The sequence below is a fragment of the Corythoichthys intestinalis genome, chromosome 5 (genome assembly GCF_030265065.1).
Source record: "Corythoichthys intestinalis isolate RoL2023-P3 chromosome 5, ASM3026506v1, whole genome shotgun sequence".
In the NCBI taxonomy this organism is placed as follows: Eukaryota; Metazoa; Chordata; class Actinopteri; order Syngnathiformes; family Syngnathidae; genus Corythoichthys; species Corythoichthys intestinalis.
The window spans coordinates 1,560,915-1,804,707 of NC_080399.1; the positions used below are offsets into that span (position 1 = coordinate 1,560,915).

The window sequence follows — 243,793 nt, forward strand, 5'->3', positions numbered from 1 at the left end:
GAAATTGCCCAAAAATCAACACAAAATGACAATGAAATGAACGGACTCATAATTGGCCCAAAATCAACAAGAAGTGACAAGTAATTTCCTCCCATTTCAGCAGAAAGTCATCTGGAATTTTGGACCAAAATGACTTAAATTCAATTTTTAAAAATTTTTTTTAAATTGGGGGGGGGGGGGGGGTCCAGTCTTTTTTTGGGATCCATTTTTTTTCTCAAATATGTCTTTTTTTTGTCCAATTTTGTTGTCCAGGTAATTTTTTTTGTTAAATTTCTTTATCCTTTTTTTTTTTCAATTTCAGAATTTATTTTTGCTCAATTTAGTTTTGACAATTTCGGGGGTCCAACGTTTTTGTTGTCAATTTTTTGATCAATATTTGTTTTTTCAATTTTTTTTTTTTTTTTTAATAACAGATTTTTTTTGTCTGTATTTTGGATGGGGGTCCAATTTTTGTCAGGTTTTTCAATTTTTTTTCTGCCAAATTTTTTGTTTTTTGTTTTCATTTCTTTAATTTTCTTTCTTCTTTTTGTTTTATTAATATGTATTTTTTTGTGAATTTTTTTCTTGGGGGGGGGGGTCAGAGGGGTCCAAGGTTTTGTTTCCATTTTTTGCATTTTTTTAATTGGCAATTTTTTTAGTGAATTTTTTTAGTTTTGTTTTGTTTCAATCTGTTCACTTTTTGTGGGAAGGGGGAGTTTTTGGTAAATTTTCTTTCTGCCACTTTTTGGGGTGTTCATTTTTTTATTCCATTATTATTATTGTTTTTTTTTCTGTCAAATTATTTCAAAAAATGTTTTATTCAATTTTTTTTTTTTTTTTTTTTTTGTCCAATATTTTTGGTTCAATTTTTTCCCCCAATTTATTTATTTATTTTTTTAACAACTGTTTTTTTTTTTTTTTTTTTTTTTTTTTGGTTTGGTTGGTTCCATTAATTTTTAATTGTTATTTTTGGTGCGCCATCTTTTTCTTCCATCCACATCTGTTGTCCAGTTTTTCATTGTTGTTGTAGAATTTTGATGTTGATTTATTTGGGTAAATGGTTTTAGTTCCAGTCTTTTTGTCAATTTTATGGGGTCCAACTTTTTTGTCGTCCTTTTTTGTCTTCAAATTTTTTGTTCATTTTATTGGGCCTGTATACCCTGAGAGTATTCTCTTGAGAGCAAGAATTGCTAGCTGCTCCCCCTTTGCTAGCAAAATTTGGCACCAATCAACCAGTCAGTCGCTAACAACGTCGCTACTCGTTCTCACGCGAAGGTACGCTCGCGCGTGCGCGCGCTTCAACAATAGCCCGTTTGCTCAGGCCATTTCCGAGCGGCTATTTACGCTCCTATTTATTTGACTTTTTCTGGAAATATTGGATATAAGTGCCGGACTTACCGGAATGGCGCGGCGGCGCGTGCCAGGGAAAGCATTTGGCTCCACTTTAAAAAATGATACGAGGCCAGACAGATGAAAGGAAACAAACACAACACAATGGTACCGATGTCGAACGGGATTCGGAGGAAGGAAGAAATTTGCTGTAAAATGTAAATCACAACCAAATGGAGTAGCCGCTAACAATGGCGCTGCAGGAGCTCACCCGTGCTGCTTTCTAATTTCTTCATATTCCATTTTGTCCAACAAATTTTCTTTGGGCTTCCGTTCGTTTTTTTGGGGTGGGGGTCATTCTTTTTCTTATTCTTTAATTTAACAGAATGGGTTATGTTTTATATTTTGACTTTGTTTGTTATCCATTTCTTTGGGGGTTTTTTTGTTTTTGTTTTTTGACAACCATTTTTTGTGTGGTTTTTATAATATCCAATTTTACAATGAGTCATGTTTTTGGTCCTATTTATTTACTTATTGCTATACATGTTTTGGTTGAAGTTTTTGTGGACCTCTATCTACTTCTTTTTTTTTCCTAACAGAAGGATTCATGATTTTCTGCCAAATTTGTTTTTTATCCTTTTTTTTGTTTGTTTGTTTGATTGTCCCCCATTTTTTAGTGTCGACTTTTTGGGGTGTCTTTTTTTTTTTTTTTTTTTTTTTTTTTTTCCAACTGAATAAGTCATGTATTTTGGTCCAAATTAGTTTGTTGTCCATTTCTTTGGTCTTTTTTTTTCAAGTTTTTGTGGACCCCCTACTTATTTTATTGTCCAATTTTTGGGATTTTTTTTTTCTTTTTTACTGAAGGAGTCATGATTATTTTGTCAAATATTTTTATTCAATTTTTTGTTGTTCGGTTTTGGGGTTTTTTTTTTTTTTTTTTTTTTGATTGTCCAATTTTAGGGGTTTGAATTTGTATTTTTTTTCTAACTGAATGAGTCATTTATTTTGGGTCCAAATTAGTTTGTTGTCCATTGCCATACATGTTTTGGTTGTTTTTGTGGACTTTACTGCGTAATTTTGGGAATTTTTTTTCTTTTTCTTTTACTGAAAGAGTCATGATTTTTTGTCAATTTTTTAAATCCAATTTTTAGGGTCTTTTTTTTTTTTTTTTTTAATTTAATTGTTTTTTTTTTTTTTTTGCATAAGAAGTCATGTTTTTTTTTGTCATTTTTTTTTTTATCCAATTTTTGTTGCTCAATTTTTTTTGATTGTGCAATTTTGGGTGGTTTGAATTTTATAATTTTTTTCTGGTTGTCCAATTTTAGGGGTTTGAATTTTTATTTTTTTTCCAACTGAATGAGTCATTTATTTTGGTCCAAATTAGTTTGTTGTCCATTGCCATACATGTTTTGGTTGTTTTTGTGGACTTTACTGCGTAATTTTTGGGATTTTTTTTTTTCCTTTTTCTTTTACTGAAGGAGTCATGATTTTTTGTCAATTTTTTAAATCCAATTTTTAGGGTCTTTTTTTTGCATAAGAAGTCATGTTTTTTTTTTTTTGTCATTTTTTTTAATCCAATTTTTGTTGCTCAATTTTTTTTGGTTGCCCAATTTTGGGTGGTTTGAATTTTATAATTTTTTTCTGATTGTCAAATTTTAGGGGGGTTGAATTTTTTAATTTTTTTCCAACTGAATGAGTCGTGTATTGTGGCCCAAATTTGTTTGCTGTCCATTGCTTTGGTCATGTTTTTGCCATACATGTTTTGGTTGTTTTTGTGGACTCCCACCTATTTTACTGTGTATTTTTTTTTTTTTTTTTTTTTAATGGAAGAAGTCATGATTTTTTTGTCATTTTTTTAATCCAATTTTTGTTGCTCATTTTTTTGGGGGATTGTCCAATTTTAGGGGGTTTGAATTTTGTAACTTTTTTCCAACTGAATGAGTTGTGTATTTTGGTCCAAATTTGTTTATTGTCCATTGCTTTGGTCATTTTTTTGCCATACATGTTTTGGTTGTTTTTGTGGACTCCCACCTATTTTACTGTGTAATTTTTGGGGGCTTTTTTTCTTTTTCTTTTTTTTACTGAAGGAGTCATGATTTTTTTTTTTTCAATTTTTTTAATCCAATTTTTTTGTTGTTCAATTTTTGTTTGATTGTCCAATTTTGGGGGGTTCAACTTTTGTCATATTTTTTTCCAACTAACTGAGTCATGTATTTTGCTCCAAATGTCTTTGTTGTCCTTTTTTTTTTGGTCTTTTCTTTTTGCCCATTTTTTGTTGATGTTGTCCATTTGTTTGCCAAATTGTTTACTGTCCATTTCTTTTCGATCATTTTTATGAGCAGATGAGTTTAGTCTAAATTTCCAACATTTTTGTTGGCCATCCCATATGCCCCCGATTTTGTTATAGTTTATGTATTTTGATCCAAATGTGTTTTTTTGTTTGTTTGTTTTTTTTGTCCATTTTTTGCTAATTGTTTGATGTTGTCCATTTTTTGTCCAATTAATGAATGATTGGTTGGGTTTTTTTGCTTTGTTTTTGTCCAATCTGTTTCTTTTCCAAATGTTTTGGGCGAGTTAAATTTTGTCATTTTTAATAACTGGATGAGTCGTTTTTATATTTTGTTAAAATTTTTAGTGGGTTCATTGTTTTGTCAGTTTTTTTCATCATTTTGGGTCAAATAATTTTCCATTTCTTTTTAAAGTCCTTATTGTACTGGGCAACATGCATTTTTTGTTTACTGTCCAATTTTGGTTTTGTCCTGTCCAACTTTCTTGGTGTCCATTTTTTGGTCTTTTTTAAGTGCACTTTTTTTCCATTTTTTCTTAATTGTAGAATGAGTCATGTTTTGGGTTCAAGTTTTTACTGTCCAATTTTTTTTGGGGGGGGGGGGGGGGTTCATTTTTGTCTTTTTTCCAGATGAGTTTAGTCTAATTTTCCAACATTTTTTGTTGGCCATCCCCTATGCCCCATGATTTTGTTATTTTTCATGTATTCTGATCCAAATGTGGTTTTGGTTTTTTTTGGGGGTTTTTTTGGTCCATTTTTTTGCAAATTGTTTTATGTTGCCCATTTTTTGCATTTTTTACTGTCCAATTAATAAACGATTTTTTTTTTTTTTTTTTTAATTGTATAATATATATTTATATATATATATTTTACTGTCCATTTTTTTGGTCTTCTTAGTGCATTTTTTGTCCATTTTTTTACCTTTTTTTTCCCTAATTCTAGAATGAGTCATGTTTTCTGGTTCAAGTTTTTATTGTCCTTTTATTTTTTGGGGGGGGTTAGGGGGTTACAATTTTTGTCTTCTATTTTTTTAACCGGACGAGTCATGTTTTTGGTCCAGTTATTTTATTGTCACTTTTTTTGGGGGGGGGGCAATTTTTAGTATCACTTTTTTAATTTGGAAGAGTCATACATTTTGCTCCAATTTTTTTTTTTTTTTTTTTTCCCAAATTCGCCCCTAACACACACACACACACACACACACACATATTATTTTTACTGTCCAATTTATTTTAAAAAAATTTGGGGGGGGGGTTGATTTTTTTTTTTTTTTTTTTGCCAAATTCGCCCCTAACACACACACACACATATTATTTTTACTGTCCAATTTATTTTAAAAAAATTTGGGGGGGGGTTGATTTTTTTTTTTTTTTTTTTTTTTAATGGATGAGTCAAGTCATTTGGTCCAAATTTTCTCCAAATCGCTGTCCAATTTTAAAGAGTCATGTTAGTTTTTTGGGACTCCAATTTGCTTATTGTCCTTGTATTTTTTGCAGGGGTTCAATTTTTGTCCTTTTTTAAAACCGGATGTCATTTTTAAATTGTCGAATTTTTGGTGGGTCAATTTTGTTGAACTGCATGAGTCATAGTTTTAGGTTCAATTCTTTACTATTTAGTTTTTATTATCCTTACAGTTGATTGACCACCATCTTGATCTGTCCAATTGTTTAGTTGTCCATGAGTTGTCTACAGCAGGAGGATGATTGGACGCTGCACGCAAAGCTCAAATGTATTGTTTTTCTTTTGGGAAAAAGTCCAGCTCGCGCTGGCGATAATACAACAAATGTTGTTGTAAAATTATACTTGTTGAGCGGAGAGAGCGAGAGTGGCCACGATGCCACATTTGGGGATATTTCAGGAGTTTTTTTTTTACCGGTGCCGCCACAAACAACAGGATGAAAGCAACAAACACATGTTGTTTTGCCAACAGTGGTGAGGAAAATGACACTGAATTTAGGATTGTGTCATGCGCAAACAACAACAGAGTAGTAAAAGTCATGAAACGCAAACATGCATTTTATAGCCTTAAATGGTCATTCATTCATCCATTCTTTTTGGGGGGGGGGCACTTTTGTTGTTCCTGCATTGTTTTGTTGGTCAAATCTGTTTTTATACAGTTTTTGCCTTTTTTTCTGTTTTGAATCACTTTTTTTGTTTCTGTCTTTAGCATATTTGTAATAGTTAATTTTTTAGGCTTTTTTTTTTAAAGCTGTTGACTTTTTGGAGGGGGGGGTAGAATTTTTTTCATCCTGTTCTTTTTTTTGTACAGGCTTTTCAAATCTTTTGATCAATATTCCTTCGACCATTTTGGGGGGTTTTCATTTTTCAGTCCACATTTAATTGTTAATGTTTGTTATTATAATAATAATAATAATAATACATTTCATTTGTAGAGCGCTTTTTAAGCCACACACAGACGTTTCACAAGAGATGGAATCACAGTACGAACAAAACAATTATTAAAAAAAGAAAAAGATTAAAAAGCTAAAACATTAAAAGCACAATAAAAAGAAGTAAAGATATAATAGAGCTAGGGATCATGGTGGGTAAGATAAGAAAAAGTGAACAGGTGTGTTTTGAGTTTGTATTTGAAAAGTGAAACCGTGAAGTTTGGGGGGGTAGGGAGTTCCAGAGCTGGGGGGCACTATAAGCTCTGAAAAAAGATCTTGTGTCAATTTATTTCAGAAAACATTTTTTTCCAAATGTTTCGTCAATTTTTGGGGTCCAACTTGTTTCTTGTCCATTTTTGATCAAATTTTTTTTGTCAATTTGGTTTTGTTTTTTGGGGGGTCATTTTTCCCATTTTTTTCAAATTTCTTTTTTTTCAATTCTTTTTTTTTTTTTTTTTTTTTTGCCACATTATGTTACACAATTTTCTTTGATCTTTGAAATTTTTTTTTTTTGGGGGGGGGGGTCACATTATGTTACACAATTTTCGTTGTTCCATTTTCTTTTTTAACTGTCCATTCTCGGGTCGAGGTCCTTTTTTCATGTAATTTGTTTGTTTACCTTTTTTTTTTTAATCAAGTTTTGGTTTCTTGTCCATTTTTGATCAAATTTATTTTGTCTAATTTTTTTTTTCGGTCAACGCCAGTTTTTTCAATTTTTTTTTTTTTTTTTTGGGGGGGTGTCACATTATGTTACACAATTTTCGTTGTTCCATTTTCTTTTTTAACTGTCCAATTCTCGGGTCGGGATCCTCTTTTTCATGTAATTTGTTTGTTTACCTTTTTTTTTTAAATCAAGTTTTGGTTTCTTGTCCATTTTTGATCTAATTTATTTTTTCAATTTTTTTTTTTTTTTTTTTTTGCCACATTATGTTACACAATTTTCTTTGATTGATCTTTGAATTTTTTTTTTTTTTTTGGGGGGGTCACATTATGTTACACAATTTTCGTTGTTCCATTTTCTTTTTTAACTGTCCATTCTCGGGTCGGGGTCCTTTTTTCATGTAATTTGTTTGTTTACCTTTTTTTTTAAATCAAGTTTTGGTTTCTTGTCCATTTTTGATCTAATTTTTTTTTTCAATTTTTTTTTTTTTTTTTTTGCCACATTATGTTACACAATTTTCTTTGATTGATCTTTGAAATTTTTTTTTTTGGGGGGGGTCACATTATGTTACACAATTTTCGTTGTTCCATTTTCTTTTTTAACTGTCCATTCTCGGGTCGGGGTCCTTTTTTCATGTAATTTGTTTGTTTACCTTTTTTTTTTTTTAAATCAAGTTTTGTTCAAAATTGTTTGGGTCTTTAAGTTCTAAATATTTTTTACCCTTTTCTGTTCATTTTTTATTATGTCTGATGTTTTTTATTCAGATTTTGTTATCTATTTTTTGTCCATTTTTTTCTGTCTGTTTTTTGCTCTGTTGGGGGCCACAGTGACTAAAAGCTCTGAAAAAAGCTCTTATGTCAATTTATTTCAGAAAACGTTTTTTTCCAAATTTTTGGTCAATCTTTGGGGTCCAACTTGTTTCTTGTCCATTTTTGATCAAATTTTTTGTGTCAAATTTTATTTTTATTTTTTTTTTTTTGTCATTTTTTTCCTTTTTTTTTTCTTTTTTTTTTTGGGGGGGGGGCACATTATGTTACACAATTTTCTTTGTTCCGTTTTCTTTTTTAACTCCAATTCTTGGCTCTGGGTCCCATTTTCATGTAGTTTGTTTGTTTACCATTTTTTAAATCAAGTTTTGGTCAAAATTTTTTGGGTCTTTAAGTTCTAAATATTTTCACCCTTTTCTGTTCATTTTTTATTATGTCTGATGTTTTGTATTCAGATTTTGTTATCTATTTTTTTCTGTCTGTTTTTTGCACTTTTGGTGGGCACAGTGACTAAAAGCCCTGAGAAAAGCTCTTTTGTCAATTTATTTCAGAAAACCTTTTTTCCAAATTTTTTGTCAATTTTTGGGGTCCAACTTGTTCATTGTCCATTTTTGATCAAATGTTTTTTTGTCCAATTGTTTTTATTATTTTTTTGTTTTTGTTTTGTCATTTCTCCCATTTTTTTTCAATTTTTTTTTAGGGGGGTCACATTATGTTACACAATTTTCGTCGTTCCATTTTCTTTTTTAACTGTCCAATTCTCTTTTTTTCAAGTAATGTGTTTGTTTACCATTTTTTTAAAATCAAGTTTTGGTCTAAATTGTTCTATAAATGTTCACCCTTTCCTGTTCATTTTTTTCATGTGTGATATTTTTGATTCCAATTTTGTTATTTAGTTTTTGTCTGTTTTTTGCTCTATTTAATTTTTGACAATTCCGGGGGTCTTTTTTTCCTTAGTATTTGTTAGTTTTGGTCAAAGTTGTTTGGGGTTTTTTTTTTAATTAAAAAAATTCCTCCTTTTTCTAATTATTTGTTTGTTTTGATGTCTGGTGTTTTTATTTCAAATTGTGTTATACAGTGGGGCAAATAAGTATTTAGTCATTTCAGGGTCACTTCCTGTTGGTTTTGGGGAATTTTTGGGTCACTTCCTGTTGATTATGGGACATTCCCAAGTCACTTCCTGTTGATTTGGGGGGGATTTTTTGGGTCACTTCCTGTTGATTTTGTGGCATTTCCAGGTCGCTTCCTGTTGATTTTGGTCAACTGTTGATTTTGGGGGCAAGATGGCTCACTTCCTGTCAATTGTGGGGCTTTCTACCTCACTTCCTGTTGAATGTTGGGCAATTACAGTTCACCTACTGTTGATTTTGGGGTAATGATGGCTCACTTTATGTTAATTATAGGGGAATTTCCCTATTTTTTTCTGGGCTGCTTTAGCTCAATTCCTGTTGGAATGTCTTTTTTGTTCATTGGCCTTCTCTTAGTTCAAAGGGATGAGACGTCCAACACCGTCAATGGCAGTCAATGAGTTCACACCTCGAGGAAGACACGGGTGCCACGCATAGACAGATGAAGTTAAAAAGCGGAAGACGCCTACAAATGCATCGATTATTCATGTGTGGGGAAAAAAGCCGAGCGTTCAAACAAAGGCCAATTCTCAGTGTGTGGCTATCGGCGAGCGCTTGAAAAACGCACGCTCGCTCAACTCCTGTCATAGCCTTCCAACATATGCTCCGAGTTTGGCGCGTGTCCCGAGGAGCGCCGCCGCCGCCGCATGACTCACGCCGAGCAAAACAATCAAAGGATCCAGACGCGTTCGAACGGCCTCCTGTTTTTCAATTTCTCCCGCTTTTCGTGCTCGCGGCTTACATTCCGAGCATTTCGCAAACCTCATGTTGTCCTCGGTATCTCTTGCACTTGTTGTGAGGATGCTTTGACAAGAAGAAGGGGGCGGGGGGGTCCTCTTCATTTCCAATAGCAAGAACGGTCAATTGCAGGCAATGAAGGGTCACTTTCTGTATATTTTGGATCAATTTCTACTGATTTTGGGTCACTTCCTGTTGGTTTGGGGGGATTTTATGATCACTTCCTGTTGATTTTAGGGCATTACCAGGTAAAATCCTGTTGATTTTGGGTCACTTCCAGTACATTTTGGGTCACTTTCTGTTCATTGGTCACTTCCTGTTGATTTTGGGTCATAATCAGGGTCACTTCCTGTTGGATTTGGGTCATTTCTGGGACACTTCCGGTTGATTTAGGGTCATTTCAGGGTCACTTCTTGTTGTTTTTTGGGAGGATTTTGAGTCACTTCCTGTTGATTTTAGCGCATTACCAGGTTATATCCTTTTTGGGGCATTGCTAGGTCACCTGTTGATTTTGGGTCTTTTCCTGGTTATTGGTTACCTCCTGTTGATGTTGGGTCATATCAGGGTCACTTCCTGTTGGTTTTGGGGCATTAACAGGTAAAATCCTGTTGTTTTTGGGTCACTTCCTGTACATTTTGGGTCACTTCCTGTTCATTGGTCAATTTCTGTTGATTTTGTGCCATTTCAAGGTCACATTCTGTTGGTTTGGGGGGATTTTTTGGGTCACTTCCTGTTGATTTTAGGGCATTAACAGGTTATATCCTGTTGATTTTGGGTCACTCCTTGTTCATTGGTCACTTCCTGTTGGTTTTGGGTCATTTCAGTGTCACTTCCTGTTAATTTTAGAGGATTTTTGGGTCACTTCCTGTTGATTTTAGGGCATTAACAGGTTATATCCTGTTGATTTTGGGTCACTCCTTGTTCATTGGTCACTTCCTGTTGGTTTTGGGTCATTTCAGTGTCACTTCCTGTTAATTTTAGAGGACTTTTGGGTCACTTTCTGTTGATTTTAGGGCATTTGTAGGTCACTTGTTCATTTTGGATCACTTCCTGTTCATTGGTTTTACTTCCTGTTGATTTTGGGGTATTCTTGGGTCACTTCCTGTTGATTTTAGGGCATTAACAGGTAAAATCCTGTTAATTTTGGGTCACTTCCTGTACATTTTGGGTCACTTCCTGTTCATTGGTCACTTTTTGTTGATTTTGTGCAATTTCAAGGTCACATTCTGTTGGTTTGGGGGGATTTTTTGGGTCACTTCCTGTTGATTTTAGGGCATTACCAGGTTATATCCTGTTGATTTTGGGTCACTCCTTGTTCATTGGTCACTTCCTGTTGGTTTTGGGTCATTTCAGTGTCACTTCCTGTTAATTTTAGAGGATTTTTGGGGTCACTTTCTGTTGATTTTAGGGCATTTGTAGGTCACTTGTTCATTTTGGATCACTTCCTGTTCATTGGTTTTACTTCCTGTTGATTTTGGGGTATTCTTGGGTCACTTCCTGTTGATTTTAGGGCATTAACAGGTAAAATCCTGTTAATTTTGGGTCACTTCCTGTACATTTTGGGTCACTTCCTGTTCATTGGTCACTTTCTGTTGATTTTGTGCCATTTCAAGGTCACATTCTGTTGGTTTGGGGGGATTTTTTGGGTCACTTCCTGTTGATTTTAGGGCATTATCAGGTTATATCCTGTTGATTTTGGGTCACTCCTTGTTCATTGGTCACTTTCTGATGGTTTTGGGTCATTTCACTGTCACTTCCTGTTGGTTTTAGAGGGTTTTTGGGTCACTTCCTGTTGATTTTAGGGCATTATCAGGTTATATCCTGTTGATTTTGGGTCACTCCTTGTTCATTGGTCACTTTCTGATGGTTTTGGGTCATTTCACTGTCACTTCCTGTTGGTTTTAGAGGGTTTTTGGGTCACTTTCTGTTGATTTTAGGGCATTTGTAGGTCACTTGTTCATTTTGGATCACTTCCTGTTCATTGGTTTTACTTCCTGTTGATTTTGGGTCATTTCAGGGTCACCTCCCGTTGGTTTTAGGGGATTTTTGCGTCACTCTCTGTTGATTTTAGAGAACTATAGGTCACTTGTTCATTTTGGGTCACTTTCTGTTCATTGGTTATGTCCTTTTGGTTTTGGGGCATTTCTGGGCCCTTCATATTGATTTTGGGTCATTTCAGGGTCACTTCGTTAGGTTTGGGGGGATTTCAGGTCACTTCCTATTAATTTTAGGGCATTTCTGTGTCCTTCTTGTTGATTTTAGGTCATTTCAGGGTCACTTCCTTCGGTTTAGGGTAATTTTTTTTTTGTTCACTTCCTGCTGATTTTCATTTCAGGATCACCTCCTGTTGTTTTGGGCCATTTTTAGTAACTTCCTGTTCACCTGTGGGCATTACCAGGTTATATCCTGTTGATTTTGGGTCATTTCAGGTTCTCTTCCTTAGGTTTCAGGTCATTTCAGAGTTCCCTCCTTAGGTTGTGGGTGATTTTTGGGTCACTTCTCATGAATTTTAGGGCATTTCTGGGTCCTTTCTGTTGATTTTGGGTCATTTCAGGGTCTCTCCCTTAGCTTTTGGGTTATTTCAGGGTCACTTCCTGTTGATTTTGGGTCATTTCAGGGTCACTTCCTTAGGTTTTGGGTGATTGATTTTTGGGTCACTTCCTGTTGATTTTGGGCCATTTCAGGGTCACTTCCTATTGGTTTTAGGGGATTCTTGGATCACTTTCTGTTGTTTTTAGGGCATTTGTTGGTCACTTGTTGATTTTGGTTGACTTCCTGTTGATTTGAGGGGATTTTTGAATTTTAGGTCATTTCCTGTTCATTGGTCACTTCCTGTTTGTTTGGGGTCATTTCAAAGTCACTTCCTGTTGGTTTTGGGGCATTTCTGGGCCACTTCCGTTTGATTTTGGGTCATTTCAGGGTCACCTCCTGTATTTTTGGGGGGATTTTGCGTCACTTCCTGTAGATTTTAGGGCATTACCAAGTAATATCATGTTGATTTTGGGGCATTGCTAGGTCACTTCATACTGTTTTGGGGGAATTTCTGGATTACTTCCTGTTGGTTTTAGGGCATTACCAGGTTATATCCTGTTGATTTTGGGGCATTTCTTGGTCACTTGTTGATTTTGGGTCATTTCCTGTTGATTTTAGGGTATTACCAGGTAAAATCCTGTTGATTCTGGGTCACTTCCTGTACATTTTGGGTCACTTCTTGTTCATTGCTCACTTTCTGTTGATTTTCGGCCATTTCAGGGTCATTTCCTGTTGGTTTTGGGGGATTTTTGGGTCACATCCTGTTGATTTTATGGCATTACCAGGTAAAATGCTGTTGATTTCAAGTCACTCCCTGTTCATTGGTGAGTTCCTGTTGGTTTTGGGGTATTTATGGGTCACTTCCTGTTGATTTTAGGGCATTACAAGGTAAAATCCGGTTGATTTTGGGTCACTTCCTGTACATTTTCGGTCACTTCCTGTTCATTGGTCACTTTCTGTTGATTTTGGGTTATTTCTGGGTCACTTCTTTAGGTTTTGGGTGATTTTGGGGTCACTTCCTGTTGATCTTAGGGCATTATCAGGTAAAATCCTGTTGATTTTGAGGTATTTCTAGGTCACTTGTTGAACTTGGATCACTTCCTGTTGATTTTGTGTCACTTCCCGCACAATTCCAGACCGACTTCCTGTTGAGTGCTTAGTACATTTTGATTCTGGGGCATTTTAGGGTCACAAAAATAACGACTATTAATCGAGATTTTTGCAGGGGTAAGCTGAAATCATTAGGAATCAATGGGTATGTTTTTGTAGGAGTTGAATGTACCATTGAAAATGAATGGGGAAGTTTTTGTCAAATTTTGGCCAGTAATGCCTTTTTGCCAAAAACTGCGCGCCTCCATTTTGTGAAATTTTCAATGCGTGAAATTGACCAAAACTGCAGGACAAGTAGCACATCTGACGGCTGTTTTCAAAGTCATCAGCCAATCCGACGCACATCTGTTTTAAATAAGCTCAAGTTAGTCAAATCAACGAAAGTGGCTGCTTTTGGTGGTCGCGGCGGACGTGACCGTAGGGGAATGACGTCGTCAGCGAGACGGCAGACGGGAGCTTGTCGGACTCCAATTTCCAACTACGTGTCGGGACTGTTTTTGACAAAACGCCGGCGCTGTAACGGGATATATCGCCCGCCGTCGGCTTCCTGTTTCCAGCCGTAAGCTTTATGTCTCCGATCGTCGGTGACGTCATTGTGGTTGTTTCTTAATAACGCCGTGGAACTCGCGAGGAAGTACTAACTCGTGCCGACCGCTGTCTTCGCACGTCGTCAAAGTCAAAGGGGTTTATCGCTAGAGAACGTCCAATCCGCAGCAAACTTTGGTCACTTCCTGTTGAAATTGGGTCAAGTTATGACTTATTTTGAAAGTCAATTTATTGACTTTGATGGGAATGTTGCCCCTAGCAAAATGGCCGCCCTGAGGCCATTTTAATAGGGGCGATGAAAGGTCTTTTCATGCTTCTGCTGTCAATTGAAAATCCATCGGTAGCTCCATTAATGGCAGAAAAGTTAGTTAAGGGTCACTTCCTGGTGATATTGGGTCACTTCCTGTAAATACTGGGACATTTACAGGTCACTTCCTGTTGTTTTTGGGTGTGCTTATGACCTAATTTGAATGTCAGTACATTAGCTCTGATGTGAAAGTTGCCCCTATCAAAATGGCCGCCCCGAGGCTATGTTGGTAGGGGCGATGAAAAGTCTTTTCATGCTTCTGCCATCAATTGAAGTGAGTTTTATACTTGTGCCATTAATGGCAGAAAATGGGTTAAGAGTCACTTCCTGTTGATATTGGGTCACTTCCTGTTATACTGGGACATTTACAGGTCACGTCCTGTTGATGTTTTGGTCAATTCTAGGTCACTTCCTGTTGAAATTGGATCAAGTTATGACTTATTTTGAAAGTCAATGTATTGACTTTCATGGAAAGTTGCCCCTACCAACATGGCCGCCCTGATGCCATATTGGTCGGGGCGATTAGAGGTCTTTTAAATCTTTTGGTGTCAATTGAAAGTTTATGGCTGGCGCCATTACTTGCAGAAAATGAGTTAAGGGTCACTTTCTGTTGATATAGGTAGTTCTGGGGCACTTCCTGTTAACACTGGGCCACTTCCTGTTTATTTTGGGCAATTCTGGGGTACTTCCCGTTGATTTTGGGTGTACATATGGCTTTGATGGGAAAGTTGCCCCTACCAACATGGCTGCCCTGATGCCATGTTGGTAGGGGCGATGTAAGTTTTTTTAATGCTTCTGCTGTCAATTGAAAAAGTGTTTAGCACCAGCGCCATTAAAAGCTGAAAAACGAGTTAAGGGTCACTTCCTATTAATACTGGGACATTTACAGGTCACTTCCTGTTGGTTTGGGCAATTCCGGGTCACTTCCTGTTGATTTTGGGTCTACTTATGACATAATTTGAATGTCAATGCATTGGCTTTGATAGGAATGTTGCCCCTTCCAATATGGCTGCCCTGATGCCATGTTGGTAGGGGGGGTGAAAGTTTTTTTTAATGCTTCTGCTGTCACTTGACAAAGTTTTTATCACTAGCGCCATTAATAGCAGAAAAATGACTTAAGGGTCACTTCCTATTCATACTGGGACATTTACAGGTCACTTCCTGTTGGTCTGGGCAATTCTGGGGCATTTCGTGTTGATTTTGGGTGTACTTATGACTTAATTTGAATGTCAATGCATTGGCTTTGATGGGAAAGTTGCCCCTACCAATATGGCTGCCCTGATGCCATGTTGGTAGGGCGATGAAAGGTTTTTTAATGCTTCTGCTCACAAAAAAGTGTTTATCACTAGCGCCATTAATAGCAGAAAAATGAGTTAAGCGTCACTTCCTGTTAAATTTTGGGTCACTTCCTGTTAGTTTGGGCAATTCTGGGTCACTTCCTATTGATTTACACAGTCTACTGTAGTTATGACATCAATTTAATGACAATGCATTGACTTTGATGGGAACGTGGCCTCAGGACGGCCATGTTGGTAGGGGCAAAGAAAGCCCTTTTCATGCTTCTGCCATGAGTTGCAAGTTTATCACTTGCACCACTATTGGCAGAAAAATGAGTGAAGGGTCACTTCCTGTCGATTACGGGTCACTTCATGTTAATACTGGGACATTAACAGGTCACTTCCTGTTGGTTTCAGGCAATTGTGGGTCACTTCTTATTGATTTACAGTCTAGTTATGACATCAATTAAATGTCAATACATTGACATTGGTGGGAATGTGGCCTCAGGGCGGCCATGTTGGTAGGGGCAAAGAAAGCTCTTTTCATTCTTCTGCCATGAGTTGAAAGGAGTTTATCCTTACGATAAACTAGACGTCCAATCTATTTGAAGTGGGAGGACGGCAGCGCATGATTGGACGTGACTCAAATTGGATTCATTTATTCGCCTAGCCTAGCCTAGCCTAGCCTAGCCTAGTCTAGCGCTATCAAATTCAGCCAATTAGCTCAATCATTGCCTCATTAAGGGTTACCATGTTCATTGTTACATACTTTTTTTATAAGCTGGAAGATTTTTGAAACGCAAGTTTTTGAATGGAACACTGGAAATCAACATCCCTAGTTTTAGCGCTCAACTCGTTTCCCAGAATGTCAGCTCTTAGCCAGAATATGATGATGATGGGAAATCTGTGTTTTTCTTTTGATAGTCGCTGTTTTGCTTTTTTCCTCAAGCTCCCATTTTTTGGGAAAGCCTGCAGTATTAATCAGTGACACACATGTGCGCGGGGCTCCCCAGGGCCGAGCGTTAGTTCAACAGCACTTTTCCAAAGAATTTCCAGATTTGCCTCTGATTTGCTCGACCAAAACAATTCGAGTCTTGCGTGATGCCTTGTGAAATACTCCTAAGAATGTCGGGGTGACTGGCTTACATCATCCAATTTGTTTATTGGTGAGCTGGACTTTCGGATAGATGGGACCTTTATTGCTATCGGTGGTGGCAAATCAGTTGGTTTTTTGGTAAAAAATTGTGTTGTTTTTGGTCACATTCTGTTGCATTTGGGGATATTGCAGGTCACTTCCTGTTGGGTTGTGTTATGTCCCGATTAGGAAATTCTGGGGTGCATTTTGTGGGCTTTTTCAGCTCACTTCCTGTTAATTTTGGGTCACTTCCTGTTGATTGTAGTATGTTTTGGTCTAAAACTGGATACGTCTTTAATTTTGGATGATTAATGTTTTCGGCAAAAAACACAACTTTAATTTGAGCGTACTTACGGGTCACTTGCTGTTAGTTTGGTGTCGTTTCTGGCACTTCTGGGTCACTTCCTGTTTAATTTGGGTCATTTTTTTCCAGATAAAAATGTTTTGGTCAATTTTTGGTGGAACGTCATGTTTTGGGCAAAAACAGCACACAACTTTAATTTGAGCAAACTGACAGGTCACTTCCTGTTATTTTTGGGGCACTTCGGGCAATTTGGGTCACTTTTTTCCCAATAAATTGAAATGTTTTGTTAAATCTTTGGCAGAACTTGATGTTTTGGGCAAAAACCGCATAAAACTTGAAATTGACTTACAGGTAACTTCCTGCTATTTTTGGGTCACTTTGGGCACTTCCGGGCCACTTCCTGTTTGATTTGGGTAATTTTTTCCTGATATATGGAACTTCATGTTTTGGGCAAAAACTGCACACAACTTTAATTTGAGCATACTTATAAGTCACTTCCTCTTATTTTTGGGTCACTTCGGGCAGTTCTGGGTCACTTTCTGGTTAATTTCAGTCATTTTTTCCTGATAAATGGAAATGTTTTGGTCAATTTTGGGCGGAACTTCATAATTTGGGCAAAAAAAAAAAATGCATACAACTTTATTTTGAGCGTATAAACAGGTCACTTCCTGTTATTTTTGGGTCACTTCAGGCAGTTCTGGGTCACTTCCTGTTTAATTTGAGTCATTTTTTCCCGATAAATGGAAATGTTTTGGTCAATTTTTGGTGGAACTTCATATTTTGAGCAAAAAAACGCATACAATTTTAATTTTAATGTAATTAAAGGTAGCTTCCTATTATTTTTGGGTCACTTCTTGTTTAATTTGGCTCATTTTTTCCACGATAAATGTAAATGTTTTGGTCATTTTTTTGGCGGAACTTCATGTTTTGAGCAAAAAAAATAAATGCATACAATTTTAATTTTAATGTAATTAAGGTCACTTCCTATTATTTTTGGGTCTTTTCCTGTTGAATTTGGGTCATTTTTTTTTCCTGATATATGGAAATGTTTTGGTCAATTTTTGGTGGAACTTCATGTTTTGCGCATGAACGCATACAATTTTAATTATTTTTAATGAAAGGTCACTTCCTATTATTTTTGGATCACTTCCTGTTGAATTTGGGTCATTTTTTTCCCGATAAATGGAAATGTTTTGGTCAATTTTTGGTGGAACTTCATGTTTTGAGCAAAAAAACGCATACAATTTTAATTTTAATGTAATTAAAGGTCGCTTCCTATTATTTTTGGGTCACTTCTTGTTTAATTTGGCTCATTTTTTCCACGATAAATGTAAATGTTTTGGTCAATTTTTGGCGGAACCTCATGTTTTGAGCAAAAAAAATAAATGCATACAATTTTCATTTTAATGTAACTAAGGTCACTTCCTATTATTTTTGGGTCTTTTCCTGTTGAATTTGGGTCATTTTTTTTTCCTGATATATGGAAATGTTTTGGTCAATTTTTGGTGGAACTTCATGTTTTGCGCATGAACGCATACAATTTTAATTATTTTTAATGAAAGGTCACTTCCTATTATTTTTGGATCACTTCCTGTTGAATTTGGGTCATTTTTTTCCCGATAAATGGAAATGTTTTGGTCAATTTTTGGCAGAACTTAAAGTTGTATGGGTTTTTTTCCCTAATACATGAATTTGAACGTACTAAGGTCACTTCCTGTTTTTTTTTGGTCACTTCGGGCAGTTCTGGGTCACTTCCTGTTTAATGTGGGTCATTTTTTCCCAATAAACGGAAATATTTTGGTCAATATTTGTTGGAACTTCATGTTTTGAGCAAAAAAAAAAAAAAACGCATAGATTAATTTTAATGTAATTAATGGTCACATTCTATTATTTTTGAGTCACTTTCTGTTTAATTTGGGTCATTTTTTTTGCCAATAAATGGAAACTTTTTTGTTCAATTTTTGGCGGAACTTCATGTTTTGGGCAAAAACCGCACACAACTTCAGTTTGAGCATACTTACAGGTCACTTCCTGTTATTTTTGAGTTACTTAGGGCAATTCTGGGTCAATTCCTGTAGATTTGGGGTCACTTCCTGTTTATATCAGGTCATTTTTTTCCCCATTGGAAATGAATGGGGATGTTTTTGGAAATGTATGTTTTTTGGCAAGAACTGTATACAACTTTGGAAATATTTATAATAACTACCTGTGACATACACTGAAATAAAGGTGCATGTCATTCATCTTCTGTTGTTTTTTATTGTGAAAAGTCATTTTTTCAACTCGAATGGAGCAAGTTGGGGGTTCACATGTTTAAGATGTTGGCAGCACTTGTAGTGTTACAAGCGATGGATTTTTTGGGGGGGTTAATCCTTATTGAAAGCGGGAGCTCCGTCCTTTCATGTCGGAACGCCAAAGTGACCCCCTATGACCCTTTGTCCTCTGGCATTGAGCCCCTCTTGAACCATTAGCCTCCGTTGACAATGGCCGCGTACCAAGAGGTGGAGAGCGGCGTTCCGAAGGCGCCTCTGTCCTTACCACACAAACTGGCACGTCTTGAATCAAAGAAAAGGGGGGTGAGGGAAAGAAAAGCGGGAAAAACACACAAATAACAAGGGGAAAATACCAAAACGCTCTTAAGATAAGGCTGTCTCTGATATGTCAGCCGTTTAGCTAGTTCTTACCGCTGAACAAGAGGACAAACTGATGATAAATTCAACTTTCTCCAAGGAATAGAAGCTAGCAGTTTAGCCTGCTCATATCGTGGTTGAAAATCCAAACTAATGTTAGCTTTCTCCGAGGAGCAGAAGCTAGTAGTTTAGCTAGCTTTTATTGCTGAAGAAGAGGCGAAATGTATGAAAATAAATCAAGAAACAATACCTAAATACCTGTTTTATTCTGATCATAACATGATAGCTAATCCAGAATCATGTTAGCTTTCTGCAAGAAGTAGAAGCTAGCAGTGTAGTGAGCTCTTACTGTTAAACAAGAGGACAAACTTGTCAAAATAAATGAATACACAATACCAAAATATTTGTCTTATTCTGATCATAACATGATTGCTGATACAGATCCGTGTCAGCTTACTCTGAGGATTAGAAGCTAGCAGTTTAGCTAGCTCTCACATCTGAACAAGATGACAAACACATGTCAATAAATCATGAAACAATACCAAAATACTCGTCTTATTCTGATCATGACATAGTTGCAATTTCATATTAATGTTAGCGTTCTTGAAGACAAAGAAGCTAGCAATTTTGTTAGCTCATAACGTGGTTGCAAATCCATACTCTTGTTAGCTTTCGCCAAGTAGTAGAGCCAGCACTTTAGCTTGCTCATAATGTGGTTTCAATTCCATATTAATATTAGCTTTCTCCGAGGAATAGAAGCTAGCAGTTTAGCTAGCTCTCACAGCTGAACAAGAGGACAAACACATGTCAATAAATTATGAAACAATACCAAAATACTCGTCTTATTCTGATCATGACATAGTTGCAATTTCATATTAATGTTAGCGTTCTTGAAGACAAAGAAGCTAGCAATTTAGTTAGCTCATAACGTGGTTGCAAATCCATACTCTTGTTAGCTTTCGCCAAGTAGTAGAAGCCAGCACTTTAGCTTGCTCATAATGTGGTTTCAATTCCATATTAATATTAGCTTTCTCCGAGGAATAGAAGCTAGCAGTTTAGCTAGCTCTTACAGCTGAACAAGAGGACAAACACATGTCAATAAATCATGAAACAATACCAAAATACTCGTCTTATTCTGATCATGAGATAGTTGCAATTTCATATTAATGTTAGCTTCCTTGAAGACAAAGAAGCTAGCAATTTAGTTAGCTCATAACGTGGTTGCAAATCCATACTCTTGTTAGCTTTCTCCAAGTCAAAGAAGCTAGCACTTTAGCTGGCTCATAATGTGGTTTCAATTCCATATTAATATTAGCTTTCTCCGAGGAATAGAAGCTAGCAGTTTAGCTAGCTCTTACAGCTGAACAAGAGGACAAACACATGTCAATAAATCATGAAACAATACCAAAATACTCGTCTTATTCTGATCATGACATAGTTGCAATTTCATATTAATGTTAGCTTTCTTGAAGACAAAGAAGCTAGCAATTTTGTTAGCTCATAACGTGGTTGCAAATCCATACTCTTGTTATCTTTCTCCAAGTAAAAGAAGCTAGCACTTTAGCTGGCTCATAATGTGGTTTCAATTCCATATTAATATTAGCTTTCTCCGAGGAATAGAATCTAGCAGTTTAGCTAGCTCTCACAGCTGAACAAGATGACAAACACATGTCAATAAATCATGAAACAATACCAAAATACTCGTCTTATTCTGATCATGACATATTTGCAATTTCATATTAATGTTAGCGTTCTTGAAGACAAAGAAGCTAGCAATTTAGTTAGCTCATAACGTGGTTGCAAATCCATACTCTTGTTAGCTTTCGCCAAGTAGTAGAAGCCAGCACTTTAGCTTGCTCATAATGTGGTTTCAATTCCATATTAATATTAGCTGTCTCTGAGGAATAGAAGCTAGCAGTTTAGCTAGCTCTTACAGCTGAACAAGAGGACAAACACATGTCAATAAATCATGAAACAATACCAAAATACTCGTCTTATTCTGATCATGACATAGTTGCAATTTCATATTAATGTTAGCTTTCTTGAAGACAAAGAAGCTAGCAATTTAGTTAGCTCATAACGTGGTTGCAAATCCATACTCTTGTTAGCGTTCTCCAAGTAAAAGAAGCTAGCACTTTAGCTGGCTCATAATGTGGTTTCAATTCCATATTAATATTAGGTTTCTCTGAGGAATTGAAGCTAGCAGTTATCTACCTTTTACTGCTGAACAAGAGGACAAATTTATGAAAATAAATCAAGAAACAATACCAAAATACTCGTCTTATTTGATCATAATCCATGCTAATGTTACCTTTTTATCGAAGAAGTAGAAGCTAGCAGCTTAGTTAGCTCATAACGTGGTTGCAAATCCGTACTCTGGTTAGCTTTCTCGAAGGAGTTGAAGCTAGCACTTTAGCTTGCTCATAATGTGGTTGAAAATCCAAACTAATGCTCGTTTTCTCTGAGGAATAGAAACTAGCACTTTAGCTAGCTTTTACTGCTGAACAAGAGGACTAATGTATGCAAATAAATCAATGAAACAATACCAAAATACTTGTCTTATTCTGATCATGACGTAGTTGCAATTTCATATTAGTGTTAGCTTTATCTTACTGCTAAACAAGAGGACAAACATATGTCAATAAATCAAAAGGTAATACCAAAATAATTGCCTTATTCTGGTCATAACATGATTGCTAATACAGACTTGTGTTAGCTTTCTCCAATGAGTAGAAGCTAGCAGTTTAGCTCGCTCGCTAAACCGTAAACCCTATTCTGTTTTTTTTTTCTTTTTCCTTATTTTTAGCGAACAGGAAGGGGTTATGGGGGAACAGAAGAAAAGAAACACAAGATGGAAAAAAACAAGAAATACATTGAACGTATACACTAACTACTAATATGTTGGTGCTATCGTCAGCTAGTTGTATTTCCGGTTGACACCATGTGGGGGGCCTGTTGACCAGGGAAAGAGGTGGACGGGGGTGGGGGAGTCTATAGGTTAAGTGATTGGAAGGGGTAGAGTGTACACAAATCAGCTCTGTGATCTAGAACACAGTAATCGTGTGAATCCCTTGTTAGTGTAAGCCCGTTGGCGACCGACCCTACGCTGCCCCATCGCCAATCCCGGCACCGGGACCCCCCACCCGAGCGCGCCCTATCACATCCAGCTGCACGCGAGCCTCACCAAGCGCGCGACAACCACGCAGACGAGTGGAGACGCCACGCAGGCGCCAACCCAGGGCCACGCCCCCCCACCCAGCCAGCCTGGGGAGGTAGAGCGGGTGGGGGGAGGTTCAGCGTAGCCTCTCCCTCCTACCACAGCCCAGCAAAGGAGCCATCGCCCCCAGGGTGGTCCCCTGGGCCACCCGTCAACCGGCCTTCAGGGATGGCAAGAGGGGACGCACCACCAACCCCACGCCCACCCCCCGTCCACCCACCCAGACCACGAGCCACAGCCCCCCAACCGGCATGGCACGCCACGGGACCCCCAGCGGCCCACCAAGCCCAGGGCAGGGTCCCCCGCCAGAGCAGGCAGCATCCAGCTGATACACCGGCGCCCAGCCAGCGACCCGCGACGGAGCACAAGGCAGATACCCAGTCAGAGAAGAGAGGGGAAGCCGGAGGCAGGAGGACATCGAGGAGCCGCCGCGGGGCAACGCGAGACTGAAGCACCGACCGCCCCCCACTCCCGCGGCCAGTAGCCCAGGCAGAGGGGAGGCCAAGCCCCGTAAGCCATGCCATAGAGAGAAAAAGTGTGGGACCCACCTACCACCCTATTACTGTACCGTAAACCCTATTTGGGCTATTGGGAGACAAAAAATGGCATCGGTTACTTGCTTCGGTCATTTTTTTTCTTACGCATGCACCTTGTACACCCGCAGTCAAGTTTTGAGACACTTAACTATTCAGTTGGATAAGAATGTGTCTCAAAACTTTTGATTGCTGCTCATTTTTTTTTCCTAGGTAATTTAGTGGATGCTCCTGTAAATGCGGCGTTTATGGCCGAGCGGTTACACTGGCTTTCCACACGCGCACACACACACAGTATTGAACTCAGCCAGCAATCCCCTCAAAGGACAAACAGCTTTTGTTTTTGACATGCAACGAGGCTTTATTGAAAAAAAAGAGGCTGCGGTGTTTTCCCTTCTCCCAAAACACCAGGCTCATTAGGGAAGACATTTCCCCTTTGGAACACCGTAGATCAGGAAATGACCCCATATCAAGAGGAAGTGAACCCCAATTGCCTAAAAATGAACAGGAAATGACCCAAAATCAACAAGAACCGTCCTGGAATTGCCCAAAATGTAACAAGAAGTGACCCAAAAATGCCCCCAAATAAAGAGAAAGTTCTCTGGTATATACAGGAAGTGTCCCTGAAAAGCCCTTAAATCAATAGGAAGTGACCCCGAAATACCCAAATAAACACAGAGTGACCCTGACTTGCTCCCAAATGGACAGGAAGTGACTTGGAAATGCCCAAAAAGTCCAAATAAAATGATCAATAAATGCACTGCAATTAACAGGGCACCTTCTGTTGAATGGGGGGAACATACAGGTTAAAACAACAGGAAGTGACCCAAAATCAATTCAACAGGAAGTGATACAGGAATTCCCCATAATACATGTGTGATTCGTAAGTTGTGACACATAAATGCCCCTAAATAGACAGGAAGTGATCTGAAATCAACAGTAAGTGACCCGAAATCAACAGGAAGTGACTTGAAATGAACATTAAGTTACCTGAAATCAATAGGAAGTGACCGAAAACGAACAAGAAGTGATCTGGAAATGCCTCAAAATCAACAGGAAGTTTACTAACGCTAACTTGAAATCGACAGGAAGAGACCCCATATCAACAGGAAGTTAACTGTATATCCGCAGGAAGTGACCAGAAATCAACAGGAAGTGACCCGATATCAATAGAAAGGGACCCTAAAACGTCCCAAATCAACAGGAAGTGACCCGAAATAAACAGAAAGAGACCCAAAATAAACAGGAAGTTACATGAGATCAAAAGGAAGTAACCAAAAATGAACAGTAAGTGACTTGGAAATGCCTAAAAAGTCCAAATGAAATGACCAATAAATGCACTGCAATTAACAGGGCACCTTCTTTTGAATGGGGGGAACATACAGGTTAAAACAACAGGAAGTTGGAAATCGATTAAACGGGAAGTGATAAAGGAATTCCCCATAATACACGTGTGATTCATAAGTTGTGACTCACAAATGCCCCAAAATAAACAGGAAGTGATCTGAAATCAACAGTAAGTGACCCAAAATGAACAGGAAGTGACCTAAAAACAACAGGAAGCGACCCAAAATCAACAGGAAGTGACCTGAAATGAACATTAAGTTACCTGAAATCAATAGGAAGTGACCAAAAACGAACAGGAAATGATCTGTAAATGCCTCAAAATCAACTGGAAGTTTACTAACCCCAACTTGAAATTGACAGGAAGTGACCCCATATCAACAGGAAGTTAACTGAATATCAGCAGGAAGTGACCAGAAATCAACAGGAAGTGACCTGATATCAATAGAAAGGGACCCTAAAACGTCCCAAATCAACAGGAAGTGACCCGAAATGAACAGAAAGGGACCCTGAAATGTCCCAAATCAACTAGAAGCCACCCAAAATCAACAAGAAGTGACCCAAAATCAATATTCCAATATCAACAGGAGGTAACCGGATACCAACAGAAAGGCACCCTGAAATGTCTTAAGTCAACAGGAAGTGACCCCAAATCAACAGGAAGTGACCTGAAAGCAACAGGAAGTGACCTGAAATCAATAGGAGGTGACCTGAATCAACAGGAAGTGACCAAAATGAACAGGAAGTCACCTGATGTCAACAGGAAGTGACCTAAAATGAACAGGAAGTGATCTGGAAACGCCTCAGAACTACCAGTAAATATACCTAACTCTCACCCGAAATCGGCAGGAAGAGGCACCATATCAACAGGAACTTACCTGAATATCCACAGGAAGTGACCCAAAATCTCCAAAAAGGGTCCCTGAAATGTCTTAAATCAACAGAAAGTGACCTATAGTCAACAGGAACTTACCTGAATATCCACAGGAAGTGACCGGAAAACAACAGGAAGTGACCCAAAATCACCAAAAAGGGACCCCTAAATGTCCCAAATCAACAGAAAGTGACCCAAAGTCAACAGGAAGTAACCTGTATCAACAGAAGGTGACGGGATACCAACGGAAAAGGACCCTGAAATGTCTTAAATCGACAGGAAGTGACCCAAAATCAACAGGAAGTGACCTGATATCAATAGGAAGTGACCCAAAGTCAACAGGAAGTGACCCAAAATCAATACGAAGTGACCTAAATCAACAGGAAGTGACCCAAAATGAACAGGAAGCGACCTGATGTCAACAGGAAGTGACCCAAAATGAACAGGAAGTGATCTGGAAACACCTCAAACCAACAGTAAATATACCTAACTCTGACCCAAAATTGGCAGGAAGAGGCACCATATCAACAGGAACTTACCTGAATACCCACAGGAAGTGACCCGAAATCAACAGGAAGTGACCCAAAATCACCAAAAAGGGACCCTGAAATGTCCCAAATCGACAGAAAGTGACCTATAGTCAACAGGAACTTACCTGAATATCCACAGGAAGTGACCGGAAAACAACAGGAAGTGACCCAAAATCACCAAAAAGGGACCCCTAAATGTCCCAAATCAACAGAAAGTGACCCAAAGTCAACAGGAAGTGACCTGTATCAACAGAAGGTGACGGGATACCAACGGAAAAGGACCCTGAAATGTCTTAAATCGACAGGAAGTGACACAAAATCAACAGGAAGTGACCTGATATCAATAGGAAGTGACCCAAAGTCAACAGGAAGTGACCCAATATCAATACGATGTGACCTAAATCAACAGGAAGTGACCCAAAATGAACAAGAAGCGACCTGATGTCAACAGGAAGTGACCCAAAATGAACAGGAAGTGATCTGGAAACACCTCAAACCAACAGTAAATATACCTAACTCTGACCCAAAATTGGCAGGAAGAGGCACCATATCAACAGGAACTTACCTGAATATCCACAGGAAGTGACCCGAAATCAACAGGAAGTGACCCAAAATCACCAAAAAGGGACCCTGAAATGTCCCAAATCGACAGAAAGTGACCTATAGTCAACAGGAACTTACCTGAATATCCACAGGAAGTGACCGGAAAACAACAGGAAGTGACCCAAAATCCCCAAAAAGGGACCCCTAAATGTTCCAAATCAACAGAAAGTGACCCAAAGTCAACAGGAAGTGACCTGTATCAACAGAAGGTGACGGGATACCAACGGAAAAGGACCCTGAAATGTCTTAAATCGACAGGAAGTGACCCAAAATCAACAGGAAGTGACCTGATATCAATAGGAAGTGACCCAAAGTCAACAGGAAGTGACCCAAAATCAATACGAAGTGACCTAAATCAACAGGAAGTGACCCAAAATGAACAGGAAGCGACCTGATGTCAACAGGAAGTGACCCAAAATGAACAGGAAGTGATCTGGAAACACCTCAAACCAACAGTAAATATACCTAACTCTGACCCAAAATTGGCAGGAAGAGGCACCATATCAACAGGAACTTACCTGAATATCCACAGGAAGTGACCCGAAATCAACAGGAAGTGACCCAAAATCACCAAAAAGGGACCCTGAAATGTCCCAAATCGACAGAAAGTGACCTATAGTCAACAGGAACTTACCTGAATATCCACAGGAAGTGACCGGAAAACAACAGGAAGTGACCCAAAATCCCCAAAAAGGGACCCCTAAATGTTCCAAATCAACAGAAAGTGACCCAAAGTCAACAGGAAGTGACCTGTATCAACAGAAGGTGACGGGATACCAACGGAAAAGGACCCTGAAATGTCTTAAATCGACAGGAAGTGACCCAAAATCAACAGGAAGTGACCTGATATCAATAGGAAGTGACCCAAAGTCAACAGGAAGTGACCCAAAATCAATACGAAGTGACCTAAATCAACAGGAAGTGACCCAAAATGAACAGGAAGCGACCTGATGTCAACAGGAAGTGACCCAAAATGAACAGGAAGTGATCTGGAAACACCTCAAACCAACAGTAAGTATACCTAACTCTGACCCAAAATTGGCAGGAAGAAACACCATATCAACAGGAACTTACCTCAATATCCACAGGAAGTGACCCAAAATCTCCAAAAAGGGTCCCTGAAATGTCTGAAATCAACAGAAAGTGACCTATGGTCAACAGGAAGTGACCTGCATCAACAGGAAGTGACCCAAAATGAAAAGGAAGTGACCTGGAAATGCCTCAGAATGACCAGAAAGTGACCCACGGGAGTTTATGGAAGCATCCCCAGGCAATTTCTAGCCTAGTTTCCCGAGTGCGCATGCCTCCCTCTCTCCCTCCCTCCCTCCCTCCTTTCCTCGCTCCTTGTTTGCCTGGCGCTGGGACTCCGGCTCCCCCTAACGCGAGCCCCCGAGCCCCGCTGATGGCTTCCATGTGTCGGCCGGGCTCGGCCAAATGTACCTTTTTCCACGGCGGAGAAAAGGGCAACCCGACACTGTGGCATCCCCCAAAATGCCTCCTCCTGTGAAAAGTCACCATTGAAGAAGGAACCATAAAAGCCTCACTTAGATGAGGTCATACAGTTTGAGCGCGCGTAAAGCTCACCGCCACCGTCGCCGCCGCGGGTTAAACGGTCGTGGCGTTCCTGAAAATTTTGGCAAACCTCCAAAATATTGTTGTTGCCAACATATCTCATTCATCCCCTTACTGGTCAAGTCACTATGTTTAATCATTTGAAAATGCATACCTTAACTAAGGATGGATGAGTTAACGTACTTATTGATTCACACTTTTTTAGAATTTTGGCTCAACAAAAAATGACGTGCAATTACAACAAAACCAACAGGGCGTGACCTACAACTACCAGGAACTAACTACTAACAGGTAGTAACCCGAATTTCCCCCAAATCAACAGCTGACTTAAAATCAACAGAAAATCAATTGCCCCTAATTAACAGGAAGTGACCAAAATTCAACAGGAAGTAACCTGAATTTCCCCCAAACTCAACAGAAAGTGACCTGAATTTCCCCACAATCAACAGGAAGTGACCCGTAATTGGCCCAAAATCAACAGTAGAACTAAAATCATCATAAAATCAATTGCCCGTGCTTAACAGGAAATGACCTGAATTTCCCCCAAAATCAACAGAAAGTGACCCGATTTTCCCCCAAATCAACAGGAGGTGGCCATTAATACCACCAACATTGACTTGTGACCCAAATTCAACAGAAAGTGACCTGTAACTGCCGCAATATCAACAGGAAGTGACCTAAATACCCCCCAAAATCAAGAGGAAATGACCCGTATTTGCCCCAAAATCAACAGGTGACCTAATATCAACCAAAAATCAACCGAAATTGCACCATAATTAACAGGAAATGACCCAAATTCAACAGGAAGTGACTCATAATTGCCCCCAAATCAACAGGTGATGACCATTAATTGCTCCAAATTTAACTTGTGACCCAAAATCAACAGGAAGTTACTCATATTTGCCCCCAAAATAAACAGGAAGTGACCTGAATTCCCTCCAAATCAACAGGAAGTGACCTGTAATTGGCCCAAAATCAACAGAAGACCTAAAATCAACAGGAAAACAACTGAATTTGCTCCATAATTAACAGGAAATGACCCATAATTGACCCCGAAATCAACAGGAGTGACCTGAATTTCCCCCTAATCAACAGGAAGTGACCCGTAATTGCCCCAAAATAAACAGGTGACCTAAAACCAACAGAAAGTCAACTGAAATTTCACCATAATTAACAGGAAATAATCCAAATTCAACAGGAAGTGACCCATAATTGACCCCGAAATCAACAGGAAGTGACCTGAATTTCCCCCTAATCAACAGGAAGTGACCCGTAATTGCCCCAAAATAAACAGGTGACCTAAAACCAACAGAAAGTCAACTGAAATTTCACCATAATTAACAGGAAATAATCCAAATTCAACAGGAAGTGACCCATAATTGACCCCGAAATCAACAGGAAGTGACCTGAATTTCCCCCTAATCAACAGGAAGTGACCCGTAATTGCCCCAAAATAAAAAGGTGACCTAAAACCAACAGAAAGTCAACTGAAATTTCACCATAATTAACAGGAAATAATCCAAATTCAACAGGACGTGACCCACAGTTGTCCCCAAAATCAACAGGAAGTGGTCCAAATGTCCCCCAAATACACAGGAAGTGACCAATAATTGTTTCAAAATTAACTTGTGAACCCAAATAAACAAATAGTGACCCATAACTGCCTCAAAATCAAGAAGAAGATACCTGATTTCCCCCAAATCAACAGGAAGTGACCCGTAATCGCCCCAAAATCAACAGGTGACCTAAATCAAGAGGAAATCAACTCAAATAACCCCATAATTAACAGGAAATTACCCGAATTTAACAGGAAGTGACCCATAATTGCCTCCACAATCAACAGAAAGTACCCGTAACTACCCTAAAATCAACAGGTGACCTCAACTGATATTGCCTCATTATTAACAGGAAACTATCCAAAATCAACAGGAAGTCACCCATAATCGCCCCCAAAATCAACAGGACGTGACCTGAATTTCCCCCAAAACTACAGGAAGTGACCTGTATTTGCACCAAAATCAATAGGTGACCTAAAATCAACTGATATTGCTTCATAATTAACAGGAAATTATCCAAAATCAACAGGAAGTGACCCGCAATCGCCCCCAAAATCAACAGGAACTGACCTGAATTTCCCCCAAATCAACAGGAGGTGATCATTAATTGCTCCAAAATTAACTTGTGACCCAAAATCAACAGGAAGTAACCATTAATTTCCCCAAAATCAACGGGGAATAAACCCAAATCAACAGTAAGTGATGTGAAATTAGCCCTGAATCAACAGGAAGTGACCTGAAATTGCCATAAAATCAACAGGAAATTACCCCAAATCAATAGGAAGTGACCCATAATTGCCCCCCCCAAATCAACAAGTGAAGAAAGCCAACAAGAAGTGAACTTCTTTTGCCCAAAAATCAAAAGGAAGTGACCTGAAATTGTCACAAAATAAACAGGAGGTGACCTCTTAATGCTCCAAAATCAACAGGAAATGACCCCAAATCAACAGGAAGTCACCTGTAACTGCCCTAAAATCAACAGGTGACCTAAAATCAGCTGATATTGCCTCATAATAAACAGGAAATGACCCAAAATCAACAGGAAGTGACCCATAATCGCCCCCAAAATCAACAGGAAGTGACCTGTAAATGCCCCAAAATCAACACGTGAAGAAAGCCAACAGAAGTGAACTTCTTTTGCCCAAAAATCAAGAGGAAGTGACCTGAAATTGCCACAAAATCAATAGGAAGTCACCTGGGATGACCCCAAAACCGACAGGAAGTGACCCGTAACTACCGTGAAATCAACAGGAAGTCACCTCTAAATGCTCCAAAATCAACAGCAAATGACCCCAAATCAACGGGAAGTCACCTGTAACTGCCCTAAAATCAACAGGTGACCTAAAATCAACTAATATTGCCTCATAATTAACAAGAAATTACCCCAAATCAACAGGAAGTGACCCATAATTGCCTTAAAATCAACAGGTGATCTAAAATCAACTGATATAGCCTCATAATTAACAGAAAATTACCCAAAATCAACAGGAAGTGACCCATAATTTCCCCCAAAATCAACAGGAAGTGACCTGTAAATGCCCCAAAGTCAACAAGTGAAGAAAGCCAACAGGAAGTGAACCTCTTTTGCCCAAAAATCAAAAGGAAATGACCTGAAATTGCCACAAAATCAACAGGAAGGGACCTCTGAATGCTCCAAAATCAACAGGAAATGACCCCAAATCAACAGGAAGTCACCTGTAACTGCCCTAAAATCAACAGGTGACCTAAAATCAACTGATATTGCCTCATAATTAACAGGAAATTACCCAAAATCAATCAACAGGAAGTGACCCATAATTGCCCCCAAAATCAACAGGAAGTGACCTGAAATTGTCACAAAGGGTTAGGGAGTCCCCTGGAATGACCCCAAAACCCATAGGAAGTGACCGGTAACTACCGTTAAATCAACAGGAAGTCACCTGTAACTGCCCTAAAATCAACAGGTGACCTAAAATCAACTGATATTGCCTCATAATTAACAGGAAATGACCCAAAATCAACAGGAAGTGACCCGTAATTGCCCCCAAAACCAACAGGAAGTGACCTTTAAATGCTCCAAAATCAACAGGAAATGACCCCAAATCAACAGGAAGTCACCTGTAAATGCCCCGAAATCAACAAGTGGAGAAAGCCAACAGGAAGTGAACTTTTTTTTTGCCCAAAAATCAAGAGGAAGTGACCTGAAATTGCCCCGAAATCAATAGGAAGTCACCTGGGATGACCCCCAAAACCGACAGGAAGTGACCCGTAACTACCACGAAATTAACAAGTGACCAAAACCAACTGCCAAAATCAATTGTTTTGGCAACTTTCTTTCTCAGAAAAGTCACGGAATTCAATGAGTTGACATTGTGACGCTAGCGAGGCTAGCGACGGTGACGGAGAGGTGACTTTTTTCCATTCGTCTCTTGCTCGACAGCTAGCGCAAACCCAATTAAAAGTCATTCCCGTGCTAACGTAGCGACCTCGAGCGGCGTAATTGTCTGTAATTGCCGGTGGAAGCTCCCGCTATCAACATTGGCACATGCGATGGCACGAAGCGGGATAGAGGATGTATTTGTTCGGGTCATTAGGAACTCTTGGTGACCCAGTCAGCCACGACATTATATCAAGGCCCGAGCGAGCTGCGCTCACTCTCAAAGTGTGTGCGCGGACCACCCCCCGATTCCTAGAATCCCAACAATGGCTCGCACGCATCGCCCCCGGCGCGAGGGCGAGCTGACACCGAAGGCCCGGATTTCCCTCGAAAAGAGCGAGCGAGAAGGGTCGCGTATGCGTTTTTGCACGCCGGCCGGTCGATGACGGACATGCCACCGTGTGGCGTTTGGGCATTCTGTATGACTTCATCGCGAGTAGACGTCCAATCCATTTGAAGCCGGTGGGTGGCGGCGAATGAACGGACTTCCCGCTTCAAATGGATTAGATGTCTACCGCTGTCAATGCCCCAAAATCCAAAGCAATTGAGCTGGGAATTGCCACAGAGGTCAACAGGAAGTGACCATTAATTGCTCCAAAATTTACTTGTCTCCCCGAATAAACAGCAAGTGGCCAATAATTGCCCCAAAATCCACAGGAAGTGACCTGAATTTCCACCTAATCAACAGGAAGCGACCCATAATTGCCTTAAAATCAATAGGAAATGACCTGAATTTCCCCCAAATCGATAAGAGGTGACCGTTAATTGCCCCAGAAATTAAAATTTGCGACCTAAAATCAACAGGAAATCAACTGAAATTGCCTCATAATGAACAGGACGTGACTCATAATTGCCCCAAAATCAACAGCAAGTGACTTGAATTTCCCCCTAATCAACAGGAAGTCACCCTTAATTGAAAATCAACGGGTGGCCCAAAATCAACAGGAAACAACCTGAATTTCCCCCAAATCGACAGGAAGTGACCATTCATTGCTCCTAAATTAACTTGGGTCCTCACATAAACAGGAAGTGACCCATAATTACACCCAAATTAAACAGGTAGTTACCCATAATTACCCCAAAATCAACAGGAAATTACCTGAATTTCCCCCAAATCAAAAGGAAGTGACCATTAATTGCTCCAAAAATAAACTTGCGGCCCAAAATAAACAGGAAGTGACCCATAATATCCCCAAAATCAACAGGAAGTGATCTGAATTTTCCCCAAATTAACAGGTGACCTAAAATCAACAGGAAATCAAATGAATTTGCTAAATAATTAAAAGGAAATGACCCAAATTCAACAGGAAGTGCCCCAAAAGTGCCCGAAAATCAATAGGAGGTGACCTGAATATCCCCTAAATCGAGACGAAGTGACCATTGATTGCTACAAAATTAACTAGTGTCCTCAAATCAACAGGACGTGACCCGCTACTACCCCAAAATCAACAGGAAATGACCTGAATTGCCCCCTAATCAACAGGAAGTGAACATTAACCACCCCAAAAATGTACTTGCGAACCAAAATCAACAGATCAACAGAAATTGTCCCATTATTAACAGGAAATGAACCATATTCAACAGGAAGTGACCCATTGTTGCTCCAAAATCTACAGGAAGTGACCTGAATTTCCCCCAAATCAACAGGATGGGACCATTAATTGCTCCAAAAATTAACTTGTGACCCAAAATAAACAGGAAGTGACCCATAATTACTCCCAAAATCAACAGGAAATGACCTGAATTTCCCCCAAATCAATAGGAAATGACCATTAATTGCTCCAAAAACAAACTTGCGACCCAAAATAAACAGGAAGTGACCCATAATTATCCCCAAAATCAACAGGAAATTACCTGAATTTCCCCCAAATTGACAGGAAATGACCATTAATTGCTCCTAAATTAACTTGAATCCTCACATGAACAGGAAGTGACCCATAATTGCAACCCAATTAAACAGGTACTAGTTACCCATAATGACCCCAAAATCAACAGAAAATTAGCTGAATTTCCCCCAAATCAACAGGAGGTGACCATTAATTGCTCCAAAAATTAACTTGCGACCCAAAGTAAACAGGAAGTGACCCATAATTGCCCCCAAAATCAATAGGAAATGACCTGAATTTCCCCCAAATCGACAGGAAGTGTAACATGGGTTAAGATTCCCTATTTTTTAGCCAGTACTTGTTTTTCCCACACCCCCTGAATGCGCCACAGCACATGACAAGTCACATTACACCAATTATCCAATCACCAGTTACCTAGGCACTATATAAGCTTCCTTGACTCCTCTCCCTTCAGTCGTGTGGGAGAGAAGCCAAGGAGCAACAGCTGCAGGCCAGTCTCAAATGCTTTTTGATGCATGCAACCAATTGTACTTTTCTAATTTGTTTAAAGGCTGTTTTATAACTTGTAGAACCAGACCTTTTTGTTTGTGTTGGCAACCTGTTAATGTGAGTGCTCCACTACATCCAAGTGAACTGGTGAGTCTGAATTTTTCAATCTGTTGTTTGCAATTTAGCCACCATGCTAATGTAGGCTAATTTATGTGTTCATGTGATTTTCTGTGCCCGTAGGTGCTTTACTTTTGTATTTCTGTATGTTAGCATGCTAATGCTAACATGCTAATGCTAACATGTGAATACTTTTGCATTTTCATGTCTGTTGGTGCTTTGATTGTATTTGGTTATGTTAGCATTCTGGTGCTAATGTGCTAATGCTAACATAATATTGCATTTTTAGTCATTTCAATTGTTTAATTGGGTTGGTTGGGCCATACAGGCCAGGTTGTCCCGCCCTGCCTTGGGACCACTCCAACAAACGGATGGCGAGCTACAACTTTAGCCAGGAGCCTGACGGTCCTTTTTTTTCCCTGGTCTTCAACACAAGTCAGGGTCTGGTAGGAGGCTCTGCAGCCTGTTTTTCTCTCCCCACTACTCGGGTGAAGCACTTGTTACAGAAATGACCATTAATTGCTCCAAAATTAACTTGTGTACTCACATAAACGGGAAGTGACCCATAATTATCCCCAAAATCAACAGGATGTGATGTGAATTTCCCCCAAATCAACAGGAAGTGACCCAAAATCAAAAGAACTGAGGAAAAAAAAAAATATGCATACCATTGTTTAAAAACTCACAACATTACTTGAGTATTCATTCCACCAAATACTTTGACTTTTTAAGTCCAATTTTTTTGGGAACGTCTACTCTTACTTTTGTAATATTATTTTAAGGTAATGCTACTCTTACTTGACTCCCAAATTTTTTGGCTACATTCTACCCACCTCTGTGAATAGTTTAGCGTGGACATGTGAACGGCTTTTGACAATCTTTTTTATCTCCTTTTTTTTTTTTTTTGGCGGAGGACTGACGTCAGAAGAATAAAGCATTGAGAGAAAAGGATGAAATATTGAAAAAGCCCGGAGATGGGAGCGCAACATGCCCATGCCCTGCCAACAACGTGCGTGCCTTGCGTGCGGCGGAGAAGAATTGCCCCGGACGGCTCAGGTGAACCTGTCCAAGTCTTTGTGGAATAGCACATGGCTAGCTGGCTTTTTAACACAGGCTAAAAGAACAAAGTGAATACCTGCCATGCATGAGAAATGATATACAGTAGACATAAAAAGCGGACATGCCCTGTTGTGATTGGGAAAAAGCACACTGAGATAAATCTTGTCAGAATGTTTGAGAGAAGAAAAAAAAAAAAAAAGGCTTCATTGTCATTATTTTTTACCAAAATTGCCTCAAAATTACCAGGAAGTGACTTGTGAATGCCTCAAAATGTACAAGATGTGAACCAAAGCCAACAGGAAATGGCTTGCGAATGGCCAAAAATCAATTCAGTCACCCAGAAATGTCCCAAAATCTCACCAGAAGGTGACCCAAAACTAACAGGAAGTACCACTAAGTGACCCAAATGACCTGGAAATGCACCAGATCTACAGGAGGTGTCCCAAAATCAATTAAGTAACCCAGAAATGTCCAAAAATCATCAGGTGACACTGAACACGAAGCGACACCTAAAAATCAAAAGGAAATGACCCGGAAATGCACCAGAACTACAGGATGTGACCTTAAGTCAACAGGAAATGACCTACGGATACACCAAAATCGATTACATCGCCCGAAAATGTCCCGAAATCATCAGAAGGTGAGCCAGAATTAACAGGAAGTGACACCTAAGTGACCCAAAATCAACAGGAAGTGACCTATAAATACCCCAAAATTAATTAAATCACCCAGAAATGTCCCAAAAATTCTCAGAAGGTGACCCGAAACTAACAGGAAGTGACACCTAAGTGACCCAAAATCAACAGGAAGTGACCTGTAAATGCCCCAAAATCAATTAAGTGATCCAAAAATCATCAGAAGGTGACACAAAACAAGAAGTGACACCTAAAAACCAAATGCAAGTGACCGTGAAATGCACCAGAACTACAGGAAGTGACCAAAATTCAACAGGAAATGACCTACGGATACACCAAAATCAATTACATCGCCCGAAAATGTCCCGAAATCATCAGAAGGTGAGCCAGAATTAACTGGAAGTGACACCCAAGTGACCCAGGAAGTGATCTGGAAATGCCCCAGATCTACAGGAAGTGACCGGAAATCAACAGGAAATGACCATGAATACGCCAAAATCAATTACATCATCCAGAAACGTCCCAAAAATATTCAGAAGGTGACCCAAAACTAACAGGAAGTGACACCTAAGTGACCCAAAATCAACAGGAAGTGACCTGGAAATGCACCATATCTGCAGGAAGTGACCCAAAACCAACAGGAAATGACTTATAAATACCCCAAAATTAATTAAATCACCAAGATCACACCAAAATCAATTACATCACCCGAAAATGTCCCGAAATCATCCGAAGGTGAGCCAGAATTAACCGGAAGTGACACCCAAGTGACCCAGGAAGTGATATACAGGAAGTGACCAGAAATCAACAGGAAATGACCATGAATACGTCAAAATCAATTAAATCGGAATTTGGATGTTTGTGAATCGTTCTCGAATCTTCCACGGCCGAATCGGAAATTTTGCACACCTCTAGAAGTGACCTGTAAATGCCCCAAGATGAACTGACACTGACCCAAAATCAACTAAAAGTGACCTATAAATGGCCCAAAATCAATTAAGTGACCCAGAAACGTCCAAAAATCACCAGAAGATGACCCAAAACTAACAGGAAGTGACACCTAAATGACCCAAAATCAACAGAAAGTTACCTATAAAAGTTCCAAAATCACTTAAGTGACTGAGAAATGTCCAAAAATCCTAACCCTAACCCAAAATCAACAGGAAGTGACTCAAAATCCACAGGAAGTGAACCAGATGTGCCTCAGATCTACAGGAAGTGACCTAAATGGACCTCATAGATCACTTCCTGCTGATTTTGGGGGGTGGGGGGGGGATTCGAGGTCACTTCGTTTATTTTTGGTTGCTTTAGGCAATTGCAGTTCATTTCGACTTGATTCTAGGTGACCTGTTGGTTTGGGGCAATCATAGGTTACTTCCTGTTGATTTTGGGTCACTTCCTGTTGATCATTAGGCAATTGCATTTGACTTCAACTTGATTGTAGGTGACCTGTTGATTTGGGGCAATCATAGGTTACTTCCTGTTGATTTTGGGTCACTTCCTGTTGATCATTAGGCAATTGCATTTGACTTCAACTTGATTGTAGGTGACCTGTTGATTTTGGGTGACTTCCAGTTCACTTCCTGTTGATTTTGGGTCACTTCCTGTTGATCATTAGGCAATTGCAGTTAACGCCAGCTTGATTGTAGGTGACCTGTTGATTTGGGGCAATCATAGGTCACTTCCTGTTGATTTTTGGGTCACCTCCAGTTCACTTCCTGTTGATCGTTAGGCAATTGCAGTTAACTCCAGCTTGATTGTAGGTGACCTGTTGATTTGGGGCATTCATAGGTCACTTCCTGTTGATTTTGGGTCACTTCCTGTTGACCATTAGACAATTGCAGTTAACTCCAGCTTGATTGAAGGTGACCTGTTGATTTGGGTCACTTCTAGTTCACTTCCTTTTGATTTTGGGTCACTTCCTGTTCCTCATTAGATAATTGCAGTTATTTTCAGCTTGATTGTAGGTGACCTGTTGATTTGGGGCATTCATAAGTCACTTCCTGTTGATTTTGGGTTACTTCCAGTTCACTTCCTGTTGATTTTGGGTTACTTCCTGTTGATCATTAGGCAATTGCAGTTAACTTCAGCTTGATTGTAGGTGACCTGTTGATTTAGGGAAATTATAGGTCACTTCCTGTTGATTTTTGGGTCACCTCCAGTTCACTTCCTGTTGATTTTGGGTCACTTCCTGTTGACCATTAGACAATTGCAGTTAACTCCAGCTTGTTTGAAGGTGACCTGTTGATTTGGTTCACTTCTTGTTCACTTCCTTTTGATTTTGGGTGACTTCCTGTTCCTCATTAGGCAATTGCAGTTATTTTCAGCTTGATTGTAGGTGACCTGTTGATTTGGGGCATTCATAGGTCACTTCCTGCTGATTTTGGGTTACTTCCTGTTGATCATTAGGCAATTGCAGTTAACTTCAGCTTGATTGTAGGTGACCTGTTGATTTAGGGAAATTATAGGTCACTTCCTGTTGATTTTGGGTCACTTCCTGTTGATCCTTAGGCAACTGCAGTTAACTCCAGCTTGATTGTAGGTGACCTGTTGAATTGGGGGGGGGGGGGTAATTCCGGTTCACTTCCTGTTGCTCCTGGGTAAGTTGTCGTTGATCTTTAGGGCAATTGCGGTTGGTTCAGACAATGCGCTGAATGAGCGCCCTATACACGTGCTCCACAAGTACAAGAACAGTCGGTAGTAAATCACATGTTCTGGCTGTCAGAACAGCAGGAAAAAAATGTACGTTCAGTCCTCGCAATAATTAGAAAACGTCAAAAGAAGTGTCATAAAGCGTGCTGGCGGCTTGTCAAACTCTGCGCTGATGGATAGCTGTCATAAAATTCCCACGCCGTAAATTAAAAGCACTTCTCTCTTAAATATGTCTCCATTCCAAAAAGGCAATCCTCGCCATATTCGAAGAAGCAGCTCAGCTAAAAGTGCTGAGTCAGTGTCATTTCTTGGAAAGCAAGCTGCTGGAGACCTCCGGAACTTTTCTCACATGGTTTTTGTGGTGTAAAGACCATTAAAAAAACCATAGAAGAAGTTGTAAAATCCACACGGGAACGTCTTGGTTTGAAATCCGCGACAGGGCTAATGCTATGCTAGCATTGGCATAACTTTGGCAAGATTTTAGTCTCGTAACTGTCACTGAGACAGAATTTTTGACGTGAAACATTTTTGTGAGTGTCTTTAAGAATCAGTCGTTTTAGTTTCACTCGAGTACATTTTATTGGAATTTATGTACTCTATTACATTTTAAAAGGCTTCTGTTACAAAGTAAAGTGTGTCAAAAGGTCTTAGTCTGTGGCGGAAGTCACCGGCGTCCATCTTAAGTCAGGGGACTTCTATGGTGCATGTCACATGCAGTTGGTTTTAGGGCATTTTGTGGTCACTTCCTGTTTATATCGGCTCACTTCCTGTTGATATCGTGTCATTTACAGTAGATTTGGAGGTATTTCTTTCCTGGTCATTTCCTGTTTGTATCTGGTCACTTCCTGTTGATTTTGGGGCATTTTAGGGTCGCTTCCTGTTGATTTGGGTGATTTGGGGGTTCACTTCCTGTTGATATAGTGCCACATCATGTTGGTTTTGGGGCATTTTAGGGTAACTTCCTGTTGCTATCTGGTCACTTCCTGGTTTTTGATGGCATTTAGGGGTCAATTCCTTTTGAATTTGGGTCACTTCCTATTGATTTGGGGGAATTTGGGGTCACTTTCTGTTGATATCGGGTCAGTTCCTGTTGATTTTGGGACATTTTGAGGTCACTTACTATTGATATTTGGTCACTTCCTATTGATTTTGGGGTCACCTCCTGTTGAAATCGGGTAACTTTTGATTGGTCCGGGTGGGTGATTTGGGGGTCACTTCCTGTTGATTTTGGGGCATTTTTTTGGTCAATTCCTGTTGACATTGTGTCACTTCCTGTTGATTTTAGGGTCACTTCCTGTTGATATCGGGCAACTTCCTAATGGTTTTGGTGGGTGATTTGGGGGTCACTTCCTGTTGATATCGGGTCAGTTCTTGTTGATATCGGATAACTTCCTGTTGATTTTGGAATAACTTCCTTTTGATATCTTCATATTGGTTTTGGTGGGTGATTTGCGGGTCACTTCCTGTTGATATCGGGTCAGTTCTTGTTGATTTGGGGTCACTTCCTGTTGATTTTTGTGGTCTGTTCCTGTTGATATCGGGTAACTTCCTATTGGTTTGGGTGGGTGATTTTGGTGTCACTTCCTGTTGGTTTTGGGGCATTTTAGGTTAACTTCCTGTTAATATCTGGTCACTTCCTGTTTCAGGGGGCATTTAGGGGTCACTTCCTGTTGATATCCGGTCACCTCCTATGGATTTGGGTGATTTTTGGGGACACTTCCTGTTGATATCGGATCACTTACAGTAGATTTGGAGGCATTTCCAGGTAACTTCCTATTTACATCTAATCACTTCTTGTTGATTAGGGTGATTTGGGGGTCACTTTGTTTATTTTGGGGCATTTGGGGTCACTTCCTATTGATATTGGGTCACCACCTGTTGATTTTGGGGTCACTTCCTGTTGATATCTGGTAACTTCCTATTGGTTTGGGTGGGTGTTTGGCGGTCACTACTTGTTGATATAGAGTCACTTCCTATTGAATTTGGGGCATTTTTTGTTCACTTCCTGTAGTTATTGGGTCACTTCCTGTTGATTTTGGGCATTTCTGCGTCACTTCCTATTGATATTGGGTCACTTCCTATTAATTTGGGGTTCACTTCCTATTGATATCGGGTAACTTTCTGTTGATTTTAGGGAATTTGGAGTCACTTCCTGTTGATCTTGGGTCAATTCCTATTGATATCGGGTAACTTCCTGTTGATTTTAGGGAATTTGGAGTCACTTCCTGTTGATCTTGGGTCAATTCCTGTAGATTTTGGGCAATTTTCGGTTCGCTTCCTGTTGAGATCAGGTAACTTCCGAATTGGTTTGCGTGGGTGATTTTGGTGTCACTTCCTGTTGCGATTGGATTACTTGCTGTTGATTTGGGGGTATTTCTGGGTCACTTCCTGTTTTTATTAGGTCACATTTGATCTGACGTTATTTTAGGGTCACTTCCTGTTTATATTTTGTCCCTTCCTATTGATTTGAGGGCATTTTGGGAGCACTTCCTGTTGTTTGGTCACTTGGGTCACTTCCTATTGATATCAGTTACTTCCTGTAGATTTGGTGGAATTTTGGGAGCACTTCCTGTTGATATCGGCTCACTTCCTGTGGTGGGGGGGACATTTTGGGGTCACTTCCTAATGATTGGTCATTCCCTGTTAATTTTGGGGCATTTTTGGGTTACTTCTTGTTACTATTGCGTCTTATCCTTTTGATAATGGTGCATTTTTGGGTCACTTCCTGTTGATTTTTGGGTCACTTCCTGTTGATATCGGGTAACTTCCTATTGGTTTGGGCGGGTGATTTTGGGGTCACTTCCTGTTGATATCGAGTCATTTCCTGTTGATTTTGGGCATTTTTGGGTCACTTCCTGTTGATATTGGGCCACTTTCTGTTGATTTTGGGGTCACTTCCAGTTGATATTGCGTAACTATTAGTTTGGGCGGGTGATTTGGGGGTCACTTCCTGTTGATATCGAGTCACTTCCTGTTGATTTTGGGCATTTTTTGGTTTTTTTTTTGGGGGGGTCATTTCCTGTTGATTTTGGGGTCACTTCCAGTTGATATCGGGTAACTTCCTATTGGTTTGGGCGAGTGATTTTGGAGTCATTTCCTGTTGATATCGAGTCATTTCCTGTTGATTTTGGGCATTTGTGGGCCACTTTCTGTTGATTTTGGGGTCACTTCCAGTTGATATTGCGTAACTATTGGTTTGGGCAGTTGATTTGAGGGTCACTTCCTGTTGATATTGGGCCACTTTCTGTTGATTTTGGGGTCACTTCCAGTTGATATTGCGTAACTATTGGTTTGGGCGGGTGATTTGGGAGTCACTTCCTGTTGATATCGAGTTACTTCCTGTTGATTTTGGGCATTTTTTTTTTTTTGGGTCATTTCCTGTTGATTTTGGGGTCACTTCCAGTTGATATTGGGTAACTTCCTATTGGTTTGGGTGGGTGATTTTGGGGTCACTTCCTGTTGATATTGCGTAACTATTGTTTTGGGCGGGTGATTTGGGTAACTTCCTATTGGTTTGGGTGGGTGATTTTGGGGTCACTTCCTGTTGATATCGAGTCACTTCTTGTTGATTTTGGGCATTTTTTGTTTTTTTTTTGGGTCATTTCCTGTTGATTTTCGGGTCACTTCTGGTTGATATCAGATAACTTCCTGTTGGTTTGGGCGGATGATTTGGGGGTTACTTCTTGTTGATTTCGGGTCTTTTCCTATTAATTTGGGGGGTCAATTCCTGTTGATATCAGGTCCTTACTGTCGATTAGGAATTGTAGGCATTGCGGGGTCACATTCTTGTTTTTATTGGGTCACTTCTTGTTGATTTGAGGGAATTTTTAAGTCACTTTGTTTTGATTTTGGGGGTCACTTGTTGATATCGGGTTACTTCCTGTTGATTTGGGGTCACTTTCTGTTATTATCTTTCCATTTCCAGTTGATTTTGGGGCTTCTTGGGCTAACTTTTTGTTGACACTGTATGTGGTCACTGGGTGGCGTGTATACAAAAACACGATTGTGAAATAAACTAAAATAATATTACAAATTATTATAATATTATATAATAATATGATATTATAAATAATATTCTAAATGGTGGCTGAGCTACCATCAATGAATTTATGCTTGTTACTATAACCTAATAGTGTGACTTGTCATTTTTGGAGGTTTTTTTTTTTTTTTAAATTAAAATTCCTAAAACCCTCGGTAACAGACGCGTTTTCTAGAGCCCTAAACGGGCCAAGAGTTTTTTACGATGAAGTCAAGCAGCGGAGCAATGGCCGTTACACTGTCAGCGTTAAACGGTCACTGCGCTCTCTTCCCTCTTGGCTTGCTCTCAATAGTCCCGTCGGTCGGCCATTAATTAGGAGTCGTAAAGCCTAATTGTTTCAGTTTAGATTCAGCGCTCGCAATCCATCACGTTAAATACAGGCTTACGAGCTCGTATAACCAGACGTAGCGCACTTGGAAAGAGTCGACAGTTGAGAGATGAGGTGCTTGCTGGCAAACCACAGAAAGAGACTGAAAATCAACAGGAAGTCATCACCCCAAAATAAAACGGATGTGACGCAGAATCAACGGGGTGTGATTTTGAAATGCCGTAAAATTTAACAGTAAGTTACTCAAAAATCAATAGGAAGTGACTCCAAAACCAATAGGAAGTGACCCACAGAAGATTAGAAACTAGAAGAAGTAAAATAAAAAGGAAGTAGCCCTTAAAAGCCCCAAAATAAAATGGAAGGGACCTGTAACTGCCCCAAAACCAATAGGAAGTGACCCAAAGGCAATTATGAACTAGAGGAGACCCCCGAAATTAACAGGAAGTGACCTATAAATGCCCCAAAATCGACAGACATTAACCATTAAATGCCCCGGACTCAACGGGAAGTGACCTGTAAATGCCCCAAAATCAATAGGAAGTGACCAGAAATCAACAGGAAGTGACCCACAGACGTTTACGAACTAGAGGAGACCCCAAAATTGACAGGAAGTAACCCTTAAATGCCCAAAAATCAACAGGAAGTGGCCTGTAAATGTCTCAAAATCACCAGGAAGTGACCTGTAAACGCCCCAAAATCAATCGGAAGTTACCCAAAGTAAACACGAAGTGACCCACAGGCGTTTACGAACTAGAGGAGGCCCCAAAATCAACAGGAAGTAGCACTTAAAAGCCCCAAAATCAACAGGAAGTGACTCACAGGCATTTACAAACTAGAGAAGGCCCCGAAATTGACAGGAAGTAACCCGTAAAAGCCCTAAAATCAACAAGAAGTGACCTGTAAATGCCTCAAAATCATCAGGAAGTGGCTTTTAAATTCCCCAAATTTAATAAGAAATGACCAAAAGTCAACAGGATGTGACCCACGGGCATTTACAAACTAGATGAGGCCGCAAAAATAACAGGAAGTAACCCTTAAAAGCCCCGAAATCCACAAGAAGTGACCTGTAAACACCTCAAAATCAATTTGAGGTGAGCAAAAGTCAACAGGAAGTGATCTACAGGTGTTTACAAACTAGAAGAGGCCGCTAAAATAACAGGAAGTAACCCTTAGAAGCCCCAAAAGCAACAGGAAGTGACGTGTAAATACCCCACAATCAATAGGAAGTGACCAAAAGTCAACAGGAAGTGACCCACAGGTGTTTACAAACTAGAGGAAGCCCCAAAATGAACAGGAAGCAACCCTTAAAAGCCCCAAAATCAACAGGAAGTGACATGTAAACGCCTCAAAATCAACAAGAAGTGACCTGTAAATGCCACAAAATCAATATGAGGTGAGCAAAAGTCAACAGGAAGAGACCTACAGGTGTTTACAAACTAGGATAGGCCCCAAAAATAACAGGAAGTAACCCTTAGAAGCCCCAAAAGCAACAGGAAGTGACGTGTAAATACCCCACAATCAATAGGAAGTGACCAAAAGTCAACAGAAAGTGACCCACAACTGTTTACAAACTAGAGGAAGCCCCAAAATGAACAGGAAGTAACCCTTAAAAGCCTGAAAATCAACAGGAAGTGACCTGTAAATGCCCTAAAATCAATAGGAAGTGACCAGAAATCAACAGGAAGTGACCCACAGACGTTTACAAACTAAAGGAGACCCCAAAATTGACAGGAAGTAACCCTTAAATGCCCAAAAATCAACAGGAAGTGGCCTGTAAATGCCCCAAAATCAATAGGAAGTTACCCAAAGTAAACAGGAAGTGACCCACAGGCGTTTACGAACTAGAGGAGGCCCCAAAATTGACTGGAAGTAACCCTTAAAAGCTCTAAAATCAAGAAGAGGTGACCTGTAAATGCCTCACGATCATCAGGAAGGTGCTTTTAAATTCCCCAAATTTAATAAGAAATGACCAAAGGTCAACAGGAAGTGACCCACAGGCATTTACAAACTAGAAAATGCCGCAAAAATAACAGGAAGTAACCCTTAAAAGCCCCAGAATCAACAGGAAGTGACCTGTAAACGCCTCAAAATCAACAGGAAGTGACCTGTAAATGCCCCAAAATCAATATGAGGTGACCAAAAGTCAACAGGAAGTGACCTACAGGTGTTTGCAAACTCGAACAGGCCCCAACAATAACAGGAAGTAACCGTTAAAACCCACAAAATCAACAGGAAGTGACCTGTAAATGCCCTAAAATCAATAGGAAGTGACCAGCAGGCGTGTATGAACTAGAGCAGGCCCCAAAATGAACAGGAAGTAACCCTTAAAAGGCCCAAAATCAACAGGAAGTGACCTCTAAATGCCGCAGAATCAACAGGATGTGACCCAAAGTCAACAGGAAATTACCCACAGGCGTTTATGAACTAGAGGAGAACCCAAAATCAATAGGAAGTGACTAGAAGTCAACAGGAAGTGAACCACGGGAGTTTAAAAACTAGTAGACCCCCAAAATTAACCCTTATATGTCCCAAAATCAACAGGAAGTGACCTGTAAATTACCCAAAATCAATATGAGGTGACCAAAAGTCAACGGAAAGTGAACCACAGGCATTTACGGACTAGAAGAGGTAAGCATTCCCAATGTAATTTGTTCAGAAATGGCTTTTTTAGTCCTCAAAACATAATTTTATGGTCTGGATCTTGCCTTGGTGACTCCCCAAAATCTTGGTCTCAATGAGTTTTAACACTAAACAAGCTGCCGTGGGGTACAACGAGCATTTGAGGAGATTGCTAGATTCTTAACCCTTGACTCCATCACCCTTCACGGCCCTCTTTGGTCTGGCATGGGAAGGAAGCAAACGGAGGGGGGTCTTCGCTTCGCCTCACCTCACCTCAGACGAGAGTCCCCGTTCAGCTATTATTCTTTGCGAAAGACTTTTTAGCACCGCTCGGCCTCCGCGGTGGTTTTCATTACCAAAGGAATCGACTGGCTTTCGCTAGCACGGCTAATCAAAACCAGACGCCTCGGAGCTTTTAATTGATGCAAGATGGACCTCCGCATCGTACGCAGCTAGCTTAACGCGACAACTTATCCCCCTCGCTACGATAGTGTTCCCCCGACATGCCGGCCAAAAAAACATCCCCGCCGCGAGGGAAGTCGGGATTTCCGTCATCGCTAGCGTAAGCGCTAGCGGGTGTTTTGGGCGCGCTAGGACATCGACAATTAGCAGTTGTGTCAAGATAACAGTGTCAATCGTGATGATAGACGTCCAATTATCTGGCTATCAATGAGTTTATCGCTAGTAGATGTCCAATCCATTTGGAGTGGGAGGCTGGCAGTGCCATCTGTGGCAAATAGTAGATGCTTTGACATTGATAAAATCTTTGGTTGAGAAATAAGCTAGTTAGGACTTGGTTTTCATGTTAATGCATTGACTTTGAATGGAACGTCGCCCCTACCAACATGGCCGCCCTGAGGCCACGTTGGTAGACGCGTCTGTTGTCAGTGGAAATTAGTTTTTCATTAGTGTCAATGGAAGAAAAATGAGTTATGGGTCACTTCCTGTTGATTTGGGGTGTAGTTATGACTTAATTTCAATGTCAATGCATTGACAATGATGGAAAAGTCGCCCCTACCAACATGGCCGTCCTTAGGCCACGTCGGTAGGGGCAATGAAAGGGCTTTTCATGCTTCTGCCATCAGTGGAAATGAGTTTTTCACTAGCGCCAATGTAAGGAAAATGAGTTGGGGGCACTTCCTGTTTTTTTGGGGGGTTTTTTTTATCACTTCCTGTTGATATTGGTACATTTACAGGTCACTTCCTGTGGATTTTGGCTCATTTCCTGTTGATTTTGGGTGTATTTATGACTTCATTTCAATGTCAATGCATTGAGTTTGATGGGAACGTCGCCCCTGCCAACATGGCCGCACTGAGGCCAATTTGATTGGGACGATGTAAGCTCTTCTCATGGTTCTGTCGTCAGTATTTCAATGGCGCTATCAATGGCAGAAAAAGGAGTTATAGGTCATTTCCTGTTGATTTTGAATCACTTCCTGTTGATTTTGGGTGTAGTTATGACTTAATTTCAGTGTCAATGCATTGACTTTGATGGCAAAGTCGACCCTACCAACATGGCTGTCTTTAGGCCATGTTGGTAGGGGCGATGAAAGGGCTTTTCATGCTTCTGCCATCAGTGGAAATGAGTATTTCACTCACGCCAATAGAAGGAAAATGATTTTAAGGGTCACTTCCTGTTGATTTTGATCATTTCCTGTGAACGCTGGAACATCTGTAGCTCACTTCCTGTTGCTTTTTGGTAATTCTGGGTCATTTCCTGATGAAATAGACTTCATTTGAATGTCAATGCATTGACTTTGATGGGAACCTTGTCTCAAGGCGGGCATGTTGGTAGGGGCATAGAAAGTTCTTTTCATGCTTCTGCCATGAGTTTATCACTAGTAGACATCCAATCCATTTGAAGCGGGAGGAGTGGCAGCGACAGAATGTTCGACCAGACCTTCCACTTCAAGTGGATTGGACATCTAGTGCCGTCAGTTGCAGCCAATGAGGTAATTAGGTTGAGAAATAAGCTAGTTATGACTTGGTTTTAATGTCAAAGCAATGACTTTGATGGGAATGTGGCCTCAGTGCGGCCATGTTGGTAGGGGCAAAGAAAGCTCTTTTCATTCTTTGACCATGATGACCATGAATTGAAACGAGTTTATCACTACTAGACGTCCAATCCATTTTAAGCGGGAAGAGCGGCAGCGATTGAACGGTCTGCCAGCCCTCCCACTTCAAGTGGATTGGACATCTAGTGCTGTCAATTGAGCCAATGACTGAAAAAGGTTGAGGGATAAGCTAGTTATGACTTGGTTTCAATGTCAAGGCATTGACTTTGATGGAAATGTCTCTTCAGGGTGGCCATGTTGGTAGGGGCAAAGAAAGCTTTTTTTATGCTTTGACTGAATTGAAATGATCACTGGTAGACATCCAATCCATTTGAAGCGGGAAGAGCGACAGCAATAGACCGTTCTGTCAGCCTCCTCACTTCAAGTGGATTGGACATCTCGTGCTGTCAATGGCAGCTAATGAGTAAATTAGGCTAATAAGATATGTATGACTTGGTTTTAATGTCAAAGCATTGACTTTGGTGGGAATGTGGCCTCAGGGCGGCCATGTTGGTAGGGGCAAAGAAACCTCTTTTCATGCTTCTGCCATGACTTGTAGATGTCGAAACCATATTGAAGCTGGAAGGCTGGCAGCGAATGAATGTCCGTTCATTCGCTGCCGACCCTTCCACTTCAAGTTGATTGGGCATCTCGTGCTGTTGATTGAAGCCAGTGAGTAAATTAGGTTGAGGCATAAGCTAGTTATGACTTGGTTTTAATGTCAAAGCATTGACTTGGATGGGAACGATGGGAATGGGGCCTCGGGGTGGCCATGTTGGTGGGGGCAAAGAAAGCTCTTTTCATGCTTCTGCCGTGAGTTTATCACTAGTAGATGTCCAATCCATTTCAAGCGGGAGGAGTGGCAGGGACGGAACGCTCGACCAGCCCTCCCACTTCAAGTGGATTGGACATCTAGTGCCGTTGTAGGTGCACTATCCTATTCCCCTCGCTATCCACTCGCGGGGGCCTGCACTTGTCAGTGACGTTCCTTATTCTCGCTATATGTTTATACAACTTTAACATTTGTTAATAATACGCTCTGCGTGGAGTATCATCCATCGCTTTTCCTTTTTAAATGGGCACTTTTATGCGAACGCAAGAAGTAACAACGGGAACATTTTTAAACAGGCATTTCACGGGACAGCATTTCCTCGGCCAATTATATAGCTTATATAGCGAGAGCGAGTGGATAGTGAGGGGAAGAGGATAGTGAACCTACACCGTCAATTGCAGCCAATGAATAAATTAGGTTGAGAAATTAGCTAGTTATGACTTTGATGGGAATGTGGCTTCAGTGAGGCCATGTTGGTAGGGGCAAAGAAAGCTCTTTTCATCCTTCGACCATGAATTGAAACAAGTTTATCACTAGTAGACGTCCAATCCATTTGAGCGGGAAGAGCGGCAGCGATAGAACGTTCTGCCAGCCCTCCCACTTCAAGTGGATTGGACGACTAGTGCCGTAAGTTGAGCCAATCGATGAATAAAAAAGGTTGAGTCATAAGCTAGCTATGGCTTGGTTTTAATGTCAAAGCATTGACTTTGATGGGAATGTGGCCTTGGGGCGGCCATTTTGGTAAGGGCAAAGAAAGCTCTTTTCATGCTTGTGCCAAGAGTTTATCACTAGTAGACGTCCAATCAATTTGAAGCGGGAAGAGTGGCATCGACAGAATGTTCTGGCAGCCCTCCTACTTCAAGTGGATTGGACGTCTAGTGCTGTCAATTGAGCCAATCAATGAATAAAAAAGGTTGAGGCATAAGCTAGCTATGACTTGGTTTTAATGTCAAAGCATTGACTTTGATGGGAATGTGGCCTTGGGGCGGCCATTTTGGTAAGGGCAAAGAAAGCTCTTTTCATGCTTGTGCCATGAGTTTATCACTAGTAGACGTCCAATCAATTTGAAGTGGGAAGAGTGGCAGCGACAGAACGTTCTGGCAGCCCTCCTACTTCTAGTGGATTGGAAGTCCAGTGCTGTCAATGGCAGCTAATGAATGAATTAGGTCAATAGGATAGTTATGAATTGGTTTTAATGTCAAAGCATTGACTTTGATAGGAATGTGGCCTCAGGGCGGCCATGTTGGTAGGGGCAAAGAAAGCTCTTTATTCTCCTACCATGAATTGAATTGAATTGAGTTTATCACTGGTAGACATCCAATCCATTTAAGGTGGGCGATCTGGCAGCGAGGAAGTGACTCGGCAAATGTTGAAACACTGTAACGTCAATCTGTTCGTACTGCCCGATGACAAAAGGGAGAGCGGCTTTCCCTCCCACTGGCGGGGAGGACAGGGAGAACAAACTGTACCGTTCTCCGTCCAACCTGAACTTTGCTGCCATTGGACGTCCATCACCGTCCATGGCAGTGAAAGCGCCCGGGCCTCAGTCTTTGGAAAGCCTACCTTCTCTTTGGGGATTTTCCCTGTCATCTCCTCCACCTGACGTGCGGCGAGAGGCTCCTCTGCCGCCGCACGCACGTCCAAATTTAGCCCGCCACACGGTTGGCTGATCATTTTTGATGGCGCTTTGTTAGCGCGGATGGTTACTATCGGAGTCGAGCGAAACCACCTTGGGCCGCTCGCTAAATGCATCCGTCACCGGTGAATGCTCGGCGGCGTTATCTCCTTTTTTGCTTCTTCTATTTCAAGCCATTGCTGGGAGAGAAGAGAGCGCAAAGGCAGATTTATACGTCTGCGTCAGCTATGACGCTATTGTCAGTAGCAAGCTAGTTTTTCTCTCAGATAAGATCAGGGGTTCCCAAGCTAAGCTATGTTAGCTTAGCTAGTCAACATGACTAGAAAATTGTATGGTCATACTTGCAACGGTGGGGGCACTAAGAGTTTATTTTGGGGCATTTTCAGGTCATTTCCTGCTAATTTTGTTGTGTTTTTCAGTCATTTTCTGTGGTTTTTTTGGTTACTTTGTCGCTTTTGGGTCAATTGTAGTTACTTTCTGTTTATTTTGGATGCTTCTTGTTCATTTTTTGGTCTTTCTGGGTCACTTCCTGTTAGTTTTGAGGCACTTACAGGTAGTTGTCAATTGATTTTGGGGCATCTATGTTCAGTATGGGTCACTTGCTATTTATTTTTGGTCACTTCCTGTTGAATTTTGGGGTGTTCCTGGGTCACTTCCTGTGAATTTTTAGTCAGGAGATTTCTGGTAACTTTCTATTGATTATGGGTTATTTCCTGGTTATTTTCGGTCACTTCCTGTGGATTTTGGTCAATTTGGGTTGTTTTAATGTTTATTTTTTTAGACTTCCTGGTTATTTTGTAGTATTTACAGGTTACCTCGTGTTGTATTTGGGGTATTCCTGGGTCACTTCCTGTTGATTTTGGACACTTCCAGTTCATTTTGTGACATTTACCCATCACTTTCTGTTGAATTTGGGTCACTTCCTGTTGAATTTGGGGCATTCCTAGGTTACTCCCTGTTAGTTTGGAGTCACTTCCTATTGATTTTGGTTACCTTGTTGATATTGGCATCTCTGGGTAACTTCCTGTTTTAGGGCACTAACAGGTCACTTTCTATTGATTTTGGGGTCATTTTGGTCACTTCCTGCGGACTTTGATGTGTTTTGGTTATTTTTTTGTTTATTTTCGAGACCTCCTGTTAATTTTGTGGCATTTACGCATCACTTGGGGTCACATCCTGTTGAATTTGAGGCGTTCCTAGGTCACATCCTGTCAGTTTAGTTCACTTCCTGCTAATTTTGGGGTATTCCTGGGTAACTTCCTGTTAATTTTTGGTCACTTCCTGTTCATTTTGTGGCATTTACGCGTCACTTCCTGTTGAATTTGGGTCACTTCCTGTTTAATTTGGGGCATTTCTAGGTTACTCCCTGTTAGTTTTGAGTCACTTCCTATTGATTTTGGTTCTGGGTAACTTCATGTTAGTTTTAGGGCACTTACAGGTTACTTTCTATTGATTTTGGGGTCATTTTCTGTTAATTTTTGGTCACTTCCTGTGGACTTTGATGTGTTTTGGTTATTTTTTTGTTTAATTTCGAGACCTCCTGTTAATTTTGTGGCATTTACGCATCACTTCCTTTTGAATTGGGGTCACATCCTGTTGAATTTGAGGGGTTCCTAGGTCACATCCTGTCAGTTTGGTTCACTTCCTGTTGATTTTGGGGTATTCCCGGGTCACTTCCTGTTTATTTTTACTTCTTAATGATTTTAGTTACCTTGTTTAACTTTTGGGGATTTCTGGGTCACTTACAGGTCACTTTCTATTGATTATGGGTTATTTCCTGGTTATTTTCGGTCACTTCCTGTGGATTTTGGTTGTTTTATTGTTTATCTTTTAGACTTCCTTGTTATTTTGTAGCATTTACGGGTTACTTCATGTTGTATTTAGGGTATTCCTGGGTCACTTCGTGTTGATTTTGGACACTTCCTGTTCATTTTGTGGCATTTACGCATCACTTCCTGTTGGTTTTGAGTCACTTCCAATTGATTTTGGTTCTGGGTAACTTCCTGTTAGTTTTAGGGCACTTACAAGTCACTTTCTATTGATTTTGGGGTTACTTCCTGTTCATTTTTGGTCACGTAATGTAGATTTTGATCTATTTAGGTTACTTTCTGTTTATTTTGGAGACCTCCAGAGAACTCCTGTTAATTTTGTGGCATTTACGCATCACTTCCTTTTGAAATGGGGTCACACCCTGTTGAATTTGGTCAATTTTGATTACTTTCTGGGGTTTTTTTTGGATGCTTCCTGTTAATTTTGTGGCATTCATGGGTCAATTCGTGTTGACTTTGGGGCGGTCCTGGGTCACTACCTGTTTATATTTGAGCACTTCCTGTTGATTTTGGTCAATTTTGGTTATTTTGTGTTTATTGTGGAGACTTCCTGTTCATTTTATGGCATTTACGCATCACTTCCTGTTGAATTTCCTGTTTTTTTTTTTTGTTTTTTTTTTTACGTTCTGTTGATTTTGATCAATTTTGGTTATTTTGTATTTATTTTGGAGACTTCCTGTTCATTTTGTGGCATTTACAGGCCACTTCCTTTTGGATTTGGGTCACTTCCTGTTGAATTTGGGGTATTCGTGGGTCACTTCCTGTTTATTTTTGGTCACTTCCTGTTGATTTTGGTATTTTCTGTTTATTTTGGAGACTTCCTTTTGATTTTTTTTGTTTTTTCCGGGTCACTTCCTGTTAGTTTTGAGGCACATACAAGTAGCTATCTATTGATTGTGGGTCGTTTATGTTCATTATGGGTCACTTCCTATTGATTTTTGGTCACTTCATTTTAATTTTGGTTACTTTGTGTTGATTTTGGACACTTCCTGTTCATTTTATGGCATTTACGCATCACTTCCTGTTGAATTTCCTGTTTATTTTATTTATTTATTTTTTTTACTTCCTGTTGATTTTGATCAATTTTGGTTATTTTGTATTTATTTTGGAGACTTCCTGTTCATTTTGTGGCATTTACAGGCCACTTACTTTTGGATTTGGATCACTTCCTGTTGAATTTTGGCCGTTCCTGGGTCACTTCCTGTCAATTTGGGTCACTTGCTGTAGAGTTTGAGGCATTCCTGGGTCACCTTCTTTTTAATTTGGGAGGAATTCCTTTCAGTAGGTCACACTTCCTGTTGAATTTGGGGCATTCTTAGGTCACATCCTGTCAATTTGGCTCACTTCCTGTTGATGTTGGGGCATTTCAAGTCATCTCTTGTGTAGTTACAGCCTGTTCCTCTTCATTTCAGGGCATCTTTGGGTCACGTCCTGTTGATTTTTAGGCAATTCAAGCTACTTTTTTGTCGTTTTTGTGCGTATGCAGAAATCCCCGCAAATATTGCTGCCTCTATCGGGTCAGTGTGATGTTTTTGGCAATGTGAAGCACTTTGACAATTTGCTGAGACAGATGTAAAACAAAAAAAAAATGTTTTATTTCAAGGGTAGATCAAAAGTGAGTTCACGCTGTGTCTCAGCACATCTCGGATTATAATGGAGATTTATTTGTGTTGGGCCCATCCACTTCACAGGGAAGGCGGACCGGACCGGACCGGACCGGTCGGGCCCAGTCGGCCGTCAACAAATCCTTTCCACCGCTCCCTGTTTTGATGGAAATCTGCACATGAATCTGGATGCACATCAAACCGCTTCAGGTCTGTTATGCACTTATCGCTTCTCCGCTGGCGCCCAAATATTCACACATGGGGAAGGAAGGAGGGAGGTGGCACGGCACGCCAAATTGCAGGAGAAGATCACGATACCGCTCTTGTAAACCGGCTCAGAAGACAACTAGCAGAAAGGCTTGAACAGTCAATTGTTTTATGGAGGTTGTTGGGCAGTTCCGCCTCTTTTCCTGTTGATTTTGGGGAATTTCTGGTTTTATTTTGGTGACTTCCTATTGATTTTGGGGCATTTCTAGGTCACTTTCTGTTGATTTTGGTTCACTTTTTGCTCATTTCAAGGGACTTCATGTTATTTTTGGGTCATTTCCTGTTGGCTCACTTCCTGCGGGCATTTTCAGGTCACTTCCTGTTCATTCTTGGGCACTTTCTGTTGATTTTGAGTCAGTTTTTGTTCATGTCAAGGAACGGTATGTTATTTTTGGGTCACTTCCTGTGGGCTATTGCAGGTCACTTCGTGTTGATGTTGGAGCATTTACAGGTCACTTCCTGTTCAGTCTGGGTCGCTTCCTGTTGATTTTGGGGCATTTCCAAGTCACTTTATGTTGATTCTGGGTCACTTTTTGTTCATTTCAAGGGACTTCATGTTGTTTTTGGGTCATTTCCTGTTGGCTCACTTTCTGTGGGGCTGTAACAGGTCACTTCCTGTTGATTTGGGGGCATTTCAAGGTCACTTCCTGTTGATTATGGGTCACTTCCTGTTGATTTGGGGGCATTTCAAGCTCACTTCCTGTTGATTATGGGTCACTTCCTATTGATTTTGAGGCATTTCAAGCTTACTTCCAGTTGATTCAAGGTCACTTTTTTTCATTTCAAGGGACTTCATGTTGTTTTTTGGGTTACTTCCTGTTGGGTCACTTCCGGTGGGCTGTAACAGGTAACTTCCTGTTGATGTTGGGGCATATCTAGGTCACTTTCTGTTTATTCTGGGTCACGTTTTGCTCATTTCAAGGCACTTCTTGTTGTTTTTGGGTCACTTCCTGTTGGGTCAATCCCTGTCTGCATTTAAAGGTCACTTCCTGGTGATTTTGGGGAATTCCTGGTTTTATTTTGATCACTTCCTGATTTTGGGGAATTTCCAGGTCACTTCCTGTTAATTCTGGGTCACTTTCTGTTGATTTTTGGACATTTCCGGGTCACTTCCTGTTGATTCTGGGTCACGTTTTGTTCATTTCAAGGCACTTGATGTTATTTTTGGGTCACTTATTGTTGATTTGGGGGCATTTCAAGGTCACTTCCTGTTGATTTAGGGGTCACTTCCTGATGATTTTGGGGCATTCCTGGTTTTACTTTGGTCAGTTCCTGTTGATTTGGGGACAAATATGGGTCACTTCCTGTTGGCTCACTCCCTGTGAGCTTTTACAGGTCACTTCCTGTTTTCTGGTTTTAGTTTGGTCACTTCCTGTTGATTTTGGGGCATTTCCAGGTCACGTCCTGTTGATTCTGGGTCACTTTTTGTTCATTTCAAGGCACTTCATGTTTTTTTTGGGTCATTTCCTGGTGGCTCACTTCCTGGTGGGCTGTAACAGGTTACTTCCTGTTGATTTGGGGGCATTTCAAGGTCACTTCCTGTTTATTCTGGGTCACTTTTTGCTCATTTCAAGGCACTTCTTGTTGTTTTTGTGTCACTTTTTGTTGGGTCACTTCATGTGGGCATTTAAAGGTCACTTCCTGGTGATTTTAGGGAATTCCTGGTTTTATTTTGGTAACTTCCTGTTGATTTTGGGCCATTTCCAGGTCACTTCCTGTTGATTCTGGGTCACTTCATGTTCATTTCAAGGAACTTCATGTTGTTTTTGGGTCACTTCCTGTTGGGTCACTTGCTGTGGGCTTTTACAGGTCACTTCCTGTTTATTTTGGGGAGTTCCTTGTTTTATTTTGGGGCATATCCTGGTCAGTTTTTGTTGATTTGGGTCACTTCCTGTGGGCTTTTACAGGTCGGTTCCTGTTGATTTCAGGGCATTTTCAGGTCACTTCCTGTTGACTCTGTGTCACTTCCTGTTGATTTTGGGCCATTTCCAGGTCACTTCCTGTTGATTCTGGGTCACTTCTTGTTCATTTCAAGGAACTTCATGTTGTTTTGGGGTCACTTCCTGTTGGGTCACTTCCTGTGGGCTTTTACAGCTCACTTCCTGTTTATTTTGGGGAATTCCTTGTTTTATTTTGGGGCATATCCTGGTCAGTTTTTGTTGATTTGGGTCACTTCCTGTTGGGTCACTTCCTGAGGGCTTTTACAGGTCGCTTCCTGTTGATTTTGGGGCATTTTCAGGTCACTCCCTGTTGACTCTGGGTCACTTCCAGTTCATTTTGGGGCATTTCCAGGTCACTTCCTTTTGATTCTGGGTAATTTAATGTTCATTTCAAAGCACTTGATGTTATTTTTGGGTCACTTCCTGTGGGGCTTTAACAGGTCACTTCCTATTGATTTGGGGGCATTTCCAGATCACTTCCTGTTGATTATGGGTCACTTCCTGTTGATTTCGAGGAATACCTAGTGTTATTTTGGTCACTTCCTGTTGATTTTGGGTTACTTTTTGGTCACTTCATGTTGTTTTTGGGCCACTTCCTGTTGGGTTACTTCCTGTGGGCATGTACAGGTCACTTCCTGATGATTTTGGTGCATTTCCAAGTCACTTTCCGTTGCTTCTTGGTCACTTTTTGTTCATTTCAAGCGAATTAATGTTGTTTTTGGGTCACTTCCTGTTGGGTCACTTCCTAATGATTTTGGGGCATTTCCAGGTCACTTCCTGTTCATGCTGGGTCACTTCCTGTAGATTTTTCAACATTTCCAAGTCATTCTGTTGTTTTTGGGTCACTCCTTGTTCGGTCACTTCCTGTGGGCTTTTACAGGTCACTTCCTGATGCTTTTGGGGCATTATCAGGTCACTTTGTGATAATTCTGGGTCACTTTTCGTACAGTTCATGTTGTTTTTTTGGTCACTTCCTGTTGGTTCACTTCCTCTGGGCATTTCAAGATCACTTCCTGTTGATTTTGAGGCAGTCCTGGTTTTATTTTGGTAACTTCCTGTTGTTGGGTCACTTTTTGTTCATTTCAAGGCCTTCCATGTTGTTTTTGGGTCAATTCCTCTTGGTTAACTTCCTGTGGGCTTTTACAGGTCACTTCCTCATTGTTTTGGGGTATTTCCAGGTTACTTCCTGTGGGCTATTCAAGGTCTCTTCCTGTTGATTTAGAGGAATTCCTTGTTTTATTTTGGTCACTTCCTGTTTATTTTGGAACAATTTCTGGTCAGGCCTTGGTGATTTGGCGGCAAATATGGGTCACTTCTTATTGATTTAGGGGCATTTGCTTTAGCATATCTACGACTTGATCGTTCAGCCCAAAGTTCAAACGGACTTGACGTCGATCGCCGTCAATGGCGGCGAAGGATTCGCACGAACGCGCAAAAATATCAGGCGAATACGGTAACTCGGTCCAGATGAGGGCGCGTACACGTGGTGGGAAATTTACAGCTTTTCCCTATGAAATTGATTGATGGACCCTCACTCATTTTGAAAGATTTATCAATTCAAAATGACAGCTCGTTGGAGTCGACGTGTCCAATTTTCCAACGTCCAGACTCTTCTCACAGCAACTATTGGCGCCCCGTTAAATCTGACACAAACTCGTAGATCTGCGCGAGAACTCACGTGAGCGAGTTCTTCAAGCAACCTGCTTGAGGTTACAGTTTGAGGGGCCTTGAAGGGAAGGAGGCTTCCATGAATGGGCTGTTACGTAAGTGCTGAGCACATGGATTCTTGCTACCAAACAATGCGCCCGCTGGCAAAACATAGACAATGTTTCACAAAATAGAATATTGCCCATTTCTGGAGAAATTGCATGCATTTCTAGTGCATTCCCAGGTGAATTCCTGTTCATTGGTCACTTCCCATTGATTTTGGGGCGTTCCCAGGTCACTTCATGTTTTTATTTGGTCACTTCCTGTTGCTACGGGGGCATTCTGGGGTCACTTCCTGTTTGTATTGGGTCACTTCATGTTGGTTGTAGGGAATTCTGGGGTCACTTCATGTTTAGATTTTGTCACTGACTGTTTATTGGGCGACGTTTTGGGGGCATTTCCTGTTGATATCGGGTGACTTCCTGTTGAAGAAGGGTTATTTTTGAGTCACTTCCTATGTTTTGTCACTTTATATTGATTTGGGAGAACTTCCTGTTTCTTTTTGGTCACTTCCTGTTAATTCGGTGGCATTTTTGGAGCACTTCCTGTTGATATGGGGTCACTTCCTGTAGATTTGGGGGCATTTTTGGAGCACTTCTTGTTGATTGGGGGCATTTTTGGGTCACTTCCTCTTTCTTTTTGGTCATTTCCTGTTAAGTCAAGGGGATTTTGGGAGCATTTCCTGTTGCTGTCGGGTCACTTTCTGTTGATTTGGGGGCATTTTTGGAGCACTTCCTGTTGATATTAGGTCACTTCCTATTGATTTGGGGGCATTTTGGGGTCACTTCCTGTTTAAATTTGGTCCTTTCCTGTTTATTTGGGGGTATTTCTGTGTCACTTCCGGTTTTTATTGGGTCACATTTGATTTGAGGTTATTTTGGGGCCACTTCCTATTTATATTTTGTCATTTTCTATTGATTTGGGGGCATTTTTGGGGTCACTTCCTGTTGCTATCGGGTTACTTGCTGTTGATTTGGGGGTATTTCTGGGTCACTTCCTGTTTTTATTGGGTCACATTTGATTTGAGGTTATTTCGGGGCCACTTCCTATTTATATTTTGTCACTTTCTATTGAATTGGGGGCATTTTGGGAGCACTTCCTGTTGATTGGGGCCTTTTTGGGTCACTTCCTGTTTCTTTTTGGTCATTTCCTGTTAATTCGGGGCATTTTGTGAGCATTTCCTGTTGATGTCGGGTCACTTTCTGTTGATTTGAGAGCATTTTGGAGCACTTCCTGTTGATATTGGGTCACTTTCTATTGATTTGAGGGCGTTTTGGGGTCACTTCCTGTTGCTATTGGGTTACTTGCTGTTGATTTGGGGGTATTTCTGGGTCACTTCCTGTTATTATTGAGTCTCATTTGATTTGAGGTTATTTTGGGGCCACTTCCTATTTATATTTTGTCATTTTCTATTGATTTGGGGGCATTTTTGGGGTCACTTCCTGTTGCTATCAGGTTACTTGCTGTTGATTTGGGGGTATTTCTGGGTCACTTCCTGTTTTTATTGGGTCACATTTGATTTGAGGTTATTTTGGGGCCACTTCCTATTTATATTTTGTCACTTTCTATTGATTTGGGGGCATTTGTGGAGCACTTCCTGTTGATTGGGGGCATTTTTGGGTCATTTCCTGTTTCTATTTGGTCATTTCGTGTTAATTCGGGGGCCTTCTGGGAGCATTTCCTGTTGATGTCGGGTCACTTTCTGTTGATTTGGGGGCATTTTTGGAGTACTTCCTGTTGATATGGGGTCACTTCCTGTTGATTTGGGGGCATTTTTGGGTCACTTCCTGTTTATATTTGGTCACTTCCTGTTTATTTGGGGGTATTTCTGTGTCACTTCCTAGTGATAATAGGTCACTTCCTGTTAAAAGGAGAGCATTTTGTTGTCACTTCCTGTTGATTTTGGGGTATTTCCAGGTCACTACCCGTTGATTCTGGGTCACCTTTTGTGCATTTCAAGACACTTGATGTTGTTTTTGGGTCATTTACTATTAGGTCACTTCATCTGGACATTTAAAAGTCACTTCCTGTTGTCCCCTCTGCCTCGGCTGCCGGCCGCGGGAGTGGGTTGGGGGGTCGGGTCTCCGATCTTGCATCGCCCCGTGGCAGTTCCTGGGCGTTCTCCTGCCTCCGCCTTCCCCTCTCTTCTCTGGCCGGGCATCCGCCCTGCGCTCCGTCGCGGGTCGCTGGCTGGGCGCCGGTGTATCAGCGGGGTGTCGCCTGCACCGGCGGGGGACCCTGCCTTGCCTGGGGCTTGGTGGGCCGCGGGGGGTCCCATGGCGTGCCGTGCCGGTTGGGGGGCTGTGGCTCGTGGCCCGGGTGGGCAGGTGGGTGTGGGCGTGGGTTTGGTGATGCGTCCCCTCCTGCCATCCCTGAAGGCCAGTTGATGGGCACGCGGGTGGCCCGGGGGACCACCCTGGGTCCCGGGGGGGGGACGGTGGCTCCTTTGCTGGGCGGCGGGAGGAGGGATGGGCTGCGCATGGATCCCCCACCCCCCCGCCCGCCCTCCCTCCCCGGGCTGGCTGGGTGGGGGCCGTGGCCCTGGGTTGGCGCCCGCGCGGTTTCTCCGCCCGTCTGCGTGGCTGTCGCGCGCCGGGTGTGGCTTGCGTGCTGCTGGATGTGGTAGGGCATGCTCGGGTTGGGGGTGCCGGTGCCGGGATTGGCGATGCGGCGGCGTAGGGTTGGTCGCCAACGGGCTTACACTCATAAGAGATTCACACGATTACTGGGTTCTAGATCACAGAACTGATTTGTGTACACTCTACCCCTTTCAATCACTTAGCTTATAGTCTTATAGACACCCCCACCCCCATTCTCCTCTTTCACTGGCCAATTGGCCCCCACATGGTGTAAACCGGAAATACATCACGCTGACGATAGCACCAGCATATTAGTAACTAGTTTAGATGTTCAATGTATTTCTTGTTGTTGTTTGTGTATGTGTTTCTTTTCTTTCTTCTCTTGTATTTCTTTTCTTCTGTCCCCCCATAATCCCTTCCTGTTCGCTGCTTTGTCATAATAAAAAGGTATTTTGAAGGATCACAATGGGAGTATGTCAGACTCTCCATGTGAAACATTAAAACTGTTCAGAATCCGGGCACTTAGACTTCCATTCTCTGTGTCAAACAGCTGAACAGGACAGGTTAAAAAAAATAATAATAATAAAAAATAAAATACAAATTAAAAAAAAAAGTCACTTCCTGTTGATTTGTGGGGATTCCTGGTTTTGTTTTGGTCACTTCCTGTTGATTTGGGGGCATTTCGGGAAAATATCCTGTTGATATCGGGTCACTTCTTGTTGATTTGGGGGCATTTTGGGGTCACGTCCTGTTTATATTGGGTCACTTTCTATTGATTTGGGGTCACTTCCTATCAATTTGGGGGCATCAGGGGTGGAAAGTAAGGAATTACAGTTGCGCTAGTTATTGTCCCTAAGTAGTTTTTGTATAGTATTCAACAGACAATTTTTTTTTTTTTAAACCTCACTACTTTGATGTTAGCAAAAAGCGCCGAGGAGATGGTCACGGAGTGCATAGATGGTGAGAAAAAGGAGGGCGGTGGCGCACCAGGTGGTTTCGCTCGCCTTCACTCCCAGGGAAGGAGGAAGGGAAAAAAACATGGAGTGGCCTGTCAAAAACAAGAGGGAAAAGTACAATCTCCCCTTGAATGAGCCTCTTTACGCCCTCCCTCCCTCCCTGCCTTCTGTGATTTTCTGCCGCTCTCTTGTTTTTTCTTTCCTACTATTAGCCCTTGTCTTTTTTGTAGGGATGCAAAGCAAAGCTCACCTCATATTCCTTATTTCTTTTTTTTTTTCCAATTCACACGATGCAGGCTTTGTTTCGATTTGGCCACACAAGTTCACAGTTGCTGCAAAACCCAGGTTCTTCGACAAAAAAAGACCCATGCGTCATTAAAACTATCATCACCCTGACCTTTTATCAACAGTAAGTGACCCCTAAATGCCCACAAATCAACGGGAAGTAACCCAATATCAACAGGAAGTGACACCGAAATGCTCAAAAATCAACAGGATGAGACCACAAAATGCCCAAAAATCTACAGGGAGTTACCCAATACTAACAGCAAGTGACCCCTTAATGTCCCCAAATCAAAAGGAAGTGACCCGATATCAATAGGAAGTGATCACCAAATGCCCTCAAATTAAAAGTGACCCCAAAATGCTGTAAAATCAAAAGGATTTGACACGCACCACAGAGGTCCCCTGACGCAAGATGGCCGCCAGTGACTTCCACCACAGACTCCACCTTGACACACATTACTTTGTAACAAAAGCGTTTTTAAATGTTATTGAGTAACTGAATTCCAACAAAATGTACTTGAGTATGACTCATGCTTATTACACATTACTCTTCCTCTGACGCAAGATGGCCGCCAGTGACATACTCAACACTCCAACTTTAGAATCATTATTTTGTAACTCAAATGACCCCCAAATGCTCCCAAATCAGCAGAAGTTAACCCGACGTCAACAAGAAATGACCCCAAAATCAACAGGAAGTGACCTTGAAATGCCCTAAAATCTACAAGAAGTGACCCAATATCAACAGGAAGTGACTTTAAAATATTCCCAAATCAACAACAAGTGACCAGATATCGACAGGAAGTGACCCCAAAATGCCTTAAAATCAAAAGAACGTGACATGCACCACAGAGGTCCCCTGACGCAAGATGGCTGCCAGTGACTTCCGCCAAAGACTCCACCTTGACACACTTTACTTTGTAACGAAAGCGTTTTTAAATGTAATTGAGTAAATGAATGCCAACAAAATATACTTGAGTAACATTTAAAATGACAAGTTTTTAAATATGCAAAAAAAAAAAGATTAAAAAAAAAAAGTGACAGTAAAAAGACTAAATCTTGCTAAAGGGAGCCTGAATACTAGCATAGCAATAGCCCCGGCTTGAATTTGAAACCTGTACATTCCTGTATAGATTTGACAACTTCTTCTATGGGTTTTTTCTGTCTTTGCACCACATGAACCAAGTAAGAAAAGTTCCGGAGGTTTCCAAAAGCTTGCGCTCTAGGGAATGACGCTGACTCAGCACTTTTAGCTTAGCTTCTCCTTCGAATGTAGTGAGGATTGCCCTTCTGGAATGGAGACATATTTAAGAGTAAACCCAATTGTACAAAAAGAACATTAATTGGACGTCAGCGCCGATAAGGGCGACGCTTTTGAGGGATTTGTCAAAAGTTCAAGATATTCTCAAGCGATGGCGGCGGGCGGGGAGGTCCAGCTGTGAGCTCTCACTAAACACGGCCTGATCCCACCTCACGCACCCTTTATGCGTCACTGGCTGTTTGAACTTGGCAGGCTCTTTTTATTTGCTTATGCATCTAAATCATCGGGGGTCAAGTAAACCGCCGCGGTGGAGGTAAACAGCCGCAGGGACGGACGGACCGGCTACGCGCGCTAGCTGGCATCCGTTTGCCACACGTACTGCGATGAAAGCCGGTGGCTTAAATGAATGGCGATCGGCTAAAATTAATTGCGCTAGTAGGGGATATTGCTTTAACCCTCCTTCTTTGTTGTCACAGTTAGCCGTTAGCATTCTGATGAATTTGTTTTGGGCAATTCCAGGTAATCAGTGTTGATTTTGGGGTCACTTCTTGTTGATATCAGGTCATTTCCTTTTAATTTGGGGGCATTTGCGGGGTCACAATGCAAATGCCATGCAGAGCCCTATATCATTACATTTTGAAACGTTCATTACAAACTAAAGTCTGTCGAGGTGTCGTCTGTGGCGGGAATCACTGGTGGCCATCTTGCGTCAGAGGACCACTGTGGTGCGTGTCGCATGCACTTGCTCTATAAAACATGTAATGCAAAGCCCTGTATAATTACATTTTAAAACGCTTTCGTTACAAACTAAAGTCTGTCAAGGTGGCGTCTGTGGCGGGAATCCCTGGCGGCCATCTTGCGTCAGAGGACCTCTGTGGTGCGTGTCGCATGCACTTGCTCTATAAAACATGCAATGCAAAGCCCTGTATAATTACATTTTAAAACGCTTTCGTTACAAACTAAAGTCTCAAGGTGGCGTCCGTGGCGGGAATCACTGGTGGCCATCTTGCGTCAGAGGACCTCTGTGGTGCGTGTCACATGCACTTGCTCTATAAAACATGCAATGCAAAGCCCTATATAAATACATTTTAAAACGCTTTCTTTCGGCGGGAATCCCTGGCGGCCATCTTGCGTCAGAGGACCTCTGTGGTGCGTGTCACATGCACTTGCTCTATAAAAATGCAATGCAAAGCCCTATATAGTTACATTTTAAAACGCTTTCATTACAAACTAAAGTCTGCCAAGGTGGCATCTGCGGCGGGAATCACTGGCGGCCATCTTGCGTCAGAGGACCTCTGTGGTGTGTGTCACATGCACTTGCTCTACAAAACATGCAATGCAAAGCCCTATATAATTACATTTTAAAATGCTTCTGTTACAAACTAAAGTCTGGCAAGGTGGCGTCTTTGGCGGGAATCACTGGCAGTCATTCTGCGTCAGAGGACCTCTGTGGTGCGTGTCACATGCACTTGCTCTATCAAACATGCAATGCAAAGCCCTATATAATTACATTTTAAAACGCTTTCGTTACAAACTACAGTCTGTCAAGGTGGCGTCTGTGGCGGGAATCACTTGCGGCCATCTTGCATCAGAGGACCTCTGTGGTGCGTGTCACATGCACTTGCTCTATAAAAATGCAATGCAAAGCCCTATATAGTTACATTTTAAAACGCTTTCGTTACAAACTAAAGTCTTTCAAGTTGTCTGTGGCAGAAATCACAGGCGGCCATCTTGCGTCAGAGGACCTCTGCGGTGCATGTCACATCCTTTTGATTTTAAGGCATTTCTGGGTCACTTCCTTTTAATTTTGGGGCATTTTGAGTCACTTTTTGTTATCGGGTCACTTACATTTAATTTGGGGACTTTTAGGGGGTACTTCCAGTTGATATTATGTGACTCCCTGTTGATTTGTGGGAATTTCGGGGTCACATTCTGGTGATATCAGGTCAGTTGTTGTTGATTAAGGAATATTTTAAGTCACTTCCTGTTGATATTGGGTCACTTCCTGTAGATTTTGTGTTTACTTCTTGTTGATATCGGGTCACTTCCTATTTGGAAGCATTTGGGGGTCACCTCCTGTTAATATTGGGTGACTTCCTGTACATTTCGGGGCATTGCAGTGTCACTTCCTGTCTCTACTGGATCGCTTCCTCTACATTTGAGGGCATTTTGCGGCCACTTCCTGTTTAGTTTGGGTCATTTTTAGTAGCCATGGCAGCATTGCAGGGTCACTTCATGTTGTGATGCGTCACTTCAGATTAACTTGGGGGTGACTTCCTGTAGATTTGAGGGCATTGCGGGGTCACTTCCTCTTGATATAGGATCACTTCCTGTTGATTTGGGGAATTTTGGGGTGACGTCCTGTTGAGATCTGGTCACTTGTTGATTTGGGAGTATTTTGAAGTCACTTCCTGTTGATATTGGGTCACTTCCTGTAGATTTTCAGACTTCGGAGTCACTTCCTATTGATATGGGGGGTGTTTGGGGGTTACTTCCTGTTAATATTGGGTGACTTCCTGTTGATTTGGGGGCGTTATTGTGGTACTGTTGATATGAGGTCACCTCCTGTTGATTTGGGGAAATTTGGGGGACACTTTCTTTTGGTATCAGGTCACTTCCTATTGACATTGGGTCACTTGCTGTCAATTTGGGGGCATTTTGCGGTCACTTCCTGTTTATATTGGGTTCCTTTCTGTTTACTTGGTCATTAGTCATTTCCTATTGATATCTGGTCTCTTCCTGGTCTCTATCTGGTTACTCCCTTTGGATTTAGGGTCATTTTGAGTCACGTCCTGTCTATATTGGGTTACTTCCTGAAGACTTGAGGGCATTTTGGGGGCATTTCCTGTTGATATCTGGTCACTTCCTGTAGATTTGGGGGCATTTTGTGGTCACTTCCTTTTGATATTGGGTCACTTCCTGAAGACTTGGGAGCATTTTGGGGTCACTTCCTCTTGCTTTGGGGATATTTGAAAGTCACTTCCTTTACAAGCTGCAACGAAGATACTTCAGATACATACTTTCATGCTCTTTGGCAATGTAAACCAGTGCAAGAGTTCTGGTCACAGGTAACGAAGAAACTCTCTTTCCTATTGAACTGCAGGATTCCATTGTCTCCAATTCTTTGTCTGCTTGGCAATCTGAATACAGTGAATATCTCAAACCATCAAGCTTGTCCATTACTAGCAAGTTTAACGATAGCCAAAGAAAACAATATTGTTGAGTTGGAAAAAAACAACACATTAACATGAACCAATGGCTACATACGATATTAGAGAAAATATCTGCCAAACAGACAAATAAAATGGACAAATACGAACAACAATGGGAAACAGTTGCAAGAATGATGAACATAGAATAAGGATTCTCTTTCGCCTGCGAAGGAATGCCCGTCAGGCGCGCGGCGGTCTCGCGGGCGGGTGGGCGTGCCGCGCGGGTTCTGCCCGGGGCCGTGGCCCTTCCCTGGCCGGCCGGGGTGGGGGTTTGATGGTGTATGCGGCGGCCATAGTTTCCTCCCGGGTCGGCCCAGTCGGAGCTGTGTCTCCTTGTACCAGGGAGGTGCCCCCTGGTGTCATACCGCGCACCCCTCCTGGCCCTTGTGCCTCCGTCCCCTTGTTCTGTCTCCGGCCCTGTCTGCCTCTCTGGACCGCGGCGGCTGCCGCTGCCCTTCTGCCAGCGGGGCCCGCGGGGCCTTGGGGTTTGCCGTCCCTTGACGGTGGGGTGGACATCCCCTTGGCTTAACGCCTGTTCGGGGTGCGGGGTGGGTGCTCGGGTGGCGGGGGGAAGGATGGGAGGTTGCAGGTGCGCCGGGGGTGGTCTGGAGCAGGCGTTGATCGGGGCCCTGTCGCTTCTCCCGCCCTGCGGCCGGTTTTTCTGCTGGATGGGGCCACGCCTACGGAAGCCTGCCTCTTAATTCATGCGCTTCTCACTTTGCACTGTAAATATCTTTCACCCTGGCACACACCCTCATTTCTCCGGGGAGAGTTGGGATGGGGCCATACAGTCCCGGCCCGGCTCCCCCTTGATTTTTAATATATTATACACTAAGGTTGTGGGATGGATGGGACCTGTTGGGGGGGGGGGGGTGCTCACGGTTACCTCCTCACGGCAGGCCCCACCATTCCTGCACCTTTTTTAACAGACCACACACATCATACTCCACGGAAGAGCTCCGGCAAAGGGCGGTGGGACGGGCGGCTGGGTAGAAATTCAATGCAGCGGTCCCACTGCCCCAAGCCGAGCTCTCCTATTTTAATGCATACATTGCACTACCCTCCCCACACGATCCCATCACGGTGCTGGGTAATGGCTGCCAGCCGGGAACCTGGCAGCCACAGTAATAGGGTGGTAGGTGGGTTCCACACTTTTTCTCTATGGTGTGGCTCCCGGACCGTGACCTCCCCTCTGCCTGGGCTGCCGGCCGCGGGAGTGGGGGGAGGTCGGGGCTCCGATCTTGCGTCGCCCCGCGGCGGCTCCTCGGCATTCTCCTGCTTCCGCCTTCCACTTTCTTCTCTGCCTGGGTAGCCGCTCTGCCGCGGGTTGCTGGCTGGACGCCGGGGTATCGGCTGGATGTCGCCTGCTCCGATGGGGGACCCTGCTCTGCCCTGGGTTAGGTGGGCCGCTGGGGGTCCCGCGGCGTGCTGTGCCGGTTGGGGGGCTGCTGATGTGGCTTGTGGGTCAGGTGGGTGGACGGGGGTGGGGGCGTGCCTAAGGTTTCTTGGTGCGTCCCCTCTTTCCGTCCCTGAGGGCTGGTCGATGGAAGCGCGAGTGGCCCAGGGGACCACCCTGGATCCCGGGGGGGGGGGGGGGTTGTGACGATGGCTGTTTTGCTGGGCTGTGGGAGGAGGGGTGCGCTGCGCCCCCCCATCCCACCCCCACCATTTTGGGGTCACTTCCTGCTTATATTGGGGTACTTCCTGAAGACTTTTGGACATTTTAGGGTCACTTTCTGTTGATTTGGGTATTTTTGGGGTCACTGCCTGTTGATAGGGTGTCACTTCCTGTAGGTTTGGGGGCATTTTGAGGTCCCTTCCTGGTTATTTAGGGTTATTATAGGTCACTTCTGGTTGATTTTTGTTGCTTCCTATCGACATTGGATCATTCTGTTGTTTTGGGGCTATTTGGGGTCTTCCTGTTGATATTGGGATTTATTACTGTAGATTTGGTGGCACTGGGAGTCACTTCCTCTTGAACTGGGGCAATTATAAGTCACTTCCGGTTGACGTTGGGTCACTTCCTATAGATTAGGAGGCATTTCCGCATCACTTCCTGTTGATTTTGGACGAGTTCCTGTTGATCTTCAGCCGATTTCTGTTCACACCTGCTTGATTTTGGGTTGCCTTTTGATTTTGGGCAATTATAGGTCAGTTCCTGTTGATTTTTTTTTTTTTTTTTTGACAACCATTGAGGTTTTCTTCAATTACTGCGGCACATTCTATTTGACATCCCCTCCCCGCTCAGTCCTTCAGTGGCGGCCCATGAAAGAATCGAGTTGTCGCAGGCGTGGGGCTTTTCCATGTTAGCCTAGCGGCTCGGCAAGTTTCGTGTGAGGAAAACGCAGCCTGATAATTTTGAAATGAAATTGCCGTACGAGCTCTGGCGAACGTCGCCGGCGTTGCGCGTGCGTCGGGGGTGGCCCGCCGAGGTCACGTTAAGGTCGGGATGAAGTCAGAATGTAATGACGCTTCAATGAAGCGAAGGGGATGTAATAAAGACCAGCTGTGACTCTTAAAACTTTCACTTAACCCTTTATAGGGCACTTTTTCAACTCATGTTTCAGTAGGTACGTTCATTCGCTCCGCCCAGTCAAAAAGGGATTGGACGTCTAGCGCCGTCAATGGCAGACAATGAGTCCATTTCCATGTTGATTTTGTGGTAAGAATACAGTAAAGTGAGTCATTTTCTCAGTTGAATATACTGTTACATAGAGGAAATTTTACTCAAGTAAAAACAACATGAACCAAGGCTTATTTGCTGCCATTTTCCCGCTTCAAACCCATTGGACAGCGACTTGTGACGAACTCACTTCAAAATGAAAATCCCAAACTGATTAGTTGACTAAATTCTGTATCGGCTTGATGGACTCAAACGAACTGAAAGTTGCGCTACAAGAGGTTAAAACGAGGACACGTGACTATAAATGTGTTTAGAAGAGCCGTCGGTGCATTTGTGTACGTGGATTGTGCAGGTGGCCATTTAAGGTGGTCAGCCAACCCACCTCCGACATCTCTGCTTTGTGTCTTAATGGCAACCTCCTAAACAATCTCATACGCTTGCGCTTTCCAACACACGCAAGCTTTAGTGTGGGAATGAGTGGACGCGAGGGTGACGATGCCAGAGCTTTCACATTAGGCAAGCAGTAACATTAGTGCTTTATCATACTTGCTTAATACAATTGCTACAAAAATAAACAGGACGTGACCCGGAAATGCCCAAATCAACAGGAAGTGACACATAATAACCCCGAAATAAACAGGAAGTGACCCATAAATGCCCCCAAAATCAGCCTATGACTCAAAATCAACAGGAAGTAGCCTGCAATTACCCAAAAATCAACAGGAATTGACTCAAAATCAACACAAACTGACCTATAATTGTCACAAAATGAATAGAAAGCGACCTGGAAATGCCCCAAATCAACAGGAAGTGACCCATAAATGCCCCCAAATCAGCCTATGACTCAAAATTAACAGGAAGTAGCCTGTAATTACCCAAAAATCAACAGGAATTGACTTAAAGTCAACAAATCCCAACCTGGAATTGCCACAAAATGAACAGGAAGCGACCTGGAAATGCCCAAAATCAACAGGAAGTGCCCATGATTGCCCCCAAATGAACAACCCTGACTCATAATGACCTCAAAATCAACAGGAAGTAGCCTGAAATTGCCCAAAAATCAACAGGAATTGACATAAAGTCAACAAATCCCAACCTGGAATTGCCACTAAATGAACAGGGAGCGGCCTGGAACTGCCCCAAATCAACAGGAAGTGATTCATAATCACCCCAAAATAAACAGGAAGTGACCTATAAATGCCCCAAAATCAACCGATGACACAAAAGATCACACTAAAATTACCCAATAATCAACTAGAAGTGACCTAATATTGCTACAAAGTGAACAGGGAGTCACCTGAAAATGCTCCAAATCAACTGGAAGTGACCCATAATTGCCCCAAAATTGGATGAGAAAAAAAATCAACAGGAAGTAGACTGCAATTACCCAAAAATCAACGGGAATTGACTTAAAATCAACAAATACCAACCTGGAATTGCCACTAAATGAACAGGAAGTGACCTGGAAATGCCCCCGTTGAAAAGGAAGTGACTCATAATTAGCCCTAAATAAACAGGAAGTGACCCATGAATGCCCAAAAGTCATATTTGACACCAAATCAACAGGAAGTGAACTCAAATTGTAAAAAGATCAACAGGAAATGACTCCAAATCAACAAAAGCTGACCAGGAATTGGCACAAAATGAACAGGAAGTGACCTGGAAATGCCCCAAATCAACAGGAAGTGGCCCATAATTGCCCCCAAATGAACAAGTGACTCAAAATCAACAAGAAGTAGACTGTAATTATCCAAAAATCAACAATAACTGGCCTACAATTGCTACAAAATAAACAGGAAGTGACCCGGAAATGGCCCAAATTAACAGGAAGTGACCCATAAATGCCCAAAAATCAACAGATGGCACCAAATCAACAGGAACATGAATTCAGATTGCAAAAAGATCAACAGGAAATGACTCTGAATCAACAAAACTGACCTGGAATTGCCACTAAATGAACAGGGAGCGACCTGGAAATGCCCCATATCAACAGGAAGTGACCCATAATTACCCCAAAACCAACAAGAAGCAAACTGGAATTGTCCAAAAACCATCTGAAAGACATTCTTATAGGAAATTCCGCTTTCGACTACCTCCCGAGATCCTTTTTTTTTTTTTTTTTTTTAAATTGAATTCCATAGCATCAGATGTTTTGAGTCACGCGCGTGCGACCTACGTAGCATTGGCGATACAAAGGAGCTCTGTCAGCCCCGTGCTATGAATCAGAATGCAGGGCAGCCGAATATGTGACAGTAGCCGTAAAAACAAACACCAATTCTCCACTCTGGAAAAAATGGCAGCGATGGGAACTGATCCACGTTCAGTTTCCAAAGCGTGTTATGCTTGGCGTCCAAGGAAAATGGCAACGGGGTAAAATAACAAAATCTGTTGCGGGATGGTCACCAGCCAACTGCTTTACTTGCGTACACTATGTGATCTACCGTACGGATTGGACGTCTAGTGCCGTCAATGGCGGACGCTGACTAAATAACAGATGCTGTGACATTGTTTAAATAATCTCGGGTTGAGAATTAAAGAGCATACGACACCAGAAAAAAAGTCTTAAATGGCATTATTATGTGAATTAGAATCATATTTTGAGACGATTCGACCATATACAACAATTTAGCAAAGCGCAGATGACGAGAAATTAGTCTTTTAATCTGCCGGTTAGCCACGCCTACAATTATAGGGCTTTAGCGTCCCCAACAGGTGGATGACGTCAGCGGTAGACGAGGCTCATCGGTTTTACTATTCAGCCCATTGAGGGGGAATTGTTCAGAACGAGGAAAACGAGACGAAGAGAGCTGCAAAATGTCATTGTTTCAGTCTCTCTACTCCCAATATTTTTACAGGATATTCTTTTTATCCAAGTATTTTCCCCAATAGCTATATAAATGGCTTGAGAAGGACCAGTCAGCCCGTCGAGGGGGAACTATTCACAATGAGGAAAACGCGACGAAGAGAGCGGCAAAATGTCATTGTTTCTGTCTCTTTACGTCAATATTTTTACAGGATATTCTTTTTACCCAAGTACTTTCCCCAATTGCTAAATAAATGGCATGGTCATGACAAATAACTTGTGCTAAATGGAATATAAAATAATAAAAATCCATTTATTCAAGACGACATGGCAAAATTACTCCATAATGGTCAAAACAGTCGACTTTACCTTTACTGTCACACCTGCCGAACGATATTTTATGACACCTAAATCGGACATATGTCATTTCCCTTCCCCGGCTTCGGAGAATGCAAACAGACCAGAAGGAGTGACAGCTAGCCGACATGCTAACCCGAACCGAGGGATGTTTCAAAGTCTTCGAAGTGGAAAATCACACATAACTAGCCTGGATTATTTGACATGACGACCCGGTTGTCAAGTTTCTTTGCGGATCGGCAAACCGCCCGGCGGAGAGCAATTTACAGTTCGTTCCCTGGAGGAGGGTGGCTGGAATTGTTGTGTAGCTAACGTGCTAACAGCTAATGAGCGTGAGGATAGCTTTTTACATGCCTATCAATGATCAAACGTAAGTAGTCCTTTATTTAAAGGAATTTTATAGTGTTTACTTTGTAATCACTGTATTCGTATTTGACATAATACAAAACAAGATGTTTACTCACTTCCTTGTAAGTCCAATGGTCCCACAGTAAATATCCACGGTGAATGGGAACCTTTTGAAACTCCAAAAAGGCGCATACGCCTCTCCCGCATACAGAATGATTTTTCTGCAGCCGTTTGGCTGGCGTGATGCAAAAAATAAAAGTATTAATCCGCAAAATCAGCTGAATCCTTAGTCCTCATACACAACAGTACGGCTGTATAGTGAAGAGGACGCCTTCATCCGTACACGTCACGGCGCCCTCCTCCTCATGGCAAGACTGAAGCCGGAAGTCACTCATTTTCATGGCGCGGGATTAAAAAAACCTAAATAAATATAGCGATCGCTTCCACACACATCCAAGCGGTCCATATCATTCAGGAGCATAAAATACCGCGTGTATTATGAAATAAACATGCTTTTTCGTGTCACAAGCACTTTAAGCTAGTTATGACTTCATTTTAATGTTGATGATTTGACTTTAAAGGGAATTTTGCCCCTACCAACATGGCCGCCTTGAGGCCACGTTCCCATCAAATTCAATGCATTGACATTACTGCGCTAGACGTCCAATCTATGAGTGATGAACTAATGGCAGAAGCATGAAAAAAAAAAAAAAAGCTTTCATTGCCCCTACCAACATGGCTGCCCTGAAGCCACGTTCCTATCAAAATCAATGCTTTGAAATTACAGCACTGGACGAAACGTTCATTCGCTGTCACCCTCCCGCTTGAAATGGATTGGACTTGTACTAGTGTCAAAAACATTTCATTTCATGGCAAAATGACATCATGTCGGTCATATTGGTAGGGGCAAAATTCCCATCAAAGTCAATGCATCGACATTAAAATGAAATCATAACTAACGTATTTCTCAACCAAAGGTGTCAGAGCATCTGTTATTAACTCCGCAGCTGCCATTGATGGCACTAAACGTCCAATCCATTTAAAGTGGGAGGTGTGGCAGCAAATGAATTAACATACATTCATTGCAACCTCTTCACTTCAAATGGATTGAACGTCTAGTGATAAACTCATTTCAATTCATGGCAAAAGCGTGAAAATAGCTTTCATTGCCCCTATCAACATGGCCGCCGCAAGGCCACGTTCCTATTAGAGACAATGCATTTACATTATGGTGCTAGACGTCCAATCTACGAGTGATAATTTCATGGCAGAAGCATGAAAAAAAGCTTTTGGTGCGCCGACCAACATGGCCGACCTGAAGCTACCTTCCCATCAAAATCAACGCGTTGACATACGGCACTCGGCGAAACGTTCATTCACTGTCACCTTCCCGCTTCAAATGGATTGGACGTGTACTTGTGATAAACTCTATTCAAATACATGGCAAAATGTCATTATGTCGGCCATGTTGGTAGGGGCAAAATTCCCATCAAAGTCAATGCATTGACATTAAAACCAAGTCATAACTAGCTTATTTCTCAACCAAAGATGTCAGAGCATCTGTTATTAAGTCAGCAGTAGCCATTGATGGCACTAAATGTCCAATTCATTTAAAGAAGGAGGTGTGGCAGCAAATGAACAAACATTTATTCATTGCAAACTTTCCACTTCAAATGGATTGGACGTCTACTAGTGATAAACTCATTTCAATTCATGGCAAAAGCGTGAAAATGGCGTTCATTGCCCCTACCAACATGGCCGCCCCGAGGCTACGTTCCCATCATCGTCAATGCATTCACATTACGGCCCTAAACGTTCAATCGATGAGTGACGAACTCATGGCAGAAGCACGGGAAAAAAAGCTTTCATTGCCCCTACCAACTTGGCCGCCATAACGCCGTTTTTGCCATGAAATAAAATGTTTTCATCACTAGTACAAGTCCAATCCATTTGAAGCGGGAGGGTGACAGCGAATGGACGTTTTGTTGAATGCTGCAATTCAGTGCATTGATTTTGATGGGAACGTGGCTTTGGGGTGGCCATGTTGGTAGAGGCAATGAAAGCTTTTTTTTCATGCTTCTGCCATGAGTTTGTCACTCGTAGATTGGACGTTTAGGGCCATAATGTCAATGCATTGACTCTGATGGGAACATGGCCTCGGGGCGGCCATGTTCGTAGGGGCAATGACATGTCTTTTCATGATTCTGTATGAATTGAAATGAGTTTATCACTAGTAGACATCCAATCCATTTGAAGTGAAAGGTTTGCATGGAATGAATTTGTTGTTGTTTGTTCATTTGCTGCCACACCTCCCTCTTTAAATGGATTGGACATTTAGTGCCAGCTGCTGACTTAATAACAGATGCTCTGACATCTATGGTTGAGAAATAAGCTAGTTATGACTTTATTTTAATGTCAATGCATTGACTTTGATGGGAATTTTGCCCCTACCAACATGGCCGACATAATACCATTTTGCCATGTATTGAAAAGAGTTTATCATGAGTAGACGTCCAATCCATTTGAAGTGGGAGGGTGACAATGAATGAACGTTTTGCCGAGTGCCGTATGTCATTGCATTGATTAAGATGGGAATGTAGCTTCAGGGCGGCCATGTTGGTAGGCGCACCAAAAGCTTTTTTTCATGCTTCTGCCTTGAAATTATCACTCGTAGATTGGACGTCTAGCGCCATAATGTAAATGCATTGTCTCTAATAGGAACGTGGCCTCGCGGCGGCCATGTTGGTAGGGGCAATGAAAGCTATTTTCACGCTTTTGCTGTGAATTGAAATGAGTTTATCACTAGACGTTCAATCCATTTGAAGTGGAAGGCTTGCAATGAATGTATGTTTATTCTTTTGCTGCCACACCTCCCACTTCAAATGGATTGAACGTCTAGTGCCATCAATGGCAGCTGCGGAGTTAATAACAGATGCTCTGACATGTTTGGTTGAGAAATACGTTAGTTATGACTTCATTTTAATGTCGATGCATTGACTTTGATGGGAATTTTGCCCCTACCAACATGGCCGACATGATGTCGTTTTGCCATGAAATGAAATGTTTTTGACACTAGCACAAGTCCAATCCATTTGAAGCGGGAGGGTGACAGCAAATGAACGTTTAGTCCAGTGTTGACGGAGGGGTTGTCGAGGGCCGTCATGTCAATGCATTGATTTTGATAGGAATGTGGCTTCAGGGCGGCCATGTTGGTAGGGGCAATAAAAGTTTTTTTTCATGCTTCTGCCATTAGTTCATCACTCATAGATTGGATGTCTAGCGCCGTCATGTCAATGCATTGAATTTGAAGGGAACATGGCCTCAAGGTGGCCATGTTGGTAGGGGCAATGAAATGCCTCTGCCATGAATTAAAATGAGTTTATCACTAGACGTTCAATCCATTTGAAGTGTAAGGGTTGCAGTGAATGTATGTTTATTCATTTGCTGCCACACCTTCCACTTCAAATGGATTGGACGTTTAGTGCCATCAATGGCAGCTGCGGAGTTAATAACAGATGCTCTGACATCTTTGGTTGAGAAATACGTTAGTTATGACTTCATTTTAATGTCGATGCATTGACTTTGATGGGAATTTTGCCCCTACCAACATGGCCGACATGATGTCGTTTTGCCATGAAATTAAATGTTTTTGACACTAGCACAAGTCCAATCCATTTGAAGCGGGAGGGTGACAGCCGAATGAACGTTTCGTCCAGTGCTGTAATTTCAAAGCATTGATTTTGATTGGAACGTGGCTTCAGGGCGGCCATGTTGGTAGGGGCAATAAAAAAAAAATGTCATGCTTCTGCCATTAGTTCATCACTCGTAGATTGGACGTCTAGTGCCGTAATGTCAATGCATTGAATTTGATGGGAACATGGCCTCAAGGCGGCCATGTTGGTAGGGGCAATGAAATGCTTCTGCCATGAATTAAAATGAGTTTATCACTAGTAGATGTCCGATCCATTTTAAGGAGGAGTGTGGTAATGAATGTCAATGCAGTGACTTTAATGGGAACGTGGCCTCAAGGCGGCCATGTTGGTAGGGGCAATGAAAGCTCTTTTCATGCTTCTGCATTGAGTTTATCGCTAGTAAATGTCCAATCTGTTTGGAGCGGGAGGGATGGCAGCGAATGATATTCGCTGCCATCCCTCCCGCTCCAAATGGATTGGACGTCTAGCGCCATCAAATGCAAGCCCATTAAATGTTGGTTAAGTGACAACCACTTACTGTATTCAGCTGTGTGTTATTTTGTGGTGGAGGAAGAACAATCGTCTATTTAGCGCCGGGGAAGACTTGCATCAGCAGCCGCATGAACATTGTTTTTCCCTGCTGTTAAAAAGTTGTCATAAAACTTTGGGGGGGCTCCCGTGCTTCAACTTCCAGAGGGAAAAGAAATGGAAAGCTGAGTCACCTCATCATTGGATTTACAAGAAAGTGTGTGGCCAGGCCAGTGTGGAAAGAAAAAAATAATAATCTGACCATTTTTGCTCTCTTTAAAAAAAAAAAAACAACAAAAAAAACATAAATAGCTATTTTTTATCATTTAAATTTTATGTTTTATTTGTTGATTTTATTTTACTATCGTACAAGATGAATATCTAGTGTGTAATACTAAATAGTGTATATGTAAATATGTGTAAATGGCGGAAAACACAGACAAGACTGAAAAAGCAGTTTGTTCTTGCAGTCCCCTTCAAAAGAAACTGCTGTATTTTCAGCCAAAACAACTGTTGTGTTTGATAGAACAATATGTCTATATGCTGCCATAGCAGATTCATGGCGCACTTAGCCTCCGAACTATTTTTAAATTGTCCGTTTTACCCTGATAACCACCGTTTACAGACGTCGCGCAACCGCTTTTGTTTCAAACTAGCCATAAAACGAAGTCATTATATTTATTATTCAAAATGTCATTTTTAGCTTAGAATCATGATTGATGTTTAATATTTTGTTTGAAAAAAAAAAAAATATTCACTTGCATATTTTAAACTTTTAAACAAATTATGTCACAAAGAAAAAAAGGCTGTCTGTAAAAAAAGTCACAGATATCTACCTCATAACTATCGCTTAATTATATTATTATTTTATTTTATTTTTTTGTTACTGTCGCATTTTCTCCGATATCTTAGATAAGTAATTGATCCAAACAAAAAAAGTTGGGGAAAAAAAAAAAAAACGTTTAAAAGTGTAAATATATGAAAAAGAAAATCTCGACCACTCCTTGATGTCTGTTATTTCTGCATCGCGACCCTTGTTTTATGACTGTTTCACCCATAAAATCCCCCAAAAATCCAGCTGTGGCCATTCACAGCTGTGTCTTGACACTCGTGATACATGCTACATGGAGTTTTTGGATCGAAACAAGGTAAGTACGCAATAATATCTCGTTAAAATCGTGGCGTCTTTATTTCTGCTCTCGCCGCCAATTAGGGTTTTGCTGTTTAAAAAAGTTTTCTGGTTTTTTTTTTTTTAAATGCCTTCCTGTTCAAAATTTTTGTTCCCCCAGAAAATGGAGATTTTAAGCTTTCCAATGATGTATCACACATGCATTTTGGACAATTTTGAACGTTGGCCAAATTGAGGGTCTGAGAGCGGAACTTCAAGTCACCTGAGTGTTTTGCACATATATATATATATATGTGTGTATATATATATGTGTATATATGTGTGTGTATATATATATGTATATGTATAGATATATATGTGTATATATATATGTATATGTGTATGTGTATATATATGTGTATATATATGTGTGTGTATATATGTATGTGTATATATATATGTATGTGTATATATATATATGTATGTGTATATATATGTATATGTGTGTGTATATGTATATGTGTGTATATATGTATTAGAGCAGGGCAGTAAACCGAAAATTTACCGTCACCGAAATTCTTAACGATGACCGACGTAATTTTGACCATGTCGGTAAATTCGGTAAATTAATAAAACAAGAAAATATAGTCTTTTCATCCCGCTTTGATTCTGTTGTTCGTCTATGTTCATTCCCCTTTAAGAAAGCAGTCAATGGGCTTACGTAGAGAGTCACGTGATCATCAAGAAGCCAATCAAACAAAGGCCTGGTAAGCTAACGCTAGCAGCTAACGCTACAAGCAAAACGTGATGGAGTGTGGCTTAAGGGAGGTTCACCAAACTTTCACCCGACATTTAGTAGACTCTTGGTGGCATCCAGACGGACTTTCACCCGCTGTCCTCCCTTGTTCTCACGATTTCCAGAGATGGTGCTTTCGTGGCTTTCTACTGGTAGCCAGGCTAACGCTAGCTAGCGGCTAACGCTACAAATGAACGTGATGGAGTCGGATAGCGGCTCTAACCTTGTCGAAACGCCTGAACTTAATGAGTGGATTGGGCACGGACAGCATCTAGCAACTACTATGTGGCGTTATTTTGTATCTGTCTGTGTGTGATTCCTCTGATAGCTTTTGTGATGGTAAAGCATTCAGCATAAAGTACAATCCAACGGCGAAACTTATAATGACCGAGAAATGGCCCCAGCTATTTTTCTGTATGTGCTTATTTCTGTGTCATTATTGCTATCATAAAATCTTAAGCGTTTCATTTGAAAAAGATCAATATAGCTTTAATGTGTGTGTGTGTCTCTGTTTGTTTGGGGGTTCATTTGTGCGTGCATTTATTAAAAAATGCACTGGGGGGGGGCCCTGAAACCATAAAGTAAACACTTGTATTTAATAATCATGTCACAGCAGCCATTAACAATAAGTTGTCTTTTTGAAGTGTACTGTTCAAGCTGCAAGTCATTTGTGTTACAATGACATGTTTGCACAGGCATATTGATTTTGATAATGTACATTGTTGAAGTCATACACGCTGTTATAAATGTTCATACTTGAATTCTTATTGCTTACGATACATTTTTATAAACTTAATGTTTAGACTGCATGTACAATTGTTAAATACGGTATATGAAATCGAATGCTGGTAAATAAATCAACAAGAAACAGTTAATCTGTATTTCATGCATTGATTCAGATTTTCAAATTATATAACAGTACGCTTGGGCGAATTTATCGTCATTTATCGTTATCGAGATAAATCTGCTCAATTTATCGTGATACATGTTTAAGGCCATATCGCCCAGCCCTAATATGTATATGTATATATATGTATATGTGTGTATATATGTATATGTATGTATGTATATATGTATGTATATGTATGTATATATGTGTATATATATGTATATATGTATGTATATATATATGTATATATATATATGTATATATATATGTATGTATGTATGTGTATATATATATATATATATATGGTGGAAAACACTCCGGAACACTGTACCAAAGTCAGTGATATTACCCCTGAGCTATCCAGCTGTTAATATATATATATATATGCCAACAATGCTATATTATACACAGACATATGTATATGGCGGAAAACACAGACAAGACTGAAAAAGCAGTTTCTGCTCTTGCACCCCTCTTTAAAAGAAACTGCTGTATTTTAAGATAAAAAAACTGTTGTGTTTGATAGAACAATATGTCTATATGCTGCCATAGCAGAATCATGGCACATGAAGCCCCCAAACTATTTTTAATTTGTCCGTTTTACCCTGAAAACCCCCGTTTACAGACGTCGCACAACCGCTTTTGTTTCAACCCTGCCATAAAACGAAGGCAATTAATTATATTTATTTTTCAAAATGTCTGTCGTTTTTAGCTTAGAATCATTCATTGAGATCTCATATTTTGGTTTAAAAAATAAAATCACTTTAAAAAAATGATTCACTCACATATTTTAAACTTTTAAACAAATTATGTCACAATGAAAAAAATGGCGCCTGTAAAAAAACACTGATATCTACCTCTTAACTATCGCTTAATTGTATTTTTTTTTGTTACTGTCGCATTTTCTCCGATATGTTAGATGGTAAATAATTGATCCAAAAAAAAAGTTGGAAAAAAAAAACGTTTAAAAGGGTAAATATATGAAAAAGAAAATCTCGACCACTCCTTGATGTCTGCGATTTCTGCATCGCGACCCTTGTTATATTACCATGTTTCACCCATAAAATCCCACAAAAATCCAGCTGTGGCCATTCACAGCTGTGTCTTGACACTCAGTGATACATGCTACATGGAGTTTTTGGATCGAAACAAAATACGCGATAATTTCTCGTTAAAGTCATGGCATCTGTAATTCTGTTCTCGCGTGCTCTCACCTCCAGATAGGGTTTTGCTGTTTAAAAAAAAAAAATTTTTTTTTTTTTTAAATGCCCTCCTGCTCAAAATTTTTCTTCCCCCAGAAAATTGAGATTTTAAGCTTTCCAATGTTGTCTCACACGTGCATATCAGCCAATTTTGAAATTTGGCCAAATTGGGGGTCTCAGAGCGTAAAGAGAGTAAAGTCACCTGAGTGTTTTCCGCCATATATATATATGTATGGCGAATTTCTGGGGGAGGAAACGTTTTGAACAGGAGGGCATTAAAAAAAAAACAAAAAAAAAACTAAGTGGAGGTGAGAGCATGAGAGAGCAGAATTAAAGACGCCACGATTTTAATGAGATATTATTGCGTACTTACCTTGTTTCGATCCAAAAACTCCATGTAGCATGTATCACCGAGTGTCAAGACACAGCTGTGAATGGCCACAGCTGGATTTTGGGGGGATTTTATGGGTGAAACATGGTAATATAACAAGGGTAGCGATGCAGAAATCGCAGACATCAAGGAGTGGTCGAGATTTTCTTTTTCATATATTTACCCTTTTAAACATTTTTTTTTTTCAACTTTTTTTGTTTGGATCAATTATTTATCATCTAACATTGGAGTAAATGCGACAGTAACAAAAACAATTAAGCGACAGTTATGAGGTAGATATCCGTGACTTTTTTACAGACGCCATTTGTTTAAAAGTTTAAAATATGCGAGTGAAAAATATATTACATTTTTATTTATTAATTTTTTTTTTTAATGAAATCTTAGACATCAAGGAATGATTCTAAGCTAAAAAATGACAGACATTTTGCATAAATATAATTCTTTTTATGGCTGGGTTGAAACAAAAGCAGTTGCGCGACATCTGTAAACAGGGGTTTCCAGGGTAAAACGGACAAATTAAAAATAGCTCTATCAAACACAACATTTGTTTTGGCTTAAAATATAGCAGTGTATTTTAAAGCAGGGTGCAAGAGCAGAAACTGCTTTTTCAGTCTTGTCTGTGTTTTCCACCATATATATATATTAAATTCCTGTTGGATCATTTCTGGGTAACTTCCGGCCCTCCGAAGGATTCATTTGAATCATCTTCTAAGACGTAAGCTAGCCCGTCAAATCGGAGTTTTATCGTCTTTATTTTTCATTTCAGTTTTCATCCCTGGGAATGGCGCACTCGAGGATTTCCGAGGAGCCGCCTCGGTCGCTCCTCTCCTGGAAAACGCCGCGATTCCTGGATCTCCTCAACACAAACAAAAGGAGGGTTTCCAAACAGTTTATCGAAGGAGTTTAGAGAAGGACGGACCACACAACAACATCAAGCTCCTTGTTATTGCCGCGTTAGACGGCCAATCCATCTGGCCCTTTTTGTTTTTGCTTGCTTTCCCTTCACAATATCTGTTTGCGTGAGTTTGAGTGTTGAAAAAGAGGTGGACCTTTGCTAGCTTGTTGTGTTGATCAATCATTTATGGGTAACTTCCTGCTGATTTCATGTACTTGTACAAGCAGCACGTGTACCTGAGTGTAGCTGTACTAGCAGCACATGTACTTGCGTGTACTCGTGCTACCATTACGTGGACTTGCGTGTTCTTGTACTACAAGCAGGGCCGGCCCAGGCCATTTGGGGGCCCTAAGAAAAACAATGCAAAGGGGCCCATATTTTTGGCCCACCATTTCGTCACAGTGTACTGTGAAACCCATACATGCAATCCAACCCATACGTCCATATTTTGTATATTAATCAGATTTTGTCACCCCAAATGATTCTCAGTACTTACAGTAGATAGCGCCAAACCTTTTTCTAAAAGAGGGAAGAAAGAAGTTAAGGAAGAACTTTTTTTTAAAGCTTGTAATCAAGTCTCAAAACTCACAAAAGTCAAATAAAGCAAACTGGAGTAAACAAAATAGAATACAAATTAAACAATTGCCAGATTAGGGGGCCCCTAGTGGTCAGGGGCCCTAAGCAGCTGCATAGTCTGCGTATAGGCTGGACCGGCCCTGACTACAAGCACGTGGATTTGCGTGTACCTGTACTACAAACACGTGGGCTTGGTCTGTTACCAGTACGTGGACTTGTGTGTACTGGTACTACAAGTACAGGGATTGTTTGTACTCGTACTGCCAACATGTGTACTTGTGTTACAAGTATGTGGACTTGCGTGTCCTTGTACTACAAACACCTGCACTTGCGTGTACTTGTTCTACAAGCACTTGGTCTTGTGTTTACTTACAGTACAGACTTGCGTGTACTCTTACTATAAACACATGAACTTGCGTGTACTACTAGCACGTGGTGTTGCCTTTACTTATAACAGAAACACATGGACTTGCGTGTACTCGTACTATAAACACGTGGACTTGCATGTACTACCAGCATGTGCACTTGTGTGTACTTGAATTAACAGCACATGCACTTGTGTGTAAACATGTACACTTGTGTGTACTTGTACTACAAGCCATGGACTTGCGTGTAATTGTACTACAAACACGTGGGCTTGCGTGTACTACCAGCATGTGCACTTGTGTGTATTTGTACTACAAACACGTGCACTTGTATGTACTCGTACTATAAACACATGCACTTTTTTGTACCTGTACTACCAGTACGTGTACTTGTGTTTACTTGCACTATAAACACATGGACTTGCGTGTACTCATACTACAAACACGTGGGCTTGCATGTACAACCCGCACGTGCACTTGCATGTACTTGAACTACAAGCCATGGACTTGCATGTACTTGTACTACAAACACGTGGGCTTGCGTGTAGTACCAGCATGTGCACTTGTGTGTATTTGTACTACAAACACGTGCACTTGTACTGTATGTACTCGTACTATAAACACATGCATTTTTTTGTACCTGTACTACCAGTACGTGTACTTGTGTTTACTTGCACTATAAACACATGGACTTGCGTGTACTTGTACTACAAACATGTAGGCTTGCGTGTACTCATACTACAAACGCGTGGGCTTGCATGTACAACCTGCACGTGCACTTGCATGTACTTGAACTACCTTCACGTGCACTTGAACTACAAACACGTGCACGTACTTGTACTACAAGCACGTGGACTTGCGTGTATTCATACTACAAACAGGTGGGCTCGCATGTACTCGTACTACAAGCACATGGACTTGCATGTACTTGTACTACCAGCACGTGCACTTGTGTGCATTTGTACTACACACACGTGCACTCGTAATAAAAGCACGTACAGTACTTGCGTGGACTTGTACTACCAGCACGTGGACTTGCGTGTACTCATACTACAAACACGTGGACTTGGGTGTACTCATACTACAAACATGTGGGCTTGCGTGTACTCGTACTACAAGCACGTGGACTTGCGTGTACTTGTACTACAAACACGTGGACTTGCGTGTACTCGTTCTACAAGCACATGGACTTGCGTGTACTTGTACTACAAACATGTGGGCTTGCGTGTACCACCAGCACATGCACTGGTGTGTATTTGTACTGCACACACGTGCACTTGTATGTATTCGTACTACCAGTATATGTACTTGCGTGTACTTGTACTACAAGCACGTGCACTTGTATTTGTACTACACACATGTGCACTTGTATGTATTCGTAATAAAAGCACGTGGACTTGTACTACCAGCACGTGTACTTGCGTGTACTCATACTACAAGCATGTGGGCTTGCGTGTACTCGTACTACAAGCACATGGACTTGCTTGTACATGTACTACAAACACGTGGACTTGCGTGTACTTGTACTACAAACATGTGGCCTTGCGTGTACCACCAACACATGCACTGGTGTGTATTTGTATTACACACACGTGCACTTGTATGTATTCGTACTACCAGCACATTTACTTGCGTGTACTCGTACTACAAACACGTGGACTTGCGTGTAATACCAGCATATGCACTTGTGTGTATTTGTACTACAAACACATGAACTTGTTTGTACCTGTACTACCAGTTCGTGTACTTGCGTTACTTGCACTACAAACACATGGACTTGTGTGTACTTATAGTACAAACGCGTGGGCTTGCATGTACTACCCGCACGTGCACTTGTGTATACCTGAACTACCTTCACGTGCACTTGCATGTACTTGTACTACAAGCACGTGGACTTGTATGTACTCGTACTAGCAGCACGTGGACTTGTGTGAAGTGTGTGGACGTGTTTACCTGTACTACCAGTATGTGTACTTGCGTTTACTTGCACTACAAACAGGTGCACTTACGTGTACTTGTACTACAAGCCCATGGACTTGCATGTACCCATACTACAACCATGTGGGCTTGCGTGTACTAGTAATACAAGCACATGAACTTGTGTATACTTGTACTACCAGCAAGTGTACTTACATGTACATGTACCACAAACACGTGCACTTGCATGTACTCATACTATCAGCACGTGGACTTGTGTGTACTCGCACTACCAGCATGTAGACTTGCGTGTACCTGTAATACAAACACGTGGACCTACATGTACTCGTAATACCAGCATGTGTCCTTGCAAGTACTTACAAACACACGGGCTTGCGTGTACTACTAGCACATGCACTTGCACTTACTAGTACTACAAGTACATGGACTTGTGTGTACTTGTACTACTAATGCGTGTACTAGGACTACCAGTGCGTGTACTTGCACGTACTCGCACTACCAACACGTGAACTTGCTTGTACTTGTAATACAAACACCTGCACTTGCGTGTACTTGTCCTACAAATTTGCATACTTGTACTCTGACGATCAGAACATGTACTTGCACGTACTTGTGCTACAAGTATACTAACCAGCACAGCAAAGCTTCCTTGATTCTCCATTGCTAAGCGCTTACCAATATTCTCATCCTGGTTGCAGTACCATTTTTGGCCAAAAATCTTACACCGCACTCCTCAAGTTGTACTTACTTCAAATTTGGCATTTTAAACCTTTTCTTTTCTTTTTTTGTCTTTTTTTACTACAGTGTTGGGAAAGCCCAGTCATTCCATCCAAAGTATTTACATAACCCATGGAGAAAATTGGCCTATAGGAGTTTTCCACACAGTAGACACGCTGTTAGCATAATTGTCCTCTTACACGAGCGTTCGCTAGCTACAGTATTTACAGTAAGAAAATAAAGACGGGGGGTAAGGAAGGAAAGAAAGAAAGGAAAAAGTGCTGAGCGGGCTTCCACCCATTTTCCTCCAACGCAAACACGTCCACTGTTGATTTTTGCCATTTTCTTGGCTACCTCAAATACAGTCGTTGGCAGAACAGTAAGCTCTCCTTTGTAACACTCGTTGTCATGGATTTAACTCGTTCAGTGCCAAAGACGCTGATAGACGTCCAATCCTCCAATGGGTTTATCGCTAGGAAGAGTTTGACATTGATGAAATCATCTTCGGTTGAGAAATAAGCTAGTTAGGACTTGGTTTTAATGTCAATGCATTGACTTTGAGGGGAATGTCGCCCCAACCAACATGGCCGCCAGTCTGAGGCGACCATTTTACATGTCGTCCTAAAATCTACTAATCTTACGATTTATTCATCGTAATACTGTGATGTTTTTTCTTGTAATATTACTTATTTTCTCATAACATTACAATTTTAATATTGACATTTTATGTCGTTATCTTGTAATGTTATGATTTAAACCTCATAACGTGATGTTTTTTCTCTATTACTTTTTTCTCATATTACAATTTTGATCTCGTAATTGCACACCTTTAATCTCATCACTACGCGATTTCTTTGTGCGGCCGCGAGAAGGAAAAAGGCAATCGTTGTGTTGGCAAGTGCGGAAATGAGAGCGTGCTGGAGAGAATAAGGCAAAGCCTTCAAAGCTCAAATCAAACGTCACAGGAAACCGTTTCCGAGCGTAAGAGCTCCCAACGGGAGCTCGGCTTGCAATGCCGCCCGTACGCCTTTCTAACCCTGACACCGTCATTCGCTCTCATTCCCACCAACCTTCCTGATTTGAAAAGATTGGACGTCTATGCGCCGGTTTCACCTGCTACATGCTTTGAGTACTCGTTTTTTGTCACATAAATTAAAGAGAATACTTACGCAATAATCTTGACGTGTATTTCAAGTAGAAAATGCAATTTGTGATGGTAGCTGTACTTAGTTGTTGGTATGTCAGGTCACTTTCCTATTGATTTTGAGGCATTTCGGGGTCACTTCCTGTTGATTTTGGGTTTTCAGGATCACTTCCTGTTGATTTTGGGGCATTTCAGTGTCACTTCCTGTTCATTTGGGGTGTTTCAGGATCACTTCCTGTTGATTTTGGGGCATTTCCGGGTAGTTTCCTGTTGATTTTGGGGCATTCTAAGGTCACTTCATGTGGATTTTGAGGCATTCCAGGGTCACTTCCTGTTCATATTGGATCACTCACTTCCTGTTGATTTGGGGGGTTTCAGGATCACTTCCTGTTGATTTTGGGGCATTGCAGGGTCACTTCCTCTTGATATCGTGTCACTTCCTATTGATTTCCGGACATTACAGGGTCACTTCCTGTTGATATTGCGTCATTTCCTATTGATTTTGGGACATTGCAGGGTCACTTCCTCTTGAAATTGGGTCACTTCCTATTGATTTCCGGACATTACAGGGTCACTTCCTGTTGATATTGCATCACTTCCTGTTGATATCTGCTCACTTCCTATATAAGTACAGACTATTTACAATTCCTGTTGATTTGGGGCCATTTCAGGGTCACTTCCTGTATATATTGGGTCACTTCCTGTTGATTTGGGGGCAATTCGGGGTCACCTTCTGTTGATATCGTGTCACTTCCTGTTGATTTTGGGACATTCCAGGGTCACTTCCTGTTTATATCAGGTCACTTCCTGATGATTTTGAGGCATTTCAAGGTCACTTCCTGTTGATATTGCGTCATTTCCTATTGATTTTGGGACATTTCAGGGTCACTTCCTGTTCATATTGGGTCACTCCCTGTTGATTTCCGGACATTAAAGGGTCACTTCCTGTTGATATTGCATCACTTCCTGTTGATATCTGCTCACTTCCTATATAAGTACAGACTATTTACAATTCCTGTTGATTTGGGGCCATTTCAGGGTCACTTCCTGTATATATTGGGTCACTTCCTGTTGATTTGGGGGCAATTCGGGGTCACCTTCTGTTGATATCGTGTCACTTCCTGTTGATTTTGGGACATTCCAGGGTCACTTCCTGTTTATATCAGGTCACTTCCTGATGATTTTGAGGCATTTCAAGGTCACTTCCTGTTGATATTGCGTCATTTCCTATTGATTTTGGGACATTTCAGGGTCACTTCCTGTTCATATTGGGTCACTCCCTGTTGATTTCCGGACATTAAAGGGTCACTTCCTGTTGATATTGCGTCACTTCCTGTTGATATCCGCTCACTTCCTATATAAGTACTGACCATTTACAATTCCTGTTGATTTGGGGCCATTTCAGGGTCACTTCCTGTATATATTGGGTCACTTCCTGTTGATTTGGGGGCAATTCGGGGTCACTTCCTGTTGATATCGTGTCACTTCCTGTTGATTTTGGGACGTTCCAGGGTCACTTCCTGTTGATATTGCGTCATTTCCTATTGATTTTGGGACATTGCAGGGTCACTTCCTCTTGATATCTGGTCACTTCCTGTTGATTTCAGGGAATTACAGAGTCACTTCCTGTTCATATTGGGTCACTCCCTGTTGATTTGCTTCAATATCACTTCCTGTTCATTTTGAGGCATTCCAGGGTAACTTTCTGTTGATTTTGGGACATGGCAGGGTCACTTCCTGTTGATTTTAAGGACTTTCGGGGTCACTTCCTGTTGATATCCACTCACTTCCTCTTGATTTGTGGGGCATTTCAAAGTCACTTTCTATTTATTTTGAGGCATTTCAGGCCCACTCCATGTTGATTTTGTGGCATTTCGGGGTGACTTCCTGTTGATTTGTGGGCATTGTAGGGTCACTTTCTGTTCATACTGGTTCACTTCCTGTTGATTTTGAGGCATTCCAGGGTGACTGCCTTTTGATTTGGGGGTAATTTGGGGTCACTTCCTGTTGATTTTGGGTTTTCAGGATCACTTCCTGTTGATTTTAAGGCATTCCAGGGTCACTTTCTCTTCATATTGGGTCACTCACTTCCTGTTCATTTGGCGGGGTTTCAGGATGACTTCTTGTTGATTTGGAGGCATTCCAGGTTGACTTCCTATTGATGTCGGGTCACTTCCTGTTGATTTTTAGGCATTCCAGGGTCACTTCCTGTTGATTTGGAGGCATTTCAGGGTCATTTCTTCTTCATATTGGCTCACTCCCTTCATGTTGATTTTGGGGGGTTTTAGGATCAGTTCCTGTTAATTTTGAGGAATTTCAGGGTCACTTCCCGTTCATATTGGGCTACTCACCTTCTGTTGATTTGGTGGTATTACGGGGTCACTTCCTGTTGATATCGTGTCACATCGGTTGCAAACCAATTGGAATGAGTTGAAGTTTTTGTGCTATTGAAATGAATGGCGGGCGAATCGGGCCATTGGAAATGAATGGGAAATGTTGGGCCATTAGAAATGAATGGGTATATATTTAACACTAGCACTTTTGTGCCCCTTAGCATCCTAAATTTGTTGATGTATCAATGATGTGATTTGGACAAAAATTGTAGGACAAGTAGCGAAATTGTTTTAAAAAACACTTGTTTTTGGGTGAGTCATCATTTTTGAGGTATCGAACAAAAGAAAGCCTGTTTTGTCCAGTTGTTTTGGTGTATGAATGGTGTTGGTGGGTCGAAGAACCTGGGGGAGAGAAGGGATATTATAGATGTTAGCTCTTGCATGACACGCAAAAGCTAACATGAATAAACTGAATTTGCGCCTACAAAACATGTCACGGTTGAAAGGTTTTGGCAGTGGCTGGCTCCCGGCGTACTGAAGGTGGTGGCCTAGACAGAAAGTCCGTGACGCAACGGCATTTCCCCTGATAAGAGTCCCATCAGATTACAATGATGTCATCCTTGTACTGAGCCTCGCCCCTAGGGGGCATGATTCTTCAATACAATACGAAGGAGGTGGAAAGACCACCCACCCATCCAGAAACAGAAAAAAAATGGACTCGAGTAAGAGTAGCGTTACTTCAAAATAATATTATTCAAATTAGTCATTCAAAAAAAAAAGTACAAGTATTCGGTGAAATGAGTACTCACGCAACATTGTGAGTAACTGCTTAATATATCTTTTTACACAATGGTATACTAATTTTTCTCAGTTCTTGTTGACTTCCTGCTGGTTTTGTGGCAATTATGGGTCACTTCCTGTTGACTCTGGCATTTCCAGTTCACCTCCTGTGGATTTTAGGTCACATGTCTATTTTGAGGCAATTATGGGTTACTTCCTGTTTGTTTTGTGGCACTTATTTTTTGTGTCATTTCCTATTTCCTCAATTCGAGGTCATTTTTTGGTCGATTTTGAGTCACTTCCTGTTGGTTGTGGGGCTCATATGGGTCACTTCCTGTTGACCTGCCATCTCCAGTTCACTTCCTGTTGAATTTGGGTTATTTCCTGTTGATTTTGGGGCAATTATGGGTCACTTCCTGCTAACTCTAGCATTTCGAAGCCACTTCCTGTTGAATTTGGGTTATTTCCTGTTAATTATGGGTCACTTCCTGTTGACCTGCCCTCTCTAGTTCACTTCCTGTTGAGTATGGGACAATTGCAGTTCACTTCCTGTGTTTTTTTTTCAGGAAATTCTGGGTTACTTCCTGTTTGTTTTGTGGCACTTATTTTTTGAGTCATTTCCTATTTCCTCAATTCGAGGTCATTTTTTTTTGTTGCTTTTGAGTCACTTCCTGTTCGTTTTGGGGCTCATATGGGTCACTTCCTGTTGACCTGCCATCTACAGTTCAGTTCCTGTTGATTATGGGGTCACTTCCTGTTGATTTGGGGGCAATTATGGGTTACTTCCTGTTTGTTTTGTGGCACTTTCAAGTCATTTTTTTGGTTGATTTTGATTATTAACCCGTTGGTTTTGGGTCACTTGTTGATTTTGAGGCAATTATGGGTCACTTCCTGTCGATTTTGCGTTACATCCTGTTTATTTTGTGTCAATTCGAGGTCATTTGTTTTGTTGATTTTGAGTCACTTCCTGTTGGTTTTTGAGCTATTATGGGTCACTTTCTGTTGACCTGCAATCTCCACTTCACTTCCTGTTGATTATGGGGTCACTTCCTGTTGATTTTGGGGTCACTTCCTGTTGATTTTGGGGCAATTATGGGTCAATTCCTGCTAACTCTAGCATTTCGAAGCCACTTCCTGTTGAATTTGGGTTATTTCTTGTTAATACTGGATCACTTCCTGTTGACCTGCCCTCTCCAGTTCACTTCCTGTTGATTATGGGACAATTGCAGTTCACTTCCTGTTGATTTTCAGGCAATTCTGGGTTACTTCCTGTTTGTTTTGTGGCACTGTCAGGTCGTTTTTTTGGTTGATTTTGATTATTTTCCTGTTGGTTCTGGGTCACCTGTTGATTTTGAGGCAATTATGGGTCACTTCCTGTCGATTTTGCGTTACATCCTGTTTGTTTTGTGTCAATTCCAGGTCACTTTTTTGTTGATTTTGAGTCACTTCCTGTTGGTTTAGGGGATATTATGGGTCACTTTCTGTTGACCAGCCATCTCCAGTTCACTTCCTGTTGATTATGGGGTCACTTCCTGTTGATTTTGGGGCAATTATGGGTCAATTCCTGCTAACTCAAGCATTTCGAAGCCACTTCCTGTTGAATTTGGGTTATTTCTTGTTAATTATGGATCACTTCCTGTTGACCTGCCCTCTCCAGTTCACTTCCTGTTGATTATGGGACAATTGCAGTTCACTTCCTGTTGATTTTCAGGCAATTCTGGGTTACTTCCTGTTTGTTTTGTGGCACTTTCAGGTCGTTTTTTTGGTTGATTTTGATTATTTTCCTGTTGGTTCTGGGTCACCTGTTGATTTTGAGGCAATTATGGGTCACTTCCTGTCGATTTTGCGTTACATCCTGTTTGTTTTGTGTCAATTCCAGGTCATTTTTTTGTTGATTTTGAGTCACTTCCTGTTAGTTTTGGGGCTATTGTGGGTCACTTCCTGTTGACCTGCCATCTCCAGTTCACTTCCTGTTGATTATGGGGCAATTGCAGTTCACTTCCTATTGATTTTGGGGCAATTATGGGTAACTTCCAGCTAACTCTAGCATTTCGAAGCCACTTCCTGTTGAATTTGGGTCATTTCCTGTTAATTATGGGTCACTTCCTGTTGACCTGCAGGCTCCAGTTCACTTCCTGTTGATTATGGGACAATTGCAGTTCACTTCCTGTTGATTTTATGGCAATTCTGGGTTACTTCCTGTTTGTTTTGTGGCACTTTCAGGTGTTTTTTGTTGTTGTTGATTTTGATCATTTACCTGTTGGTTTTGGGTCACTTGTTGATTTTGAGGCAATTATGGGTCACTTCCTGTCGATTTTGCGTTACATCCTGTTTGTTTTGTGTCAATTCGAGGTCATTTTTTTGTTGATTTTGGGTCACTTCCTGTTGGTTTTGGGGCTATTATGGGTCACTTCCTGTTGACCTGCCATCTCCAGTTCACTTCCTGTTGATTATGGGACAATTGCAGTTCACTTCCTGTGTTTTTCAGGCAATTCTGGGTTACTTCCTGTTTGTTTTTTGGCACTTTCGGGTCATTTTTTTGGGTTGATTTTGATTATTTTCTTGTTGGTTTTGGGTCACTTGTTGATTTTGAGGTAATAATGGGTCACTTCCTGTCGATTTTGCGTTACATCCTGTTTGTTTTGTGTCAATTCCAGGTCATTTTTTGGTTGATTTTGAGTCATTTCCTATTAGTTTTGGGGCTATTATGGGTCACGTTCTGTAGACTGTTTGGCATTTCCAGTTCACCTCCTTTTGGCATTTTCAGGTTACTTCCTGTTGAATTTGGGTCATTTCCTGTTTGAGTCCTTCCTGTTCATATTGGGGCATTCGCAGGTCATTTCCTGTTCACTTTGGGGCATTCTGTTGATTTTTGAGTCCGTCCTGTTCATTTTGGATCACATTCATTTTGGGGCATTCCCAGGTCACTTCCTGTTGATTTTAGCATACTTCTTGTTAAATCATTTGCTGCCATTGTCGGGGATAAACGTCCAATCCATTTGGAGCTGGCAGCGATGACTCACTCAATTGAGTAGAGGCTAGCGCTAGGAGAGGATACATATTGAAGTTAGCTAGCTTCCGCCATCTCTCCTCAGTTGGCCTGCCGGCATATAGACGGACGGACCTAATGTAAGACTGCGTGGGGCCGCGTCGGGGTACGGCGTTTTATCGCTTCAGAAAAAGGCACGCTTTCGGGAGGTAACGGAGTTCACCGGCCGAGCTCCCGTCGACCAATGGCGAAGGAGGAATGCGGATGGCGCCGCTCCAAGAGAGGCCTGCGTCCTCAGCGGGCTATCGCGGTTGTCTTAGAGAAAACGAGCGTGCGAGCGAACGGCTTTGAGGCAGGCAGGGAGGGAAAAAGACGGGGAGGAGGCTTCTGGACGGGATGATGTGCCGGGACGCCATTGGACAACATCGGGGTTCTGTGGTGTTCATTCATTGGCCGTTACAGACGGTGAGACTCTCCTCCAATCTGGCAGCAAAGGAATGCGAGTTCATTATCAAGTCACCTTCCGTTGATTTTTGTGCATTTCTGGGTCACTTCCTGTTGACTTTTGTTCATTTACGGGTCACTTCCTGTTGACTTGGGGCATTTCAGTGTCTCTTTACGTGGTTTATATTCACTTGTTGATTTTGGGTTATATCAGGGGTCAATTCCTGTTCATAGCAGGTTACTTCCTGTTGATTTTCAGGCATTTCAAAGTCACTTCCTTTTGGATTGTGGGGAATTTCAGGTCACTTTCTATTTCTATTGGGTCACTTCCTGTTGATTTTGAGGCATTTCGAGGGTCACTTCCTGTTCCTAATGGGTAACTTCCTGTTGATTTTGAGGCCTTTCAGGGTCACTTCCTGTTGGATTTTGGGAAATTTCGGGTCACTTCCTATTTCTACTGGGTCACTTCCTGTTGATTTTGAGGCCTTTCAGGATCACTTCCTGTTCCTACTGGGTCACATCCTGTTGATTTTGAGGCCTTTCAGGGTCACTTCCTATGGCTACTGGGTCACTCCCTGTTGATTTTGAGGCATTTCAGGGTCACTTCCTATTGAATTTTGGGAAATTTTGGGTCACTTCCTATTTCTATTGGGTCACTTTCTGTTGATTTTGAGGCCTTTCAGGGTCACTTCCTGTTCCTATTGGGTCACTTCCTGTCTATTTTGAGGCCCTTCGGGGTCACTTCCTATTCCTACTGGGTCACTTCCTGTTGATTTTGAGGCATTTCAGGGTCACTTCCTGTTGGATTTTGGGAAATTTCGGGTCACTTCCTATTTCTACTGGGTCACTTCCTGTTGATTTTGAGGCCTTTCAGGATCACTTCCTGTTCCTACTGGGTCACTTCCTGTTGATTTTGAGGCCTTTCAGGGTCACTTCCTGTTCCTATTGGGTCACTTCCTGTTGATTTTGAGGCCCTTCAGGGTCACTTCCTATTGCTACTGGGTCACTCCCTGTTGATTTTAAGGCATTTCAGGGTCACTTCCTGTTGATTTTGAGGCATTTCAGGGTCACTTCCTGTTGGATTTTGGGGAATTTCAGGGTCACTTCCTGTTGGATTTTGGGAAATTTCTGGTCACTTCCCATTTCTATTGGGTCACTTCCTGTTGATTTTGAGGCCTTTCAGGGTCACTTCCTGTTCCTACTGGGTCACTTGTTGACTTTGGGGCATTTCAGGGTCACTTCCTGGTCCTATTGGGTCACTTCCTGTTGATTTTGAGGCATTTCGGGGTCACTTCCTGCTAATATCAGGTAGCTTCCTGCTGATTTAGGGGCATTTCAGGGTCACTTCCTGTTCTTATTGGGTCACTTCCTGTTGATTTTGGGTCATTTCTGGGTCATTTCCTGTTGGATTTTGGGGCATTTCAGGTTAACTTCCTGTTGGATTTTGGGAAATTTCAGGTCACTTCCTATTTCTATTGGGTCACTTCCTGTTGATTTTGGGTCATTTCTGGGTCACTTCCTGTTATTTTGAGGCCTTTCAGGGTCACTTCCTGTTCCTATTGGGTCACTTCCTGTTGATTTTGAGGCATTTCGAGGGTCACTTCCTGTAGATTGAGGCCTTTCGGGGTCACTTCCTGCTAATGTGATGTTGCTTCCTGTTGATTTGGGGGCATTTCAGGGTCACTTCCTGTTCTTATTGGGTCACTTCCTGTTGATTTTGGGTCATTTTAGGGTCACTTCCTGTTGATTTTGAGGCATTTCAGGGTCACTTCCTGTTGGATTTTGGGTCATTTCAGGGTCACTTCCTGTTGATTTTGAGGCCTTTCAGGGTCACTTCCTGTTCCTACTGGGTCACTTCCTGTTGATTTTGGGTCATTTCAGGGTCACTTCCTGCTAATATGACGTTGCTTCCTGTTGATTTGGGGGCATTTCAGGGTCACTTCCTGTTGATTTTGGGTCATTTCAGGGTCACTTCCTGCTAATATGACACCGCTTCCTGTTGATATGGGGGCATTTCAGGGTCACTACCTGACAATTTTGCTCATTTCTAGGTCACTTCATATTGATAATGTGACATTTCTTGGTCACTTTCTAAGTAGTTTGGTCACTTTCTGTTGATTTAGGGTAACTTCCTTTTGACTATGGGTCACTTCCTGATGGTCATTCCTGGGTTCCCCTGTTGATTTTGGGGCATTTCCTGTTGAGTTTTCTGAGTTATGTCCCGTATATTTTGGTCACACCTGGGGCACTTCCTGCCATCCCATAATCTAACTAAAGTCTGATGTCATGTCAGGCACTTTAACAGCAGTAGTAGAAAGAGAAGCGGGTCACTCGCACACTAATGCACAAGAGAAGAGGGAGCCTAGCAAAAGTAAAATACAAGTAAATAAAATATTCAAGCTCCCTTCCATTAAGACACATCCTCAAGCCATAGATATGCCCAAAGCAGCTGGAGTTTGGTCGTGAAAGTCACTGGCGGCCATCTTGCGTCAGGTGCACTACATGAATACTCCTAACGAGCTCATTTTTAGTCGGATTAACAAACAGTTTGCTTTACAACCTACGTTGTACTTTACCTCTAGCACACGCACGACGGTCGCACCTTTGACGCTCGGCCCCGATCGGCGATCCGGTGGCCGAAAACGACCTCGGGGACCCCTTTCGACGCTTGAAAGGGGGCCTTCGCAAATCCTCGCCGATGCGCTAAGCAGGTACATGAGCTGAGAGCAGACGGCGTTTCCACGAAATCCAGCATCGGGGATCATTCCTTGTTATTGACTTGGCACGCCGCAATTCCAGCGGCTTGTTGTTTGGCGCGCGCCCTCCGGCGTCGTCGTCGTCGTAGTTCAGGGAAGGCTGTCTGTCTTCTCTGGAGACCAGATGGGTGGCCTCGCTTCATTTCTCTTATGAAATTTTAGCCTAGACTGAGCGATTAAGCCGTGTTATGAATTCTGTTTTTGGTTTATTGTGGATGATTAAAAAAACTTTGTGCCAAAGAGGAAATCTAGTGACTGAGGGGCGAAAGCACAAATAGTGTTCGTACACCTTTTTCATTGCTGAATTCCAGCACTATTTAAGGACTTTCAAGTTATTATTGCTATCAGGAAATGACCGCTGACCTTTCGCCAAATCAACAGGAAGTGACACCAAAAATCCCCCACAGCAACAGGAAATGACCCAATTAGAGCAGGAAGTGAACCCAAAATGCCCAAAAATCAACAGGAAGTGACCCAGAAGTGCCAGCAAATAAACAGGAAGACACACGTTATCAAGAGGAAGTGAGCCTGAAATTCCTGAAAGTCAAAAGGAAGTGACCCAATAAGTGTAGGAAGGTTCACCAAAATGATCAACAGGATGTAACCCCATAAAGCCCCCCTATCAACAGGAAGTGAAACAATAACAGGAAGTGACCCTGAAATGCCTCAAAATAAACACGAAGTGACCCTGAAATGCCCCCAAATCAACAGGAAGTGACATCATAACAGGAAGACATGCATGATCAAAAGGAAGTGACCATAAAATGTCTGAAAGTCAAAAGGAAGTGACCGAATAAGAACAGGAATTGTAATCAAAATGCCCCAAAATTAACAGGAAGTATTCCCAAAATGCTTAAAAATCAACAGGAAGTGACCCTGAAATGCCTGAAAGTCAACAGGAAGTGACCAAATATGTATAGGAAGTGACACCAAAATGACCGCAGATCAACAAGATGTAACCCCAAAAAGCCCCCACAGCAACAGGAAGTGACCCAATTAGAACAGGAAGTGAACCCAAAATCAACAGGAAGTGACCCAGAAATGCCAGCAAATAAACAGGACGACACACATGATCAAGAGGAAATGACCCTGAAATTCCTGAAAGTCAAAAGGAAGTGACCCAATATGTATACGAAGGTTCACCGAAATGACCGCAGATCAACAGGATGTAACCCCATAAAGCCTCCCTATCAACAGAAAGTGAAACAATCACAGGAAGTGGCCCTGAAATGCCCTCAAATCAACAGGAAGTGACATCATAACAGGAAGGCACGCATTATCAATAGGAAGTGACCCAATAAGTACAGGAAGTGACCCCAAAGTGCCCCCATATCAACAGGAAGTGACCCAATAAGAATAGGAATTGTAACCAAAAGGCCCAAAATTAACAGGAAGTGACATAATAACAGGAAGTGGTCCCAAAATGCTTCAAAATCAACAGGAAGTGACACTGAAATGCCCTCAAATCAACAGACGCAACCTCATATTAGCAGGAAGTGACCCTGAAATGACCCAAAATCAACAGGAAGTGACCCAATAGGAACAGGAAGTGTTCCTGGAAGGCCTCAAAATTAACAGGAAGTGACCCTGAAATAACCCAAAATCAATAGGAAGTGACCCAATAAGAACAGGAAGTGACCCTGAAATGCCCCCAAATCAACAAGAAGCAACCTCATATTAGCAGGAGGTGACCTTGGAATGACCCAAAATCAACAGGAATTGACCCAATAGGAACAGGAACTGACCCTGAAAGGCCTCAAAATCAACAGGAAGTTACCCAATAGAAATAGGAAGCGACCCGAAATTTCCCAAAATCCAACAGGAAGTGACCCTGTAATGCCTCAAAATCAACAGGAAGTGACCCTGAAATAACCCAAAATCAACAGGAAGCAACCTCATATTAGCAGGAAGTGACCCTGAAATGACCCAAAATCAACAGGAAGTGACCCAATAGGAACAGGAAGTGACCCTGAAAGACCTCAAAATCAACAGGAAGTTACCCAATAGAAATAGGAAGTGACCCGAAATGTCCCCAAATCCAACAGGAAGTGACACTGTAATGCCTCAAAATCAACAGGAAGTGACCTGAAATTCCCCAAAAATCAACAGGTAGTAACCCTAAAATAACCCAAAATCAACAGGAAGCTACCCAATAGAAATAGGAAGTGACCCGAAATTTCCCAAAATCCAACACGAAGTGACCCTTTAATGCCTCAAAATCAACAGGAAGTGACCTGAAATTCCCCAAAATCAACAGGAAGCAACCCAGTAGGAACAGGAAGTGACTCAATAGAAATAGGAAGTGACCCGAAATTTCCCAAAATCCAACAAGAAGTGACCCAATAGGAACAGGAAGTGACCCAGTAGACCCAATATAAACAGGAAATTACCCCAAAATCAACAGAAATCTCTCAAACAGGAAGTGACACCAAAAAGCAGGAACTGATGCAATAACATAAAAGTGACACTAAAATGACGCCAGCTTAACAGGAAGTGACCTCAAAATGCCTCCAAAACAAAAGGAAGCGACCCCAATTTACCTCCAAATCAACAGGAAGTGACCCGGGTAATGCCCAAAAATACATATTAACTGATATATGCCGTATATTATACTTAACTTTTTACACTCAAAAAATGAATGTGACGATATTTACTGCTTTATCCTTTTATTAATTCCAAAATAAAATAAGCAAGTACTTTTTTTTCATTCAAAAAAAGTGAATATACATGTCAAAAATAGAAATAAATACAATAGTTTGAAAAGGCTACCAACTCATTGCCTGCCACTGACGGAACGAGATCTTCCTTTCGACTGAAGCGCGATTGGACGTTCAGAGTCCGAACCAGTCGCTGACTCCGCCCCTCCTGGGGTCGGCTTTCTGCCGCTGCTTCTCGTCCTCCATGAGCTTCTCCTGCATCTCTTCCAAGTGACCCTCGGCCGGCGCCGACGCGCTCCCGGCCCCCGGGAAGATATCGGGGAAGGAAAACGTCTGCTTTTCCGCCTGAAAGTCAGAAAAACAAAGTGGTCAACCGGTTTTATTGTGATAGTTGCTATATCCGGTCACGCTTCCTGTTGATTTTCAGGCATTTCGGGGTGTAACGGGTCACTTCCTGTCACCTATTCATTTGGGGGTTCTTTCGAGGGTCACTTCCTGTTGATATGACGTCACCTCCTGCTTATTTGGGGAATTTTAGTGTCACTTCCTGTTTATTTGAAGGCGTTTCTGGGTCACTTCCTGTTGCTTTGAGGTAATTCAAGGTCACATGTCGATTTGGGGGCATTTCAGGGGCCACTTCCTGTTTATAGCGGGTCACTTCATATTGATTGGGGGAATTCAAAGTCACCTTTTGACTTTGGGGTGTTTGGGGGGGGTCACGTCCAGTTAATAGCAGGTCACTTCCTATTTTGGGGTCACTTCCTGCTGATTTTGGGCATTTCAGTGACACCTGTTGATTTTGGGTATTTTGATGGTCACTTCCTGTTAATAGTGAGGCGTTCCAGGGTCACTTCCTGTTGATTTTCAGGTATTTCAGAGTCACTTCCTGTTTATTTTTAGGCGTTTCAGGGCAACTTCCTGTTGCTCTGGGGCAATTCAGGTCGCCTGTTGATTTTGGGGTATTCGCAGGTCATTTCCTGTTAATAGCACAACACTTTCAATTGATTTTAAGGGATTTTGGGGTCACTTCCTGCTAATTTGGGTCATTGCATTGTCACTTCCTGTTTATTTTAAGTCATTCTGGGGTCACTTCCTGCTGAATTGGGGCATTTCAGTGTCACTACCTGTTGATTTTAAGCTGTTTCAGGGTCACTTTCTGTTTATAACGGGTCACTTCCTGTCACCTATTGATTTGGGGTTCTTTTGAGGGTCACTTCCTGTTGATATGACGCCACTTCCTGTTGATTTGAGGCATGTTGGGGGGGCACTGTTGATTTTGGGACATTTCAATGTCACTTCCTGTTTATTTTAAGGCGTTTCAGGGCCACTTCCTGTTGCTCTGGGGCAATTCAAGGTCACATGTCGATTTTGGGGCATTTCGGGGGCCACTTCCTGTTTATAACGGGTCACTTCATGTTTATTGGGGGAATTCAAAGTCACCTTTTGATTTTGGGGTGTTTGGGGGGGGTCACGTCCTGTTAATAGCAGGTCACTTCCTATTAATTTTGGGACATTTTAGGGTCACTTCCTATTCACACTGGGTCACTTCCTGCTGATTTTGAGCATTTCAGTGACACCTGTTGATTTTGGGGTATTTTGGTGGTCACTTCCTGTTAATAGTGAGGCATTCCAGGGTCACTTCCTGTTGATTTTGAGGCATTTCGGAGTCACTTCCTGTTAATTTGGATCATTTCAGTGTCACTTCCTGTTTATTTTAAAGCGTTTCAGTTTCAGTTTCACTTCCTGTTGCTGTGGGGCAATTCAGGTCGCCTGTTGATTTTGGGGCATTCGCAGGTCATTTCCTGTTAATAGCACAACACTTTCAATTGATTTTAAGGGATTTTGAGGTCACTTCCTGTTCACATTGGGTCACTTCCTGCTAATTTGGGTCATTGCATTGTCGCTTCCGGTTCATTTTAAGGCATTCCGGGGTCACTTCCTGCTGATTTGGGGCATTTCAGTGTCACTACCTGTTGATTTTAAGGTGTTTCGGGGTCACTTCCTGTTGCTTTGGGGCAATTCAAGGTCACATCTCGATTTTGGAGCATTTCCTGTTAATAGCAGGTCACATCTGTCACTTCCTGTTGATTTTGGGGCATTTCAGGGTCACTTCCTGTTCATACTGTGTCACTTTCTGCTGATTTGGGGCATTTCGGGGGCCACTTCCTGCACATAGAAGGTCACTTCCTATAGATTTGGGCTTAATCCAAGGTCACCTGATGGTTTTGGGGTATTTTGGGGGTCACTTCCTACTAATTCAGCTCACTTCCTGTTGAATTTGAGGCATTTCAGGGTCCATTCCTGTTCATACTGGGTTACTTCCTGCTGATTTGGGGCATTTTGGGGGGGTCAGTTCCTGATAACAGCAGGTTGCTTCCTGTTGATTTGGGGAAATTTTAAGTCACATTTTGGGGAATTTAGAGGCCACTTCCTGTTGATATTGTGCCACTTCCTGTTTTTGGACCACTTCCTGTTGATTTGGGGGAATTTACAGGCCACTTCCTGTTGATTTCGGGCCACTTCCTGTTGATTTGGGGGAACGAACAGTTTACTTCCCATTGATTTTGGAGCATTTAGATCCTGTTGATTTTTGGTCAGTTACAGGTCACTTCCTGTTGATGTTGCGTCACATTCTGGTGATTTTGAAGAATTTACAGGTCACTTGCTGTTGATTTTGGGCCACTTCCTGTTGATTTTGGGCCATTTTCTGTTGATATTGGGCCACTTTGATTTTGGGTCACTTCCTCTTGACTTTGGGGAATTTACAGACCACTTCCTGTTGATTTTATGCCATTTATGGGTCAGTTCCTGTTGTATTTTGGGGAATAAACAGGTCACTTCCTGTTGATTTTAGGAAACTTATAGTTGCTTATCCAGTGATTTTGTAGCATGGACAGCTTTTTTATTTTGAGTCACTTCCTGTTTATTTTGGGAAATATACTGGTGACTTCCCATTGATTTTTGGGTCACTACCTGTTGATGTTGGGTCACATCCTGTTGATTTTGGGAAATTTACAGCTCACTTGTTGATTCTGGACCACTTCCTGTTGATGTTGGGCTACCTCCTGATGATTTCGGGTCACTTCCTGATGATTTTGGGGAATATACTGATCACTTCCTGTTGATGTCGGGCCACTTCTTGAGGATTTTTGGTCACATCCTGTTGATGTTGGGCTACCTCCTGATGATTTTGGGTCACTTCCTGATGATTTTGGGGAATATACTGGTCACTTCCCATTGATTTTTGGGTCACTTCCTGTTAATGTTGGGTCACATCCTGTTGATTTTGGGAAATTCACAGCTCACTTGTTGATTTCGGGCCACTTCCTATTCATGTTGGGCCACTTCATGTGGATTTTTGGTCACTTCATGTGCATTTTGGGGACTATACTGTTCACTTCACATTGATTTTGGGTCACATCCTATTGACAGTGGATCCTGTCTATATTCAGGCATTTACATGTCACTTCCTGTTCATTTCCGAGCATTTACAGCTCACTTGTTGATGTTGGCCACTTCCTATTGATTTTGGGGCACTTGCAGCTCACTTGTTGATTGTGGTCACTTCCTCTTGATTTTGGGGAATTTATAGGTCACTTCCTGTTGTATTTTGGGAAATTTACAGGTCACCTCCTGTTAATTTTAGGGAATTTGCGTATCCATTGATTTTGTAACATGGACAGCTTCTTAAATTTGGGTCACTTCCTGTTGATTTAGAGGAATATATTCACTTCCCATTGATTTTTGGTCACTTCCTGTTGATATTGGATCACCTGTTGTATTTTGGGGTGAAAAACCTGTTTTGAACACCACCGTGAATGCAAATAAGTGTAACGGCAACATTATATTATGCGGGGAGCATTTCGACTTCGATTAAATTAAAAATCAATCGAAACAAGAGGCGATTTTTAAAAACGACAGCGTCGGTGAAGCTTATTTTCCGGAAGCCCGGGTCCGCTCGGGATCCGGCCGCCGATCATTTGACTTGAGCCCGTGTGCGAATGAGAACGACGGCGTGCACCCGCCGACCCCGGCGTACGTGCGTGCTCGCGTGCTAGCAAGTAGCAAACCGACAGACGGGCCAGCGATGCATTAGCCACGTCCGCAGATTGGTATGGAATAAATAATGGATACCATCCTTTACCTCTGAATAAATCAGGACCGAGCGGAGAAATGGAGGGAGTCCGAGTCAAAGGCAAAAAAACGTTTACCAAGCCCCAACAGGAAGTCATTTAAGTCACAAAAAAGTGACCTGTATTTTAAATGAACAGAAAGTGACTCAAGAATGTCCTAGAATCAACAGAACGTGACCCAAAATTGACAGGAAGTGACACGGAAACAAATAAGTTAGCAAAAATCCACAGTAAGTGAGCCTGAATTGCTCCAGAATCAATAGGAAGTGACCTCGAAATGGCCCAAAATCAACAGGAAAATACCAAAATACACAGAAAGTGCCCTGGGGAGGAAACGGTTAATTCCTGAAAAACAGTAAGTGACCCAACATCAACAAGTGTGTTTTAATGCTTCAAATGGGAAGTCAACTGTAAATGCCCCATCAACAGGTGATCCAACATCAACAGGAAGTGACCCAAAATCGGTGACTGGGAATTCCCCGAAATCAACAGGAAGTGGCTTGTAAATTACCCCAAAATCAACAGGAAGTGGCCTGTAAATTCCCCCCAAATCAACAAGAAGTGGCCCAATATCAACAAGAAGTGGCCCAAAATCACCAGGAAGTGACCTATAAATTCTCCAAAATCAACAGTAAGTGGCCTGCAAATTCCCCAAATTAACAGGAAGTTGCCCAATATCAATAGGAAGTGGTCCAAAATCAATAAAAAGTGACCTGTAAATTCTCCAAAATCAACAGGAATTGGCCTGTAAATTCCCCAAAATCAAAAAGTGGCCCGAAATCAACAGGAAGTTGCCTGCAAATTCCCAACATTAACAGGAAGGGTCCCAATATCAGAAGGAAGTGGCCCAAAATCAATAAGAAGTGACCAGTAAATTCTCCAACATCAACAGGAGGTGGCCTGCAAATTTCCCAAATTAACAGGAAGTTGCCCAATACCAATAGAAAGTGGCCCAAAATCAACAAGAAGTAACCTGTAAATTCTCCAAAATCAACAGGAATTGGCCTGTAAATTCCCCAAAATCAAAAAGTGGCCCGAAATCAACAGGAAGTGACCTGTAAATTCCCCCCAAATCAACAGGAAGTGGCCTGTAATTTCCCCCAAAATCAACAGGAAGTTGCCCAATATCAATAGGAAGTGGCCCAAAATCAACAAGAAGTGACCTGTAAATTCTCCAAAATCAACAGGGAGTGACCTGTAAATTCCCCACAATCAAAAAGTGGCCCGAAATCAACAGGAAGTGACCTGTAACTTCTCCAAAATCAACAGGAAGTGGCCCAATATCAACAAGCAGTGGCCCAAAATCAATTGGAAGTGACCTGTATATTACCAAAAATTAACAGGAAGTGGCCCAATATCAACAGGGAGTGTTCAAAAGCCAACAGGAAGTGGCCTGTAAATCCCCCGCAATTAACAGGAAGTGGCCCAACATCAACGAGTAAGCTGTAAATGCTCCAAAATCAACAGGAAGTGATACAACATGAATAGGAAGTGACCTCAAATCAGCAGGAAGTGAGCTGAAAATGCTCCAAAATCAATGGGAAGTGAATCGTCAACAGGAAGTGACCCAAAATCAGTGGGAAGTTAATGCCGAAGGATTTCCCGCACGCTATTTTTCGTCTGCTGATATGAAGCCAAACCAGAATGCTTTGATGGCGCGGAAACATTGGACGGCACTACATCATCCACGGCGGCTTTCCTGTCCGTAGTCCCGCCCTTTTGACCCAATTCGTCAAGTGAGCGACTCTACGCTCGGGTCGAAAAGGCTCCAAACGTTAGGTACGCGCTCCTAGCGTGTCCTCATGTTCTATTCAGCACCTCTTTTTTTTCTTTTTTTTGGGATCAAAGACAAGGGGGGTGGCGGAGGGACTGTGTCTTCCATATTTCATACTTAAATGTCAGCGCGTGAATAATAGAAGAGTGGCCCCCGCTCTGGATTTGGCGGCTTTTTCTTTTAGGAAAAATGATTTGACTGGAATCCACAAAAGCTATTTTTGGGCCTCGTGTGGGAAATTGGGAAGCAAAGGTCATTGAGAACAAAGTGCTCCTTTGTCCGACGTCCATTTTCTTTTGGCTTCAAGGTGGCTTTTCCTCATAGGAGGCCCAAAAGTTAGCTGCTGCGCTAATGCTAATTTGCCAAATCTCTTTGACATTGCGTGTTAGCGTTCGCTCTTAATTGTGACTCATTTTGGTCCGTCTGTTTTTTTCTGGGGACGCCTTGCTCAACTTTGGGCCATTCTTAGAGTGACTTCCTGTTGATCTGAGGGCCTTACTGGGTCACTTACTGTGAAAGAGCTCACATTACACGTCACTTCCTGTTGGTTTTGGGGGCATTTCCGGCTCACTTCCTGTTACCTGGTTTAAATTTTAGGTCACTTTCTGTTGATTTGGGCCATTCTTGGGTCACTTCCTGTTGATTTTTTGGCATTATTTGGTCACTTCCTGTTGATTTTTTTTTTTACATTATTTGGTCACTTCCTGTTGACTTGGGGGCATTCCTGTCTCGGTTCCTGTTGATTTGGGGTCACTTAAATTTTAGGTCACTTCCTGTTGATTTGGGCCATTCTTGGGTCGCTTCCTGTTGATTTTTTAACATTATTTGGTCACTTCCTGTTGATTTGGGGCATTCCTGGGTCACTTTCTGTTAATTGGTTTAAACTTTAGGTCACTTCCTGTTGATCTGGGCCATTCCTGTGTCACTTCCTGTTAATTGGTTTAATTTTTATGTCACTTCCTGTTGATTTGGGCCATTCTTGGGTCACTTCCTATTGATTTTTTGGGCATTATTTGGTCACTTCCTGTTGATATTTTGACATTATTTGGTCACTTCCTGTTGACTTCGGGGCTTTCCTGTTGATTTGGGCCATTCTTGGGTCACTTCCTGTTGATTTTTTAACGTTATTTGGTCACTTCCTGTTGATTTGGGGCATTCCTGTGTCACTTCCTGTTGATTTTTTGGCATTATTTGGTCACTTCCTGTTGATTTGGGCCATTCCTGTGTCACTTCCTGTTGATTTTTTGGCATTATTTGGTCACTTCCTGTTGATTTGGGCCATTGTTGGGTCACTTCCGTTAATTGGTTTAAATTTTAGGTCACTTCCTATTGATTTGGGCCATTCTTGGGTCACTTCCTATTGATTTTTTGGGCATTATTTGGTCACTTCCTGTTCATTTTTTTGGCATTATTTGGTCACTTCCTGTTGATGTTTTGGCATTATTTGGTCACTTGCTGTTAATTTTTTTTAGCATTACTTGGTCACTTCCTATTAATTGGTTTAAATTTTAGGTCCCTTCCTGTTGATTTGGGCCATTCTTGGGTCACTTCCTGTTAGGTTAGTTGGTTTATATTTTAGGTCACTTCCTGTTGATTTTATGGCATTATTAGGTCACTTCCTGTTGATTTTTTGGCATTATTTGGTCACTTCCTGTTGATTTGGGGCATTCCTGGGTCATTTTCTGTTAATTGGTTTAAACTTTGGGTCACTCCCTGTTGATTTGAGCCATTCCTGTGTCACCTCATTTATTTTTTGAGGGGGCATTACTCAGTCACTTCCTGTTGATTTTGGGACATTACTGGGTCACTTCCTCTAAACGAGTTTAAATTCCAGTTCACTTCCTGTTGGTTTTGGGGTATTCCTGGGTCACTTCCTGTGAAAGAGCTTACATTACAGGTCACTTCCTGTTGGTTTTGGGGCCATTCTTGGGTCACTTCCTGTTAGCTGGTCTAAATTTTAGGTCACTTCCTGTTGATTTTTTGGCATTATTTGGTCCCTTCCTGTTGATTTTTTGGCGTTCCCGAGTCACTTTTTGTGAATTGGTTGCAATCTGAGGTCACTTCCTGTTGATTTGGGGCATTACTGGATCATTTCCCGTGAAATGTATATTGTGGGGCATCCATGGGTCATTTCCTGTGAAGTAATTTATAATTTTAGGTCATTGTTTATTTTGGATCAATTATGGGGAACTGACAGTTGACTTCCCATTGATTTTAGAGCATTTACAGCTAACTTGTCGATGTTGGGCAACTTCCTGTTAATTTCGGGGAATTTATGTGTCACTTCCTGTTCATTTTAAATCCTATGTGGCATTTACAGCTAACTTGTCGATGTTGGGCAACTTCCTGTTAATTTCGGGGAATTTATGTGTCACTTCCTGTTCATTTTCAATCCTATGTGGCATTCATGTCACTTCCTGTTGATTTTGGGGAATTGACAGTTGACTTCTTATTGATTTTGGAGCATTTACAGCTCACTTGTTGATGTTGGGTCACTTCCTGTTGATTTTTGGGGAATATACAGGTCACTCCCTATTGATGTTTGAGCCATTTACAGGTCACTTTGGAACACTTCATCATCATTTATAAAGGGGAATGATTTCAAGTCACTTCTGGTTCGATTTTGTGGCACTTCCAGGTCAGTTATTGCTGATTTCGGGCTAACTTCCTGTTAATATCTGGTCACTTCCTGTTGACATGAGTGCATTTCAGGGTCACTTGTTCATGTTGGGTACTTACTGGTGATTTGGTGGCATTTCAAGGTCACTTTCAGTTCATATTGGGTCACTTCCTGTGGATTTGTGGACATTTCATGGTCACTTCCTGTTGATTTGGGGCATTTCAGGGTCACGTACTATTCATATTGGGTCATTTCCTATGGATTTGGGAACATTTCAAGGTCACTTCCTGTGGATATGGGGACATTTCAGGGTCACTTCCTGTTCATACTGGGTCACTTCCTGTGGATTTGGGGATATTTCAGGGTCACTTGTTCATATTGGGGACTTCCTATTGATTTTGGAGCATTTCAAGGTCACTTCCTGTTCATATCATGTCACTTCCTGTAGCTACTAGGCTACTTACAGTTCATATTGGGTCACTCCCTGTGGATTTGTGGACATTTCAGGGTCACTTGTTCATATTGGGTACTTCCTGTTGATTTTGGGGCATTTCAAGGTCACTTCCTGTAGATACTCGACTCCTTCCAGTTTATATTGGGTCACTTCCTGTGGATTTGTGGACATTTCAGGGTCACTTCCTGTTGATTTAGGGGCATTTCAGGGTCACTTGTTCATATTGGGTACTTCCTCTTGATTGTGGGGCATTTCAAGGTCACTTCCGGTTCATATCGAGTCACTTCCTATAGAGACTTGGCTACTTACAGTTCATATTGGCTCGCTTCCTGTGGATTTGTGGACAATTCAGGGTCACTTCCTGTTTATTTGGGGTCGTTTCAGGGTCACTTCCTATTCATATCGGGTCACTTCCTGTGGATTTGGAGTCATTTCAGAGTCACTTCCGGTCGATTTAGTGGAATTTCAGGATCATTTACTGTTCATATCAGGTCACTTCCTGTGGATTCGGGGATATTTCAGGGTTGACTATTGTTCATATTGGGTCACATCCTGTTGATTTTGGGTCACTTGAGGCCATTGAAAATGTATGGGGACACTTTTGTCCAATTTCGAGTAGCTTTTGCAACATAAAAAAAAAATCGCTATATCACTTTACGATTGAAAATAAATGGAGCTTTTTTTGTGTGTGTGTTTTCGGCACGACCGCCAAATGGACAGAGCCAAGCATGAGTATGACGTGGTTTCTTTGCATAATACTGAGTATTTTTTTTCTCTCTTTGTATCTGCAGAAGTTGGAGAGTCCTGAAAAAAAGATGTCAAAGTTGGAGGCTGCCAGGCCGGCAGGCAGGCAGGCAGGCCTCTGGGTGGCCCCCGCTTCTCACTCCATCTCAGTCCGTGGCAAAATCTGATTCAAATTAGTCGGGAAGAAAATATTTCCTCTTCCACAACAAATAGTGAGCTCATTTGGAGGACGGCCAATGTGTCAAAACAGTCTCGGGCCGGCAAAGGTCACGGCGCATTTCTCGCCTGCCTTCTTTTCCGAGAGCGACACAAAAAAGACAACTTCTCCTTAAATAACTTGTTTGTTTTTGAACTCGTCATCGGCCATTGACGGCGCGAGACGTCCTCATTTCGTCTTGTGCGGATAATGGAATTGAGCGAGTTCATTTCAAGTCACTTCCTGTTTCTTTCAAGTCACTTCTGGTTGTTTTTGTGGCACTCCCAGATCAGTTGTTGATTTCCAGTCACTTCCTATTGATTTGGGTGCAATTCAGGGTCACTTCCTGTTGCTATTACATCACTTCCTGTTGATTTGTGGGCATTTCAGGGTCACTTCCTGTTGATATTAGGCACTTCCAAGTCAGTTATTGTTGATGTACAGTTCACTTCCCACTGACATCAGGTCACTTCCTGTGCACTTCAGGGTCACTTCCTGTTGATATTAGGCACTTCCTGTTGATTTGGGGGAATTTCAGGGTCACTTCCTGTTGATTTCAAGTCACTTCTGGTTGTTTTAGTGGCACTTCCAGATCAGTTGTAGATTTCCGCTCAATTCCTATTGATTTGGGTGCAATTCAGGGTCACTTCCTGTTGCTATCACATCACTTCCTGTTGATTTGGGTGCATTTCACGGTCAGTTCCTTGTTGACATCAGGTCACTTCCTATTGATTTGGGTGCATTTCAGGGTCACTTCTTGCTGATATCAAGTCACTTCCTGTTGATTTAGGAGAATTTCAGGGTCACTTCCTGTCAATTTCAAGTGACTTCTAGTTGTTTGTGTGGCATTTCCAGATCAGTAGTTGATTTCCGGTCAATTCCTGCTGATTTCAAGGTCACTTCCTGTTGATATCAAGTCACTTCCTGTTAGTATCAGGCACTTCCTGTTGATTTGGGGGAATTTCAAGGTCACTTCCCGTTTCTTTCAAGTCACTTCTGCTTGTTTTTGTGGCATTTCTAGATCAGTTGTTGATTTCCACTCATTTCCTATTGATTTGGGTGCAATTCAGGGTCACTTCTTGTTGCTATCACATCACTTCCTGTTGATTTGTGGGCATTTCAGGGTCACTTCCTGTTGATTTCAAGTCACTTCTTGTTGTTTTTTTTTGGCACTTCCAGGTCAGTTATTGTTGATTTGCAGTTCCCTTCCCATTGACATCAGGTCACTTCCTGTTGATATCAGGCACTTCCTGTTGATTTGGGGGAATTTCAGGGTCACTTCCTGTTGATTTCAAGTCACTTCTGGTTGTTTTAGTGGCACTTCCAGATCAGTTGTAGATTTCCGCTCAATTCCTATTGATTTGGGTGCAATTCAGGGTCACTTCCTGTTGCTATCACATCACTTCCTGTTGATTTGGGTGCATTTCACGGTCAGTTCCTTGTTGACATCAGGTCACCTCCTATTGATTTGGGTGCATTTCAGGGTCACTTCTTGCTGATATCAAGTCACTTCCTGTTGATTTAGGAGAATTTCAGGGTCACTTCCTGTCAATTTCAAGTGACTTCTAGTAGTTTGTGTGGCATTTCCAGATCAGTAGTTGATTTCCGGTCAATTCCTGCTGATTTCAATGTCACTTCCTGTTGATATCAAGTCACTTCCTGTTAGTATCAGGCACTTTCTGTTGATTTGGGGGAATTTCAAGGTCACTTCCCGTTTCTTTCAAGTCACTTCTGCTTGTTTTTGTGGCCCTACCAGATCAGTTGATGATTTCCATTCAATTCCTATTGATTTGGGTGCAATTCAGGGTCACTATCTGTTGCTATCAGATCACTTCCTGTTGATATCAAGTCACTTCCTGTTAGTATCAGGCACTTTCTGTTGATTTGGGGGAATTTCAAGGTCACTTCCCGTTTCTTTCAAGTCAGTTCTGCTTGTTTTTGTGGCCCTACCAGATCAGTTGATGATTTCCATTCAATTCCTATTGATTTGGGTGCAATTCAGGGTCACTATCTGTTGCTATCAGATCACTTCCTGTTGATTTGTGGGCATTTCAGGGTCACTTCCTGTTGATATCGGGCACTTCCAGGTCAGGTATTGTTGATTTCCGGTTCACTTCCCATTTACATCAGGTCACTTCCTGTTGACATGAGTGCATTTCAGGGTCACTTCCGGTATCACGTCACTTCCTAATGATTTTTGACCTATTCAAATTCACTTCCTGTGATTTTGGATCACCTCCTGTTGATTTAAGGGAATTTCAGGGTCACTTCCTGTTGATTTCAAGTGACTTCTAGTTGTTTTTGTGGCATTTCTAGATCAGTCGTTGATTTCAAGGTCACTTCCTGTTGATATCCGGCACTTCCTGTTGATTTGGGGGAATTATAGGGTGACATTCTGTTTCTTTCAAGTCACTTCTGGTTGTTTTTGTGGCACTTCCAGATCAGTTGTTGATTTCCAGTCACTTCCTATTGATTTCAGGGTTACTTCCTGTTGACATCAGGTCACTTCCTGTGGATTTGAAGGTACTTCAGGGTCACTTCCTGTTGATTTCAAGTGACTTCTAGTTGTTCATTTCCAGATCAGTAGTTGATTTCCGGTCAATTCCGGTTGATTTCAAGGTCACTTCCTGTTGATATCAAGTAACTTCCTGTTAGTATCAGGCACTTCCTATTGATTTGGGGGAATTTCAAGGTCACTTCCCGTTTCTTTCAAGTCACTTCTGGTTGCTTTTGTGGCATTTCTAGATCAGTTGTTGATTTCCACTCATTTCCTATTGATTTGGGTGCAATTCAGGGTCACTTCTTGTTGCTATCACATCACTTCCTATTGATTTGTGGGCATTTCAGGGTCACTTCCTGTTGATTTCAAGTCACTTCTTGTTGTTTTTTTGGCACTTCCAGGTCAGTTATTATTGATTTGCAGTTCCCTTTCCATTGACATCAGGTCACTTCCTGTTGATATCAGGCACTTCCTGTTGATTTGGGGGAATTTCAGGGTCACTTCCTGTTTCTTTCAAGTCACTTCTGGTAGTTGTTGTGGCACTACCAGATCGGTTGTTGATTTCCGCTCAATTCCTATTGATTTGGGTGCAATTCAGGGTCACTTCCTGTTGCTATCGCATCACTTCCTGATGAGTTGGGGGCATTTCCAAGTCACTTCTGGTTGTGTGTTTGGCACTTCCAGGTCAGTTATTGTTGTTTTCAGGTTCACTTCCTTTTGACTGGAGTGCATTTCAGGGTCACTTCCTGATGATTTTTGGGCTATTCTAATTCACTTCCTGTCGATTTTGGACCACCTCCTGTTGATCTTTGGCCACTTCCAATTGATTAAGGGTCATTCCATGTTCATTTTTGGGCTATTGAAATTCATTTCCTGTTGATTTATGATCACTTTATTATTTTGGGTGATACCCTCTCGATTTTCGGGCGATTCTGATTCACTTCCTGCTGATTTTGGGTCATATCCTGCTGATTTCAGGGCACTACTAGTTGATTTAGTGGAAATAGGTCAATGGGTCAAACCGTTTTGGCTGGGAAGAAACGCCATTGCAAATGAGCTACTATTTTACCTTCAGTTAATTTTACGAGAGTCAAATTTCACCACTGTAACAGTACTCGAGTAGATTTTTCTAGGTGTAATCTATTCCACCCCCGTCACACACGAGGACCACTCGGCAAAAACACGCCGTCATCCCGACGCGCGACTGCGACGTAAACATCCGAGGCGGCCGGCCCCTCCCCCACCTCCGCGCGCGCTCAGGAATGCGCGACCAGCTGCCGGAGGGAACAAAAAAAAAGCCGAGACGCGTAGCAAAACAGGAAATGCATCAGCGGGGCCCTATCGGAGGGCGTTATCGGGCCGGCGGAGAACCCGGGTGGCGCCTCGTGCCGATTGGCCGATCAAAGCGGCGGCCGGGGCCGGGAGGTCGGCGAACTCATCCGCAGAGGTTAGCGGCGGGCGCATCTGCCAAACTGGATTGATCCGTTAAAGTTACACATTCTTCACCCAAATATTGTCTTTATTCTCCTAAAGGTGCTATGAAGTGACTCTAAAATGGAAGAAATCCATCCAAAAATGAAAGTAGAAAAGCTGAGCTTTATTTTGCTATAGCGGATCACTTCCTGCAGTTATCAGGCTACTTTCTGCTAATATTGGGTCACTTCCTGTGGATTTGTGGACTTTTCAGGGTCACCTTTTGTAGATTTGGGGAATTTCAGGGTCACTTCATATTGGGTACTTCCTGTTGATTTGGGGGCATTTCGTGGTCACTTCCTATTCATATCAGGTCATTTCCTGTTGACACTAGGTCACTTCCTGTTTATTTGGGCATATTTCAGTGTCACTTCCTGAAATCAGGCTACTTCCTGTTAATATTGGGTCACTCCCTGTTGACACTGGGTCACTTCCTGTTTATTTGGGCATATTTCAGGGTCACTTCCTGTTGACATGGGTCAGTTGCTGTTTATTTGGATATATTTTAGGGTCACTTCCTATTGATATTGGGTCACTTGCTGTTTATTTGGATATACTTTAGGGTCACTTCCTTTTGATATTGGGTCACTTCCTGTGGATTTGGGGACATTTCAGTGTAATTTCATGTTGATATTGGGTCCCTTCCTGTTTATTTGGGGGTATTTCATGGTCACTTCATGTTCATTTCGGGTCACTTCCTATAGTTAACAGGCTACTTCCTGTTCATATCGGGTCACTTCCTGTGGATTTGGGGCCATTTCAGTGTCACTTCCTTTTGATATTGGGTCACTCTCTATTTATTTGGGGCATTTTAAGGGTCACTTCCTATTCATACCAGCTCAATTCCTGTGGATTTCCGAACATTTCAGGGTCACTTCCGATTCATATCAGGTCACTTCCTGTTGACACCGGGTCACTTCCTGTTTATTTGGGCATATTTCAGGGTCACTTCCTATTGATATTGGGTCACTTCCTGTAATCAGGCTACTTCCTGTTAATATTGGGTCACTTCCTGTTGGCACTGGGTCACTTCCTGTTTATTTGGGCATATTTCAGGGTCACTTCCTGTTGACATGGGTCAGTTGCTGTTTACTTGGATATATTTTAGGGTCACTTCCTATTGATATTGGGTGACTTCCTGTGGATTTGGGGACATTTCAGTGTAACTTCTTGTTGATATTGGGTCCCTTCCTGTTTATTTGGGGGCATTTCATGGTCACTTTATGTTCATTTCGGGTCACTTCCTGTAGTTATCAGGCTACTTCGTGTTCCCTGTGGATTTGGGGCCATTTCAGTGTCACTTCCTTTTGTTTTTGGGTCACTTCCTATTTCTTTGGGGCATTTTAAGGGTCACTTCCTGTGGATTTGCGAACATTTTAGGGTCACTTCCTGTTGACACTGGGTCGTCAAGTGACATTTCAGGGTCACATCCTGTGGATTTGGGAAAATTTTACGGTGACTTCCTGTTGATCCTGTTTATTTGGAGGCATTTCAGTGTTACCGGTTCATACAGGGCACTTCCTGTTGATTTGGGGGCCAGGGTCACATCATGTGGGTATTTCATGGTCATTTCCTGTAACTATTGGGTCACTTCCTCTAGATTTTGTGGCTTTTCAGGGTCACTTCCTGTTGATTTGGAGCCATTTCATGTTCACTTCCTGTTCATATTGGGTCACTTCCTATTGCTTTGGGGGGCATTTCAGGGTCACTTCGTGTTGATTTGGAGCCATTTAATGGTCACTTCCTGTTCATGTAGGGTCACTTCCTGTTGATTTGGGGGCACTTCAAGGTTACTTCCTGTTCCTATTGAGTCATTTCCTATTGATATTGGGTCATATTTTTGCCATATAATAATGGAGCTAAGAGAAAAACAGCTTTTTAGTGGCAAGTGTAAAAAAGTTCCAAAGTTGTAACGGCCAAAGCGCACGAGCTGTGCGCAATTAGTTTCACTGGTCGCCTCGATGGTTGGAGGCTATTGAAAGTGAGTTTTTGTTTACACGGGGGGAAATGGCGTGGCGGGGGTTGGTGGGTGACATAGATGGAAGGGATCATGAGAGTCAACAGCTGTTCATGCGCAAGGTAGAAGAGTTGTTGTTATCGCACACGTCTTTGTGGGTGGTTTGCTTGCTCGGTTGGTTGGGTGTGTTGAAATGCTGATGATCCTTTTCCTGACGTCTGCAGTAGCCGGCTGGACATGAAAACACGCACTTTGGAGACCGGCCGTCATCGGCCGTTGATGAGTTTTCACTGTTGCTTATTGGTCATTTCTAGGTTACCTGCTAAATATTTTGCTCACTTCCTGCTTTATTTGGGCATGTTTCCAGGCCACATCCTGTTGTTTTAGTTGGTTTTCAGGTGACTTCCCTGTTGTCGATTTCAAGGCATTTCGGCGTCCCCATTTCATGGTCATTTCCTGTAGTTACCGGGTCACTTCCTGCTGATTTTGAGGCATTCCGGGGACAGTTTCAGATGAATTTCGGCGACTTCCTGTTGATTTTCAGTCACTTCCTGTTGACTTAGGGGCATTTACAGCTCACTTGTTGATGTTGGGCCACTTCCTCTTGATTTTGGATCACTTCCTGATGATTTTGGGTCACTTCCTGTTGATTTTGGGGAATGTAAAGGTCACTTCCTATTGATTTTGGGACATTTACAGCTCACTTGTTGATTTTGGGTCACTTCCTGTTGAATAAAGATCACTTCCTGTTGATTTTGGGTCACTTCCTGTTGATTTTGGGTCACTTCCTGTTGATTTTGGGCCATTTACAGCTCCCTAATTGATGTTGGGCCACTTCCTGTTGATTGAGGATCACATTCCGTTCATGTTGGGCCACTTTCTGTCAATTGTGGGTCATTTCCTGATGATTTTGGGTCACTTCCTGTTGATTTTGGAGCATTTTCAGCTGACTTGTTGATGTTGGGCCACTTCCTGTTGATTAAGGATCATTTCCTGTTGATGAGCCATTTCCTTTTGATTTTGGGTCACTTCCTGATGATTTTGGATCATTTACAGCTCATTTCCTGTTGATTTTGGGTCACTTCCTGATGATTTTGGGTCACTTACTGTTGATTTTGGGCCATTTACAGCTCCCTTGTTGATGTTGGGCCACTTTCTGTTGATTTAGGGTCATTTCCTAATGATTTTGGGTCATTTCCTATTTATTTTGGGTCACTTCCTGTTGATTTTGGGGCATTTTCAGCCCACTTGTTGATGTTGGACCACTTCCTTTTGATTTTCGGCCACTTCCTGTCAATTTTGGGTCACTTCCTGATGATTTTGCGCCACTTTCTGTCAATGTTGGGTCACTTCCTGATGATTTTGGGCCACTTCCTGATGATTTTGGGCCATTTATAGCTCATTTCCTGATGTTGGGTCACTTCCTGTTGATTTTGGGTCACTTCCTGTTCATGATGGGCCACTTTCTGTTGATTTTGGGTCACTTCCTATTTATTTTGTGTCACTTCCTGGTTATTTAGGGGAATGTAAAGGTCACTTCCTATTGATTTTGGGGCATTGACAGCTCACTTGTTGATTTTGGGCCACTTCCTGTTGAATAAGGATCACTTCCTTTTGATGTTGGGCCACTTCCTGTTGATTTTGGGTCAATTCCTGTTGATCCTTCTTACTTATCAGAAACTTTAACCATCCGTAACTCTGGCAGGACTCTTTGCTCTACTGGCCAACTTCATTTGCACGTCCCGAGGTCCAAACTCAAACAGTGGGGAGACCGATCTTTTGCGGTTGCTGCACCCAGGTTATGGAATAGTCTTCCCCCTGAAATCCGCACCACTACAAATTTGGGCCTTTTTAAATCTCGTTTAAAGACACACCTTTTTAGACTCGCCTTTCCCCAAGATTAGTTTAGCCTGGTTGAATTTCTTTAGGGTTTTTAATGTTTTTGGATTTTATCAGGTTTATTGTTTTATTTGCTGTCTGACTTTAATCGTGACGCGTTGTTTCATTTCTTTTTTCTTCCTAATGTCATTGTATAATACTTTCTGCCTTTTATTTACCATGTGCCATGTTTGTCTTTGTTGTAAAGCACTTTGGGGACCTTTCGGGCTTTGTAAAGGGCTATATAAATAAGTTTGATTTGATTTTGGGGCCATTTACAGCTCCCTATTTGATGTTGGGCCACTTCCTGTTGAGTGAGGATCACATCCTGTTCAAGTTGGGCCACTTTCTGTCGATTTTGGGTCATTTCCTGATGATTTTGGGTCACTTCCTGTTGGTTTTTGGCCATTTACAGCTCCCTGGTTGATGTTGGGCCACTTCCTGTTGATTGAGGATCACTTCCTGTTCATGTTGGGTCACTTTCTGTTGATTTTGGGTCATTTCATAATGATTTTGGGTCACTTCCTATTTATTTTGGGTCACTTCCTGTTGATTTTGGGGCATTTTCAGCTCACTTGTTGATGTTGGACCACTTCCTGTTGATTAAGGATCACTTCCTGTTGATGGGCCACTTCCTTTTGATTTTGGGTCACCTCCTGATGATTCTGGGTCATTTACAGCTCATTTCCTGTTGATGGGCCACTTTTTGTTGATTTTGGGTCACTTCCTGTTGCTATCGGGCCATTTACAGCTCACTTGTCGATAGTGGGCCACTTTCTGTTGATTTTGGGGCACTTCCTGATGATTTTGGGGCATTACAGCTCACTTCCTGTTGATTTTGGGGGAATCTACAGCTCACTTGTTGATGTTGGGCCACTTTCTGTTGATTTTGGGGCACTTCCTGATCATTTTGGGCATTACAGCTCACTTCCTGTTGTTTTTGGAATTAGATTTTTGAATCTACAGCTCATTTGTTGATTTGGGGTCAACTGTTGATTTTAGGCCGATTATGGGTCACTTCCTGTTGATTCTGGGGCAATTCTAGTTTAATTCCTGTTGATTTTAAGGCAATTCTAAGTCACTCAAAGGTCAGTTCCTGTTGATTTTGGGGCAATGATGGCTCACTTCCTGTTGATTAAGGGTCACCTGTTAATTTTAAGGCAATTTTAGGTCAGGTCTTGGTCATTTTTGGCTGTTGATAGTTCACTTCCTGTTGATTTTGTGTTACCTGTTTATTTTGGGGCAATTATGACTCACCTCCTGTTGATTACGGAGCACTTCCAGGTCAATTCACGTTGAATTTGAGGCAACGATAGCTCACTTTCTGTAAATATACGGGCAATTCCAGTTCACCTCCTGTTGATTTCGGGTCACCTGTTGATTATGGGGCAATTACGGGTCACTTCCTGTTGACTTTGGGGCATTTCCAAGTCAAATTGGATCACTGCCACAGCCTCACCGCTTCAAACGGATTGGACTTTTAGCGCCGTGTACGTCAGGCATGGAGTTAATGAAATTTGGAACTATTTGTCAAGACGGACTTATTCAACTGGGCCGGCCGCAGTCGGTTGGGTAACCCGCTTCGCCTGAGGAAAATGTCAGTCACGGAACCCCACTAACAGGCGGGGAGGCCTCCCCTCGACCGCAAAGCCGGAGTGAGCGAGAGTAAATGCATTACAGCTGCAATATTAGCCGATGGAGGGAGGGAGCGACACAACACAACACTCTCCCACATGTGGACTTGATTAGCAACAATCTTGTTTTGTACCAACTGCTGCGAGAGAAAGTCTGCCGCAATTGAGCGCATGTTTGGAGCAAAACCAGCCAGATAATTAGGCTCAATATACTAGGGATGTCCCAGTCGCATATTTGGCTGTGCGAGAGAGACGCTTTGTCCAATTGACACGAGGGATGGGACGATACATTTCAACTCATGTTACGATGCGCGTCCATATGCCAGGGTCACAATAAGAAATCTTGTTACAAAATACTACGTTATTACCACTTTTGTTACAGTTGGATATGGAAACTTATGTTATCTAGCGCTAGTGATATACGTTGCTAAAATGAGGAAACCGTTTAAAACCAAACACTGTGGGAAAGCTAATGTTGATGGAAACCAAAATGCCCCCAAAATCAACAGGAAGGTACCTAATAGCAACAGGAAGTGACCACGAAATGCCCCCAAATCAACTGGAAGTGACCTTATAGCAACAGGAAGTGACCCGATAATAACAGGAAGTGACCCGGTATTGATAGGAAGTGACCCTGAAATGTGGCCCTCAAATCAATATGAAGCGAACTGAAATCAACAGGAAGTGATCCCAAAATCTCTGTAGATCAACAGGAAGTGATCCAATATCAACAGTAAGTCACCTTGAAACACCCCCAAATCAACAGGAAGTGACCCTCAAATGCCCTCTAATCAAAAGGAAGTAGCCTGGTCGCAACAGGAAGTGATCCCAATTTGTCCGCAAATCAACAGGAATTGACCCGATATCAACAGGAATTCGCATTAAAACACCCCTAAATAAACAGGAAATGACCCTCAGATGCTCCTAAAATGTCCCCAAATCAACAGGAAGTGACCCTAAAATGTCAACAAATCGGCAGGAAGTGACTCTGAAATGGCCACAAATAGGAAGTAACCTGGTCACAACAAGAAGTTATCCCAAAGTGTTCGCAAATCAACAGGAAGTGACCCGGTATCAATAGGAAGTCACATTGAAACACCACTAAATAAACAGGAAGTGACCCTCAGATGCTCCCAAAATGTCCCCAAATTAACATGAAGTGACCCTGAAATGCCCTAAAATCAACAGGAAGTGACCCTGAAATGCCCACAAATAGGAAGTAACCTGGTCACAACAAGAAGTTATCCCAAAGTGTTCGCAAATCAACAGGAAGTGACCCGGATTCAACAGGAAGTCACGTTGAAACACCACTAAATAAACAGGAAGTGACCCTCAGATGCTCCCAAAATGTCCCCAAATTAACATGAAGTGACCCTGAAATGCCCTAAAATCGACAGGAAGTGACCCTTAAATGCCCTCAAATCAATAGGAAGCGAACTAACATCAACAGGAAGTAACCCTTAAATGCCCAACAATCAACAGGAAGTGACCCAAAATTGACAGGAAGTGACCCTGAAATGCCCTCAAATCAATAGGAAGCGAACTGAAATCAACAGGAAGTGATCCCAAAATGTCCGCAGATCAACAGGAAGTGACCAGATATCAACAGTAAGTCACCTTGAAACACCCACAAATCAACAGGAAGTGACCCTCAGATGCTCCCAAAATGTCCCCAAATCAACAGGCAGTGACCCTCAAATGCCCGAAAATCAACAGGCAGTGACCCAATATCGACAGGAGGTGACCTTGAAATGCCTTCAAATCAATAGGAAGCGAACTGACATCAACGGGAAGTGATCCCAAAATGTCTGCATATGAACAGGAAGTGACCCGATATCAACAGGAAGTCGCCTTGAAACACCCTTAAATCAACAGGTGACCTGATATGACCGCAAAATGTTCCCAAATGAACAGGATGTGACCCTTAAATGCCCAAAAATCAACCTGGAAGTGACCCTGAATTGCCCTCAAATCAAAAGGAAGTGAACCTATTCAAACAGGAAGTGACCCTGAAATGCCCTCAAATAGAAAGGAAGTGGCACCATATCTACAGGAAGTAACCCCAAAATGCCTGAAAATCAACAGAAAGTGACCCGATGTCAACTGGAAATGACCTTATATCGAAGGGAAGTTACCCCTAAAAGCCTGATAACAACAGGACGTGACCTGATCTCAACTGAACGTGGTCCCATATTGATAGTGTGTTACTCTGAAATACCTGAAAAATCAACAGGAAGTGGCCCGATAGCAACAGAAGTGACCTGAAATGGGAAATGACCCAATATCTGTGGAAGGTAACCCCCAAATGCCTGAAAATCAACAGGAAGTGACTCAATAGCAACAGGAAGTGATCCAATATCAATAGCGTTACATTGAAATGCCTGAAAATCAACAGGAAGTTGCCCGATATCAAGAGAAGTGACCTGATATCGACAGAAAGTGACCCTGGAATGCCCGAAAATGAACGGGAAGTGATCCCAAAATGTCCGCAAATCAGGAAGTGACCCAATGTCGACAGGAAGTGACCTCAAAATGCCTGAAAATCAACAGGAAATGGGCCAATATCAACAGGAAGTGGGAAATGACCCTGAAATGCCTGAAAATCAATAGGAAGTGACCCAATATCAACAGGAAGTGCCCCAATAATGCCTGAAAATCAACAGGAAATGACCCAATAGCAACAGGAAGTGACCTGATATCAATTGGAAGTGGCCCTGAAATGCCTGAAAATCAATAGGAAGTGACCCAATGTTGACAGGAAGTGACCCCAAAATGCCATCAAATCATTAGGAAGTGAGCCCAAAATGTCCGCAAATCAGGAAGTGACCCAATATCAACAGGAAGTGACCCTGGAATGCTGATTGATCGTGTTCAAAATGTGGAAAGGAGACAGACTCACCAGCTGAACATAGGCCACTTTGTAGTCAGGGATCTTGACTCTCTGGTTAAGGTGATTCCTCTTCTTGTTGGAACCTGACCAGTAAGAAAAGCCGATATTACTCAGGTGAGACACAATCTTTACAGTCCCTTTATTTGGAAACTACAGCAATGATTTATACTGTTGTCAAATAAATTTTAGTTAAAAATCAAACAAAATCAACAGGAATTGACCCCATGTCAACAGGAAGTGATCTACTTTTAACAGGAAGTGACCCCGAAGCCCTCCCAATTCAACAGGAAGAGAACCGATATCAACGGGAAGTGACTCTGAAACGGCCCAAAAAAAATTTTTTTTTGTCAAAAGTTTGGTAAAAAAAAAATATATAGCGGAAAACACAGACAAGACTGAAAAAGCACTTTCTGCTCTTGCACTCCTCTTTAAAAGAAACTGCTGTATTCTAAGCCAAAACAACTGTTGTGTTTGATAGAACAATATGTCTAGATGCTGCCATAGCAGATTCATGGCGCACTTAGCCTCCGAACTATTTCTAAATTGTCCGTTTTACCCTGATAACCACCGTTTACAGACGTCGCGCAACCGTTTTTGTTTCAAACTAGCCATAAAAAGAATTATATTTATTATTCAAAATGTCTGTCATATTTAGCTTAGAATCATTAATTGATGTCTAAATTTTAGTTAAAAAAACAAACAAAAAAAAAACACTTTAAAATATGCAAGTAATTTTTAAAAACTTTTAAACGAATTACGTCACAATGAAAAATTTGGCGTCTGTAAAAAAGTCACAGATATCTACCTCATAACTACCGCTTAATTGTATTTTTTTTTGTTACTGTCGCATTTTCTCCGATATGTTAGATGATAAATAATCGATCCAAACAAATTAAATTGAAAAATAACGTTTAAAAGGGTAAATGTATGAAAAAGAACATCTCGACCACTCATTGATGTCTGCGATTTCTGCATCGCGACCCCTTGTTATATGACCATGTTTCACCCATAGAAAAGCGGAACTTCAAGTCACCCAATCAGGTGACTTGAAATTCCGCTCTAAGATCCCCAATTTGGCCAAATTTCAAAATTGTCCGAAATGCATGTGTGATACATCATTGGAAAGCTTAAAATGTCAATTTTCTGAGGGAAGAAAAAAATTGAATAGGAGGGCTTTTTTTTTTTTAAATTTAACAGCAAAACCCTATCTGGAGGTGAGAGCACGCGAGAGCAGAATTACAGACGCCATGACTTTAACGAGATTGTTTAACCAATATTAGACATCAATTAATGATACTAAGCTAAAAATTTCGAATAGTAAATATGATTACTTTCTTTTTATGGCTAGGTTGAAACAAAAGCGGTTGCGCGATGTCTCTAAATGGGGGTTTCCAGGGTAAAACGGACAAATTAAAAATAGTTCTGGGGTTTAATGCGACAAGAATCTGCTACGGCAGCATCTAGACATATTGTTCTATCAAACACAACAGTTGTTTTGGCTTAAAATACAGCGGTTTCTTTTAAAGGGGAGTGCAAGAGCAGAAACTGCTTTTTCAGTCTTGTCTGTGTTTTCCGCCATATGTAAATATTTATTTATTTATTTATAATAATAAATTATATAAATATATATATAAAATGATTTGTTTTTGGGTCGAAATTGGTAAATTTATGAGTTAATTTGGGGGGCCAAAATTGGTAAATGTTGGAAATTTATTTTGTCAAAAGTTGGGTAAAAAATTATATATGTATTATTATCTATCATAAATTATATAATTATACGAAATGATTATTTTGGGGTCAAAATTGTTGAATTTATATGTAAAATTTTTTTTTATTTTTGGAGCCAAAATTCGTGAATGTTGGGATTTTTTGGTCAGAAGTTGGGTAAGAAAAAAAAAATATATATATATATACACACACACACACACAGTATATATAGTTATACTTTTATAATAATTTATATAAATATTTATTTATATATATATTTATATATATATATATATATTTATTTATATAAATATTTATATCAAATGGTTATTTTTGGGTCAAAATTGGTAAATTTATATGTAAAAATTTTTTAATTTTTGGAGCCAAAATTCGTGAATGTTGTGATTTTTTGGTCAGAAGTTGGATTAAAAAAAAAAATGTATATATAGTTACACTTTTATAATAATTTATATAAATATTTATTTATATAAATATTTATATATATAAATATTTATTTATTTATTTATATAAATATTTATATCAAATGGTTATTTTTGGGTCAAAATTGGTAAATTTATAAGTTAAAAAAAGTTTTAATTTTGGGAGCCAAAATTGGTGAATGAAGGAAATTTATTTATTCATTTATTTTGTCAAGAGTTGGGTAAAAATTTATATACTCTATGTGTATTATCATTTATTTATTATAATAATGTATATAAATATACAAAATGATTATTTTTGGGTCAAAATTGGTGAATTTATATGTAAAAATTTGTTAATTTTAGGAGCTGAAATTGGTGAATGTTGGGATTTAAAAAAAAAAAAAATTTGTCAGAAGTTAGGTAAAGAAATTACACATTTATTATAATAAAAATGATCATTTTTGGGACCAAAATTGGTAAATGTTGGGAATTGTTTTTTTATAGTTGGGTAAAAAATGACATATATAAATTATTAGTTATATATTTATAATAATAATGTATATAAATATTAATACAAAATGACTATTTTGGGGTCATACTTGGTGAATTTTTAAGTAAAAAAAATTGTTAATTTTTAGGGCTAAAATTGGTGAAACTTGGGTAAAAAAAAATTTTGGGTCAAAATTTGTGAAGGTAAAAAATAAAAAAAAAAAAGTTTTCCGGGTGATATAAAAAGGAGAATTTTGTGTGTGTGGGGGGGGGGGAGTATGGTAAAAAAAAAAATTTGTTATTTTGGGGTAAAAATTGGTAAATCTTGGGTAGAAAATGGTTGAATGCTGGGTACCAATTTTTTATTTAATAATGAATTTTGCTAAAAATGCATTTTGGTAAAAAAGAAATTGGTTAAAACTGGTGTCTTGATCCCGAAGCCCTCCCTAATCAACAGGAAGTGAACCGATATTAACGGGAAATGACTCTGAAGTGCCCAAAATCAACATGAAGGGTTACTGCCAGATATTTGTGGGGTTAAAAAAACACTAACATATAAAAGACAATGGAGAAAAAAAGTAAAAATGTTGAACAAAAGCAACGTCAATCAAGTGCAAAATTGTGCCTTACGTCATTTTCTCCCCCCTCTTTGATAGCTAGAGTTCCTTTTTGCGCAGTAAAAAACAACAGCTGAAAATTCTCAAATTAATTATATTTGGAAACTTACATCATAAAAGGACTTGAATTAATTCATAAAATCAATTTATCGCCCAGCTGGAGATGATCATGACATCATGTTCTTTCTTGTCAGGGAGGACGGGTGGGTGGGGGAGGTGTCCAATCGTGTGTCAGCTTTGCATCATGCGAGTAAATCAAAATGCATTCCTTTTATAAAAAGAGTCCAAATGAAGTCAAATATGTATGACAGCGCAAGGACATGCAGGTTAAAACGTTTTTTGACCATCATTTTTTGGGGGGTGGGGTCAAAAATTATACCTATCATGGTTTATACATTTATAATAATATTTGATATAAATATTTATGCAAAATGATTAATTTTTTGGGTCAAAATTGGTGAATTTTTAAGTCAAAAACTTACATTTTGGGGCCAAAATTGGTCAATGTTGTACCAAAAAAATTGTTAATTTTGGGGGCCAAAATGTGTGAATAATGGGTAAAAACAGTATATTTTTGGTCAAAATTGGTGAACGTAAGGTGAAAAATAATTGCCAATTTCTGGGGCCAATATTGGTAAATGTTGTGGTAAAAATTGGTGAATGTTTGGTTTTTAAAAAAAAGGTTATTTTTTTTACCATTATTTTTTGGGGGGTTTAAAGTTAAATATAAATGGGTATAATATAAAAAAGTAAAATATAATGTATATTTATAATGGATTATTATTTAATTGATATAAATATTTATGCAAAATGATTTTTTGGGGGTCAAAATTGGTGAATTTGTAAGTTTAAAAAAATATTTTGGGGCCAAAATTGGTGAACATTGGATAAAAAAAAAACAAAATCAAACTAAAATTTTTTCCAAAATCGATGAATGTTGGGTTAAAAAAAAAAAAAAAAAAAAAAATTGGGGGGGCCGAAATTTTGTTGATTAATGGGTAAAAACAGTATATTTTTGGTCGAAATTGGTGACTAAGGTAGACAAAAATTGTTTTTGGGGCCAAAATTGGTGAATGTTGGGTAAAAAAAGTTTTTTTAAGGTCAAAATTGGTGAATGTTGGGTAAAAAAAGAAAACACTACATTTTTGGGTCAAAATTGGCAAATGTAAGGTAAACAAAACTGTTAGTTTTTGGGGCCAAAATTGGTGAATATTGGGTTTTTTAAAAAAGTCCCACATTTTGGTCAAAATTGGTGAATGTTGGGTTTTAAAAAGGTTTTTTTGGTCAAAATTGGTGAATGTTGAATTTTTAAGAAAAAAACATTGTTGGTCAAAATTGGTGAATTATGGGTAAAAACCTTTTTGTTAAAATTGGTGAATGTAAAGTTTTAAAAAATGGTTAATTTTTGGGCCCAAAATTGGTGAATAATGGTTTAAAAAAACTTCCATATTTTGGTCAAAATCGGTTAATGTTGGGTTTAAAAAACGTTGGGTTTAAAAAAAAAAAAAAACATTTTTTGGTCAAAATTGGTGAATGTTGGATTTTAAAAGAAAGGTTATCGTTGGGTTAAAAAAAGAGGTAGGAGTAATTGTTTGCTGAAAGAGTTGAATGTTGGATACATAATTGCTCATTTTAGGCCAAAAAGATTCGTTTTGAGTCAAAAGAAAATGGTGATTTTTTTTTCGGTCACAGTTGGGTATAAAAAAAAAAAAAAAGAAATTTAAATTTTTGGATAAAGTGGGTGAATGTTTAGGACGAAATTGGACATTATTGGTCAAAAAAGGTACCTGCAGGGTTTAAAAAAATATCTGGGGAATGTTTGACATAAAATGAGATATTTTTGGTACAAAAAAATTCTGTCAAATTATTTTAAATATTGATAAATTATTTTAAAATTTTGGTCAAAATTGGTGAATGTTGGTTACGAAAGTGCTCCTTTTGGCCAAAAAGGCTCATGCTGGGTTTTTTTTCCCCCAAGACTGTGATTTGGTGGTAAAAATAATTGTCAATTTCTGCTCAAAACGATTACTTATTACTTTGACTTGAGTCCAATTTGACTAACGTAACAGTACTTGATTAAATTTTGGGGGGGTGTTTCCACCCTATAACTGAAATGTTGGGTAACAAACAATAAAACATAGGGACACGAGCGTGAAAAACATTGGGACATCAGGTAATCCTTTCCAAAGACAGGCAACACTAGCACTCCCACTTTGGCAGACTCGTATCACATTACAAATCCCAGAGCAGAGGCGTATCCATGGCAACTCCTTCCAAAATACCAAGACGGGCAGACGAACGGACGGACGGACGGGGTCCTTTGCGACCCGTGGTCTTTTTTTTTTTTTTTTTTACTGCCGTTGGGTTGAAATGCTCCAGTCGGGCAGAGATAAATAGACAAACGGCTTTCATTTTAATTTATAAATCAACTCATTGGCTGCCACTGACGGCATCTCACCAGGTTGGACTAAGGGGTAAAAGCATTTTGAGTCCAAAACTGGTGAATTTTGGGTAATAAATGGTTCATTTTTGGGGTCAAAATTAGTGAATGAGGTGGGTCATTTTTGGTAGAAGAGGGTGAAAGTTGGAAACTTAATGATTCTTTCTTTGGATCAAAATTGGTGAATCTGGGGTAGAAATTGTTGACCGCAGGGTAAAAAAAATGTTTTTGGTAAAAAGGAATTTTGAGGAAAAGCAAAAAAGGGGAAATTTGTGGGTAAAATTTGAGCTGTTGGGTAAAAACAAAGCTCATCTTTTGGTCAAAATTGGTGAATGTTAGGTTTAAAAAAAAAGTATATTTTTTGGTCAGAATTGGTGAATGTAAGGGGAAAAAAAGGTTAATTTTTGGGGCCAAATTGGTGAGTGTTGGGTAAAAATTGTTTATTTTTCGGTCAAAATTTGAGAATGTTGAATTAAAAAATTGCTAATTTTTGGGGCCAAAATTGTTGAATATTGGGTAAAAACTAAATTTTTGGTCAAAATCAGTGAATGTTGGGTAAAAAGACTATAATTTTTTGGTCATAATTGGAGAATGTAAGGTAAAAAAAATGTTAAATTTTTGGGGCCAAAATTAGTGAATGTTTCGTTAAAAAAAAAAGTTCATTTTCTGGTTAAATTTGGGGAATGTTGGGAAAAATGTTTTTTTTTTGGCCAGAATTGGTGAATGTTGGGTAAAAAAAATATTAATTTCGGGGGCCAATATTGTTGAATGTTGGGTAAAAACAATAATTCTGGTCATAATTGGAGAATGTAAGGTAAAAAAAAGGTTAACTTTTTGGGGCCAAAATTGGCGAATGTTGGGTTTAAAAAAGTTCTTTTTTTTGGTCAAATTTGGTGATTGTTGGGTAAAAATTGTTTATTTTTTGGTCAAATCTGGTGAGTGTTGGGTAAAAAAAAAAAAGTTAATTTTTGGGACCAAAATTGGTGAATATTGGGTTAAAACAGTATAATTTTTTGGTCATAATTGGATAATGTAAGGTAAATACTTCTTGGGCCAAAATTGGTGAATGTTGGGTTTTAAAAAGTTCATTTTTTTGGTCAAATTTGGTGATTGTTGGGTAAAAATTGCTTATTTTTGGTCAAAATTGGTGAATGTTGGGTAAATTATTATTTTTTTGGTCAAAATCTAATTTTTTGGGCCACAATCGTTGAATAACGGGTAAAAACAGTATATTTTGTCAAACTCGGTGAATGTTCGGTAAAAAAATTTGAATTGAAAAAAAAAAAGTTTGGGGGGCCAAAATTGGTGAATGTTGGGTTAAAAAAAGGGGGTGGGGATTTTGGGTTGAAACAGCTGAATGTTAGATACAAAATTGTTGTTTCTGGATCAAAATTGGTGAATATTGGGTAGAAACTGTTGAATGCTGGGCAAAAAAAATAATTTTGGTAAAAATGAATTTTTGGTTAAAAAAAATGGGTAAAAAGTTTATTCTTGGCTAAAATTTGTGATGGGTTAAAAAATGTTTCTATTTCAAAATTGGTGAATTTTGGGTAGAAAAATGGTTGAATGCTTGGTGATTTTTTTTTTAATCGTTTTTGTAAAAAGGATTTTTTGTTAAAAAAAAGGTAAATAAAAAGTGGTGATGTTGGGTTTTAAAAACGGTTAATATTTTGGTCAAAATTGGTGAATGTTGGGGGGCGTTGAATGCAGGGTAAAAAAAATTTGGTTAAAAAGGTAAAAAAAAAAAAATGCTCAAATTTAGTGAATATTGGGTTAAATAATCAGTAAAATTTTTGGTCAAAAATGGTTGAATGCTGAATCTAAAACAAAAAAAATTGGGGTTAAAAAGGCTAATGTTAGGTAAAAAGGGTTTTTTTTTTGGTTAATGAAAAAAAAGTGTTGGGTAAAAAAAAAAAAAAATCAGGTCAAAATTGGTGAATGTTGGCTAAAAAGAACATTTTTGGTCACCAAAAAAGTTTGGCCCAAAAAATATATTTTTGAGTGACACTTAAAAGGTAACTTCCAACCCCTCCCACTTCAAACAGATCAATGGCACTGAAACATGATGAAAAGTCAACTCACCAAACTGTATCCTGGTGCGCACTTCTGCCACTGGAACATTATAGATCTTCTCCAGGTAGTTTTTGATGTCATACTTTGTCATCCTGTCATCACAAAAGAGGTTTGGTTCATTATGGGAGTTCCAAATGGTTTGGGTATCTAGCATTGCCAACGGCAGCCAGAGAGTAAATAGCAGCAGCTCTGATTTGATTGGCTTCATCAAGCCGCGACCTTCAACTCTCACTGGAACAGTTTGTGGCCGGTGGGTGACATGGATGGATGGACGGACGGGTGGGTGACAGAGATGGGTGACATGGTTGGACGGACGGACGGACGACAGATGGGTGACATGGATGGACGGATGGACGGGTGGGTGACATGGATGGACGGACGGGTGGATGGACGGATGGGTGGATGGACGGATGGATGGACGGATGGGTGACATGGATGGACGGATGGGTGACATGGATGGACGGATGGGTGAGATGGATGGGTGGGTGAGATGGATGGATGGATGGATGGGTGGGTGAGATGGATGGATGGATGGATGGATGGGTGGGTGAGATGGATGGATGGATGGATGGATGGATGGATGGACGGATGGATGGATGACGGATGGGTGACATGGTTGGACGGATGGATGGACGACGGATGGGTGACATGGATGGATGGATGGGTGGATGGATGGATGGGTGGATGGATGGACGGATGGGTGACATGGATGGATGGGTGGATGGATGGGTGAGATGGATGGATGGATGGATGGGTGGGTGAGATGGATGGATGGATGGATGGGTGAGATGGATGGATGATGGATGGATGGGTGACATGGATGGATGGATGGATGGACGGATGGATGACAGGTGGGTCACATGGATGGACGGACGGATGGGTGACATGGATGGGTGGGTGGATGGATGGACGGATGGGTGACATGGATGGATGGGTGGGTGACATGGATGGATGGATGGATGGATGGACGGATGGATGGACGGATGGGTGACATGGATGGATGGACGGACGGATGGGTGACATGGATGGTTGGATGGATGGATGGGTGAGATGGATGGATGATGGATGGATGGGTGACATGGATGGATGGATGGATGGACGGATGGACGACAGGTGGGTGACATGGATGGACGGATGGGTGACATGGATGGACGGACGGATGGGTGACATGGATGGATGGATGGACGGATGGACGGACGGATGGGTGACATGAATGGTTGGATGGGTGACATGGATGGATGGATGGATGGATGGATGGATGAGTGAGATGGATGGATGGATGAGTGAGATGGATGGATGGATGGATGGATGGGTGACATGGATAGATGGATGATGGATTGACGGCATTGAGTTTCATGGGAATGTGTTTCCTACCAACATGATAGTGATAAAAGTAAACAAACATTGGAATGAACGGACGCCAAACTCTGAGCGCATCTAAAACAGCAAATCTTGACTGGGATGGCGAATGAACCAGCGCCGTCAATAGCAGCCAATGAGCTAACAGACACGATTCAATTGTAAGATGCCTGTCAGTTCCTTTTTGTGACACCTTTCTAAATCAATCCATTCTTGGCAGGTGCATATCGGTAATCTTTTGGGATACAAAGTATCGCGATATAACAATAGCCACGTTTACATGCTGACTTTTATTCATACCGATTCAAATCATTCCGAATGGAAATTTCACATCAGCTGTTTACATGTCACTTCATCTATTCCGATCCAGCGTTTACATGTGACTGCCTTTATTCCGAAAGGACGTTTGACAACTGCCGTCTGACATGCGCAGATGAATCAAAACAAAGCGTCACGTTGCAAAACATGGAGATCGATTGTCAGATCAGCTGCTGTTTTAACTTTTCGAGTGGAAACAAAACTTCAGAATGATACGCCGTTCATTGAAAAAGTTGTGTGGGTGCGCTGTGCGTGTGCTTGGAAGCCATGTTGCAAGTGACGTTACTGACGTCACCACGTCAGTACGGAGCATGCGCAGAAAGAACGCAACCAGACACCATTCCGCTTCCCTGTTTACATGATATAATTTTACTTCTAATCGGGTTGGGAAAAGGAATATTCCACCCCTGTGAATCGGAATGAAATTCCATTCGGTTTGGGCCTGTTCATTCCGATTGAGGTGTTTATATGGAACACATTTATTCGGTTTGAACAAATATTCCGATTGTAATTGGAATATTTGGCTCCATGTAAACGTGGCAAGTGTTTCGATATATTGGGTATACAGTCAACCGAGGATTCCCTGTATGTGTATATATATATATTTTTTTAATGTGATAAAGGTACAGTATCGGTCGGGAGTCCAAATTTGGCATCGGCGCAACACGAGTTGTATCATGATGAAATTCTGTCACGCTTTCAAGACGGCGTATACTCGCGTGGTGACTATCAAGCACTTTATTGGCGGCGTTTGGGAAGTGCTCTCAAAGCCAATTGGCTAAATTGATTAGTGGTTAAAAGCCTGGCTTCCTCCCTCCGGTGGACGGTGTACGTTTGCCGGCGTGAGCCGGGACGTTTCCCGTGTAGGGTTTCACTGCTCGCGATCGATACAAGCAGATAGCTAATTGGCTCGAGACCCGTTTCCGTTCTTCCCACTTTTTAGGTCGCGAAAGGATTTGTTGGAAAAGATCCCCGCACATTTAATATTCTGATTTTTCTCTCCGTCCCCTTTTTTAAAACCATCATCGCAATTTCCCCATTTTCAAGTATAATATCACTATTTGTGATCTAGTTTGTGCGTTAGTTTGCAACATTTGAAGAGATGGTGCATTGTGATATATTGTCACTATATAAGTGGTTAAATTTGATGCATATTGGCAATAATTCATGAAACAATATATCGCCTAGTAAAATTTGTGATCTCGACCATGATGCCTTTGTTTTTCACTCATTCTGTGGAAGTATTTAGGACAGATTGTTTTTGTTTGTCCCGCCACTCTGTCATTGGTACATACAGATTAAGCCGTCAGACAATCCCACGTGAAATTCAGCCGACGCTTTTGACCTTTCAAGATTGTAAAAAGCGGCGCGGAAGATTAAGAGTATCGCTTCCACCGACTTTGGGACGCTCGAGTTACACCTTTGCTCTACGAGTACAAGGTAGGTGAAAGGTCACGGCCCAAAAAAAAAATGTCGAGTGATGGTAAATCGGGTCCAATCTTGTCATTTTTGGAAGATCCAAATCAGGTGAAAAAATCTGGTTTTAAAATATGTATGTGTAAATATATATAGATATATATATTAGGGCTGTCAAACAATTAAAATTTTTAATCAAGTACAGCTTAAAAATTAATCGTAATTAATCGCAATTCAAACCATCTATAAAATATGCCATATTTTTCTGTAAATTATTGTTGGAATGGAAAGATCAGACTGATATATACATTCAACATACGGTACATAAGTACTGCATTTGTTTATTATAACAATAAATCAACAAGATGGAATTAACATTATTAACATTCTGTTAAAGTGATCCATGGATAGAAAGACTTGTAGTTCTTAAAAGATAAATGTTAGTACAAGTTATAGAAATTTTATATTAAAACCCCTCTTAATGTTTTCATTTTAATAAAATTTGTAAAATTTTCCATCAAAAAATAAACTAGTAGCCCGCCATTGTTGACGTCAATAATTACTTACCCAATGCTCATGGGTGCTCAAGCCTATAAAATCAGTCACACCCAAGCGCCAGCAGAGGGCAGCAAAACTCCATAAAACAATTAACAAGTGGGCATTTCACTCTACTGTCATTTAAATCTGTCTGAGCGGGACATGTGCGTTAATTGCGTCAAATACTTTAACGTGATTCATTTAAAAAATTAATTGCCGCCCGTTAACGCGATAATTTTGACAGCCATAATATATATAATAAATATATTTATATATATTATTATTAGGGCTGTCAAACTATTAAAATTTTTAAACAAGTTAATTAGAGCTTAAAAATGAATTAATCGTAATTAATCGCAATTCAAACCACCTATAAAATATGCCATATTTTTCTGTTAATTATTGTTGGAATGGATTGATAAGACACAAATCGGATATATACATTCAACATACGGTACATAAGTACTGTATTTTTTTATTATAACAAATCAACAAGATGGCATTAACATTAACATTCTCTTAAAGCGATCCATGGATAGAAAGACTTGTAGTTCTTAAAAGATAAATGTTAGTACAAGTTATAGGATTTTTATATTAAAACCCCTCTGAATGTTTTTATTAAAATTTGTAAAATTTTCAGTAAAAAAATGAACTAGTAGCTCACCATTGTTGATGTCAATAATTACACCATGCTCACTCATGGTACTAACCCATTAAATCAGTTGGACCCAAGCGCCAGCAGAGGGAGCCAAACACCAAAAAACAAGTAACAAGCGGGCATTACACTGTACTGTCATTTTAGTCTGTTTGAGCAGGGCATGTGCGTTAATTGCGTCAAATATTTTAACGTGATTCACTTAAAAAATTAATTACCGCCCGTTAATGCAATAATTTTGATAGCCCTAATATATATATATATATATATATATATAGATACACACATAGATGTTTGTTGTTTTTAAGTATGAACTCATTGGTTGTCCTTGATGGCTATAGACATCCAATCCATTTGGACTGTGAGACCCAAGATTGCCCCAACATCAACAGAAAATGGCCCAAAATCAACAAAAACTGGACTGGAATTGCCACAAAAATTGACAAAAAAAGACCCGGGAACAGCCCAAAATGAACAGGAAGATCAACAGGTGATCAGGGTCAACAGGAAGTGAACTAGTATTGCTCCAAAATCAACATAGACCTGGAGTTGACCCCCCCCCCCCCCCAAAAAAAAAATCAACAAAAAATGACCCGGGAACAGCCCAAAATTAACAGGAAGTGACCTATAATTCTCCCAAGATCTAAAGGTGACCAAAGTCAAAAGGAAGTGAACTAGAATTGTCCCAAAATCAACAGGAAATGACCCAAAATTGACATGAACCGACCTGGAATTTCCCCAGAAACAACAGATAACCCAAGATCAACAGGAAATGACTGAAAATCTACAAGAAATCAACAAGAACTGGCATGGAATTGCCAGAAATTCAACAACAAAAAAATGACCTGGGAACAGCAAAACAAAACAAAACAAAGCAAAAAAAAAACAGGAAGTTACTTATAATTGTCCCAGAATCAAGAGGAAATGACCCCATAATTAACAAGAACCGGTCTGGAATTGCCACAAGATTAAAAGGAACTGACTAGAGCTGCAACGATTAATCGATTAACTCGAGTATTCGATTAGAAAAAAATATTCGAATAAATTTTATTGCTACGAGTATTTGTTTAAATAAAGTTGAATTTTAATGGTTTGTTTTGAAAGTGTTTGCATTGTTTTATTGATTAGGGTGGATACACTGCCCTCTGGTTTGCCTCATTTCACATGACTGAATCCAACTGCTCCCTGTTAAGACCAACGTAAGCTAAGTTTTTGTTTGAGATGTTTTTTAATGCATTCATAATTTAGTTTATAAGTAAATTTAGCTGTTTTTATTGGAATATGTGTCTGAATCATTTGTTAAGAGTATTGTACAAAAAACAACAAAAAACCTGAAAAAATTTTTTAGCATTTTACAGCATTTAAGCTAGTGCACTTTTGCTATGTAAGTTAGCCAATTGTTCTTTTGTTGTACATATATCCTTTTTTTTTTTTTTTTTTTTTTTTTTTAAATACCGTTTGAGGCTCAGCTCAGGTATTTTAATTCTTCATGTTTCTATTCCGATTACTTGATTATTCGAACTAACTAGATCATCGATTAATCGACTACTAAAATAATCGATAGCTGCAGCCCTAGAAATGACCCAGAATCAACAGGAAATGAACTAAAATCAACAAAACGGCCTGGAATTGCCACAAGATCAACAGGAAATGACCCAGAATCAACAGCAAATGACCTAAAATCAACAAGAACTAGCCTGGAATTGCCACAAAAATAAAAAAAATTACCCATGAACAGGCCAATATCAATAGGAAGTGACCCAAAATCAACATGATCCAACCTGTTTTTTCCTCAGAAATAACCCAAAATCAACAGGAACTTCCCTAGAACTCCCCAAAAAGAAACAAAAAATGACCTGGGAACAGCAAAAAAAATAAATAAATAAATAACATGAAGTGACCTATAATTGCCCCAAGTTCAACAGGTGACCAACGTCAACAGGAAGTGAACTACAATTGATACAAAATCAAGAAGAAATGACAAAAATTCGACAAAAACAGACCTGGAATTTCCTCAGAAACAACAGATAACCCATAAACAACAGGAAACCCCAAATCAACAAGACCTGGCCCGGGAATTGCCTCAAAAACAACAACAAAATGACCTTGTTCAACAAATGTATCAACAAAAATGCATATCCTAACTGAGGAAAAGTTAGGACACCCTACCACCTACTAGCTCGTGTTACCCCTTTTGGCTGAAATCACTTCAGTGAGACGCTTTTTGAAGCCATCTACCAGTCCTGGACATCTGTCTGAAGAAAGTTTGCCCCACTCCTCAACACAGAATACTTTCAACTGCAAGATGTTTGAGGGGTTTCTTGCATGTACAGCCTGTTTCAAGTCACCCCACAGCATCTCAATGGGATTAATGATACACGATAGAATTCACGGTGGATTCTATGATGCTGAGCTGGCCAGGTCCTGCTGTAGCAAAGCATCCCCAAACCATGACGCTTCCACCTCCATGCTTCACAGTTGGTATGAGGTTCTTTTCCTGGAATGCTGTGTTAGGTTTAGGCCAAACATGTCCTCTGTTCTGCGGTCCAAAAAATTTTAGATCCATCAGTCCAAAGAACATTATTCCAGAAGTCCTGGTCTATGTCTACATTCACTCTGGCAAAATACAGTCTGGTCTTCATGTTCTTCGTGAAGAGCAAAGGTTTCCTCCCATGAAGGTTACACTCGTGAAGTCTTTTTCTGATTTTAGAGGCTTGCACTTTCACATCAACAGTAGCAAGAGCCTGCTGTGATGACATTTTAGGGTTTTTGGAGACTTTTAGCATCTTGCGGTCTGCTCTCGGGGTGAACTCGCTTGGACGGCAAGACCTGGGATTGTTGGCAGTTGTTTTGAATGTCCTCCACTTGTAGGCTATTTTTTGAACAGTGGAATGGCTGATTTTATATTCTTCTGAGATCCCTTACTAGACTCATAAGTGTCTACAATCCTCTTTCTGAAGGCCCCAGACGACAAAAAAAAAAAAAAAAAAAAGGAACCAACAAGTTGCTACCAAAATCTTCCACCATAATAGTATCTCAGTTAACTCTAAGGCTACCATTGACAGTGCTCGACGTTCAATCCATTTAGACCGGAACGTTTGTTCATTCAAAACCAGAGCATTCACAGTCATTCGGTCCGATTTTCAGGGCATTTACATGTCACTTGCTGTTCATTTTAGGGCATTTACTAGCGGCGTGCGAAATTTCCGATTCTTAGATTATTCGCGATTTGGCCGCGGAAGATTCGAGAACGATTCACAAACATCCAAATTCCGATGATTGAATTATATACTGGGACAAATAAGTACAGTGCCCTCTAGAGGCGTTCAAAATTTCCAATTCTTAGATTATTCGCGATTCGGCCGTGGAAGATTCGAGAACGATTCACAAACATCCAAATTCCGATTATTGAATTATACCAGGTAAAGCGGAAATAAAACACAGTCAGCGCGGTCTTCGGGACGCAATGAGGAACGGACCGAGAGTAAATATCATGTGCAGCTAATACCGCTAAATAAAAAAAACAAAAACAATAATACCTGACTGCGGCCGTCAGCCGCTACAAACAGCGCCCAGTTGCTAGTTGCTACAAACATACGGCAACATACGGCTATGGTAGATATCACATATATCTAGAAAAGATGTGGAATGACAGAATTTCCCACGCTAGTAACCAGGCGCCATCTTAAAGCAGTAGACTTCTCTAGAAGGCTCTGTTGTAAAGAACCTAATGACTTTTTATCTAAAATACCCCTAAATCGGAAAAAGCTTGACTTGAATCTATCTTTAAATGATGAAACAGTTTTAAAACTTTCACATGTCAAAAGTAGACATGAGGGAAATTATGGAATAACGGGCACAATTTTAACAACTTTAACGGTTGATTCATAACATTAAATTAATTGAATGTAGTTTAAAGCTGCTGATGCAGAATGGGGACTTGAGTATTTTATTTACTGTTTTTAACCGGTAACTTGATACTAAAATAGTAGTTTGGTTTATTTAGCCTGAGAGGATTTTTGAACAATTTTGGAACAAATATATAAAACATAAAAAAAAAAAAAAAAGGGGGGGGGGGGGCATCAATAATCGATTCATAATCGAATCGGAGTCTCTGAATCGTAATCGTATCGTTAGGTGCCCAAAGATTCCCACCTCTAGTGCCCTCCATAATTATTGGCACCCCTGGTTAAGATTTGTTTTTTAGCTTCTAATAATTTTTTAAAATTCAAATAATATGGGACCTTAATGGGAAAAAAAAGAGAAAAATCCAACCTTCAATACAAGTGCATTTATTCAGTGGGGAAAAAAATCCCACATAAAGAAATAATTATTTGACATCAAATAATGTGTGTCACAATTATTAGCACCCCTGGTGTTAATACTTTGTACAACCCCCTTTTTCCAACAAAACAGCACCTAATCTTCTCCTATAATGTTTCGCAAGCTTGATTTTGTGTCTGGCGAACCATTTCTGTGTAGATTTGGCCATATGTTTAGGGTCATTGTCTTGCTGAAAGACCCAGTGACGACCCATCTTCAGCTTTCAGGCAACAGATTTTGATTTCAAATGTCCTGGTATTTCAAAGCATTCATGATACCATGCACCAGGGGTCGCGTTAACCGAATATTTTCCGTCGTTGACCGGTTTTTTAAAACGGTGACGGAAAAAACTGAAGTCCGTCCGTCATTTGGACAGGTTGCAATTCACACCCCAGACCACAGGGTGGCGAGTGAGCATATTAATTAGCTATTGTCTCTCTTCATGCATGACGTCGTTGGCTATTCTGTCAGAATATTGTAGCGTCACCGGGGTCTGGCGGCGGCACTGTGATTGACACATCAATGCGAGGTTCTTATTGGTGCACCCGGTGTGCCAGCCCGTCATCCAATTGGTGGACTAGATTGCCGCCTGTGTATAGACCCCAATCACATGAGGTCACAACTCCGCCCCCCTGACTGGAGCCGCCATATTGTGTGTCAGCTCGTCGTGTTTACACATTACCGCTACGTACATGCCTCCTATTACGGTGTGTTTTTCTGCTCGTTAACATTAATAATCAAAATGGTGAAGGCGTGTGTGGCGGTTGGTTGCGCTAACAGAGAAGATAGACGGAGAGACTTGAAGTTCTACCGTATTCCGAGAGACCCGAAGAGGAGAGCGAGATGGACTGCTGTAATTCCACAAGAAATCTGGGCACCAAACGATCACCACAGACTATGTCAGTACTTCTCAAATAGTGGGGCGCGCCCCCCTGGGGGGGGTGCAGAGCAATGCCGGGGGGGGGGGGGGGGGGCGCATGTGACCTCGGGGAACATGTTTTTTTTTGTTGTTTTTTTTTTGCCGTACTGGAATAAAGTGTACTTGCACATCCACTCAGTAGGTGGCAGTGGCGCTCTCATTTTCAGAGTGCGCGCAGTATTTTTGAACTAAGGAAGAGCACTCAGCACACACAGACAACAGATATGAAGAGCAGTGTGCCACCGCCGTTTTCGAAAGCCGTTTTCCGACCGGACTCGCTCACGCAGCGACCCACTGTCTTGTCCGGTTCTCACGTCGCCGCCCGAGAAGTGCCATTTTCGGCTTGGGATCGTCACGACGACCGCCCTCACCTACGGTTCTACCTCGGCCGCCGTGAATGCGCTTTTTTCGTGCAGTTTGCCTTTTAGCTTTGACTTTTAATACAGTGGGTGATGATGAAAGACCACTGTTTACTGTGTCTAAAAATAATTATAGCAGACAGCAAGAAGCCAAATCAATTAAGACGCCACTTAAAGACATTAGACCCCAATCTCATTGTTAAGCCGCTTGATTTTTTCAGTGAAAACGTGCCGAATATTGCCAACAATCGTCCTGCTTTGTCAGTGTTATATCAGTAAGCCAGTGAGCATTGTTAGCATGCTAATTGCAAAATAACTCCACACCATTGCAAAGGAGGTAAATACTGTGAGCAGCAAAAATAAAAACTGTCCTGTCCAAGGACACTTTTTTTTCCCCTTTTATTCAGATTTGTTTTTTCGGTCAAATTTTTTGGCACATTGTCCTCATGAGTGAATGTTTCTAATCAATTTTAATTTGGTATTATTTTCTGATTTTATTACATTTTATTTTTCTGTATCAAATGGTCAAAAATGTACCTTGAGTGTATTTTTTAGTTTGGATGTGATTTTTTTTTTTTTAATTCAGGCAAATTGATGCACGTCAAGTATTCTCTGTTACAAACAAAACAATGTTAATAAAGTTATACTTTTTTATAAGTTGATTTATGTTACTTTTTTTCTTTATTAGGAAAAAAAGGACACAATGTTAGGCAGATGCGTATTTATAATAGTAATTTTATAGACAAATGATAATATTTACAGTGGCGGCAGAGAGTTTAGGGGGGCGCGAAACATTTACGTCTTCCTTGGGGGGGCGTGACAGAAAATAATTGAGAAGCACTGGACTATGTAGTAGTCATTTTATATCTGGTAAGATGCATTTAATATATATTTAGAAGATTTTGGGCTGGCAACCACAATTAAGATCATTGTGTGACGTTAGTGATTGGGGTCTATATAGTTGCCTCTTTCTTTGGGGGCGGAGTTGTTGTTTTGTTGGTGTTGTTGGCGGTAAGCAGAGTAAAAAGAAGGAGAAAAATACCACGACTTCCGTGTCTAATTTTTCGCCGCCAAGCAAACGTTACAATATTAATTAAAAATGAATGAAAACTAAATACTATTGAATATGTCATCATTATCATTTTAAAAATTTAAGTGACGGGTAAAAATAGATCATGACCGGATTTTTATGACCCTGTCAGTCAAAATGATAGACAACGAAAATGTCTAGCGCAACCTCTGCCATGCACCCTAACAAGGTTCCCAGGGCCTTTGGAAGCGAAACAGCCCCACAGCATCACTGACCCTCCCCCATACTTCACAGTGGGTATGAGGTGCTGTCTTCACGCCAACAAGCTGTTTGGCAGGCATGCACGGAGAAAACCTTTCCTCACTCACAATCATAAACGCAAACGTCTGGAGTTCGCCAAGCGGTATTGGGGCTTCAACTGGGACCGTGTGCTTTGGTTAGATGAGACCAAGATTGAGCTTTTTGGCAACAAACACTCTAAGTGGGTCTGGCGTGCCACGAAAGATGCGCATGCTGAAAAGCACCTCATACCCACTGTGAAGTATGGGGGTGGGTCAGTGATGCTGTGGGGCTGTTCCGCTTCCAAAGGCCCTGGGAACCTCGTTAGGGTGCATGGCATCATGAATGCTTTGAAATACCAGGACATTTTAGATTAAAATCTGTGCCCGAAAGCTGAAGATGGGTCGTCACTGGGTCTTTCAGCATGACAATGACCCTAAACATATGGCCAAATCTACACAGAAATGGTTCACCAGACACAAAATCAAGCTCTTCCCATGGCCATCTCAGTCCCCAGACTTTGTTTTGTTGGCAAAAGGAGGTTGTACAAAGTATTAACACCAGGGGTGCTAATAATTGTGACACACATTATTTGATGTCAACTAATTATTTCTTTATGTGGGACTTTTTTCCCCACTGAATGAATGCACTTTTATTGAAGGTTGGATTTTTCTCTTTTTTCCCCATTAAGGTCCCATATTATTTAGAAAAAAAAAAATAGAAGCTAAAAAACACATGATTATTATAAATCCAATAATTATGGAGGGCACGGTATTTGGTTTAATGAATAAAACAATGTTCATTTTTGTGGTTTACCTGCAATTGAATCACTGTCTTTTCCAGAGATAAAGAAAAACATTGATATGTGAACATTTCTTTTATAAAGAACTGAATATTTAATTGGGTGTCCTAATTTTTTCACATGACTGTAAATATTTCGGCCATATCGCTCAACTCAAAGACAAACACAGCGATTAGCACGGTTTGATCCAACAGGTATTGTCTGGCGCTGAGACAATGCTGGCTTTTCTTCAGTGAGAAAGCACAGCCCGCTCTGGTTTCATAGCTATTAGTCAGAACAAGATGCGATTGAGACGGAGACTGAACATAGTGTTCGTCGTCGCCAGGTGAGGACACGGCGGAATGGGAGGAAACCTAGAAATCTGATGACTTTCCAAAAGCACTGTTCCAAGAATAAACCATATACAAAGGCATCATTGCTAGGTCAAAGCGTGACTTTTTTTTTCTTCAAATCAATTGAATCAACCTAACATTCACATTTTGAGCAAAAAAGCAAAAGCACAGTTCAAAATAAATTTGACCCCCCAAAAAATCCCTATACATTTCCTATAGAACAAATGAAAATGTCTTTATTTTGGACAAAAAAAAACAAAACAAAAAAATCAATTGATACTTTTTTTTTTTTTTTGGGACCAAAAAAAAAAAAAAAAAAAAAAGAACCGTATGTTAATTGCCCCCAAAATCTACAAAAAGTGACCCAAGAATACCCCAAAACAAGCAAAAAGTGATTCATAAATGCGCCAAAAAAACATGAAGTGACCAGTAAATGCCTTTAACAAGAAAAAAAAAAAAAAAAAAACAGGACGTGACCGAAGAAAGTCCCCAAAATCAAAAGGGAATGAATGGGGAATTTCCCCAAAATCAACAGGCAGTGACCAATAAATGCCCCAAAATCAACAGTGCAAAATGCTCCTTGTCCCACAGTTTTGTCAAATTCACACATCAAAACATTGACAAAACCAAGGAGCATTCACAGGTCGTCTTCGGATTTCGTACCTAACATTCACCTTTTGAGCAAAAAAGCAAAAGCACAGTTCAAAATAAATTTGACCCCCCCCAAAAAATCCCTATACAATTCCTATAGCACAGATGAAAATGTCATTAGTTTGGACAAAAAAAAAAAAAAAACTCAATTGATACTTTTTATTTTTTTTTTTTGACCAAAAAAAAAAAAAAAGAACCGTATGTTAATTGCCCCCAAAATCTACAAAAAGTGACCCAAGAATACCCCAAAACAAGCAAAAGTGATCCATAAATGTGCCAAAAATAACAGGAAGTGACCAGTAAATGCCTTAAAAAATTTTTTTAAAAAACAGTAAGTGACCGAAGAAAGTACCCAAAATCAAAATGGAATGAACGGGGAATTTCCCAAAAATCAACAGGCAGTGACCAATAAATGCCCCAAAATCAACGGTGCAAATTGCTCCTTGTCCCACAGTTTTGTCAAATTCACACATCAAAACATTGACAAAACTAAGGAGCATTCACAGGTCGTCTTCGGATTTCGTACCTAACATTCACCTTTTGAGCAAAAAAAGCAAAAGCACAGTTCAAAATAAATTTGACCCCCCCAAAAAAATTCCCTATACATTTCCTATAGCACAGATGAAAATGTCATTATTTTGGACAAAAAAAAACTCAATTGATAGTCTTTTTATTTTATTTTCTGGTCAAAAAAAAAAAAAAAAAAAAAAAAACAGGACGTGACCGAAGAAAGTACCCAAAATCAAAATGGAATGAACAGGGAATTTCCTAAAAATCAACAGGCAGTGACCAATAAATGCCCCAAAATCAACAGTGCAAAATGCTCCTTGTCCCACAGTTTTGTCAAATTCACACATCAAAACATTGACAAAACTAAGGAGAATTCACAGGTCGTCTTCGGATTTCGTACCTAACATTCACCTTTTGAGCAAAAAAAGCAAAAGCACAGTTCAAAATAAATTTGACCCCCCCCAAAAAAAAATCCCTATACATTCCCTATAGCACAAATGAAAATGTCATTATTTTGGACAAGAAAAAACAAAACAAAAAAAAACCTCAATTGATGGTCTTTTTTGTTTTTGTTTTGACCCAAAAAAAAAAGAACCGTATGTTAATTGCCCCCAAAATCTACAAAAAGTGACCCAAGAATACCCCAAAACAAGCAAAAAGTGATTCATAAATGCGCCAAAAAAACATGAAGTGACCAGTAAATGCCTTTAACAAAAAAAAAAAAAAAAACAGGACGTGACCGAAGAAAGTCCCCAAAATCAAAAGGGAATGAATGGGGAATTTCCCCAAAATCAACAGGCAGTGACCAATAAATGCCCCAAAATCAACAGTGCAAAATGCTCCTTGTCCCACAGTTTTGTCAAATTCACACATCAAAACATTGACAAAACTAAGGAGCACCAAAGTTGTTGGCAAAAGCACGGTTCTAAAAAAAATTTGACAAAAACGTTCCCATACATTTCCAACAGCACATATGAAAACGTCATTATTTTTAACAAAAATATCTCAAATTGCCTGAAATCAACAGGAAATAACCCCCAAAAATGCTCTAAAATGCTACTTGCCCAACTGTTTTGTCAAATTCAACTACCAAAACATTGACAAAATGGAGGTGCACAAAAGTTGGAAAAAGGAAAAATGTGTACAATTCCGCCAAAATTTGACAATACCCTCCCCATACATTTTGGGTTAGAGTAGGCCTCATTAATTTCAACTTCCACTAAAACTGGTTCCATTCTTGCCTATTAATTTTCAATATGGACCTGCAAAAAAAAAAAAAAAAACAATTGGTGGTCTTTTTTTAACCAATAAAACTTACCAAAATTAATCGAAATTCCACAAAACGAACAGAGATTGACCGATGAATAACCAAAATTAATAGGAAGTGCCCCAAAATGTACAGGAAGTCACAATAGAATGCCACTAAACAAACATAAAGTGACCCATAAATGCCCCGAAAAATAAACAGGCTGTAGGAAACGGGAAGTGACGTGAGAACGCCCCAAAATCAAGCTGAAGCAAACACTGAATTTACCAAAAATCAACAAAAAGTGACCCTAACTACCCCAAAATTGACAGAAAGTACACTAAAACATATAGGAAGAAACCCAGAAATGAACCAAAACGAACACAGTGATCCATGAATACCCCAAAATTAATAGTAAGTGCCCCATAAGGAACAGGAAGTGACTCATGAATACCCCAAAATTGAGAGAAAGTGCACTAAACCATATAGGAAGAAACCCAGGAATGCGCCAAAACAAAAAAAGTGACCCATAAATTACCAAAAAAATAGGAAGTGCCCCAAAATGTAAAGGAAGTAACTAGAGCTGAAACGAATACTCGAGCAACTCGAGTAACTCGAGTTTAAAAACTGATCCGAGTAATTTTATTCACCTCGAGTAATCGTTTATTTTGACAGCTCTAAGCATCACGTTTTGCCTGGAACACCTTTAATGCGGGGCAACGCGCTGATGTCACGTGCGTAAAGGAAGAAGCAATTAAAAAAAAACAATTTAAAAAAAAAAAACTTACTGCAGCCGACAGCCGCTACAAACGACGCCGACGTTGCTAAAAACTAGCTCGCATGATGCTACGGTGGTAGCAAGTAACGTCTGATGCATCTCATAGAGATCACAAGTATGTTGAACTAGATGCGAAATGACAGAATCAGCGGCTGAAGATGTCCCGATCGATCAGGATGCCGATCGATCGGGTCCGATCACGTCATTTTCAAAGTATTGGAATCTGCCCAAAAATATCGGACATGCCTTTTTTTTTAATATATACACTGTATATATTTTCAAATTAAATCGTTTTCTAATTGTATTTAACGTTACAGACAAAATGTCTTACACTCATCCAGACTCTTTAGTTTTGGCTTAAAATAGGGCTATCAAATTTATTGCGATAACGGCGGTAATTCTTTTTTTTTTTTTTAATTAATCACGTTAAAATATTTAACGCAATTAACGCATGCGCTGCACGACCCACTCACGCATTGTCGCGTTCAATCTATAATGCCGCCGATTTACCTATATATCGAGCTAAAAGGCAGCGTAAAATGAGTAGAGTGAATTTTGGCAGTCTTTGGAGCCATTTTATAATTGGCTAAAGCCTTAAATTCTCTCTCTCAACAATTAGAAATCCGTGTGAAAGCAATGTAGGGATGAAAGGTGGTAGATGATCTTTTCCTCACAATTCCTATGTTATTTCCCAACGCAGAGAAGATATATCAATTGGTGCCACTACGCACAGTCATGGTTGCACTTCCCAACATGCATTTGGGCAGAACAGTTAAATGGCTACAGTATCATTTACTGAAAGCTCAACAGATACACTAGATGGCAATATTTAGTCACAATATACAAAGTCACAAGTCTTTCTATCCGTGGATCCCTCTCACAGAAATAATGTTAATAATGTACAGTGCCTTGCAAAAGTATTCGGCCCCCTTGAACCTTGCAACCTTTCGCCACATTTCAGGCTTCAAAAATAAAGATATAAAATTCTAATTTTTTGTCAAGAATCAACAACAAGTGGGACACAATCGTGAAGTGGAACAAAATTTATTGGATAATTTCAACTTTTTTAACAAATAAAAAACTGAAAAGTGGGGCGTGCGATATTCGGCCCCCTTGCGTTAATACTTTGTAGCGCCACCTTTTGCTCCAATTACAGCTGCAAGTCGCTTGGGGTATGTTTCTATCAGTTTTGCACATCGAGACTGACATTCTTGCCCATTCTTCCTTGCAAAACAGCTCGAGCTCAGTGAGGTTGGATGGAGAGTGTTTGTGAACAGCAGTCTTCAGCTCTTTCCACAGATTCTCTATTGGATTTAGGTCTGGACTTTGACTTGGCCATTCTAACACCTGGATACGTTTATTTTTGAACCATTCCATTGTAGATTTGGCTCTATGTTTTGGATCATTGTCCTGTTGGAAGATAAATCTCCGTCCCAGTCTCAGGTCTTGTGCAGATACCAACAGGTTTTCTTCCAGAATGTTCCTGTATTTGGCTGCATCCATCTTCCCGTCAATTTTAACCATCTTCCCTGTCCCTGCTGAAGAAAAGCAGGCCCAAACCATGATGCTACCACCACAACGTTTGACAGTGGGGATGGTGTGTTCAGGGTGATGAGCTGTGTTGCTTTTACGCCAAACATATCGTTTTGCATTGTGGCCAAAAAGTTCAATTTTGGTTTCATCTGACCAGAGCACCTTCTTCCACATGTTTGGTGTGTCTCCCAGGTGGCTCGTGGCAAACTTTAAACGAGACTTTTTATGGATATCTTTGAGAAATGGCTTTCTTCTTGCCACTCTTCCATAAAGGCCAGATTTGTGCAGTGTACGACTGATTGTTGTCCTATGGACAGACTCTCCCACCTCAGCTGTAGATCTCTGCAGTTCATCCAGAGTGATCATGGGCCTCTTGGCTGCATCTCTGATCAGTTTTCTCCTTGTTTGAGAAGAAAGTTTGGAAGGACGGCCGGGTCTTGGTAGATTTGCAGTGGTCTGATGCTCCTTCCATTTCAATATGATGGCTTGCACAGTGCTCCTTGAGATGTTTAAAGCTTGGGAAATCTTTTTGTATCCAAATCCGGCTTTAAACTTCTCCACAACAGTATCTCGGACCTGCCTGGTGTGTTCCTTGGTTTTCATAATGCTCTCTGCACTTTAAACAGAACCCTGAGACTATCACAGAGCAGGTGCATTTATACGGAGACTTGATTACACACAGGTGGATTCTATTTATCATCATCGGTCATTTAGGACAACATTGGATCATTCAGAGATCCTCACTGAACTTCTGGAGTGAGTTTGCTGCACTGAAAGTAAAGGGGCTGAATCATATTGCACGCCCCACTTTTCAGTTTTTTATATGTTAAAAAAGTTGAAATTATCCAATAAATGTTGTTCCACTTCACGATTGTGTCCCACTTGTTGTTGATTCTTGACAAAAAAATTAAATTTCATATCTTTATGTTTGAAGCCTGAAATGTGGTGAAAGGTTGCAAGATTCAAGGGAGCCGAATACTTTTGCAAGGCACTGTAAATGCCATTTTGAAGATTTATTGTCATAATAAACAAATCCAGTACGTAAGTACTATATGTTGAATTTATATGTTCGTCCGAGTTTTATTCATTTTTTTCTTAATGCATTTCCAAAATGTATATGATCAGGAAAAATTATCAGGAATGATTGGAATTGAATCGGGAGCACAAAAAAAAGCAATCGGATCGGGAAATATCGGGATTGGCAGATACTCAAACTAAAATGATAGGGATCGGATCGGGAGCGAAAAAACATGATCGGAACAACCCTATCAGCGGCGTTAGTAAACAGCCGCCATCTTTAAGCAGTAGACTTCTAAGCGCTAATAAATAAGATTAACGTTACTGTCACTCGCTCACATGATGTTAGCCCTGCGGAGGGCTAGGTTTCTATTAATTATGACCACTGTCAATGCGTGGCTAACGTGTCTTACATACAGGCTTTATTTAATTTGTGAAAACATGGCGCTGTAGAGTGATGAGGGTGTAAAATAAAAACTTAATAATGCTAACTATCAATTTTAGCTCAGTAGTCATTGCTGGATAAAACACCAAGTAGCACTGGTCCCTAATGTGCTCCAATACAGCAGGTATCATACATTTATTTTGAAAACTGCAAAAACTCAAAATCCTATCAGGACTTACAGTTGAGACTAACTTAAAACTTAAATAGAACTTAAAAATAGCGTGACAAAAATAGAAACTCAATTGAAACACGTGGGAAAAACACCTAACTTTTAAGTGATGTGTGTTATCAAGCGTAATGACAGTTTTATGTATGAACTGAATACATGTATATATATATTTTTTATAAGATCTAAAAGGTTTTTTTGAGAGAAAGCAGTGAATTAGTCTTTTTTCTTATTCTAGTTACATCTGAGATGCAATTGTTGGCTGTTTTCAACAATGTACATCGAAAATAAAGACATTGATTGACTGAAAATGGTTCAATATTAGATGAAATGTCTTGTTTTGTCATGAATATTTATTTATAATTGCTCTTCACTTAAAAATATATATGTTTTATCCGATTTCTCAATTAATCGATAGAATTTTCAGTCGATTACTCGATTACTAAAATATTCAGTAGCTGCAGCCCTAGAAGTAACCCATGAATGCACCAAATGAACAGGAAGTAACCCATAAATAGCCCATAATTGACAGAAAGTGCACTAAAACATAGTAACAGACCCACGAATGACCCAAAACGAACAGGAAGTGACCTATAAATGCCTACAAAATAAACAGGATGTAGGAAACAGGAAGTGACCTGAGAACACCCCAAAATCAAAAGGAAGCAAACACGGAATTTCCCAAAAATCAACAGGACGTGACATGGGAATGGCCCAAAATCAACAGGAATTCACCCATACCCACTAAATTTCTCCAGAAATTGCCCTTTCTCATTTACTATATTATTTTTTTTTTTTTTTTGTATTCTGAAATGTAAATCATCTTTTACCCCGGCGGCCGCAACTTTAGTCTCTTCAAATTCCGACGACACACAAACGAAGGAACGAACGCACGCACGCGGAAAATCCCGCGCACATACACAGACAAGACAAGAAAATGATATAAGCATTCTTGGAATTGGGCAGACAAGAGTTCCATTAGTAGGAGGCCAAGCACCTGGATGAAGAGATTAGAGCGCCGAAGCCAACAGAGAGCCGTCCTAATCTTGTATTTTTCTCCTCTGGACCTCTCGGTTCTGCTGACCTCGCCGACCTCGGCTCCATCGCGATCCGCTCGGCAAAAACAAGCCTCCGTTGCGAGACCGAGACAGCCTCGATTTCACAATCATTAGATAACTTGACAACGAGTCAAGGGATTATGATCAAACTTGCTGGACATGTTTGTAATATAAAAGGGAAGAGGTCGTTTTGGGGTCGTGAGGTCAAAAGTGAAAGGTCACAGAGGTTGGTTTGTATGTTTGTGTCCAGCATAACTCAAGGATGAATTAAAGGACGAATATTAAACTTGTGTGATGTGTTTGTACTATCAAAGGGAAGAGGTGAGTCCTTTTTGGGGTTGTGATGTCAAAGGTGAAAGGTCACAAAGAGTTTGTGTTTAACGTGACTCAAGAATGAATGAAGGTGTTCAACGTCGCCCATAAATAAATAAAGGGACTATAGAAAAAGTTGTAGGATATATTTGTAATATGTAACAAAGAGGCGATTCCATGTTCGATATCAACAGGTCAAAGGTGAAAGGTCACAGATGTTTGTGTTCAACATAACATAAGGATGAATAAAGGGTCTAATATTAAACTTGCATGATGTGTTTGTACTACGAAAGAGAGGTGAATCCTTTCTGGGGTTGTCAGGTCAAAGGTGAAAGGTCACAAAGGGTTTGTTTGTGTTCAACATGACTCAAGGATGAATGAAGGTGTTCAACAACATTAAACTTGAAGAGCAAGTTGTGATATGAAAAGGAAGAGGTGATTACATTTTGGGGTCAGGAGGTCAAAGGTCACAAAGGCTTGCATGTTTGTGTTCTGCCTAACTCAAGAATGAATGAAGGTGTATAGCGTCGCTCATGAATAAATAAAGGGACTATAGTCAAAGTTGTAGGATATATTTGTAATATGTAACAAAGAGGCGATTCCATGTTCGATATCAACAGGTCAAAGGTGAAAGGTCACCGATGTTTGTGTTCAACATAACACAAGGATGAATAAAGGGTCTAATATTAAACTTGCATGATGTGTTTGTACTACGAAAGACAGGCGAATCCTTTCTGGGGTTGTCAGATCAAAGGTGAAAGGTCACAAAGGGTTTTTTGTGTTCAACGTGACTCAAGAATGAATGAAGGTGTTCAACAACATTAAACTTGAAGAGCAAGTTGTGATATGAAAAGGAAGAGGTGATTACATTTTGGGGTCAGGAGGTCAAAGGTCACAAAGGCTTACATGTTTGTGTTCAGCCTAACTCAAGAATGGATAAAGTGACAGTTATTAAAATTGCATGATGTGTTTGTACTATGAAACAGAAAAGGTGATTCCATTTTGGGGTTGTGAGGTCAAAGGTAAAGGTCACAGATGGTTTAACTCAAGAATGAATGAAGGCGTTCAACGCAACTCGTGAACAAATACAGAAATTATTATCAAAACTAAAGGGTATGTTTGTAATATGAAAATGAATAGGTGATTCCATTTTGGGGTCATGAGGTCAAAGGTGAAATGTCACATGTTTGCAGGTGTTCCAAATAACTCAAGAATGATTGAAGGTGTTCAACAGAACTCAACAAATGAATCAAGGGATTATTAGCAAACTTAGAATAAATAAGTCAATAATAATAAGTGATTCAATTTTGGGGTTATGAGGTCAAAAGTGAAAGGTCATACAGCTTAATTTGCATGTTTGTGTTCAGCATTAACTCAAGGATGAATAAAATGACTATTGTCAAACTTGCAGGATATGTTTGTAATATGGAACGGAGGACCATTTGGGGTCGTGAGGTCAAAGATTAAAGGTCACTGAAATTAGTATAGCTCAAGGACGAATAAAAGTTCTATTATCAGACCTGCAGGACATGTTTACTGTATGTAACGGTAGAGGTGATTCCATTTTGGGGTCGTGAGGTCAAATTGAAAGGTCACAGAGGTTTGTATGTTTGTGTTCAGCATAACTCAAGGACGGATAAAGGGACTATTGTCAAACTTGCAGGATATATTTGTCATCTGTAACGGAAGAGGGGATTCCATTTTGGGGTCACAAGGTCAAAGTTGAAAGGTCACAGAGGTTGGTTTTTATGTTTATGTTCAGCATAACTCAAGGACGAATAGAGATTATCATCAGACTATGTAATATGAAACAAAAGGGGATTCCATTTTGGGGTCATGAGGTCCAAGGTGAAAGGTTACCCAGGTTTGTGTTCAATATAACTCAAGAATGAATGAAGAGGATTTAAAATAATTCAAGAGCATTTTGAGTTCCTGAGGTACAGGATGAAGGGTCACAGAGGTAAGGTTTGTATGTTTGTGTACAACATAACCCAAGAAAGAATAAAGGGATTGACATAAGACTAGCAGAATACTTTTGTGTGAAACGGAACAGGTGATGTCTGCCATTGACTGCAATAGACGTCCAATCCATTACAAGCCGTCTACGGGTGATAAACTCATTTCAATTAGCGTCAGAAGAATGAGAAAACCTTTCAATGCCTCTACCAATATGCCATCAGGGCAGCCATCTTGGTAGGGGCGGCATTCCCATCAAAGTCATTACATTGACATTAACTTTTAAAAGCTTATTCTGTCAATGTCAAAGCATTTGTAACTGTTTGACGGCCATTGACAGCACTAGGTGTCCAATCCATTAGAAGTGGGAGGGATGGCAGCAAATGAACGAACCTCAAAAATTAAGATTTAGACCATTTCTAGGTCCCTAAACAATTGGACTTTGCTAACAAACATCACAACAAACTGACATGAGCCTGCTTTGCAGTGCCATTGACAATGATAGACGTCCAGTCATGATTAATCGTACTTTCACAGTACTTCAATGAGTGATCTATACAGTCAATCTTGTAATTACTCCATGTGTCAGCCATTCATTGTTACGCACAGTTGGCTTAATAAAGACACTGAAAGAACGCGCTTGTTACTAAGGTTCTGCCACCACCTTGTGGCCAAAACGAGTAGCGCATTTCAAGTATGCAATGCCAATTCAAAAAAACATTCGAGTTACAGGAGAAAAACACTTCCGATTTTGATTGTCAATTAAACATCAAGCTACCGACTCAATGACGCTCGTCCCAGTTGACTCACAGCGAAACAGACATCTAGCCTTTTAAATGATATCTATGGCCTTTACTTCGGCCCTAATAAAACACTAATTAACCCAAAGAGCCAATAGCAGGCGAGAAAACAATACGATTGGATGTCTAGTGCTGTCAATGGCAGTCAATGAATTAAGAGGCTGAAAAAAGAGGGATTTTGTACATTTTTAGGTCTCTAAAGACAATGTTTTTTGCTAAGGAATTGACTATGGCTAACAATACGGCAGAAAACTGACAAGAGCATCAGCTCTGCTAGCTGGCGCAGTCACGATTAATTTATCGAAAGTAGTGGAACTTACACCATGGGAACGCGGAACTGGACGGTGTCAGGCGGTTGCTCTCTTCCGGGTCTCACCAGCGTCAAGAACCAATTGGGTCTGAAGAGTCTCAGCTGCGGGTTACCAAGCTGGTAAAAAGGATAACTGCAAACACACACAAACAAAAATAAACCAAGTGCACATGGAAGAAATGTATTTTCATATTAACATGTGTAATTGTAAGTATTTCATTAATTGTCTACCAGGAATTGTCCTCAAATGTTCCAGGAAGTGGCTAAGGAATATCAAAAAGTGACCCAAAATCAACAGAAAGTGACCCGCAAGTGCCCTTAAACAACAAGTGGTGACCCGAAATCAACAGCAAAAGATCCCGAAATTCCCCAAAACTGACATAAAATGACCCAAAATAAATAGGAAGTGACCTGGAAGTGCCACAAAAACAACAGGAAGCTACCAATGAACAGGAAATGACCAGGAAATTCCCTAAAATCATCAGGAAGTGACTAAAGGAATTTCAGCAGAAATTACCTAAAAGCAACAAAATGTTCTGAAAGTGACTCATAAATGCTTCAAAACCAACATGAAGTGACCCGGAAGTGTCCCAAAAACAACAGGAAGTGACCAATGAACAGGAAGTCACCCAGAAATGCCCCCAAATCCAAATGAATTGATCTAAATGGACAGTTATTGACCCAAGTCAATAGGAATTTACCTGGAAGTGCCACAAGAACAACTTGAAGTGATCAATGAAAAGGAAGTGAACCGAAAATGCCCCAAAATCGACAAGAAATAGCCCAAAATGATCAGGAAGTAATCCTTCATTGCCCCAAAGTCAACAGGAAGTTACCAAAGAACATGAAGTGACCCATAAATGCCCCAAAATCAATAGAAAATGACCTAAAATTTACTGGCAGTGACCTCAGAAGCCTCAAAATGTTCTGAAAGTAACTCATAAATGCCCCAAAACCAAAAGAAAATGACCCGGAAATGTACAACAATTGAACCAGTGTTTAATGAAAATATACAGGAAGTGCCCCCAAATTTAACTAGGAACATTAACATTCCCTGGCCACTTCCAGTACATTTCAGGGCAATTCTTGGTAATATTACAGCACTTCGAGGATATTTTGTGTAAAAAATAATGACAACCAATGGAATTTTTTTTTTTTTCCAGTTTAGCATTGAAAATCCATAAGAATGATTGGAAACGCTTTTTCGGGGTAGTTGACTGTACTACTGGAAAGGAATAGGACCGTTTTTTGTCAAATTTTGGCGTAAGTGGACTTTTTTTGCCAAAAACATAACTTTTGTGCGCTTTAATTTTGTGAATTTTGCACACTAACAAAAATGGCGTAATGCCAACGTATAACATGTAAGTAACAAATAACTACGGTTACTTGACACAAGACAGAAGGCTGCTACTACTAGCACTGCTTGTTTTTAGCACGCCAGGGCGAGCTAACACACATAGTGAAGGTAACGTGCCGTTTTGTTGATGTTCAGTCAAGGGCGTAGGTTTGGTCGCAATATTGGTAGGGACGATATAACAGCATAACCTCCATGTAAACTTTTTGCTTGAGACGGGACATTAATAAGATCAAGCAAATTGGGTGAACGGAGGTCAGGGCTACACTTCTCACCAATGTGAACCAAATTAATTGATAGGCTAAATTATTAATGCAAAATAATTCAATACAAATTTATTTAACGTCCACACTGCAACTTTATAACGTCTTAAAGCTGTACTGTGAAGTAATTTCTTCACATGCCGAATAAGGTCACAAGTAATTAAACATTGTCCAACAAATAAAGCATGAAAAAATTATTTATATGTTGTATATTTGACAAAATAATCACGTTTCCGAAGTTCCAGCCTGAAAGGGGACGAACCCGGAAGTGATACGTCACACCGAGAACAGCGATGGGAGCGCTCCATACGGCCGCCCTACAAAGCCCTTCAAACAATGCTTCAAACAGCGATATAAGTGATAGATCAAGCGCAAGTGAGGAGACCCAAGTTTTTGAAGGGTTGAAGAAGAAGAGGTTGGAATTTTATGTTGGATCGTACATGTATTAGCCAGACGCTAATAGACATGTGCCGGTTACCGGTTTCACGGTTGAAAACGTCGCGGTTTCAAAACCACTAAAATTTTCCGTCATACCTTAGTACGGTATTCGCTATTTTTCATGTGCCAAAATGCAGCCGAAGTGGCTTGGTGCGGCAGCGCTCACCCTTCCCGTTTGTTGCCGTGAGTGTCAGTAACGCTATTCTGCTAAACAGCCAGCAAACCCAAAAACCAACCCTCGAAACACAAGGCGTACTTTTCTTCAATTTATTGAGCTCGCAAATCGTGGTGAAATATACAAATAAATACATTTAAAACGCTGTACAATTGTATTTTTCCACGTGTGATTAGGTTCAACAGGATAGCAGTAGCTCCATTAAAAAGTTCGCCAAAAACAAAACACACATTTTCCTTTCAAATTCAATATACAAACTAACTAAAACTTACAAAGACGAATGTTAGCCTAGGCTAAACTGGGAGAGCAGCTTCTTTTATGTCTCACAGCCGCCGAGTGAGAGAAAAGCTTGAATGCAGGGGGGAAAGAAAAAGAATCGCGTCAAAGATCGCTAATTGAGAGAGGAGGTCTCATTCCTCACTTTTTTTTTTTTTTTTTTTTAGATGAAACCTTTCCTCAACAATATTTACATTTTAACTAATTTATAAAATTAACTTATACATTTTTAACTAATTTATTAACTTATGAATTCTTTGTTCTTTTTAACACAAAGGCATGGCATCCTGTAGACTAGAGTTGACACAGTGGCTGAAAATGGCGAAACTTCACTTGAGCTTCCCCCCTCAAAAAAAAGTCAATCAGGGGTCGCGTTAACCGGAAATTTTCCGTCGTTGACCGGTTTTTTAAAACGGTGACGGAAAAAACTGAAGTCCGTCAGTCATTTTGACAGGTTGCAATTCACACCCCAGACCACAGGGTGGCACATTAATTAGCTATTGTCTCTCTTAATGCATGACGTCGTTCGCTATTCTGTCAGAATATTGTTGCGTAACCGGGGTCTGGCGGCGGCACCGTGATTGACACATCAACGCGAGGTTCTTATTGGTGCACCCGGTGTGCCAGCGCGTGATCCAATTGGTGGACTAGATTGCCGCCTGTGTATAGACAAGTTTTCGAGGTACCGGTTTACTTCCTTATGTCTTCCTTCCCCTTCCGTTTCCGCCTGTTTAAGTCAATGGCGGTGGAATCGAAGTTGGAAGGTCTTTATACAAGATCCCGGGAATGTTATTTTGATGTAGGCGGCTGGAGAACCAAGCCAAGGCCTCCATGCTTCGTACCATGTCGATTTCCAAACCATGGGTGCTCGTACTCGTCATAAGGAGATGGACAAAACTGACAGCTCCTGCAGTCATGCCCCCGCTGTTATGGAAGGTAATGTGCTCTAAAAATACGAAACCTAAAATCTGGCGCATGAAACGACTTGTTGCCTTTGCTATTGATATTACGATGATGATTGTAATTACGAAGTTTAATCATTTTTACAACAACTAGCTTCTGCTACTGCTGCTAGCCGCCTGTTGCTAATCGTGTTTGAATGCACCGCATATATCCAAGTGTTACAAGTTTTTATTCGTTTGTTTACAGCTGGGAAATGCTGTTATAAAAGAGAAGACAACTTGACTTGTACGTTGATGGACATATATCGAACATATATAGTTTGCGTTCCACAATGATGATGACAGCTCGACTCCCGGGAGAGGCCGAGAGAGGCAGGAATTGTGACAGACGGTGGTTCGCCGAGATCGCCGTGATCCAACTACGAACTTGTGAACGGTAGCATTTTTAAATATATGCTATTGGAGCTGGAATTACCGAACAGGAGAGCGAGATGGACTGCTGTAATTCGACAAGAAATCGGGGCACCAAACGATCACCACAGACTATGTAGTAGTCATTTTATATCTGGTAAGATGAATTTAATATATATTTAGAAGATTTTGGGCTGACAACCACAATTAAGATCATTGTGTGACGTTGGTGATTGGGGTCTATATGGTTGCCTCTTTTTCTTTGGGAGTGGAGTTGTTTTGTTGGTGTTGTTGGCGGTAAGCAGAGTAAAAAGAGGGAGAAAAATACAACTTCAGTGTCTAATTTTTCGCCGCCAAGGAAGCGTTACAAAATTAAAAATGAATGAAAACTAAATACTATTGAATATGTCATCATTATCATTTTAAAAATTTCAGTGACTGGTAAAAATAGATTATGACCAGATTTTTATGACCCTGTCAGTCAAAATGACAGACAACGAAAATGTCTAGCGCAACCTCTGTACAGTATATATTTTTAATTTTATTTAGAAGTGTTTTTACTTTTTATAGCAATTATTTTGTTCTTACTCTAATATTGAGCAACTTGAGCTGTGGCTGTGGGTATAGTCTAGGTTCTATTTATTTAAATTTTATATAATATTTGTTATTTTTTGTTTTTAATTTATATATATTTAATTTATATATTTATTTATTTATAATTTATTTATTTTCACATTATATTCATGTTCCAATTTGCAAATATGTTTTGAAAAAATCCTGTTCAATGGATTTTTTTTTTTTTTTTAAACCCATACATCTCAAAATTTTGGAGCTATAATTGCAATACCGTGATACCGTGAAACCGCGGTATTTTTGCTCACGGTTATCGTACCGTGAAAATCTCATACCGGCACATGCCTAGACGCTAATCAGGATGCAAACAATGTGCCCAGACTACCTGACATCGAATGGAGACAAGACTAGGGCTGCAGCTATCGAATATTTTAGTAATCGAGTAATCGACTGAAAATTCTATCGATTAATCGAGTAATCGGATAAAACAAATATATTTTTGGGTGAAGAGCAATTATAAATATACATGAGAAAACAAGACATTTCATCTAATCTTGAGCCATTTTCAGTCAATCAATGTCTGTATTTTCGATGTATATTGTTGAAAGCAGCCAACAATTGCATCTCAGATGTAACTAAAATTTTTTAAAAAAAAAGACTAATTCACTGCTTTCACTCAAAAAACCTTTAGATCTTATTTAATAAAATATACCTAAAAATGCCGTTACACTTGATAACACACATCACTTAAAAGTTAGGATTTTTTTCCCACGTGTTTCCATTGAATTTCTATTTGTGTCAAGCCATTTTTAAGTTCTAGTTAAGTTTGAAGTTAGTCTAAATTGTATGTCCTGATAAGATTTTGAGTTTTTGCAGTGTTCAAAATAAATATATGATTACAGGCTGTATTGGAGCACATTAGGGACCAGTGCTACTTGGGTGTGATAGTTAGCATTATTGAGTTTTTATTTTACACCCTCATCACTCCACATCGCTATGTTATGTTAAAGCCTGTATGTAAGACACGTTAGCCAAGCATCGACAGTGGTCATAATCAATAGAAACCTAGCCCTCCGCAGGGCTAACGTTACGTTAATCTTATTTATTAGCGCTTAGCGCTCTTTATTAGCGCTTAGCGCTCTACTGCTTTAAGATGGCGGCTGTTTACTAACGCTGCCCAGACGTAATTTCCGAAGATTTCCGAAGATTGTCGAAGAAAAGCATTTTCATTGTCAAGGGCGTTGCTAAGGGTAAAACAAAGAATCTGGAAGGGTTGCGTAAAAAAAATAAATAAATAATGAAAATATGCTTATAATTGTTTAGCCATTGATATTATTCAAAAATCAATCAAAAACATGGTTGGCCAACCTTATTTCAAAGTTCCCCTTTAATCTGCTCTTTTTTTTTTAACCCTTGAGAGTTGAAGGACGCGCCGGCGCGTCCTCAGCGCACGTCGTCTTTGAAGCGCCCTCATGTTTTAATTACGTCACCCACATGCCGTTGGTTGGTCTCGTTTTAAAGTGCGGAAGTTGCGGTTTACTCTCGTTATTATTTGAAGTCAATCGACCAACTAGAACGTGAGATATTGTCATTTAAGTTTTATAGTTTTATTGTCCTCTCAAAAAAACATTAAAACGCTGCATGGATCATTTGTTTATGTCTATATTTCCATCATTTCTAGTCCTTTTTCAAAACGGAAGCTCCATGAAAAAAACACAAATCAAACGAACCCTTTCGAAGTCACAGTGGAAGCACAAAATGCGTTTTTTTTTTTTATAAATATAACTGCGGTGCGAGGTTCAACCGAACGAAAGGGAGGAGTGTTCTGAAGCAGCGAGGTGGCGAGCGACGGCCAGTTGGATACTGCTGGATCGAGCAGCGACTTTGTGTGACTTTGACAATGAACGGAAAACTAAATTTAGCGCAAGCAATTGTGCTTCTGATCAACTTGAGGAAGAGGATGGTCCAAATTCGTCATCATCGTCTTCTTCGGAAGAGTCCTCGAGTGAAGATAGTGACGGATTTGAACACGTGGGTGACGCCATCGACGAGCAGAGGTAAACCAACTCACTCTTTTTTTTCATGCTGAAAACGTTTCTTTTGAAAGTTTCTTTTGATATTGCAAGACAAAGTTAATTTTGATGCAATATAAGTGTGTGTTTGTGTATATAATAATAAAATGTGCATATCAGATCAAAGTCGTACGTGCACTGTGGGTATCCCAGGCAGGAATTTATCATTTGTGGTGTTCAAAGTTCTTTCTATATGAAGATTAGGGATGTAGCACATATTCAGCTATGGTATTCTTTCTATTGTCATACATATAGATTTCCATTATTATTTATTGCTGTATATATTTTTATTATTTTCATAAATACTGACTTATTTTCATGTACATTTATAGTGACAATGAAAGTAAAGTGAAATGAAAATGGAAGGGTGGAAAGAGGACCGACACCCCATGGAAGTGTGAGCTGTGCGATGTAGCCGTGTCTAATTCCAGGACGAAACTGCTTTTCGGAGTGGCATGACTGAAAAAAATTTAACTTGTTTATTGTAAATATTTTTGAAAATGCTTCCCCCCCCCCAATGTTATATATATATATTTTTCCCACATCAATCTTCTCAATTTGTGTATATAAATGTGTGTTCAAGAAGCTTGATTGTGTGTACATAGTTTTCATCAGGCGATGGGCCGCAATACCTAAACTCATAAAGAGATGGCCTCTAAACACTTTTTATGTTAGATGGTATATATTTTTTCACTGTTCTTCACTGTTAGGTCTGCTGTATATAACCTGTTTTGACTGGAGCATGTATAAAGGCAAAAAACGCCTATGGCTATACCTGTTGTTTATGTTGAATTGTCAAATATAAGACTATTTATTCTAAATTTTTTTGGTTGAATGTTCATCCTAACGTGTTGAATAAATATTACAAAGTTTCAAAACGGTTCGTTACGCATGTTTGGTTGTCAATTGGACATCAATATTAAAAATTTTGATAAAACGATTTTGGAATTCTTGGTCTTTTTGGGCCCAAAATGATGATTTATAATTGATCAGTGAAGGAAACAACAATTTGGACATGAAGTTCAAGGTGTCACAAAAAAAGGGACCAAACCAGGCCATCGTAAACAATTCTTTCTTTGAAATATAAAGGCAACTTCAAAGGCATGCAAAATCAGACAAAATAGGCCCAGACCTTAAAGGGTTAAACCTAGTCGAATAATTTTCTCCATCTTGTTCTAAGTGTTAAAGGCTGGTTAACAGATTAATGTATCAGATTCTTCCACTTTAAGTAAATATTACTGTTACTCAGGGGCGGACTGGGACTAAAAAGCAGCCCTGGACTTTGACTCAGCCCAGCCCACAAGAATCGCTATACGAAGGGAAACACAGACCCCCTAGGGGGTCCGGGGGCATGCCCAAGGGGAGACTTTTTATTTATTTATTTTTTTTTACATTTCATTGTAAAATGCGGCAATTTCGTTCACTTTGAGAGAAAATGAAGAAAATGTGTCTAGACTGTGACTGTCTGACTTGGGGCGCTCAAAGTATTGCAAGGCTGAACTGGAGTTGGGTTCATTTTCTGTACTAGCTCTATGATCAACCTGAAAAAACAAATGAAAGAATGTATTTTTCAAAGCAAATTTTATGTATCCAATCGATTACAATATATCTCTATATATCTCTGTCTATAAAATGATTTCATTTCATTGTTCATGCCATAATTCAGTGGTCTCCAAACTATTCCACATAGGGCCGCAGCGGGCGCAGGATTTCATTCCAACAAAACAAGACAACACCTATGCACCAATCTGGACTCTTACAAGTGTAATCAGTTGATTGCAGTCAGGTGCTGCTTGTTTTAGCGGAAACTTCATTGGTTAAACTGTCGGTACTCGATCGGTTGAAACAAAAACCAGGCCCCACAGCGGCCCTTGAGGACCGGTTTGGAGACCCCTGCCATAATTAATCTTGCCATACAAATGATAAATTTCAATGAAAATACAATAAAATTTTCAAGACAAATCCTGGATACATAACCTTCATTGGAAAGTACTAACCAGGAAACAAAACGATATATACATGATGAAAAATATATATCATATCAATTTAACGAACTAATCTTTAAAGTAAAACCATTCATTTTATTAATATTTTGTTATGTTTCTTCTGAATTAATATTGCTGCTGCGTGTGCATATGTTGTTTTACAGCTAAACTATTTTTCCTTAGGAGAGTGATAGTAGGACTAGCATACTGTAACTTGACACGATTGCAAACGGACTAGCTGGCACTAACCCTTTAATTGTCATTTATTTCATTTAAAATGTACCTACCTGGTGGATAACAATTGCAAGTATACCGAGCAAGTGACCCTCTTCGTCCCTTTTTACTTGCCCTGCGCTTGTCTGGGGAACTTCCTCCAGCTAATCGTTACACCCTCCCTCTTCTTTTCTCTCTCCCTGCACCGGCGGCGGCTGCACGTCAGAGCGGCTCCCCCTCTCACCATCGCCGGGGCTGGGCTGTTGACTTGTTACCCGACGCGGCCGTTGCAGCCAGACTGCTGCTTGCGAAAATATTTGTCAACATATGACATTTTAATGCTTCGCTCTCCAGTTTCTTTAATTTTTCTCTCCCTAACCTTCTCCGCGCCACCCTTCTCTTTTCTTTTTTTGCCACCACCATCCATATTGCGCATTGACGCTCGTCGCTAGTTTGCTTCCACAAAGAACCAATCAAGGCTACTTTGTGCTTTCTTCGTTCGGACCGGCGATGAACAGCAAGGCGCATTGCTGCCACCTGTCAGATTGGATACGAACTGTAGATAATCAGAGGCTAGGGGGGATAAAAACAGTGATGTATAATGAATGGCGGCCGCCGGCCTTCCAGGGCACCGGCCGTTCTGTGATCCTCCAGAACCCACAGATTACCAGTCCGCCCCTGCTGTTACTAGAGGTGGGAATCTTTGGGCACCTAACGATTCGATTATGATTACGATTCAGAAGCTACGATTCCATTATAAATCGATTATTGACGACACCCCCCCCCCCCCCGTTATTAGCTGCTAATGTTTTGTACATTAGTTACAAAAACTGGGGAAAAAAAAAAAATCGCAGGCTTAAATAAACGACTATTTCAGTATCAAATTAACAGTTAAAAACAATAAATAATATACTCAAATCCCCATTCTGTATCAGCAGCTTTAAACTACATTCAATTCATTTAATGTTGTGAATCAACCGTTAAAGTTGTTAAAATTGCTCCCGTTATTCCATAATTTCCCTTTTGTCTACTTTCGACATGTTAAAGTTTTAAAACTATTTTAAAGATAGATTCAAGTCAATATTTTACCGATTTAGGAGTATTTTAGATCAAAAGTTAATTAGGTTCGCTTGGAAGGTTCGCTACAACAGCCTTGCAGGGAAGTCTACCGCTTTAAGATGGCGGCTGTTTACTAACGCCCGCATCTAGCTTTCTGTACATTGCATCTAGTCCTACATTAAATTGATATCTACCGTGCCAGTATGTGGACGTACTTTGTAGCAGCTGTCGGCAGCAGTCAGGTATGTTGTTGTTTTTTTTTATCTCGCGGCATGAGTTGAGCTAGAGCCGTGAGTTGAGCAATGGCATTACCTGAGTAATGACAAGCATGATGTTTAGCTACTCTCGCTCTGTTCCTCATTGCGTCCCGAAGACTGAGCGGCGCGCTGAGTGTGTTTTTCTTCCGCTTTACTTGACATATTTCAATAATCGCAATTTGGATGTTTGTGAATGGTTCTCGAATCTTCCACGGCCGAATCGCGAATAATCTTAGAAACGGAAATTTCGCACATCTCTAACTATTACTACAGTATTTGTTCTTATTAGGGCCATATAACAACAAGTTGGTCATTTTTCACCTAAATCAAGAAAAAAATGCTTTCAAATAATGTTTTGAACAAAATCTATTCTTGAATTAAGAACATTTCTGACAAGTTTTTAAAGCTTATTTTCAGCTAGGTATATTTCTTATTTCAAAAAATCTAAGTGAGTAAAATTTACTTGAAGCACTGGCAGATAATTTCACTTATTTCTAGTAGATTTACACTGAAAACAAGGGAAGTTTTTTTTTTTTGCAGTGCATATGTATTGGTTTCCGTGGTACACCGTTTGATTAAACATTTGTTTTTAAAAACTACTAAAGAAACATTTTGAAAACTTCCAGAATAAGTGTCTAGATTTTATAAGCACATTTAAATAGCAATATTTAAACGCAGAGGTGGGTAGAGTAGCCAAACATTTTACTTAAGTAAGAGTACTGTTACTTCAAAATAATATTACTCAAGTAAAAGTATGTCATCCAAAAAAATGTACTAAATTACAAGTAAAAAAGTATACAGTGAAAAGAATACTCAAGTAAGAGTAACATTTTGAGTAACTGATTATTTTTGTTTGATTTTTTTTTTTCAAACAATGCTATATGAATTGTTGTTATAATGATACTGGACAATAACACATTACATAACCACATCAAGCCAAAGAAATACAAAAAAATTCATTAAATTCCAATGAGAGAAAAAAACATTAATGTGGCATTATTCGTCGAAAGAGCACGAGTGCCCTCTGGTGGAGAAAACAGTTTCTAGTTTTAATAGTGAAGCGTTCCTTCATTATTAGCCAACTATTTCGAAATCAAAATGAGCATATATCCGGTTTTCCTTGGTCAATTAGTGCCAAATAAAACTGGGTTAGAGATTGAAATCCGCACTTTCGAGTCATGTTCAGAGCAGCGCTCAATATCAAATACTTCATTTTTTACGGTGCTAAAGACCACATTATTTAACAGACTGGCTTGAAGCTAGAACGGCAAGCTTGCGTCTGATTGGTATAACGGAGTCATGTGATTATTTTTGCGACGTCTCATTGGTGAAATCGGTAGCGCTACTTGCTACTACTACAGCTGTTACAGCTACTCGGCATCGCTGGCAAAAACAATAATGTAACTCCTCTACCGTAATTTTCGGACTATAACCCGCTAATTTTTTCCTTCATTTTGAATTCTGCGGCTTATAGTCCAGTGCGGCTTATTGGATGATTTATTTGGGTTAATAGGTAACAATTTATTACAAAGTGCCATCATAACATTGTCATAAGACGGTCATTCATACTTATTACATGACAGTATCATGGGCATTACTGAATGCTTATAACGTGAAAAGACATCCGGCAAATAATGTCACTAACTCCATTTATGTCCAGTTTGGATCTTTTATATCCATTCAAAAGTGAGATGATTTGCCAGATACCACTAAATGACATTTGTTATAAGCATTCATAGATGCTCATGACAGTGTTGTGTCATAATTATGATTGTCTAATGACGGTCATATGGCGCCACTGTCAAATAAAGTGTTAACAAATACCATAACTAGCAATTAATGAAACAACTGGAACAGTAACTGAATAAATTATTAGCACAGGACATGAATTTTGATTGTTATTTACATCTGTAGCGCTGCAATGCATGCTAGAAGGCATGTTGGACAACAACAGTGTTGACAGCAGGTGGCAGCAGAGGTTGACTGTTTGACAGTGCTGGCCAAATTAAGCTTATTGAAGCAATGAAGCTTTGCAGCCAATTGGTTCATAGTAATTGGTATTATGCTGCTGTCAAATAAAGTATTACTGGATAATAGTGCTGCAACGATTAATCGATTAACTCGAGAATTCGATTAGAAAAAAATATTCAAATTGAATATTGTCGCTTCGAGTATTCGTTTAATTAAATGGGCGTTGTAATGGTTTATTTTGAAAGTGTTTGCATTGTTTTATTGATTAGGGTGGATACACTGCCCTCTGGTTTGCCTCTTTTCACATGGCTGAATCCAACTGCTCCCTGTCAAGACCAACGTAAGCTAAGTTTTGTTTGAGCTAATGTTTTTTTTTTTAAATATATTCATAATTTAGTATAGGTTTATAGGTATATTTAGCCGTTTTTTTTGGGGGGGGGGGTGTCTGAACCATTTGTTAAGAGCATTGTAAAAAAAACTTTAGCATTTCATAGCATTTAAGCTAGCGGACTTTTTCTATGTAAGTTAGCCAATTGTTCTCTTGTTGTACATAGATCCTCATTTGAAAAAAAAAATAAATAAAATTATACCGTTTGAGGCTCAGCTCCGGTTAATTCTTATCTTTAAATCTTAATTTTTCATGTTCCTTATCCGATTACTCGATTATTCGAAACTAACTAGTCCATCAATTAATCGACTACTAAGATATTCGATAGCTGCAGCCCTACTGGTTGATATCTTTTTCGTGTAAATATCCCATAATAAATGTATAAATAAATTAGGGCTGTCAAAATTATCGCGTTAACGGGCGTTAATTAATTTTTTAAATTAATCACGTTAAAATATTTGACGCAATTAACGCACTAGGCCCGCTCAGACAGATTTAAATGTCAGTACAGTGAAAGGCCAACTTGTTAATTGTGTTTTATAGAGTTTTTCCGCCCTCTGCTGGCGCTTGGGTGTGACTTGCATATGTTATGTGGCGTAATGTCGCCCTCTGCTGCCGATTCAGTGCAGCTGATTATTTGGGTTTCGGCGCGCTTTTCTGACGTGAATATATGTCGACGCGAACTCACACTAATAGACAGTGCTATTCAGACCAGCTAACGTCCGCATCCAGTATTCAGTGGCAGTTCTCATAGCCCCATCACACTGTTTGTGTCTAATACATGCATCGCTTGTGAGTTATATTCCTCCTTTTTTTATATTCATGAGCATTAGATAGTTATTGATGATTTGTATTTGAATTTGTTCACATATATGGTGAAATGCAGTTACATTGTTAGATGCTTGTGAGCTAATTGGCTAGTGCTACTGCTCAAATGGACACGCGTGTGTACATTTTATGTTATTTTGTGATTTATGCAAGTTATTGACACATTGCCTTGTTATTTTCAGTTTTACAAAAATACAAGAAACGTGCTCCTGTCAAAAAGAGATGACTTCAGTAAAGCCCATGCAACTTTGCCCCACCGTCTGATTTCTTTTTGGAACTTATGTTCGCTATCTGTCAATTTGTGTACTCACACACATTGAGGACAGAATAGGGCTACTAGTTTATTTTTTGATTGAAAATTTTACAAATTTTATTAAAACGAAAACATTAAGAGGCGTTTTAATACAACATTTCTATAACTTGTCTTTCTATCCATGGATCACTTTAACAGAATGTTAATAATGTTAATGCCATCTTGTTGATTTATTGTTATAATAAACAAATGCAGTACTTATGTACCGTATGTTGAATGTATATATCAGTCTTATCTTCCCATTCCAACAATAATTTACAGAAAAATATGGCATATTTTATAGATGGTTTGAATTGCGATTAATTGCGATTAATTACGATTAATTAATTTTTAAGCTGTAATTAACTCGATTAAAAATTTTAATCGTTTGACAGCCCTAAAATAAATCCATCCATCCATCCATACATCCATACTGGACAGCTGCAGCTTATAGTCCAGTGCAGCTTATCTATGAACAAATGCCGTTTTCGTGCCAAATTTGGTGGGTGGCGGCTTATAGTCAGGTGCGCCTTATAGTGCGAAAATTAGGATAATAATCTGTTGTTTATTTAGCACCTTTCCTTTGGATAACTTTCAGAGTCCAACTGAATGTAAAAGAGTGCTTATTCACCACCACAAAAGCTTCGGGAGCAAAATAGTACCAGGGTGAAAAATTTCACAGAAATTGAACACTTGTGTGAATGTAGGGGAGGGGGTCAAGTCATCAGCCAATCAAATTTGCCTTTGAGGGGGAAAAATGGACTAGCACATTCAGCAAGTGAAGAGGGGTCAAGGTAAGTCTGAACATATTGAAAGTACAGTAATTCACTTAATAATGGTTGCGTTAATTCTATCCTTACAACATGGAAAGACAATTTAAATTACCTAAATAAATTGAAGTCATTATATAATGCAAATAAGGTTGCATAAAAGTTGGTGGGGACAATTAAAGCATCCTGAAAGGTTGGTAGTGACATGTCCCTACCGTTCCTATGCAAACCTACGCCCTTGTGTTCAGTTTTGCTATTTAACGCGCTTTTTATTCACAATTCTATACCACTACCAAAAAAAGGTGTAACGCGAACATGGAGCACATTAACAAATAGCTGTGGCTACTTGACACTAAATAGTAGGCTGCTACTACAAGCGGCTACTAGTACTACTAGCATGCTTGTTTTTAGCACACGCCACAGCAGGCTAACATCAGCGTAGGTGACGTGCAGTGTTGTTGCTGTTCAATTTCGCTCTTGAGCACAGTTGTTTTCGACATAAAATAGTAAATCGAGGGGTTAACTTACCACAGTCTCGTTACTGGCATGGTCTTGCGGCAAAAATTTGGCAAGGAGTTAATTGTTGTGAGGGTTTTCCAAGGTTGATTTAGTAGGACATGTGCTGCGCGCCTACTTCCGGGAATACACACGAAGCGCATGCGCTCCAATAGACTGTTTAACCATAGATATCCCATAAACTAGATTCTTAAAAAGCGAAGACGGTTGCGTAAATAAATGACGGCCATCTTGCGTCAGGTAACTCTTCTGAAGTATACAATATCTTTAAAAAAAACCAATTTGTTTGTTTGTTTTCCAAAACGAGTGAAATATCATTTAGTCAATTATACTAAGAGGCTAACTATTACCCAAAAATGACCAAAAATCATCAGGAAGTGGCTAGAAATGCCACAAAAATTGACAGGAAGTGGCCCAGAAATACCCCAAAACTATTTGGCAGTTTACATGGCGACTCTGCGACACAAAGACGCAATGACTGAGTTGCGGACTCGCCTCGCCTGCATATGGTGTCGGCGAAGACGAAAAGTTCTGAATCCTGCCTCCAAAGTGGAAGAATCCGATTACGGGGGGTAGAGGGAGGCTTCCTCGGCATGCATATCAATGGCTCCTGCGGCGCGAGATCGCGCCGTTAACGTCACCACTCGTACACGTCACATTGGGCGTGCGCAGCGGTGCTACTAAACATTAAAAACAGCAAATAAGGCGGAATTTCGGCTTTAATTTACTGTTTTAATAATATTTTAAAATTAAATATGTTGAACGTTTCAATTTTTGTGCCTTTATGAACAAAAGAAAAATGACATTGTTTCGAGTAGGCGGGCATATTTTTTTCCGGGGTGAGTGAGCGAGCTTGGTGGGGTCAAAGTGCCTCATTCTCGGTAGCCCAGTAAATCTGGACTGCCTCCTTGGGCTTGGCATGAATACTACATCGTTTTCATGCGGAATCGCGACATAGTTCAAATGGAGACGCAAATGCAAATTTGACATTTTTCGTATTCTCAGAGAGTCACCATGTAAAGGGCCCCTAACAGGACCTCCTTAACTCATGAGCTGCCATTGACATCACAAACGTCCAATCCGTTTGAAGTTGGCAAGTAAACCAATGTTCTGATTGGATATCTGCTAGTGGCGAACTCATTTCAATTGACATTAGAATGATCATTGGACGTCTATCATCGTCAATGGGACTGAAAGTGTCAGTGCCCTTCGTTGTCGTGACCACCATTTGAGAAATCCACTTTGAAGTCTACTGCTTTAAGATGGCCGCTGGTTACTAACGTCGCCCGTTCTTTTGCGAGCTTTGCGTTTTGACCCACTGTACGTGCCGTCGTCGGCTAATCCACGCTTTGCGCATGCGCTGAAAGCGTTCCTTTTCACTCGCACGCTTTTCTAACTCGTCTCCTCCTAGCATGTCGTCCGACTCGGTGAAACTGTCGAAAAATCTTCTCCGCATGAAGGTGAGTCAAGTGACGGAGTGATCGAAAGGTACGTCCGCTGATGTCCGCGCTGCTGCTGCTCTCCAGTTCATGCAGAGAGGATTGGACGCGGAGACCAAAGAGCAGCTGCGAGAGGACGACAAACGGATCATCAGTGATCAGCACTGGTACCTGGACCTACCCCAACAAGCCGCCAAAGAGTAAATAAGAACAAACGCCACCATTCTAACGTAACACTTTGAGTGCTATTGACGATGATAGACGTCCAATCGTCTTGTCGATGTCGGTTTAGATGAGACGGTCACTAGCATAAGTCCAGGTCGGTTTGGCTAAGGGTGGCAGGCAATGAACATTCATTTATCAATATCGGTCAACTTCCTGTTTAAATTGTGAAATTCACAGGTAAAATCCTGTTGATTCAAATTGGAAAATTCCAAGTCATTTCCTGTTGTTTTTTAGTCACTTCCTGTTGATATTGTCCACTTTCTGGTCAGATTGGGGAATTTGCAGGTCGCTTCCTGTTGATTTTGGGCACTTATTATTCAAATTGGGTAATTCTCAAGTCACTTCCTGTTGATTTTTCAGTCACTTCCTGTCCAAATTTGGGAATTTGCAGGCCACTTCCAATTGATTTGAGTTTAAATTTGTTTAAATTGGGGATATCCCAGGTTACTTCCTGTTATTTTCTGGCACTTATTTTTCAAATTGGGTAATTATCAAGTCACTTCCTGTTGATTTTGGGCACTTATTGTTCAAATTGGGTAATTATCAAGTCACTTCCTGTTGATTTTCAGTCGCGTCCTGTTCAAATTGGGGAATTCCTAGGTTACTTCCTGTTGACATTGGCTACTTGCCGTTAAAATCGGGGAATACCCAGGTCACTTCCTGTTGATTTTCAGCACTTATTGTTCAAATTGGGTAATTATCAAGTCACTTCCTGTTGATTTTCAAACACTTCCTGTTCAAATTTTGGAATTCGCAGGTCTTCTTTTTGATTTGGGGCACTTCCTCTTGATATTGGCTACTTCCTGTTCAAATTGGGTAATTTCCAGGTCACTTCCTGTTGATTTTGGGAATTTCCCTTGGATATTGGCTACTTCCTGTTCTAATTGGGGGATTCCCAGGTCAATTCCTGTTGATTTTGGGCATTTATTGTTGAAATTGAGTAATTCTCAAGTCACTTTCTGTTGATTTTGGCCACTTCCTATTCAAATTTTGGAATTCCCAGGTCTTTCTTTTTATTTGGGCCACTTTCTCTTGATATTGGCTACTTCCTGTTCAAAGAGGGTAATTCCCAGGTCACTTCCTGTTGATTTTTGGCACTTCCTGTTCAAATCTGGGGAATTTGGAGGTCACTTCCTATTGATTTTGGGCACTTCCCCTTGTTATTGGCTACTTCCTGTTGATATTGTCCACTTTCTGGTCAGATTGGGGAATTCGCAGGTCACTTCCTGTTGATTTTGGGCAGTTATTATTCAAATTGGGTAATTCTCAAGTCACTTCCTGTTGATTTTCAGTCACTTCCTGTCCAAATTTGGGAATTTGCAGGCCACTTCCAATTGATTTGAGTTTGAATTTGTTTAAATTGGGGATATCCCAGGTTACTTCCTGTTATTTTCTGGCACTTATTTTTCAAATTTGGTAATTATCAAGTCACTTCCTGTTGATTTTCAGTCACGTCCTGTTCAAATTGGGGAATTCCTAGGTTACTTCCTGTTGACATTGGCTACTTGCCGTTAAAATCGGGGAATACCCATGTCACTTCCTGTTGATTTTGGGCACTTATTGTTCAAATTGGTAATTCAAGTCACTTCCTGTTGATTTTCAGTCACTTCCTGTTCAAATTTGGGAATTCGCAGGTCTTCCTTTTGATTTGGGGCACTTTCTCTTGATATTGGCTACTTCCTGTTCAAATTGGGTAATTTCCAGGTCACTTCCTGTTGATTTGGGGCACTTCCTGTTCAGCTCGGGGAATTCATAAGTCACTTCCTGTTGATTTTGGGAATTTCCCTTGGATATTGGCTACTTCCTGTTCTAATTGGGGAATTCCCAGGTCACTTCCTGTTGATTTTGGGCACTTCCTATTCAAATTTGGGAATTCACAGTCCTCCTTTTGATTTGGGGCACTTCCTCTTGATATTGGCTACTTCCTGTTCAAAGAGGGTAATTCCCAGGTCACTTCCTGTTGATTTGGGGCACTTCCTGTTCAGATTGGGGAATTTGTAGGTCACTTCCTGTTGATTTTGGCGACTTCTTCTTGATATTGGCTATTTCCTGTTCACATTGGGGACTTCCCAGGTTACTTCCTGTTGATTTTGGCCACCTATTGTCCAAATTGGGTGATTCTCAAGTCACTTCCTGTTGATTTTCAGTCACTTCCTGTCCAAATTTGGGAATTTGCAGGCCACTTCCAACTGATTTGAGTTTGAATTTGTTTAAATTGGGGATATCCCTGGTTACTTCCTGTTATTTTCTGGCACTTATTTTTCAAATTCGGTAATTATCAAGTCACTTCCTGTTGATTTTCAGTCACGTCCTGTTCAAATTGGGGAATTCCTAGGTTACTTCCTGTTGACATTGGCTACTTGCCGTTAAAATCGGGGAATACCCATGTCACTTCCTGTTGATTTTGGGCACTTATTGTTCAAACTGGGTAATTATCAAGTCACTTCCTGTTGATTTTCAGTCATGTCCTGTTCAAATTGGGGAATTCCTAGGTTACTTCCTGTTGACATTGGCTACTTGCCGTTAAAATCGGGGAATACCCAGGTCACTTCCTGTTGATTTTTGGCGCTTATTGTTCAAATTGGGTAATTATCAAGTCACTTTCTGTTGATTTTCAGTCACTTCCGGTTCAAATTTGGGAATTCGCAGGTCTTCCTTTTGATTTGGGGCACTTCCTCTTGATATTGGCTACTTCCTGTTCAAATTGGGTAATTCCCAGGTCACTTCCTGTTGATTTGGGGCACTTCCTGTTCAGATTGGGGAATACGTAGGTCACTTCCTGTGGATTTTGGGAACTTCCCTTGGATATTGGCTACTTCCTGTTCTAATTGGGGAATTCCCAGGTCACTTCCTGTTGATTTTGGGCATTTATTGTTGTAATTGAGTAATTCTCAAGTCACTTTCTGTTGATTTTGGGCACTTCCTATTCAAATTTGGGAATTCACAGGTCTTCCTTTTGATTTGGGGCACTTCCTCTTGATATTGGCTACTTCCTGTTCAAAGAGGGTAATTCCCAGGTCACTTCCTGTTGATTTGGGGCACTTCCTGTTCAGATTGGGGAATTTGTAGGTCACTTCCTGTTGATTTTGGCGACTTCTTCTTGATATTGGCTATTTCCTGTTCACATTGGGGACTTCCCAGGTTACTTCCTGTTGATTTTGGCCTATTATTGTTCAAATTGGGTCATTCTCAAGTCACTTCCTGTTGATTTTGGACACTTCCTGTTCAAATTGGGGAATTCGCAGGTCACTACTGTTAATTTTGAGTCACTTCCTGTTCAAAATGGTGGAATTCCCAGGTCCCTTTCTATTTATTTTTAATCATTTCCTGTTGATTTTGGCCTATTATTGTTCAAATTGGGTCATTCTCAAGTCACTTCCTGTTGATTTTGGGCACTTCCTGTTCAAATTTGGGGAATTCTCAGGTCACCCAGGTCACTTCCTATTTATTTTTAACACTTCCTGTTGATTTTGGACATTTACTGTCAAAATTGGTGAATTCCCAGGTCACTTCCTGCTTATTTTGGACTCACTTCCTGGTCAAATTTGGGAATTTGCAGGTCACTTCCGATTAAATTTTACTTAAGAACTCTTACTAAGTAGTATTTTCCATCTCTGAGTTCTTCACTACTACTTTAACTTGAGTAACATTTCATCAATGTAATAGTTGAGAAATTCACTAACCGTACATGTGCATCCCCTGACGCAAGATGGTTGCCAGTGACTTCCACCAGAATACACCTTGTGGTACTTCACTTTGGAACGGCAGCCTTTTAAAATGTAATTGAGGAACTCAATTGCAACAAAATGTACTTGAGTAAAATGCCTTTAAAAATACTCCAAAATTACAAGCTAAACCAAAAAAACGAGTTAAATTAACAAGAGTAAATGTAATTTGTTGCTTTCCACCCCTGTACTTGTGTTGAATTTGACTCATGTAAAAGTACTTTGACTTGGTTTTTTTGCATTTGGACCCGAAGGAACATGATCGTGGAAGAGAAAAGCGTGGTTCAGCTGGAGGAGCTTTTGTACGGCCGCGTGTCCTTCAAAGGTTTCAACCCGGAAGTGGAGGTGCGTCCGCCCGCCCGCCCGCCCGCCCGACCGCTCGCCGCCTTACTCGGTCCCTCGCTAAGTCTGGCTTCGGCTCGCGCAGAAGCTGATGGCGTCCATCAATCCTCGCGGACGAGAAGAAGCCGACGTGGACATCGGACGCATGCAGACGGACGTGACGGACGAAGAGATGGCTCTACGGTGGGTCGGCCCGACAATTTTTTTTTCTTTGGTTTCACCCGCCTACATTTTTATGTTCCTTCTGTTGTGAATTGAAATGAGACTACCAGTCCGGCATTTATGGGTTACTTCCTGTTGATTTTCGGCACTTCTGGATCACGTCCTGATGATTTTGGGCCACTTCCTGTTGTTTTGGAGCGTTGATGGGTCATTTTGTCCTGTTTTTGAGGCATTGATGGGTCATTTTCTCTTGTTTTTCCTGGTCACTTCCTGTTATTTCCAGCTTGCTTCCCGTTGTTTTTGGGGTGTTGATGGATCTCTCCCTGTTGTGTTAGGGGCGTTTTTGGGTCACTTCCTGTTGATTTTGGGGGGTTTCCAGGTCACTTCCTGTTGTTTTTGGTTAACTTCCTGTTTTTGGGGCGCTTCAGGGTCACTTCTTGTTGACCTTGGTGCTTTGATGGGTCACTTCCTGTTGTTTTTTGAGCATTTATTGGTCACTTCCTGTGGATTTTGGGGCATTTCCATGTCACTTCCTGTTGATTTTGGGGCATTTCCGGGTCACGTCCTGTTGTTTTGGGGCATTTCCAGGTCACGTCCTGTTGATTTTGGGGCGTTGATGGGTCATTTTCTCATGTTTTTGAGACATTGATGGGTCACTTCCTGTGGATTTTAGATATTTCCTAGTCACTTCCTGTTGTTTTTGGGTCACTTCCTTTTGATCTTGGTGCATTTCCAGGTCTCTTCCTGTTGTTTTTGGGGTGTTTCCAGGTCACTTCCTGTTGATTTTGGTTAACTTCCCATTTTTGGGGCGCTTCCGGGTCACTTCCTGTTGAGCTTGGTGCATTTTCAGGTCACTTCCTGTTGATTTTGGGGCATTTCCGGGTCACTTCCTGTTGAATTTGGGGCATTTCCGGGTCATTTCCTGTTGATTTTGGGGCATTTCCGTGTCACGCCCTGTTTACCTTGGTGCATTTCCAGGTCACTTCCTGTTGTTTTGGGGCGTTGATGGGTCACTTCCTGTGGATTTTAGATATTTCCTAGTCACTCCCTGTTGTTTTTGGGTCACTTCCTGTTGATTTTGGTGCATTTCCAGGTCTCTTCCTGTTGTTTTTGGGGCGTTTATGGGTCACTTCCTGTTGACTTTAGGTATTTCTGGGTCACTAACTGTTGATTTTGGAGCGTTTATGGGTCACTTCCGGTTGATTTTGGGGCATTTCCGGGTCAAGTCCTGTTGACCTTGGTGCATTTCCGGGTCACTTCCTGTTGTTTTTTAGGCATTTATGGGTCACTTCCTGTCAACTTTAGGTACTTCCGGGTCACTTCCTGTCGATTTTGGTGCGTTTCCGGGTCACTTCCTGTTTTTGAGGCATTCCTGGGTCACTTCCTGTTGACCTTGGTGCATTGATGGGTCACTTGTTTTTGGGGCGTTTATGGGTCACTTTCTATTGACTTTAGGCATTTCCGGGTCACTTCCTACTGACTTAAGGTATTTCCGGATCTCTTCCTATTGATTTTGGGGCGTTTCCGGGTCACTTCCTGTTGATTTTGGTTTGGGGCGTTTCCGGGTCACTTCCTGTTGTTTTTGGGGCACTTCCGGGTCACTACTTGTTGTTGTCGGGGCGTTTGTGAGTCACTTCTTGTTGACTTTAGGTATTTCTGGGTCACTTCCTGTTGTTTTTAGAGCGTTTATGGGTTTATGCCCTGTTTTGGGCGCATTCCCGGGTCACTTGCTGTTGATATTACGGCACTACAAGGTTACATCCTGTTGATTTTGGGAAATTTCTGGGTCACTTGTTATTTAATGGCATTTATGGGTCACTTCCTGTTGATTTTGAAGCATTTCCTGGTTAGAAACTGTTGAATTTGGAAAATTCTAGGTCATTTGTTGATTTTGGGGCATTTCCAAGTCACTTTTGGGTCATTTCAGGTTGACTTGAGGCCATTTCCAGGCCACTTATGGCATTTATGTGGTGCGTCCTGTCCATTTCGGGCGTTAGACGTTCTGGCGGCAAATGAACATAGGTTCTTGTTTTGCAGGTACGAGAGTTTAGTGGGAAGCCTGAAAAAGAAGTTCGCCAGCAAGCGCCAAAGATCGTCCGTCGAAGAGGAGCCGGACGCCGACCGGGATGACAAGAAGAGAATGTTCGTCAAGCCTCGCGATTGAGGCGTGCTCAAGAACGCTGTAAAATATGGACTTACAAAAAAAGCGGCGCTAATTTAACTCTTTCAGTGCCATTGAAGGTAGTTGTGTCCGATCATCCTTCTGCTGTGTATTGAAATGAGTTTGACACGAGTGAACCAATGTTCATTCGGTGCCATGCCTCCCGCTTCAAATGGATTGGACATCTGTCACTCTCGCCACTGAGTAAACAGCAGTTTACTTTCACATTGATAAAATCATTGGGTGAGAAATAAGCTATTTATGACTTCATTTGAATGTGAAAGCAATGAATTTGATGGGAAAGTTGCCCCTACCAACATGGTCGCCCTGAGAGGCCATTTTGGTAGGGGAGAGGAAAACCGTTTTCATCCTTCTTTCCTGAATTTGAATGAGTATCACCAGAAGACGTCCAATCTATTTGAAGTGGGCGGCGAATGAATATTTTTTTTAAAATTCACTGCCAACCCTCCCACGTCAACTAGATTGGACGTCTAGTGCTGTGAATGGCAGATGAGTTGCGAAATAAGTAAGTTATGACTTCATTTAAATGTCAAAGCATTTACTTGGATGAGAAATTCGCCCCTACCAACATGGCCGCCCTGAGACCATTTGTGCTAGAGGTGTTTCCATGAATTTCAGTTAGCTTATCAATCCCACTTCAAATGGATTGGACGTCTGTCAACGCATTGACTTTGATGGGAACGTTGCCTCAGGGCGGCCATGTTGGTAGGGGCGAGGAATGCCGTTTTCATCCTCCTTCCCTGAATTTGACTATCACCAGAAGACGTCCAATCTATCTGAAGTGGGATGTGTGGCGGCGAATGAATGTTTTTCTAATTCGCTGCCAGCCCTCCCACGTCAAATTGATTGGACGTCTAGTGCTGTAAATGGCACATGAGTTGCGAAGTAAGCTAGTTATGACTTTAAATGTCAAAGCATTTACCTTGATGAGAAATTCGCCCTTACCAACATGGCCGCCCTGAGGCCAGTTGTGCTAGAGCTGTTTGCATGAATTTGTTAGCTTATCACTCCCACTTCATAAGGATTAGACGTCTCAACGCATTGACTTTGATGGGAACGTGGCCTCAGGGCAGCCATGTTGGTAGGGACGATGAAAGGTCTTTTCATGCTTCCCCCATCAATTGAAAGTTCATCACTAGTAGACGTCCAATCTGTTTGAAGTGGGAGGGTTGGCAACAAATGACCCAACGTTATTTCTGCCACCCTCCCACTTCAAACAGATTGGACGTCTAGTGTTGTCAGTGGCAGCTCATGAGTAAATTAGGTTAATAAGCTAGTTATAACTTTTTTTTACTTCGATGGGAAAGTTGCCCCTCCCAACATGGCCGCCCTGAGACCATTTTGCCCTGGATTTCAACTAGTTTATCACTACCACGTTAAATGGATTGGACGTTCAGTGCCATGTCGTCAATGCATCGACTTTGATGGGAACGTGGCCTCAGGGCGGCCATGTTGGTAGGGGCAAAGAAAACTTTCATGCTTCTGCCGTCAATTGAAATGTTTTTTACTAGTAGACGTCCAATCTGTGAAGTTGGAAGGTTGGCAGCGAGTGAACGAATGATTATTCACTGCCAACTCTCCCACTTCAAACAGATTGGACGTCTAGCACTTGTCAAAAGGTACACATCGAGGTAAAAAGGGGTGGAAAATGGTCACTCTCAAAAGCTTTAAAATGTTTGAGTTCTACTTAAAGTATTGATACTGAAATGTATCCGGATACGGTATTTGCAAAAGTATTGATACTGTGTTGCACCGTATTACTCTTAAATATTGTTGTAATTGGTGATCGTTTTTATAAGGAAATCGACAGAAATAAAATCAATTTAAGCAGTCTGGTAAACATCAAGATTATATAGCATTTAAGCTAGCGGGCTTTTGCTATGCTAGTTAGCCAATTGTTATATCGTATATCATTTAAGCTAGTGGTTCTTTGCTATGCAATTATTGTAAAGATTAGCATTATATAGCATTCAAGCTAGTGGACCTTTGCTATGCAATTAGGCAATTATTGTAAACAATTTAAACTAGCAGTCCTTTGTAAGTAGCCAATTGTAAACATTTGCATTATTTAGCATTCAAGCTAGCGGGCTTTTGCTATGCTAGTTAGCCCATTGTTGTAAATATTAGCATCGTATATCATTTAAGCTAGTGGTCCTTTGCTATGCAATTATTGTAAAGATTAGCATTATATAGCATTTAAGCTAGTGGACCTTTGCTATGCAATTAGGCAATTGTAAACATTAGCATTATATAGCATTTAAGCTTGCAGTCCTTTGCAAATAGCCAATTATAAACATTTGCATTATATAGCATTTAAGCTAGCGGACCTTTGTTATGCAAGTTAGCCTATTGTTGTAAACGTTCGCATTATATAGCATTTAAGCTAGCTTACTTTTGTTCTGCAAGTTAGTCAATTGTTGTAAACATTTGCATTATATAGCATTTAAGCTAGCTTACTTTTGCTCTGCAAGTTAGCCAATTGTTGTAAACATTTGCATTATATAGCATTTAAGCTAGGGGATGTGTGCTATGGAAGTTAGCCAATTGCAATTAGGTAAAATTTAACAACAACAACAAAAAAAATTAAGTTAAAAATTTTAGTTTTGTGATATTACTGCTAAGCTAGCAGAAGTTCCCCAATAAGTAGCACGTTTTTCATCCAAACTTGCAAATGCATGCGTGAAATCATGACTTGACATTTCAAGTTGTCCTAATTCTAAAAAAAAAAAAAAATTATTAACTTTTACAGTGTACATGTATGCAGGCCATTAACTCATTCATTGCCATTGAGTGACATCAAATACATTTATTTGAACTGGGACAGCTAGCATTGCGCAATCACGTTTCACAGCCATTAACAGCGCCAGACGTCCGATGTAATTTGACCAGAGGGGTCGGCGGCGATCGCTTCAGCTCACCCGGTCAAAATGGATCGGACGTCTAGCGCCGTCGATGGCGGCCGACGAGTTAAAGGTGCAATGAAATGGCAGCGTGTCAAAAAATGACATTATTGCAGTCTATTTTAAAAATTAATTTGGCACTAAAATGTAGCCTTTTTTAAGCATTTAATAGTTTTTCCTCATCAAAATAATGGATCTGGGAACGCCCACTTTGTGACATCACAACCAGAATTGCATAATCATGTCTAGCTTTTTAGCATTAGCTAACAGAACAGTCACACAGCAAGAAGAGAATCGCGTACCTATGGATGGCATACTAGCAACTCATCTTCTGTATGGAGATTTTTTAGTGGGCGGGGCCTCGGCAGCAAAGACTAATTAGGATCTACTTTCGTTAGGAAGCCTTTTCTGTCCAAAATATGTTCTGGTATCAATTTAAAGTCGCTTGTTGTAGCATTTCATAGCACCTTTAAAGCGTCCTTGCGCGCTTTTATTTTGACAAGCGGACGACAGGAAGACGCGGACGTTATTAGGCAAAATTTGTCTTGAGGAAATTGATGAGCCCGTTGGTGGACGAGTCGTGTGAGGAAACCTCGGCGGGGACTTCGTCACGCAGCTCCGGCTCGATCTTCTTGGCTAGCTGCTTGCCCAGCTCCACGCTAGGGATAGAGAAACATGTCGGAAGGCTCCGTCACCCCCCGAACCCGCCCGGAAAATGAGGTTAAGTCGACTCACCCCCATTGGTCGTAGCTGTTGACACCCCAGATGACACCCTGCACGAAGATCTTGTGCTCGTACATGGCTGAAGATGCACAAAAAAATAAGCTTGGTGCTTGTTAAAGCTCAGCTAATGCTACGTTAGCCGCCACTGTCAAAGTCATGAAGAGTCAGGAGGCGGGGCTAGTTCTGTAGGATATATAATCGCCCAAAAAGGATATATAACTTTTTCCTAAATGATGTGTATGGTCATTATCGCTATTGTGATGTTGAAGTGTGCATTTTGGCCAGCAGATGGAGCCCTATTTGCACAGTTGCTTCATTGATGTGATTCCTGATGCTGTTGTAGTAACACCAATTGGCCTAAAGATGTCACTATCTCCTCAATAGCTAGCTGATTAACTGTACGTGAGTAATGAATGAGAGGCATTGAAAATAGCAACGCATAACTCAATTCGTTCCGATTTAATCGGTGGGTCTTTCTGTGCCATTGACGATGATAGACGTCCAAACATTCTTGTGTCGTGAATTGATATAGGTTTGTTACTAGTAGACTTTTTGGTCACCTGTTGATTTTGTATCACTTCCTGTTGATTTTGGGGCATTCCCGGGTCACGTCCTGTGGATCTCGGGGCATTTTTGGGTCACTTGTTGATTTTGTATCACTTCCTGTGAATCTTGGGGGCTTTCACGGATTACTTCCTGTGGCTCTTGGGGCATTTTAGGATCAGCTGTTGATTTTGTGCAACTTCCTGTAGATTTTGGGGCATTCACGGGTCACTTCCTATTGATTTTGTGTCACCACCTGTGGATCTCGGGGCATTCATGGGTCACTTCCTGTTGATTTTGGGTCACTTCCTGTTGATCTTAGGTCATATCCGGGTCACTTCCTGTTTTTAGGGCATTTATAGGTCACTTCCTGTTGTCTTTGGGGGCCTTCCCACATCACTTACTGTTGATTTTGGGTCACTACCTGTTGATTTTGTGGCATTTTTTGGGTCACCTAGTGGTTTTGGGTCACTTCCTGTATGATTTTGGGGCAATCGGGGGGGGGGTCACTTCCTGTATGATTTTGGGGCAATCGGGGGGGGGATCACTTCCTGTATGATTTTGGGGCAATCGGGGGGGGGATCACTTCCTGTATGATTTTGGGGCAATCGGGGGGGGTCACTTCCTGTATGATTTTGGGGCAATCGGGGGGGGTCACTTCCTGTATGATTTTGGTGTTTTGGGTCACCTGTTGATTTTGCGTCACTTCCTGTGGATCTCGGGGAATTTTCAGGTTACTTCCTGTGGATCTCGGGGCAATCATGGGTCACTTCCTGTTGATTTTCGGGGATTTTTTGTGTCACCTGTTGATTTTGTGTCACTTCCCGTGGATCTTGGAGCATTAAAGGGTCACTACCTGTTGATTTTGGAGCTTTTTTGGTTCACCTGTTGATCTTGGAGCATTCATGGGTCACTTCCTGTTGATTTGGGGTCCCTTCCTGTGGATCTTGGGGCATTCATGGGTCACTTGTTGATTTTGTGTGACTTCCTGTGGATCTTAGGTATTCACGAGTCACTTCCTCTTGATTTTGGGGCATTTTTTGGGTCACCTGTTGATTTTGTGTCACTTCCTGTGGATCTCGGGGCATTCACGGGTCACTTCCTGTTGATTTTGGGTCACTTTCTGTTGATCTTAGGAAGTGACCCGGATAAGACCTGTTTTTAGGGCATTTATAGGTCACTTCCTGTTGTCTTTGGGGGCCTTCCCACATCATTTACTGTTGATTTTGGGGCACTTCCTGTAGATCTTGGGGCAATAATGGGTCACTACCTGTTGATTTTGGGGCATTTTTTTTGGATCATCTAGTGGTTTTGGAACTTTCCTGTGGATCTTGGGGCATTCACGGGTCATTTTCTGTTGATTTTGGGGCATTTTTTGGGTCAACTGTTGATTTTGGGTCACTTCCTGTGGATTTTGGGACAATCGGGTGGGTCACTTCCTGTATGATTTTGGTGCTTTTTTGGGTCACCTGTTGATTTTGCGTCACTTCCTGTGGATCTTGGGGCATTCTCAGGTCACTTCCTGAGGATCTCGGGGCAATCGTGGGTCACTTCCTGTTGATTTCGGGGATTTTTTGGGTCACTTGTTGATTTTGTGTCATTTCCCGTGGATTTTGGGGCATTCACGTGTCACTTCCTATTTATTTTGGAGCTTTTTTGGTTCACCTGTTTATCTCGGAGCGCTCATGGGTCACTTCCTGTTGATTTGGGGTCACTTCCTGTGGATCTTGGGGCATTTATGGGTCACTTGTTGATTTTGTGTCACTTCCGGTGGACCTCGGGGCAATCGTGGGTCACTTCCTGTTGATTTTCGGGGATTTTTTTGGGTCACCTGTTGATTTTGTGTCACTTCCCGTGGATCTTGGGGCATTCACGTGTCACGTCCTATTTATTTTGGAGCTTTTTTGGTTCACCTGTTGATCTTGGAGCATTCATGGGTCACTTCCTGTTGATTTGGGGTCACTTCCTGTGGATCTTGGGGCATTCATGGGTCACTTGTTGATTTTGTGTCACTTCCTGTGGCTCTTAGGCATTCACGAGTCACTTCCTCTTGATTTTGGGGCATTTTTTGGGTCACCTGTTGATTTTGTGTCACTTCCTGTGGATCTCGGGGCATTCACGTGTCACTTCCTGTGGATCTCGGGGCATTCACGGGTCACTTCCTGTGGATCTCGGGGCATTCACGGGTCACTTTCTGTGGATCTCGGGGCATTCACGGGTCACTTTCTGTGGATCTCGGGTCACTTTCTGTTGATCTTAGGTCATATCCGGGTCACTTCCTGTTTGATGTTGGTGCTTTTTTGGGCCACCTGTTGATTTTGTGTCACTTCCTGTTGATTTTGGGGCAACAACGGGTCACTTCCTGTGGATCTTGGGCCATTTTTGGGTCACCTGTTGATTTTGTGTTACTTCCTGTGGATCTCGGGTCATGCACAGGTCACTGTGGATATTGAAGAATTTTTGGGTCACTTCCTATGGATCTCGAGACATTCGCAGGTCACTTTCTGTGGATCTCGGGGCATGTTGATATTCAAATGGATTGGACGTCTATTAACGTCAATGGCAGCCAAAGAGTAAACAGCAAATGCTTTCACATTGATCAAATCATCTTTTGTTCAGAAAAAGGCCAGTTATGATTGGATTCATGTCAATACATTTACTGATGGGAACGTGGCCTCAGGGCGGCCATGTTGGTAGGGGCAATAAAAGATCTTTAAATGCTTCTGCCATGAATTGAAAAGGAGTTTATCACTAGTAAACGTCCCTCCCTCTTTAAATGGACTTCAACATCTAGCAATGATGTGTTGCCACTGACCTATGAGCGCTCCCAGCATGAAGGGTGTCAGCTTCTTGAAGACGATGGAGTTGCTGGGCTTGTTCCCCTCAAAGACCTTCAAAATAAAAGTTGCTCAGACAGTTCTGGAGAGGCCCTCAACTTTGTGTGTGCATGCGCGCTACCTTGTGAGGAAGAAGTTTGTCCAGGGCTTCTCCCGACAAGCCGGCGCCCTGAAGCTCCTGGCGAGCCTCCGCTGAGGTTTTGCCTTTCATCAGAGCTTCGGTCTGAGCCAGGAAGTTGGCGCATAGGATCTAAAAAAGTTAGAACATAGGATTTAATTTGTGACGGGGAAAAAAAAATAAAAATACGTGGAGAGGCTTGCCCTTGTCCTTGAACTCTTGTGGATCACTTCCTTTTTATTTTAGGTCACTTCCTATTTATTTTGAAGCATATACAAGTTGCTTCCAGTTGGTTTTGGGTCACTTCCTGTTGATTTTGGGGCATTTACAGTCTTGGTGATTTTAGGGGACTTCTTATCAATTTTGGGGCATTACTAGGTCATATCCTGAAATCAACAGGAAGTGGCCTGTAAATGCCCCAACATGAACAGGAAGGGACCGAGGGTTTTTGGGCCACAAAAACTTCACAAAATCAACAAGAAGTGACCTGAGAACGCTCCCAAAAATCAACAGGAAGTGACATGTAACTGCCCAAAAATAAAAACAAAGTGACCAGGGAATGCCACCAGAAATCCAATAGGAAGTGACCTTTAAATGCCCCGACATACACAGGAAGTGACGAAGGGTGACATCACAAAATCAACAGGAAGTGACTCGGGAATGGCCCCCAAAAATCAAACAGGAAGTGACCCGTGAATGCCCAAACAAAAACAGGAAGTGACGAATGGCTTTTGGGGCATTTTTGGGTGACTTCACAAAATCAACAGGAGGTGACCTGTGAATGCTCTCAAAATTCAACAGGAAGTGACAAGTAACTGCCCCAAAATAAACACTGATTGAACCGGGAGTGCCACCAAAAATCCAACAGGAAATGATCCGGGAATGCCCCCCAAAATAAACAGGAAGTGACCTGGGAATGGCCCACCACAAACAGGAATTGACAGAGCTTTTGGGGCATTTCAGAGTGACTTCACAAAATCAACAGGAAGTGACCCGGGGTTGCCCTGAAGTCAACAAGGAAATGACCCAGGAATGCCCCCAAAAATCAACAGGAAGTGACCCGAGAATGCCCCAACATGAACAGGAAGTGAGAGAGCTTTTGGGCATTTCAGGGTAACTTCACAAAAACAGACCTGCGAATGCTCCCAAAATTCAACAGGAAGTGACATGTAACTGCCCCAAAATAAACACGAAGTGACCCGGGAATGCCACCAAAAATCCAACAGGAAGTGACCTGTCAATTACATGGCATACACAGGAAGTGACGAAGGGTTTCTGGGCCATTTCTGGATGACTTCACAAAATCAACAGGAAGTGACCCAGGAATGCCCCCCAAAAATCAACAGGAAATGACATGTAACTTCCCCAAAATAAATAGGAAGTGACCTGGGTATGCCCCAAGATGAACAGGAAGTGACAGAGGGCTTTTGGGACATTTCAGGTTGACTTATCAAAATTAACAGGAAGTGACCCGGGAATGGCCCACCAAAAACAGGAAGTGACCTGAGAATGCTCCTAAAAATCAACAGGAAGTGACCCGTGAATTCCCCAAAATTCAACAGGAAGTGACATGTAACTGCCCCAAAATAAACAGGAAGTGACCTGAGTATGCCCCAACATACACAGGAAGTGACAGAGGGCTTAGGGGCATTTTAGGGTGACTTCACAAAATCAACAGGAAGTGGCCCGGGAATGGCCCAACATAAACAGGAAGTGACAGAGAGCTTTTGGGGCATTTCAGGGTAACATCACAAAAACAGGAAGTGACCCGAGAATGCTCCAAAAAAATCAACAGAAAATGACCCGGGAATGCCCCCCCCCACAAAAAAAAACCCAACAGGGAGTGACATGTAACTGCCCCAAAATAAACACTAAGTCACCCGGGAATGCCACCAAAAATCCAACAGGAAGTGATTCATAAATTCCCCAAAATCAACAGGAAGTGACCGACATACAAGGGAAGTGACAGAGGGCTTTTGGGCCATTTCAGGGTGACTTCACAAAATCAACAGGAAGTGACCCGTGAATGCCCCCAGAAATCAACAGGAAGTGACCTACTAAAGTTCACCAGTGTAGCAAGCAACCCCACGCAATTTCTCCAAGAAAGCAATCGCATTTTCTAGTTATTCTTCTCTCGGAACAATCCGCGTCAGATTTTAAAAGCAAACGCGGCCGTCTAAAAAGCCACGACCTTTGCCCTTTGCTCAGCGGACGTGAGCTAATAAGCCTTTTCTTTCCCGTTTGCTTTTCTGGCCAAAGAAAAACGACAAAAGCAGCCGATAACGCGGGGTTTGTTTTGCGTGCTCGACTCCCGTTGAAGCGGCGCTGACCTTGTGGTGCAGGTTGTTCCTGATGGGATTTTGCGACTGCGCCGGAATGAGGAAGTCCGCGGGAATCATGCGGGTGCCTGCAAACGACAAAACCAACATTCATTGAACTCATTGGCTGCCATTGACGGCGCTACATGTCCAACCCATTTTGACGGGGAAATGTTATTTCTAGCGCCGACAATGGCAAAAAGGGTTTTTTTCTTTTTGGAAAGAAGTGTTACTTGTTCTATAGTTCTTGTCAAATTGACATCATTCACACAAATGTACAATAGAGGCCCAGTAAATGCCCCAAAAACATCAGAAAATGACCCAAAATCAACAGAAAGTTCCCCGAAAATGCTCTCACCAACCGAAAATGTTACAAAATGTACAGGCAGGGATGCCCTAAAATCAACAAAATACACAGGAAGTTACCCAGAAATCACCCAAAGTCAAAAGAGTCACAAAATCGACAGGAAGTAACCTAAAAATGCCCGATAATTACAGGACGTGACAAAAATACACAGGAAATTACACAGAAATGACCCATTATCAAAAGGAAGTGACTATGAATGCCACAAAATCGACTGGAAGTGAATAAAATCAACAAGTGACCCATAAATGCCTTATCATATAAAGCAAGTGAGCCAGGCGTGCCCCAAAATCATCAGAAAGTTACCCAAAACTAACAGGAGGTGACCTGTTAATGCCCAAAAATCAACAGAAAATGCTAAAAAATGTACAGGAAGTGACCCCAGACAACCCTAAAATTTACAGAAAGTGGCCCAAAATTGACCAATTGCCTGCCATTGACATTAAAAACATCAACATTATCAACATAAAGTGACTGAGAACTGCCCCAAAATCTACAGGAAGTGATCCAAAAATCAAAAGACCTGTAAGTGCCCCTAACAAAGAGGAAGTGACCCAGAAATGCCCAAAATAAACAGGAAATGACTTGGTAATGCGCTAACATCACTAGAAATGGATCCAAAATCAACAGAAGTGACCCAGGAATGCCCTACAATCTACAGGAAGTGAACCAAAATCAAAAGAAAGTGACATGTAAGTGCCCCTAACAGGAAGTGACCCGGAAATGCTCCAAAATCAACAGGAAGTGACTTGGGAATACCCTAAAATGAGTAGCAATGATCCAAACTCATCAGCAACCCCAAATTAACAGCAGTCACTCAGAAATGCTATACAATCTAGAGGAAGTGACCCAAAGTCAACAGGAAGTTATCCAGATAAGTGCCCAAATATCAACAGGAAGTGACCCGGGAATGTCCTCAAATCAACAGGAAGTTTTCCCGGTTTTTGGCATATTTACATCAGGAAACAAATCGAACAACAAAAATCGGGAAGTGGCCCGGAAATGCTCCAAAATCAACAATAATGTGACCCAAAAATCAAAAGTGACCCAAAAGACATAGAAAGTGACCAGTAAGTGCCCCAAAATCAACAGGAAGTTACCTGAATAAGAACCCAAATATCACCAGGAAGTGACCCGTATATTCCCCAAAATCAACAAGAAGGTGACCGAAAAGCAACAGGAAGTTACCCAGACATGCCTCCAAATATCGGCAGGAAGTGACCCGTAAATTCCCCAAAATCAGAAGCAAGTGACCCGTAAGTTGTCCAAAATCAACAGGAAGTTACCCAAAATAGAAAGTGACCCGTAAGTGCCCTACAACTTATACAAAGTCACCCGGAAACGCCCCAAAATAAACAGGAAGTGGCTCGAGAATGCCCTAAATCTAGAGGAAGTGACCAAAAGTGAACAGGAAGTTACCCGGATCAAGCCCCCAAATATCAACCAGAAGTGACTTGTAAATGCCCTAAAACCAACAGGAAGTGACCTGGAAATGCCCTAAAATCAACAGGAAATGACTCGGGAATGCCTTAAAATCAACAGGAAGTGACCCACAATCAATGGGGAGTGACCTGTAAATGCCCCAAAACCAACAGGAAGTGACTCGGGAATGCCCTTAATCTATAGGAAGTGAACAAAAATGAACAGGAAGTTACCCGGATAAGCCCCCAAATATCAACCGGAAGTGACTTGTAAATTCCCTAAAACCAACAGGAAGTGACCTGGAAATGCCCTAAAATCAACAAGAAGGGGACCCAAAATCAACAGGAAGTGACTCGGGAATGCTCTTAATCTACAGGAAGTGACCAAAAATGATCAGGAAGTTACCCGGAAAAGCCCCAAAAATCAATAGAAAGTGACCTGTAAGTGCCCCTAACACACAGGAAGTGAGCTGGAAATGTATAGTAAGCGACTGAACAGGAAGTGAGTCATTGAAGAGCCTCCAAAAATGGCATTTCTAGCTTGTAATATGTTCAAGCTAAAGCTAACCTTGATGTATGAGCTGGTAGAAGGCGTGCTGTCCGTTGGTTCCGGGCTCTCCCCACACGATGGGCCCCGTGTGGTAGTCCACGCGACTTCCGTCCTTGGTCACGTACTTCCCGTTGGACTCCATGTCCCCCTGAGGACGCATGTGGCGCAATTTATATAAGAGCGCCCGCCAACGCCACCGTCGACGTACCTGCTGGAAGTAGGCGGCGAAGCGATGCATGTACTGGTCGTAGGGCAGCATGGCGTGCGTCTCGGCCTGGAAGAAGTTGCCGTACCACACGCCCAGCAGAGCCAGCAGCGCCGGAAGGTTTTGGGCCAGAGGAGCGCTCTCAAAGTGTTTATCCTGGAACAAACAACCCTCGGTTATCGCCGCCGTCGCCGCATTGTCGCTAGTCGTCGTCTTCCGCTTTTACCATAAAGTGGGCGCCGCTCAAAAGTCGCTCGAAGTTGTCGAAGCCTGAAACGACAAACGGACATTTCGTCACGAGGATACTGAACTTGAACATTATTTTTTGCCGGCATTCCCGAGTCACTTCCTGTTGACTTTTTTTTTTTTTTTTTTTGGGGGGGTGTCCCAGTCACTACCCGTTGACTTTTTTTAGGGGAGCGTTCCTGGGTCAATTCCTGTTGACTTTTTTTTTGGGGGGGGGGTCCCCAGGTCACTTCCTGTTGACCTTTTTGTGAGTAAGGGGCGTTCCCAGCTCACTTCCAGTTGACTTTTTTTCCAGGGGGGGGCATTCACAGGTCACTTCCTGTTGGCTTGTTATTTCGGGGGCGTTCCCAGGTCACTTGCTGTTGATTTTTGGGGGGGGGGGGTTCCCAGGTCACTTCCTGTTGACCTTTTTGTGAGTAAGGGGCGTTCCTGGCTCACTTCCAATTGACTTTTTTTCGGGGGGGGGGGGCATTCACAGGTCACTTCCTGTTGGCTTGTTATTTCGGGGGGCGTTCCCAGGTCACTTCCCGTTGACTTTTTTTTGGGGGGGGGGGGGGGTCCCAGGTCACTTCCTGTTGACTTTTTTGTGAGTAAGGGGCGTTCCCGGCTCACTTCCAGTTGACTTTTTTCAGGGGGGGCATTCACAGGTCACTTCCTGTTGGCTTGTTATTTCGGGGGGCGTTCCCAGGTCACTTCCTGTTGATTTTTTTTTTTTTTGGGGGGGGGGGTGTTCCGGGGGGGAGGGCAGGGGTGCGTTCCTGGAACACTTCCTGTTGAGTTTTTGGTGCTGGGGATGTTCCCGGTTCACTTCCTGTTGTTTTTTTGGAGGGCATTCCCATTAACTTTCGCTGGGGGGGCGTTCCCAGGTCACTTCCTGTTGCCTTTTTTGGGGTGGGGGGGCATTCCCGGGTCACTTCCTGTTGCCTTGTTGTTTGGTGGAGGGGCGTTCCCAGGTCACTTCCTGTTGCCTTGTTGTTTGGTGGGGGGCGTTCCCAGGTCACTTCCTGTTGGTTTTTTTTGGAGGGCATTCCCAGGTCACTTCCTGTTGACATTTTTCGGGGGGGGGGGATTCACGGGTCACTTCCTGTTGATTTTTTTTGGGGGGGGGCGTTCCAAGGGTGGGCAGGGGTGCATTCCTGGATCACTTCCTGTTGAGTTTTTGGTGCGGGGGGATGTTCCCGGTTCACTTCCTGTTGTTTTTCTGGAGGGCATTCCCAGGTCACTTCCTTTTGACTTTTTGGTAGGGGGGGGCGTTCCAAGGTCACTTCCTGTTAACTTTCGCTGGGGGGGCGTTCCCAGGTCACTTCCTGTTGCCTTTTTTGGGGTGGGGGGGCATTCCCGGGTCACTTCCTGTTGCCTTGTTGTTTGGTGGGGGGTGTTCCCAGGTCACTTCCTGTTGCCTTTTTTGGGGTGGGGGGGCATTCCCGGGTCACTTCCTGTTGCCTTGTTGTTTGGTGGGGGGTGTTCCCAGGTCACTTCCTGTTGTTTTATTTTTTTGAGGGCGTTCCCAGGTCACTTCTTTTTGACTTTTTGGTAGGGGGAGCATTCCAAGGTCACATCCTGTTGACTATTTGGTGGGTGCGTTCCCGGGTCACTTCCTTATGACTTATTTTTGAGGGGGGTCGGGGGCATTCCTGGGACACTACCTGTTGACTTTTTTTTTGGGGGGGGGGGCATTCCCGGGACACTTTCTTTTGAGGTGGTGGACTTCGTTGGTATCTTCCCGTTGACTTTTTTTTGGGGGGGGGGGGGGGGGGGCGGGCATTCCCGGGTCACTTCCTGTTGATTTTTTTTTGGGGGGGGCACTACCAGGTCACCTCCGGTTGACATTTTTTTGGGTGATGGGGGGTTCCCAGTTCACTTTCTATTGACTTTTTTAAGGGGGGGTGTTCCCGGGTCACTTCCATTTGATGTTGGGGCAATTACATGTCACTTCCTGTTGATTTTGTGAAGCCACCCTGAAATGTCCAAAAGCCCTTGGTGACTTCCTGTTGATTTTGTGGGCATTTACAGGTCACATCCTGTCGATTTTGGTTTACTGAAAAAGAAATGACTCAAGAATGTCCCCAAATGAACAGGAAGTGACCTGTAAATGCCCCCAAAATCAACAGAAAATACTCCTTAAAAGTCACAAAATAAACAAAAAGTGACCAAAGGTTTTAGTTGAATCCACAGACTAAAAAAAGTATGCAGTTCATTGAACACACATGAAGTTTACGAAAAAGCAAGCCAGTTTAAGATGGAGCAATTCAGACCTATCTTAAAGTGACTGGTTAATAGTTGACCAAAGGCCCTGACGCAATATGGTCGACGAGTGATAACGCGCATTGGGCATCTGGCCCTATGTACGTATGCACAGCCTTACCGATGTGCAGCGCGATGGAAAGCCCGATGGCGGACCACAGCGAGTAACGACCTCCGACCCACTGCGGATGACACGACACGGCGTAAGCGCACACGCGTGGCTAATAAACAGGCACGCTAACGCCGAGCGCGGTACGCACGTCCCAGAACTCGAACATGTTGGCCGTGTCGATTCCGAATTCTTGGACTTTGACCTGAGGACGAAAACAAAACCGTAGATGAGACCAGAGTCATCCCATCTGTTCTCGGCGACGTCGTCCGACTTACGGCGTTGGTGGAGAGCGCCACGAAGTGTTTGGCGACGGCGCTTTTCTGAAAAAGCACAGCGAGGTGACGGGGAGCGATGGGAACGAGGAAGGAGAAGGAGAAGCACTCACGTCCTTGGCGGCGCGTAGGAACCAATCCCGGGCGGACTCGGCGTTGGTGATGGTCTCCTGCGTTGTGAACGTCTGCACGCCGAAAAATAACATGACTGTTAGACAGTTCACGCTAGGCATGGGCCAGTAGTGTCAGTATCAAAACTAGAAACTTCACTTCCTCTTTATTTTGGAGTATTTCCGAATCACTTCCTGTTCATTTGTCACTTCCTGTTGATTTTGGGGCATTAACAGGTCCTTTTTGTTGATTAGGAGTCACATCATGTTGATTTTAGAGCATTTTGGGGTCACTTTGTGTACGATTTGGATCATTTCCTGTTGCTTATAGGGCATTTCTGGGTCATTTCCTGTCCATTGGTCACTTCCTGTCAATTTTGTGGCATTTTCAGGTCATTTCATGTTGATTTGGGGTCACCTGCTGTTAATTTTAGGGCATTCTGGGGTCACTTCCTATGCATTTTGGCACATTTCTTATTGATTTTGAGGCATTTCCGGGTTGCTTCCTATTGAGGCAGGGTCAAATCTTTTTTCAAATCAGTTTTTGACCACTTCCCAAATTTTTTTTTAAAAAAAAAAACCTTACAAAAATTGCACCAAAAATAGTCAGGAATTGACCCCAGGATGCCCTAAGAAAGAACAGAAGTTGACCCCATAATGTACAGGATGTTACCGAAAATCAACAGCGAGTGACCTAAAATGTACAGGAAATAAACTGTAAGTACTCCAAAATCAACGGGAAGTTACCCAATTCAATAGTAATGACTCAGAAATGGCCAAAAATGTACATGAAGTAACCTGGAAACGCCCCAAAATCAACAGGAAATTACCCAAATTCAACAGGAAATGACCCAAAATGTACAGGAAGTAACCTGGAAATCCCCCCAAATCAACAGGAAATGACACAAACTGTACAGGAAGTGACCTAAAATGTATAGGAAGTAACCTGTAAATGCCCCCAAGTCAAAAGGAAATGGCACAAACTGTACAGGAAGTGCCCCAAGATGTATAGGGAGTAACCTAGAAATGCCCCAAAATGTACAGGAAGTTACCCAAAATCAACACTAAGTGACCTAAAATGTACAGGAAATAACCTGTAAGTGCTCCAAAATCAACAGGAAGTTACCCAAATTCAACAGGAAATGACCTGAAATGTACAGGAAGTAACCCAAAATCTATAGGAAGTAACCTGTAAATGCCCCCAAGTCAAAAGGAAATGACACAAACTGTACACGAAGTGCCACACGATGTACAGGGAGTAACCTAGAAATGCCCCAAAATGTACAGGAAGTTACCCAAAATCAACATTAAGGGACCTAAACCTGTAAGTGCTCCAAAATCAACAGGAAGTTACCCAAATTCAATAGTAATGACTCAGAGATGACCAAAAATGTACAGGAATTAACCTGGAAACGCCCCAAAACCGACAGGAAGTTACCCAAATTCTACAGGAAATGACCCGAAATGTACAGGAAGTAACCTGGAAATCCCCCCAAATCAACAGCTTATGACACAAACTGTACAGGAAGTGACCCAAAATGTATAGGAAGTAACCTGTAAATGCGCCCAAGTCAAAAGGAAATGGCACAAACTGTACAGGAAGCGCCCCAAGATGTATAGGGAGTAACCTAGAAATGCCCCAAAAGGTACAGGATGTTACCCAAAATCAACACTAAGTGACCTAAAATGTACAGGAAATAACCTGTAAGTGCTCCAAAATCAACAGGAAGTTACCCAAATTCAATAGTAATGACTCAGAAATGCCCAAAAATGTACAGGAAGTAACCTGGAATCACCCCAAAATCAACAGGAAGTTACCCAAATTCAATAGTAATGACTCAGAAAAGGCCAAAAATGTACATGAAGTAACCTGGAAACGCCCCAAAATCGCCAGGAAGTTACCCAAATTCAACAAGAAATGACCCAAAATGTACAGTAAGTAACCTGGAAATCCCCCCAAATCAACAGGAAATGACACAAACTGTACAGGAAGTGACCTAAAATGTATAGGAAGTAACCTGTAAATGCCCCCAAGTCAAAAGGAAATGGCACAAACTGTACAGGAAGTAACCTGGAAATCCCCCAAATCAACAGGAAATGACACAAACTGTATAGGAAGTGACCCAAAATGTACATTACAGCGGATTGACATTCAACGGACACCCAAGTCAGGCTATGCCATTGACTACTATGCATGTCCAAATTTTCCCATTCATTTTAAATGGCAGAAAAAACGTGTGTCTGTGATTTTTGACCATACACTTTACATTAGAGCGCATTCACATTCAACAGACACCCAAGTCAGGCTATGCCATTGACGGCCACATGGCAAAATCCATTTTGCCAAATGATGGCAAAAAAATGTCACGTGGCAAAAAAAAATTGCCACATGGCAAAATCCATTTTGCCACATGATGGCAAAAAAAATGCCACATGGCAAAATAGATTTTGCCACATAACAAAAAAAAGTTTGCCAGATGGCAAAAAACTGCCACATGGCATAATCCATTTTTTCACATTGCAAAAAAATTGCCACATTGCAAAATCCATTTTTCCACATGGCAAAAAAAAATTGCCACATTGCAAAATCCATTTTTCCACATGGCAAAAAAAATTGCCACATTGCAAAATCCATTTTTCCACAAGGCAAAAAAATCCACATGACAAAATCTATTTTGCCACATGATGGCAAAATCCATTTTGCCAGATGGCAAAAAAATGCCGCATGACAAAATCCATTTTGCCAAAAAATGCCACATGACAAAAAAAATGCAACATGGCAAAGTGGATTTTGCCACATGGCAAATACCACTTTTGGTTCTTGCTGCCTCTCTTCAATTGGGAGGAACAAAAAGCTGACCTTGGAGGCAATGACGAAGAGCGTGGTTTCCGGGTCCAGTTGCGCCAGCGTTTTGGCCAGGTGCGTCCCGTCGATGTTGGAAACGAAGCAGACGTCGGGGCCGCCCTGGCTGTACGCCTTCAACGCCTCCGTCACCATCAGCGGACCCTGAAGACAAAGAAGGTCAGCTCTTCTTCTACTACTTTTTTTCCGTGGTAGACGGCGGCGAGCCTGACCAGGTCGGAACCTCCGATGCCGATGTTGACCACGTGGCTGATGCTTTTTCCCGAGAAACCTTTCCACTGCCCGCTGCGGATTTTCTGCCAAAATTGTTCTCGTTAAGTCAAATAGCTAAATGAAAAAAATTCCTTGTCGCCAACCTGCGTGAAGACTTTCATCTTTTCCAGCACGCGGTTGACTTCCGGCATGACGTCTTTGCCGTCCACCAAGATGGGGTCGTTGGAGCGGTTGCGCAGGGCCACGTGCAGCACGGCGCGGTCCTCCGTGAAGTTGATCTTCTCCCCTTTGAACATCTTCTCCCGGGCTTCTTTCACCCCTCTGGACTCCGCCTATTGCAAGTCATGTGACACAAATTCACTTACGGGTCATTTCATTGTTGATTTTGGGTCACTTCCGATTGGTTTTGGGGCACTTACGGGTCACTTCCTGTTGATTTGAATATATCAAAAAACAGGAAGTGACCCAAATAAACAAGAAGAGACCAGAAATGGCCTATAATCAACAGGAAGTGACCACAATAATCTGGAAGTACCCGGGAATTACACTAAATGAACAGGAAGTAACCAAAATAAACAAGGAGAGACCAGATATGACCTAAAATCTACAAGAAGTGACCCAAAATGAATAGGAAGTGATCCATATTCATCACTAATTAACAGAAAGTGACCAAAACAAACCGGAAGTAGCTAGGAAATTCCCCTAAATCAACATGAAATGACCCAAAATGAACAGGAAGTGACCCATATATGTCAATAATCAACAGGAAGTGACCCAAAATAAACAGGAAGTGATCCACATATGTCAAAATCAAAGGGCAATGACCACAATAAACAAGAAGTAGCCAGAAAATTCTCCTAAATCAACAGGAAGTGAGCTAAATAAACAAGAGACCGGAAATGACCTAAAATCAACAGGAAGTGACCCAAAATCAACAGGAAGTGATCCAGATATGTCAATGATTGACAGGTAATTAGTTAAATAAATGGGTAATAACCAAGAAATAAGCCTAAATCAACAAGTAGCACGGAAATTCCCCTAAATTAACATGAAATGACCCCAAACGAACAGGAAGTTACCCACATATGTCAATAGTCAACAGGAAGTGACCCAAAATAAACAGAAAGTGATCCACATATGTCAAAAATCAAAGGGCAATGACCACAATAAACAGGATGTAGCTAGACAATTAGCCCAAATCAATAGGTAGTGGCCAGAAAATGCCCCAAAATCAACAGTAAGTGACAAAAATAAACAGGAAGTGATCCATGTATGTCAAAAATCAGAAAGAAATAACCAAAATAAACAGGATGTAGCTTAAAAAGTACCCAAATCAACAGGAAGTGCCCTGAAAATGCCCCAAAATCAACAGGAAGTGACATAAATAAACAGGAAGTGATCCTTGTATGTCAAAAATCAACAGGAAGTGACCCAAAATCAACAGGACGTGATCCATACATGTCAAAAATCAGAAAGAAATAACCAAAATAAACAGGAAGTAGCTAAAAATAACCCAAAATCAACAGGAAGTGCCCTGAAAATGCACGACAATAAACAGGAAGTGACCACACTACACAGAAAGTAGCTGGAAAATTAACCAAAATTCAACAGGAAGTGCCTGGAAAATGCCCGAAAATCAACAGGAAGTGACATAAACAGGAACTGATCCTTGTATGTCAAATATCAACAGGAAGTGACCCAAAATCAATAGGATGTGATCCATATATGTCAAAAATCAAAAGGAAATGACCAAAATAAACAGGAAGCGCCCTGAAAATGCACCAAAATAAATAGGAAGTGACAACAATAAACAGGAAATAGCTGGAAAATTACCTCAAATCAATGAGAAGTGCCCTGAAAATCCCCCAAAATCAACAGGAAGTGACATAAACAGGAAGTGATCCTTGTGTGTCAAAAATCAACAGGAAATAGCCAAAATAAACAGGAAGTAGCCAAGAAAATAATCTAAATCAACAGGAAGTCCCCTGAAAATGCCCCATAATCAACAGGAAGAGACAAAAATAAACAGGAAGTGGTCCATGTATGTAAAAAATCAATAGGAAATGACCACATTCAACAGGAAGTAGCTGGAAAATTACCCAAAATCAACAGGAAGTGACTTGAAAATGCCCTAAAATCAACAGAAAGTTACCAAAATAAAAAGGAAGTAACTTAGAAATGACCCACAATCGATAGATTTTAAAACTGTGAGGCCTGGCTGTGAATGCTCATCTTTTAGTGCCGTTGACGCCGGTAGACATCCAACCTGTTTAGACTGGGATGAACGTTCATTTCAGTCAAAACGGATTGGACATATAGCGCCGTCAATCGCGTCCAATGAGAGCTCAGGAAAGGGTTAAGATGCACTGGTGTCGACACCTTCCGCGGCACAATTGCGACATTCTTGCACAGCCTCGGGCCCCTTTCACAATAAATGTTGCCAATTTCCTCTTGTTACTTTGGACAATAGTTACCATGGCGATGAGCATGGACATGACTTCCTGGGTGATGAGATTCTTGGAGTAGTCCAGCAGAAGGTCGCCATCGTCCGTCTCCACCTTCACACTGTCTCACACAAAATTCTCGTGATTTTTTGACGTCACGTCAATGACATCACACCGGCATGATCTGAAACCATTAGGTAACAACGTCGATGCAAGTCGAAGCACATCCGTGACGTCACGCTGGCACGATTTGAAGCGATTAGGTAAGAACGGGGGAGAGCGTGCAGCTGAGCACGTCGCCCCGATCGTGACGTCATGATAATTAATCGCCCAATTCCGGCCGCAGGTGCGTACGATAGCGCGGCTAATATTAGCTTGAAAATGGGCGCTAAAGGCGATTTAGGGGCGGAAATGCGAAATTTATGATGACTGCAAGCGGACGTGACCTTGTGACTGACACAAGGAGACGAGCGAGAGTGTCTCGCTTGCACCTGCGGACGTGTCCGCCATCGGAGAGCTCGACGTTGCCCACCTGAAGTGACGGAAGCGGTCCGGTTCGGTGGCGAACATGTCTCTCATCTTCAGACTTCCGCCATTGGCTCGGTACCACTGGTCGAGCCGCTGGAAGTTGGGGTCGCCGCTCAGGAGAGACATGTTGGACAGCAGGACGAGGACGAGAAGGACAACGCTACAAGATACCCGTTTGAGATGCTCGACTGGAGACCAAGAGCGACTTAGCAAGACGGCCTGTGACTACTTGTTACTATATACAGAGGGAGGGAGACAAGAAGAGGGCGTCTAGGCCCGCCTTCTCCACTTCCCAGCCAATAAAGAGCGGGAAAAGCCGCCCGCCACTCAGGTCTCGACCAATGAGTGGCGAAAAAGGCGAGGACTGCTTATTGCTATTAATGAAAAAGGCAGGAAGCGACGGTGTATAAACGCCCCTTCTCCTACTATATACTCCCCCCCCCCCCCTTCAGAACATTACTACAAACAATATGGCAATTTTTCAACACATTTTAAAAGCTGCATATTATAAAAATACAGAGTATAAAACAGTTTCTCCTACTATAGGCAGGGAGGGTGAAAAAGAGGGAATATAGGCCCGCCTTATTCACGTCCAAGCCAATGAACAGCGGGAAACCCCGCCCGCCACTCAGGTCTCGACCAATGAGCGGAGCAAAAGTCGAAGACAGCTTATCACTATTTAAAAAAGGTAGTCAAAGAGAGGATGTATAAACTAGTGACGGGATCTGTCGTTCACTTGAGTAAACGAATCCATTCCGGTTCGTTCAGTAAAACGATTCGTTCAAACGAATCGTTCAACGAATCGTTCGCCCCCCTCATCTCCCTCCCCACCCAAATGAATCGTTCGGTTAGTGAACGGGAAGTGACGTTGCCGAACGAATCCCCAAAGACCGCTTCGCAGTATAACTGAACGGGAAGTGACATTGCTTGGTCCCTCCCTCTCTTGCACATTGACCACTCGTCGTAGTTTCAGAAATGAATGACAGGCGATATCATTCTGCTCTCAGAGACAGCCTCGTCTCCCTCCCGCTGCTGCAAAAGCGAGGGAGAACTTCCGCGTCGTCTGTCCTAGTTTAATGGGATCAAAGTCATGGCTCGTGCTTGCATTTCGATTGAGGACACGGTTAAACATTTTCCTTTTGTGGGGGGAGCGGGGGGTTGGGGTCGGGGGCGCACGGACTTTCTTTAGCATGATCTTGCTCACATATACAATGCTGCTGCTAACAGCCAACGCGGCATGCCTGCTGTCACGAAAACAAAAATAAATCGAAAGTTTAATTTCTAATTATGGAACGGCCAACACATCATATTAACCTCTCGCTCTGTTGTATTTTTGTTTTTTATTATTAAGATGATCGTTTTGAATTTTTGCACTGGTATTAATAAATAAAATAATCCGGTCAGCTCCCCTGTCGTCCCCGCATCTCAGATCGTCAAATGCTGACGAGAAATAATTGTTTGCTTTATGATTTCGCCTTTCTACTCTCATTAGTCTGTTAAGAAAAATGTAGACATATTGCGACATCTCCCGTGTCCGCGCGCTTTGTTTTTGGGGCGCTTGAGTAGCACATGATGGACGGATTGACATAATTTGTCAAACCAACCGACACCCTCTGACACGAAAAAAAAAAAAAAAAAAAAAAACACTCGGAAAAAATTGACATGTATATACAGTTTCATTGCAAATCAGTATTATGGTGATCATACTAAATATTTTTTTTCTGTGCACATATGAGGTACATATCGCTGCCATGAAGCCTCCATATAGTGACAGTTCTCTGCCCGCTTCACTGCCGTCACGCGACCGCAGCTCAGGTTTTGCTTGCCTCGTAGCTACGCGTGTTTTAAATTACTGTAAATTTGATAGTATATCGTCATAGGCACAGTCCCGAGTCTGTTGAGAAAAGTAGAACACTAAACCATGCTCGCTAGATTTGTGTGGTGTTTTTGTCTTTTTGAGCAGCATTTGATAGGCTCCACGTTAACAAATATGTGACAAAGTCGTTTCCTTTCATTTTATGACTCGTTCACCGCATAGTCATTACTGGAAAGTCAAGTTAGCAGCAAGCTAGGTCAGGAACCGGAGGACCGAATCACTGAACGGGAAGTGACAAAACTCAGTCTTTCCCCCCTGCCTGCACGCTGGCTGCTTATTGGCCACACGTGGAAATGAGTGACATACGCCATGATTCTGTTTCCGCTCCCTCCCCTGCCCGCGATGAGGCTGGCGTCTGATTGGTCGTGTGCGATGTCAGAAGACGCTGCCGCTTGCTCAACGCCCTCCCACGCAGCGAACAAGCGCCACCAACTTCATAGAACGAATCAGTGCAGATGGTGATTAGTTCGGTCTCGTTCACCCAAACAATTCGTTCAAAAAGAACGAATCGTTCGCGACCGATACAACACTAGTATAAACCAGCCTTCTCCAACTATATACTTTTTCTCCCCAGACTCATACATACATACAAATAATATGGCAAACATGTCTACTATTAACACATTTGAACAGGTGCACATTATAAAAATTACAGAGTATAAAACAGTTTCTCCTACTAGAAACATAGAGGCAGAAACAGCTGGATTATAGGCCCGCCTTATTTACATTGCAGCCAATGAAGAGCAGGATACCCCGCCTGCCACTTGGGTCTCGACCAATGAGCGGCGAAAAGGGCGCGAACTACTCACAGAAGGGGGAAGAAGAAAGGGCGTATAAATAAACCTTGTGCTCCGATATACTTTTTTTAAACTATACATACAAATAATTTGCCAAACATGTCTGCTTTTTAACACATTTGAGCAGCAGCACATTATAAGAATACAGCGTATAAAAGTTTCTCCTACTTTAAACAGTGAGGGAGAAAAAGACAGAATATAGGCCCGCCTTCTCCACGTCCCAGCCAATGAAGAGCGGGAATCCCCGCCCGCCAGTCAGGTCTCAACCAATGAGCGGCAAAAATGTGAGGACTGCTTGTTACTGTATTCATTTTTTGTACGCACTCTACTTATTACTGTTTTAGACTCTGTATTTTTATAATATGCACTTGTTCAAATATGTGTTAAAAAGTACAAAGATTTTTTGTCATATTGTTAGTTTATATGGTTCTGGAAAAAAAAAAAAAAAACTTGTGAGGTAGGAAAGGGGGTGTAAGCCCGCCCTCTGCATGTCCCGACCAATGAAGAGCAGGGAAAACCGCCCTCACTCGCGTTTCGACCAATTAGCGGTGAAGAAGACATCGCTAGCCAATCATTTGAAACGAGACGTAGACAACAAACTGAGCAGGTTCGTTTATTTAAATTAATATTTTTCGACAGATTAGGTGGACAATATCCATTCTTCGTCCAAGGAAAAAATATTTGACAAAATTGCAAAGTATGCCGCTGTACATGGCAAGTGACTAATTTTGATCATCTAAAAACATAACTTGAATATCACTATGCTATCTGTATTTTTTTTTTTTGGTTAATGAACTATAATTTGCTGCCATTGACAGCAACAGACGTCAAATCCATCAGAAGTGGGAGCTGGCAATCAATGAAAAGTTACAATTAGTAAATTTTAGCCTTTGACAGCGGTGTAAATCCAGTCCATCTGGACTAGCCGTCTACTGTCATCTATGGCAGCCAGTGGGTAATCTTTGAGCTAATATTAAAGCAGTTAGAACAGTAGGAAGGATCAGATCAGTTTCCTAAGTTTCAGGGTTTTAAAGTAGTAATATGACAGTGCTCAATGTAAAAAGTTATTATTTAAAGCAACTCTTGTCTTTTAACGTCAAAGGCAGAACATATGGTATTGTGGAAGTAAAATGTTGTCCATTTCACACTTCTACAGGTACTACGCTTTTGTAGAAGTGTCGCATTAAAACAGACATGAATGTGTTTATTTGCTTGTGTGCTGTAAGCGGAGCCGCCACACGTACTAGCTAACGTGCTAACTGGCTTGCTAAGGGCTACGACTAGCTAAAGCCACGGTGGAGTTGTACAAGAGTTGCTCGTAGCGCTTCTCGTCCTCGGATGCCCTGCTAATTCTGCCGGCCAGAAACTCATATTGCTCCCCGAATACCAGAAAGAAAGTAGCAGGGACTGTGCTACGTGAGCTAAGCCGCTACTATGACTGCTACAAGGCCGCAACCGAGCGAAGCACGCGTGGGGACTGATGGGAAAAGCTCGGCGAAAGCGGGAACACAACCTAGATGTATCGGTTCTAGAGCGGCGACATCCGTGGAGGGAGGGAAAAAAGTAGTCACCTCTCACGATAATGCTAGATGTCAGTGAGTGGAGTCAGTGGAGTAGATGACTGGCACCCATCTTGCGTCGGTGGAGAAACGTGATTTCCTCCACTAAAACACTCTTTACTCGTTCAATTATTGACCGTTTTACAAACCGTTTAATTTATACAAATATTATCAACGTAGCTATAACACAGGCTGGATATTTAAAAGATATAAATATTTAGGAACGCTTAATTTACTTCATCTTTGACATGAAAAAACATCCTGTTTGAAAATCGAGCAATTTATGCCTATTTTAATAATGTACACGCTCGCTTCTTTGATTATAATGTTATGTGTTTGGAATGGCTTCGATGCAAAATGGCATACAAGTGACAACTCTTGTCTGTGTTGAATCACAGCATGCTTTAGATATCTAGTTTTACATATATGATATCGATGATATTCCAAAAATATCTTTTCACAATGTAATGGACTAATTTTTCCTTTGTTATTTACACTATAATACACCCAAACTCCACAAACAAACAAACAAAAATAATTTTCATAAACATTGGATATCCCCACCTGGCGTCTTTCTGATTTCATTTAATGTTAAAATGTTATGTTGTTTTTTTGTATGTTTTGGTTTTATGTATGAATAGAATTGTATTTTTTTTTTTTTTTTTTGGGTGGGGGCGGGTGAGACAAAAATATTGTTGCCACTGGAGCTCAGATAAAAAACGCAAGAATTCGAGCCTAGATGGTCCGTAACCACGTCAGTAGAGTCTGTGCTCGAAACCAGCGCGAGCCGTCCGCGCATGCGCACGTTCTAAAAGACGATTTGCACAACGGTCCGCCATCAAAGATGGCGGGAGCCTCCGACCCGCTGGAGGACATGCTCTTCAACCAAGTGGACGAGAAGGCGGTCAGCGACTTAGTTGGCTCTCTGGAATCGCAACTGGGGGAGTCCGAGGGCCCCGCCGCGGCCGCCGACGGAGCTCCCGCCGCCGTGTCCGGAGCTCCGTCCGCCACCGCCGTCTCCGGAGCTCCGTCCGCCGCCTCTCACTTCTCAGGGAAAGTGCGCGACCAAGAGCCGCAACAAGGACACCCGGGGGCGGCTTTAAAACTCCAGCCTCCCGCCGCTCACGTCCTCCCTTCCTCTTCTGCGACGTCCGGCGGCGCAACCGGTTTGCCCCCGTTCGGGCCGGCTGTTCCGAGCTCCGCTGTCCCCGCGCCGGGAGTGCAAACTTTGAGCGGGCAGCCCGCCGCGGCCGACGCCGGCGGGAGAACGGCTTCGCCCGGCTTGCAAAGTTTGAACGGCGCCGCCAAGTTGCTCAACTCTGCCGGCGCAAACACCGGCTCGCCGGCGGTCATGGCCGCCGCGCCGGCCAACTTACAGTCCGCTGTTCCCGCTGTCCCTAGCAGCGCCGCTCAGAATGGCCTGGAGCCCAAAGCGGGGGTCTCCCCGGGTACACCTTCGCCGAACCATGGCAAGATACTCGTGACGGGTCAGCCCGCTGCCGGGAACTCTGTCATCCTTACCGGCACCCCGCCGCCACCGTCAGTCGCCAAGCCGGCCGTGAATGGGCCGGTCCAAGCTACCGTCAGACCGGCCGCCACCGTCCAGCCGCCGAGACCTGGTCCGGCGGTCGGCCCTCGGCCCCCGTTGGCCCTGCGCCCCCAGCAGCCGGCCACCATCCAGCTGCCTCCCGGGTTCACCATGCCCGCAGGTGAGTCGGTCCAAGGTTCTGCTCAAAAGTTTCTCCTCTTAAGAAAATAGATAAGTGTGTGTTTAAATTAGGTCTGGGCAATGACTGTAGTTTTTTAAATCGTGATTAATATCATAGGATTCTTGGCATTTTGATAAACACAAAGCCATAATAAATTCCAAAGTAATATGATAGTCATTGTAATGCTACTGATAGCTAGTTAGCATGTAACACGGCAGTAGTACAGTATATACACAAGTAGCATACATTTGAGTTACCCTTTAAAAAACTTTATTATAACTACTAGCTAACAATTATACTTAAATTACTTTTATAATAACTACTAACTAACAATTATCTTTTACATCCATTCAAAAGTGAGATAATTTGCCGGATGACACAAAATGACATCTGTCATAAGCATTTATTAATGTTCATGGCAGTGCTATGTCATAATTATGATGGGATTATGATAGTCTTATGGCACCACTGTCAAATGTGTTACCAAAATACAGATAGCTAGTTAGCATGTAACACGGCAGTAGTACAGTATATACACAAGTAGCATACATTTGAGTTACCCTTTAAAAAACTTTATTATAACTACTAGCTAACAATTATACTTAAATTACTTTTATAATAACTACTAACTAACAATTATCTTTTACATCCATTCAAAAGTGAGATAATTTGCCGGATGACACAAAATGACATCTGTCATAAGCATTTATTAATGTTCATGGCAGTGCTATGTCATAATTATGATGGGATTATGATAGTCTTATGGCACCACTGTCAAATGTGTTACCAAAATACCAATTAATGAAACAACTGGAACAGTAACTGAAGATGGTGTAAATATAGCATAATACAGTAAGGACAGCTACGGCTTATCTATGAACCAATGCCGTTTTGTGTCAAATTTAGTAGGTAGCAGCTTATAGTCAGGTGCGCATTATAGTTTGAAAATTAAGGTAACTGCATTAAGAGTCTCACGACTGAATTGTCACAATCAAGTTTACTGTATTTCACTAAAATGACTACTTTTAAAATAAGTGTGCATAATTGCTACTTTTAAATTCATGATACGGAATGCAATTAATCGCATTTAATCTCACTTTTTAATTATTATTAAACATGGCGGAAAAAGGACATTAGCTTGAGCTATGCTAGCTTGGTCTGTAGACAATAATAAGAGGCAAAAAATGGAGGGTTTGGTCAATTTTTAGGTCTCTTATTTGGGTTTTGGCTGAAAGATCTACAAACATGGGTGAAAAGGGACGTTAGCTTGCGCTATGCAAGCTTGTTTTGTGAGAAGTAATAAGAGGCAAAATAAAAGGATTTGGGCAATTTTTAGGTCTCTAAACTTTGGGCTTTAGCTAACGAATTCACTTTGGCTAGGCGATTGACAAATATAGTTGAAAATGGACATTAGCTTGAGCTATGCCAGCTTGTTCTGCAAAGATTAAGAGGAGGCTTTTAAAAAAACTGAGAATTTGATCATATTTTAGGTCTCCAAACATTTGGTCTTTGGCTAAAAGATAGACAAACATGGCTAAAGAGGGACATTAGCTTGTGCTATGCTAGCTTGTTTTGAGGAGAATAATAATAGGCTAAAATAGAGGGTTTGGTCAATTTTTGGGTGTAAACATTTAGACTTTCGCTAACAGATCAACAAACATGACTGAAAACAGACATTAGCTTAAGCTATGCTAGCTTGTTCATTCAGTAGTAAAAAATAACAGGCAAAAAATAGAGGTTTTGGTCAATTTTTCAGTCTCTTTGGCTGAAAGATCGACAAACATGGCTGAAAAGGGACATTAGCTTGCGCTATGCTAGCTTGTTCTGTAGAGAATAATAAGAGGCAAAAAATAGAGGGTTTTGTCAATTTTTAGGTCTGCAAACATTTGGATTTTGGCGAACAAATACACTTTGGCTAACAGATCAACAAACATGGCTGAAGACTAACATTAGCCTGAGCTATGCTAGCTTTTTCTGTAGCGATTATAAAGAGGCTAAATAAAAATTTGCCAATTTTGGCTCTCTGAACATTTGGACTTTGGCTAAGAGATCAACAAACATGGCTAAAAACTGACATTAGCTTGCGGCATGCTAGCTTGTTCTGTAGGGATTAACGAGGGGCTTAAAAAAAAGAGGATTTGGGCAATTTTTGGGTCTCTAAACATTTAGACTTTGGTTATGAGATCGACAAAGTTGGCTGAAAATGGACGTTAGCTTGCGCTATGCTAGCTTTTTTGTAGCGATTAATTAGAGGATAGAAATTAACGATATGGAATGCGATTAATCGCAATTAATCTCACTGTTAATTATTACAACTGCATATTAACTCATTATCTCCCATTGAATGATTACTAGTTTGTTGGTAGTAGACATCAAATCTATTTGAAGTGGGAGGACGTCCATCACTGTCAATGGCAGCCAATGATTAATCATAGGTTGTTATTTAATTAACATGGCATTACATTTAAAATCCAAATGTGCTCACTTTTACAGACCGCAATCAATCGCGATCGCAATTATTGACAATACAGATTTTGTTTGTCATTGGCCAGGTATGGTTCTGGTTCGCATCGAGACGGGTCAGCTGGTCATGGTACCGCAGCACGTGCTGGCCCAAGCTCAGGCCAAGACGCAGCAAAGTCCTGCCGTGACCGCCGTCCCTCAGCGAGCCGCCGCGCCCGCCCCCGTCCGGACGGTCCCCGCTGTTTCGGTGAGTGCTAACAAAAACTGCTGGTCGCAGACGCCTGATGTGACTTTTTCTGTTCGCAGGCTCCTCGCGTGCCCCCGGGTAGCATCCGCCTGGCCGCGCCTACTCAGACCGGACAGCTTCAGGTTCCTCCCACCTCATCGTCCACGATCCAGGTGTCACGTTTGATCTGTTAATTTGTAACATTTTCATTTCACCGGATCTCAATTTGTGATGTTTTGTTATGCGGAGGGGGGGTGATGCTAACATATTAACGAGCATGGTTGAAAACGGACATAGCTTTAGATATGCTAGCTTGTTCTATAGGGAATAATAAGAGGCTAAAAATAAAGGGTTTGGTCAATTTTAAGATCTGTAAACATTTGGTCTTTGGCTAAAAGATCAACAAACATGGCTGAAAATGGACATTAGCTTGCGCTATGCTGGCTTGTTTTGTAGCGATGACTAGGAAGCAAAAATTCAGAGGAATTGGACCATTTTTAGGTCTCCAAACATTTGGACTTTGGTTAACTAATTCACTTTGGCGAAACAATTGACAAACATAGCTGAAAATAGGCATTAGCTTGAGCTATGCTAACTTGTTCTACAGCAATTAAGAAGAGGCTCCAAGAAACATGAGGATTTGGTCAATTCTAAGGTCTCGAAACATTTGGTCTTTGGCTAAAAGATGGACAAACATGGCTGAAAATGGACATTAGCTTGCATTATGCCAGCTTGTTTTATAGCGATTAGTAAGAGGCTGAAAAAAGGGCATTTTTAGGCCTAAACATTTAGACTTTTGCAAACAGATCGACAAACATGGCTGAACGCGGACATTAGCTTGAGCTATGCCAACTTGTTCTGTAGAGAATAACAAGAAGCTAAAATTAGAGGGTTTGGTCAATTTTTAGGTCTCGAAACATTTAGTCTTTGCTAACAGATTTACAAACACGGCTGAAAACAGACATTAGCTTGAGCTATGGTAGCTTGTTCTGTAGAGAATAACAAGAGGCTATAAAAACGATTTGGTCAATTTTTTAGGTCTCCAACCATTTGGTTTCTGAACATTTGGAATTTGGCTAACAGATCAACAAACATGGCTGAAAACTAACATTAGCCTTAACTATGCTAGCTTTTTCTGTAGCGATTATTAAGAGGCTAAAAAAAATGGCCAATTCTGGCTGTTGTTTTTTTTTTTAGGTCTCTGAACATTTGGACTTGGGCTAACAGATCGACAAACATGACTGAGAACTGACATTAGCTAGCTTGTTCTGTAGGAATTAATAAGAGGCTAAAACAAACTGAGAATTTGGTTATTTTTTTTAGGTCTGTAAACATTTGGTCTTTGGCTGACAGATTGATAAACATGGTTGAAAATGGACATTAGCTTGCGCTATGCTAACTTGTTTTGTTGTGATAAATAAGAGGCAAAAAATTTGATTTGGTCAATTTTTAGGTCTCCCAACATTTGGATTTTGGCTAACAAATTCACTTTGGCATACGGATCGACAAACATGGCTGAAAACTAACATAAGCCCAAGTTATGCTAGCTTTTTCTGCAGCGATTATTAAGAGGCTAATATAATTGGCCAATTTTGGCTCATTTTTAGGTCTCTGAACATTTGGACTCTGGCTAACAGATGACAAACATGGCTAAAAACTGACACTCGCTTGCGTTATGCTCGCTCGTTCTGTAAGGATTATTAAGAGGCTTAAAAAAATGGCCAATTTTGGCTTTTTTTTTTTTTTTTTTTTTTTAGGTCTCTGAACATTTGGACTTGGGCTAACAGATCGACAAACATGACTGAGAACTGACATTAGCTAGCTTGTTCTGTAGGAATTAATAAGAGGCTAAAACAAACTGAGAATTTGGTTATTTTTTTTAGGTCTGTAAACATTTGGTCTTTGGCTGACAGATTGATAAACATGGTTGAAAATGGACATTAGCTTGCGCTATGCTAACTTGTTTTGTTGTGATAAATAAGAGGCAAAAAATTTGATTTGGTCAATTTTTAGGTCTCCCAACATTTGGATTTTGGCTAACAAATTCACTTTGGCATACGGATCGACAAACATGGCTGAAAACTAACATAAGCCCAAGTTATGCTAGCTTTTTCTGCAGCGATTATTAAGAGGCTAATATAATTGGCCAATTTTGGCTCATTTTTAGGTCTCTGAACATTTGGACTCTGGCTAACAGATGACAAACATGGCTAAAAACTGACACTCGCTTGCGTTATGCTCGCTCGTTCTGTAAGGATTATTAAGAGGCTTAAAAAAAATGGCCAATTTTGGCTTTTTTTTTTTTTTTTTTTTTTTTAGGTCTCTGAACATTTGGACTTGGGCTAACAGATCGACAAACATGACTGAGAACTGACATTAGCTTGCGCTATGCTAGCTTGTTCTGTAGGAATTAATAAGAGGCTAAAACAGAGAATTTGGTTTTTTTTTTTAGGTCTGTAAATATTTGGTCTTTGGCTGACAGATTGATAAACATGGTTAAAAATAGACATTAGCTTGCGCTATGCTAACTTGTTTTGTAGTGATAAATAAGAGGCAAAAAATTTGATTTGGTCAATTTTTAGGTCTCCCAACATTTGGATTTTGGCTAACAAATTCACTTTGGCATACGGATCGACAAACATGGCTGAAAACTAACATAAGCCCAAGTTATGCTAGCTTTTTCTGCAGCGATTATTAAGAGGCTAATATAATTGGCCAATTTTGGCTCATTTTTAGGTCTCTGAACATTTGGACTCTGGCTAACAGATGACAAACATGGCTAAAAACTGACACTCGCTTGCGTTATGCTCGCTTGTTCTGTAAGGATTATTAAGAGGCTTAAAAAAAAGGACTTCGGCAATTTTTAGGTCACTAAACATTTGTTCTTTGGCGAACAGAGTTACAAACAATACTGAGAACGAACATTAACTTCCGCTATGCTAACTTGTTAAGAGGCATAAAAAAAGGATTTGGGCAATTTTTAGGTCTCCAAACATTTGGATTTGGCTTACAAATTCACTTTGGCAAACATATCGACAAACATGGCTGAAAACTAACATTAGACCAAGCTATGCTAGCTTTTTCTGTAGCGATTATTAAGAGGCTAAAAAAATTGACCAGTTTTGGCTAGTTTTTACGTCTCTGAATATTTGGACTGGCTAAAAGATCGACAAACACGGATGAAAAGGGACATTACCTTGCGCTATGCTAGCTTGTTCTGTAGGGATTAATAAAACGCTTAAAAAAGAGGATTTGGGCAATTTTTAGGTCTCTAAACATTTGTGCTTAGGCCAACAGATTGAAAAACATGGCTGAAAACTAACATTACCCTAAACTATGCTAGCATTTCTAAAGCGATTATTAAGAGGCTAAAAAAAAATTGGCCAATTTTGGCTAATTTTTAGGTCTCTGAACATTTGGACTCTGGCTAACAGATGACAAACATGGTTAAAAACTGACATTAGCTTGCGCTATGCTAGCTTGTTCTGCAGGGATCACTAAGAGGTTTAAAACATGGCCAATTATGGCAAATTTTTAGGTCTCTGAACATTTGTTCTCTGGCTAACAGATCGACAACATGTCTGAAACTAACATTAGCCTAAGCTATGCTAGCTTTTTCTGTAGCGATTATTAATAGGATAAAAGAAAATTTGCCAATTTTGACTCATTTTTGGGTTTTCTTTGTATAACAGATCAACAAACTGACTGGCTGAAAACAGACATTAGCTTTAGCTATATTAGCTTGTTCTGTAGGCATTACTATGAGGCTTAAAAAATGGCCAATTTTTAGGTCTCTGAACATTTGGAATTTGGCTAACAGCTTTTTCTGTAGCGATTATTAAGAGGCTAAAAATAGCCAATTTTGGCTAATTTTTAAGTCTCTGAACATATTTCTTTGGCTAACAGATCAACAAACAGACTGGCTAAAAACAGACATTAGCTTGAGCTATGCTAGCTTGTCCTGTAGCAATGGACTCTTTCAGTGTCATTGACAATGCAAGATTTCCAGTCAACCAACCCTCCCAATTCTAACGGATTGGACGTCTAGCGCTATCAATGGCAAACTCTTTGACATTGAAAAAATAATGTTTGAAAAATCAGTTAAGACTTCATCTTATGTCAATGCATTGACTTTCATCTGAACGTGGCCCCTACCAACATGGCCGCCCTGAGGCCATGTTGGTGAGGGCAATAAAATGTCTATTTATCCTTCTGCCAATGAGTTACTCTCAGAAAAGATTAGGATAATTTTTAGGTAAATGCTAAATGCTAACTTTGGCTAACACATTGAAAAACAAGGCTGAAAACTGAGATTAGCGTGAGCTATGCTAGCTTGTTCCATAGTGATGAACTCTTAAGTGTTATTATGTTTTTTGTTTTTTTTTTAATTTTTTTTAAACAATTGGTCTCGGGAACGTTTTCTCATCCAGAACGCCGTCACGGTGACATCGGGCGCCATCCAGGCCAAGCCGGCGGAGGCCGTCAAGCCTGCACCGGCGACCGCCGGCAGAGTGACGGTGGTTTCGCAGGTGAGTCTATTTAATTGCGTGTGATTGCGGTGGCGGGAAACTAGCGCTGTGTTTTGCCGCGGACAGGAAATGCAGGAAAATGTCAAGAAGTGCAAAAACTTCCTGTCCACGCTCATCAAGTTGGCGTCCAACAACGCTCCCTCGCCCGATACCTCCAAGAACGTCAAAGCGCTGGTTCAGGACCTCCTGGTACGTCTGGTCTACGCGTGCTAGCACGCTAACGTGTCACTGACCGAGCGACCCGTTGGTTCGCGTGTGTCCAGGACGCAAAGATCGAGCCCGAGGAGTTTACCAGTCGCCTGCAGGCGGAGCTAAAGTCGTCCCCGCAGCCCTACCTCATCCCCTTCCTGAAGGTGCGCGTTGTCATTTCTTACTCCACCCGAGAGCGCCCTCTGTAGGGCAAGTGGTTATCATTTAATGTTTCGTAGGGCATGTGACTATTTTGCAAATTTTAAAAAAAACCACTCATTTCTTATTGTATATTTTTCTATTTTAATTCAGAAATACATGTCAGGAAATTTTGGAGCATTTACAGCTCACTTCCTGTTGATTTCGGGTCACTTCCTGTTGACTTGGGCCATTGACCGGTCATTTCCTGTTTATTTTTAGGCCTGTTTAGGTTACTTCATGTTCATTTGGGCCATTTACATGTCACTTTGTTGATATTGGGTCAATTCCTGTTCATTTTGAACCATTTACACGTCACTTTCAAATGATTTTGGGTCACTTCCTGTCGATTTTTGGTGCATTTACGGGTCATTTCCTGTTGATTTTGGGGCATTTTTAGGAGACTTCCTGTTGATTTGGGTCATTTACATGTCACTTTTCTGTTACTTTTGGGTCACTTCCTGTTGATTTGGGCTGTTTACATGTACCTTTTCTGTTGATTTTGGGTCACTTCCTGTTGATTTTGCGGGGGTGTTTAAGGGTGATTTCTTGTTGATTTTGGGCCATTTACAGGTCACTTCCTGTTAATTTTAGGTGACTTCCTGTTGATTTGGGCCATTTACTGGTCATTTCCTGTTTATTTTGGGGCATTTACGGGTCACTTCCGTTGATTTGGCGCATTTACGAATCATTTCCTGTTGCTTTTGGGTCACTTCCTGTTGATTTGGACCATTTACTGGTCATTTCTTGTTGATTTTGGGGCACTTTCAGGTGACTTGTTTTTTTTGGGGTCACTTCCTGTTGTTTTGGGCCATTTACAGGTCACTTCCTGTTAATTTTGGGTCCCTTCCTGTTGGTTTGAGCCATGTACAGGTCACTTCCTGTAAATTTTGGGTCACTTCCTGTTGATTTGGGTCATCTACTGGTCATTTCCTGTTGATTTTGGAAAGCATTTACAGGTGACTTCCTGTTGATTTTGGGTCACTTCCTGTTGATTTGGACCATTTACTGGTCATTTCTTGTTGATTTTGGGGCATTTTCAGGTGAATTGTTTTTTTTTTGGGGTCACTTCCTGTTGTTTTGGGCCATTTACAGGTCACTCCCTGTTAATTTTGGGTCCCTTCCTGTTGATTTGGGTCATTTACTGGTCATTTCGTGTTGATTTTGGAAAGCATTTACAGGTGACTTCCTGTTGATTTTGGGTCACTTCCTTTTGATTTTGGGCAATTTACAGGTCACTTCCTTTTGATTTTGGGCAATTTACAGGTCACTTCCTTATAATTTTGGGTTACTTCTTATTGACTTGGGCCATTGACTTGTCCTTTCCTATCGATTTTGGAGCATTTACGGGTCACTGCCGTTGATTTTGGCGCATTTACAGATCACTTCCTGTTGATTTTTGGTCATTTCCTGTTGATTTTGGGGTATTTTTGGGTGACTTCCTGTTCATTTGGGCTATTTACATGTCAATTTCTGTTGATTTTGGGTCACTTACTGTTGATTTTGGGGCATTTACGGGTCATTTCCTGTTAATTTGGGGGGCATTTTTAGGTCACTTCCTGTTGATTTTTTGGAGCATTTACAGGTGACTTCCTGTTGATTTTGGGCATTTTCAGGTGACTTATTGTTCATTGTGATTCACTTCCTGTTTATTTGGGCCATTGACTGGTCACTTCCTGTTTATTTTGAATTATTTCCTATCGATTTGGGGCATTTTCAGGTCGCTTCCTGTTGATTTGGGCCATTTACAGCTCACTTGCTGTTGATTTTGGCGCATTTTCAGATCGCTTCCTTTGATCTTGGGTCACTTCCTGTTGATTTGGGCCATTTACTGGTCATTTTCTGTTGATTTTGGGGCATTTTCAAGTGACGTATTGATTTTGGGTCACTTTCTGTTGATTTGGGGCATTTACTGCTCACTTCCTGTTGATTTTGGGGCGTTTTCAGGTCACTTCCTGTTGATTTGGGCCATTTTCAGGTGACTTCCTTTTTGGTTTTGTGTCACTCCCTATTGATTTGGGTCGCTTCCTTTTGATTTGGGCCTGTAAAATTTCACTTCCTATTTGTATTTCTGGGTCACCTCCTGTTAATTTTGGGTCACTTCCTGTTGACTTGGGTATTTTCAGCTCACTTCTTGTTGATTTGGGGTCACTATCTTTTCATTTTGGCCATTTGGTGGTCACTTCCTGTTGATTTTGGGGCATTTCAGGCGACTCCCTGCTGACTTTGGTTCACTTCCTGTTGATGTTGGATCACTTCCCGTTGATTTGGGCCATTTACAGGTCACTTCCTATTGATTCTGGGTCACTTCCTGATGATTTTGGGGCATTTTCAGGTGATTACCAGTTATTTTTGGGCCAATTACAAGTCACGTGCTATTGATTTTGGTTCACTTCCTCTTGTTTTGGGCCATTTACATGTCACTTCCTGTAACTTTATGGGCATTTCGGGGTAGGTTCCTGTTGCTCTTGGAGCATTTGTAGGCCATTTCCTGTTTATTTTGGAGCATTTCTTTGTCAATTACCTTTTATTTGTGGGCGTCTCCATGAGAAATAAACTCATCGCTGGCCCCAATCACTGTCAAGTCATAGCGATTAAATGAGTGCCGTATGAAGGGTTAAACTGAGAGGAGTGGCTGTTAATGCTGTCAATCTTTCCGTGTTATTGACGGCACTAGACGTCCAATCCATTTGGACTGGGAGGACTGGCCCCTCCCAGTCCAAACGTCTAGCCCCATCGATGGTGACTGACGTGTCAATCCTCCCGTACTTTCAGAAAAGTCTTCCCGCCTTGCGTCAGTCCTTCATCAGCAGCCAGCAGTCTCTGAGCACGCCCCCGCCCGTCGCCGCCGCCGCCATCAGGCCACGCCTACCCGTCGGGACCCCCGGCGTCCGGCTGAATGCGCCACTTGTTAATGTGGTAACGCAATTTTTTTATATTAATTATTTAAAAAAAAGAGAATGTATTTTATTTACGTTTGAGAAAATAAAATAAGGATTATACAGTAGTTTGTTTTATTTAAGAATAAAAATATATTGCATATGAATGGGTGATTTACAGGATGTATTGTTACTACATCAGTGGTTGAATTGGTAAAAAAAAAAAAAAAAAAAAGCTGTAATATCCCATAGCAGCAATAATTTATGAGAATATATCGCCGACTAAAAATTAATGCCATTGTTGTTGTTCAGGCAACAGGTCGCGGCGGCATGCAGACTCTTCGGCCCCCCCTGGTGGTGGGCGCTAGAACTCCGGGTGAGTCGTCCATTTTTCCTCCCAGCAGGTGGCAGCGGATTGGCGACTGTACTACTGGAGTTGGCTTATGAATTTCTGATTTTTTTTCTGCACTGAAATTAAGCATTATAAAATCAGCAGCAACTGAAAATTCGTGGAGCTGAATTTTTAACCCCCAATCAAATTCCACCCCAATTTTTTTTTTAACTGTAACAAAAATTCAGATGCAAAAAATGTAAATTTTTTGCAAGTGAATTTGTCAGATTTTTTTTTAACTGATTTTTTTGTGAACTTATTTTTGGGGACTTAGTTTTGCTCAAATTTTGCTAGCTGATTTTTTTTTTTTTTTTGCGGGCATTTTTTTCTTTGAAAATGAATGTTTTGTGGCTTTTTTTTTTTTCCTAGTTGAATTTTTGGCGACTTCAATTTTTTTGCAGGTGAATTTTCGTGACCTAATATTTTCTGGCTGAATTTTTGCAACTGAAATTTCACCACATTTTTGTTTTGTGACAGATTTTGTTTTTGCGAAACATTTTTTTAAAAACTGAATTTTTATAACTTAATATTGAGTAATTAATATTTTTTCACTGAATTTTTGTGACTTCGATTTTAGTAACTGATTTTTTGGGGGGGAGCGACCACATTCTTTTCAACTGAAATTTTGGTTGCTGAATTTTTTTTGCGATTTCATTTTTGCAACTGAAATTTTACCACATTTTTTGTTTGTGTCAGAGCACATCTTTTTTTTGTGTCAGAGCAAAAATTTTTTGAGGCGAATATTTTTTTTTACTGAATTTTTGGACTTAATATTTGATGACTGATGGATTTTAACAGAATTTTTGTGACTTGATATTTGGTGACTGATATTTTTTTCTCTGAATTTTTTTGTAACTTCAATTATGGTGACTTTTTTTTTGCAGGTGAATTTTCATGACATAATATTTGCTGACTGAAATTTTGCAACTGAAATTTCACCACATAATTCTTTTGTGAAAGAATTTTTTTTTTTTTTTTTTTTTTTTTTTTTTGCGAATGTTTTTTTTTTTTTTTTTTTTTTTTTGCAACTGAATTTTTGTTACTGGATATTTGGTGATTTTTTTTATTTTATTTTTTTTGCAACTGAATTTTTGTGACTTCATTTTATTTTTTTTCCCCCTCAACCAATTTTTTTCAGCTGAAATTTTGCTTGCTGAATTTTTGGGCAGCTTTTTTTAATGCAAATTATTTTTTTGAAGTTGAATTTTTCTGGCTGAATTTTTGGCGGCTAAATTTTCGTGACTTAATATTTGCTGACTGAATTTTTGCAACTGAAATTTCACCACTGATTCTGTTTTTTTTTGCGGCAGATTTGTTGTAAAAGGAATTTTTGTGACTTTATTTTGAGTACATTTTTTAGCTGAATTTTTGTGACTTAATATTTAGCTGACTTTGTGACTTCGTTTTATTTATTCTCCCCTGAACCAATTTTTTCAACTGAAATTTTGCTAGCTGAATTTTTTTGTCAGCTTTTTTTATGCAAATTATTTTTTTGTAGTTGATTTTTTTCTGGCTGAATTTTTGCCGGCTAATTTTTTTTTTTTTTTTTTTTTGGCAGCCAAAGTTTCGTGACTTAATATTTGCTGATTGAATTTTTGCAACTGAAATTTAACCACTGATTCTTTTTGCGGCAGATTTCTTTTAAAAGGAATTTTTGTGACTTTATTTTGAGTACATTTTTTAGCTGAAGTTTTGTGACTTAATATTTAGCTGAATTTTTGTGACTTAATGTTTGCTGACTTTGCGACTTCGTTTTATTTATTCTCCCCTCAACCAATTTTTTTCAACTGAAATTTTGCTAGCTGAATTTTTTATCAGCTTTTTTTATGCAAATTATTTTTATGTAGTTGATTTTTTTTCTGGCTGAATTTTTGCCGGCTTTTTTTTTTTTTTTTTTTTTTGCAGCTGAATTTTTGTGACTTAATATTTGCAGACTGAATTTTCGCGACTGAAATTTCACCACTGATTTTTTTTTTTTTTTGCGGCAGATTTCTTTCAAAATTAATTTTTGTGACTTTGAGTAGATTTTTTAGCTGAATTTTTGTCACTTAACATATATATATTTATGGTGACTTAATTTTTTGTAGCTGAATTACGTAGAAACTACATTTTTAAAAAATTTAATTAAAATTTAATTTAATTTAAAAATTCTGTACTTTTTGTTTTGTTTTGTTTTGTTTTTTTTTTTTTTTTTTTTTTTTTTTTTTTTTTTTAATTCCCAAATTTTTCCGCACCCGAATTTTAATGCTGAAATAATTTGGTGGAAAAATTTCATTTTGAAGAAAAAATATTAGAAATTGAAATTCAAACGGCCATAGATTTACTTGCATATCAACTTTTTTGCGTGCAGGCGTGACAATGCGAGGACCGGTTGTCGCTGGCAAGAGCGCGGTCGCGTTGGTGGCGCCGTCCAATCAGAAGAAGCCGGGAGACCCGGGGGGCGGGACTTTCAGGTGAGTCTCGTTGACGCGACGGGCCTCCGTCCCGTTCCTCGGTTGATTCGGGGCGGTCTTTCGGGCAGGGACGACGACGACATCAACGACGTGGCCTCCATGGCGGGCGTCAACCTGAGCGAAGAGAACGCCCGCATCTTGGCCACCGGCTCCGAGCTGGTGGGCACCAAGATCCGCTCCTGCAAGGACGAGGCCTTCCTGCCCGCCGGACCGCTGCACCGACGCATCGTCGACACAGGTGGCGCAACAGTCACTTGAATGATTTTTATTGCGTAGTTGCTAGAGCCATCCAATGATACAGAAAAAACAGGCCCCAAATTTGGATAGGCGTCATTTTTTATTTTAATGTCAGAATAAAAAAAAGACTTTAGCTTTAACCACTGTATTTTATTTCAAAACATAATACATCATTGATGTATTAATTAAAAAAAAAAAAAAATTAAATCTAGATCTAAACCTAAATCAACTTGAAGGGAACATTGAGTTGTAAATGTTGAACATTGTGACTGTTTAATTCACCAGCTCCATCTAGTGTTTAAGATGAAAAGTGCAACAGAATGTAGGCGGTATTCCAGCTTTTTGTGCAGGCCAAATTCAATAATAATTTCTAGGGGTGTCAAACGATTAAAATTTTTAATCGAGTTAATTACAGCTTAAAAATTAATTAATCGCAATTCAAACCATCTCTAAAATATGCCATATTTTTCTGTAAATTATTGTTGGAATGGAAAGATGAGACACAAGATGGATATATACATTCAACATACGGTACATAAGTACTGTATTTGTTTATTATAACAATAAATCAACAAGATGGCATTACCATTATTAACATTCTGTTAAAGCGATCCATGGATAGAAAGACTTGTACTTCTTAAAAGTTAAATATTAGTACAAGTTATAGAAATGTTATATTAAAACCCCTCCTAATGTTTTCGTTTTAATAAAATTTGTCAAATTTTCAATCAAAAAATAAACTAGTACCCCGCCATTGTTGATGCCAATAATTACTTACACAATGCTCATGGGTGCTGAAGCCTATAAAATCAGTCGCACCCAAGCGCCAGCAGAGGGCGACAAAACTCCGAAAAACACAACAAGTACACATTTCACTGTGCTGTCATTTTAATGTTTGAGCGGGGCATGTGCGTTAATTGCGTCAAATATTTTAACGTGATTAATTTAAAAAATTAATTACCGCCCGTTAACGCGATAATTTTGACAGCCCTAATAATTTCATAACTTGCTTTAGTTTGGACACCCCCTGCTATAAGAAGTTAATCATCTGCAATAAAACACTTGAATTAATTCATAAAATGGCCCAATTGGATGTCAAATAAACAACAAGTGGTTGTGATAGCTTCTATTAGAAAAGCATTGACGTACATGTGTTTTCTTGGGGTTTTTTTCTTGTTGTTTTTGGGACGGCGTCAGCCCGCCGGCTGGGCGTGAGCGAAGTCCCCCCGGAGGTGCTCAACTTGGTGTCGCACGCCACGCAGTCGCGACTGCGCTCCCTGCTGGAGAAAGTGTCGGCGCTGGCGCAGCACCGATCGGACGCCATCAAGGTTACAGTAACGCACGCGCTTTGTCCGAAAGGTAGTCCCTCCCAGGAATCCGCAGATTTCAACGCGGAAATCTAAACCGAATTCAGCGATACCTTACGTTCGTATCTCACTTACATTATTTATATACTTTCAAATCATTTTTTTCCATTTAACGAATGCTGTTTTACATGTAAATGGCGTAATTGGTTCCAAGCTCTGCTAAAAAAACATTAAATTTGCTGTCACGTCTTCTAATAGCTGTCTTTGTCACACCCTAGTGGCGCTTAAATGTAAATAGTTTGTTACGTTCATTCTACATATATTATTACTAGAGGTGTGACAATCACTGTTAGCAAACAAAAAAAAGAACCAACAGGTTCCTAGCAAAAATCTTCCACGAGAATAGCGTCAATGTTAGCTTATTAGCTGCCATTGACGGCGCTTGACATTCAAAATATTTTGACCGGATTGGACTGAAACCAGCGCATTAACAGCAGGCCACTTCCTGCTGATTTTGAGTCACTTCCTATTCATTTGGGGGACATTATTGAGTCACGTCGTTTTTAGTGACCCAAAATCAAATGGAAGTTAACTGTAAATGACCCCAAAATCTACAGGAAGTGACCTAAAATCAATTGAGTGATCCTAACAAACAGTGACCCTGAAATGCTCCCAATTATCAATAGGAAGTGACCCGTAAATACACCTAAATATCAATAGGAAGTGACCCGTAAATGCAGTAAAATCAGCTAGTCTTCCTGGTTTCGGGCACATTTACAGGTCACTTCTTGTTGCGCAATCCAAAATCAAACGGAAGTGATCTGGAAATACCCTAAAATGAGGAAAAGGAAGTGAACCAAAAATCAACAGGAAGTGATTTGGGAATGTCCTAAAATCTACAGGAAGTGACCCAAAATGAATAAAGTGACCCATAAATGCCTCAAAAATCAAAGGGAAATGACCCGTAAGTGCCACAAGGTCAACAGGAAGTGACCCCTAAATGCCCCAAAACCAACAGGAAATGACCCGTAAATCCTTCAATATCAACAGGAAGTGACTTGCAAGTGCCCCTAAAAAAAACAGGAAGTGACTCCTAAATGCCCAAGATCAACAGGAAGTGAGCTGTCAATGCTTCAAAATAAAAAGTGACTTGTAAGTGCCCCTAACAAACAGGAAGTGACCCGTAAATACCCGAAGATCAACAGGAAGCGACCCATAAATGCTTCAATATCAACAGGAAGTGACTTGTAGTTGCCCCTAATAAACAGGAAGTGACACATAAATGTCCCAAGATGAACAGGAAGTGAGCTGTCAATGGTTCAAAATAAACAGGAAGTGACTTGTAAGTGCCCCTAACAAACAGGAAGTGACCCGTAAATACCCGAAGATCAACAGGAAGTGACCCATAAATGCGTCAAAATCAACAGGAAGTGACTTTTAAGTGCTCCTAATAAACAGGAAGTGACACGTAAATACCCCAAGATCAACAGGAATTGAGCTGTCAATGCTTCAAAATAAACAGGAAGTGACTTGTAAGTGCCCCTAACAAACAGGAAGTGACCCATAAACACCCGAAGATGAACAGGAAGCGACCCATAAATGCTTCAAAATCAACAGGAAGTGACTTGAAGTGCCCCTGTTAAACAGGAAGTGACTCCTAAATGCCCAAGATCAACAGGAAGTGAGCTGTCAATGCGTCATAATAAACAGGAAGTGGCTTGTAAGTGCCCCTAACAAACAGGAAGTGACCCGTAAATACCCGAAGATCAATAGGAAGCGACCCTTAAATGCTTCAAAATCAACAGGAAGTGACTTGTAAGTGCTACTAATAAACAGGAAGTGATGCGTAAATGCCCCAAGATCAACAGGAAGTGAGCTGTCAATGCTTCAAAATAAACAGGAAGTGACTTGTGAGTGCCCCTAACAAACAGGAAGTGACCCGTAAATACCCGAAGATCAACAGGAAGCGACCCATAAATGCTTCAATATCAACAGGAAGTGACTTGCAAGTGCCCCTAAAAAAAACAGGAAGTGACTCCTAAATGCCCAAGATCAACAGGCAGTGAGCTGTCAATGCTTCAAAATAAAAAGTGACTTGTAAGTGCCCCTAACAAACAGGAAGTGACCCGTAAATACCCGAAGATCAACTGGAAGCGACCCATAAATGCTTCAAAATTAACAGGAAGTGACTTGTAAGTGCCCCTAATAAACAGGAAGCGACACTCAAGTCCCCCAAGATCAACTGGAAGTGAGATGTCAATGCTTCAAAATAAACAGGAAGTGACTTGTAAGTGCCCAACAAACAGGAAGTGACCCGTAAATACCTGAAGATCAACAGGAAGCGACCCATAAATTCTTAGAAAATCAACAGGAAGTGACTTGTAAGTGCCCCTAATAAACATGAAGTGACATGTAAATGCCCCAAGATCAACAGGAAGTCCCGTAAATACGACGAAGATCAATAGGAAGTGACCCATAAAAGCTTCAAAATCAACAGGAAGTGACTTGTAAGTGCCCCTAATAAACAGGAAGTGACCCATGAATGCTTCAAAATCAACAGGAAGTGACTTGTAAGTGCCCCTAATAAACAGGAAGTGACCTGTGAATGCTTCAAAATCAACAGGAATTGACTTGTAAGTGCCCCTAAAAAACAGGAAGTGACACGTAAATGCCCCAAGATCAACAGGAAGTGAGCTGTCAATGCTTCAAAATAAACAGGAAGTGACTTGTAAGTGCCCCTAACAAACAGGAAATGACCCATAAATACCCCGAGATCAACAGGAAGTGACCCATAAATGCTTCAAAATCAACAGGAAGTGACTTGAGCTGTCAGTGCTTCAAAATAAAAAGGAAGTGACTTGTAAGTTCCCCTAACAAACAGGAAATGATCTATAAATACCCCAAGATCAACACGACCAATAATTGCTTCAAAATCAACAGAAAGTGACTTGTAAGTGCCCCTAATAAACAGGAAGTGACACGTAAATGCCCCAAGATCAACAGGAAGTGAGCGGTCAGTACTTCAAAATAAACAGGAAGTGACTTGTGAGTTCCCCTAACAAACAGGAAAACCTATAAATACCCCAAGATCAACAGGAAGTGACCCATAAATGCTTCAAAATCAACAGGACTGACTTGTAAGTGCCCTCAATAAACGGGAAGTGACCCGTGAATGCTTCAAAATCAACAGGAAGTGACTTGTAAGTGCCCCTAACAAACAGTAAGTGACCCATAAATGACCGAAGATCAACAGGAAGTGACCCCTAAACTCTCAAGATCAACAGGAAGTGACACCTAATTGCTTCAAAATCAACAGGAAGTGACTTGTAACTGCCCTGAACAAACTGGAAGTGACCAGAAATGCCCCAAAATCTATAGGAAGTGACCCACAAACAATACAAAGTGACCAATAAGTGCCCCTAAAGGCCTAACCAACAGGAAATGACCCGGACATCCCCCAAAATCAATAGAAGGCGACCCAGAAATGCCCCAAAATTAACAGGAAGTGACCAGAAATGCCCCAACATCTACAGGAAGTGACCCAAAATCAATAGAAAGTGATCTGTAAGTGTCCCTGAAAAACAGGAAGTGACCTGTAAATGACCCAAAATCAACAGGAAGTGACCCGGAAATGACACAAACGAATTCATTGCCTGGCAATGGCAGCCACTGACGGCCATAGAGGTCAACTAGTGATACTAATTTCTAATCAAGGCAGAATCATGAGAAAAGCCTTTCATTGCCCCGACAAACACGTCTTTAGGGCAGCCATATTTGTAGGGGCAACATTCCATTCAGCTCAAATGCATTGACATTATAATGAAGTCAAAACTAGCTAGCTTGTAACTTTCAAGCTGTGGTATCCTGCGAGGGACTAAAAAGGACTGGACGCTCGCTTTTGAGAAGGCCGAAACGCGACGCTAACGTACATTCCGTTTCTTTCCGTTCAGGACGAAGAGCGTCACGAGCAGACGAACGACGTCCGCTCACAGCTGCGCTTTTTCGAACAACTGGAACGTCTGGAAAAGCAGAGGAAGGACGAGCGCGAGAGAGAGATTCTGCTGAAAGCCGCTAAGGTACGAGCCCCTTTAGGCCCGGAGGTTAGCGGGTTAGCTAACCCGTCCGTTTTTTTCCGGCAGAGTCGAGCGCGGCAAGAAGATCCCGAGCAGGCTCGCCTCAAGCAGAAGGCCAAAGAGGTTGGTTCAGTGCAAATACAATTGGGATTGTAGCTTTGCTGTAATGGTTGGTAAATCGGGTAACTTCCCAGGGATATCAGATCACTTCCTGTTCATATTGGACTTCCTGTAGATATTAGGTCGTTTCCTGTTGATAATGGGTAATTTTGTGATCACTTGCTGTTGTTATAGGGTCACTTCCTGTTGATTTGGGGACATTTTGGGGTCACATCCTGTTGACTTTGGGTCATTCACAGGTCACTTCCTATACATCTAGGGTCATTTTGTGGTAACTTCCTGTTAATATCGGGTCACTTCCTATTGATCTGGGGTCATTTTGGGCTCACTTCGTACTGTTATTGGGTCACTTATTAATCTGGGGTCATTTCGGCGTCGCTTCCTGTTGATCTGGGGTCTTTCTGTCGTCACGTCCTATTAATATCAGGTCACTTCCTGTTTATTTTGGGTCGCCTCGTTGATTTTGGTTAGTTTACAGGTCACTTCCTATTGATCTTAGGGTCATTTTGTGGTAACTTCCTGTTAATATCGTGTCACTTCCTGTTGATTTGGGGGCATTTCGGGGTCATTTTCTGTTGTTATCGGGTCACTTCCTATTGATCTGGGGTCGTTTTGGGCTCACTTCCTGCCGTTATTGGGTCACTTCTTATTGATCTGGGGTCATTTCGGGGTCACTTCCTGTTGATTTGAGGGCATTTGAGGGTCACTTCCTGTTGATTTTGGGTCGTTTTGGGTTCACTACCTGCTGTTACTGGGTCACTTCTTATTGATCTGGGATCGTTTCGGGGGTCACTTCCTGTTGATTTGGGGGCATTTCAAGGTCACCTTGTTGATTTGGGGTCATTTTGTTTTAACTTCCTGTTAATATCGTGTCACTTCCTATTGATTTTGAGGCATTTCAGTGTTACTTCCTGCTGTAATTGGGTCACTTCTTATTGATCTGGGATCGTTTCGGGGTCACTTCCTGTTGATTTGGGGGCATTTCAGGGTCACCTTGTTGATTTGGGGTCATTTTGTGGTAACTTCCTGTTAATATCGTGTCACTTCCTATTGATTTTGAGGCATTTCAGTGTTACTTCCTGCTGTAATTGGGTCACTTCTTTTCGGGGTCACTTCATGTTGATTTGGGGGCATTTCAGGGTCACCTTGTTGATTTGGGGTCATTTTGTGTTAACTTCCTGTTAATATCGTGTCACTTCCTATTGATTTTGGGGCATTTCGGTGTCACTTTGTGTTGTTATCGGGTCACTTCTTATTTATCTGGGGTCATTTTGTGGTCACTTTTTGTTAATATCGGTCACTTCTTGTTCATATTGGACCTCCTGTAGATATCGGGTCACTTCCTTTTGATTTGAGGGGATTTCAGGGTCACTTCCTGTTGAATTTGGGTCACCTTGTTTATTTTGGGTCATTTACAGGTCACCTCCCATTGATCTGGGGTCATTTTGTGGTCACTTCCTGTTAATAACGGGTCACTTCCTGTTCATTTCGGACTTCCTATAGCTATCGGGTCACTGTTGATTTGAGGGAATTTCAGCGTCAATTCCTATTGATCAGGGGTCTTTTTGGGTTCACTTCCTGTTGTTATTGGGTCACTTCTTATTGATCTGGGATCGTTTCGGGGTCACTTCCTGTTGATTTGGGGGCATTTCAGGGTCACCTTGTTGATTTGGGGTCATTTAGAGGTCGCTTCCTATTGATCTAGGGTCATTTTGTGGTAACTTCCTGTTAATATCGTGTCACTTCCTATTGATTTTGGGGCATTTGGGTGTCACTTCCTGCTGTTATTGGTTCTCTTCTTATTGATCTGGGGTCGTTTCGGGTTTACTTCCTGTTGTTATCGGGTCACTTCTTATTGATCTTGGGTCATTTTGTGGTCACTTCCTGTTAATATCGGCCACTTCTTGTTCATATTGGACCTCCTGTAGATATCGGGTCACTTCCTTTTGATTTGAGGGGATTTCAGGGTCACTTCCTGTTGACTTTGGGTCATTTCAGGGTCACTTCCTGTTGACTTTGGGTCACCTTGTTTATTTTGGGTCATTTAAAGGTCACCTCCCATTGATCTGGGGTCATTTTGTGGTCACTTCCTGTTAATAACGGGTCACTTTCTGTTCATTTTGGACTTCCTGTAGATATCGGGTCACTGTTAATTTGAGGGAATTTCAGGGTCAATTCCTATTGATATTGGGTCACCTTGTTGATTTTGGGTCATTTACAGGTCACTTCCTATTGATCTTAGGGTCATTTTGTGGTAACTTCCTGATAATATCGTGTCACTTCCTGTTGATTTGGGGGCATTTCGTGATCACTTTCTGCTGTTATCGGGTCACTTCCTATCGATCTGGGGTCGTTTTGGGCTCACTTCCTGTCGTTATTGAATCACTTCTTATTGCTCTGGGGTCATTTTGTGGTCACTTCCTATTGATCTGGGGTCGTTTTGGGTTCACTTCCTGCTGTTATTGGGTCATTTCTTATTGATCTGGGATCGTTTCGGGGTCACTTCCTGTTGATTTGGGGGCATTTCAGGGTCACCTTGTTGATTTGGGGTCATTTAGAGGTCACTTCCTATTGATATAGGGTCATTTTGTGGTAACTTCCTGTTAATATCGTGTCACTTCCTTTTGATTTTGAGGCATTTCGGTTCCACTTTCTTGCTATTGGGTCACTTCTTATTGATCTGGGGTTATTTCGGGGTCACTTCCTATTGGTTTGGGGGCATTTCAGGGTCACTTCCTGTTGATTTTGGGTCATAAGGCACTTCCCATTGATCTGGGGTCAATTTGTGGTCACTTCCTGCTATTATTGGGTCACTTCTTATTGATCTGGGATTGTTTCGGGGTCACTTCCTGTTGATTTGGGGGCATTTCAGGGTCACCTTGTTGATTTGGGGTCATTCAGAGGTCACTTCCTATTGATCTAGGGTCATTTGTGGTAACTTCCTGTTAATATCGTGTCACTTTCTATTGATTTTGGGGCATTTCGGTGTCACTTCTTGCTGTTATTGGGTCACTTCTTATTGAACTGGGGTCATTTTGTGGTCACTTCCTGTTAATATCTGTCACTTCTTGTTCATATTGGACTTCCTGTAGATATCAGGTCACTTCCTGTTGATTTGAGGGGATTTCAGGGTCACTTTCTGTTGATTTTGGGTAATTTCAGGGTCACTTCCTGTTGAATTTGGGTCACCTTGTTTATTTTACAGGTCACCTCCCATTGATCTGGGGTCATTTTGTGGTCCCCTCCTGTTAATAATGGGTCACTTCCTGTTCATTTTAGACTTCCTGTAGATATCGGGTCACTGTTGATGAGGGAATTTCAGGGTCAATTCCTATTGATTTGGGGTCAGCTTGTTGATTTTGGGTCATTTACAGGTCACTTTTTATTGATCCGGGGTTATTTCGTGATCAGTTCCTGTTGTTATAGGGTCACTTCCTCTTCCTTTGGGGGCATTTCAGGGTCACTTCCTGTTGATTTGGGGTCACTGTGTTGAGTTTGGTCATTTACAGGTCACTTGCTATTGATCTAGGGTCATTTTGTGATAATTTTCTGTTAATATCGTGTCACTTCCTGTTGATTTGGGGGCATTTTAGGGTCACTTCCTGTTGTAATCGGGTCACTTCCTATTGATCTGGGGTCGTTTTGGGTTCACTTTCTGCTCTAATTGGGTCACTTCTTATTGATGTGGGGTCATTTCGGGATCGCTTCCTGTTGATTTGGGGTCACCTTGTTGATTTTGGGTCATTTACAGATCACTTCCTATTGATCTAAGCTCATTTTGTGGTCACTTCCTGTTAATATCAGGTCACTTCCTGTTCATATTGGACTTCCTGTGATATCAAGTCACTTCTGTTGATTTGGGGACATTTCAGGGTCACTTCCTATTGATTTTGGGTCATTTACAGGTCACTTCCTATTGAACCGGGGTAATTTTGTGATCAGGTTCTGTTGTAATAGGGTCACTTCCTGTTCATTTGGGGGCATTTCAGGATCACTACCTGTTTATTTTGGGTCAAATAGTTGATTTTGGGTCATTTTGTGGTCACTTCCTATTAATGTCGCGTCACGTCCTGTTCATTTGGAGGCATTTCAGGGTCACTTCCTGTTGTTATCGGGTCATTTCCTGGTGATTTGGGGGCATTCCGGGGTAAATTCCTGTTGTCAGTGGGTTACTTCTTGTTGATCTGGGGTTGTTGTGGGTTCACTTCCTGCTGCTACTGGGTCACTTCTTATTGATTTGGGGTCATTTTGGGGTAACTTCCTGTTGATTTGTGGTCACTTCCTGTTAATATCGGATCACTTCCTCTTTATATTGGACTTCCTGTAGATATCGGGTCACTTCCTGTTGGTTTGGGGGCATTTCAGGGTCACTTGCTGTTGATTTTGGGTCACCTTATTGATTTTGGGTTATTTACAGGTCACTTCCTATTGATCTGGGGTCACTTCATGATCAGTTCTTGTTGCTATAGGGTCACTTCCTGTTCATTGTGGATCATTGTGTGGTCACTTCCTGTTCATTTAGGGACATTTCAGCAATGAATGAAATAATCTACTATATTTATGTCTATATGTATACTAGTTAATGATGTGATTTGATGTGGTTGTGAACAGATGCAGCAGCAGGAGTTGGCCCTAATGCGCCAACGCGACGCTAACCTCACGGCGCTGGCCGCCATCGGGCCCAGGAAGAAACGCAAGATGGACTCGCCGGGCAGCACCCCAACCTGTTCGGAGGTAACTGCACATCGCACTGCCACAAAATGTTTTGGCTACACACCAGTTAGAATTTTATATATTTTAGGGCATTTTCGGGTCATTTCCTGCACATTTTAAGTTAATTTGGGCTCACTTCCTTGTTCATTTCGGGGTATTTTCGGGTCACTTCCTGTACTTTTTAAGCTAGTTTTGGGTCACTTCCTTGTTCAATTTAAACTGGCTTATGTTTCATTTCATTTTCGGTTACCTGTGGGCTACGTCCTGTTAATTTTAGGCCACTTCCTCGACATTTTCAAGCATTTTCAGGTCATTTCTTGAAGGTTTTAAGTTCATTTTTGGGCCACATCCATGTTCATTTTTAACTGGGAGGGTTAGCATATTATATATTCATTTTAGCTTATTTTTGGGTTACTTCCTATAGATTTTGGGGCATTTCTGGTCACTCCCTATTCATCTTGGGGCATTTACAGGTCACTTTCTATTGATATCCAGGCCACTTCCTGTTTGTTACAGGCACTTACGGGTCACTTCCTGTTGATTTTGGGTCACTTCCTGTACATTTTGGGGCATATTCAGGTCACATATGGTATATTTTAAGTTATTTTTTTGGGGACTTCCTTGTTCATTAATTTGAGATTATTTCTGGGTCACTTCCTGTACATTTTAGGGCATTTTCAGGTCACTTTCTGTACATTTTAAGTTAAATTTGGGCCACTTCCTTGTTCGTTTTAAACTGGGAGAATCTGCGTTTATTTCATATCATTTTGGGTAATTTATGGGTCACTTCCTGTTGATTTTAGGTCACTTCCTGGACATTTTGGGGCATTTCAGGTCACTTCCTGAAGATTTTAAGTTCATTTTCTGGCCACTTCTTTGTTCATTTTAAATCGGGAGAGTTAGCATATATATAGTTTTTTCATTTTAGCTTGTTTTTGGGTCACTTCCTGTACAATTTGGGGCATTTTCAGGTCACTTCCTGAAAGTTTTAAAGTTTTAAGTAAATTTTGAGCCACTTCCTTGTTCATTTTAAACTTAGTGTGTAGAGTTAGCATATAGATTTTTTTTTCATTTTAGCTTATTTGTGGGTTACTTTCTGTTGATTTTGGGTCACCTCCTGTACATTTTGGGGTATTTTCAGGTCACATCTGGTCCATTTTAAGTTTTTTTTTTTTTTTGTTTTTAAATTTTTTAAGGTTATTTCTGGGTCACTTCTTGCTGATTTGGGGTCACTTCCTGTACATTTTAGGGCATTTTCAGGTCACTTCCTGAAGGTTTTAAGTAAATTTTGAGCCATTTCCTTGTTCATTTTAAACTTGGAGAATCTGCTCTTATTTCATATCATTTTGGGTTATTTATGGGTTACTTCCTGTCGATTTTGGGTCACTTCCTGGACATTTTGGGGCATTTCAGGTCACTTCCTGAAGATTTTAAGTTAATTTTCTGGCCGATTCTTTTTTCATTTTAAATCGGGAGAGTTAGCATATATATAGTTTTTTCATTTTAGCTTATTTTTAGGTTACTTCCTGTTGATTTTGGGTCACTTCTTGCACACTTTAAGTTAAATTTGGGGCATTTCTGTGTTCATTTCAAACTTAGTTAGCATATTGAGTTTGCATATAGGTTTTTTGTTTCATTTTAGCTTTTTATTGGGTTACTTCCTGTTTATTTTGGGTCACTTCCTGTACATTTTGGGGCATTTACAGGTCACATCTGGTACATTTTAAGTTATTCTGTTTTTTGGGGGGGGGACTTCCTTGTTCATTAATTTTAGGGCATTTTCTGGTCACTTCCTGTACATTTTAAGTTAAATTTGGGCCCCTCCTTCTTCTTTTGTTTTAAACTAGGAGAGTTAGCATATAGATTTTTTTTCATTTTAGCTTGTTTTTGGGTTACTTCCTTTTGATTTTGGGTCACTTCCGGTACATTTTAAGTTCATTTTGTGGCACTTCCTAGTTCATTAATTTTAGATTATTTCTGGGTCACTTCCTGTTGATTTTGTGTCACTTCCTGTTAATTATGGGGCATTTTCAGGTCACTTTTTTAAGGATTTAGGTGAATTTTGGCCCACTTACTTGTTCATTTTAAACTGGGAGAATAAGCCATTAGTTAGTTGATTTCATTTTAGTTTACTTATGGGTTACTTCCTGTTGATTTTGGGTCACTTCCAGGACACTTTTTTATCATTTCTAGCTATTTGTAGGGCGTTACCAGGTCAATTCCTGTCCATTTTGGAGCATTCTTCTGTCACTTCCTTGTTCATGCTAGACAAAATGACTCGTAAGTGCCCAAAAACCAACTGGAAGTGGCCCAAAATCAACAGGAAGTGACCTGTAAGTAAATTTGTCATGTGACCTGCGACAATCCAGACCGGGACAGAAATGTTTAAGTTTAGTTCACTTGGCAGTGATCGGGTATAGCTAACCGCTAAACAATTTGTGACCCGCAGGTGTCGTCGAGCGCGGCGGCCACGGCGGCGTCGCCGCGACAGCCTTGGCGCCAACGCGTCACCAGAGTCAACCTCAGGGACTTGATCGTGTGTCTGGAGCAGGACGGCAGCACCGCGCGCTCGCTCACGCTGTACAAGGCGCTGCTCAAGTGAGGCCCCGCCCCCTGGAGCTCCGCCAGGACAGACGCGCCCGCACCGCGTGCCTTCCCCGTCGCCGTTAGCGCGTGGCGGAGCTAACGAGGCGCCCGCGGGCTTTTGCGGCGGACATCTCGGAAAGGCTAGCGCTCAACACTAAAACGTCGCAGGCCACGACGAGAGATGAAAAACGGCGGTTAGCGGACACTTTCGGTCTAGCTAGCTAGCTAGCCGACCGCTACGTCTGAGATGCTAACGTATCGGGACGGCGGAATGGTTTCCCGCCGGTTCCCTTTTTAGGACTTTTGCAGGTTTTTAACGCTTTAAATGTTTCGTTTCGGTCGTCGGGACTAGCGGCGGTCAGCCGGCGACGCAGCGTCTTTTACCGTTATTTATATGGATTCTAAACTCAATCATGAACTTTTACACTTGTTTCTACCTTCTATTCAAATGAAATAAAGACGTTTTGGAAATGAGTCACAGGCAGACACGTCGTTTGTTTGCTAGATAGAAAAGAAACCGGAAACCAAAACACTGAAAGAGTTATTTAACTGTGCCAACTATCATCCATTGAAATGCCGGTGAAAGGCTTGTTGACAGGCAGAACAATGTGATATTACGCAACAGCCAAATCAATTCAAAAGGATGACATTTGATAACTATAATATTATGAGGTAACATTGGGTCACTTCCTTGTTCATTTTATGGTACTTCCTGTTGATTTTGTGGGAAATCAAGGTCACTTCCTGTGCAATTTGGACTGTTTCCTGTTGATTTTACAGTATTTGGGGGGCATTTCTTGGTCACTTTCTATGGATTTGGGGGCAAATCGAGGTCAGTTCCTGTCTTTTCGGATCATTTCCTGTAATTGGAGCACATAGGGGTCACTTTTTACGATTTTGGGGCACATCGAGGTCACTTTTTTGGGGCACTTTCAGGTCACTTCCCATACATTTTGGACCACTTCTTGTTGATTTACAGTATTTCCAGGTCACTTCCTGTTTATCGGTGACTTGACCTGTTAATTTTGGGGCGAATCCAAGTCACTTCCTGTAGATTTTGCACAATTTCCTGCTGATTTGCGGTACTTCTGGGTCACTTCCTGTTCGTTTTGGGACAATTCCAGTACTTCCTGTTCATTTTGGACCCTTTCCTGTTGATTTTATACTATCTTTTTATACTCTTATAAGTTTATACTATGCAAAAATTCAGTCCCAAAAAGAGTTGCGAAAAAATTCCATGAAAATTTTTGTGGCTGACTTTTTTTTTTTATTTGCAGCTGAGAAAAAAAAAAAAAGTTAAAAATATTATATAAATTATTTTTATTAAATAATAATAAAAATAATTATTAAAATTATATAAATAAAAAATTCAGCTAACAAAATGCTGACGTTTTTTGTAACTGAATTTTCGCCACAGAAATGTTTTGCTGCAAAATGTCACCAATTTTTTTTTTTTGTAACTGAAATTTTATACAGGAAAAATACTAACATAATATGGTTTATATTTTTGTAGCTGAAATTTTGTTATTGATTTTTTTGACAGGGAAGAAAATCTTCAAATTTAAGTGCTGCAAAAAAAAATTGGGGAATTGAAATTCAAACTTTGATGGCACTGATTGTCTACAAAAATACAGTTGCAAAAAATTCAATCACAAAAAATTGATTGTTTTTGACACAATTTCGACTGAATTTTTTGTAACTGAATTTTCGACTAATATTTTTTTGGGGCTAATTTTTCTCATCTTTTTTTGTAAGTGAAATTATATACTGAAAAATGTTTTTTGATTCATGTTAAATGTTGACTAAATTTTCAACTGAATTTTCGCCACAGAAATTTTTTCTGCAATTTTTTTGTCACCAATTTTTTCTTTGGTAACAAATTTTATACTGGAAAAAATTCTAAATAATATGTTTTAATTTTTTTTATTTATTTTTTTTTGTAGCTGAATTTTTGTTAGTTTTTTTTTTTGACAGGGAAAATCTCAGTTCAAATTTCAGTGCTGTAAAAAATAGGAATTGAAATTCAAACTTTGGTGGCATTGATTATTTACAAAAATATAGTCACAAAAAATTCTGTCATTTTTGTTATTGCTTTTGACAAAATTTTGACGACTTAAGTTTTTGTTACTGAATTTTCATCTCACAATACTTTTGTTGCACGTTTTTCCCATTTTTTTTGTAAGTGAAATTATTATGCATTTTTTTTAATCATTTATTTAAATTGTGAAAAATTCAACTGACAACATTTCAATTGAATCTTTTGTTGCCGAGTTTTTACTCCTGAATTTTTGTCACAAAATTTTTGTGATTTTTTTTTTTTTTTCTTTTTTGATAATCGGAAAAAATATCAGTTGAAATTTCAATGCTGCAAAGACTTTCAAAGAAATTCAAACTTTAGTGGCACTGATTGACAACAAATATATGGTTTCAAAAAATTTTGTAAAAAGAATTTTTGTTTTTGACAAACTCGACTGAATTTTTTTTAACTGAATTTTTGCCACACAATTTTTTTGTTGCTACATTTTTTTATATTTTGAATATTTTGGACCATTTCTTGTTGATTTTCGGCATTTCCGGGTCACTTCCTGTACATTGGTCACTTCCTGTTAATTTTGAGGCAATGCCAGGTCACTTCGTGTACATTTCAGATCATTTCTCGTTTGTTTCCGGGGACTTAGGGGTCACTTTCTATATTTTAGGGTCAATTCATGGGCACAGCATGTCCATTTTGGGTCATTTCCTGTTTATTGGTCATTTCCTCTAAACTTTGGGGAAATTACAGGTCACTTCTTGTACATTTGGGACCATTTGCTGTTCATTGACAGTATTCCTGGGTCACTTCCTGTTCATTGGTTACTTCCTGTCTATTTTGGGGCAAATCTAGGTCCGTTTCTGTGGATTTTAGATCATTTCCTGTTTGTTTTTAGGGCGGGTCATTCTGGGGTCACTTCCTGTTGAATTTTGGTGCAAATTCAGGTCACTTCCTGAATATTTTGGACCATTTCTTGGTGATTTACGGCATTTCCGGGTCACTTCCTGTTAATTTTGAGGCAATGCAAGGTCACTTCCTGTACATTTCAGATCATTTCTTGTTTGTTTCCGGGGACTTAGGGATCACTTTCTATATTTTAGGGTCAATTCATGGGCACAGCCTGTCCATTTTGGGTCATTTCCTGGTTATTTAAGGTATTCCTGGGTCACTTCCTGTTTATTGGTCATTTCCTCTAAACTTTGGGGAAATTACAGGTCACTTCCTGTTCATTGGTTACTTCCTGTCTATTTTGGGGCAGTCCCAGGTGACTTCCTGTACATTTCAGATCATTTCCTGTTTGTTTTTAGGGCGGGTCATTCTGGGGTCACTTCTTGTTGATTTTTGGTGCAAATTCAGGTCACTTCCTGACTATTTTGGAACATTTCTTGTTGATTTACAGCATTTCCGGGTCACTTCCTGTTAATTTTGAGGCAATGCCAGGTCACTTCCTGTACATTTCAGATCATTTTTCGTTTGTTTCCGGGGACTTAGGGATCACTTGCTAAATTTTAGGGTCAATTCATGGGCACAGCCTGTCCATTTTGGGTCATTTCCTGGTTATTTAAGGTATTCCTGGGTCACTTCCTGTTTATTGGTCATTTCAGTTTCTGTGCATTTGAGATCATTTCCTTTGTGGAGGGGCATTTAGGGGTCACTTTCTAATGATTCTGGGGCAAATACAGGGCACTTCCTGTACATTGTATACATGCTGTTGATATTTACAGGTTACTTGCCATTCATTTCAGATCACTTCTGATGGATTTGGTCACTGCCTGTTAATTTCTAGGTTCCTCCAGTAGCTTTTGGGTCACTTCCTGTAGATTTTGAGCCCGAGTGAATCGTACCTCTCGAAATACATAGTACAGAGTTCCCAAATACGACTATGAAACCCCGCCAACACAAAATATGGACCCCAAAATGCCCGGTGTCATTCAAGGAGCCACTCTGAAAGGGTTCATCTCTAGAAATATCCCCACTTTTCTGGTTTTGAGTGCAGATTGTGATTACACTAAAGAAGAGATCTGTACCTACCTTAGAAGATAGGATAAGGGCCTCCAAAATGAGAGCAGCTTTCCTGAAAGCACCAAAAGTTGAAACTTTGGAAGGCAGGCTCATTCTTTCATTTGACATCATAAGGCTGTAAAAGGATCAAAGTCAAGCACATTGAAGAGGGATTGGTGGGAGTTGACATTGTTCAACCAAATGTCATGAGCTCTTCATGTCTCCATCTATCTGCTGTATTTGAAAGATACATATATGTACTTGGAAAAGCACAATTCCTGTTCCCAGGTCATTTCCTGTTGATTTTGGGACATGTCTGGATCACTTTCTGATCATTTTCAGTTCAGTTTAAGTTTATTGGCCCCTAAGAAGGGGACTTCCTGTTTATTTCAAGTCACTTCCTGATGATTTCAGGGCAATCAAAGGTGACTTCCCTTCATGTTGTGACGTTTCTGTGTCACTTCCTGTTCATTTCAGTTGATTTTGGGTCACTTCCTATTGATTTTTAGGCAACCCTTGGTCACCTCCTGTTCATTTTGGGACATTTCTGGGCCACTCCCTAAAATTCTGTGTCACTTTCTGTTCATTTTGGAGCATGTCTGGGTCACTTTATTTTATATATATTAATGCTTTTACTGTTTTATTCTTAGTCTTTTTATTTTATTACATGCTAATGTGCACTTTGAGATTTGTTTTTCAAATGTAAAGTGCGTTATAAATAAAATGTATTATTATTTCTGGGCCACTCCTTAAAATTCTGGGTCACTTCCTGTTCATTTCAAGTCACTTCCTGATGATTTCAGTGCTTATCCTGTACATATTTGATCACTTCCTGTTGATTTTAGGGCAATCGTAGGTGACTTCCCTTCATTTTGGGACATTTCTGGGTCACTTCCAGTTCATTTCAGGTCATTTCCTGTTGATTTTAGGTTACTTCCTCTTGGTTTTGAGGCATTCCCAAGTGGTATCCTGTTCATTTCGGGTCACTTCCTGTTGATTTGGGTCACTTCCTATTGATTTAGAGGAAACCCTAGGTCACTTCCTGTTCATTTTGGGACATTTCTGGGCCACTCCCTAAAATTCTGTGTCACTTTCTGTTCATTTTGGAGCATGTCTGGGTCACTTCCTGTTTATTTTAGGTCATTTCCTGTTGATTTTAGGTTACTTCCTCTTGGTTTTGAGGCATTCCCAAGTCATATCCTGTTCATTTTGGAACACTTTTGGGTCACTTCCTGTTCATTTCAGGTCACTTCCTATTGATTGTGGGTCACTTCCTGTTGATTTTGGGGCAATCATAGGTCACTTCCCTTCATTTTGGGACATTTCTGGGTCACTTCCTGTTCATCTCAGGTCACTTCCTGTTCATGTCAGGTCACTTCCTGTTCATTCAGGGTCACTTCCTGTTCATTCTGGGTCACCTCCTCTTGATTTTTATGCAACCCTAGGTCACTTCCTGTTCATTTCAAGTCACTTCCTGATGATTTCAGGGCAATCATAGGTGACTTCCCTTTATTTTGGGACGTTTCTGTGTCTTTTCATGTTCATTTCAGGTCACTTCCTGTTGATTTTGGGTCACTTCCTCTTGATTTTGAGGCAATCATAGGTCACTTACTGTTCATTTTGGGACATTTCTGGGCCACTTTCTAAAAGTCTGGATCACTTCCTGTTCATTTCAAGTCACTTCCTGATGATTTCAGGGCTTATCCTGTTCATATTTGATCACTTCCTGTTGATTTTAGGGCAATCGTATGTGACCTCCCTTCATTTTGGGACATTTCTGGGTCACTTCCAGTTCATTTCAGGTCATTTCCTGTTGATTTTAGGTTACTTCCTCTTGGTTTTGAGGCAATCATAGGTCACTTACTGTTCATTTTGGGACATTTCTGGGCCACTTTCTAAAAGTCATATCCTGTTCATTTTGGGACACTTTTGGGTCACTTCCTGTTCATTTCAGGTCACTTCCTCTTTATTGTGGGTCACTTCCTGTTGATTTTGGGGCAATCATAGGTTACTTCCCTTCCTTTTAGGATATTTCTGGGTCACTTCCTGTTCATCTCAGGTCACTTCCTGTTCATGTCGGGTCACTTCCTGTTCATTTAGGGTCAGTTCCTCTTGATTTTTAGGCTACCCTAGGTCACTTCCTGTTCATTTTGGGAAATTTATGGTTCACTTCCTAATAATTCTGGGTCACTTCCTGTTCATGTCGGGTCACTTCCCGTTGATTTTTAAGCAACACTCGGTGATTTCCTGTTCATTTTGAGAAAATTATGGGTCACTTCCTGATAATTCTGTGTCACCCTGTGCATTTCAGGTCATTTCCTGTTCGATTCGGGTCACTTCCTGTTCATTTTGCTTCACTTCCGGTTGATTTTGAGGCAATCACAGGTCACCTCCTATTCATTTTAGAGTGTTTCTGGGTCACTTCCTGTTCATTTTGGGTCACTTACTCTTGATTTTGAGGCAATCATAGGTCACATCCTGTTCATTTTGGGAAATTTATGAATCACTTCCTAATAATTCTGGATCAATTTTTGTTCATTTTGGAGCGTTTCTGGGTCAACTCCTATTCATTTCAGGTCAATTCCTGTTGATTTTGGATGACTTCCTGTTGAATTTGAGGCAATTATAGGTCACTTCTCATTCATTTTGGGATTTTCAGATCATTTCTGATCATTTTGGAGGGTTTCTTGTTACTTCCTATTCATTTCAGGCCACTTCCTGTTGATTTTGGGTCACTTACGCTTGGTTTTGAGGCAATCTCAGGTAACTTCCTGTTTGTTGTGGGACGTTTCTGGGTCACTTTGTGTCCATTTTAGAGCATTTTCTGGGTTACTTCCTGTTCATTTCAGGTCACCTCCTGAAATTTGGGTCATTTTCTTTTGATTTTGAGTCACTTCCTGTTCATTTTTTAGCATCTCTGGGTCACTTCCTGTTCACAGAATTTTTAATCCTGTTTTTTTTTTTAATTTTATTTTATTTTTTAAATTTTTTTTTGGGGGGGGGGGATTCGCTAAATTCTTTTTTGTTTTTTTTGCAGTCACTTTCTGTTCAATTTTGGGGCAGCCTACGATCACACCCATTTTGCATCACTTCCTGTTCATTATGGGTCAGTTCCTGTTTATGTTGCATCACTTCCTGTTCACTATGGGTCACTTCCTGTTCATTATGCATCACTTCCTGCTCATTTTGGGACACTCTGGGATCACCACCTGATCATTTTGGGGCATTCCAGGTCACTTCCTGTTCGATTTGGTCCCTTCAAGTTCATTTTGGGTCATGCTGAGGTCACTTCCTGTTCATTTTTGGGGCAATCTTGGCGTACTTCCTGTTCATTTTGTGTCACTTCAAGTTCATTTTGGGGCATTTCTGTGTAACTTCCTGTTCATTTTTGGGACATTTTTTGCTCACTTCCTGTTCAATTTGGTCCCTTCAAGTTCGTTTAGGGGCATTTCTGGGTCACTTGCTGTTCATTTTGGGTGTCTTCAAGTTCACTTTGGGGCTTTTCTGTGTGACTTCCTGTTCAATTTGGTCACTTCGAGTTCATTTTTGGGGCATGCTGAGGTCACTTCCTCTTCATTTCTGGGACATTTTTGGCTCACTTCCTGACAAAATTTGGACAGATTTTTTTTTTTTTTTTTTTGTAGCTGAATTTTGGTAATGGCAAAACAATCTGTTTGAATTTCAGTGCTGCAAAAAATGTACTTATAACTGGTGGAACAGATTAACGACAAAAAATTTAGTTGCAAAAAAATCTGTCATTTATTATGTGACAAAATTTTTACAGGTTGAATGAATGAAATGAAAGAAATATTTATTGTCATCATCATCGGTATCATTGACAATCATTGACAATTACAAAATGTGATATGATTTGCCCGAAGGAAGAAAGAACCGAAGAAAAAGACAAAGGCAGACGGGAGGAAGCATAGCACTCATGGCATGGCACTCTTCAATCTGTTCATCCAATTTTAATCGAAGTGTGGGTTCAGATGTCATCATTAATTTTCGAGTTGGGTCAGCTCATCAAGACTCCTTATAGCTTTAATCTTCATATCTTGCATCTTGATAAGGATCCTGCGATCCGAGACCCAGGTGTTGGCTATTTTCCCAGCTTTCTTGAGTTGACGTGCTTTTCTTGTAATTTTGGCATTTCGGCGAGTCAAGTTGTCATTGAAAAAAAATCTTCGACCCTTTCAGGTGGCGGTGCTGGTTAAGCAGGGCAGTCTTGGTCTTGTGGTCTGCCAGATTCATGAATACTGTCGCCGGTCCTCTCCCCCCAGACGGGAGCAGAAAGCAGCGACGGCTGTCCAGCGGTTCCATGTTTATTCCATACTCTTTCAGCTTAGCGATTGCCAGTTGTGCCACTGTATCACCTGGGCTAGGCGTCAGTTGTAATCCCGAAATGATGAGCTCATTTGCGCGTCGGCAGTGGTCGAGATCGTCAGCCAAATGTTCCAGCCTTTTGATGCGAACATCTCTCTCCTCGACCGACTGCTTGAGTTTCTCGTTTTCAGCACGCATTAACTGGAGCTCTGTGATGATTTCATGATTTCTCCTTTGATTTTCTTGATTCTGGCTTTGCATCAAGCCAGTCAAGGAGACCTCCAATTTTTGTATGGAGGATTTGATTTCATCCAAGTCTCCAGATTTCAAATTCTTTGGAGCCATACTGGGAGTCGAGCTTGCTGGCCCCGAGTTGGCCCTGAGGGCTTATCGGTTGAGATGAGTTGCTCGTGGGAGCTCGGAAGAGTGCGTCTGCACACAGCTTGAGCTGAATCAAGAATCCAATCCAGGTTTTTGTGTAACTGAATTTTTAATCCAGATTTTAAAAATTTTTATTTATTTTTTTGGTTTAGCTAAATTGTTGTTTGATATTTTTTTGTGTGGCTGAATTTTGGTAGTGGGGAAAAAAACAAATAAAAATCTGTTCGAATTTCAGTGCTGCAAAAGCTTTTTAGGAATTTAATGACAAAGTTGCAAAAAATATTCAGTTGTAAAAAAATCTTATACTGATTTTTTTAACTGAATTATTACTCCTCATTCTTTTTAGTTAAATTTTTATTCCTGTTTTTTTTTTTTTTTTTTTTTTTTAACTAAATTCTTAGAGATTTTTTTTTGTGTGGTCACTTCCTGTCCAATTTTGGGGCACCTAAGATCACTTTATGTTCATTTTGCATCACTTCCTGCTCATTTTGGGACACTCTGGGATCACCTCCTGATCATTTTGGGGCATTCCAGGTCACTTCCTTTTCATTTTGGTCCCTTCAAGTTTCTTTTTTGGGACATTTGTTGTTTCTTCCTGTTTACTTTGGTCACTTCCTGTTGTTTTTAGGGAGTTTCTGGGTCTTACTTTGATTTTGTGGATATCTCGAGGACGTTTTTTTCCCCCAAAAATAACAAGTGAGTGTTCTAAGTGCCATTGGAAATGTATGGGGAAAGTTTTGTTACATTTTAGCCAAAAGCTGGCTGATAACGTTTGCTTTTGCGAACTTGGAAAAGCACAATTTACGGCAGACATCTTGAATTTAACGAGCTTCGGCACGACTCGGAGCATACGAGGGAGTCATTGTGCCGACTTGACGACCGGACAAAGCGGTCATTCTGCTCCGCGGCCCACAATTTTCTCTTTGTGCGTCTTTGCGCGCCCGCGGACGGCTGCGTAATTGCGCGCGGACGGGTCGCGAAGGGACCGGGACACAAGGGGCGATTGACACACGCCTCGCCGATCGCGGCAGAAGTGGACGCCATGACGCCGTGCGCCCGTATAGTTGCCCTCCTGGCCTTCCTGATGTTGACCTTCACACGACAAGGTGACCTCTCTAACCTCCCTCTCTCTCTCCCTCCCTCCCGCTTTTCCTTCCTCCGGTGTCCTAAGCCGACGTCCGTCCCGCAGGAGGCGCCCTCCGTTGCTACAAGTGCTCGGACTACACGGGCCGATGCGAACGCGTCCAAGAGTGCACGTACGAGGACGCCTGCCTAACCATCGGCGTACAAGGTCGGTGGGGCGCCATTCTCAAACTGAAAATACGCCTTTTCTTTTCTTCCATATCAAAAATATTTTTATACTCATTGGGGACACTACACGTCCAATCCGCTTGAAGTGGAAGGGACGGCGACGTTCGTTCGCTGCCGTGTCTCCCGCACAGATTTACGTTTATACCATGCAAAAAACTCAGTCACAAAAAGTATTGGGTTACAAAAAAGTTTGTAGCTGATTTTTTTTGTGGGGGCAGCTGAATTTTTCTTATAATAGTTTTCTATTTTTTATTTTATTTTATTTTTTATTTTTTTGGTAAAAAATTCAACCGACCAAATTTGGACTGAATTTTAGTTTTTGGGGGACTGAATTTTGATCACGGGGAAAAAAATCAGATCAAATTTCAGTGCTGCAAAAATTTGGGGGGAATCCAAACATTGGTGTGGCAGATTGACGACAAAAATTTAGTAGCAAAAAAAATATGTCAATTTTTTTTGGTCAAGTTTTTGACTTAATTTTTACCGTTTTTTTTTTTTGTTAGCTATATTGTTGTTATTTTGTGGCTGAAATTTGGTAATTTTTAGGAATTCAATGGCACAGATTGACGACAAAAATTTAGTTGCAAAAATATTCAGTTCTAAAAAATTAGTCAAAAAAATTGGGGGGAGGGGGGGCAAAATTTTGACTGAATTTTTTGTAACTGAATTATAACTCCTGGCTCTTTTGGGGTAAAAAAAATCATCTGTTCGAATTTCAGTGCTGCAAAAATATTTAGGAATTTAAACTTTGGTGGCACAGACTGACAACATAAATTTAGTTGCAAAAAAATATGCCAATTTTTTTGGTCAAATTTTAGACTGAATTTTTACGTTTTTTTTTTTTTTTTTAGCTATATTGCTGTTATTTTGTGGCTGAAATTTGGTAATAGGAAAAAAATGTTCAGTATCAGTGCCACATTTTTTTTATACAGCTATGTTGTTGTTAGTTTTTTTGTGGCTGAAATTTGGTAATGGGAAAACAATTTGTTCAAGTTCAGTGCCACATTTTTTTAGGAATTCAATCGCACAGATTGATGACAAAAATTTAGTTGCAAAAAAATATTTAGTTCTAAAAAAAAAGAGTCAAAATAATTTTGGTAGGGACAAAATTTTGACTGAATTTTTACTCCTGATTATTTTGGAGTGAATTTTTGTAATTTCTTTTTTCTTTGGTGGCTGACATTTCATAGGATTGACGACAAAATTTTAATTGCAAAAAAATCTGTATATCAAATCTATATATATTTTTAGCTGTATTGTTAGTTTTTTTCTATTTTTTTTGTGGCTGAATTATGGTAATTGGAAAACAATAAAATAATCTGTTCTATTTTCAGTGCCACATTTTTTATTTTTATAGGAATTCAAAGGCACAGATTGACGACAAAAATTTAGTTGCGAAAAGTCTGTTAAAATGTTTGTTTTTTTTAATACAAAATTTCAACTGTGTTTTTGTGTAACTGAAGTTTTACTCCTAATTTTTTTTTTTAACTTTATTATTATTTATTTTTCAATTTTTTTGTGGCTGGATTTTGGTAATGGGAAAAAAAATCTGTTCAAATTTCAGTGCCACATTTTTTTTTAGGAATTCAATGGCACAGATTGACGACAAAAATTTAGTTGCGAAAATATTCAGTTCTAAAAAATTTGGTGGGGGGGGGACAAAATTTTGACTGAATTTTTTGTAACTGAATTTTAACTCCTGGCTCTTTTGGGGTAAAAAAAAATCATCTGTTCGAATTTCAGTGCTGCAAAAATATTTAGGAATTTAAATTTTGGTGGCACAGATTGACGACATAGATTTCGTTGCAAAAAAATATGTCAATTTTTTTTGGTCAAATTTTTGACTGAATTTTGACTTTTTAAAAAAAAAATTTTTTTTAGCTATATTGTTGTTATTTTGTGGCTGAAATTTGGTAATGGGAAAACAATTCCTGGCTTATTTAGGGTTAAAAAAAATCATCTGTTCGAATTTCAGTGCCGCAAAATTTTTTAGGAATTTAAGTTTTGGTGGCACAGGTTGACAACAAAAATTTAGTTTAAAAAATATTCAGTTCTAAAAAATTAGGCAATTTAGGCAAAAATTTTTTGGGGGGGGTACAAAATTTGGACTGGATTTTTTTGTAACTGAATTTTAACTCCTGGCTCTTTTGGGGTAAAAAAAAAATTCATCTGTTCGAATTTCAGTGCTGCAAAATTTTTTAGGAATTTAAACTTTGGTGGCACAGATTGACGACATAAATTTAGTTGCAAAAAATCTGTTAAGATGTATTTTTTGACAAAATTTCGACTGATTTATGTGTAAATGAATTTTTTCTCCTGATTTTTTTTCTTAGCTAAATTGTTATTTTGGTAGTGGGGTAAAAATATGTTCAAATTTCAGTGCCGCAAAAAAGTTTTAGGAATTCGATGGCACAGATTGACAACAAAACTTAAGTTGCAAAAAAAAAAAAAAAAAATCACTTATAAAAAATTTAGTCAATAAAATTGGGGGGAAAAAAATTTTGACAGATTTTTTTGTAAGTTCATTTTTACTCCTGATTTCTTTTTTAGCACTTTTTTGAGGCTGATTTTGATAATGACAGAAAAAAATAGGAATTCAAATTCAACATCTGTCAAAAGTTTTGTGGTAGATTTTTATATTTTTAATTGTTAAAAATTCAGCCAACAAAATTGCGACTGAATTTTTTGTAACCAAATTTTTGCCACACAATTTTTCATTGCTATATTTTTGCTACAATTTTTTGGGGACAATTTTTGTTACTGGGGGAAAAAAATGACTGATTTTTGTAGAACTGAATTTTTACCCCTTATTTATTTATTTATTTTTTGGGGCTAAATTGTTAGGGTTTTCTGTGGCTGGATGTTGGTAATGGGAATAATCTCTTTGAATTTCAATGCTGCAAAAATTTTTTGGGAATTTCAAATTTATGTTTTGGTGGCACAGGTTGACGACAAAAATTTAGTTGGAAAAATACATTTTTGTGGCTGTTTTTTTTTTTTTTTTTTTGCGGTTTAATTTTTGTTCAAATATTTCTTAATTTGTTTTTGGGGGGGCGGGGTATATATACTGTATATGTTTTTTTTTTTTTTTTTCTGGCGACTTAATTTTTTGTCACTCATGTTTTTGGAGCTTAATTTGCCCCCCCCCCCCCCAAAAAAAAAAAAAAAAAATCAAAGTGATTCCATTCACACCGCACAAAAATTGAAATGTTTTGACCACGATTCTTTTTCAGGCGGCGAGACGGTGCGCCAGTGCATCCGCTTCACGGACTGCGACAACTCTCGTCTGTCTCAGATGTTCCCGTCCGTGGCGTCGTCCTTCTGGTACCGCTGCTGCAACAACAACCTGTGCAACTCCAGCGACGGCGCCCCGGGCCCGACTCGGCCCTCCGCGCCGTTGCTCGTGGGCTGGTTGCTCGCCGTCTCCGCGGCTTGCCTGTGATGTCGCGCGTCCTCGCCAATAGTTCAATTCTTTCGTAGAGTTCATGAATATTAAACCAGATATGAAAAGATGTGCTGTGAGACAACGTTTGTCAAGTTGATTACTTTGTATTTTGGGGGCTGAGGGGAGATAATGTGAAGATCCACATACATCATATCATGTAGGCTGCAATATTAACATTTGTTGACAATCAAAAAAAAGAAAAAAACACAGGTATGTCCCAAAATGATCAGGAAGTCATTCAAAATGAACAGGAAATGACCCGGGAATGCCCCAAAATGAAAAGGAAATGATGCAATACGAACAATAAGGGACCTGGAAGTGCCATGGAATCAACAAGAAGTGACCCAAAATGAACAGGAAGTGACCAAGGAATCCCCAAAAGCAACAGGAAGTGAACCAAAAGGAACAGGAAGTGACCAGGAAATGTCCCAAAATCAAGGAATGCCCCATATTTGAACAGGAAGTGACCAAAAATGAACAGGAAGTGATTAAGGAATGTCCCAAAATGGACAGGAAGGGATGCAAACTGAACAGGAAGTGACCTGGAAATGTCCCAAAATGAACAGGAAGTGACGAGTTTTTCAATTAAAAGAATTATTTTTTAACTTTTTTTTTTTTTTTTCAAAACAAAGACAAACACAGTAAATATTTGTTTTAGAAAATCTGTATTTGATTGGTTTAAATTTAAAATGTCTTATTTTGAAATGGTTTATGAACTGATTTTCAAATGTTCTAATTTGACTCTTTCCTCCCCAAAGTGAACAGGAAGTGACAAAGGAATGCACAAAAAATAAACAAGAAGGGATGCAAACTGAACAGGAAGTGACCTGGAAATATCCCAAAATCAAGGAATGCCCCATACTTAAACAGGAAGTGACCCGAAGTGACCAAGTAATGTCCCAAAATGGACAGGAAGGGATGCAAACTGAACAGGAAGTGACCTGGAAATGTCCCAAAATCAAGAAATGCCATATGATTGAACAGGAAGTGATGCAAAATGAACAGGAAGTGATCCGGGGGTGCCCCAAAATGAATAGGAAGTTACAAGTTTTTCAATTAAAATAATTTTTTTGAATGACTTGAATTCAAACTGAACAGGACGTGACCTGGAAATGTCCCAAAATCAAGAAATGCCATATAATTGAACAGGAAGTGATGCAAAATGAACAGGAAGTGATCCGGCGGTGCCCCAAAATGAACAGGAAGTGGCGAGTTTTTCAATTAAAATATTTTTTTTAAAACTTTTTTTTTCAAAAGAAAGACAAAAACAATGAATATTTGTTTTAGGAAATCCGTATTTGATTGCTTTAAATTTAAAATGTCTTATTTTGAAATGGTTTATCAACTGATTTTCTCATTGGAGTTCTTCCTCCCCAAAGTGAACAGGAAGTGAAAAAGGAATGCACCAAAAATAAAAAAGAAGGGATGCAATTGAACAGGAAGTGACCTGGAAATATCCCAAAATCATGGAATGCGCCATATTTAAACAGGAAGTGACCCAAAATGAACAGGAAGTGACCAAGGAATGTCCCAAAACGGACGGGAATGGATGCAAACTGAACAGGAAGAGACCTGGAAATATCCCAAAATTAAGGAATGCTCTATAATTGAACAGGAAGTGACCCGAAATGAATGGGAAGTGATCCCAGAGTGTCCCAAAATGAGCAGGAAGTGATGCATAATGAACAGGAAGTGACCCAAAATGAACAGGAAGTGACCCATAATGAACAGGAAGTGACCAAGGAATGACCCAAAATAAAAAGGATGGGATGCAAACTGAACAGGAAGTGACCTGGAAATGTCCTCAAATCAATTAATGCCTCATAATTGAACAGGAAGTGACCCAAAATAAACAGGAAGTGCTCAATGAATGTCCCAAAATGAACAGGAAGTGATGCAAAATGAAAAGGAAGTGATCCCAGAGTGTCCCAAAATGAACAAGAAGAGACCTAGAAAGTCTCCAAAAATAAACTGGAAGTTACCCAAAAAGAACAGGAAGTGATCTAAAATAAAAAGGAAGTAACTGAGAACTGTCCAAAAATCAAGGAATACACCATAATTGAAAAGGAAGTGACCCAAAATGAACAGGAAGTGATCAAGGAATGTCCCAAAATGAATAGGAAATGATGCAAAACAAACAGGAAGTGACCTGGGAATGGTCCAAAATGAACAGAAGTAGTGCAAAAATAGAACGGAAGTGACCCAAAATGAACAGGACGTGACCAAGGAATCCCCAAAAGCAACAGGAAGTGACCCAAAAGGAACAGGAAGTGGGCTGGAAATGTCCCAAAATCAAGAAATGCCTTATAATTGAACAGGAAGTGACCAAGGATTGTCCCAAAATGAAGAGGAAGTGACCCCAGGTTACCCCAAAATGGCATAGGAAGTTACCTGGAAAGACTCCAAAATAAACAGGAAGTGACCCAAAATGAAAAGGAAGTGATTCCAAAATGCGCAGAAAGTGACTTGGAAACACCCCAAAGTGAACAGGAAGTGATGCAAAAAGAACAGGAAGTGACCAGTAATAAACAGGAAATTTATTTCAGTGCCACATTTTTTTAGGAATTCAATGGCACAGATTGACAACAAAAATTAAGTTGAAAATATTCAATTCTAAAAAATGAGTCAAAAAAATTATGGGGTTGAAAAAATTTTGACTGATTTTTTTGTAACTGAATTTTAACTCCTGGCTTTTTTGGGGTAAAAAAAATCATCTGTTTGAATTTCAGTGCTGCAAAATTTATTAGGAATTTAAACTTGGTTGACAACATAAATTTAGTTGCAAAATATCTGTTAAGATGTATTTTTTGACAAAATTTCGACTGATTTATGTGTAAATTAATTTTTTCTACTGATTTTTTTTTTGGGCAAATTTTTTACTGAGTTTTTACCTTTTTTTTTTTTTTTAGCTATATTGTTGTTATTTTGTGGCTGAAATTTGGTAATGGGAAAAAATGTTCAATATCAGTGCCACATTTTTTTTAAAGCTATATTGTTGTTAGATTTTTTGTG

The 243,793-nt window shown here is 40.8% G+C and overlaps 5 protein-coding genes across 5 annotated transcripts; 3 read left to right on the forward strand and 2 right to left on the reverse strand.

Annotated features, from left to right (window-relative positions):
• Positions 1 to 98,024: 98,024 nt before the first annotated feature.
• mrpl23 (mitochondrial ribosomal protein L23) lies at positions 98,025 to 166,048 on the reverse strand. The gene is made up of 5 exons (XM_057835658.1): positions 165,910 to 166,048; positions 151,165 to 151,287; positions 128,053 to 128,135; positions 120,305 to 120,378; positions 98,025 to 98,387 (listed from the first exon to the last, which is right to left on the reverse strand). Exons 1-5 carry the CDS (start codon positions 166,038 to 166,040, stop codon positions 98,217 to 98,219), a joined length of 582 nt encoding a protein of 193 aa, XP_057691641.1. The 5' UTR covers positions 166,041 to 166,048; the 3' UTR covers positions 98,025 to 98,216.
• A 1,156-nt stretch (positions 166,049 to 167,204) lies between these two features.
• Positions 167,205 to 175,813, forward strand: mphosph6 (M-phase phosphoprotein 6). The gene is made up of 5 exons (XM_057835660.1): positions 167,205 to 167,357; positions 167,424 to 167,536; positions 171,541 to 171,631; positions 171,714 to 171,811; positions 173,828 to 175,813. Exons 1-5 carry the CDS (start codon positions 167,310 to 167,312, stop codon positions 173,952 to 173,954), a joined length of 477 nt encoding a protein of 158 aa, XP_057691643.1. The 5' UTR covers positions 167,205 to 167,309; the 3' UTR covers positions 173,955 to 175,813.
• Positions 175,814 to 176,758: 945 nt separating this feature from the next.
• LOC130915678 (glucose-6-phosphate isomerase-like) lies at positions 176,759 to 195,248 on the reverse strand. The gene is made up of 17 exons (XM_057835657.1): positions 194,988 to 195,248; positions 194,486 to 194,576; positions 192,155 to 192,343; positions 192,011 to 192,094; positions 191,796 to 191,942; positions 188,939 to 189,010; positions 188,829 to 188,873; positions 188,702 to 188,755; positions 188,563 to 188,623; positions 186,178 to 186,221; positions 185,955 to 186,107; positions 185,765 to 185,894; positions 183,424 to 183,500; positions 181,097 to 181,225; positions 180,954 to 181,029; positions 177,608 to 177,674; positions 176,759 to 177,531 (listed from the first exon to the last, which is right to left on the reverse strand). The coding sequence occupies exons 1-17, from the start codon at positions 195,107 to 195,109 to the stop codon at positions 177,402 to 177,404; spliced, it is 1,671 nt and encodes a 556-aa protein (XP_057691640.1). The 5' UTR covers positions 195,110 to 195,248; the 3' UTR covers positions 176,759 to 177,401.
• A 4,693-nt stretch (positions 195,249 to 199,941) lies between these two features.
• LOC130916147 (transcription initiation factor TFIID subunit 4-like) lies at positions 199,942 to 227,772 on the forward strand. The gene is made up of 15 exons (XM_057836636.1): positions 199,942 to 200,924; positions 203,477 to 203,634; positions 203,694 to 203,786; positions 208,044 to 208,142; positions 208,209 to 208,331; positions 208,406 to 208,495; positions 211,305 to 211,448; positions 211,721 to 211,784; positions 214,150 to 214,252; positions 214,321 to 214,490; positions 215,687 to 215,817; positions 219,747 to 219,872; positions 219,936 to 219,992; positions 224,601 to 224,723; positions 227,152 to 227,772. Exons 1-15 carry the CDS (start codon positions 199,955 to 199,957, stop codon positions 227,302 to 227,304), a joined length of 2,604 nt encoding a protein of 867 aa, XP_057692619.1. The 5' UTR covers positions 199,942 to 199,954; the 3' UTR covers positions 227,305 to 227,772.
• An 8,755-nt stretch (positions 227,773 to 236,527) lies between these two features.
• LOC130916500 (CD59 glycoprotein-like) lies at positions 236,528 to 241,294 on the forward strand. Its single transcript, XM_057837272.1, has 3 exons — positions 236,528 to 237,131; positions 237,215 to 237,316; positions 240,570 to 241,294. The coding sequence occupies exons 1-3, from the start codon at positions 237,068 to 237,070 to the stop codon at positions 240,776 to 240,778; spliced, it is 375 nt and encodes a 124-aa protein (XP_057693255.1). The 5' UTR covers positions 236,528 to 237,067; the 3' UTR covers positions 240,779 to 241,294.
• Positions 241,295 to 243,793: the final 2,499 nt, after the last annotated feature.

What these genes read in the sequence shown, in the direction of transcription:
- LOC130916500 (XM_057837272.1), top strand. Translation starts at nt 237,068, where the DNA reads ATGACGCCGTGCGCCCGTATAGTTGCCCTCCTGGCCTTCCTGATGTTG. An exon ending in GTTGACCTTCACACGACAAG is followed by an intron (nt 237,132 to 237,214) that starts GTGACCTCTCTA and finishes TCCGTCCCGCAG; the next exon opens with GAGGCGCCCTCCGTTGCTAC. An exon ending in CCTAACCATCGGCGTACAAG is followed by an intron (nt 237,317 to 240,569) that starts GTCGGTGGGGCG and finishes ATTCTTTTTCAG; the next exon opens with GCGGCGAGACGGTGCGCCAG.
- mrpl23 (XM_057835658.1), bottom strand. Translation starts at nt 166,040, where the DNA reads ATGCGCTTCGTGTGTATTCCCGGAAGTAGGCGCGCAGCACATGTCCTA. An exon ending in ATGCCAGTAACGAGACTGTG is followed by an intron (nt 151,288 to 165,909) that starts GTAAGTTAACCC and finishes GTGTGTTTGCAG; the next exon opens with TTATCCTTTTTACCAGCTTG. An exon ending in AAGTGGCCTATGTTCAGCTG is followed by an intron (nt 98,388 to 120,304) that starts GTGAGTCTGTCT and finishes TCTGACTTTCAG; the next exon opens with GCGGAAAAGCAGACGTTTTC.
- mphosph6 (XM_057835660.1), top strand. Translation starts at nt 167,310, where the DNA reads ATGTCGTCCGACTCGGTGAAACTGTCGAAAAATCTTCTCCGCATGAAG. An exon ending in AAAATCTTCTCCGCATGAAG is followed by an intron (nt 167,358 to 167,423) that starts GTGAGTCAAGTG and finishes GCTGCTCTCCAG; the next exon opens with TTCATGCAGAGAGGATTGGA. An exon ending in CCCCAACAAGCCGCCAAAGA is followed by an intron (nt 167,537 to 171,540) that starts GTAAATAAGAAC and finishes TTGGACCCGAAG; the next exon opens with GAACATGATCGTGGAAGAGA.
- LOC130916147 (XM_057836636.1), top strand. Translation starts at nt 199,955, where the DNA reads ATGGTCCGTAACCACGTCAGTAGAGTCTGTGCTCGAAACCAGCGCGAG. An exon ending in CCTCATCGTCCACGATCCAG is followed by an intron (nt 203,787 to 208,043) that starts GTGTCACGTTTG and finishes TTTCTCATCCAG; the next exon opens with AACGCCGTCACGGTGACATC. An exon ending in GAGTGACGGTGGTTTCGCAG is followed by an intron (nt 208,143 to 208,208) that starts GTGAGTCTATTT and finishes TGCCGCGGACAG; the next exon opens with GAAATGCAGGAAAATGTCAA.
- LOC130915678 (XM_057835657.1), bottom strand. Translation starts at nt 195,109, where the DNA reads ATGTCTCTCCTGAGCGGCGACCCCAACTTCCAGCGGCTCGACCAGTGG. An exon ending in TCTTCGTCATTGCCTCCAAG is followed by an intron (nt 189,011 to 191,795) that starts GTCAGCTTTTTG and finishes TTCGGCGTGCAG; the next exon opens with ACGTTCACAACGCAGGAGAC. An exon ending in AACAGCTACGACCAATGGGG is followed by an intron (nt 177,532 to 177,607) that starts GTGAGTCGACTT and finishes CTCTATCCCTAG; the next exon opens with CGTGGAGCTGGGCAAGCAGC.